Source organism: Nesoenas mayeri, assembly GCF_963082525.1.
Source record: "Nesoenas mayeri genome assembly, chromosome: 13".
Classification (NCBI taxonomy): domain Eukaryota; kingdom Metazoa; phylum Chordata; class Aves; order Columbiformes; family Columbidae; genus Nesoenas; species Nesoenas mayeri.
Window position 1 is genome coordinate 2,373,873 of NC_137550.1, and position 248,871 is coordinate 2,622,743.

Consider the following 248,871-nt stretch of genomic DNA (forward strand, 5'->3'; position numbering starts at 1 on the left):
TTCAGTTCTGAAATGGTTCTCCCAAACTCCAGGCCACATGCATGTTGCAGCCAAGCAGAGGAAAGGTGTGATTTTGTTAGTATTAACTTTGTTGTTCTTTGGTGTCAATCATTTCACCTCCAAAAGTCTCACCATGCTATGTGTCTCAAGCATGGAGGACTGTACAGAAAGTTTATAATTAATGCAAACAAATGTCACATGGAGTCAATGTGACCTTATTCCAATCAGCAAGAAAGGCAATATAAAATTGCTTGCATTTGCAGTACTTGTAGAAGCTACTTGCACTATAAATCATTTAGTCAATAATGATTCATAACAAACAGAGCTTATTCTGGTTTTGTTACTTGCAGCTCGAGCCCATAAACTCAGGTGCACATAGACAACTTGCTTCAAGTAGCTTTCTATACCAAACCTGCTGTTGCAAGCTTCCTTCCCCTCTGCATTAGGCTTTTCAGCTTTGGGTACATCTGCAATTCTTGCAGCATTTTATTTTTCACCTTCCTGTCCAGTTAATCATTGTAGTTATCAGCACATTAGTTTTGTTGCTGTTTTAAACACATTAAAGAGGCTTTGTCACTCCTGCTTTTATGTGTCGGTGATTTTTATGAGCATTTTAAATACAAATATTTTAATAAAATTTTTAGTATAGCTTTGTTCTTGACTGTACAATTTAGTACAGCGATTGACAAGGTCCTTACAGAATCTATGACCTATACTAAAACCTACAGTGATGCCAGGACAGTTTATTTCCATGCTCTGAGCTGTCCCAGAAGGCCTGTTGCTCAACCAACCCTGTATCCTACTTTTTCTGGGAGTAGCAGCACCGTGAACCATTCTGGACAAGCAGCAACACTACTCCATGCTGAGGAGCAGGTAAGTCACACAGCACCAGTCATTCATCACTCTCACAGGTCATAAGACTGCTTTGCAAACAGGATTTAGCTCATGAGTCACTGTTTGGCCTTCTGTGCTCTAGAAAAATCAATTATCAGCTCAGATTGACTCCAAAGCCAGGAGGAAAGCATCTTGGATGCCCTTTCTTCCAGAGCAGGAAAAAGAGAAAAGTATAGCAGCATGCTTGGCCTCTTTGATCTTTTCCTCTCTATCACGTGTTTTGGTACCAAAGTGCGAAGAGCAACAAAACCTTGACCTTCTGCAGTGATGTTCAGAATATCCCATACATTTGTTAGCAAGGCCTCTTCAATACTGATGATTAGCACAGCAGAGGTAAATTTATATATAAATAGTTATATTTGACTTCTGTGCAAGTGGTCACTTTTTCCTGGGAAGCCAGAAAGAGTGGGGCACCCCTAAGTAAACCCAACAAGTAACACTTTGAGAGCATACTGCAAGTGCACTAGGGTTTATCAGCAGAGCTGGGCAATTTTTTGTTCAAAGTTGAGTACATTCCTCAATCCATTCAAAAACATGATGAAACAGGGAAGATGCTGCACAATCAGGCTTTCATCTCCCCTCCCCAGCAGAGATGCATATTGAAGTCACATACAAAAATGTTTTCATATTAGCCACCAGAAATGTAATTGAGAGTTCTTTTGTTAAAGTCTCCATAGCTACAGTTACATTAGTAAACATAAGATGCATTGTCCTAAGTTTAGCCAACTTATTTAGCATGGGCAAATTGAGTGACTTATTTCACAAGTGCTTCACATTTATTTCTCAGCAAAATTAGTCCCGACGAAGGAAAGCTGCTTCTGTAGTAGGCGTTAATATATTTAGCACCATACTTGTTCCTCTCTGCTTTGCCTCATTGGTTTTATATTTTTTCCCCCACACAAAGGAAAACAAATGACATACCACGATAAAAAACTGGTATCAGTTTAAGCCTCAGTTTGAAACACTGGGGAGTCTTCTGCAAAACTCCAGATTGTTTAACAGTTTTCCTCATGTCCTGAAATCACTACTGATATCCCAGAATACTCTGTTCACTTCAACCTGAAAGACACATGGATTTTCAGGGATTGAAGACAGACACCACCTATGCTCTTACCATATGAAAGAACTGTGAGCGGACTCGAACCGCCTTTCACCCACCCTGCTGCCCAAAAGGCAGGATGTAAAGTGTCCCTGATGGAACAGAAGACCGTCAATCAATCTTCCTGATTATACAAAAGAGAAATACAATTACAGACAAATATTAAAACCCAATTTCTCTGCTGAGCGTTTCAGCCCAGGGAAGCTGAAGAGTCAGTAAACACAAAATTCCACATGTTTGGTTTGATAAGGGATAGTAGAACATTACTTCAAATAATTCACTTCCCCATATCAGTGTGACAACATGACATTTGGGCTGCAGACTGGGTACCAGCTTACACAGCAGGTTTTTATATATGCGCATTTTGAGTTGTGGGTGCCTGGGAACTGCATTCAGGATCAGCAATGGATGTTTTCTGTGGAGCAGAGTCAGCCCTCCTGCCACAGGTGTTGCCTGTCTCCAGCCCTGCTCCTGCCTCCCGTGAGGGCCACGGCCACAGCACAGCTCAGACACCAGGAGCTTCCACTCCATCTGTGACAAAAATCACATCACATGCTTCCCAGGAGACCCTGGACGTGCAGGGACTGAGGCTTGTCTGCCTCATTCACTTTTAATCAGATTCTGCTATTGAAGATTTTATTTTCATATGTTGTTAAACTTAACTTCTTGTAATTAAAAAAAAGAAATAAAGACTTTCCAAGGCATGAGATTCAGCAGTGCAGTGATCCATTCAGGGTCACTCTGTCCCTTAGAGTAATCCCTGGTCAGAAGCTAAAATTGCTGTCATCTTTGGAGCAGAAGATCATTTTATCTGCTGTGCCATCTTACCATCAGAGGTTTTTGCTACTACTTAACTATGACATGTAATATCTGTGCCATTACATAACAGCAAATTCAAGTTTTAACTGAATTCGGACAGAAATATGTTACTACCTCCCTTTTGAAAAGGTCCTTAGTCTGTTTTATAAGTCTCTGTTTTGGGAACAATTATGAGTTGACTGCAGAGATGGATCACTAGATTAAGGAGGTTGTAAAGGTTCTTTTAACATCTCAACAGCTTTTAGCAAAGGGAAATTTGTTTTAGGAACAGAAACGTACAATAACTTTGATGTAAATTCACTCATCCACAGTCAAATACAGTTTATCCAAATACAGTTTATCTTTGTTCAACACACTTTCACCTTACCCATCAGAATATGAAAAGCCTCACTTTCAGGTGCACGTCTGCATGTTAGCAAAAAGTTCAATTTTGGCACTAAATTCAAAATGCTTTCCGTGCACTTGGGAACTAGGAAAAAGAAAAGATGTACTTAAATGCAAAATCACAAGAACCAAACAAGGGGGTTTTTTAATAACCACTTCAATTAAACCAAAGATGGAACACTGCTATTCACCAATTTTCTTCTCTCTAGACTCAGCACCATGAAATCAAGAAAACAAGTAATTTCAGAGAGACGGGACTATTTCTCCATCCAAAGTGCAAGGTTCCCTGGCTGGCATTTGACAGCATGCCTCTAAGGAATTCTTGGCAAACATCCATACAGCTGTAGATTTCCAGTATGAAACAGATGGAGCTGAAGCAGTCAAGGAAAAAAAAGAACAAACACCACACACCGCAACAACACAGCCCATACAAACACGCCATTAACTGCTGCTGAATTTGTGCAACCACCTACTCTGTTCCTGCTCTACGTGAGCTACTGACACTTCACAGGGGAGCAGAGAGACCCAAATACTTGAGTTAGTTTAAGTGCACAGCTGTGGCACAGCTTGCTGCTCTTTGGAATTCAGGCTTTGTGACTGGTTTAATCCTGCTCGAGAAGTCCCTGCACCTTCAGGCCACTGACTCCAGCATGAGGCTGCTTGCCACTGGAGTTACTACAGAGAGAGCATCAACCAGACTGATTCAACCCACTCATAAGAGCTTTAAAACAGGAGAGGAAAAACTGTCAAGTAATTTCAAAGCCTAAAATGAGTTTTGATTAGGAACTCATCATTAACAATACAGCTTGGAAACAGTTACCAAGGAATGAAATGTGTACTAATAGGAGGAACTGCATCTTTTTTGCATTTAGAGCTTTTCTTTTTATAAAGCAAATCAGATAAAATTTTAGGAGAGAGGGCTTCTTGTGCTCCCCCCACCTTACAATCTTTCTGAAGAATTACACATAAGATTGAACCATTCCTTTATTCTTCTGATTCTCTCACAAACCATATCTTAAACAGCCTACCTCTGCAAAGTCCAAACAGTATGATGGTGCTTTTTATGGCATCATAAGTTTTTACAATGCTGATGTTCTATGACAAGCATGAAGCCAGCCTAAGCAAACAATTGACTAAAAAGAAGTACTGGAAAGTTATCATTTTTAAGGCTATATTTCATACAATAGTAAGATTAAAAATCAAGTAATATATCCAGCTCAAAGCTATTCCAATGCAGAGAGATAAAGCACACAGACAAATATCAGCGGCTTCTAGGCAAAGCTGGTAACTTCCAAGAGCAATTCTGAAATTTCAAAAGGTTTCTGAATCAGAATGAAGCATTAAAGATGCCTTATTTCCTGGAGGAGCAAAATCGTGAATATTATTCTTCTGGAAACTGTAGGTGCTTTTCCAAGAAAATGAAACAGTTTGCTTCTCTCAGGAACAAATACATCCTTCATCTCCCAGCTCTTCTGTCTCCAGAGCTCTGATTATATTTGGCTGCGTTCAGGTCTGAACCACAATGGTGTCAGCAGTGACCCATCAGCCACCAGACAGGCTGAACCAAGTCTGCTGGGGTTTCATGAGAAGGCCATGTAAGCAAATGATTTATTTCTGCAAAAGACCTAAGAAACTCCAGTGTCTGTGCTCCTTATTGGAAGTTTCTCTGGATTTTCTAAAATGCTGCAGAACTGAAAATGCTCTAGAGGAAGCCACCAAGCAAGCACACATCCCAGCTCTACCAAGCACAAGCCACGGAAATCGATTTACTGGGGTCCTGCCAAGGGACGCCAGTGCTGCCTTTTTCATCAAAAACTTCTAAGTTTTCTCTAGAGATGCTTTCATCTATCAGTTTCCATTTGGGAAAATTAGTCGATCAATCCCTTCTCTAACAGAATCTAAGATTAAATGCTTTCTAATGTTAATTTTTCTTTTCCACTTCAGGAGAAGCAAATCAAGAAAATGCCATGCTTTTCAGACTTTTTTGTACCAGGCAACCAGGATTATTACCACTTCTCATCCATTTATTGCTAGTTTTAACTTTCTTATTACTCCTGGCAGAGAATCACAAATTGCCGCTTGCTGCATCACAGTATTTGCAGCAAGATAGAATCATAGAATTGTTTTGGTTGGAAAAGACCTTTAAGATCATCCCATCCAACCATTAACCTAACACAGTCAAATCCACTACTAAACCATGTCCTTAACAGCCTCAACTACACGTCTTTTAAACCCCTCCAGGGATGGCGATGCAATCACTTCCCTGGGCAGCCTGTTCCAGTGTTTGATAACACTTTCAGTAAATAAACTTTTCTTAATATCCAATCTAAACCTCCCCTGGTGCCATCTGAGGCCATTTCCACTGATCTTATCACTGCAACCTCCTTTCAGGTAGCTGCAGACAGCAAGAAGTTCTCTCCTCAGCCTCCTTTCCTCCAGGCTACACACCCCCAGGTCCCTCAGCTGCTCCTCATTAGATTTGTACTCCAGACCCTTCACCAGCTCCGTTGCTTTTCTCTTAACTCTCTCCAGCACCTCAATGTCCATCTTGTAGTGAGGGGCCCAAAACTGACCCCAGGGTTCAAGGTGCAGCCTCACCAGTGCCCAGTAGATGGAACAGTCCTTGCTGTGGTCCTGCTGGCCACACTATTGCTGATATAAGCCAGGGTGCTATTGGCCTTCTTGGCCACCTGGGCACACTGCTGGCTCACTTTCACTCATTTGTCAACCAACACCCCCAGGTCCTTTTCTGCCAGTCAGTTTTCCAGCCACATGGCTACAACTTTGAAAATGGACTTTCCTCACTACTGTGTTACCTGGAAGGCTTTGTGGCTGGATCTACACTGAAATGTGTGACAATGTAGGTCCAAAATGACTGCATCCAAGGCAAAAATCAGAAGGTAGAGACAAAAACCGCTCCTAGAGAAGTGGGATGCCAGCATCCCTGCAACCAGCACAGATGCAGGGAGCTCTGCACACTGCACAGAGGTGGGAAGCTGCATTCTGCAGCAGCTGGTGATGAGTTTCCATAGAAGCAACAATTATCTCTACTGTAGCACACATGAAGCAGAAGATGGCTTAATATATCCTTGAGACTCCAGACTGAGTGACTTTTAGGGTCTGCAACACTCCCATTGACTTTGTCATGCTGACCAACTCTTTGAAGTCCAGTTTGCAGCTCAGAAATCAGCTGCCAGCTTCCAAAAGGAGTTCCCAGATTTTTCTCAGAACTACTATGGACAGATTTATTTTATTTTTAATAAGTCCAGGTTACTCCAAGGTAACACCACCGAGGTACCAATACCACAGACCATAAAGTGGCTGCCAACAAGATCTCACAAATGAAGATGGGGTCCCTGGCAGTAATAGCTGTACAATATGCTGTAGCCTCGCAGAGAGCTATCACAGCTCTTCCAGCATTCTTCACTTCCACTTTATTTGCATATCTTGCATATATTTGCGTATCCTTATTTGCCTTCTTTATAGCAGGAAAAGCCCTTAAATCTATATTTGGTTTTATATTGATTGTATACCACACATCATCTAACAATAAAGCAAGCAATAGAACCCTTGATTCATATTTGGTTGTGAAAAAATACCTTTCTGTACGTGAAAAGAATGTGTGTAATTAAAAGCAAGGAGTTAATATAACAAAACTACTTTTTGGAGCAGTAGTGCCATATTACATTAAATTCAAAATTTTATATAAAAGCAACAAATGCAATGTCTGATAAGCAACTTTTTTTCCAGTGAGGTACTCATTCCAGTTAAGGAGTTTAATGTTGGGTAAAATGTAATAAATCGTATGCAAAAGCAGTCTTAACAAATTCAACGGTCCATTATGTAATTAAACACTGATACATCCTGCCAATTCTTTCTAGGTAATGTCCTAGGCGAGATTTGCTTATGCAGTAGAGTAGAACTGAATCAATTGATTACAAATTCCAAAGAGGAAATGGATTTTTAAGGGGAGTCCTGAGGATGGAGAACAGAAACAGAGCAAATTGCAGAAGGAAAGCAACTTGGAAGTTTCAGAATGTGAACACACCAGCACACACTTGCTGTAAATGGTAAGCGAAAAAACCAGTTACTAAGTGCACTAAGAAAAGTCCCTGCAACGGTAATATAAATCAGGGATCCATGTGGAAAGACACTTAGAAAAATTACACGGTGATGTCTCTTCCCTTGTCATTTCCCAAGCCTATAACATTCCTGACAAGTATTGTCTGGTCTCCTCTTTAAAGAAATCCTTCTGGTGACATATTCTTTACGACATCCTTTTTACAGTGATGGGATGATTACAACACACAGTATTCAAGATGCAAGTACACTAACACCACAATGTTTTCTGTTGTTTTCTGTCCCTTTCCTTACAAATCCTAGCATTTAGTTTGCTTTTTTGGGTGCTGCCGGCATTTTCTTATCATTATTCATTATAAATCCAAGATAACACTCTTTAGCATTAGTAGTTAACCCTTCAACAGTAGCTAACCAAAACAGGCTGTTTTCTGGCTTTAAGGCCAAGTAGCAAAACCTGGCCATGCTGTTGGGCACACTGAGCCTCCCGTAGACTTTGTGTGGTGACACTGTGGGCATAAGAAAAAACCCCCACAATCCTGAAGGCATTCGTGGATCAGTAACACTCAAAATAGGAAATGCACAGAGATCTGACGTATCCCTAGCAACTTCATGGACTAAATGTGTTTCTTTTGAAGTCAAGAGCAGGATTTGACCTCAACTGACTTTGCCACTGGAATTTTAGGTTCATTAAAATGCATATTTCTGTTACTGCTATCGTCTTTACAATTTTAAAGAAATAGCTGCAATTACAACGTACTAACAAGCTGCAGTTGTTGTAACAACCTTGCAAGGTTAAAGGCTTGGAAAAAGTTGTATTCACTGGAGTTTATGATCTGTAGCAAGTGGGAATGCACTAAGAGGACAATGAACAGCTGCTGCCTTCCAATTAAAGTGTTTTTAAATAAAGATACTTCCCTCCCTCACCCCAACTTTTTGCCTTCTTATTGCTAAGTCATGAAGCCCCACCCTATTCCATCTCCTTATCATAGACCTGAACAAAGCTTGAAAGGGGTAACAATTAACTCTCTGGTCTTTGTAAGCCTGGAAGCTAAAAGAAAAATATTGTCTTTAAACAAAAATAAACCAAACATCTTTCACGTACGACAGGGATTGTAAAATAGACCAAGACATCAGAAATAAAGTTAACATCTAAAATTTAATTAGAAGAATCAGAGCTCATGCTATTTTCCAAGTACATACACTCCTCTGGAATTAAAGTGGGAGAAGGGTCCCATAAGGAATCTCTGCAGACAGATTTATACTTAGCTTGCAGTTACTAACAATAAATCCCAGGGGCATATTAATAAGTTTTCCCCCTTTAAATAAAAGGCAGAACCGTATTTTTCAAAACATTCCTTTTTTTCTTAAAGTTTTCATTCAGAATTTTAAAGAGGCAAGAAATTAGCAAAGCAGCTATGCATACGAGAAGACAAAGTTTATGAGGTACTAAAAGGCAATAAACGATTTAAAATAGACTTCATTACTTTAAAATAAACAAACACAAGCCCAAACAATAAGGCGATACCTAGTTTCACACATTGAAATTGCTTGAAAATGAAAACACACTGTGTGAGTGCAATCCTGAGCTTCCAAAATTTCCAGAGCCCAGTTCTGGCATTGAGCTGATACACCTGCAGATCAGTCCATGCTTTTGCTAACCATAAAGCTGCCATATATGGAAAGATTTGACTCAAAAATGTTAATTCAGATAGAAATGTCTGAAGTGATGAACGAGCAGGCAAAGGCTGGATTAACAGCAGCAGTGTGGTCCAGATCTGGCTGCTACAACTATGGCAAGACACAGAAGGCATCCATGGTTTCCTAGAGAAAAACTGCGGTCTTTTTGCACAAGAAAAATGCTAATAGCTCATAGATACATGCATTGCAGTTTTACAAGATGGCAAAGCCAGCCTAGAAAATAAGATACGGATTTCTGACGTTGCACATCTCTCTTGCATAGAGGCTGTTTTCTAAGAAGGGCCTGAGGTGAAGGCCAAAAACATATCCCTTCCCCTAAAAAGAGTTCATGCCGTATCTCGTGGCTCATTGCAAACTTCTCAGCCACTTGATTTCTTAAAGAGAGACCCTGGTGATTCTCTTTTCTACTTCTCCCAGGCACAGCAGATTGCAGCCATTGCTCCAGTTATCCAGACTGTGATCCACAACTGCAGAGGGTCTGAGAGACCTTGGACAAGGAGCATCTGTGAATACTTACTCCTCCACAAACATGGAACCACTTACTCTGTGATAGATGTCTGCTCTCGCTTAGGGGATTGAGATCACAGTTCGGTCACAATTTGAGGAAGAGGATAATGCACTTTGTGCATTAAGGCACATAATGAGGCATTTGACACTTCATTTCCAACTTTCTTTTAAGGCATAAATAAAAGCAGCTGTTAGAGGTATCAAAACTTGAGTCCACCATAAAATCACATTCCTTAATAGAGATGAAGAGTACAACTGTTTCTGCTGTGATTTACTGATTAACACACACAGTGTGATAGCCTCTCCTAGAACACAGCCTTCCAGCAAAGCAGAATATGCTACTTTAAGTTAACCACTATCGTTACACTTCATCTCGTAGAAGGTGGCACCAAAAATATAGGCATGAGCTCTCTCCCAGCTTTCTGACTCTTTTAAATGATTTGGGTATCCTATTGGAATCAATTAAATGAGAAATACGGTAGCTTGCTAAATACCTACCACATATATACTTGGTTAATGCAAAGCACTCTTCAATTAATACAGCTATATCAGATGTTTTTAATACTTTTCTTGGCAATACATAAGGATACTGAGCACACAAATTCTCTGCTAGTGCCTAAACCTACACCAAAACAATCCAGTAACTTGTTTCAGCCCACTCAGCTCCCTCAACCACACACAGCCTTTTCCCACTACCCACAAGAAACTCAACAGCATCTCAGCAAAATAAGCCCCCAAACTTTGCTTTTCATGCTTATTCCTTCTCCACACAACTTCAAACCTGAGGCATGTGTCTCCAGCTCCACAAAGGTCCACACTTAGCCAAACCCACAGCCCTTAGAGCCACCAGAAGCACAGCAGGCAAAGCAAGTTGCAGGAGCCACCTTGAGCCATGAGCAGTCTCACTCTCATCCAGCTGCAGGTTTTTTAGGACACTTAACCTGATAAGTACCAGTATGATCCCCATCCTAATTATTCTTCACCCCACACTGACCCTTAACACCTTCTAGGATAGAAAGCTGTTGCTGAAAGCAGGTTTTCACAACTAGAAATAGCATTTTTCCTTTATGTGCTTTCCCAACAATGCTTCAGAACTATTTAAATTCTCAATACAGCTGGAAGTTGTTTCCATTCATTTTGTGCTAGTTTGAGATTATATACTTTGACCCCACAGTCCTCAAAAACAGAGAACAGAAGATACAGATTTTCCAATAATTAACAGCACAAAACACTAGGAAGGACTGTTAAATATATGTTCTATTTAAAATCTGGAAAAGTAATGCAAGCATTCATTAAAGATAGGTATTAAATTTGTCTTTCCAAAAACAAAGGTACCGGCATTAGGAAGTCACCAGTGATCTGTACTAGGCAGTACTAGAAATTTTCCCACTGCTAATCAAAGTTCCTATAATTTCATAGCAAGCTGTGATTACTTTGTAACAAGCCTATAATCAGGAAAACAAAACCAGAAAAGTTGGCAATACTGCATCTCCAGGTGCTTGTTAGGGAGATGTTTAAGATACATCGGACACCCAGAGCAATAGTAGTTCAAGATACATTGCACTTGGAGCTACTCTACCAGTCATGGTCTAGGCAGTCTTACCAAATTTATTAAAACTAAAGAGACTGCCAGAACAAACAAAACCTCAAGGCAGATTGTATCAATTGGCACAAAATATTCAAACATTTCATTAACTTTAGTCCTCTGCTCTGCATTCAAAAGTCAAAATGAAAATTTTTCCAGACTGAAATATCCAGGGTTACTACAACAAAAATTAAAAGGTTAAATCATGTAAATATTATGAAGTTAACTTCTTCCGCTGATGACAAGAGGAAGAAACATCTTCATACAATGGTTATAAATGTGACATTGATCCAGTGATGGTCTATTAAATTAGCAAAATACTGCAGCTGATTGAGAACACTTGGACTGCACCTACACAGAAAGTTCTGATAGGATAAAATATCTTGTCGTTGGAAAGGTCAGGCTTTTGAAAAGATTTATTCTAAACAGAAACTTAGTGAATTTTTCCACTTCATTGATCAAATGTATTAGAACAAAAATGCAATTACTATTTCTGATTGATTTATTGGCAGGTCTTGGAGACCTCATTCTAGTAAAAATATTAGTTTTGTATGTTCCAAATCAGGAGGATTCACAGCTTGGAAAAGCAGCCTTCTGTCACAAAGGAAGTATCAGATTAAATATGAGAATAGCAATGTAATTTTGTCAGCAGGACTTGCTGCAATGCTATATTCAGGCATTTGAAGTGTTTTTCAGCACCACAAAGCACATTTAGAGATGAGCTCATATCACTGTACACTGTATTATATTCGAGGCTAAGTCATTTGCAGCAGATATCACATTTCCTACTTGTTTTGCAAAATATTAGCAAAACCAGCCTTGTAGTAGGGACCTATAGTGAGTCAGAAATGCTCTAGTTTCCATAAGAAAATGTCAAGTCAATGAAACAAAAATGTTTGAAAGGCCACATTCCTGTTCTGTAGCATTGTCAGCCATGGCTAAGATAGGGGAGTGAGATTTCCTTCACAAGGTTGAATTAATGGAGCTCATTGGAGGCAGTGAAGGTGTTTCTCTGGCTCCAGTTCCTCTCTGTACTGGGAGCAATGGACAGAGAGAAATACTGGAGCTCCATACTCTGAAGAAATGCAGGGCGAGTGGCTGAACTTGCAGACACAAAACATAACATAGATGTTGTCACATGTGCCAAAGTCCCACCATGCCGCAGCAGTCCTTCCCCACATCTCCAGACTTGCTTGGAGGTGACCACGAGACTCGTCTTTTTTCAAACTTTGTCCAAACCCACACCTCAGAAATCTGGGTATCAAACCGCTCTGCTGTAGAGACACATCCCAGCTTCCACTGCGGAGGTGATCACAGTATCACAGTATGTTTGGGATTGGAAGGGACCTCAAAAGATCATCTAGTCCAATCCCCCTGCTGGAGCAGGAACGCCTAGGTGAGGTTGCACAGGAACATGTCCAGGTGGGTCTTGAATGTCTCCAGAGAAGGAGACCCCACAACCCCCCTGGGCAGCCTGTTCCAGTGCTCTGTCACCCTTACTGAGAAGAAGTTTTTTCTCAAATTTAAGTGGAACCTCTTGTGTTCCAGCTTGATCCCATTGCCCCTTGTCCTATCATTGTTTGTCACCAAGAAGAGCCTGGCTCCATCCTCATGGCACTCACCCTTTATATATTTATAAACATTAATAAGGTCACCCCTCAGTCTCCTCTTCTCCAAACTAAAGAGACCCAGCTCCCTCAGCCTTTCCTCATAAGGGAGATGCTCCACTCCCTTAATCATCTTTGTTGCCCTACGCTGGACCCTCTCCAGCAGTTCCCTGTCCTTCTTGAACTGAGGGGCCCAGAAGTGATGCTGGAAGTGAGCTGGACTTCTGGCTGCAAATTGTACAAACCTACAAACCTACCTCCTTCATCCCTTGAAAGGGAAATTTAGACCCCCCTTTCAAAAGAAGCTGGGATGGAAATGATTCTTTATCCCAACCATGCTTCTCCAAGCAGCATCCATTCTCCTCCTGCTTCCCCTTCCCTAAGGATGTGTGTTTTCACCATGGTGCGTGCTTCATCTACCTGCCAGTACGGCCAGCTCTCAGCAGCTCCCAGCTCAGTCCTCCCAGTGAGGGAGAACCTTGTCAAATCCAAGATTCATAGTGTTGTCACTGAAGCAAAAGCAGCACCTTTCGCTTGGCTGCAACGCTTGCAAGGTGTTCAGTGGAGATGAGACAGTGACACTGAGACATCTCACAGAACGCAAGAAGAATTGGCCCAGGGGGATTGCCAGAGGACCGTATTTTAAGTGATGAGCCCCTCAGGATCCACAGGGTCAGATGAAAACCTCTAGATGAAGCCCATCCTCAGATCTATTCTAGGTTGCCCCTTCTCAGACACTTCTGGTATCCAGTATTTCTCAGTTACATAAAATAAAATATTTTTTTTTAATAAAAAAATATTAAAAATAATAAATATTTAAATTAAATTTAAAAATAGGGTGTGGGGCAAGAAGGTGAATCTATTCCTATGTTATAATACTTTTACTGAAGGATAGACTACTCTAAAGCCCAGGCCTGTGGTAGGTGTTTTGCATTGCCCTGAAAGAATAATGGACAAAAAACAACTCTCTGGAAGATATAAATTAATACACAAACCAAGCTACTGGCCTCTCTCAGCAGATTAATGCTGGCATGCCGGCTCCAGGTAAGAGACTGTAGTTGATAACGATTCAGCTTCTTCACTGGAAAACTTTCTCTTTTTCCATAAGAAAATCCTAGAGAGATGAACCAATGCACCAATTTAAGGAAAAAAAACGACCAACCAACCAAACAACAAACATCAAAACCACAACTTTTTAAGCACGGTGTCTAAGAAAGCTATCAAAACACTACTTCTTGCGAAATCTCTCACATGCAATGATGACAAATGGAAGTACATCAAGCTGGTGTCACCTTTACAGTGCACAGAGTGTTCTGAGGCTGCTAAATTTATATCTCTCTATGTAACACCTTTTTTCCTATAAACGAATAAATATCCCATCATACCCACTGAGCTTTTCTCCATATCTGACTATTTAAGAAAAACTTGGAAAACAGAAAGCTAAGTTATTTGTCAATGTTTCTTCTTAATCACTTTGACTTTTCAGAACTTTACCTATCAATTATACTTTTATTAATGCCTTTATTTCTTGAAATTGAATTTTTCTTGACTGGAGTAAGCTGGAATAATTAATTTAATTATAATACACTAATATATAGTAATATTTTCAATTGCTTTTAACTCTTCACGCAAACATTTTCCATTCAAAAGCTACATGACATACAGTCCACAGACTGGCTGCAGACCCAGATGTACAGCTCCAAGTTATCTGGATAACAAGTCAGGAAATTAAAGTAAACCTGCTATTCTACAGTGGCCCATAATTTCACACCTGTAAGTTTACCAGGAATTGCACTAAAGCTCTGAGGCAAATGAAATGAATTAACAACTCAGACTTCAGAGGATTTTATTTTATGCCAGATACAGTGTAAATTTGCTTGGAAGGTGATCTATTTCTTGTTGATTTACCCATGTCAGTTTAATGTCACTGATATTTTCAGCTGCCAGAAATGGTAAATAAATATGATAAACAACATGCACAGTCTAGTCAAATATATGTTCATTGCAGTGAAATGAGGGAAATATCATAAGATATGTTTGTGATCAAGCACAGAATATCAAACAGTTGCTGTGTTGCTAAATTTTAGCATGTGTTGTTATTTCACATATTGAGACAATTTTATCTACAACATATAATTTTACTGACAATTTTTGTCACAAGAAGTCTTTCCTTCTTCCTAAAATCATGTTTTTCTTAGGGATTTGATCTCTGACATGATTTTGCATTTGAAAGTTTCCATTTGCTTTGAATGAGAGAAGTAGGGCCCAAGGAACCTGGGCAAAAATATGGCAAAATGCAGAAATCATTACTGTCAAGTGCAGATAATCCGCATCTGAAAGCTGCTAATCTAAAGTGCTCAAGTATGCAAAAGATATTGACTGTTCTTCCTATTATCTTGCCAAAATAAACAGATTCACAGCTCTGCTGAGGACTTTGCTCATTAGTTCTCTATGAGAGTTAAACTTGACAACTGAAAAAATTACTCATACATTATTTTGCTATCTTATAAAATTCTAAGGTGGATTACTATAATAATGAAAAAACACTGGCTAGTAGAGTTGAAAAGCAAAAGGAATGATTTACATTCCTGTGGGAAAACCCAATAAAGCTAAAAAAAAAGTAAAAAATTAAGTCTGCTTATGACCAGGCAACAGGCCCAATATTTGACCCTTCTTCACCCTCTTAAGTCCAACAGTTTCCATGGATTTACACAAAAAGCAGACATCATAATTTTGATACACTCAAAGCAAGTAAAGGATGAGTGTTTGCTAAAAGGAGTCTCACAGCTGGGACTGAATGGGGCTGAGCTCTAAATTAAAATGCCACAGACAGCTGGTAAAAGAAGAGTCCCTGATAAAACCCCCTTTCGCTTCCAGTCAGATGGTGCTTCTGTAACAGAAACTGGAAGAAGCGAGGCAAAAAAACCCATCAACCTCTCAAGCTGTACATCAAACAGCTTAACCATTAAAGCATTACTAGGTGAGCACATGATTGCTCTGTGAGCCAGGTTTTGCCCTGAAGAGGTGCAAAAGTGAGTTAAAAGCAGCCAGCAGAGGTTTGGCAGCTCAGAGGCTGGGGCTGCTCTCCAGATCCTGCCCAGAGTAGCAAGTGATGCTCAGAGGCACAACAGCCATCTATGTATTGTTAACCACCTTTGGCTTTCCACAAGCCTCCTCTACTGCATAAAAATGACAATTGTGAATCATACCTTAATCAGGTTTCATCAGATTTATCAGTGAACAGAACCATTAAGCACATGGGGGATTCAGATCACTCTTGAAGATCAGTTATTGGAAATACAAAACAGCATATAATTACATTTCTTTTTTCCCATGCAGGACACTAATTCACCAATTGATGTTCCCATGCAGTAGCTTTTGCACTGGCACACAGACTGAGCTGCAAGTTTCCTCTCACAGCTGCTTGTGAGGTTGCACAATGTTGTCTTTTCAAGTACAACCATGTGTAAGCCAAGGGCAGGAATTTTTGTTCTGATGCTCAAAATTAAGCTCCACAACCTACAGGAGGACCAGAAGTCTTCCAACACACATATACCCAGCGCTACCACTAAACCAACAGGAGACAACAAATATCTTAGAATCTAGTCAACCTATATACACCTGTTTAAAGATATAGTTAAGCGCCTGACTTTATCACCCACTTAAAAGTACTGGCCTCTTATCAAATCAGTAACTGTTCTTCGGCAGAAGCAAAGACAGATTGCATGAAACATGCTGCGATTTGCAAGGCTCTGTAAATAAAAGCTAGGAAGTATAAAAAATATGCTTATGAAAAAATACACAGCCCAAAAAGTAATTAAGGAAAGTATGCATAACAAAACAAGTTAGATATAAATGCAAATGATGCTGAACATTTCAAGACATTGTATAAAATAAATAGAATTTAAGCAGTTTATGTAGGATGCTAAGAAAATCACATATTATGTTATAAACAGATGAAGAGGATTTAATTAGCAGCAAGGAAAGAGTGGAGGGAAAACTCCCCCCATTACTATTTTTAGTAATAAGAACATTTAAAACTGTGATGAGTGTAAGTTCTCCTGCTTTAAGTATTTACTCAGCTTCTCACTGATATAAGGAGGAAGCAAAAGCCTCTGGGGCAAGCTATTCTTACATTGTTCCATCAACATTTCTCACATTCTCCCTTCAAAAACCTGGTCCTGACTACCACTAGTGACAAAGTGCAGAGATAGGGGGACCTTGTTTTTATCTCATGTGACAACTCCTATATTATAAGGCCCTAAAAACAATGAAACATGAGGCCTAAAAAGCAGTATGCTCAAATCTAGAGATCCAAATCCAACAGGAAACCTTAAAAAAAAAGTCATTTTATTGATTTCTGTGGATGTTATGTAGAACCCTAGAGATCTCAGCACAGATGAGAACAGTAAATTATATTCACAGCCCTGTCAAAATCTGAAGACTAATAACCTAATGTGAAGTTGCTAAACTGGAGATCCAAAGACATCCGTCAAAATTTTATTGAGAGGCATGAACATTTCAAGTGACGTTGGGGTAATAGGAGCTTGTAACGTGTAGATAAGGTTCTTAGGGACATGGTTTAGAGGGGGACTTGACAGTGTCAGGCTAACAGTTGGACTCGATGATCTTAAAGGTCTTTTCCAAGCAAAATGATTCTATGATTCTACAAAAGAATGTGTTTCCTTTTGCTTTTCAAACCATGTTCAACACTGTCATCCTCTACAGAAAAGTCACACTGACAGGAGAGGAAATTAAATTCACAGCTGGAAGAATGTGTAAATCCACTGGAAGGTGAACCAGACAAAATTCTGCAGCAGGCTGAGCAGAACAGGCTTGCTGAATTTTAGGAAGCATCATGGAGGAGCAGACACCTCCAGCCTGTCTCACGTTGCCCCACGAGGACCATGTCCTAGGGCAATGAGGAGGTCAACAGCTCCATGTGCCCACCCTACCCGTCCCGCAGCTCCATGGGGCAGCCAGTGTGCTGCCTGCCCCTGCTGCCGCTGCCGCGCTCTCAGAGTCTGGCAGCAAGCCGGGAGTACGGAGGGACACTGGTGAGCTGTGGGAAACGTGTCGGTAAAATTTCAGGTGGCATGAAAAGCAAAACATGGGAGAAGGGCTTAAAACAGGCTTTATAGTACGTGGGTGAAACAACTCATTCTACAAAATAACTTTGCCGTCCTTTGGCTTTGGTTACCTGCTTCACAGTCCATGCAGGAAAAGCCTTTCAAGTAAACAGAAAATTAGTGGCCCCACTTCAGTTTTTGTTTTTTGTCCTAGGGTAAAACCATGTACCAACCGTTTTCAGTGACAATAAAATTCCACTTATTATGTTGGTTGAACACAGGATGTGAACGCCATCCTTGTTTTTATAGCGTGGTTCATTAACACTCATGAAATTCCTGGGGGAAATCTATTTTCCATCTTTGAATTTTCCAAAAGTCATTTACCAAACTTCAACTTCCCACCTCAGAAATAAAACCAGAATGATTACACTAAAATATATCTAGAAACTTTCCCAGACATTCAGATTTCTATGCATCTGCCCAACTGCCGATATAGTGACATACAGGTCTGAATTCAAGGTGCTGCTTTCTTTTCTTCAAAGCATCATTTCTAGTTCCTGTTGCATTACATACATCTCCTAGTGTGACACTGACACATGACAGAAATTAAACTGGAGAACCTAATTTTCCAACTCAGCTGCATTTAAATAAAAATATTAAGTCATTAATTTTAAGGTGCCAGACAAAGTTTTGTTCTACATAAAACTGCCCTGTAGCATGACGAAGATGACTGACAACAATTCCTGTATACTCCGTACTATCCGCAATAATGGAATGTTTGCATAATAAGAATGGTTTGTCTCAACAGAAGTCCATGGGAAGAAAACAAGGAGGAAAAGACGAAGTTCAAGACAAACCACTCCTTAACAAACTGGCTCATTTGTAAAGACCGATGCCAGGGCTACAAATTCAAAAACAAACAAACAAAGTTAGCTTGCTTTTCTGAGTTTGATTAAATCTCAGAAACAGGAACACAGAAGATTGGTTGCCAGGTTTTAAAGGACTTTTTATCAAAAGGGAGGTTTTGCAGATACGGTTGTTATAGTTCTTCCACATTTGAATTAATTCACATATAGCAGACAACAGAAGCTCTTGCTTTCCTGTGAAATATCACACCAGAGAATATGACTGTGTGTCAGTACTTTCCTCCTGTTTCCAGGACTGCATAAACTATTAAAGTTTCAGTGCTGGCATAAACACTCTCTGAAAATACTTCACCATTCACATGCAGAACATTTGATTCCCCCGAGAAGCCCAACTACAGCTCACTGTGTAACTTAAGGCAAATTCCCAACAACAAGATGCTCACTTAAAACACCAAAAATAACCTTTTATCAGAAAACAAAATGCAGTTGTGGACTGGTTATGCTTCTGCTTTTTTTTCAAGTTAGAGAAACTGGTTCATCAGCAGCATTTCTATCACAGAGTGGGTGTGCCAGACTACTCAGTCAGAAAGGCTTCTGATATGATTCAAACAAGTTCAATGATTACTGAAGCCTTTGACAGGCCTTCTGTCAGATTAGGGTGGATGAATTTTGCCGCTACTTTCATGGCTGGTTCAATACTCAAATTTCTCAATAGATCTCGACATACCCATTCTTACCCAGAGAAACAAGGAGTTTCTGGTCTTGGGTGTAAACTGAGACCAAATCTACTCAATAGTGTGTAAAATCAAATCAAGCAAGGTCAGAGTTAAACCATTAACATCTACAATATAGGCAAAAAAAAAAAAAAATCAAAACCAAAATAAATATATCTATTGTCTGTGGGGAAAAAAAAAAAAAAAGGTGGAAGAAGTTGATAAGAAAAAAGGGAAATAATTCCTTCCTTAAAAGAAAAACAAAGCAGATCTTAGTGTATCATCTAGACAGCTGTACCATTTTATAAAACAGATTTTTGTGATGATCACAAAAGCCTGACAATAATTGTCTATTTTAGACAGGAATAACAATTCTTTTGTTCTGGTTGCTCTTCAGCTGATGCCTTTCAAGTAGGGAACAATCAATTTCAGTTTTCAGAGGAAGCCAAAAGAGATTACCTGTATTTCATCTCATAATCAAAGCTATCGTATTTGTAGTGTGATCTATATTTGAATCTTATTTACCTACGTGAAGATACTTCATATGTGTTTAGATTTATGCATTATGTATTACTAAAGACCAAAAAAGCAGAACCATATTCTGCTTCCTCGAAAGTGAATGCAACTTTTTACTTTGATTTCAGAGATAACCACATTGAATCCTGAATGCAGACGGGAGGTACTAAGAGCAAACAGCACACTGTGGCTCACCAAGGCACAGGGAGAAAGCATGACAACTTCTAAAGCCATTAAACCCTCTGAAAAACCTACAGAAAGGCTCTCGGAAGAGAGCCCCAAACCAGACAAAGAGTGGACCCCATCAGCAGGTTCCCATCAGATACAGAAAGAATGGACACCTCTGCCCTGTGCTTTACCCAACAGGTGTGTGATGTGGTGCCATGTACTCCGTGGTCAGAGTAACCACCTCTTGCCCAAGCAGCGGCAGAGCCAGAAGCATCTCCACATATGTTACCTACTGCTCAAGCTCAGAAACTTGGGTCTGCTTGGCTTAAAGTGGCGAAGTCCAACTGTTGTCACTAGCCCTAACAATTCCTGTACCTTACCTGCCTTTTAACCAGGAAACCAAACCCACAGGAAGAATGAGGTGGTGAAAAGGTAGCTGGATTGCCATTTTGATCATCTTTCTGTTGGACACTTGGAAAATCACTTCATAAGTAATGAAGTCAATTGTACTGCTGGCTGCCCTCAGCAAGAAGGGAAAGAATCAACTTGATCTGATCACATAAATATTCAAACAAACAATTTTTTACTTTCTGCAGAGCACTCATTACACGGACCAACCTTTAGTCTGATTGCTTCAACCACTATACTTTTCCTCCTGGCATGATTTCTATCATCACACAAGCATTTTAGCACATAAATTAAACTACCTCCAAACAGAGAGAGATTAAATATGCTAAAAAGCTTTTTGCAGGTATAGGTTGATTGAGTCATTGCATTTGCAAGATTGTGCTACGAACTTACAATGAAAAACATAGTATGTCAAATAGAAGTAAAGAGTCTCTCTTTTTTAGTCATACTTAGCAGAAGCTGAAATGCATGTTCAAAATAAATTGAAATCAAAAACTTATAACTTTCTAGTGAGCATTTCTTGCTTTGTATTGTGTTATTGCTTTGCAAAAGGACATTTTAAGAGGCATTTGTAGGATGAATTGCTTTTTGAATAACAGCTTCACCCTATTTCAAGCAATTCTTCTGTGTTTTACATCAGTGTGATCTAAGTGATTGGGTGCAAGTTGTACTCAGCGTGCATGTGTGCTGCTCTCAGTGACTGCTTCACCATCTCAGTGAATGCGTACCAGTTTACATATGATGCCTTAACAACATGTGAAGGACTTTGTTTGCAGAAACTATTTATTTTTAGAAGATATACTTGAAGTTCAAGCCTGTAACGCTCTTTGTGAGTCATCATCATAGAAACTTAGACACTCCTGAAAGAAGCTGTCTCAGAGTGTGACCAAGACAGTCTCTCTGTAATGGCATTTTGCATGGTAGCATCACCTGTTTGAGGGAGTAGAGGTGACATTTCCCTGTTTGCCTCCTGCCAAGCACAGGGCTCTCAATTCCTTTGCAAAGAACTGGGAATGCAGGAGTCACTCACAGAAGTAAGACTCAATAACCCATCAACAGGTTATTCCTCAGTTGCCTTGAATTAATACACAGAGTAGAGCATTGGGGGGAAAAAAATAAAATTAAAACATGAGTCTTAACTAACTTTTTTGTGGAAAAGCTTAAGCGTGCAGAGGCACTCGTTAAGAAATTGTAATTCATCCAGATGTAAATGTTGTCACCAAGACCCACAAGATTTGTCTTTCACTACATTTCCAGGCCCTAATTCCCTAGTCTAAAGAAAAACTGATAGTTAGAATACTAAAGGCTTTTATTACAGACTCTTACTGGGACCTCTGCCATGCACAGCAAATAGCAAGAGTCCCACGAGGTAACACCTCCTTACCCATTATGTAAATATTTCACAGAGAAAACAAGTTTTAGGCAAATGCACAAGGAGTTCAGGGCATGGAGCAGAGCTTTAGTTTGGCTTTATGAATGCCATCAGAATTGCAATATTTTTCCTATTTCCAAGTGGAGATTTCAGTCAACCACTTCAGTGAATCCCATTTCCCAGCACAAAACAGTGCCCTGCTACTTAGGTTTCTGCCCAGCAGTCACATCTGCTCAGAATGTCAGACTTGCTACTGAAGCTAAAAGCTACAGAAGGGAAGACCTTGGCACAATAGTTATTACTCTCTGACCTTGGCCAGCAATATGACAGAGTCACAGTTCAGAATGAGAACACTTTTCACTGAGACAGCCAAGTAAATATATATGCTATTTCACTTCAAGAGTATTTCTGTTTTGAGAAACTGAAGCCTTTCAAGACTTTTGCTACCAAAAGTTGAATATAATGGAACACAGAACAAGGGACACCAAAAAAAACTGCTTATGAAAAGTACATGCTGTTCACTGAAGTCACAGCAATAGAACTGATTAAAAAATGGAAGTAGTCACAAGTCATTTTTCCATACATGTTGCTAAGGGTTACAGGCAGGTACATGTTTAGATTTTAACTGTATTGGGCAGATCTCTACATATCTCAGAATGCTCAGCTTGTTCAGTGGTATCAGCTGTTCTGAACAAACTTCTCTTGCTCTTCAGTGGATTCATCTGTCATACAGCCAGAAAATTGCTGTCCTACAGAAATGAAAATAAGTAAACTAAAACCAAATATAACAGCCTTCTGAACCCCGAAGTTGGTCAAGATAATATTTCTCATCATTTCTCATATTTCTCATCTCAAGTTCATATTTCTCAATGCCTTTAGTTTTCTACCACTACCCCAAACTTTGCCTTCTTCTGTTATTATCAATATAGCCCTAGCACAGCAGTTGCGGTTCTTAATCCCACAGAGAAAGATTGCAAAAGCCATCAGTGAGCTTTGGCACAGATTCATCCTCTGGGAAATGCCCGTGTCTCAGATATAACTAAGCCCTAACCCTTCAAAGATGCAGCTTATTCCTCACAACACACATTGACATCATTTTGTGTGCCGTGACACAAAACCCCAGAGACACCACCTCTGCCTTGGGTCTCTCGGTCATCAGTTTTGTCCCTTACAAATGCATAAAAGCCTGCCTGGGACCAGCAATGATGTAGCACAGGGGGACTGAGGGCAGCAGAGAGGAATGTATGGGGAAATCGCTCATGTCACAAAGCATACTCTGTGACAGGTCACTCCCATAAAGCACACAAAGATTGGATTCCAGTTCCTCATACAAAATGCAGAGTTCATTTTAGGGCAGCACATTATCTTAAGAGACAGTTTAAAAGGAACATCAGCATGACTGAAAGCAGTATGCATTTGCAGTCTATGATACTATAGTTTTAGAGCAAATCCTCTTCCAGGGATGACTTCAAGAGATTGAATTGAAAAATAGCACAGGAAGTGGTTAATATATTAATAGCCATTCAAAATGCAATGGGGTTCTTCCCACACAAGGGAATTGGTTTGATTTTCCTTTCTAGATGCAAAAGTAATATGTTGTTCTAAACATAGATAAGCCTAATTTTACAACATATGGACTCTGTCATGTGGTTGTTTACTTAGATGGGGTGCTTTAATTTGTCTTGGCACTTTCTAGTGTTTAGGGTGCCTTTCAGAATAAGGAAGAGATGTATGGACACATTGTGGGCTAAGATAGAATATAATTAGAAAGCAAAAGCTTTACAAGATCTTTATTATACCCACAACACTGAACACATTATCTAGCTCTGTATCCTATAACAGAACACTCAACATATACTAAAAGACAAACCAAGAATTAAAATAGCATCATGAACAGTCTTCCATATGTGTTTCCAGTGAGAAGCACCATGTGAAGGCAAGTAAGCTACAAAGACACCAAATGAGTGCATATTTTTCATACAGAAGTTGTCTTATCTGTTCAAAAAAACTATTAAACAGATCCCTTAGGAACTCCCAACAGCATCTTGCTCATGAAAAATAAATATATGCTAAATATAGTGTTTAAAAAACTGTTTATTCATTAAATATAGCTATATAGGCTATTTTACTCAAAGACTACCACAGAAAATGAGTTAAGACTGAGGCATCATTAAGCCAACCAGTCAAGATGAAATCCTGCAGAATGCAGATCATCTCCGTATGCCCCAGGACCACAATAGCTGTGGAGGAAGAAAAGGAGGGCAAATACCTGAAAGAAAATAGTCAGGTTTCACACTAGCAGATGCTCTGCAGAAAATTTCTAAAAGGTTTTCTAAACAAACCAACGTGTTACTGTCTTGCTGTGCCAAGACCTAAGGACACATCCATACACTTGTGTTCAAGGCACATCCTTAACTTTTTAGCCAATTAGGCAGCTGAAGAAAGTACACCAGCATTCATTCAAGCCACCATTGCAACTTGTGCAGCAGCAGCACCTGCTCAAAGTTCCAATTTATAGATATGCAGCCTGAGAGGCCATTTGAGAAGCAGCATCTCTCAGTTCAGTGTATGAGAGCTTTTCACCCCTTTGGGCTTGCAGACTTCCACAGACAAACTCAAATCGTTGTTGGTGCCAAGCAATTCTCTGACGCACCAGTGCTGACCCCTGACAGTAATTTCAGACTTCAGCGCAAAACATGGAATTTTAATTTAAACTTTGCCTTAAATGAGTGCTGAATGAGAGACTCATGTAACAGATAAGAGTTCCCCAAGGGCAGTGTGAAAATCTGTGTCCCTATTTGCTGTGTCTGTCACCAAAATACAGTTCAATGTACAAGAAGAACTGCAAGAGACTTGAAAAAAGGAAGAGGACATATTCATGTAACAGCAGCAAGAGGGATATTGGGCCAAAAATGGCACAGCAGTATTTTGATGAATGAAAGCATAGCTGCTGTGACACTGTTTCCCCAAAAATAAGCCCTAGTATGATTTTTCAGAATTTTTGAAGATGCTCCAAATAAGCCCTACTCCAAAAACAAGCACTAGTTACAGTTCATTTAAAAAGCAAATTTAAATTAGTGTCCTGGAAGCTATACATGTAAAAAAAAAGGCAGATGGAGAATCCAATAAGTTCATAAATAAAAGCATGAGCTACATACAACCATGAGGACCAAAAAAAGTACTCTGAACTTAGTGCCATGGTTCGGGGTGTGCTCCCTTGGAGCTGCAGAAAGCTGCATAAAATGATAACCATACAGACCTCTACCCCAGGAGAAAAGTCCCTCAGAGGTATAAACCCCCCAAAAAATTGTTGCATACCGATTTTTTCCCCACATTTCTACTTTGTAAAAGTAATATTTCGTTGCTATTTCAGAACATTTTAGCATATGGCAGAACGTATCACAGTATCACAGTATCACAGTATGTTCTGGATTGGAAGGGACCTCAAAAGATCATCTAGTCCAATTCCCCTGCTGGAGCAGGAACACCTAAGTGAGGTCGCACAGGAACATGTCCAGGTGGGTCTTGAATGTCTCCAGAGAAGGAGACTCCACAACCCCCTTGGGCAGCCTGTTCCAGTGTCTGTCACCCTTACTGAGAAGAAGTTTCTTCTCAAATTTAAGTGGAACCTCTTGTGTTCCAGCTTGATCCCATTGCCCCTTGTCCTATCATTGTTTGCCAATGAGAAGAGCCTGGCTCCATCCTCATGGCATTCACCTTTTATATATTTATAAACATTAATAAGGTCACCCCTCAGTCTCCTCTTCTCCAAACTAAAGAGACCCAGCTCAAAGGTGTCTAAGAAGTAATATTGCTATATGCAAAGATTCTGTAGTAGCATTCATCAGTTGACTTCCAAGTCAGAAAAATGCACCCTGTGTTTAAGAATCTAGGGCCACAGTGGTCACCTGTTTTATTAATATAGATCACAGATAAGCTTACAGAAAATAAGATAAATTCCTGATATTGCTAGACTAACAGGAGCATTGTTCATATGGCTGCTAGAACATGGAATTTGTATACAATTATGAAACCATGAAAAACGTGAGCAACAGAAGTTGCTTTTCCTGTGCAGGGAGGAGTTGGACAGGATTGTAATTCAGCTGCCTTCCCAAAGAGGAAGGTACCAGTAGTAATGAAAATCAGCATATCAAAGTGTGTTTGCATATCAAAAGATAACTCAGCTCCAGATAAACAATGTTTCATTTGCACTCTTACAAATTCCCAGAATTAATCAAGGCACAATATAACATTTCCTTAACTTAATTAGCATGAACAAAAGGGAAGTGGAAGTCCCTATATACTGCTTTGAAGACTCATTAGTGCTCGACAGAATCCTGATAACATTCAAGTGCAATTAGAGAGGGGTACCAGAGCAGAATACATTTTGAAAGACAGAACCATAGAGGACTGAAATACTACCAAAAGATGCTGCAGAGATACACAACGTGAGGTAACAGCTTACTACAAGGCATATTCTCTACAGAACTGCTGCTTTTATTTCATGTTTTTCTTCCCTGTAAACTTACTCCAGTTTTGTAACCACTTCACTAGAATAAAGTCTACTGCTCTGATTTTTAAACTGTCAGCAACAGGAACTCCTACATACTTTTACTTCTTTGAAACAAATCCTAATCATATGTTGATGCAAGGATACCCTATAGCTGTCTGAAACTTGAGACAAGTTTGGAAAGTTGACGAGTTAAAGTACATCTGCCATTAAGCTGAAAGTGTCAGTTTGAGAACTGGTATCGCCCAGTGACAGCTCTAAGCCTTCACTACAAGATATCTCATAACAGAAGACAGTGGATAAATAGCCTGTGACAGTGAAAGCTGCATCACCAAAAGCAGAACAAAAAGTTTAAACAAGAAAAATATTCATCTGTAAAAGGCTTTAAAAATATATCTATATATATCTCTATATAGATATCTATCTATAGATATCTATATAGAGATATATATAGATATATATATATATATATATGACTTGGCAACTGTGAAAGGAAAAAGAGCACCACCAATTCAAAACCCTTCGCTCAGGAAGGTGCTCCCTTGCATAAAGGGTGCAGGAAGCACCAACATAAGAAACTGCACCTAAAAGCACATAACAGTCAAGTTATTGGACATTTGCAGGGAAGATGACTCTGCCTTGTTATTTGCACTGGGTAAAGAATTTCAGAGGTTTCATATTTGGGTTAGGATTATGTGAAGCAGTTAATTTAAAACGTTTGCAAACCATGGGAAATGTTGCTAATTTCAGCCTCCAAATCTTCAACAAGATATTGTATATGTATTCCATCACTTCCAACAATGAAGAAGCAGAAATACCTCATGGATTAAACCAACAAAAAAAATTGTCAGAGCCTTACCAGTAGGACAGTCCTTACTTCATCAGTTTTGTCTGCATTGCTGATTTTGCAATAAATGGGAATGAGTATTTCAACAACTTGCTGAGCATCCTATCCAATATAATCACAGAGATTTGCACCATACACCTATTTTTTTTTAATTTAAATAGGTAGCAGCCTTAGGTTTTTTTTTAATCTAAATCTATGTCATAATATAGTAGAGCTATTTTCTTCCTGTCTTAATTTTGCTGTCACCAACCTCAACTGTTTCTTTTGCATTTCTCTTTCAGTATATATTTTTGCCTTGTAAATTTGCAACATAATTATATTGAGCAGGCTACACCAACTGCACATTTGTCTAGCTCTTAAAAAGTAAGCTTGTTTGGGATGACCATAGCAATGCGTTCTTTTTTTAATATTGAAGATATATCACAATATCTGAATATAAGCTAGGATAGTGGTAAAGATATTGCATTTAGTCTTCTCTTGCACAGGATGTCTTCTATTCTCCCTGTAAAATCCTGCAGGAATTTAAAGCTTTCTGTAGCACAATCCAACTTCTGAAGCAAACTGCAGAAAACTGGAAGTTAATTTCATTTTTTATTAAACCTCATTGAAAGACAAATCAATTCCTGATGTAACATTTTGACAAAGCTGCCACTCCTACAGAAACTAAACTGACTTATTTTAAAAGTTGGCCAAGTGGGACAATTCTATCAGCATTTGCATTCCATAAATCCTTCTTTGTTAATCAGTTCCCTAGTCAGCCAGAGTAGTCTTACATTTTACAGAAATTAAAGAGAGAAGGGATTAGATCTCATCTTCCACCACAGGATAGATAACTTTAATTGTCACTAAAGCTAATTCTATTATTACTTGCCTGATATATTTTTATTTAACACAATGACTTAGGTGCATAAGCACTAATAAAGAGAAATATTTTGGAAAAAAAAAATCCTACTACAGATATTCTAATATTGAAATCCAACTGTCTTTTGAGGGAAAAACATGTATTTAACAGCCCAGTAACACTGCACAATAGCTTTAGCAGAAAGTGAAGGAATTGTCACATCCAACTGGAACTGAAAGCTGGGGAACTGGTAAGCCAGACGTTAATATTCAAGATGGAGTTTGTACTAAGGCTACCAGGTTCCTTTGAAAAAGTCACAAGCACATTGTTTCCAAAAATCTGACACTTCACAAAATAAAAACCAACACTTAGTACTGTCCCAAAATATTAACTTGAAGGAGAGACTCCATCTACTAAATCAAACTCTCCCTTCTGCAGTGTGTTAGTGTCCAGGAATTCCCAGGCGGGACAAAAGCTGCTCTCCTTATGAGCATGCAGAGATAACATCACAAGTAAGCATAACAAATCCTCAGCAGACTAAATTGAATACAATTCAGTATTTTTCTTATACATCTGTCAAATTTAGGAATTCACAAACCAAGTCAAGAAGCATTATAAACCAACCACAGCCTTCTTTCCCATTCCTGCTGTACCACTCAGGTTGGGAGGAGGTAGAAGAGTCAGGAATAAAGGAATGAAGTTGAGCCTTGGGGAACAGGTAGAAGGTGGTTTTAGTTTTGTATTTGATTTTCACTATCTTACTCTATTTTTAATTGGGAATAAATTAATTTTCCCCAAGTCAAGACCATTTTGCCTGTAATTTGCAAGTGATTTCCCTGTCCTTAACTCAATGCATCAGCTGCTTCATCTTATTTCCTCCCTCTCTCTTGTTGAGGAGGGTGAGCAAGAGAGTGGCTGGGTGGGTGGGTGGCTGGGTGGGGGTCCAGCAGCCAGCCAAGGTTAATCAGCCACCCCATCCTAACCCAGCTCTCATGATATGTTTATAGCAGGATGGCAATTCTGACAATGAAGCGCAGGGCTGAGCCAATCTCAAATTAAGACCTCTATTATTCTACAATTTATTTCACAATGGCCACTGCCAGTATCATGCAGTTCTGCCACATTCTTGAAGGCGAGGACTCATTTATGATGGAAAAGGAAACAAGAAATAATATTTGTGTAAAGGATCCATCACATCCTCCATTATATACTCTTATACAATTACTCTACCTGTGAATGATGCATTACATAGTGTGCTTGCCTGCAAGCTAAGGTGTACTATAAAAGGAGAACTTTAGATGTGATGCTCTGTGGAAGCATGACTGAGAATAATATAGATAAGAAATATCTGTGAAGCAAATATGTTTTCAAGCAGATTAATTGTCATGGGTTCAGAATATTTTTATAAACTGGAGGAACTTTCACCTAACACCCAAATACTTATGTTCCTGCAGTTTGGTTTTATGAATTCAAACAATAACAACCAAATACAAACTCCAATTTAACTTGGCCCTGGCAGAAAAACCATCAGAGCAGCGTCAGTGCTGCACTGTAATTGCCACACGGGGGTACTAGAGGTAACTATTATAGTCTGAGAAATTGGTTCCAGTAGTCACTCATGCTGCAGCAGTGTCAAGGAACTTTACTGAGCATACTTTGGTGCTTTGTTTGACTCAGGGGTGCACCTCTGAACTGAAGCTCCCAAACATGCTCACTCAGAGTGCTCTGGTGCACACTCTGGCATTTCAGAGCACATGAACTGACTCCCTTTCAGCTGAATATAGCCTGGAAATCCACTGTGGCTGCAACACAAACTCAGGCTAAAGCTAATCTGAAGTTTAAAAAAACAAAACAAAAACAAAACAACAAAACAAAAAAAAACCCCCCCCACACACAGAAGCACTACTATCTGAAATGCATATAGCATGGACATTATGGCCTGAGCAGCAGTTGTTCCACACTGCATATCCATTCCTACTGGCCTGCAAATGCAGTCAATATGCCCTGTACTGTCAGAGAATTCTGCCCATTCTGTACCACAACAGCCAACTACACACCCAGGAGTCCCCAGGAGCCATCACCATGGCTTGCACTGACCCTTCCAAGTCCGTGCCAGGGATCCTCCTGATGCCTGCAATGCCACAATTTTGCATGTCACCTGGTAGCACCACACACCCCCCAGGGACACCCACAGATGCCACCACACAGCCATGGTAGATCCCACCGTGCCCACAGAGCTGGGTGCATTCATAGATAGAGATAACCCTGCAGATGATGGATGCCCAGCACCTTACTGCAGTGAAAGGCGGGAGCCTAGAAGAGTTAAACAAGTTGGCAGTTTCAGAGAGGAAAAGCTGCTCTGCGGTGGAATGACTGGCAAGCAGCTGGAGCAGAGGGCATTCCTGAGCAGCCAGCGTGAAGGAAGAAAAGGCAGCAGAAATTTGAGCTTGCCAAGACAGAAAGAATCATATGCACAGCCTAGGAACAGAGCAAAAGGTTCACTCTGGAACACAGACTGAATTCAGTAATTATTCAAAGTACCCGTATGGAGCCACAGGCCACGGGATGACTAGTGTACCGCAGAGAAGACAGTGTTTTGTAGCACATTGTACAAACGGTGCCAGGATTCAGTCATAACTTGATGAAGCCACTAACTGCCTTTTCAGCAATAATGGCTCCAAGCTATTTAGCTGGATTTGCTAACAAAAACACAGTCAAGACAAAACCCTATGAAATAATTTAGTCTCCTTTATCAAGTTTATCCTTGTTGATTGCAACAAATCCTGAATTACTTCAGCTAAACCATTTGAACTGAAAGCACAATCCCAGCCTGCTGGATTATTAAAAAAAATTGAATCATATATCCATGTGTAAAAGAAATTTTTAGGACAGCTGGGAAGTTTTGTCATGGATATTCAGTATTCTTCTGGAGTGCATTAGTAGTCACTGATTTGTCTTAAAAGGACACCCCAAAAATAGAAGATGGGTCAGAAAGCCACAAACACACCAATGTAAAATGAGAAAAACCTGCAACTCAGTCTTCCTGGTGACAGAGGGTGTTAAAACTGCAAAGAGAACATAAAAACCCATTAAATATGGTGGAACAGGAAAGGTAACAGTGCCAAATAAGAGTTAGGAGTTCAAACATACATCATAAATACAGGGACAAAAGCAAACCAATAAGATATCAACAGCTAATATGGTTAGAGAAAATAAAACTGGTGCAGTTAATGGAAACAAACCATTTTAAAATACAACAAGAACAAAAGTAATCTCAAGACAGACACAGCTTGTTGCTAAACACAGTTGATAAAATCCTAAACAGGGATATTGACTAAGTGCAGCAGATACATGTGAACTGCTTGGTTGGTTGGTTTGGGCTTTTTGTTTATTTTTGGGGCTTTTGGGGTTTGGATGTTCAGGTATTTTTTTTTCCTTTAGACATATGTATCCTGCCTATGAAAGATGCAATACAAAGATTACTGTATGTAAAAGGAGGAAGAACCCACTTACACTATGCATTTTCAAATTGGTGCATCCAAAAGATTCGCATCTATGAATCTGTAAAGCCCCACTCAGATGAACAGAGAAACCTTCTGAACACCTGTGTTTAATTAATCCTTTAAACTGAGGAATTTCACAAACCTTGGGGGACCCCCTGGGTAGTTTCAAGATGTAGAAATGGCAAGATGGATACCCAGGGAGTTACAGTCTGGATAACATTATATTACTCCCACAGAGCAGTTACTGTGAGTCTCATAACAAAAAAGAATTAGAAGCTAAAATGCAATTAATGACTGTCAATATGGTTTCATAGTCTTTCTACGCCTTTCTAAGTCTTCTCAAACAAACCTGTTGCAGCTTACAAGATTACTCATGTAGCTACAGATCTATGTAGCTATTTTAATTTCTTCAAGCTGTTAGATTTAATTCCATATAATGAAAGTTTTTCAGTTTCACTTTTTTTTTTAAAGGATATCAAATAGTACTAAAAAGACACAAAGCAGATTAAAAATTGACTCAGCATCAGGTCTTTAATTGAGTTGCTAATAGGAAAACTTCAGTTAATGTGAAAGTCACTGATGGTTGTCCCGGAGATCAGTGTTTGATCAAGTGTCCTTCAATGTTGTTACAAGTGATATAAAATCTTTGCTGATAAAGTTTGCAGTTAACAAAGTTCAATAGGGTAATAATTGAAGACAGGTCACTGATACAGGACTATCTAATTACCTATGGAATAGTCACAATCCAACCGAATTGTTTCAACACAGCCAAGCATCAGGTGATGGTGGTAGGATTACAGTGCACAGCCACAGCAACTGCTCAGCCTCATCTCAGGGTACGTTCACAGCATTCTTCATAAAATGGAACGTAACCATTAAAAACTGGGTAATGACAGCACTAGTAAAATGTTGCTAGAAAACTAGATCCATTCAAAAAATGAGTTACACAAGGGACAGAGGAACACAGGAATAAGTACAAAGGACAGATAGGAAAATTACCCAGAAAAGCCAGTTTCAAGGTGAGGGGCAAAAAAGCTTTAGAGATATAAAAAGGATAAGCAATAACCCTATGATAATCCCACAGTGAGGAATTTCTCTTTCTGATGCAAATAATAAAAAAATCCTATGGCTTAACATTTAGGCTTGCAAAATTCAACCTTAAAGTTAAGACTTAATTTGTTAATGTAGAAGGTGAACAGTGGCATAGACAAATGGGAAATACAGTGAAGGAAACTATCAGTTCGGATCTTTGAGGGAGTCAATTCATTTGAATTAGTCTTCCCAGATGTGTGTAAATGAAGCAAACTGGTGTTTGAGTTGGGGAATACTGAACACAGACTGAATGTAAGGGAAGACACCAAATGCCAGGAGGCAGAGGACAGACAGTAGGCAAGTCCCTGCACTACAGGTTTATAAACTCCAGGTCATTTGCAGTAACATCATTAGGATTCACTATTACAGACATGTAACAAAGATTGGGTGAGTTTTATGTTGCTCTAAAAAGGATAATCACAGCTGAAATAAGCACATAACATCTGATACATCAAAAAAAAAAAATCATTGAGCCATTAATTTACCATACACATGAATCGCTGCAGAAATGCTGCCACCCAGCTGCAGAAAAGCATAGGAAGAGCCTCAGCTCCCAACAGAACTCAGGTAAGTGGAAAGTGCCATTCCATGCTGGAGCACTTTCTCGTTCCCACTCCCATTTGGTTTCCCAGATTTGGGCTACTCTCTTCTGCATTCTCCATCTTTTCTCCTTTTGCTTCAGTGGGTACTGAAAGAAATACCGTGAAGCTTAATGTAGAGGCAAAGATCACACACCGCTGCGAACAAATAGCTGTCTTGTAAAATATGACAAGAACTGCATCACAGCTGAAGGAGTGACCAAAACCAGGCTGGCCTGCTGTGTTGTGTCATCAGGCAGCACCAGGTTACATCCCTGGTTAGAAAGAAGATTTCCACATCCAGCATTAAATCTGGCCCCACTGTTGCAAATTCTCCAAGGCAGCAAGGAGGGATGGGTAGTTATCTTGTAAGCACGATACTGCATCCTGAAATCCTCTCCCAGTCGATGTGCTTGTGGTTGTTGTAACACCTGTGTGATCATTCAGATGAACTGGAGCAGCACCCAGGTCCAGCACCTGCGCAAAAACAAAAGAGCACGAAGATGACACAACATACATTTCTTCACCAAGCTCATTTCCTAACTTTCCTCCAAGGTGACAAATTACAGTAGATGATGCATCACTCAGCTGCACACCAGGACTATACATTTGAACCATAAAATCCCATCTCTAATAATTTAAGTACTAAATACATGGATTCTAACCATGGGTTGCTGCTCAACCTCTTTACCTGCACAAAACCCAAGTTACTTAGCAGAATAACCCCATATGCACCTATAACCTCAAATTTCCACATATGTGAACAGAAAGAGACAGCCACAGAAGAGAAGGTATTACAAAATCCACACACACAATTACGAGAACGTTTTAGAGAAAAAACAAGAAGCTTGTTGATTTTCCTAACAAAGCTGTGTTGCAATCCAATCTGTTTTCTGAATTTGTTTTCATAGTAACTGAACCTATTAATATTTAGCCAACGGAAATAAAGGTCAAATGACATATGGTCCCACATGGCACAATCCAGATGAGCTAGAAAGCAAGATCTTTTTCACAATTCTGTTTACAAATGACATTTTTCACTTCGTTTGTTGAGCCCATTTCCTTTGACACATGCAATAGCTTTAACTGCTACCAACTATGTAGAAAGAGAGTTTCAACTGTATTCCCATGAAGCTAGAAAACTAAAAATCTGCAACATAGCCAAGCTAAGAGTTAAGAGAGTAGTGCTGGTTTTAGTAGCCCTGTAATGCACTATCTGAAACCATTTAAGCAACAACAACCCTCCAGTACACTGATCAAAAGTACCACATTATGCTGCTACTGAAGGTGTTTTACTAAGTCAAAATTTATCCAATAAGAGATGGAAAAAGAACCATTGGCTACCCAAGGGTTATATCATCACTAGGAACTATGACAAAGTGCCACATCACAGTGGGATCCTTACAGCACACACCCGGCAGCTCTAAGCATTTGGATCTTTTCAACCAAATGAATCCAGCCCTTGGTACAGTGGCTTAAAGCTTCTAAAACTGCCTACCTCATACAAACCCCATGAAAATGTTCTTCCCACTTATATTTGAGCAGCTAGCTCCCTTATTATAGTTAGCATGTCACCACTTCCAGGCTAATACTCACAATTCTTTCATTGACAGGTTTTCTCAGGTTTTCAATTACATGAGTGGCAACAAAGCAAAAGAATCCATCAATTTCTACCCCTGTTCTGTTCATGAATTCTGCAATTGTGGTGTATTAATTTTTATTCCCTTGTTATTTCACTAATTGTTTCTACCAGATCTATACAAAATTATTTTGCACAACAGCTGGAGAATTATAACATTAGACTCCCACTGCTGATTACTAATTATTTTCTGTTATTCTCAGTGAGAAAGCAAGAGTTGTCAGAATGCACAAAAATCCACTGTAGCTTTCAAACCGGGATTTCTTTAGCACAAAATTCAATATGAACACACTTCTATTAGAAAAATGTTGGCCACATCTGAAAACAAACATTAGATGAATCAAAAATGAAAGTGCACGTCCTTGGCATTGTACACAAATCCTGGTAAAGCATTTAAGTGTTCACACAAGTGGTGTACTGGCCAAGGGGAGCGTGCGAGCCCAAGTAGTTTCAGGAATGAAACTACATTCTTATTACATGAAGCATCTTTACTGATATTGCCACAGTATGAGAAGCAAAAGCCACAAACAGAAAATGTATCTGGTTTGATTCAATGGAATAGAAACAGAAATAGACCTTGTTACTGAGCAGTTTAGCAGATCCTGGGAGCTTGGCGCCCTTTGGAAGTACCTGAGAAGACCTCCTGTGAGGAAAAAAAACACACAACAAACCACACACAAGAACAAACCCATAATCCTTCAGAGAGAATCACACAGTTGCATAGGATAACCAAGAATATTATACATGATACAATTATTTTGTATGGATGAACCTGAAATTTTAAGTTAGCAAAATTTTATTTATTAATATATTACTCTTATTGCCTCTGTATTTGTTTGAACAGGTTTCATGATGGTGGGCTGACTGAAATGGAGACGGTGTATAAATATATGTATATTCAATTTTTTTTAAAGAAAAAAAAACACAGCAGCAGCTTCTAGTCTCATAGACAAGATTGATCATTGTAATCAGAGAACCGGCATGTTTGCTGACAGCAAAAACATTTCACTAGTAAAGTAGGATCTGCAGTCTTTAAATATTTAAATGCAGTTTTAATGCAATTAATGGCTGAGAGTCAAGCTGTAAAACCCAAAAATTTCATGTCACACATGCCCTTGAAGGACAGGTACAGCTTCACATCATCACTAATTGTGTAGAATTAAGTCACTGACTCAAAAATGAGCTTGTAAGCAGATTTAAAATGCGACAAAGTCCTTCAAGAACAAATAAATAATTCAGCTCCTAAAATCAGCAGGGCCAAAAGTAGCTGAAAGATGTTTTTCTCAAAGGCCGTACATCACATTCAACATCCCCATGTATTCACTCTGTGCAGCAGTCACTGCTTGGACCATAGGAATGCTTTTTAGCTTTTTCTATCTATTATATCTCTTTCCAGTTTTTAATTAGGAATCTAAGCTAATCAAAGCTTTGTCTGTCATAGACTAACTGGGAAGTGCATCAAGCACTTGGCACCTCCCGGTCAACTTCTGCTGAATAATCATGGTTCTGTGCTACACACCACAGCGACCTCCAGCAGCGCTGCCTTCCCATCAGTGTTGCAGGTGCAAGTACAGCTACAGACTTCAGCCTCAACTCAAGCACAGCAAGTCACTTCAGGACAAAGCTGCTTCCCCACTTAAGACCATAGGAACAGGCCAAAAGTTTTTTGTCATTAGTAAGAAGGATCCTGTATAAGTTTGCTAGCTTGTAGGTCAATACTGTCCTTTCACTTTTGAATTAATTCCTGCTTGATGCCTTCAATCCCCACTGCCCCTGCTTGATTTTTGTTACATAATAAAATCCAGATATCCAGGCTAGGAGTGAGAATCTTTGTCTTCTGAAGAACGAGTTAACTAGATGGCAGCAAACATGGCCAAAAAATGATCATTGTGAAGCCAACCAGGAAATCCTCGATGAAGTACACTCCCCATCAGTGCTTATTTGTCTAAAAGCCACACAAGAATGAGTGGGCAGGGAGCACTCAAAGTCACTTTTAAGGAAGCATAGTTTCTTCAGTCTGACTGCCAAATGCCAACATTTTCAATATTTCAGCTCTGTCCTTGGAGAGCACAGCTATGTGCTCAGAAGCTACAGGAACTTTCACCCTTAATACACTCTGGGGAAAAAGAAAAAGAACACCACACACATTATTAGCCATAACCAGTCCACAATTAGCCATTTCCAACCCAGAGCTTTTGGCACTTCCGCCTCTGTCCTTTGCCTCTGTGCACATTGAGCCAATTTCTAGCCAGCAGACAAGCCGGTGAATATTTCTTCCCTTGGACTCCTGGCCTTCCCTTGCTGCATGCACTAGTGCAGGGGTGTCAAACATTTTCACCAGGGGCCACATCAGCCTCACAGCTATTCCTACATTTATACATTCCTACAATTACATTCGGCCCTTTGAAGGAAACCATGAGGCTGATGTGGCCCCTGGTGAAAATGCATTTGACACCCTGCACTAGTGCCCATGCTTTTCTTGTAATGATTTCAACAACCAGTCATAAAATTTTGGGGACAACCTCTCACTCACAGGCCATCTTGAGCATCACAGGCTTGGAACAATCAATGACAGAATGGTTGTTCCAAGGCTGCAGCAAGCACACCTGGCCAAGTCACCAGCTTCCCCTTCATCCTCACGGCCCCCACAGTGCTGGTGCCAGATGCTCAGGGAGCGCACATGAGCCTGGGGAGCATATCAGAATCCGTATTTCTTCTGCCAAAACTTTGGAAAAGGCCATCACACAACAAACCTTATTGGCTCCAGAGCAACTCTTCAGCTGGTTCCAGCTGTGCTTAATGAGGGGGCAATAATGCAGTTCCAAGTAGCATTATTCTCTCTTGGTATTTCAAAAAATACTTAGAATGACAAAGATATTAGCATCTTTCACAGTTGCTGTGGCCAGATGTAGTTTGCAATAATCTTTTACTGCCTCTTTTAATAGCAACCGAAGCATTCACAAGGCACTTAAGTATTCTCATTTTTCTCCCAGCCCGCAGCTGAAGAGTTTAGTTCCGCTCTGATCCAAAGATCAAGAAATAAGAGACTATTTTAGATTACAGATCCCCAACAGATACTGGCTGTCACAGTAAAGAGCTGCACAATTTCCCAGACCATGACAATCAGACCCTGTTATTACAGGCACCATACCATACCCCCCTTTCATGGACTATACAAATACCACCTCAAAAGCAGTTAAAATTTGTGTCCCCAGTTGCCTTCAGAAGTCTTTTCAGATCTTCTTGGGCTAATCTATTTTTAGGCTGATTATTAAGGGAAGAAGATTTAATCACACCTTTTTTATTTGTACCCACCTGTACTTGTGGAAATGCTGTCTTCTCCCTATAGATTGATGTGGGTCATCTGTATTTTTCTTTTAGTTTCCTAATAAGACTTATTTTTTTCCCCTCTCTTGCTTGTGACATTTACAAACTTTGCATGAAATATTGTAAAATAACTAATCTTCCAGGTGATATGTAGTACAAAAATTTTCACAGAATTGAGTCCCCAAAGAGAAAAGTGTTCCAAGCTGCAATAGATATAATATCTTTCATGAGATATATCTTTTGTTGAAACATACATTAGCTGTAGCTACAGAAAGAGAACATTTGTTTGTCTCTACTGAATCTACCTGGAACAATGCCCAGACTGGAAGTTTTCCCTTAACCTCCCAGTGAAGCCATAGACTGGCTAACTGCTTTCCTCCCTGGCCTTAGCCATTTTTTTCAGACCAGCTAATGTGGGTTAGAAATTGAACACTTTTAACCCAGACTAATGAGCAGAAAGCTGTCCCTACCATGTAGATAATGACACATCTGGACTGACTTAACTTTCTCATTTTCCCCCACATGGTACATAACAGCAAGGTGCTGAAGCAGGCTCCTGGACATGGAACTGCATCTTTCACACTGAGAAGGCATGTGTCTCCCAGGATAACCTAACGCAGGTATTACAAAGACAACACTCCAACTTGACTAATGTTAAGTTCCCTAGGAGGCTGTTCTGGTCTTCACCCCACTCCAGGCTCCCCAGGTGTGTAGAGGGGCTTAGGGACCCTCAAGGGAGCTGGCAGAGAGTCTGCCCTGCTCTGTGACATAGCAATGCAGAGGGGCAAGGGACCCGCTAGGCTACAGACCAATTCCTATTGGGCAACAGTCTACCCTGGGTGACATAACAGCACTTATGCCTTAAGGGACAGCAGAGGATTTTTGTTGTTCAGGCTTTAGATACTGGGCTTTAGCTTTTGGGGTTTTTTTTTTTCCCCTTTTGTGTTTGGAAATATTTTTATAAGCTGGTTCTGGAACTTGCTGCCTTAGGTTTGCAGGAGAGAAAGACATTGTGCACCAAATAAAGTAACCAAAAGACCTCAGCCTCAAGAATTTTCAGGTCCCAAGCCTTTTTCAGGACCAAGGCTTTGTTCAAAGTTTGTAGTGTCTCAATCCTGTTCACCTTTATAGACCCTCTGCAAAGACTGTAATAATTACTTGTTTACAGAAACTTATAGATATAGGTACCTGCTTAGTTCTTGGCCACTGCTTCTCATAGAGCCAAGATCCTCTGAGACACAAAGTTTCTGCTGAGTTCACATCCAGATGAAGCTGAGGCCAGAGGCAGGATATTACTTAATAATGGACTGCTGGTGTTTTACATCGTGAGAAAAAGTTTGTTCAGTAGTGACTGCAAGAATTCAAGGAAAGGCAGCTCTAGCCTATAGTCGTTACTACATCTGTACAGCATGGTGTGGCATACCAGATCTCAGGTCTCCTGGTACAGCCCAGGCATCTGCAGCATTGCTTACATGTTAGAGCAAAGAAGTTAGATCACAAGCTAATTGCTTACAGAGGTTGCTAGACAGGCCCAACAACTGCCCTTGCTTTGACCTCCTCCTACAGCCACGCTTCACCCCAGCTTTTTCATTAAATAGAATTTACACAAGTGAAAAAGCTATAATAAACAAGTGTAAGAATGACCATCTTCCCTGCAGTCTCCAGAAAGTGCCACTTCCCTGTAGCATTACCTGAACAGCTACTCAGCCATTCCCTCAGGAATCCACGCACTTGCAGCACGAGAACGTGCTATGCTACACTCCAATATCACCAGCTTCTACACACTGACTTCAGAAGCTCCATCTTTTGCATGTGGCAATGGGGTAAAAAGTTTTCATTGACAGGAATTTGGAGGTGAAAGAAAAAATATTAAGACAATTTTTCTTTATCCTGAGTGTATCTTGAACCTCAGGAAGATGCCTCCTAGTAATAGCAAACACAGAAGAGCAACACTTCAAATACAAATAAAATGCACTATTGAAATCCTTCTTTGTCCAGTCTAATGGCACATAGTAGCATCTCTTCCAGGGTATGCACATCCTCTACCTGCTGTTCTTTAAGCAGAGCTATGATCAGTCATGGTAGTCCACCAGTAGGTTCTCAGCCTAGCTACCCTAAGTTCCTTATCACCCTAGGACAAAACCTATGCAATCTTTCAGAATTCCCTGACAAGAAACTGTTAATTTTACACACCACTAACCTTGGAAAGATGCAGTCTGAAATAAAAACAACTGGCCTGATGCTCAAAACTGCCATACAGCTCAGTATCAGGGGGGACCACCCAGTGATAAAATGTTTTATTGTTGCAGCTATAGCTGAGGAATGTAACAGTAGTTCCATAAATTCAAGCACTGGTTGTTGGAAGAGCTTAAGAAAACCTCTCTATTTGTTATAATATGTTTCAAGAGGGGAAAAAAAAAATCTGGCTTGTGAATTATAATGTTACAAACATCGTGTAACTAGTTCTGTAAATCAAGCTTTCATTATCATTTCACAACTTGGAGCCACTTACCATCTCAGGTGGGAGCAGTCCAGTCAGTACCTAACACAATGACTCTCCTAGCAAAAGTAGTCCATTATTATTTTTACTCACTTTGAGATTTGAGTTAGCACAGAATGGTGCCATACAAACATTCAACAAAGTACAAAGAAGGATAAATAAGTAAATGCTCCCAAATGTCCTGCTAATCCTAATAAAAAAGGCATAAAAATATCAGTGATGCTTTTTTATTCAGTAGTCTAGTACTGCAGTGCAAGAATGAAATTTATTCAATTATTTACTCAAGAGACTCCTGTGACAACAATACATTCAGAAACTCCTGAGACACTCTCACCAGTGGTGTTCAAAGATTTTCTATTTAATACATATTTTACAATTACTTAATAGAAGAGAGGTTAAAATCCCTCACTGTGTCTTCCCTGCCTTGCAAACAGGGAAAAAACAATCAATATTGCCCCAAATCTGGCTCCCCATTGCAAGTCAGAACAGCTTGCACTGCTGAAAAGCTAAGAAACAACAGGGGCTTTGCTGAACAATTTCAACATAACTCAAAACATTTTGCAGAAAACAGGGCAAATTGAACAGCAGCTTAGCAACAGTGCATAATAACAGGTATAATGCATAAGGTTAAGAGGCAAATCAACTAAAAACCAAAAGGAAAGAAAATAAAACAGTGGGAAATATCAGATGGGCCTGGTATCTGGCAAAAGTGTAAGCACCAGCCCTGATGCTTCATCACAACCCTGACAGCAAATCCAAGGAGGGAACTAACAGGGTCTGCTCCTTTTATTGTTTATTACCTTTCCTCTGCTGTTTCCTTATGAGCTTTAGTACCTTGCAAGTACTTTTAGCCTTTATACTGTCATTATATTAATACATGGTGTATTTCACCTCTATGTTCTGACCTCAGTGCAACTACTGCACTGGGTTCAGGGGTCTGCTAATTTCAAAGCAGTTTATGTCTTAATAATCCACTTCCATCATTCTCCTAATGACAGGTAGATCACATGCTCCAAGAATGGGGCCTGTGTTGCAGGAAGACACATATAGGTGGTTTTCCTACTATGTACACACTCAAGGAATAGGGATAAATGGGGAACTTAAGGAGATGACAGGTATTCTTACCCTCAACACTGGCATATCTATACAGAAATTAATACTGTTAGTGCATAAGATATACATGTATTAGAAAAGTGCTCTTCTAGTATCAAAGCAAGTATATCATGCTGGCAGCTATCTCCACTCTAGTGGATTATATGGATGATCTTTAGGACCTTCGCCCAAAGGGAAGGAACTCAGCTACTGAGCCCTGTTCCTATGGATGTGCAAAGACCATGGTACCTACAGGAATGGGGAAAAAGAAACAGCTAAGGAGAGAAATGGAGCAAAACAGGAAACACTTGCACCATTTTGGTGTGAGAAAAAAGCAAGACAGCCCCTGAGAAGGAGACCAGTATCGAGCAGCACCATATTGTTTTAAAAAGTGATCACAGGAAAGGAGCACAGTACAGTGCTAAAACCACAGCCTAGTCACTAGACAGATACAAAAAGTGCTGGTTTCATTGGTTTCAGTGACTAAGAAATTCACACTGGTTTTAAGTGGTTTAGTTTGGGTTTTGGTTGTTTTTGTTTGGTTGTTTTTTTAAGAAAAATCCCATTAGGGAGACTTGATCTTTAGGTATTTAAAGAGATTTAAAGATCAAATACTTGGTCCTTTGCTGGCACATAAACCCCCAATAATGCCTGTGTCCTCAACAGTTACTTTGAGCTGTGAAGTGAATCACCACCATCTGCCCACTGCAGCAGGACACTTGACTGCACCTGCTAGTAGCATCCTTCCCGAAAGCCACCCCCCAGCACTGCAGTTCCCAGATAGACATACTACCAGCAGCAGCTTGTACTCCCCAGCAGGTCTCCGCACTCCAGAATGCCTGGGCACTTGTTTAATCACATGTTGCTGAGGCTTATCTCACCTGAAGTCTTTCTGCACAGATACTTGCTTACCATAGGAAAAAGGTCACTATCTGCTTTCAGTAAAGACTGCACACTGAATTGGTGTTAAGACACAAGACTCCAGAATAGAAAAATCACCTGATGAGGTCTCCAACACAGCAGCTCCCTACCACAAAATTTATTTCCAATTTAGGACTCCTTCCATTCAAATTCTTCACACTTAAGGCTCTTATCGTGTATTTACTGCCATGAATATGAGAGTTACATTCCCAACATGATGATGATGCTCCACGAGTCAGAAGAGGTTGCATCTCCAAGTTGTTAAGAGGTGCTTAGAGTACATAGGAGTATCAAGACCACATGGAGGTTGACTGAAGAACAGTCTATCTCAGACTACAGCAAGTGTTGTCCTCTGTTCCAAGTCTGGCTCAGAGCTTCTGCTCCTGCATCCCCAGCCCTTGGGTGTCAGCTAAACCATCTCATTCTTACAGTTTTCCCAGGATCCTGCTCTTACCTGCATGAAGGTCACTCCAGCCTTTTGGAGAACAGTTTCAGTCTTGCCCAGCTTCCATTTCTCCAGCAGCATCAGCTGGGACACGCATGTAGCTCTGCACAGCGCTTCTTTCCTCCAGGCCCAGCCTGCCCAGTCCAACAGCACAGCACATCCATATCCCTCAGAGACAGGGCAGGAAGGTCTAGGAAGATTTTAACTTGTATGAGGAGACTAACACATACCTCTGCAATTACTCATACTTATTTCTTCCAAAAAAGCCACACCAATATGCAATTGAATTCATCAGCCCATCATACATATTGTGTAAAAAAATTCATATAAGATTATTTTTAATATAAAATACTCTATTTCTTCACAGATTAATAACTGAGATGAGCAAGTATCCTCCCTTAGTATGTACAATTTTAAATGGTTTCATACCATTAATTTCCAGGCAGGTACAATCAAGTAATAACGTAAGCAATAATGCACACTGCTCCTTGAAGTACTGAACCTTTGTATAAAAACAATTCATTTAATCATTAGGAGCAAATGTTTTCTCAAAGTCAAAAGAATCAATATAATCTGCCTTTTAATGCCGTGCAGATGCCAAGGGAATAAGTATCTCTGCCTCTTAGTTCTTTAATTTCAGACCCTGGCAGCATTACAAAGTTATTTATACTTCTTTGTAGTTATGCATGTCTGAAATTTTCTATCCATGTTTGTTTAGAGGGCTACTACTAAAGTAGAGCAGACTGGAGCTACAACTTCCTTCAAATAAGGGCTTAAGTTATTATTCTTATTGCTTAATGATTAATTGAAAAATTAACCGAAGACAAAAGATTTTTAAGACTTAAGATGTTGGCACCTCCCTCTGGCAGTGACAGATTAGTCTGGAACCTCTTATTTGTTTATGAATACTCTATTACCGTAAAATAATGCATTATGAGGATTTCTGCTTGTTGTTGACTTTCACTGTAAGAAGTGTCATTTATTTTGTTAGGATCTATGCAAGTTTGTCTTGTGCCATCTGGTAACCTCATTTGCACTATCACATTGTATGCAGAAGCATCACTAAATATCTGTTTAAGTGTCTTCAACATGGTGCTTTATTTTTATTATCAGAAGCTGTTTTCATTCCATCTACCAGCAGTAAATTCATATATTTCCCAGCTAAACATTATTTCACATGCCATTTAATCTCAGGCAAGTTTCATCCAATATGCTCAGGTTGAAATCAAAGATGCCTTTGATTTTTAGGGCCCTGACCCTCAAGTACACACACAACTTTATACACATAGAGGTGAAAACCAACTGCATAACAGATTTGAGGTGCCTGATGCACAAGCAGGATCCAGAGCACACACTTCAAGAGGTACCAAGGGCAGATTAATGCACCCACTGCTAACACAGGTTGGCAAAAATATTCCTTTGACTTGGAACACCACCAGGAATGGCCTACACAAAATGTACAAAAATGCACCTCTGTTGTCAACAATCCCATTTGTGCTCCTCAGAGAAGTCCCTTCAAGGTCTGTAAAAGAGACATCAGGCCCTTCTCCAAAGGGAACAGGAAAGGACAACTCTGGCACTTTATTAACACAACACACTGGGGTAGGAGATTAACACAGAGCCAGAAAGAACCATCTGGGTTACCAGTCTCCTGCCATTTAGGAGGCTACTCCAAATGCTTCATCCCTCCATGACAGAATGCAACTATGTTTTTGAAACAAAACAAAGTCACCTCATGTAGCTTTTGCAATCAAGCTGTTACCTGCCATCTCTGCTTAGGTTACAACAGATTTAAAGCAAGATCCCATGGTAGCAGTATTCAAGACTTGCTTTTTGCTATTTTCTTTCCCACATACATATACAGACGCAATATGCTCACAGAAGCCTTGCTCTTCCTGCAAGAAAAATGGATTGCTGATTATAGATGGTTTTATGTGAACAAAAGGCTATAATGACCTCAGCTTATTGATTTAGATGTATTAGTATTGCAGCAAATCAGCAATATAAAATCAACATTACCAATCCTTTGTTGGCAGCAATGCTATAACAGATTAAACAAAAGCTCTGCGTGTATTTTGAAATAACTCTGGTTATACCTCATTTCTTCACAACACACATCTCCCATCTGCTTATCTCAAAAACATAGGTGTAAGAACACTGAAATATAAGATACACTCATTCCTATTAACAATATCCATCTGGAGATTTTTGCTTTGTTTTTTTACAGAAAAAAAGTGTAACAATTATCTAGCCCTTGCACAAAAGGAAAAACCTTCAAAAATAAGTCATAAGAGTATTTCACCAAATTAAAGGTCATATTAATTTTAAGTAGCTCTGTTAACTACATGCCAGCCATCCTGGGAGCCTTGCTCAGGATTTAACATAATATATAACACCTACATAATGCACCCAAAGTAGTTATTGCTTAAGTAAATCCCCAAACAGCTAAAAATATATGCATTGGCCAAAAGTCTTGATCTGAAAATTAAAGGGCTCCTTGGTAAATATCCACAACACTAAAACACAACTTTTTGCAGCCTCCTTTTTATATTTGCAATTAGCTTTTCCATTTCAGAAATGTAGGAGGAAGGAACTCCAAAAGCACGATGGATACTGAAGAAATAAAATTTAAGTTATTTTCAGTCCTTCCATTCTCAGAGGCATTCTAGAGCAGGCAAAGAGACAGGAACAGGTTTACTCCCTTGGTTGGGGAAAGCTGAATTCAAGACTGTTTGAGTACATCTTCTTTCCTAAGCATCAAGAGATACTTGGCTGGTAATAACCAAGAGAGCTGAATTTCCAACAGATCGCCCCCATTGTAAACCTAATCCTTTATTTCAAATTCAGCTAAATTTTAAGTGAATTTTCAAAGCACTTTGTGTAAGGCATACCATCAAGACTGCATATTCAAAATAAGTAGCATTGCCCATAAGCCACAGTACCTAAATGTTTATGATCTTTAACTCCTTGAACATGCCAACCTACAGAACATTACAGATGAGCAAACTCCAGAGCCTGACTCAGAGATCAAGTATGACTTGTAATCGCTGGTCTGCAGAATTAAGAGAGCCCTAGCTCCCTTCCAGGTCTTCATCTCTTACATAGTGTTTCCTACTCTTAAAGGAGTCAAGGCAGAAATAGCCTTTTTGATCATTTTATATCCTTCCCTTCAATTAGGGTAATTTACTGACTATAGGAATTGCTAAATACTGAAATCTGCATGTATCTGAAATAATGTAACTGATCAGCTGAACAGATTCATATTGAATGTTACCTTTACTCCAGAGACACTGGAAATGCGAAGTAATTCCATAGTCTACGTGCTCACTTCCTAGCATCTGAGGACCATCGTACCCTCTCTAGTCACATCAAGAAATGCTTTTCCTGTGAGATACAACCATGCACCCTAGATCACGCACAGCATTAGCACACATCAATCAAGGGTTCACCAAATTGCCTCAAATGACAAAGCTAATATACAGAGGATTTTTTTTTTTTTTCCAAATATTTAAGTTTGGAAGAGGGTAAACACCACACGCTTTTAACAATTTCAGTTCTGATGCTCCTCCTTTGCTTTTAATCAACTATCTCAACCATTTGAATTAATCCACATAATCACAGCTGACACAAGGCATTGAATCACTCACAGGCCTTCATTTCAGTTTTAACATAAGATTCCATAAGCAAATCACAGAATGTCAGGGATTGGAAGGGACCTCAAAAGATCATCCAGGCCAATCCCCTGCCAGAGCAGGAACACCCAGATGAGGTTACACAGTTTCCTATGTACAGAAAGTTTTCCTATTTCCACTGTTCCAGTGTTACTCTTAACACTGAAGTCCTAGTTCCATGTTAGTCATTTATTTACCAGTTATTGCAAAATCAACCAAGTTGAACTTCAGATCAGGGATTAAAACAAAGGCAGAGAAAATAATAAATCATACTGGTACAAAGAGCCTGAACGCCCCAACTGATACTCCTGCAGTGTTTGAGTTAGTGGATGACTGCCTTCCCCAGACATGGGACTGAAATTTAACTGTTCATGCTGATGTGGCTACATTTATCTGTGCCAGATGTGCCTCTGCAACTCTGGATTCAGATTGTTCAACAGATTGGCCAGTTCTGAAGCATTTTGTCACTATACTGAAAGTCAGGAAAATCCACTAAAGATGAGGTTAACCTAAAAAACTTACTGCATCTCTGCCTGCCTAAATTGCCCACATAATTTAATTATCCTCCCACAACCTTTGCCATCAGGAAATAAAAAGTACAGAAAGGATGGAGTCCTATGTAGAATACAGGTATTATGCTTTTAGAATAAAAAGAACCACACTTTATTAACCTCAAAAGGAAAACAATTTACCCAGCTGCACAACCATCCATCATTTCTAGCCACGAAGCTTTCACACTGTAATGCCCCCTGAGCACCAGCCAACTGGCAGCTCTAAAACAAGAAGTGGGATTTCTGCTTGTTGATAACAGGTTCTGCGATAATTTGAATATTTGACTCTTTCCTGCTCTAAATTTAAACACTTTGAAATAAAGGCAATAATTAGTTTGGTCTCCAGAAGAAACATACTTTAGCATTAAAGAGACTAGTTTTTATCTACACTGTTTGGAAAAACGTATTAGAACCTTTCACTATAAATATTACCTTGTGTTTGTTCGGGTTTTTTTAATCAGTTGATGTGAGACTATTCCCTACCAAATAACATTTCAGGCTTCCTGCATGATGTAGAAAGGTAAACAATACATTGACAAGATACATGGCATTCATCAACACAGTAGAATCAAACTTATTTAGAGAATTCTGGCACAATTTTTCTTCTCTAGTATAAAAGCTACATTAATAAATAATTTCAGTCAGCCTTATAAACTACTACACAGGTATAGTAGATGTCATCTGTAGTAAGAAAAACCCTATGACAGAAGCCTGCCAAGACTTCTGCTTCTATAAAATGATCCACAGTAATTTTCAGACACCACTGTAGCAGCAGAATATTTTAATGCAAAACATCTTGCAGCTTGGACTTCAAAAGTACAGGGCTGGATTCACACACTGCAGGAATTTCTTTTAAGAAAGACCTATTTTTAGTTTGATGGAGTCCAAGATGGAAAAATCAACACTTTTTCAGGGTGTTTTTCCTTATCCACTTTGCAAGTGGCCTGGCCACATTTGAAGGTGAGTCCTTAGGCTATGTAAAATCCATTTCCCACAGAGGTCACTGAGAAACTAAACCAGATGTCCTCTGCCAGAAAGAAGAGCAGAGCAAGGAAGAGAACTCAAGAATTCTGGCTTGCAGTCCTCAATTTTGTACCTTAGGGGTAGGAGCAAACCTAGTGGCATCACTTCTGTGCATGACCAGCTTTGTAGGGTGAGGAAATGCTCAGGTTATTGAAAGTCTGGGCACATTCACTACCATCTCCTGCATTAGTTAATATCAGCCTAAAAGAGTATCAGCAGCTTTTAGACACTCCTGCACAGATTCTCTCAGCTGGGAACTACTCAGTCTAACTCAATTTCATACTCAACATGTCCTCCCTAAGCACAAGTGAGGTACGAGGAAAGCTGTGTATAATCACTGAGTTGCCTTCAACATGCTGAAAATTAATGCATCATGCCAGATGGGATGGGACTGTCATTTTCTGGCTGATTCAAGCAAATGTGCCAAATAAACCTAAAATTAAACATGTGACAGGGGGGTGGGGGAAATCCCATCACTGCATAACCCATTGTTCTGGGCAGCCCTTTGAAGTAAACCCTCTCCCAGGTAAACCAAATATTTGCTGCGGAAAGGGCTTTGTTTCTAACAGTTCCATCCTTCCCTACACATATGCATGTGTACACACACTGAGAGGATGAGAAATCTGGCATTCTTAAAGGAATCTTTTCTAACTACTTAAACTTATTAGAGAAACAAGAAAGATATAATGGGGATAGTTATTTTTGTGCACTAAAGCTTAGTACAGCCTAGCAGTTGTTAGGGCACTTACAGTTTTTTATTTCTAATATTAGCTATACAGCCGGTCTCCTCTTCAAGGCTCTTCACTTATACCTTTGGCAATTTCAGCAACAAAGTTCAGGGAAGCAAGTTGTACAGATGAGCATTAAAAACAAAATTGATTCATTGCTCTAGAGTATACAAAAAGCTTCACTTTGAAACACCACAAATCTGAACAGATAATTTAGCTAAAATATTTATAGAGTTTTCTGAGTACACAGCAGTCTTGCTTCACCCCACCAGTAGTTCAGGCACAATTATTTCAGCTGGAATAGAGACCTGACTGTCAGCTGTCTGTCAAAGGAAATTCTGAGTAAAACAAACATTGGATCAGGACAGACAAGATCAGTTACTCAAATCAACCTGCTTACAAACAGCCCACAGTCACCCAAAAACGGATTAGCCAAAATAGATTACCCACTGGATCACACACATTGATGTTTTTTCCTAGCAGCAGTTCAGACAAGTCCAGTGCTCTTACCCCTGTTTGTTTAGTACAGCCCTCACTGTTTTTGTTACTGTAGATCATGGTGGTGTTCTTATTTATGAAGTTACTTATATTCTCACTGCATGTGTGGATTACTGGACAGGCTTCCAGCTGCTGACCTTGCTTGTTTAACCTGCAGTATCTGCTGCTGCATACAGCTAGCCATAATCTAACCAAAGAACCCAAATGCCTTTCTCCAAGAACTCTGCAATTCTCATTTCACACTACCATGCACAGCTAATATCTACATCATTTTCCCTACTAAGTGCAGGATCCTAAGACCTTTCCTTTGGACAGCATAGTCATTTATGCCTGTTAAATCAAGGTTAAGACTTGCATCCTCCATAATAATACTCCAAGGCTATGTAATCAGATAAAGAGTAGCTTTCTCCACCACCAGCCAGGACATGACAGAACCACTTCCCAAAGAAATGATACTGCAGTCTGGGCAATGAGGTGTTGATCACTTCCATTCTCTGCTCTGACCTTTTTGTTCCTGTAAATTGACTGTTCCTGTGCCAGATAGTGCTCTTTTAAAAAGCATCTTCTGTCCCTCATTTTTTATCATTAAATACTTTGACTTGTGCTTTTGCAGTAAAACCCTTTCTCTCAAATAATGCTGTTGAGTTTTGATAATGCCCATTGAAATTCAACATGGATTGAATTTCTCACCTGCTACTATTTTTGCAAAGTCAGTGTTTCTCAATATTTAGATTAGGACTGATGTGATAAAATGCTTGTAGTTAAGGGGAAAAAAAAGTTTCATTAACAGCATTTAGCAGTCCAGCTGTTGATGCCATTAGAATAGAGTTAGCAAATAACTCAAGGAAATACACTTCTGGTAGCAGTAACTTCAAGCAGTATTCTGATTAGATTAAAGCATTTCTAGTCAGGATATTTGAAATATTTAATTAAGCATCTGAAAAGGTAGTTTATATATTACAGAACTGACTGTCAAAACAGTGCAAATCAGCACAAGTATTTACACTACAACAGAGCAGAACAGAAATAAGCCAGAGTTTGCAGTTAGCACTAAGTGATTCTTAGCCTAATCTAACACTCCTTAAAGCTTATTCAAGCTGTCCTGTTCAAATATATCTTTGTTCACTTTTGTGATCATTAATTGCTAAGAAGAACCTAGCAAGCACCCCTGTGGCACCACAAGGTGTGGGAGGGACAGGTTAGACTACACTGTAGTAGGAAACACACAGTAGCCTCTGCTAACCACAGACTAGATCAGAGTTTCATCTAATCCTGGGTTTCCAAAAGTGCTCAGGAGAGCTGGAAAATACCCCAAAAATCTTTCTGCAAGCTTTCCACTATCTTTTTCAAATCACTGATTTACCAACATCATTCAGGGGAAGAATGCCAGTGTCACACACTACTCAGTCTGGACACAGGGCCTCATCCATATTGTGCGGTTTTATTCCTAACATTTTATCACACAACTAGAGCTCTCAGCTTAAGCTTCAGTCACTGCTGCATCCCTATTTTCAGCTTGTTCCATTTAGATTCATCCTGAATGCGTTCTTCTACACTCTCCTCACCACCTCTTTTGTTTTGCAAACAAGCATGTTTTGTTTTCTCCTATGCTAGCCTTCACATGTGGGGACTGTCTCAAACACACGCAGTACTCGCTCAGCTTCTGTGTAATTCTGCAGAATGTAGAAACAAAGCTTGACAGTGACAAAATAGCTACAGTGCCAAGACAAATGCCCTTCATGCTGAGCTCTACATATTCTCAGTTCCTCACAACCATCTGTCTGTATCTGACGAGGCAAACGAGTGAGAGTACCTGAGGCAACAATCACCCTCATCTTTGGCTGTATAATGTCAAATATAAGGAGGTACCATCCATGACAGTAGCTCCAAGCTCCAAGCATGACAGCTGCAAACTTAGAGAGGGGGCCTTTTTCATCTCAGTATCCATTTCAGCCATTGAAGGGCCTCTCAGGACTTGCTCTTAAGACTTTTTTTTCCAGGTATGCTTCTTTTCTTCCCAGCACTAGAGATTAGGACTTCAGGCGACAAACTCTCCCACATGAGCACTATCCTGCAGTGATCAAGAAGGCAGAGCTCTTCATGAACTTCACAAATTCTAAACCCACTGTGCACTTGGAAGTCATGGACCAGCCTAGTCCTGCCAAACAAGAACAGAACACCTTCTGAGAACTCAAGCACCTTCTTAAAATAAAGGTAAGCTCAGTGAATTGGTGTTAGATCTCTGTATAAGTACCTTATCTAGTGAGCAGTTCATCGGGCTGCCTAGAAGTTCTTAGTGAGGGTTAACACATCTGCTGCAACACAGGAGACAAAAATTGCAACTTTATTTTCATTTCCTAATACAAATTACAGTCTGTTCTGGACACAAGATCAAATAGTTAATTTAACAGCAAAACTCAAGGATAACTTGGCAAAAGGCATAAAAGTGAATTGAGATTTTATCATCAGCTGCATTGTGGAGGAAAGCAGTTGGCATGTCACTCAGCTATACAAGTTAGTTAACTGCATGAGCTTTGCATTTGAGTGAAATGTAAGCAAGCTGGGTAAAAAAGTACCAAACAAAGTAACAACTATCACTCCAGAAGTACAAGTGCAGAACAGTGAGTAGTTGTTTGGAAATCACCCAGAAGTTCTTCAAATCCATGGTAAACCATCAATTAACACTAACAAAAGAAAGAAAAACCAATTAGGCAAATGATGACCTAATAGACAGCTAGCTAATACACAACCAAAAGCTAGGAATACTTCAGGAAGCTCAACACACTGATAGATACAAATAGTAAATTAAATGCCAAAAATACTCCATTGTGTTGAAGTAGCTAAGCAAAATAAAATTAGCATAAAGTTCATTACTGGTAGGCATTAGTGTCATATTCCTGCCCCTATATCCCACCCACCTGAATCTACCGAGTTCCAGTGGTACACACATGCTGGTTTAAGTACTACTACCTCCTAACTTACTATTTATCTGATCTTTGCTGTATCTGAATCTGTGATGCTTTTTCTGACTCTAATGTAGAACAACCTAGAAGTATTAGCTTTTTTATTCTAGCATTATTTCCAACCATGAATTAAAACTTCCCAGGAACAAGCTAGGAGCTAATAAGCTTAAAAGAAAGTATCACATACATGTCTACTTGAAAATCACTTCCCAAGCAACTAAGAATGGACCTCCAGAGATATACTTCATTACAAGTTATTTAAGCTGTTAATACATTCCCACAGTACATTCTCTTTGCTCATTGGAAATGGTGTTCAGCTACTCTACCGGCTCAAACAGGCACAGCCACTCCAAGCTGACAGCAGAGAAACACTGATTCTAGACAGTATTTACCTGCAAAAGCTACAAGACAGACCTAACATACCAGAATCAGTCATTTGCAGCAAGTTCCTCAACTAGAAGCCAAAGCACTTGAAATAAATAACTTACGCTTTTTCTATGGATAAACAACATTCAATTCAATTCCTTGTATTCCGTAAAAACGTGTTCATTACAGCATAAGCAAAACAGCACTGGGTGCGTGGGGGATTCACTCCGCCCAACATACACACTTATAACAATAAGAAGTGTGCTTAAATACAGTATGGTATTACATATTTATAATGACCCCAGGAACACCTATACATATTCATGACCTTTCCCACTTTTTATTAAAATGAGTCTCAGATAACCATTTACATATTCCCCTCCTTGACCCTCCCCTGTTGCACCTGCACAGTGTCACTTGGTGAATTTGAGGAAAGGTCTTTAAGGGTCTTTGGATGAAGGCTCCTTCAGCTTTGTCATAGTGAACTTTTTACCTTTGGCTCATTAGGAGGAACTGGCTGGAACCCAAGCTACCAAACCGACTGGAACCAGACTAGGGCCCCCTTTTTGCTGTAAATCTTGGCTATCTTGTCTCCTCAAGGTTGCAGCTGGTGCTGTAAAACTTCTTATCTTGGCATTTAATGAAGTTCTGTTTGGTTTTTTTAAGCACAATTAATTGCATACAGCTCTAAACTAGATATTAATTATGTGGTTTAAAATGTTAGCTTGTTAGTAGGCCCTTATTATATAGTTGCTTAACCCTTAAAATGTTAGTTCCCTCTATCAATGTAACTTCCTAAACAAGTTTCATAACTTTTTACATAGAACTTAACCACCTTTCCCTTTTCCAAGTTCAGAGTCAGTGCCTCATTTGGTTATACCTGTAAACATTAAACATCTTAGCACGAATCACAACTGCATTTTTCACACACTGGTCTGGAAAAAAAAAAATCTAAATAGCTTTCTGCTATACTTTCTGGTAGCAACTCTTCATCAGATCAGCTCAGCCATGATATCAAGCCTTTCCATGCTGGCAGCCACTCCATCTGAAAAAGCAGCATCTTTTGCAGCCGAGGTCTCACAAAAGGCAAACCAGAAAACATTATACTGCACTTCCCTAACTTCAGTGCAAAAAGAGCCTTTTTTTACTCCCCAACAATCACTCAATAAAGAAAATATTATCTTTATAACTGCATAAACACCTTCTGTAATCTGAGGGGCAGACACTTTTCCCCAAAAATATAAGAATTTATGCCCATAAACATAGAACATGAGAAACCACAGGCAACTAGACACTAAGCCCCAGAGATACTGATCAGTGAAAGAACAAACAGAAAACAGAAAAAAAAACCCAAAAAAAATCAAATGCAAGCCACTAGCTAGAAATCCACCACAACCCTTTACAATAGTTAAAGGCTCAAAAAGAAAATCCACATAGAGGTCACTAAAACATAGTCCTTATAGATACTTATAAAAGGTATCTGTAGCAGTTAACAGTCAAGTAAAAAAAGTAGATGGTAGACACTACTAAAGCATTTTTCCCTTCATCTACTGAAATATTTTAGCTATATTAAACAATTCAGCAGAGCCTTTACCCAAGGATATTTATAATTAAAAAGGTCTTAAAGAGGTTCAAGGAAACAAGTCATAAACAAATGCAATCAGGAAATTATACTTGCAGTGAACAAACAAAGTTTAACTGACTAATGTAGACCTAAAACATTATTGCTTTTTTAAAAACATAAAAACTACTTCTCTGTTAACAACTTTACATACTGGCTTTACCACAACACAGCTACAGCCCCAGCCATCTGAAGTCACATATAGAGACACCACCAACACTACCAACCCACTCCCTTAGCAAGGGCCCTTTATATAAACCTACCCCCAGCACAGCACTCTGGAGGCTGGTCCTATAAATTTGGCAATGGCAAACAGCTGCTGGCTGTATACACTAAAGAGCCTGAAACAAGAAGCTGCTTCTATCTGGTAAGTGTGATAGTTTGGGGCTTTTTCTCAATTTTTTTTGAAGTACCTAAACTAATAGCTGAAAGCAATGGTAAAATATGAGATGCAGACAAATTACATGCATTGAAAAGTTGCTTTTATAGAAGTGCATGATATAAGTTAATTGTTTCCTTTAAGGCAACAGGAACGGCTTTAACAGCTCTGTGAACCTACCCAACAACTTATAGATATTAGGAGAAAAAAAATGTAGTAGCACTGGAAGTACAATGTGAGTATCACTGACTGTAACACATTATGACTCTCAGAAGTGTTACTTGTCCTTAAAGAACCTATATGAGAATAGGGGAGTGAAAGTAAAATAGACACGTAGGAGGGCTTTGTTCTCTTTGCCTGGATATATGGAGAGCATAAAATTATATGAGCAATAAGGCTAGTAGGGAATCAGAAGTAGTATTCCTTGTGTAAGGATGGACTTAAACCACTATCTGTGCTGATACTTGAATACAAAGCAAGTACCTACGTCGGGTGTTCAGGAGCTTGGGCTGTAGCCTAATAGGTGCTTGTTACAGCTTGAGAGTTGAGCTTTTCTTTGTCAAGTGCTTTGTTCTTGACATCAATGCTAATCTAGAGTCTTACCCCATCTAGACTGCTGTTAGGTCCTCAGTAATACTGGAACAAAGTACGTGGCTTAACAGTAACAGCAGTGAGCAGTAACCACTTCATGGAAGGCTTCTGAAGCAAAAAGACAACAGCTTTTGTGTTCCATAGCATGCCTTAACATAGTGATCTCACAGCCACTTTTATATCCTGAAAGTGGAAAAATGCTGTTCTACAGTAACTATAACTCTGAATAGAAATCAGAGATGCATCAGAAGCAAAGGCTTATCCTGGTGCAAAAATAATTATAGGTCTTAAAAGTTAGTAAACAACAGAAAAATACTAAATATGGAAGCTTCTGTAGTAGAACAACAGAAATGGTAGGTAAGATGTTTTATAGTTATTGACAAGGGAAGTATTATATTTTTCCAGAAAAAAAAAACTCCCAATTATTGGTCAGAAAATAACAAACCCTTGATACTGTTCAAGTATGTTTATCAATGCAAAGCAAGTGGAACCAGATATGCAGAGTATCAGTGTTGCCCCATTCAGTAAGCTATGCCTACAGTTAAGCTTCCAGTAAAGCTAATTGTCTCTATAAAGGAAATAAACTAACCAGATAAACAGTTCTGCTACAGTTTTATTAGTCAGCTTCCTTTGTAGATAATGTAAGATCCAAAAATATGTAGCTTAAAATGCAAAATTGCATGTGAGTATACCCTCTGAGCATCTCTTCTCTTGTATCTTAAATGTAATACTTAAGATTTGGATTCACTTAAGTATGTGATGATAAGGCAACTAGGAAATGGCAAATTATAAACTTCTTTCAAATTATAAACTAATTCAAGTTCCAAAAAGGGAAGTCTACATCTGAACAAAAACAATTATTTCAGTCCTTGAAGTCATCAGTGATGTAAATGTAAATCTTACAAGACAGATTTGATAGAAATATCAGGATCTGGTAACTAATTTTTTTAAATGAAAGCAAGACTTGCCTGTATGAATTATTTTATTTTTATTTTTTTCTTTCCAGGGAGCTCAAGAAAAGTTTTGTTTACCTTATTAGCAATTTCAGATATCCCATGACACAATGCCTAAAAAATCACTTCCTAACTGTATATATACAGTATAATGCTTACTAACAGATTATCTTCTGCTCTTCTGCTGTGCTCTGTTAAAAGTCTGTGTTCTTTGTACATTAATAAATGTATCTCCGTAAGCCTTTGAGAGGTGTTAGATTCCTATGAAAACAGTGAGGCCAAATGCTGTACCGGTACAGTGAGATCTGCTGTTACTGTGCAGCTTGAACTCTTAACACTTGTCAGCATTTGATCCTCAGAGCTCCTGCCATTCATCTCAATTACAACAATGAATTATTAGCACCCCTGAAAATCAGCCACATGCTGTTTTCAAGTACTTAGGAAATGAAAACTATAAGGACCACCTGTGAAATTTTTGGGTCAAGTGATTTTCTTTCTATCATGCGAACTCAATGTTATGAGTTGAAATAAATATAGTCCTTACAGACATTTTTCTCATGCTGGACAATTCTCTTAAAATTTGCACTCCTGACCTACTTTGGCAGGGGGAGGAAACTGTGATCCAAAGTTTGTTCACCACAGACTTTGATTTCTCTTAAGCTTCTGGCCTTTAGGAAAAAGTAAACCAAACCATTGAGACTAGTGCCATGATCCATATACCGTCCCTTAAGTAGGCATTTTACGTTTTGAGTAGTACTTTTTAACAACTCCATTTCTTACTGTGCCTATGCAAGATAGCTTCAAAATGTAGCAAGTTCTATATTACTGCAGATTATCAGCAAGTAGGGTTTTTTTAGATTTGTGATGGAGAGATCTTTGCCTTGGTCTACCAGTTTATGTAGGTCAGCTCCTAGCTGGGCTGGAAGCACAATCTGCCAGAGTGTTGACAGCAGAGGAATGGTGATACACTAAACTATTGGTATCAGTTACAAGCTGAGAGAGTGTGAAATAATGGTTATAGAAACCTGTGTTGCCTTAGCCTTTCATCCCAGGTCTTGAGTCCTATGGGACTATGAAGGGAAAACATCCCCCAAAACAGTCAAATGTAAAAGCCACACTTCTTGCAGATTACAAGCAGTATAGGGAAAAACAGATGTAATTTAAAGAGTGGCTTACATCTTTTTATGAAAAGACTGCTTTGTGACTGGTTCAGCTAGCAAAAAAGAAATAATATATAAACCATTAAACCACTTCTGTATGTTGAAATTGCCTTCTCTGCTCCACAAGTTAACAGTCTAGGGAGATAACCAGCTGAACTCAAATATAGCAACATAAGTTTCCTTGCTCGCTTAGACCATTCCTCTGTGCATTGTTTTTTATAACTTTACTAGAATTTGAAAGAATACTGACAGATGAGGCTGCTTGCAAGTGAAGGCAGAGCACAAACCCTAGTCTAAGTAATGCAACACTTGATGTTGTACATGAGCTGATTCAACTGTGCTGATGGGGACACGATTTTTTGTTGTCTTCCCAACTAATTCTGGTACATCTGACTTCATGGGGAGACAGCTGTAGAGCTAAGCCAGCTTGACTATGTGGTCTGGTTTTGAGCTGTAACTGTTCAGCTGTGACATGGCTCCTGGAAGTCAGACAAGCACCTGAGCTGTCAGGGCAGTGTGTGCCCAGGACACCCCTGTTTATGGCAGCCTGGGCTTGGTCATGAAGCATCTGTAACTTCTGCTCCTTTCTCTTGGTGACTCCCTGACCTGCCCTCCTGTGCTGCAGCAGCCTCAGGAAGCCAGAGCGTGTTCCTCAGATGGGGATCACCTTGAACAGAGGCGGCACAAGGCAGATCTGCCCAGGCTGCCAAAAAGACCAACGGTATCCTGGCTTGTATCAGGAACAGTGTAGCCAGCAAGACTAGAGAAGTGATTGTGTCTCTGTACTCAGCACTGATGAGGCCCCACCTTGAATCCTGTGTTCAGTTTTGAGCCCCTCATAATAAGGACATTGAGGAACTAGAGAGAGTGCAGAGAAGGGCGGTGAAGATGCTGAAGGGTCTGGAGCACAAGTGTTACAAGGAGAGGCTGAGGGAACTGGGGCTGTTCAGTCTGGAGAACAGAAGGCTGAGGGGAGACCTTATCACTGTCTACATGCTACAGGTTGTAGCATGGAGGGGGCTGGTCTCCTCTCCCAAGTAGCAAGTGATAGGGCAAGAGGAAATGGCCTCAAATTGTGCCAAAGGAGGTTTAGATTGGATATTAGGAAAAAATTCTTCACGGAAAGGGTTGTCAGACATTGGAACAGGCTGCCCAGGGAAGTGATGGAGTCATCATCCCTGGAGAGGTTTAAAAGGTGTTTAGATTAGGTTCTTAGGGACATGGTTTAGTGCTAGAGTGAGGTTATGGTTGGACTTGATGATCCTGGGGGTCTCTTCCAACCAAAATGACTCTATGATCTCCTTCCTCAGAAAGCAGCAGCGCTGCAGCTCTGTGAGCTTCAAATGTGGACAGAAGCAAACTAGATGCTACTGCATGTCACCTCCTCTGGCTTTTTACAGCATCAAAACGCGCCGAGCCTGAGGCAGCTCCCGGTGAGGGCTGAGCTCTGGGACCCGCAGCTGGGTGACGCCCGCCTGTGTGCACCGGGGAGCCCGCGGAGCCTCCCGGGAGAGCTGCCGGCGGCAGTGTGGGCGCTGCAGCCCGCGGCGAGCCGCCCCGACAGCCTCCAGAGCCCTCCCGCGGCTCCAGGGGCCGGTCCGTTCTGAGGCGGTGGCGGCGGCGCCGGCTCGGAGCGAAACGTGCCGCTGAGGCGGCGGCAGCGCGGCCCCTGGCGGCTGAGAGGCGGCACTGGGTCCGGGCGGTGCTGCCGTCCACCACCTGTGCCAGTACTCAAAATGGCGTCCACAGGCACCAGCACCTCGCCTCCGCCCTCGCTCAATATGGCTGCCTCCCGCAGTCACGCGGCGGGGATTAAAAAAAGCTGCCGTTTCACACGGTGCTGAAGCCGGGGGCTCACACGGATAGCGGACTTCCCGCCGCTCCCCTTCTCTGTAGCTGCTCTGTGTCCGGACACCGCCGGGCTATGAGCGTGCAGCAGACCCACCGGTGCGGCAGGAGGGGCTGCGAGACCATAGAGTGCGGGACGGTGCTCCAGAGCGGCAGAGCTACCGCGGCGGCGGCAGCGCTCTCTGGTGGGGAGAGGCGGCCACTGCGGGCGGCGGAGTCCGGTGCGGTCCCCGGAGGCGTCTCTCCCTCCATAGAGTCGAAGTTTGGGCTTCAAGGAAGAAGGGGGCTCCCTCCTGGCGCCGTCAGATGGGGTCCCTGGGGGATCCACCAGTTCCGCTGCTCCATCTGCCCGTGGCTGAGGGGTGCCTCTCCCGTCAGCTTTGCCTTACACCCCTAAAGCCCACAGCTTTTGGGTCTCCAGGAGCTCTGCTGCAGCCTCCCTCCTTCCATTAACACCTCAGTCTCTTTATTCATGCTCGGTTTTCCCCTCCCCACTGCCTAAGCTGTTTCTTGGCTTCAGTGGTCCCTCACTGCTCTGCAGTGCTCACTTCTTCATCTCCTCATGACCTGTAAGCCTGTCCCCAACACAACAATCATCTTTAATCTGGGAAAACGGGCTCTCTGCATTCCAGGGGCTCTCCTGGGGCACAACACCACTGGGAAGACCCCTGCCCATAGGTTTGTTCTGCTTGGTGGTGCCACAGTCGGTCTGTGCTGGAACCAGCAGTGCGGATGCAGGAGGTGAACCTTGCTGCTGGCTGCTCACAGCTGACAAAATTTGGGTGCAGGGCTGCTTGCTCATCCTAAGGGCATTCCTGGCTATTGCAATGCTTTCAGCTTACTCTTTTGGGTGCAGAGCAATGGGTGTTATTACACAACTCCTGCAGTGCTCCAGACCCTCCACTGATAAGGTCTCACAGATGTACTTGATCAGCATGTTTCTTGGAGATGTTCAATGTTTAGTGCCAAGACTGTTAATAACTATGTGGAATAGGACCAGCTGTGAGGGTGAGTGCTGAGGCTTCTGCCTAGCCTGGCATTTGCTGCATCACTGTAGGATCCCATCACTTCCCTGTAAACCAGCTTTCTTTGCTCTTTTGCAAGTGGCAGGAGATCACAGACATCCCCTGAGATCCCAGGCAGTGATGGAGCAAGTCACTGACATGGAAAGGTCTGAGTGCCCATCCTGGCTCCAATCCTGCAGGCTGTGCCTCTGTGGAGACCTAAAGCTGAGAGTGGGGGACACAGCTGTGCTGTGCCACAGGGATGGAGCCAGAGATACAGAGGGTGTCACCCCACCCATCTGCAGGTGGCATCAAGCCCCTGTTTTGGAGTGTCCTTTCATCTGCTGTTTTGGCAAAGTTCAGGTGCATTGCTGCTGAAACATTTCTCTTGGCACAAGACAATAAACCACTTTTACCTCTGTGTTTTCACCTTCAAAGCATGTCCTACTAAGCATCAGCTGTGCCAGCTGTGGTGGCCTGGGATGTGCCTGTCCCAAGCTTCCTCTGCAAGGAAGGAAAAAGTCTCTTTTTTGACAGAGGGACTCCCAAAGGCCCAGTGATGCACGCAGCTCTGCCTCCATCTGCCTGCCCCGCTCCCGGAGCTCTCCCCAGAGCCTTAATCTGTCTGGAGCGTGGGCTGCCTGCAAACTCCTCTGTGCTGCGGCGCGCGACGCCCCCCTGGGCCCCTTCTCCGTTTTCCCAGCGGCCACGAAGCGGAGGCTGTGCTAGGGTCAGCGGGGCACAAAGACACTGCTGGGGGGACGCGCCTTGACCCCGGGCTGCTGTGCCTGCTGCGGGCAGCCCGTCCCTGCCAGCCTGTGCAGACCTGCAGGCGGCATCGGCAGCGCTGCCGGGCCACAAACACACCCAGGAGGGTGTGAGCAGGCAGAGCAGGGCTCCGCTGCGCAGGGACGCCCAGCCCCAGCACTCACCTGGTCTGCCAGAGTCCCAGCTGCAGGAACCCAACGTCTGCAGGGAGCAGCAGGTATTTTTGGCCCCTTGGCTCGCTGCCTCAGGGTGGCAGCCCGTGGCATGGGGACACTGAACTGTGCTGCCACAGGAGCTGCAGGAGAGCTGGCAGAGTGGCAAGGGGGGTGATCGTCTTGGCCCTGTGTGCAGCTGAGGGGGGGAAGGGGCTGCCCATGCTTTTTTCATATTCTGTAAAGCAGGAATGAGGAGCCTAGGACTGACTGCATGCTGGAGATGTGGGGTGTGTGGCTGGGAGTGGGGAGTCTGTGCCAGGCTGTACTGCTTTTGCTGTTTTGTGGTCACCCTTTTCCCTGGGACCTCTGGTCTCCCTCCTGTGAGGTCAGGGGACAGTGGGGCTGGGTGTTAGCTCCTGCTGGCCTGCCTAGTGGCATGCAGGGGTTCTTGCCCTGCCTGTGGCCACCCAGTTGTCCTGTGTCAGCACCCCTGGGGCACAAAGGTCCTTGTGGAGCTGTGAGTGCATGCTGCCACATTAGTGACTGCAGCAATGGGTTTGTCACTCCTTTAAGTGCCCTATGAACCCCCAACTAGGGCTGGGAGTGTTGGGGGCTGAATGATGGCTCCTGATGGACACCCAGCTCCCACTGTGCACCTCTCCCCTTGGAGCTGGTACTGAAGTTGAGCAGGGTCTGCTGCATGCCCAGCTCTGTTTGGGACCTGTGCCCTGTGCAGGGGTGTTGCACAATAACTGCTGGTGCTGCTGCTGCCGTCCCACTCTGAGCTGGGAACAGGGTGGCATTTTTCCTCCAAATCCTCTAAACAGCGCTACTGGCACAGATTTGTGGCCAGTCCTGTGTCTCTGCCCTGCCAAGCTCCAGTCCTGGCAGTAACAGCCTCCCAGAGCCGCTGAGTCCTGAAGTTCAGCTGGTGCCCACAGCCACTTCTCCTGTACTTTGTACCTTGCAGGCGTGGCAGGGTTTCCCTGATCAGTTGCTGGCACCAGGGTTCTACCTGTGTGAGCAGCAAGGGGGATACAGGGCGAATCCCATGGGATGTTGGCTGAGCCAGCTACTCAGTGGTGAAAATGATGCCTCTGGTTTTGGTGACAGCAGGGGTATGAGCCTGCAGCCAGAGCCCTGGGCATCATGGAGGGAAACTGTCTAGTCCCAAGACTTCCTGCACTTGTGTTAGGGCTGGCTCCTTCAGTGTGATTGCTGAGCAGATCACAGCTGCTGAGCTGGTCCCTAGAAGACGGGGGGCAGTGAATGTGGGCACTGCTGTACTGCTTGGCATCTGCTGCACCTCGGCTGGCTGGACCTGCTGATGGCAGCCCTCATACCGTCCTCCCTGACCCCCACCAGCTTGCAGAAGCTGGCTGGGCAGGTTAGGAGTCCCACTTTTGAGTTGGTACCTGGCTGTGCATGTCCCAGTGCCCACTGCTTCAATGGGTCCTGGGGGAGACTCTGTACCTCAGCCCTGGAGACCAACACACTGGTGGTATTTGGGAGCGAGGTGCCATGCTGGGATGCTGTTTTATCTTAGGGAAGACTGGGCTGACCTTGGCCACAGCCATGGCACAGCAGAGTTTCTCTGGTGTGGCTGGCATGGGCTAGCTCTGCTCCCCCTCTCCAGGCTGGGGTGGGACATTGTCCCGCTAGGCACACCCTGGCCCCCAGCAGTAGAGAAGATGTGGCCGGGAGGATGTGGCCAGCTGGCTCCAATGCCTGGCTCAGCAGTTGCAGTGAAATGAGAGACTGGCTTATTCTGTGAGGTGATAAGTGCTGTGTGGGGTGCCTGGCCTATTGGAGACGCTGGGCTGAGGAAGGAGAGCAGCTCTGCAGCAGGGTAAGGGGTAATAAATGTTGAGGTTACCTGGGGTGGATAAAGGGAGACCTTGTTCAGGGCTCCCTCCTTCCTCCAGCTGAGCACCAGGAATCTGAGGACGGCAGCAAAGTGTCCTGGACTTCTCCCCTTCTCAGTGCATGGCAAACACAGTAGTAGACCTGCACTTGGCCTCATCTGTGACTGTAGCAATGGGTTTTCCTCCATAACTGCCACTCACCTCACCCAGTATAGTGCTTGGACCAACAATCATCCAGTGCCTGCTCCACTGCAGCTTCTCCAGCCCCCCTGGGGAGCCCTTGCTGTATGAGCTGAGCTGGAGAGCTGCCAGGGTGATGTTGCCTCAGAGAAGACCTGGGCTTAGAGAGGACACAGCCTTCCTGGCTGTCACACACACCCCGAGCTGTGCAGCAGGAGCCCAAGCTGGCTGGCGGGGCTGCCCCTGGCTCCCAGGTGAAGTGCTGAACCCCGGGCTGGGGAGCAGGTCCTGCTCCCTGCCAGCTCCAGGCCTGCTTTGGCCGGTTGAGTGAAGGGTCCCAGGGCAGCCGGCTGAACAGGTTGGACTGCAACCTGTGCTCCTGCCTTCCCTGGCACCATGCCTTGCTTGGGGACACAGCCAGCAGCCGTGCTACGTCCTAGGTGCTGGGGCAGCTGGTTGCCAGGGTACTTGGACCCAGGATGCTGCGGGGCCCCATCTCCATGAAGCAGTGTGTTTTGGGAGGTGTGTATCAACACACTCTGTGTGTCGCCTGCAGGACACCTGACCTGTGACCTCAGACAGCCCAGTGCTATGGCAGACCCTGCTGGCTGCTGCCGCCCCTGTGCCACCTGCCTGCTCTGCCTCTACAGCTGCCAGTGGATTACTGCCAAGAAGGAGAAGAGGAAGGGCCTGAGAACCACCAAGGTGATACCACGAGTGATGCTAAGATGGGGCTGGCCAGCCCCTGTATGGGAAGCTCAGAGTGGTGGTGGGGTGAGGAAGGGCTCTGGCTGAGGGGCTCAGCCCAGACATTTGGCTGCTGGCTCCTTGCCACTGGTCCTGCTCCCGAGGACTGAGCCCCAGGAGAGCTGGGGGTGCTACCTGGCACTGTCTCTGTCTTGGGACTGTCCTAGCCTGCAGCAGTGAGAGGGTGAGTTGTCTGTTTGCACTGGTTGAAAAGAAGGGTAGAGCAGCACACCAGCAGCAGTGAGGCTGAGCCATGGCCATCCCGGCCGGGCGTGTGTCTGCGGCAGGGCTCACACGTGCCTGCAGCATCGCTCTGCGCTCCCTGAGGGCTGAGCATGGAGGGCACATCCTGGGGCGCTGAATGCCAGGCCAGGCACGTGGGATGCATGGCTCCTGGGCTGGGTGCGGCCCCCGGTGATAGGGTGCTGGAAGGGGGTGTCCCTAGCAATTTGTAACCTGGGAGGGGTGAGGCCCTGGGATTCTTTGTGGTCTTCAACTCCCATGGGAGTGGCTGTGCTGCCACGGCTTGTCCTGTCTTGTCTGGAATGTAATGTGTGAGCTGGTCTGGGCTGCTGGCTGCTCAGCACCTGTGGCACCTCTCACCTCCCCACGGGGCTGGGAGCTGGAGACCCTGAAGCTGGACCTGGCTTCGGCTGGGCAGGCAGGAGCAGTCTGAGGCACACTCATCTCTGCCCAGACCTCAGATCACCCAGCTAGAAGGGAACAGCACCTGGTTCCCTGTCCCTTCCCACATCCAAAGTTCCAGCCTGTTCCCAGGGGCTGCTGCATGGAAAAGGAGGAGCAGTCCTGATGCAGGGGCTGCCCTCCCCAGTCTGCCATAGGCAACTTTTTAGTTGTTTGTATTAACAGGAGGTGCTGGTCCATTTTCCTGTAACATGGGTCCAGCCAAAAGAGCTCTCCTGGGGAGATCTGTTCCACCTCCATGGGACAGCTCAGTGCCTGGACCTGTGAGGACACTGCCTGCTGTTGTGATGCCCTGTGCACCCTGCTGCAGGCTGGGTGCTCCCCAGGGGTCTCAGCAACCCAGCCAGGGGGTAGGTGCCCTGCAGGTGTGTGCATAGGTTTGATCTCTGGCTTTCAGTGTGACTGCAGCTGGTTCCTCTTCCTCTTCTTCGTCTTCCTCTTCACACTCGTGTGGCTCTACTTCGCCATCATCATCCTTAATGACTTCCACAACTTCAATGAGTGAGTAGGATCCCATGTCCAGCCTTGCTCCCCATTTGCCCCTTCCCCTCTGACCATCCCCTTTGCTGGCAGGTTCATCTTCAAGCAAAGGAAGCTGTGGCTGGACTGGTCCCTGGTCCTGCTCATAGCTACGGCCATGCTGATCACCTATTCGGCTGTGTTGCTGGTGAGCCCTGCTGATCCCACCTGGGCTGGTGTGGGTATGGAGCTGTGTTGAGCACAGGCTGGCTGCCCTGTGCTGTGCAGAGCCAGGTGGAGCCCATAGCATCCAGCCTGCTGTGCCAGCCTGAGCATGGCCAGAGACCCTCACTGTGTCGGGGGGGCTGTGCCCTTAGAGGGCTGAGCTGTGAGGTGCAGCCCAGCTCTGACATCTCCTTGTTGTTCTCACAGGTCCTTGCTTTGTGCTTGCAGCTCTGCGGCCAGCCCTTGAAGCTACACTGGCTGCATAAGGTGAGAGACTGGGAGTGCAGGGTGATGGTGCCTGCCTGCCTGCCCTTGCACCTTGGGAAGCTGTGACCAGCCCACTGGGGCTGTGTACAGCTGCTGTGACCCCCCTTCCGAGTGGCTGTGTGTCCCTGCTGGGCAGGGCTGCAGCTATTAGTCCCCCAGCCATACATCTCTGGGATGGTAGTATTCCCTTGCTCAAGACATGGGGGTACAGAGCTCAGCTGCAAACCCAAATGGGGCAAGTGGAGTTGGAGGACTTGCAGGGGCTCAGGAAGGTTGGATGAGGGGGATACTGCCTGCCCTGCTAGGCCACAGCCCAGCTGGCCTGCAGGATGCTGTATGCTCCCCTAAGTGCCCTGTGCCCTGCTCCACAGACCCTGCTGATTTTAACTGCCCTGGTGGTGGCTGCAGCTTTCACAGGGCTGGGAATAAAGTGGGCGGAAGAGTGGAAAAGTGCACACATCTCGCTGCAGGTGAGTCACCTCGATACCAGAGACGCCCCCGCTGTACCCAGTACCTGGCCTGTGGGGATAAGCTGAAGGGTGGTGACTGGAGCCCCCAGCATGGCTATGTGCCATCATGGTTAACTCCCTGCCCTTGACTTCTGCTGCCTGGCCAGGCAAGGTTCTTCTCCTGCTCTTGCAGCCTGAAACACCTGCAGTCAGGATGATGAATGGTGGCTGGGCAGGAGTGGAGAGTCTGTTCAGTTCCCCGGGGGTCTGTCCTTCCCTCCCTGGCTATGTGGTTCTTGCAGTGTTGTTGGCTGCAGTAGCAGATCACTGGCATTGGAGCATGTGGATTTTGGGGACAGAGGCTGGGCTGATGTATGCTGACATGCTTCCTTTGCCTCCCAAGGCAACAGGTCCCTTCCTGCACATTGGAATCGTGTGGGGAATGACGCTCCTTGCCTGGCCGCTGGCCAGCTTCATCTACCGCACCCGCAACAGAGGTAATCCCCCTCCAAGGTCTTCACCTCTCCCCTCGGCTTGTGCTTTGCTTTCTCCCACTCAAAGCCGTGTACAGAGGGCATCGGCACAGTGGGAACAGGTCTCCAGCACTCAGACTGGCAGTATTGCCTGCTCTTAGTTGCTGCTTCTCATGCTCATCCTTTGGTGCAACTTCAGCCCTCACTGGTTTGCAGCTGAAGGAGGGCTATGGATGGCAGACTGAGTCTTGCAGAAGTTCTAGGCTAGGGTGCAAGCGCATGCAGTGGGCCAAGAATAAATCTGCAGTGTTCCTGAGGTTGGGGATGCAGTGCCTGATCTAGGGCAACCATAAGTTAATGCTAGCTGAAGCAGCCTTGGCTTATTCCTAACAGCCTGCAAAACACTTCCTCTGTACCTCACCACTCTATCTTCTCTGTCTCTGCCTGCAGGTCTCAAGGTGTTCCTGCTGCTTGTGTACTGTGTGGTGATGATCGGGCTGTATCTGGCTCCCCTGGCAATCACCTCCCCTTGCATCATGGAGGAGAACCAGCTGCCCCCCAAGCCAGCCCTGGTTGGCCACCGAGGAGCCCCCATGGTGAGTGACCAGCACTGGCAGCATCCTGGTGTGGTAGTCAGGGTGGATGGGGCTGTGCCTGGCCATGGCGTACAAAGATTGGAGACCCTTGTTGCTGCAGGGCTGGATGAGCTCTGGCCAGCCCGGTGTAGAGGGATCCCCACAGCAGCCAGGGCAGCACAGGGCTGGAGGATGGGTGAGCGCTGGGTGAGGAGAGTGGGTGCAGCAGCCACAGGGCAGAGCTGCTTGCTGAGTGCTGCTGGACCAGGAGCAGGTGACTCTTGGCAGAAAGCCTGGCTGGGAAGCAGGGACTAGGCAGGCTCTGGCTATCTGCACCCAGCTCTTTTCCAGCCCCAAACCCTACCAGGTTGTCCCCAGTCTTTTTGTGGGTTGCCCTAGAGCACAGGCAAGCTGCTGGGTGCAGCCAGGCAGGGTGAGTGCCTGCCTCCTGTCCATGCCCTGCACTGACACTGTTCCTTTTCCAGCTGGCCCCTGAAAACACCCTCATGTCACTGCACAAGGCGGTGGACTGTGATGTGCAAGTCTTTGAGACAGACGTCATGGTGAGGTAAAGGGGCAGCAGAGACTCAAGGTGGGAAGGGGCCTGTGTATCCTGCAATGTCACCTCCTGCATGGGGCATTATAGAACACATCTGGAGGAGTGATATAACCCCTATTTGGAAGCAGCCCTGTTCAAAGGGCTATGCCATTCCCACCTTCCCAGTATGGGACTAGCTCCAGCTTGGTGTCCCAATGATCTGGGAGAGATACTGGGTTTCTGTCCTCTCTACACAGGTTGTCTTCCAGGGAATTAGGAGGGAGGAACCACCAGGGGAGGGGCACTGCTTGAAAAACAGATCCAAGCTCTAGTTCATCTCGTGCAATCTTGTTCTGGGAACAGCTATGGCAGCGAGCAAGGAACTGCTTGGTTCCTAGCTTGGTCTCTAGGTGCTCTATGCTTTCCAGACACTCACCTCTTTGCATAGAGGACCACAAGTAGGCAGAAAGGTGGGGGTTACCCTAGCAGGGTGGCTGGGATGGGGCAGGGATAGGAGACAAACAGCTTGCAACACAGAGCTTCCCTCTCTGCTTCCTTTGTCAGTGCTGATGGGGTCCCATTCCTCATGCATGATGAGGAACTCACCAGAACCACCAATGTGCAGGCTGTGTTCCCTGAGAGGGCTGCCCTGAACAGCACCGCCTTCAACTGGACAGACCTCCAGCAGCTGGATGCTGGCAGCTGGTTCCTGGAGGTCAGGGTGCCTATGGGGTGGCTGATCATGGATGGGTGCATTTGTGGGTGAAGTGTGAGCCCTGTCCTGGGGAAGGTTCCCTCTGCAGTGCTAGCCTGGGCAGACACCTGGACAAGGGCACAGAAGCGCTTCCATGCCTGCACAAATTCTTTGGGTGCGGTTATGCCCCAAGCTGGGGTTGGTTCTCACTCCTCAGCTGAGTCATGGAGGAGGCTGGTTGGAGGGGAGGTGTCTCATACATTTGCTCGGAGCTGCGCAGCCTGCCTGGGCTTGGAGGCAGCTGTGGCAAGGCTCTTCCCAAAAGGTGACTAACCAACTCTTGAGCAGCTCTGAATGCACACAGGTGTTGAGGCTGCTTGAACTGTGTTGTTAGTGTGGAGAAGGGTAAAGGTGTGCCCTGTGGATGTGCAGGGGAAGGATCTCTGGGCCTGTCTGCACTGGAGAGCACGTGAAAAGGCCAGTGTAGGAAACTGAGAGCTGGAGATCGGCACCACTTTGGGAGGTGGAAGCTTCTGGAGGGTCAGCCTATAATGACTAACTCTCTCTTGCCCTTGTAGCGGAGGCCATTTCCCACTGTGCTGAGTCTTTCTGATGGTGATCGCTACCAGGCAACCAAACAGAGGATCCCATCCCTAGAACAGGTGCTAGAGGCAGCCAAGCAGAGCAATATCTCCATCATGTTTGACCTCCGGCCTGAGAACCACAGTGACTACCAGAGCTTTGTCAATGCCACCCTGGAAGTGATCTTACAGTCAGGCATCCCACTACAGCAGGTGAGCTCCCGCTGTCCCACCACTGCCAGACCCTGCTGTCACACCCTGCCATGGCGGGAGGTGCCTCTGCCACACCATACACCACATCCCCATGTGTGATCCCTGCTGGGGAACTCTGTCCAGGCCTGGGGTTCTCTAGCTGGGAAAAGTTGCCAATAGTTGGGGCTTAATGTTTACAGCTTCAGATCCCTCCAGATACTCTGGTTTCACAGCACTGGCTACCCTGGTGTGTAAACTGTGACTCAGTCTAGGGAGGGGACCAACAGTGCTAGCAAGAGCAGAAGAACAATGCTCAGGCTCTTGCCTCCCCATGCTTCATCACACCTCTCCCTGCAGCTCTTGGAGTCCTGCTGCAACTTCTTGTGCTGCCTTTGCACTTCACCCAACCTCCGCAGCACAGGACATGTGCTGCCCTGGGGGAGTGAAACAGCACCCAAATCACTTTCCCTTCTTGGCTTTTGGGGAATGCAGAGCAGGAGGGGCTACAGCAAAGACTTGCACTATAGTGCTGATCCAAGGTGCATCCTTGCTGTGGAGTTGGGGCCAAAGTGATGCGCTGCTTGATCCATTCAGGGACCCACAAAGGACATAACTGTTGCAGCTTTCTTGGGCTGGAACTGCTTTCTCCTGTCAGTGGGGTCTGTTGTGCTTGTTGACGAGAGCAAACTCTTAGGAGACTGTCCTGACTGAGATCTTCACGGAGGAGCTGAGTGTGGAGAGGGGTGAAGGAAGCAGCTGTCTGAGCAGGCCATGTGTGCCTGGACCTGCAAGGAAATATTGGAAGAGAGCAAGCTCTCTGGAGCACCTCTCCCTTGCATGTGCTCTCTGTCTCTTGCCTAGGTCCTCTGGCTGCCGGATGGGTTCAGGGAACAGGTCAAACAGCAAGTCCCAGGCGTTCAGCAAGTTTATGGCCGGAAGAGGCTCCAGAATGAGACAGAACCACTGCTGCATGTTAATCTGCCCTACCAGGACATGAGCTCTGAGGAGATCAGGTGAGAGCTCTGTGCCCAGGAGCCTGGGAGCTGTGGGGCCTGGGCACTGTCCCAGCTCTGTCCTAGAGGGTAGCAGAGGTGAGGGCCAGCTGGTGCACTGCTGGGAAGGGCAGGGTGTGTGTTACAGCCTTGTGGTCAAGCATGCCTTATTAGGCAGGGCTGGTGCAGGGAACAGAGCTGGCTGCAGCCTTCTCCCTTGCCGGCAAATTTGCCTCGGGTCTGGCTCTCCAGACAGTTGTTCCGTGTGGCTGTGAACACTGGATCACATCCCAGATATACAGTCGTCTCTGGCTGTACAGCAAATGTGCTGGCACCCTGCTGTCTGCTGCTCTGACCACAGCCGTCCCTATGCAGGCAGTACCGCCAGGACAACATCTCTGTCAACTTGTATGTGGTGAACCAGCCCTGGCTCTTCTCTGTGCTGTGGTGCTCTGGGGTAAGCTCTGTCACCACCAACGCCTGCCAGGTGCTGAAGGAGATGAAACACCCCATCTGGCTGCTTGTAAGTGACCTCTCCATACTTCACCTTGCCCCACAGCCCTGTGCCCTGGACCCTTATAGGTCACTTTCTGCAGCAGCCCTGAGCAGACAGCTGCCTGGAGGGTGGCTTTGCTCAGTGCTGTGCTTGTATGAGAATGCGTGACCCTGCAGAAGGGGACTGCTGGCACAGCAGCCCCTGGCTGGTGTTCATGGCTTGTCTTGTTGCCTTGCAGCCAAGCAGCACGTACCTCATGATCTGGATTGTTGCAGACTGCGCTTCCTTCCTTGCCATCCTTTGGGCCTTCCTCTTGTTGAAGTATGTTTGATCCCTTTCCCTCTGCTGCAGCAGGTCTGCTGGGGGAGGCTGTAGTGTGCCCTGGGTGGCTGGTACATACCCAAAGCCACCCTGTATCTGCTGCCACCCTGCTCTGGACTCAGATCCCAGGGGTCCTTTCCTGTCTGGTTGAGACAGCAGTGTGTGGAGGTAACTTTTATCGCCAGGCTGCACTGAAAAATCTGGCCTGGCCCTTCCTCCAGCTTCTGGGTGCCTTAGTTCACACTTACTAGCTCACTCTGCGCCCCAGGGCTTTGTGCGCTTAGGCTGGGGGACTTTGGCCCTGCTCCTTTACCAGAGCTGCAGGAACTGAGAGCAGAACTCTGTGGGACTGTGTGTCCTGTGGGGCCCCACAGTCTCCGGCTGGGAGCTTGGGGGAGGGAAGGGGGAGGCTGGACTGACATTCTAACATCGATCCTATTCCATCTCCTAGGAAATGCTCCCGGAGAAGACAGACAGTGGGTAAGTGCACACGGATGTGAGCTCCCCTCCCTCGGAGCCAGGTTCTGCCTGTGGGACTCTCCCTGCCAGGCAGCTTTCTCCAGCTGAATGTGCCAGAGTGGTTTGGGATGGCTGAGGGAGGGAAGGGAATGCCAGCCAAGGGAGTTCCTGTCCTGCCCTTAGCAAACAACCCTGTGGGACAGTGCTGGGGAATCCCTCATTCCCCAGGTTTTCTCAAACCAGCTTTTCAGGCCCCTCTACCTCTCACTGAAGGATGCTGGCTGCCTGCAATGACTTTTTTTTTTTTTTTCTTTTCTTCTCTGTCTCCCCAGAGTCTGAGACAGACGTGCTGCTCACGAAAATCAACAGCTTGATGCAAGAGTGACCCCTCCAGCCTCCACCAGCCATGGGGAGGGGCAGCAGGAACCCTGCACAGCTCTAGTGGGGAGCACTCCTCAGGCCAGCTTTGAGGCTGCTTTCCTCTGTAGACTCCTTCTGAGCTTCCTGTCCCCCATAGCCTTCTTGGCTCCTGGTGGTGCACAACTGCCCTAAGCTGGAAAGACCTGGAGCTGAGTTCCCAGTTTCCACTGGCAGTGAGAAACTGGAGCCTTTGCAAAGGTTTCCTGGGGCTGGCTTGTGGGGTTTGGTGACTAGTGGGGATTGGAGTCGCTGTTTGGTGCAGGGGAAGGGCAGCCTCTGCCTGTCAGCAGCAGCTCTGCAGCCAGAGGTGACAAACCTTGTTTAAAGTGCTGCTGCTGTGGGCCCTGCCTTGCCCCATGGCTTGCGGAATAGAAAGGGGACTGCGAGGAGGGAGGGAGCTTTTCACTAGATGGAGCTGAGCTCTTCTCACACCCATGCTGGACCCAAGTCCTGCTCCTGCAGACCCCATCTTTGCAGGCCAGGGTGCTAGCTCCCTATGCAGCAGTTAGTGTGTGCTGCTCTTAGGGGGAAGAGAGTGGGGGTGTAGGGGTTTTGGGGCTAGCAGAACCACGGTCCTGCTCCTGCTGCTGCAAAGCTGCGGAGGTGGGCAAAGGAGGGGAGCGGTGGGACTCGGGTTGGTCACTTTGCAGCAGGGCCTTGAACTTGGAAACGGTGATGGGCTCAGTTCTCCTTGTTCTTACGTATTTATGTCAATAAATCAGCGGAACCAGTAGACAGACGCCGAAGGGGCGACTTGGGTATAGCTGCTTTCTCGCCGTTTCCCACTCCCCTGCACGCCCCCCCCCCCCCTCCCTTCACCCGCAGGTCCCGGCTGCCTGGAGCGCTGCCGAGGCAGGCGCAGCCCAGCCGGTGCCGACTCGGGGCAGGCGGGGATCCGCGGCGCGCCCGTGCCACCTAGTGACAGCGCCGGGGAACGGTGCCGGGGGCCGAGCGGCTCCCCCGGCCGGGCCCTCCGCAGCGGGGAGGGAGGGGAGAGCGAGCCGGGTGCGCCTGCCAGGACTCCCGGGGCGGGGTGCGCACGCCGAGCCGCTCCGGTAGCCCGGCGGGCTCCGAGCAGCCACGCCCCGGGGTAGAGCAGCGGGCGCGCTGTGGGTGCCGGGCCGCTCCCGGAGGCGGTGCCGGCGGGGGGGAGGGGGGCGCGGCTCCTCGGTCGTTTCCCGCGGGGCGGGGCGGGCGGCGGTTCGGCCGCTCGCGGGGTGGCAGCGACCGGAGCGGCCGCCGGCTACGGCGGAGCGATGATCCGCCGGGAAGGTAAGGAGAGCCGAGCCCTGCCCTGTCCGCAGCGCTGGGCACCGCGGCCCGCCGCGCTCAACAAGTGTCTGCCCTGCCGGTACCGGCACCGGGATTGTACCCGATGCCCTGTGCTGCTCCCGGGCAATTCCTATCCTCTATCCCTCCCTCCCTCCCTCCTCACCACCGGCCGGGCAGCCCTGCCCGTGTGCACTCCCAAGGCTGAGACTTGAGGACCAGGTTGTGGGAGACATTCTCATGCCACTGTGGCTCAGAGCGGGTTGCTATGGGATGCTGTGCTTGCAGCACCCTTGGGTGCTGTGGGGAGGGTGGGTTTTCTGGGTATGGGCCCTGCGAGGAACGATCTGTAAGTGGGACTGGTACTTTTAGGCATGGTGAGATGGGCCCTGGACACCATGTGCTCATTCTTGGGTGCTGCAGGAAGTGTGCTCTAGTCTCTCCCCTGTGCTTGGGGCACAGTGCATCCCTGAGTTTGATGGTCCAGGGTCAGTGCTCCCTTGCCCCTGCTGGCTGTCACCTAGTGCTGGTGGCCAGCAGCGCAGAGGTCAGTGCAGAGTGCATGCTGCTCATTCTGTGCAGCCTGGACTGGAGTAGGATGTTAACACCAGGTTCATAGTCTTTGTGTCCTGGTGTGGTGGCCACAGTTCTTCACCTGCTTCATTAGCTTCTGCTGATAAGGTCAGGAATGACCAGGCAAAGATGACTCAACCCTGCTCATGGAATGCTGGGCAATGTCTGAAGCCACTGTCTGATCTTGCAGAAAAGGAAGCCCTTAGTGATAATACAAGGCTGGGATGCCCGTAAAGCCCAATAAATATGGAGCTTGGGGAAATCCCTGCTTTTACGGGAGCCAGCGTAGAGCCCAGCAGGAGCTGTTCACACTTCCCCAAGCTTATTTCTCTGTTCTGCTCCCACGATAAGTCAGTGTGGGCCAGTGATACAGGCAGGACCCCATTCCAGTTTCAGCTGGGGAGGAGCTGGCTGGGAGAGCTGGGACAGCAGGTGGTATACACCCAGGCAGACACAGGCACCCTTGTTCAATGACCTGAATTCCCTGCCAAGAGCCCTGGGATGAGCAGGGTCATCCTTTCTGCATGAGTTCCTGGGTTAAAAGATGAGTCCCCAACAGTGGTGGGACGGCTCCCCCATCTCCTCACACAGACGGTCTTTGTCTGCGGGCTGCCTGGGTGACAAAGGGAAATATTCACTGATAGGGGTGGGACAGATTCAAGGTCCATGGGAACTCCCTATCTGCCTGAGAGATGGGTCACATCTGGGGCTGGAGCTGGACTGACAGCTCTGGGCATCTGCCTAGCGAACCATGGAGGTGTCCTGGCACAGAGAGATCACAGCTCCACTATTTTAGGTCCAAGGTTGTCTCACAACTCTAGTGAGCTCAGTCTTTAACCAACATATTGTTTCATGGCAGTCTCCAGCACCCCTCCTTCCCTGATGCCAAGGCATCATGTTCCTTTGCCACTGTGTCTCCTGCTGACCCAAGCTGCTTGTTGTGTGGAGCAATTCCTACACTTGATCCTATAGAAAGCTAAGTTTTGACACTCATGTAGCTGAACTGTTTGCAATATCTTGCGCTATGTGAGCGGGGCTGCGCTCAGCTTTGCTGCAGCCCCGTGTGGGAGACTGCTGTGGTAGTACTCGAGTCCCTGTGCAACCACCATGTGTCCAGCTCTTGAAGAGCTTGTCTGTCTGGGAGGCGGCAACATGACATATTATCCAGGGTGAGCGCTTTGCACTGCTCCAAGTCTGCACTCAAGCCTTCCCTGACAACGTCTGTCCATTCTTCAGCATTAATGACTTGTTACTCCTGTGTTATCCCTGCAGACACTGAACGGGCAGTGGAAATTCTGACCAGATACCAAAGTACCTTGCAGTCCCCTGAGGAGCAGGAGCTAAAAGCCTCCATTGGAAAAGTCTCGCACATCTTCCAAAGTGAACTCTTCCAAGCTCTGCTGGGTAAGCCCCTACCTTGTGGTCCCTGGGGCTTTGGGGTTAGTGGGTTCTCCTGGGGGCCTGATCCTGCAGAGGTGCCTGGCACTGGCCAGACTGGGTGCATGCTGTGCAAACACACAAGGGCCTGTAACAGCAGGCAGCTGGACTGTCTTTCACCTCCAGGGCTTGGGCAAGAGGTGCAGGGGCTCAGGGCTGCAGTCACTGGGTGTTTGCGATGTAAATGGGATTCCTCAGTCAGGTGATTGTGGACAAGGAGTAAAGCCTTGTGAGCACCCCCTGCGCAGTGCAGACATGGTGTGGCCGCAGCCACTGCCGGGTTTCCAGCTCTGCTGCCATACCGAGGACACCCCACCACAAAGCCTCTGTGTGCCCCTCAGCCTCATCACAACCTGCATCCTTCCATTCCTGCTGCCAACCTGAAGGGAGGCTAAATTTTTCTGTCTTTGAGAGAGAATCCACATGTATCCAGCTCCTTTTGAGGTATCTTGGCCTTCCTTGTGCTTAGACCTATGAGCGCTTGCGAGTAACACACTGTGCAAGCGGCTCCATTGCACACAAGAAACAGACTTGACAGCAAGTCTTTCTTGGGGCTGGGCACCACAAAAAAGCCGTTTGGAACGCAGCATAAAGTTCTCCATGTGGATGTAGACAAACACAGCTGGAGTCTTGCCATGCTACGCAACTTCTCTATGCAAGACGCACAGCTGTCTCGCTGAATAAGGTCATTTGAAAATGCACTTTCTTTGTGAAGTATATTTTTTAGAAAAACAAAAATTGATGGTTTTGGACTCTGAAGTTGCTCAGCTCCATTCTCTGCCAGAGCGGGCCAGATGCTGGCTGTGTGGGTTCACTTAGGGCACTAGTATTGGAGGTAATCCCAGAGAACCGTTTGCAGAAGCTGTAGTGTGCTGAGAGGGGCAGGAACTCCTGTTCAGCTCCCGTCCTTAAGTCCCGCTCCCTGTGGCCCTCAGGGAAGCACACACAGCCCTGGCTATTTCCATTCCTGGGACTCCCAGGGCAGAAGCCAAGTTTCCCTGCTAAGAAGGAAGGGAAAGCCCCCCAAAAGCTCTGTACCCCAGAGGAGGACCTGGGCCTGGAGTGCAGAGCTCCACGTGTGGTCTGTGCCTCATACTTGGTGTTTTGACCCAAGGCTGTCTCAGCCCCGTTGCTCCCCCTCACCATTGCCATGACTCTCCCTTCTTGACAGCTCTTGCCTTTTTGCACCTCAGCAACTGGAGACCCATTTCAGTGCCCACAGAACCTCTAGTTGCCAGCAGCTCCTCTGCTTCAGGTTATCCATTGAAAATGTAATGCAATCATGGGATGAGCAGTGTGTCCTGAGCTATTTTATTCTCTCCTTTCCTTGTTCTTACTGCTGGAGCATCACCTGGAGGCTTTCAGCCCCAGTGTGTGCTTGTGCAGGGCTTGCACTGGGACTCTGTGCCATCAGCAGCAGAGTCATACAACAACAGGATTGCTCCCCGGGACAGTGGGCTCCCATGCCGCAGGCACCAGAGGGCATCTCCTTTCTTGCCTCTTCATTTACACAAACCACTCTCAAAATGGTCCCCAGCCCATATTTAGTCCCACACTAAAAGGCAGTGGTCCCCAGCGGGGCTGTGTTTGCTTTGGCAAACCTGATACCAGCCCAACACCCCTGGCTGCTTCTGCGTGCTCCCCTAGTCCTCCCCAGGGCTGTGTGAAGGCAGCAAAGCAGCTTTCCCAAAGCCCAGGGCTGTTCATGTTAGTGCAAAAGTGTTGTGAAGAGAGCATAGCTGGAGAGAACACGTCTGCAGGCATGCCGAGCTGGCTGCGTTTGCACGCTGGCACGTGGAGGCTGCTCAGGCTTCCCTGTTCTGAGCCGTCTGTCTTGGTGTCCTGTCAGCACTGGCACCAGGGAGTGTCGCTTGATTGCTGGTGACCTTTTCAACTGGTTTAACAGGATATTAGTTCCCTGTGCCAGAGCGAGCTTTCTCTAGATGTGTTTACATAACTAGGAATTTGCATTAATTACTTCCTTCCCCCTCACCAGAGCGTGGGTTTGTGAATTCCTCTGTCCCTGCGTCGACACGTGTGGTGTGGTGTCCGGCTGTGTGCTTGCTGTGCCCGCACACAGTGGGCACATGCTGAGGTCACTCAATGTCCATGGTCTGGACCCACTGGAGCATGGTGACAGCTCTGTGAGAGTGATGGAGCATTTCTGTTTTATTTACTTTTCACTCTTTCCCTTCTCCCAGTGAGCTGCTGTGTCTCTGTCTGAAGTTTGCTCTGAGTCACAGAGCTGGTTTGGAGTTTATCTGAAGGAGAAGGATTTTCAGAAGAGCCATGGGTAAACCTCCCAGTGCAGAGGCTCCCATCTTGCTGTCCCACACCATGCTAGATGCTTCTGTCTCCAGGAAGGTCCCAGCTTGCAGAGACCTTTCCTCTTGCAGCCTCTCAGAAACCTGAGCCTGCTTTTTTATTTTTCAGCCCCTGGGGAACATGGATGCATGAGCGTGGTATATCCCTCTTCTCAGCTTGCGTGCTCCTACTGGTAGTGCTCTCCTAAGACGTGTTGGCCAGCTTGAGTTTGAACACCAAGTAGAGCTACTAGTAGAGCTACTAGAAGTGCCAGGTGTCATGGAGTTTTCCAAGTTGACCCACATGAAAAATACCACAGATGTGGCATTTCATTTGCTTTTTTTTTAAGAATAAGCTGTTTAGTGGACTCCAAAAGCCCCAGTTTTCCCAGTTCCAGGGGAGGATCTGCTGGGATGTGTGTCCACCTATGTGGTGTCCAGGGCTGGATTTATCTGTCACTGTCATCGTGCCCAGTGTGGCTCTGCACACACACTGTCTTCTGCCAGACCCGAGCACAATGCAGCCCCTTAAATCCTCGTGGCCACCGTGCCAGACTCAACTCTTTCTCCCAGGAGTTGCCGGTGCCCTGGGGCAGGCTGGCTTTGCCAGGATGGCTCCTGCCCTGGTGGGTGACGGTGTCGGCTGGCTCAGCGCAGCAGTGCAGGAGCTGCTCTGCACTGGAATGCGTCAACCACTGCTCCACACAAAAGAAATTCCTTGGCGGCGCAGAGGGAAAGCAGGCTGTGCTGTCTCCCTCCTCCTGGCCCCTCTCTCCCTGCGTCTGAGGCCACAGAGCCAAGCGCGTGACTTGCAGGGAAACAGCCCAGCAAAAGGGCGCTCGAAGAGCCTGGGCTTGGGGATCCTGCAGCTGGGCTGGGGCGATCGTGGCTCTGCCTTCCCTCCCTGCAGCCCCTCGGGGAGATGCTTGGTGTCTCATGCTGCTGGGGAGGACAGGGCTCACATACAAAAGCAGCTCCCTGACCTTTCCTTCCTGAAAGGGGCCGTTGTGCCCTTTGCAGCAGGCAGAGCTGGGTGGACAGGCACAGCTTGTGTCCACTCGGCCACCCCAGCTGCCAGCAGCCCCAAGGGCATCGCTCCTCCTGAAAGCCCTCTGGGGCTCTGCTCTGCTCCTGTGCCCGAGAGGTGGCTGGCACAGACCCTAATGTGGTCTTTTTGGGTCCCCAGCCTTTCCCTGCAGCGTACCCCAAAAAAGGTTCCTTCTGGAAAGCCCTGCTATTGCACAGGCAGGAGGAGAGGCAGGCGGTTGCTGACCCACAGTGCTTCCCTGGGCACAAAATTCCAGCTGGGAACTTGGCTCACCAGCATCATCGCTGGGGATGGTGGTTGTGGATTAACCAGGTGGATGCACGAGCCAGGGTGGAAAACGGGAGGAATCTGGAGGATTCCCAGCCCTGAGGACTCCTCCTCTTGCAAATTAGGGCATAGGCAATAATGGAAACTCGGGGCTTGCTTGAGAGCTCTGCTGTGGCAGCTGTATGTGTGAATCCTCCCTACGGCAGCAGGAGGCTGAGGTGAGGCTGGAGTTTCTGCTGGGGCTAAACCTGCGGTGACATAGCTGATGACAGTGCACGTGTTGGAGAAGAAATGTCATTTTCTGGAAGTGTGTGTACCAGCTGGCACAAGGGTGCTGCATTAGCCCTTGGATCCTGATGCTACAGAAATATTTAGTGATATTTATTTGACATATTGATCTCAGGTGGAAATCGTTAGACAGACTCTAATCTCTGTAAATCTTGAGTTACTCTTCCTTTTGCTACTACAGCATCCTCTTGCTGAGGCTTTTCAGGTAGTGCTGCTTTTAAAGTACACAGGTGAGGCAGACTTGTGTGCAACTGGTGATGCCCATAAGAAATGAAGGAAAACAGAATATGCTTAGGTTATCTTTAATACCATATGCATCCTAAAACGTACACCTGTTATAGCTGCATCCTTCACTGCCTGAATCCTGTCCCCTGGTCCTCAAACTCCTCTAATTCCTCATGCTAGCAAAGGTTCTCTCTCCTGGCAAGCATCTAAAATGGGTTGAGGTTTTCGGAGGTGGAGAGTGGCTCCTTCGGAGGACAAGCCTCCCGCTCCATAGGCGCCTTGCCAGCTTGGCTGCCCAAGGCTGTGTTTCTGCAGGAGATGGGTGACAAACAGGGACACTGGCAGCAGTGCACCCCTGTGACAGGGCTGTTCAAATCCTGTTTTCATTTTTGCAAAGTTTTGTGCATTCCAAGCATAATCCACGCAGCCATGAGCCCCTGCTATCCCGTTACGCAATGACTATTTTTATAACCAGAGGGAGAGATGTTTTTTCATGAAAACAAAGTCCTGTTTGTTTGGCTGTGCAGTGACTGCTTGCCGTGACCTCATGGCTGATTTGGGAGGGCTTTGGGAGCTGCCACGCTTGGCACCTTAGGGTGATCTGGAGGGGATGCCCCAGGTGCAGTAGGTGGATGTGGGGACTGCCACACCTCCCGTCATTGCTGCTGTCCCATTTCTCCCGGGGCACAGGACAGAGCCTGGCAATGATGCAGCAAGAAGCAGCAGCTCCAGAAGTGACATCGAAGCCAGGCAGTGGCACAGTGCTCCCTGGACTTGGGTGGCTGTACAGCCTGGCTGGCTTCATGTGGACTTAAAGCCACTCTGCCGGCAGCCGAGATTTATAGCAGCTTTTTCCATGTCTGGGAGGTCACCAGGCAGCCCCCAGGAGCTGGATGCTGGGGGTCAATGCTGCTCCCCATCCTGTCTGCAACATGGATGTGCTGCTGCAGTATGTACTTAAGCACAGGGAGAGGATGGGGATTTACGTCAGGAGGTGCAGTCCTGCTTTGTGAAAACCTCCCTGGGAAATAGCTTCAGGCGGTGTTCAGCAGGTGCTTAACGCTGCCCACTGCTCACCAGCTTCCCTTTGGACATGCCACCTTTATAAAGTGGGCATTTAATAGCCCGTGGTGCTGTGACATGGCACAGTTTCAGGTGAGAAGTTGCACACGGAAGAGCTGGTGCAACTGTTTCAACCCTGAGCTGCCAGGGAACCACCAGGAGTGGCCGTGTCCCCCTTGAGCTGAGACCCATGGCGTGCCCTTGGGGTCGCTGGCAGCGGAGGGGCTCTCCAGCCTCCTCCACAGCAGATGCAGGTACAGAAAATGAACTCAGGTTCCTGCTGCAGCTTTCCCACAACATGTGCTTATTTATGCTGCCGTGACTCCACCAGGCTTCCTGTTTCCCAGATGCTTGGAGGGATTTATTACTTTTTTATGACTTTTGCAAGGCATTTACCACACTCTTTTGGCTGACCTTTTGGAGCGTTACCTTTAACCTGGCAGCATTTACCACTCTTTCTGGCTTTCTCATTTGGATGCAGCTTCAGCTGTTTAGATGGATGTCTTCTCGCTTTTAACAGCCTCCCTTCCCCTGCCATCCAGCCTTGCTTTCCACCCTTTCGCCTTTACAGTGTCCTCTGGCCAGGCACTGTGTGTTTGCTCTGATGTCCCAGTGGGGTCTCCCTAAATTAGCTCAGTGCCTCCCACAAATATTTTACCCTCTTTGTTACCTGTTTCTTCATTCAAAAAAAAAAAAAGCAGCTGCTCACTTTTGATGTAGTTCTCTTTCTGAAATTAAACACTTCTGCTATGGGTGTATTGGCTGTTGTTGTTCCTACAGAGGTGCTAGATCTGGAGGTCCATGTCTGTCCTGGCTCTGGAGATGAGCTGGGGGCGGCAGCTGCCTGAATGTGCGGCAGTGGGGGCTTCCTTAGGGAGGAATGAAGCCAACTGCAGCCCTGCTGCTCCACGTGTGACAGGGAGAAGGTAAAACACTCTTGGCCAGGGATAGGAGAGGGTTTGGGCTCCCACAGCCCCTCTGGAGCTACACCTGGGCAGCAGCTGCCATCAGGTCCTGCTGTGACCCCGTAACTGTCTCTAGAGCAGTGCGGGCTGGGACACCCCATTCTCACACCTCTCTCCAGAGCCACTATGATTTACATCAGGTCCTTGGAGCCCAGAGCGAGGATACCTGGCATCTGCTTGTGACAGTGCACAGGTAGTATCATGCCAGGTGAGAAGAGGGTATTTATTGGGGAAGGAGCTGGAGATAACACAGCCGTAGCCACAAGCTTTAGAGCTTGTACACCGTGAGCCTGCTGTCCCAGTGTCCTGTGCCCTCTCTGCCTGCTCCCATGGGAAGGGGGCCCCTCCACAGTCCATGGGCACTGGGGAGGGAAAAGCCCAGCAGCACCAGGGGCTGCCTGATGCAGGAGGCTTCTCAGAGCAGAAGGGACATGGGACCACGCGTGGGGCTGACACAGCCTGGAAAAGAGAGGGACGGGGTGGGTTTATGATTGTTGTTGCTGAGCACAATTTGCTTTTAGTCCCCATGAAGCATATGGTCATTGCTTTGTAGAAATGTCTGTGCTTTCCACAGCTGTGAGGCACTGCACCCTCAGCCAGACACCACATTGCACCGCTTGTCTTTGCCGGGGAGGGCATGGTGGGCAGCACAGCAAGGGTGAGGAGCCAGCAGAGCCCTGTCCTAGCCCTTCACCCACGTGCCACCCTCGCACAGAGGGCTCAGATGTATGATGCTCTAGGGTCAGAGTGGCTGGGCACAGGTGCTTCACCCCACGGACGACACTGGCATCCTGCTGCCTCCCTGGTCCTGTGGATTTTTCTCACACTGTTTTGCAGATATCCATGAATTCTACGATTTCACGCTGCGCTCCGCACCCCTGCAGCCTCCCAGCCGGGATGCACGTGGTGACACAGCCCAGCAGCAGCACGGGGACAGCAAGCCCAGCTCCACGGTCATACCCAGAGAGCCCCAAAACCTCCCCGAGGTAAGAGCTGCTCCGGCATGGTGCTGTGGGGCCAGAGCCTGCACCTCCTGCACCAAGGGGGAGGCAGGGGGGCTGCTGGCCACCACAGCCCGGCCACCTCGCACCCAGAGTGTTCCTACACGTTCTCTGTCATAGCTTGTCTCATTAATGAGGCAACTTCTCTGGTTCACAAGTGTTAATTGAATTACCCCTAATGCAAATAGCTTCAGCTCCAGGTCTGGTTGCTGCTCTGCTGTTGCAGCTGGATTAGTTGCTCCCGTCTGACACTGTTTCCCACAGAGACATTTCAGCTCTCTGATCTAGCCACCTCGCCGGCTGCTTTTGATAAGTGAAGTAGGTTGAGTCTTTTAAGTTTCCCTTTTCAGGGTTTTTTTCCCAGCTCTCAGGTAACTTCTGTCTCTCTTATTTGCATTCTCTTTAATTTTCAACAGCCTTATAAAAGATATGGCACCAGGTGGGGAGACAGGAATTGAGCAGTAGGGACTCAGTTATAGCAAAGGCACCAAGGTAAATAAAATTGCCTTGTGCCTTTGCAGGCTTTTTTCCTGACCCACTCTCACTGCCTTATGCCTTGTCACGGGATGCTGCAGGGTCCCCCTGAACTGGGGATACAGGAATATTTGAGCACAATATTTGAGGATTCCTCCTTTTGGTGAAATAACCCTATCAGATAAACACCATATTTCACAGATTGAACTGGCTTCCCATCATGTACCTGTGGGAACACCAAATCTGAGTAGCACACAGGATGATGGGGAACGTTGTAAAGGAGTTTGGTGATCAAGACCAGGGGGAGACAAAACTACCCACTGATTCAGGAACCATTTTAGTTGCATTTTTTTCTTGACTGCCTTTACATTAACAGTCCCTCTAGTTACGGCAAGCCTGCAGATCTAGTCTATGTTTCTGAAGAAATTTGTAGTGATGTTATACTGTAGGTAGTGGGATACCACTTTTTTTGGGGGGGTTTCCTGTAGCCTTGATCCACCCACCAGCAAGACCTGCTGGCAACAGCCACTGGTCTCTGCAGCCAGGCCAGTCCGTGAGGCCTCAAGGAGATGTGACAGTCAATAAGGACATTTAAAAATCAATGTGGAAACAAGCGGGGAAGTAGCTGTGGGCCTGGCACAGCTGGCATGAGGGGCAGTCCTGCTCCCCGTGCAGTGCCCTGAACTCAGGGGGATGAGCAAAACAGCTGGTCTTGGGGCTTCCCTGTGCTGAACGCAGCACAAGCCCATCAATGCCATTAAATCACTCCTCCTTTCTCCAAAAAATATGTTTGCGGCATCTTGCATTGCTGAAACATGAAATGCAACAGGGAGCTGCGTGGTACATAGTACATCCTCCTGTACCAGATGAGTGACTTCTATGGCAAGGGTCCCTCACTTAAGCAGTTTATGGACATTTTTTCTCTTCCTGAAATGATGCTGCTCTCTTCAGTCATTGATTACTTCATAACTCATAGCATGGAATTCGACCAGGTGCATCTTTAGAGTGATATGTCTGATGCTAATAGAGATGTACGTGTGAAAGAGTTGATATACAAATGGATTGAAAAAGATTGGGAACAGTATATTCTACATGGGGATGAAATCTATGCTGTGCTAAACTGACTGGTGAACCACAAGAAGAAACTCTTCCTCAGCCCCGGAGTCCCTGCCTGCCAGGCTGTGTCACCTGCAGTGACCCCTGCCCATGGGGCCAGTGCTAGGGCAGGCTGTCACAGAGGCATGCTCACCAAAGGCAGGATGAGCCCCCTGCATGGGGGAGAGCTCATTTTGGCCCTTCCAGAAGCAGCATGAGGGCCTGGAGGCAGCTGGGCTGCCCTGCCCACATATACCCGTTTCATTTCAGGATCCATCCCAGGATGCTGAGCAGAGGCTTCTCGCGGGGGCTGGGGACAGCACACCAGGGACGCCACCGCGGCTGGTGAGGGTGACAGCACGGAGGACAGAGGCACCAGCCAGCGTCTGCAGCCTGGTGCTGGGCTCTCGCAGCACCCTGCTCCAGGTGAGCCTCCGTGCGCCCCACACCGCGTCCCCCCCCACCAGCCCAGCCGGCGGCTGGCACTGAGGGGACAGCACTGGGGACGTGTCCCCATAGCACTGTGGGGATGGTGCTGGGGAGGCGTTTTCTTCCGCTGGGGCTGGCAGTGTTTCCTTGTGGCTATTCTGGTGATGCTCAGACTAGGAAATCCAGCAGTCACCTGTGCCAGGGGGCTGGATGACACCAAAATTGTCCCCTCACATTAGCGTTTACCGTGGCCTGGTGTCAGCCCTTAGGGCTCGGAGGGCAGGAGGATGTGGTGCAGAAATAAAGAGGCTGCGTGGAGCTGGAAATCCTCCCAGCCCCATCGCTCTCACCCCCGCGCTGGCACACTCCCACATTGCAGATTTCCTTATTTGTTTTTTCTCTGAGCTCTTAAATGGCAGGTCCATTCCTCAGCTTACCAGGAGCTTTGTTTTCTGCTGTCTTATTTACCTGGAGACACCGTTTATTTGGATGTGCATCATAAATCTCAGCTTCCTCCTGGTGCGAGTGCATCACTTGGGCTACGCATTCAAGGGGAGTTTTAGGGACAAGCAAAGGGCAAAATGCACTTTTGGGAGGGATGGAGTGGCTGGGATGGATGTAGCTCACTGCAGATTTAAAATTATGTGAAAATGTTGTTTTCTTTGGCATAGTTTGAAATAATGCTTGTTTGCTAAGTCAAGGTCTTCTTCCAAAATACTTTAAATACAAAAATTGCACTGCTTTTTTTCTCTCCTTTTTAAATGTTTCTCTTCTTATTCTGGACTGCAATAAAATGGGTAATGCCCCATTTTTTTCCCTTACTGTTCAATTTCTCGTTTTGCTCTTGCCATTCTCTCTGTTTCCAAACATTCACCAAATCTTTGCCAGTTTTGGAAGGGTGGGACAATGGTTTTCTGAACACAAGAGGAGGATGAGCTCAGCTGCTGGTCTCTGTTCACCAGGGAGAGAGAACCACGACCGCAGGTGGGGCAGTCATGGGGCAAAACACACAATGAGGGAGAGCCTGATCTGTTGGGAACAGTCACATTTTAAGGGGTTTTCTTCCTAATTGTCCCAGGCTTTGGAGTGCAGCAGCCCTTGCAGCCAGCCCCAAATGTCTGACTGTTGCAATGTCTCCTTTAGCAGCAGCCACTGAGCTTTGATTCCAAGATTTCATGCGATGGGAAATCTGCTGTGTGCCCAGCCTGGCTGACCTGATGGGTATTTATCCTTCCCATTAAAATATCTGCACTTTGCTGTTAGCCTGGATTTCTCTCGCTTTAAGTCCCAGCCCCAGGAAATTTTGCTGCCTTTGTTTGCTAGGATAAAGGGCTGTGGCAATCAGAAACGTTCCCAACATGTAGGTATTTATAGATGCGTCTAAGTTCCCTCTTAACTTTCCCTTAGATAAACTAAACAGATTGGCTTCTTCACTCGCTCAGTGTGAGGCAGGTTGTTCCAGCCCTGAAATAATTCCTGTCACTCTTTTCTGAAGCTTTTTTTCATTTTCAGCCTCCTCCTTCCTCAGCCTATGTCGATATGGGTCAGGAGCTGGTCCTCTGTGCCGGGTGCTGGTGCTTTCCGGGTCCCCCATCCGTGGGGACAACACAGCTGCTGGCCCAGAGCAGGGGTCACTGCCCCAAGAGGGAAGGAGTGGTGGGGACCCGTGTGGGCAGGACAGGGCTCTGGGAGGGCTGTGCTCTGGCAGGGCTCTCTCATCCGCAGCATCTTTCATCCCAGAAGATGAAAGAATCATATAATAGTTTGGGTTGGAAGGGACCTTCAAAGCTGATCTAGTTGAGCCCCCCTGCCATGAGCAGGGACATCTTCAGCCAGACCAGATTGCTTAGAGCCCCATCCAGCCCAGCCTTGAATGTTTCCAGGGATGGGGCATCTCTCTGGACAGCCTGTGCCAGATGGCCACTTCACAGCCTGCGCACAGGCAGAATAAGGACCTGGAGGGGAAAAACCGTCAGGATGGTAGTGTTCAGTGCTGAGCTTAGCCATGCCGATAGTCCTGCCTGAAGCTCAGGTATCTGTGGACACCCAGCAGCTTTCCTGGAAATTGGGACCAAGTGGTGCTGGAGAGCTGCAGGCTCAAGCACTGCTCCTCTGCAGCATCCCCTATGCTAGGATACAGGGGCCTTTGACACAGCAATGAGCCGGTTCCCTGAGATGTCATCTCCATCACTGAACATAGCCCTTGCCTCAGTGGAGTGGGAGCATTTCCAGCAGTTCCCCATGTCAGCGATCCAGACCATGAGATGGGATCAGCTGTACGTGGGGCAGGCTATGCCGATGGACCGCAGCACAGGCCCTGCTTCTCATCCCTCACACCTGCGTGAAGGCACTGAGGACACCTCAGCTTCTGCCCAGCATCACCTCCTGTGTCGATTCTCAACAGTGCCAGCGTGCAGGACAGTGTCGGGGCTGGGTAACACCTACACACCCAGTTCCTGCCCACCTTCACAGTGACTTCCTGCTCCTCAGCCTTCCACGTGTGCTTTTTGCCACAGGCCTTTCCAAAGTGGGTTTCAGGAAAACACTTGAGATGGCAAATGGCACTTGGAAGAACTGGGGAGTTTTTTATAATAGGTGATATTTAATGCTAGGGCAGGGGAGCACCAGCTGCAAGGCAAAGCAGCTGCCCCCCTGATGCTGTCAGACCAGCAACAAGAGCTCTAGTGGACACCCTGCCACTGATAAAAGGCAAGATGATGAACTGGCTTGTCCTGTCCAAAGTAAGTGTAATTCTCTTATCACATCCATCAATGTAAATCTGTTCTCTATTCTCCTGGCTTTGTCCTTTCCCCTGCCTGCAGCTCTCCCTGATGGTGATAGCAGAGCAAAAGCCACTGTAACCTGCTTTAGCCAGGAAGACGCATGAGAAATAAATTGCCTCTCCGCACAAACACTTCCAGGAACAGGAAATTTTCTGTCTGCCGGCAAGGATATGTGTGCACTCCAAGTAGCCCTGTGGTGTGCAAATAGCTGCTGCAAAGGAAGTGGGACTGGTAAAGACAGCAACAACATGTGCTTCCTGATGGCGAGGCTAAGTGGGCTGAAACCATCCCTCCCTGAGAAAGTGGATGTTCATGCCCCAACAGGGCAAGAGCAAAGGGACTCGGCCAGCCGTAATGCCCCTTTGAGGCACTCGGAGGCACAATCCTGCCTGCACTCTGGGGTTTGTGGGGTTTTATTTGCCAAATCCTCCATTTCAATCTTTCCCTGAGCCCAGTGGTCGCCTTAGCAGGACTGCTGAGGGCTTGTGAGCATCTACATTGGGAAGACCCGTGAGGATGCTCCCGTGGCCAGTGCTGTTCACCTACACCCACAGGCTGGCAGGAAGGCTGCTCCTCTCAGTAAGCACCATTCTCATCCTCCGTGCAGGGAACAGAGAGCAGCCAGCTGTAAAGATAAATGAAAGAAGAACAATGCTGCTGATGAGCAAAACCTCTGCGCCTGCGAGGACAAGCTGCTCTTCCCCTGCCACCCTCTCCTGCCTCCCCGCACGGCTCTGCAGCCGCTCTGACTTCATTCCTGTCATCACGCCAGTGCAATGCTGTCCCTCCCACGGCTGCCTGCCCGTGTGTCCCTCCTTCCCTCCTGCCTGCCAAGGGTTTCATCGCTTCGCTGCCCGACGCCAACGCCGCGGCTCTGTCCTCGCTCAGCCCAAGAGCTGACACTGGGCAACAGCAGGTCGTAACGTGATGGAGAGAGCAAGCGAGACTGATTCAGGGGACAGACATTCCGTGTGTGCTCCAAGATCGCTGATGAATAGGAAACCTTGCTGGTGGGGTGTGCTGCTGCTCTCGCAGGCTGTGGGTGTGTAGGATGCCGCTCGGCGTGCCTGCAGCGTGCCAGGTGCGAGCTGGGCTTTAGCCCTGCTGGACCAAGGCCAGAAGTGTCCCCTTCCCTCCTTGCATCCCAGTGAGGACACAGCCCAGCTCTGCAGAAACACCCCATCAGGGTGTTAGGAACCCTCCCTGCTGCACCTGCCACTGAAGAAGTCTGTCCTGTAACCCACAGATCAAGTGCCAAAAAGGTTCATGGAGCTCGCCCAGGGGATTTGGCAGAGAAAGGCAGGCTGTGCCACCAGCGTGGTGACCGGCTGTCTGCTTCCCTCGTCCTCTTGAGTGTTTTTTCCTCTTTCTCATTTTGCCTTTGGCCAAAGAGAAGGGTGTTCCTGTGCTCTGCGCATTTGCCTGGCAGGAGCAGCTCTGGGCACCTGCAGCAGGTCAGGATGATGCTGGTGAGTGGCAGATGCTGCAGCTGCAGAAATGCCCCCTGCAAGCAATTCGATCTCCTCTGCCCTGGCTGCAGCCCCACCGCTCTTCATTTTCTCTGCAAGGTGTGTGAGAGGGGAAGCACAAAGCCGCTGTTTGCTGTTGCAAGGAGCGTCAGGGAAATGAACCGGGTCTCTGCAGGTGAATGTCTGACAATTAATGCAGCCCCCTCGAGAAGTTCCCCCGCAAGGTTGCTTGGTTGCACGTGCCCTGCTGTGGGCTCTCTGTGGGCTGGCTGGGAAGGCAGCCAGAGCCATCACTGCATGCCAGACTGGCCACTGCTTTATCTCAGCTCGAGCCCATCAGTATCAGCCCTTCCGACCACAAAATCCTGGAAGGTGGGTAATACTTAAGCATTGGAAGCAGAGAAGCAGTCAGCTCCCAGAGAGACCCCACCTCCCCATTGCAGCCCCATGCACCTTTGAGAACATGTTCAGTTTTAGGAGAAGCAGAGACAAAAAGCAGCAACCCACAGCCCAGAGGCCACAGCTGCTGCCCTGGTGTTACTTGAGCTGCTTTGTGCCTGCAGGTTGCTTCAGGGCCCTGCATTCAGATGCTCTCCAGCAGTGTTGTGTTTCAACATTGCAGACACAGATTCAAAAGCCAAAGTGCTGAAGCCAAGAGGGTGTCTGTCTGCAGTAATATCCTCAGACTGAACCACACATCAGCCCAGCACAGCACGAACACCCAGCTGGGCAGCCAGCTGCCTGTGTCCTAAGGATGCTGCTGCACAAAGAGGGGTCAGCATGGGCTGTGTCTGTAACAACTGTCACTTCAGTGGACGTTTTGGGGTTGAATAACCTCAGCTTTACTAGAGGCTCTTGCTATTCCTGCTGCCGAGATGAACAAGAAGATGCGTAGGCATTGGTTCTCCCAGCTCAATATACAGCTTCAGCAAAGGATGAAGTAAGTAGACCCACTAGGCTGGCAAACCAAAGGCTCACGTGTGGCCACCTGTTCCTACTTTATTTGGGGACTTTCTGTCTAAAACCAGAAGCAAAACGAAGAACCTTGGCAGATCACAAGTCTTTTCTGACTGCACAGGGTAGGAAAGCCCTGCCAGACATAGGACTGTTGGTCTGTCCATTCACCCGAGTCATCATCACTGTTTTGAAGGTATTTTGTCATGGTGCAAGTATGTACATTGGTGGAAAGGGTACAGTGACGGCAAGGCTTTGGGGAGTGTCCCAGAGACAGTCACCCTCCAGAGTCATCCAGAGAAGCCTGGAGACCATCCATCCTCCCTCCAGATTCATGCTTCATCTTCATTTGCCTCCATTTAGTGCATGTGTCTGCCCATCCTCAGGCGAGCACAACTGCTGGGGGGACTCACACACTGGGATTCGCACTGATGGGTTTCATGCGTATCTCTGAAAGCAAAGCATTCACAGACATCTCAGCTGGATGGGGACTGAACGGGGGCCAGCCCACTCAGCACCTTGGCCAGGAGCTCCATGAGCCACCACACTGTCCCTGCTGGGTCTCTGCTTTGTTCATCAAGATTCCAAAATGAGCTGGTTCAGCCTTGGTGCAGAGTCCCCACGGCAGCACCCAGGTTCTTCCTTTCCGGATTTGCCTTGTCAGGTAACTGACCATGTTCCTTCTGCGACCAAAGTGAAGCACTGGAGCCCATCTCCCATACGACAAAGCAACCAGGGCATCTCAAAGTGCAGAGCTTCTGTGCTCTGCTCTCCCTCATAGCCACCCCAGCATCTCAGGAGGCTGAGGACAAATCTCCTGGGTGCGTTTCTGCAAAACAAATGGTCTCTCCTCACCATTTTTTAAAGTAACAAACCAAGCTTGAAGGCAGAGCCTGGCAGGCCAGCTGCTTTCTATCTGGAGCGCTAGAGCTGGGGGAACGTCACTGCATCTTAATGGCATCAGGCTGGACGGAAATCAGGATTCTGGTAGCAGAGGCAATAGCAGCAGTTATAAATAGAGCAGCCACGGTAACTGCTTATGAAGGTTTTCAGTCTTTAGGATTTGAAGAATCAGTATCAAGCTATGCTGAGAGATCCATTATCCCTGGTACTGGTAGCAGCTAGGGCAGGGGTGTCCAACTCATTTTCACTGGGGCCACATCAGCCTGGCGGTTGCCTTCAAAGGGTCAAATGTAATTTTAGGACCTTATAAATGCAGTAGCAGTTACATTTAAGCTGAGCTAGGGGAACTTCAGGGCCAGGAGGACAGTGGATGAATGCAGGTTTGGGAATTGCCCCTCTTGTGAATCTGAGTGTCAGCCCTTTGAAAAGTGCTCTCTGCTGTGTGCTGCCTTCTCTTGCTTTGTGCTGCCTCCCCTTGGGTTTTGCTGCTACCTCTTGCTTTGCTCTGCCTGCTGTAGGGGCTTGGAGCGTGCATGGCTGCAGCAGTGCAAGCATTTCAAGCCAACCTCATGCTCTGCTGCAGGAAGCGAGTGTTTGCTCCAGGGCAGTGCCCAGTGGAGCCCTGTGGCCTGAAGGTACAAAGCACCTTGCAGGAGCCTCACTGACATTGCACCTAAATTTCAAGTATTGAGGCTCAGGTAAAGACCTCCTGCGGTTTGTGGCCTAGATAGCTCTCAAGGCTGGCGCCGCTCGGGCACGCTAGCATCTATGCCCAAGGCACTGGCATGGAAAGCATCATGCCTGGCTGGTGTCGCTTGCCCTGCCTCACAACCAGCTTCCCACCTGCTTGTGTCCAGGAAACGTGGCAGCGTCCTGCCAGGCTGTCCCCCTCTTTTAAGCAGTATTTTTAAGCCGGATCATTTCACAGCCCAGGCTACAGCAGACTGCAGGAGGAGCTGTGGCAGAGCAAGTAAGGGGGCACTGCACTGCTGTGCAAGGGGGAGACCCGGGCTGGTCCGGGAGCTGGATTCACTGCCAAAGCCAGGTGCAAGCTCTGCTCGCTGCTTTGCGAGCATGTCGCAGTCCTGTTGCTGCACTGTTCATTCCTGCTCCCCTGGCACGTACTGCACAGCTATTTCCCATCTGCGCGGTGGTAGATTTTGCATAGCTGGATCTCCTGGGGTGTTTTTGTGGGAAGCTTTGGGGCTCTGCTGCTGTGGGAGCACTCCTGCATTACTGCTTTGGTTCAGAACAAGAGCTCTCCCAGCTGCCTGCCCTCACCACACTGTGTCTCAGGGGCAGAGTTCACAGTCTGGCTGCCTTTGGGGTGAAACTCAACCCAGCTGTGCACTCTGGCCCCTGTGCATGCCCAGTCCCTGGGACCCGAGCATTTCTTGTCCAAACCAGGAACAGGGGAGCTGCACGTCATCCCTTGAAATCATCTGTCACCCAGGGCTTGTGTTGCTCCTTGGGAACACACGTGTATGGATGTGCCCGTGCCGCGGGAACGCCTCCTCACCCCACGGCTGGGCACGGTTTGAAGGTCACGTCGGAGGTTCCGAAACGGTCGTGTCTTGTCCTGGAGTGCAGGCGGCAAAGGGGATAGGAGGGTGGCAGCACTGCGCCTTTAAGAGCGGCCCGTGAGCCGGCTGCGGGCCTGCGGCACGCGCGCTGATTGGCCGAGCGACTGGCAGGCGGGGCAGGGGAGGGGTCAGCCATTCAGAAATTTCCGAGCAGCCCTTTCTCCCTTAAAGGAGACAGGACAGTGGTGGCAGGGAGGGCCAGAGCCAGCTGGGGGCCCACCTCCAGTCCACCGCAGGTGCTTGGGACTCCCAGGGACACCAGCATTCATTTTTGTCCCCTGCGCAGGAACATGTGTCCTGGGTAGCACAGCCCAGACAAGGCACCAGTATCCCCGTGAGCCACTGGCTGGGGGCTGTGGGAGCTGCTCAACGGGCTTTGCTCTGTCTGGAAGGGTCAGGCTGGAGCAGGGTTGGCCATGCAAAAGAGAGAAAGTATGGACCCACGGAGTTCTCCTTCTCATCCACCACACAGGGTTGGAATAATCAAGGAAAGTATATCCCTGGGCCTGAATATTGGGAAAGGTCCCTTTAGGCAGGTCTGTGCTGCCCAGGGCAGCTACAGATCTGAGCAGAGTGGTGCTGAGTGAGCCCTTGCAGCACTTTTAGAGCCACATGTTGACCCACTCTGAGGGTGGGACTGGTTCCTGCAAGGGTGGCTCCTGATGAGGAACCCGTGAGACCTGGCTCGTAGGGCTTTGTGGCCCCAAGGACACATTAGCTTAGGCAGGGCTGGCCAGGAGACCTCCAACAGCCTTGTACAGCATGAGTGGGGTGTTTTTGGCTGCCGCTAAGTCTCAGTGTGTAAGCATACCCACGGACAGCTTGGGACTAGTGAAAAATGAAGGGAAACAGGATGTCTGGTGGAGTGACACTAGGCACAACTATGTGGAGATCAAGGTACAGGACCAAAACAGTATCAACCCATTCTCTTAAAGACATGAGACTTTGAAATACCTCGCTCTGACTCTGGCTTAGAGTGGTGAAGCTGTGTCCTGATCACATTTTCAATCCTTTCTTCTTCTCTATTAGGCTGGAAATGTGCTTTATTCTAAAGGACATGAGGCACACACAAGGACTTGGCACCACAGACATGGCAGTGCCGTAATTGCTATGCCTGCACAGCAGCAGGGCTCCCCAGGAAGGCAGCCCACAACCTGCCCATGCTCCAAGAGCTCCGGCACAAGGCAGGAGCCTCCCTGCCAGGTGATAGGGAGAGCGGCTGTGAGCATTGTGAGGCTGTCAGGAAATCCATAAAGCCTGCTGCAGTTGATTGCTATTAAATAGAGCCTCCAGGCTCTCCTTTATAGAGAGGGAACATGGCTCTGCTGCAGGCACCTTCTCTCCCCTGCCAGAGCAGCCATGGAAGATGTTACACTGGCCATTATTTCAATTGCAGAAAGCGACTGGTGGTGTTTACTGAAGACCCTCGCATCATTTCTGCCACAAGTGAGGATACAGGAACTGTGTAGTAGCAGTGGGCAACGTATCAGGGATCATTAACAAGATGAAAATGGTTTTGCCCTGGAGGAGAATAATTTCTTTGGCAACTGCCCTGAGAGTGCAGAGACCTATCAGTCCCTTGGTATGCCTAGTTATTATTATCCCAGTTGCACATTTCCCAGTGTGAACCGCTGCTGGTGGCAGGGAGGAACAGTCTCAGCGTGAGATGTTCATTATCCTGCCCTGTCCCACTCACCCGTGACTGTGCAAACCCTTCAACACTCACAGGAGCTGCCGGCCCCGTTTGCCCATAGCTGTGCAGCTGGCTCTGCCTGTTCAAGTTCCACTTGACAAGCCCCAAACACAGCAAATAGCAAACCTGTGATGGATGGGGGTCTGTGGCAGCGCTAAGGAACCAACTGATGGACTGAGCCAAGTTCGGTTGGTTCCTCCCTTTGCTGCTTATCTCCCCATGGCCTGCTCCTCCCTGTGCATTTACCTCCTGTGCTCCTCACCGCCCTGTCCTCAGCTGGGTGGCCGCAGACCCTGCTGCCTCCCTGCTGGAGATTGTGGTGGAGAAAGGTACCTCCCCCATGCTAAACTGTCGCCTATCTTCCCCCCTCAGCATGGGTGTCCTTACAAAGATGACACCTTCCCCATATGCACCCAGGCACAGAGCTAATACATGGCTTCAGTTCCCCTGGCAGGACCCAGCTCCCTCTTGGGCTAAAGGCAGCACGATGGCACTCGTGTGACTGTTGTCTCTACAAGGACCTGCCTGCCTTCAGCCTGCCCTGTCTTCTGCTCCTAGAAAGGCTGTAGGTGCAACAAACCCCCAGCTCCTGATCCCTCACACTTGCCTTCCTCTTCCCGCAGGACTTCATGTGAGAGGAAGGAGGCGACAACAGGGGCTGAAATGCCGGCAACACCAGATAAAACGTAGCTCCGTGCCGCCTTCGTGCCGTGTAAATAGCACCATCTCCGGGGATTTCTTGACAATTTGCTGAAATTAGCACCTGTGAAAAGAGCAGCTGCCAAAGCTGAATTTAAATAAGACGGGCAGGCTTCTAGTAGGAAGAGGGTAGAGGATGAAAGAGCTCTTGGTTTCCTTGAATCACTTACCTCCGTGAAGGCACCTGCCTGGAAATCAGGTCCCAGGTCCTTTAGCTCTGCTCGATGCCCACATCTCTGGGATGAGATGCCCACAGCTGCCTGGGGGTGCTGGGCACTGTGCCTGCCCTGCCAGACCCACATTTGGGCACCCCACAGCAGGTGCCCACGCTGTTTGAGCCCTGGCAGTGCTACTCCTAGTAGCCAAAACGCCACTACTCACTGAAGCAAGCTGGAGAAGTGCAGCGTGAGCTCGATAACATGTCCCAAGCCCTGCGCAGCATTAAGGAGTGTTGCAAGCAGGTGGCAGCAACCAGGGGGTTTTGGTTTTCTTTTTCCTTTTAATTGGGGCTAGCTGGCAGCAGACACAGTTCACTACAAATGAGTAGGAATTAAACAACTCTTGTGGCAGCTAAAATGGGACTTGCAGGTTTTCAGGATGGGAACTGCCAGCGGGTGGGGAAGGGCTCCGTCATAACTGCAGCAGTTGAGGCTCAAGGCTCCTCCATTTGCATGTGGCGATGAGGCACTGATAGAGCTGGGGGAAGCAGCAGAAGGTTTCTTAGATCACAGAGCAGCTCCTGAGTTTGGAGCTGGTGAGCAGCATGGGGAGGAAGCAGTGGTGTTGGAATGCCAGGGCTGGTGGCCAGGCTGTTTCCCATGTGGGGATGCCCGTTGCATGGCTGCCCCACAGCCATGTGGGGCTGCCAGAGACCTTCCTTGTGGAGGATGCACTGCAATCTGCTATGGGTTGAAAAAAATCAAATGCTTCTCTCAATTGGTCAATCAGCTCCTTATTAAAGTGTTTTTCCCTAGCAGGTCTTGTCCTTTGCTTTTGCACTTCTCCCCTAAGTGAACACCCACATCCCTGGCTGCCCCCACTGTGGGACTGAGTGAAAGGAGGATACATGTACAGAGGGGGACAGATGTGAGCAGTTAGGGTTACAAACTCTGAATGAGTCCTCCCCCAATGCTCTCCTCCCACTGAAGTCAGATGCTTCTAGACCTGGGTCTTCTGCCTGACCTTGAAGACACCAAACGTGTCTTCAATGGAAGCCCATGGTAGTGGAGAGGGCCTCACTGGGTGGCCAGTGGGGCTCTACACACTGCATGGTCCCTGCAGCCGAACCAAGCCATTCCAGGGTGAGAACTGTGATGGAAGGGAGGTTTGCAGCTGGACTGGAGCAGTAGTTAGTTATGGTTGTGTTACAGATTTTAGGAACATCTCATTGATGAAGTGACTCAGATCTCAGAGGTGGTGAAGGGTGGGACACAGTGGGTAGCCAAGATGGACTTCATGTCCTTCTGCTCTCATGAGGGAAATACTGGCCACCTGCCTGTTTCTACACACCTTATTGCTCTGCTTTGGTGCAGCAAGCCCCTTCCTCAGTTTCATCCCTGCCCAGTCAGTCCCTCCCCTCATTCCCACCTCTGCCCTCACTGCTACAAGATGCCCTCTCCCCATGGAGGACACCCCCAGCCCCCTGGTCCCCCCTGGCTGCCCAGGAGGCACAGCATCTCCCCAGAGCACGGGGCTTGGCAGCCCAGCGTCCTCCTGCAGGGCCAGCACCATGAGCTGTGGGAGATGGCACAAGAAGCAGTAGATGTGGAGATGATCGTAATTTCTTAAAGCCTGAGGTGTGATGTTCTCTATTAATGCCAACACTACACGCTTTCCTTCCATGCATACAAACAGAGTTTTTCATTGATTAAAATAACTCTTAACAAGCTTGCTTTGCATGCAGTCATCCAATCCTTTTGTGCCTCAGTGAGCTCCTGGGGTCTGCAGTGTCCTGTGACACTGAGCTCTGCAGGTTAGAAGCACATTCTTACATGCAGCCATTGCTTGGTCTTGCTGCATCTCTGGGTCTTTGGGTCAGTGCCACAATGAGGTGAGCCTCACCTGTGGAGCTGTTTTTGAGGGCTCAGCAGTAATGCTGTGCTCAGTTGCTCCAGGCTAGCATGATGGGGACAGGCTCTGTAGACTTGCTTGTCCATAAACATGATGACTGCCCTAAGCTCGCAGCTGGGGAAATTTCAGTGTAACGTATCTGAGCCACAACACTGTTCCGTGTCATGAAGCATGGAGCAGCACATGATCATAGCATCCAACCTGTGATGGAGGTAACTTGAGCAGCCCAGAGGCAATGAAGTGCAGGCAGTGCTTAAGAGTACAGGCTCTGCACCACATGGTGAAGACCATGGGGCTTGGAGACAATGCAGATCCTGATTACGGGGTGTCTTCTTCCCCTTCATCCAGAAACAACTATTAATATTTCACTTGACCACTTGGGAACAAACACTGCAGTAACACCTCTGTTTGCAGTGTTCAAGTACAGAAGTCATTTTGCATTGCGGCTTAAAGAGCTAAAGAAACAAGGAGCAGGCAGGAGCATTCGTCTGTTCAGCTGTCAAACGCTTCCTGCTGGTGAGCAGGACCATGTTGTGCTGGATGCACGAGGCCAGCAGGAGCCTGCAGATCTTGCAGCCTGAATTGGGGTGTTGAACCACCACATCTTGTGGCTTAACTTGTGGCCCTCTCCCACATCTGTCTCATTCCTTTACCCATATCCTGTGGAAGCCTTATCGTGTACCTTTCATTGCTTTTCTACATATTTATGTACCCTTTTTTCCAACAATTCTTCACCCACTCTAGTGTTTATTACAACACTTAAGCATTAGGAGGCCAGGTTCAGGTTCTAACTGACCAGATGCGGGTTTTTGTAATGGTTTTTCATTCTATCCTTCAATTTGTCTTCATGACTCGCTTCTGAACTTCTCCTAGTCTGACACTTCTGTGCAAGAGGTGAGGGGATGTCTGAGCTGCACAGGGAGCAAAGCCCTTGCCCTGCTGCACTAGAGGGCATTTCTGCTCTTCTTTTACCATCCCCTGATGGCAGTGGTGGAAGGCCCAGCAAAGGCCCTAGAGGTTTCTACACTCACCTGTGGCTCAGTTGGCAATGGCAGCATCCCCAGGGTGCTGTGCTGGAGCGCACGGTAGTGTTTCCAGCAAAGCAGGGTGAGAGCTGATGTGGAGATACAACAGAGATGCTGCTGCCGGGCTAGTGACCACGGTTCAGGTCTGGAAAAATGACTTCATACTCCAGCGTGGTTCACAGCTGAAGTGAACACCTCTTGGTGACAACCACAGAGCTGGCAGGGCTGCCCACCGCCGTGCTGGGGACAGAGGAACGCAGCTGCACAAGAGCTGCCTGGTGCATCTGGGGATGCGGCGAGGGCAGCGCAGGTGATGAATGAGGCTGTTGAGCGGAGAATTTCTGTTCCTGCTGGATTCCGCCAGCGCAGGCTGCCAGGAAGCAGCGCAGGTACCCCCGGGGCCGGGTTTTAGACCCGCTACCCGGGAGCTGCCCCGCCCGGTGGGGGCCAGCGCGGCCGCGGCGCACGGCGAGCGGCTCCCCCGCAGCCCCCGCGCTCAGCGCCGGGGCGGGACGCGGAGATTCCGCCGGCGCGGATTGGCCGCCGGGCGGGAGGGGTGGAGACGAGGGATGCCTCGCGCCGCCGCAGGTGCCGCGCTCCGCGCTCCCGAGCCGCGCCAGACCGGGCTCAGCTGAGCCGGACCAGGTTAAGCCGTAGCCAGACTGGGCTAAACCGAACCGGACCAGGCTGAGCGGCCCCATGCAGCGAAGCGGGGCGGAGCCGTTGCCCCGCGCCCCGCACCGGGAGCGGCCCCGGGACTGAGCGGCGCTGCAGGCGATGCCGCGGCGCGCCCCCGCGGAGATCAACGCGCTGTAACCCCCCCTCCTCCCCTTCTTCCTCCTTCCCCCGCTCCCGCCCGCGGGGCCGGGGGCGCCGAGCGGGCGAGTAGGCGGCAGGCGCGCCTTGCGCGGGGCGGGGGCCGCTGCCGCCCCCCCGAGCATCCCTCCCTCCGCGCCGCCTCCCTCCCTCCCTCCCTGCCGGCTCTATGGTGTGAGGGCAGCGATGCACAAGCACCACCACTGCTGCAAGTGCCCCGAGTGCTACGAGGTGACGCGGATGGCGGCCCTGCGGCGCATGGAGCCCCCCTCCTACGGCGAGTGGCAGCACGAGCAGTACGGCTACGGCGGGTACGGCTCGCAAACCCTGCCCGCGCCCGGGGGGGCCGCGCCCGCCGCCCGCGGCAAGGCCAAGCTGGGGCCCCCCGCCCGCGAACCCGCCGCCCTGAAGCCACCGCCGCCGCCGCCGGGGAAGAGCGCACCCAAGGTGAACGGGAGCGGCCCGGGCTGGTGGCCCGAGTGCACGTGTTCGAGCCGCGACTGGTACGAGCAGGTACGGGCCAGCCCTGGGCAGCGGCTCCTCGGTGCGGGACGGGATGGGATGGGGCGGGCGGCCGATGGGGGAGAGTGACGGGGTCGTGGCAGGGTGCAGTGGGTGTCGCAGGCGGTTGGGGGGATACTAGCATTGCTGAGGCTGGACACCAGCGTTGTTCCAGTTGACTGTCATCATCGCTCAGGCTGGCTGCCAGCGTTGCCTAGGTTGGCATCACCGTTGCTCAGGCTGGCCGCCGTGGTCCTGCCCAGCGTGGGAGCTCTGCATTCAAGCAGCCTCCCCGGAGCTCAGCTGGGTCTCGCTCGGCACAAGACGGGTGTGATGTTTTTCAGACACCTCACCTGAGGTTCTCGCTTACAATACCATTGCCTGAAGCCCTGGCAGTGTCGAGGGCATCCCATCATATTGTGTTTAGCAGGCGTGGGGCGCATTGCCTGCCAGGCCGCCTCATGGGCTCAAGGTGCTGCTTGCCAGCACTCCCAAACTGGCACCCACTCTCCACTGAGTTGTGGTTTCCTCACTTTGCTGCTACGTCCCTACTCCCTGAGATTATTATGTAACCCTGCTCTGGTCGCTGGCATGCTGTGTGCTTTCTGCCCCATTTCGCTGCCTCCATTTCTTCCCACACACGTTCATTTTATTAGTGTTCTCCTCCAGGACCCATTCTCAGGCTGTGTCTCTATTTCTCCCCTAAATGGAGAGACCAGTCTTGTCTTGAACCCACAAGCTAGCTTAGAAAATGGTTGTAGCTGTTTGCAAAGCATTAAAATGGAGGCTAGACCCTGCCTGAAAAACAATATTTGCCCTGCTTTAGAGAAAGGCATTTCAATTTGCTTCTGCCTCTTTCATTCATTATCTTCAAACCTCACATGATTTCTTATTGATCTTTCTAATTATTATTTCAAGATGCTGTAGCAGGCAGACACACGGGAATCAATGAGAATTCTCTCTTCCTTTCCCCTCAGAAAACACAACCCTCTTCTTCTCTTCCCCTGTTTTTTCTTCATTACTGTCTCAGTCTGTAGCTCTGGCTGAAATAATTAGATTCAAAGCTGATACGCTCAGATGATGTTTACAGAAAGCACCCAAAAACCCAGCCACCTTCCTATCAGACTGGTCCTGCTTTCTGTCTCTTTCTCTGCATTCTTTGCATCAAAATCAGCCTCAGCTCTCTCTTGCCTGCTGATTCCTGGCAAGCATTCTTCCATCTTTCCTTTGCTATCTCTTTCCTTCCCTCTATCCAGAGCAGCAAGCTCAGGGAGCTGGGTAGGAGCAGGGAATTGAAGCATGTCTGCTCCCTCCTTTCCACTGCTGCTTGCATGAAAGGTTCGGCCCAGGGTTCCTGGTAAGATGATCGCAAGCAGGCTGGGAAGGAAGCGATGCCAGCTGCATTGCTGCTGTGGCAGGCTGGGCAGGGGAGCCTTTCATGTTTTTGCAATGGTGGAAGAGAAATCATTGTCTCTTTGTGGTGTTGCCACGGAGCCCCAGGGCTTGGGCTGCTCTGAAAGTCCATGTTGGGAATCTCTGCTCGGCCTTAGCCTTTCTGAAGATGAAAAAAAAAAATCAAAAGCTCCTCACGGCGTTGCAGGCAACAGAGGGGATGCCAATGTGTGAGGCTACGTGAGCATAGCAGGGTCTGCATGTAGAATGTGACGTGTGTGGTATGTGCGCTGCCTGTATCAGAGCAGGCAGGATTGTTCCCTGGTGTGTAGCAAATGTATGCAATGAGTAAAGCTTTGCAGCAAATACCTCAGCAACGTTCCCCTTCTGATCCGAGGATGCAAAGTGCCCAAGCCATCAGGAATCCATGTTCTTCCCAGTCCAGTGGTGAGCAGAGGGACAAAAGGTGGTGAAATGGAAACAGCTGGGCATGGCATGTGCCCAAGCAGACTGGTCTGGCTCTGGGTAGTTGGGAGATGTCAGACTTTGAGTAGATTTGTCCAGATGCTGCAAATGTGAAGCTGGTCTAATTCGCAGGAGCTGAGAAGGCAGCTTCTGTGTCCTCGAGAGCCTCGGCTAGAGGTAGGGTTCCATTTTTCAGGGCTGCCCCTTTAAATGAGCTCCCTGTCCCTGGAAGCACTTCCAGCAGCAAAGGTGGGAAGGAGTGTGTGGGCCAGGAGGCTTCCCTGAGAAAGCAGGGATCTGTTCACCTCCCAAGGAGCTTCACTGCTTCTCATTTAAGCCTTTTTTCACCCCTTACTTCTTCATGAAAGCAGAGGAGAGTATTCGCTGCCTGCGCACGCTGACGCGGTCGCGTGTGTGGATGCTCTGTCATCGGAAACGTGCTCACAGTTGCATATGGTGGTGTATGTTCTCTGACATCATGCGTGCTCACAGGCCCTGCGTGCAGCTCCGCAGCATGTGAGATGTGCCCACACGTGCTGCCCCACACACAGCACAGTCCTAACGTCAGCCCGCACCTCCTCCCACCTCCGGTGCCCTGTCAGTTCTCTCCTTCTGCCTCTCCCCTTCTGTAGGACACGAATTAGCTTGCTCAGGCAATGCCAGTAACTGAGAACCCCTAATCCTGCCCATAGGGAGGGAGGAAATCTCTGAGCTCTGGATTTGTCATTTCTTTTTGCATTGGTTTCCATCTCTCCTCTGAGATCCCTTCCGTTTCTTCTCCATTATCTATCCATGTCCCGTGTTCATTAGTCCCCACTCCCAGTGCTTGCTGTCGTTGCCGTCCTCCATTGTTCCCATCACCATCCCTCTGACCAGCTTAGCACTGAACCCCCTTGTTTGCTGGCAGGGGACTAGGGTCTTCCACAGCCAGACCGGGGTGAGAGGAGGACTCCCGGCTGTGGGGGAGGAATGGCAGCGCGGTCCAGGGGAGCATCCCTGATGCACAGCACCAGAGGAGCAGAGCACTCAAACCCCTCCTCTGCCCTGCACAGTGACGCCCACGGGCTCTCAGTACAGCAGCGCTGAGCTGCCTGGCCATGCCAGAGCCCCTTCCCCTGTGTTTCTCCCTACGCTGAGGGTCCAGCAGCATCCAGCACCTTTCCATCCCGCAGGGAAGGACCAGCCCTGTGGCTTAGTTCACACCAAGGTGTTGGGCACGGTGGCCTGAGTGGAGCCCTGCCATGAGGTTCCCAAGGGTCTCACCAGTGGTTTTGTGTGCATTTGGGGTGACTGGGGCAGAGGCACCTCCTCTGGTGGCTGGGGAAGGAGTGCGGGGCAGTGCAGTTCTGCAGCATGTGGTTGGGAAGTGCCCTCTGCTACTGGGGCTGCTGCAGGTTTGCTCACCCTGCCTGGCCAAAAATGCAACATCCCGCTGTCTCTTCTTCCCACAGCCCCTTTGTTGTTCTTGGGGGGGTCAGGAGGGTGCAAGGGGAGGCGTTAGAGCAGCACCGAAAAGCCTGTGACCACCTGCAAGTGCCTGGGGCATGCCAGGCTTGTGTGCCCCCCCCAGCAGAGGCATTTCATGGCCAGGCAGTTGGAGGGGGGGCACAGGTCCTCCTTGCCCATCTTCTGCAGTGAGTGCTTCACCAAAGGTGCTGTTTTTCCATGCACAAAGGTTGCTTGTTATAGTTCCTCCCATGCCCTGGGAGATTACCTGGAGCAGGTGAACACAGGGCATCACATTTTGGTGGAAGCACCAGCTTTTTCTGAGCCTTTGGATGCTCTTGGATTTGGGGCTTCTGGCTCTTTGGCAATGGGTGGTGGGGGCGAGGAGAAGGATTTGGGAAGGCTGTGAGGGTCCGGGCTGGGTTTCTGAGCGATGGGCAGGCATGGCTGGAAGGAAGGAGGGAGAGTGCTGAGGGGGGCAGGCGGGAAGCCAAATGCCGGTCGCTTCGTGGGAAATGGCTGAAGCCCCAGATGTTCCCTGGGGAGGTGCGAGGGAGGGTGAGAGGAACAGGGTGCCGGGGACACGGAGGCAGTGGAGGTGGTGAGGTTGGCAGGGTGATGTTGCTATGGCTACTCCTGTGCTATTCATAGAAGAAATTAGCTAAATCTTTGCACTGGAAGGTGGAGGAGGAGAGAGGAGGAAGGCGTTCTCCACGTTTGGAGGGAAGGAGAGAAGCCAAAACAAGAAGGGGGTGAAGTTTTCCTCCTTTGCTCTGTGCCTGTGCTGTGGAGGGGCGTTTGGGGGAAAACACCACTGCCTGACCTGCGGGCAGGGTGTGGGGAGACACGGGCAAGTCCCTCCACAGAGCATCCACGCAGAGCCCCGCATGGCAGGACGAGCTCTGCATCATGCCGGGAGCACAGGAGACGTGCTTTTAATTAAAGACAGCCAATCTGTGAAAGGTATTTTTGGCAACCTAAATGTAGATACAACTGTAGTGAAACTTGCCCTTTGCGTCTGGCTCCCTCGCTCAATGCAGTACTTGTCTGTTCCTGACTCCGTCTGTCTGCTCGGCCCTGGTCACTGGTGGTCCCCTTGCCCTCCCTCCACCTCCAGCATCTCTCCCAGCATGTCCTCCTGCCAGCCGGAGTCCCGGGAGAGTCTTCCCTCTCCACCACTCCTCATCACACTCCACTCCCTCATTGTGAGAGTTTTGATTCCCATCCCACAGACCTGTTTGTCACCTCCTCACTCACGATGTGTAAATCTGCGTGTCTGTTCCTAATATATCTCCCTCCATCTGATTTCACCTCTCAGCTTGTTTCTTGGGCACCTCCGTCTGGTGATCCTGCCGTCATTACCCAGTTGAGCTGCTATGACCAGGCACTGAGCTGCTCTCCTTCCCCCAAACCCAGCATTGTGCCCACCCTCGGCCCCTTGGCTGTTGGACCTGGGAGGCAGCTGATATTTCTGATGGACTTGGCTTTCCTTTCTGGCCGTCCAGCTGGAACCAAGGCTCAGTTAATGCTTTATAAAGTAATTCCACCTCCCTGTTCATCTTTTGGGGAAACTCATGGCTTAAGACCCAGATGCTGCGTGAGTTGGTTTCCCCCCACCCAGAGCATCCCATGTCTTTCTGTCACCCACGGCCTGGACTGGGCTGAGGTGGGTCAGACGTTCTCAGTGTTCCTTCCCAAAACATGCTGAGTTCATTTAGGAATGGGCAGCCGAGGACACTTTTTCTCTTTTGTTTCTTTATTCACCGCTAAGACTTTTCCCCCTTCTCTTGAGCACATGAATCCCTCGGACAGGGGCTGTGCATTTCTGCTTGCTAACCCTGCCAGCACATCCCATGAATACAGAAAGGGATAATGCTAGAATTAAAAAGGGGAGTTGAAGGACTGAGTTTAGCTCCTCTCTGGCTGGATTACCAACTGCTGCCTGCCAGCCAGTCCAAACGCACAGACTGTGGCCCTGGAGCTGCACCCCGCTGTTGGTTTTGGGGTGTTGAGCTGCCAAAGGGACCCCAGGAGCAGCACAAAAAGAGGCACCGAAGCTGGTGTCCAAACTGGCCATAATTGAGGTGTAGCTGCTGCTGTAAAGGCAGTGTCTGAAGTCACATGGGTAGAAGAGACCCCATCAGCACAATGCGTAGAAGCACAGGAAAGTACCCACCAAAAACGGAGGATATGGCCCTGCCATGTTGCAAAGGAGGAGGACTAGGAGGCGAGTTTATTGGTGCGGGAGCCAGGGTCAAGCAGGGGCAGGTTTCAGCAGGGATGTAGCCAATGTGGAGGAGGTGGCTCCTTGTGAAGAACCTGGGGGTGACAGGAAGACCTTAACCCGCTGCCATGGCAGCACCTGCCCTCTCCACTGCTGGAGGGATGCTCCCCGCATCCCCACGGCCGTGCTTTCCACCTGGCTCTCCTCTCATGGTTTGAAGCGTTAACGTGGCTGGGACCTGCCTGAGCCTAGTCCTGGCTGGTGCTGGGAATCTGGCAGGGATCTGCTGGGCGTTCTCAGGACGTGCTTCAGGAGGGAGGGTCCCACAGGGGGCTGCATGAGAGGGAAACCTAGGGGACGGCTGAACCAGAGGTCCCATCCAGGTACCCTGGGAGTGCAGGTGGGTGGGAGGTGGAAGCGAAGCAGAAGCCATCGCTATCCCTGGAGAGCTGCCTCGTGCGGGTAAGCTCCTCGGTGCTTCATTTGCCATGATGGGAGGAGAGGAGCTTCCGCTCCTTCCTTAGCTGCAGATGCTCATTTAGACAGAAGAATTCATTAAGACTTAATCAGGCTATAATCAGCCATGGCTGCGGCTGTGTGCTGGGCGCCTGTGGTGCACGGCCTCGTGCAGGATGCTCTCTGCAGGGACCGTGGTCTCTGGGTCCCAGGGAAGAGCACGTCCAACATGAGGGGCACGAGGAGCTCAGTGTGGTTGGGACATGGGAGCTCTGTGTGCCATCCCAAACCCCCTGTGCTGGCAGGAGGGACGACGTGTCTCTGGCTCTGCATCGCAGCTGCGATTCGGGAATGGGCATAACCCTCACTGTAAGGTCGTGCCAGCGCTGCGGGTGCAATGGGCTGTGCTAATGCTCACAGCTGGTTTTAACACATGCGAAGATGGGATAATGCAGGGATCCCTCAAGGGCCCTCATTGCAAATCCAACAGTGTGCTGTGAACATATATTGGGGACTTGGAGATGAAAACTTTTAATACAGTGTTTAACAAGTTCAGAATACCCAAATTTGAAATGAACTTCACAGTTTAGTCTGCAGAAACGCACTTGGATGTGGCTCGCTTAAGGACTGCTCAGAGGGTACGATTATTTTTGGGGACACGTGGTCCTTCAGAGCACCCTAGGCCAGGCCCTGAATACCCTCTTGTCACCTTTGTCATAACTGGAATTTAGTTTGCGTCTCTGTTGTTGGATCTTGGTTTGCTTTTGTCCAACAGAAACACATTTCTTAACACTTTGTAACTAGGTGTGCACTGGAACTTACTGAAGAGAAGAAAACGGGGTATTTGAATCCCAGGGACCAAAGAAATCTTTTAACACTGTCCCTTATTCACTCTTTCTTTTTCCATGTACATACGTATTTGTTGGGGGAGAGGGGGTAGGGAGGAAGCACGTGAGTCTTTCAGATGATAATCACTCTTCCTGTGAAAAAAGGAATTGAGTCAATTTTATTTGGTACCACCAGGTCAGAGGGAAGCTACCAGAGCCCAGCACCTCTGCAAACTGGGTCATTTATTTTAACGTGCTGAGCCTGGAACAGGATGTCTAACTTTCAAGTATGAACACGCTGGCCTTAATGGTTTCTAAATGGAAACTTAGACTCCATAGAGCTTCTGTTTGGGGAAGCTTTCTTCCTTCCCTGCTGAGTGAAGGCTTTTTCCAGTCCCTATTTAAGCTTAGTCTTTAAAAAAAAAAATAAAATAAAGGCACGAAAACAAAGATTAAACCCTCGATAGCTGTTTGTGTTCGCATTACACTTTGGGCACTTTGGTGGCTTTGCCAAAGATCCTTGTGACCAGGGACCTTTCAAGTCCTGCATTCCCCAGTTCCGGATGGCCGTGGTGCTTTGTGGCAGTGCCGAGGCGCAGCCCTGGGGCAGGGGCTCTGCCACCGTGTCCCTGCAGCCTGATCATGCCACCGAGACAGCCCAGCTCTGCTGTCTCCCAGAGGCAGCCTGGAGGGAAGGGCTGCTCGTGGCTACTGGACGGGCTGGGAGCCAAGCACGAGGGCACGGGCAGCAGCCGGTGCCTGGCCAGCAGGGACAGACACAGGGGGTCCGAGCACTTGCAAGCTTTGTAGTTGGCCCTGGCATCGTTTCCTATGTCATTTATGCAACATTTCAAGCTGTGCAAAAGGAGGGCATGGGGTCAGGCTCAGCCTGTTGCTCCCCTTCATGTAGGCACACTGGCAAGGTTATGTGCACTTCCCCCTGCCCAAACAGTGTCATCCAGCAGCGCTCTCTTCTAGTGCGTGAGAAAAAAATGCAAAGAGAGTTATTTTGTCCAGCCCTCTTAAAGGGAATGGAGACTCATCTATGGCCATGAAATTCTTCAGCCTCCAGAAGTTTCCAGCCTCCATTTTCTTTTGCTTCCTTTCCCTCTCCCAGCCCATGGGAGCCCTGAGGGATGCAGCTCTCCCTCGGAGCTCTGCAGCCCTCTGACATTGCCAAGCACCATCGGCTCTGGAGCCTGTGAAGGCAAAAAGAGGTGAGCGCAGGGAGCTGCGAGAAGGGGACCAGCCTCTGGAAGCAGTGTGGTACCTCTCCCCTTGAGAAGGGATAGGAAGACCAAAGCATAGATTTGTTATTGAGATGTAGGAAAAGCCCTTCATCTTGTGGGCCAGCTGGGAGCCAGGCTTCAGTCTGGGAAGGGATGTGCCGTGCATCATTTCTTAACAGGAGGTCTGTGAGGTGGCTTCTTTGGGCACAGCCAAGGGAAAGCCAAGAGGGTCTGTAGGCGTGCAGGCACTGGGGGAGCTCAGAGCAGCCTGGAGGGATGGTGCCAGCACCTCTCAGTTCCACACACCTGCCTTCCTGCAGGGGCAGAGCCAGGACTCGTCCCCTCCTTTGCCTTGGGCATGGGGAGCCTCAGGAGTAGGTTTCTGTCCTGCCTCGACCTCAGAAGTGCCCACAGGTTGCTGTGGAGGAGCTGCGTCATCTCAGGTGCTTTGGGAAGTGATGTTTTTGGTAGCTACGTGATGGGCTCTGGGTTGGTGCAGTAGGCAGCCCCAGTGTTGGGAAAAACCAGCATCTCTGCGAAGGGCAGGGCAGTCTGTCGTGAAGCAGATGAGTGTGTCAGTGCTCATCAGGGCGAGTAGCGGGGAGCATGGGCTCGCTGTGAGTGCTGTGCTGGCAGGGCCTGGGCTCGCTCCTGTGAAATGAATTCTTTAGTTTGGTGCGAAGTCGTTCCCCCTGGCAGCAGGAGCCTGTTGCTGCCCAGGCATCCTGCAGCCGACCCCGCTGCCGCATCACAGCACTCCTCAGCATCCCCGAGCTGGTACCTGTGAGTTCACAGCTAGCGCCCAGCACTGTGGGGTCCTGCCACAGAGCAGCTGCTCTCATAGCTGTAAATGCACAGCTTTCTCCATGGTTTAACACCCTTCTAAAAAGAAAAAATCAAAGCTGATGGAGCTGGGCTACAAGCAGCCCAGTGTGTCCGTGAGTTTAAATGTTTCTGTTGGGCATCTCCCCACTTGGCCTCTGCCCCTGAGAGCTTTCAAAAGTGTGTAAAGACTGAATTTCACTTATCTCCAGAGCCATTTCCTTTTGAGTGTTACCATTATACCTCAGATGGTATGAAGCAAAGCATATTAAAAGGCATATTGACTTTTCACTGTGATCTAATCTGGGAAAGTTGCAGAAATAAAAGAGTTAAGTTAGCGCTTTGCTCCTCATGCACTAAGCCCAGCATCACAGATAGTCAAGCCTGTCCTGCGCACCCCTAGGTGTGTGACACATGGTCCACACCGGCCTCCTGTGGAGACCAGCTCTGTGTGTTAGGCTTGGTATTTGTCAGCTCTGGAGGCTCCTGTTTGAGTCTTGTTGCTAGTTAAGATGGAAATGGCTTTATGTGTGGGCACAATCTAGTTGCTGTTGGCCTGGGATGTCTACAGCACTTTTATTTTGTCTGGAGGAGGTATGTAATTCCTGAGTTTCGTGGGCTGGCCCCCATGCCGCCTCTTTGTGCACAGAATATCTTGAACTTTCACTTCAGTCTCCCTATTTGGCTCCCATGGGCCAGCCCTGAGAGCAGTCCTTGGGGAAATGCCACAGGGCAATGCTCAGCCCTCAGAAGTAAGCTAACGAACCTCCTCTGTTTGCATTTAATTGCAGTTTTTCTTTTGTTTGGAAAATCATCATGTTTTGCAATTCCTACCTTTTCCCCAGCAGATGATAGTGATAGAAATGGAGTTGAAGGGTGGTCCCTGTAGATGTTTGGGGCTTGGCTGGGGGCTGCATGGGGCAGGTTGCCGCTCTGTCTATTAGCTCCTGGGCCATGGCTGCCACTGGGACCATCGTATGGTGCTCGAGTGCTGGTGCCTGGACACAGGTAAATGCAAGACTGCTTCTCTTAGCCCCCACAAGACCAGGAAGCTCTTGAATCCTGACCTTCAAACCTCATCCCCCTTCACCACTATTCCCTTTGACTCCTGCTGCTGGCCAGATTTTCCCAACAGCTGTCCTGTGCCTTGCTGACTTGGTGCCTAGATCAATCTCTCTGCATCTATGCAGTGACGACCCTTACTCCCCAGGGTCCTCCTTGTGTCCCACCTTCCCCACAGCTTCCCTTGGGCTGAGCCCAAGGATCTGTGCAGCCCCCTGCACCTCTGCCTGATGGAGGGAATTCGGGGCATCTCCAGCTCTGCTGGGCTTTGGTGGTCCTGCTGCTATGGGGTGAGCACTATAGGGTTCGGACCCCTTTTCTTTCCTTTTGTAAACCCTCCAAGCACAATCAGGACTTGGTAAATAATAACAGTGTGATGAAATGGTTTAGATGGAAGAGATCTGACAGCCGCCATTGAATGTGACCTGAATGCACAGCCCTGTTCCCTTTCCTCCCTGCATGCTGCAATCCCCTACTCCTTAGGGCATAAATTACTTACCATTCCCTATAGAACTGAGGGCATGGTTATTTCACCAGCAAGTTCCTGCTGCCCAGGAAAAAATGATGTTCTCTCTCCTCCCCTGGCTAGTAGAGGGCTTGGTGCATTCACCTGCCTGGCAGAGGGAGGCAGAGGCTTTTCATTTTCAGGCCCTCTGCTTATTTCTGAGTCTTGGGTCTTGTCTGACTCTCTAGCAGAACAGTCAAGGTGCAAATGTTGGAATATTTGCAAGTGGAAGTCAGAGCTAATGTCCAAACGCCTTCCTTGTAGTAGCTGGAATAGCTGGCCACAGGAGACAAGCAGGGATTTCCTGGTCTGAATTCCTGCTGACCACGTGTGACTTTGTTTTAAGCAGCCACTCACATTCGGCATCTCCTGGGTCCCATCTGGAGCCTGAGTGGGAAATTGTGCTTCTAGCAGTATTTTGAGATGTAAAAATCACTAGTGTGGAATGGCTGCAAAGGATGCTCAGTGCACAGTGAGCAGGCTAGACAAAACGTGTCCTTAGGGCTCACCGCTGTGAGAGCGAGGCAATGTGATGTGTGATTTGTGGGCTATTAGTAATTCAACAAAGACACTGCAGTGGGGCTCAGTGGAGGACTCGAACTGGACCTGCAAAAGCCTCCATAACATTATCATACAGAGCACTTCTCCCTGGGAGGGATCCAAAGCATCATTTCTGGAGTTGAATTCATTTCATAAATCATGGGACATGTGATGGGCTACATTCACTTAGGCTGCATCTTCTGCATCCTTCCTGGAAACTCATCTAATAAGAGCTGCCCTCTGGCACGTCAAGGTTCAAACATCCATCGTTTGTTAATTGCTGGCAGTAGAAGTGCTTCTTTTTTGCCTTGAAATGTTGAAACCCTTCCTAGAATTGCACTGGGGACTAATAAAAGCCAGTGCCAGGTTTAATATATGCTATCTCACAAATTATCTGGATTAAATACAAGAACTATGTACTGCCAGAGAGGGGATATTCCCAGCTTAACATTGCTTCTGGGCCATGGAGATCCCAAGACATTGGACCTGAAAATTGTGATTCTCTTATGTGTGTGGGAGGGATTTGGCTTGAGTGCTTGGAAGTGGTCATATTTGCCTGAGCTAGAGAATTAATTGTCATAAAAACTATGGTTTTGTAACCAATAGTTACAGCTGCAGGAAAGATCAGAAAGCATCTGAATAAATCAAATTAACTACCTCCTGCTGCATCCACATGAGAGCAGAACCTTTCAGGGCAAGATTTATACCACAGTCCGGTTGATCCCTAACTTTCCCGCCTATGAAATAAGGACAGTAGAAAGTTCAGAAATACGATCAACTAAAACAGGAGATGCTAGGGACTGCCACGCTGGTATATGTGAGGAAGTTGGTCTCTGTCAGGAGTGTATAAACCCAGAGGATGGCAATGAGGAGATAGCCTGCTCCTGAGAAAATATCATAGACTCACAGAGGCCATGGGGCTGTGCAGTCCAACCACCCGCATAACTGGACGAACAGTGGTTCCTGTCATTTGCTGCACTAGCCCACATCTTTACTTGCCTGCACCTGACCTTGACTCTGATGTTTCTGATCCTCTAAGGCAGAGGATTCACCTCCCCTTGTAGCTCGTGTCTTTTATTGTTTCCCCCATCACTTTGGACTGTTGTTATCCACACAAGCCTTAGCAAGATGATGTGAATCCCGACTCACCCCCGGCCTTCCAGATTTTCATAGAATCATAGAATACCCTGAGCTGGAAGGGACCCACAAGGATCATTGAGTCTAACTCCTGTCCCTGCATAGGACAACCCTGAAATTCACACCATTTGTCTGAGGCAGTTGTCCAATCACTTCTTGAATATTGACAGATTCGGGGCCCTGACTGCCTCCCTGCGGACCCTGTTCCAGTGCTCCACCACCCTCTGGGTGAAGACCCTTTTCCTTGTGTCCAAACTAAACCTGCCCTGGCACATCTTCCTGCTATTCCCTCGAGTCCTTCCAGATTTTGCACCACTTGCTGTTGCACACCAGCAAGGAATGTCCAGTACTTAATCTTAAATTTCTCACTTTTTGCTGCTTCTCCCTCACTCTCCCACTCAGAGGCAGATGCCTTCCCCTGCTCCCTGGCTCCAGCAGCCACACCACCCTGCCCCCTTTATAAGGGTGTGTTATGACAGGACAAGTGGGCTGGACTAGATGAGCTTTGGAGGTCCCTTCCAACCCAAACTATTGGATGATTCTCTGATTCAGGAGGTTGCGGTGCTGGACAGCTCCGGCACGGCGGGTCCTGGCGGGCGGCGATCGGGGTCTCCAGCTGCCCTCGCCCCTGTGGGTCCCGGCATTGCAGCCTCCCCCGTGCCCTGCCCCCGGGAGAGCCCCCATCCCCTTACGGCTTCGTCCCTGCCTTCTCCTGCCTGCACTTGCCCTCTGCATGTGTGACCCTCCTGTGATGTGCAAGCGGGTAATGGGCAGCGCAGGAGGAAGGGAGCCTGGAGAGAGGTTTATGATGAGCCCTTCAAGAGAGGGGGAATGCATGTGTTGGAGGAGGAAGATGAGCCGGGGCTGCCGAGCAAAATGTTTACCCCAGGAATGACAAGGATGAGGGAACAAACTGCTGCCTCTCCCAGGGCATGGTGGCCCTGTGCTTAGAAGGGTCAGCAGCAGCTGCTGGAAGGTGCATGAAGGTCTCAGGGCTGGTCTGCTGGCAGTATGTCCCTCCCTCAGGAGGACTTCCTTCCCTACTCCTCCTGTTTCCTAATCCCTCAGTAATGTGGATTTCAAATATATTTTTGGTACTGGTAGGATTTTGGCCTGAGTTTCCAGTCTTGCCTGTCTTCTTGCCAGCAGCCAAGCCCATGGAGTGTTGGGAACACACCAGGTCTGAGGGGACTGACGATCAGAGCTGTGCTGTGGCCCTGCTCCCTTCCTGGGGCTTTTGGGCACCTGGAGGAGGGACAAGAGCAGACCTATTCCTGAACTGCCCTCTTCTGCCTGTGGTGGCACAGTCAGGGGAGAGGCAGTGCACCGCGAAGGGCTGGGTCCATCGCTCAGCTCGGTGACATCCCACTTTTGTCTCCTCACAGGCCAACCCTGCTCCCACTATTGTGAACACAGACTCGCTGGAACAAGGGCTCTCTGTAAGTCTCCTGGTTTTGTTTTGCTTCCTTTGAACAAGCGGTGTGTTTTTCCTGCTTGGCAGTGCATGAAAGGCTTCTCCAGCCCAAGGAGGCCTCAGCAAGGTGGCAGAGGTGCTTTGTACCTGCACCGTGTCCCCATAGCACATCCCACCCCCAAACCTCACTGGGGCTGGGTGATGCTGAACAGAACCAAGGACAGCAGCAAGCGATGCTGGGGACTCCAAGACAAAGAGAGTACAAGGCAGGAGGCACTTGGAGGGGCACACTGTGGGGTAAGCAGGCATCAGAAAAGAGGGGGAGCTGGGCTGGCTGGCTGGCTGCGTTCAAGGTTATCCTCAGCCTCCCATGCAGGGTGTCTGCTCTGCATCTGTTACCTTGCTGCATGGCCTCAGCCCCTTCAGCAGCCTCAGGTGGGAGACAGTTCTCTTTGGGTACTTGGGGCATCACACCTGCTGGTCCTCAGGGCAGCCAAACCCATCAAATGCTGCTCCTCTCCCAGTGAAGGCTGCCAGCAGCTGAGCAGTGCTTGGTGACTGAGAGTGTTTGCAGCTACACTACATTTGGCACTCTTGGTGTAGTATAAAGATAATCCTCCTCAGTTTGTTGCAGAAAGGGTTTGTGCGCTGCTGCATCCCTTCCCAGAACATTTGCAAATCATTCCTGCTGGGGGATGGAGGGAACAGGTTGGCCAGCGTGGATTTCTGCAGCATTGGCTCCATGCTCGTGCAGTGCTCCCCTTTATTCCCCCGAGGGAGCTCAGTTGACAGCTTGCCAGGGCTGGGTGCGTTGCACCTGGTTTTCTTCTGATGCAGCAAATTTCATCTGCCTTCCACATTAATGAAGCGGCACCAGGACTCAGAGCTGGGGTTGGTTTGTCTTTGGAATCATGGTGGATGGCTGCAGGTGACTTCTGGTGGTTGAACTTTCCTTGTAAAGAACTGCAGATATCAGCCCACAGCCTCTGCTGGGGTCAGGGTGCATAAAAGCTGTAAAGGGCTGGTTGGGCAGGGCTATGAAAAGGAAGCAGAGCTCAACTAAGATCTCTGCAACCCTGGCTGAATGGTTTAATTATGCCTTGGGTGTTGAACCAAAGCCACCTGGCATTGCAGAGGAAGGTGACAGTGCCTCTCTTCGTGTGGTAGTCCTAGTCCAGCAGCCTTGTGTAAATCTGGCAGAAGAGAGTTGCTGTCCCCAGAATTTTCCTTCTCCAAATGCACGGCATGGCAGAGTGTTTGTGGGGTTGTAGGTTTCTTGCAGTATGCTGGGCACCCCAGCTGTAGTGCAGTGCAACATTGCAGCCTGCTGTCAGTGCTCATCCGGCTGGTGGTGTTCTATAGGGAACTAGACAAAGGACAATTTCTCCTGGAGGGGAAGGACACGCTACAAGGTTGGACAGGGACGAGTGAGAGGTGTGCGGTGGGCAGGGATGGAAAGTCTTTTTTAACATTTGTTTTGTACTCTCCCTCCCCTGGGGGAACAGTGCCTGCTCACCTTTGCAGCCAGCAGCACCACATCCGTCTCCAGGCTCCAGCCATGCCTGTCCCTCCTCCCTGCCTATGTGTCCAAGAGCAGCAAGAGGTGACCCTGAGGTCCAAGGACAGGTTCTATCTCTCCAGGCAGGCTCCCAATCCCTGTAGAAGCCAGCATCAGGGAGCCCATTCATGGGGCCAGCGGCTGCCTCTTCCCACCACAGTGCACTCCACTTTCCTGCTCTCCTGGCTGCCTTCCCCCACTCCATCTCATTAACTCCATATCCCTCCCACCCCTTCTCCCTGTGCCTTGGCTGCAGCACCTTCTTGCTGTGATGGATGAGACCTCCCTTCCTGCAGCCTCTGGGTGGGTTTGTCCAGGTTTCAGGGGCTGCTCTGCACCCCTGGCAAGCACCAGCATCATCCTGGAGTGGCAGACATCTACCCCATCCATCCGACCCCAGTAGCATATGCCCGGAGGGAATCTGCCCTGTGGTGGTCAACAAGAAGGGGCAGGTTGTGGCTGTCGTCTGCTGTGCAGAGCGGGGACCACCAGCCCCATGCCCAGGCAGGTGCCACCTGTGGGGTGCCCGGAGGTGCCTGTGCTCAGGGCAGGGGAGACACCTCACTTTGATTCCTCTCAGCCTCCAGCCTGGAAACCCTCTTGACCTCTGCTTCGTGTTGTACTAGCACAGAAATGAGCCCTGCTCCATCCTTTCCTTCTCTGGGGTGCTAGGCTCCTCAGGCTTCAGGGAGAACACACCCCTAAACCTCCCATTCAGCAGTTTTCCAGGTCAGCAAAGCAGCCACAACAGGGCTTGCTGCAGAAGAGCACACCAAAATGACAAATCTGGAAGCATGTATTTTTACAAACCCAAAAACTAAAGCTTCTTGGTACAGTATGTATTTGAAAGGGTTAAAGTCACATCTTTCAATCTTTAATTACTTAACTATTCAGTGCTTTCCTTAATGATAAACAGATGGATGTAGTCTAGTTCCTTCCTGTTCTAGCTCCATTGATTGCATTGGACTAGTTGTTGGGCTGAATTTGGCCCCGGCTGTTTATCAAGAAGTCTGCTCCACATTTCAGTCTCTCTGTCCACCCACCTCCGTCCCCAAGCGCATGTGGCACCAGCAGCGTGGTAAGGTACAAGCTGCAGCACTGGGTCCCACTCACCACCAGGGGCAGGGCTCAGCACTGCTGCCTGTGGCTTGCGTGAAGCCCAGTACCCCCCAGGGTGCAAAAACGCAAAGAATTCCTTATAAAATACCTACTGTATTGAAAGCATCCCTTGAAGGATAAGGACGGGTGTTGGGGGGGTTCACCCATGCCAGCCCCAGGTCATTGCTCACAGTTTCACCCCTTAGTGTATTTTGCCCAGCAGGTCCATAGCAGGGAGATGGAGCATCGGAAACCCACTTCCCATGGCGGACAGGGTCTCCGAGTTTCAGAGCTGCCTCTTTGAAGCAGAAATAAGTTCTTGCTGCCCAGGGTGCACAGCAATTGCTGCCAGGCAGTCCCAAAGTCAGCAGGAAAGGTCACTCCAATGGCCTTGAGGAGGTGAAGGTTTCATAGCCTGGGCCCTTGAAGCCCTCCTATGGTGCCCCACTGCCCAGCAGCGAGGTGCCACCGCCTCTTTGACCTCTAAAAGCCAGAACTGAGGAACCCAACTTCTTCCCAGGCTTGATCCCAGCCAGCGAGCACCATGGGAGGCCCAGGCTCTGCCACCAGTGAGTGCAGAAGCAACCTCCTTGTGCAGCGTTGACTCTGCTGCCAGGGTCCCCAGCTGCAGTCACTGCAGGGTGGGGGACAGCAGAGGTGACAGACATGGTCCAATGCCTGGGTGCAGGGAAAACTTGCTTGTAAGCCTGGCCAAAAAAAAAAACAAACACAGAAAAAATTCAAAACTAAACTGCTGCCCTCACACTTTGGTCCCAAGCACTGGTGGTAGCACATCCCACTGCCAGTTCCTTCAGGCAGTGTGGCTGTGAAACCCCCTGAGCTGTGTGCTGGGGCTGTCAGGCTTCAAACCCCTTCCTCTTACCTTACTTACAGAGTTTATTTACTCTGTGCACACAGCCGACACTGTGGGCAATGCACGCAAAGGGGGTTGAGGCCAGAGGTTAGCTGGAAGCGAGTCAGTAGGTCTCGATGCTGTGGCAGGACGTGTGGATACAGGGAGGAGAAGGGAGGGAGCTCTTGACCTATTTTCTCTGGGCCTCCTGCCATGTGCAGGCAGGGAGAGCTCTCCCTTGCCAGCGCTGCCGGTGCCAGCCCGGAGGTGCCCAGTGCACCCGCTGCCCCAGCACGGGGCCGATGTCCTTGTCCCTCACTGGGGCACACGTGAGGCATCGCCAGGCGCCTTCTGCCCCCGATTCTGGCTGACCCTCACCTGGAGCCCTGTGTGCAATTTGGGGCACCACAGCATAGAAAGGATAAAAAGCTACTGGAGAGTGTCCAGAGAGGGGTACGAATCTGGTGAGGGGTTTGGAGAGGAAGCCGAGTGAGGAGCGGCTGAAGTCACTTGGTTTGTTCAGCCTGGAGGAGGCTGAGGGGAGAGCCCATGCGGTTACAGCTCCTCAAAGGGGAGGAGGAGGGGCAGGTGCTGGTCTCTTCTCTTTAGTGACCAACAACAAACCCGAGGGAATGGCAGGAACATGTGCCGGGGAGGTGCAGGTTGGACATTAGGAAAAGCAACTTCACCCAGAGGGTGCTGGACGCTGGAACAGGCTCCACAGGGAGGCAGTCATGGCCCCACGCCTGACAGTGTTCAAGAAGAGACTGGACACCCTCAGATGCATGATGTGAGTGTGGAGTTGTCCTGTGCAGGGACAGGAGTTGGACTTGATGTTCCTGTGGGTCCCTTCCAACTCAGGGCATTCCATGATTCTGTGATTATGTTGGTACACAGCTGCTTCACCACCAGGCCCCAGCACCTGTTCCCATCGCATCCTAACCACAAAATAAGGGCCAGATCCTGCTCTGAAAGTGGCTGCGGGCAGCGTTATCCTTCCTGCAAGGTTATTTCTTCTTGCAGCTTGGTGGGCTATTTGGGTTGGGTTTGAGGAACCCCATCTTAGTCTTCTAAATTTGGACTCCTTTTTTTAATTAAAAAAAAAATCCCGACTCTCTGGCAAATTGCAAATCGCATTCCACGTGCACTGGTGCAATGTTGGCCGGCGGAGCCTGCAGACAGCTTGCAGTAGCTCTGGAAGGTGTGTGCTCTTCTGTTTATCGAATGAGTGTTAACTCTGCAGCCTTCTGTTGATGATTTAAATGTCATCACCGCTAACTATTTCCCTGCTGCTCCAAACACAAAAGGGAAGCAAAGGGCAGCGAAGGGGACCTCTTCCTGAGCCCTCAGGTGGGCTTACTGTGTGGGAAGAGCTTGGAAAAAAATACCTTTACTCTTTCCCATGACAAATCAGATGGTGCTTAGGATCAGGATACCCCAGGAACAGCTAATTAGCCTCCAACACCCCTGTTAGCTCTGCAGACATTACACAGGGAAATGGGAGCAGGGTGATGTGTGCTCTCCCTGCCCACGGGTGATGGAGCTGGGCATCTCACACTGAGCCTGTAGCACCAAGACGGCCCAAAACGGGAGCTGGTGGGGCACAAAGCACCAGTGCAGGAGAGGAGGAACAGCCTGCAGCAGAGCCAGGTCGCGGTGGCTCCGGTGGGTGCCGCGGGGAGGTTTTGCCGTCAGTGAGTGACTGGTATTCAATTTTCCGACGCTGGAACGTTTGCTTTGTTGGCTTGTTCCCTTGGTTACGTGGTATATATTAAGTTCTCCATTTGGCTTCCTTATGCAATTAACTGACGCTCTGTTGCATGGATTTTAGAAACGTAATCAGAGCTAAAACTTCATGGTCAGACCTGGCTGACCCCGGGGTGCCCAGCTGGAGCAGGCTGCTCCCTGCACACACCACACCAGGTGAGCGCCGACACCGCTCGCTTTCAGGGAGTGATGCAAAACACTGCTCAGCATTGGCAGCCCCAAGATTTGGGGAGCGGCGATACCCCAAACTCACCTGCCTGGCAGCAGCGTGTCTGTCGGGGTTGTGTGTCTGGGTGTCTGTGCCCCAGGCACTCGCCGGCAGCGCCCGCTCACTTGGTGGAGCTGACACACTGCTGGCTCCCTTCGCGGCTCACAGATTGTCAAAGTTTTCTGCACATCCCCATCCTGTAGGTATGTATGTGCTGTTCCTCTGCAGCCGTGGGTGTGCATATGGCTGGCTGTGTGGCAACTGCGTTGAATGCCAAAGCAGAGAGGACAATGTGTGTAGTAGGGAAGGGTGCCAGGAATCCGAGTTGCTGGAAAGCTGGGAAGAGGCGACGCCGCGCCCCACGCACGGGGCTACCAACTGTGGAGACGAGATGAGCCCAGAGGCTGCGTCGAGGGAGGCTGTGAGGGCGGCGTGGGCCAGCGAGCCGGCCCTGAACGGGATTAGTCAGTACAGTAGGATGCGAGGAGGGAAAGACAGCCTGTGACAAAGGGGGAGCCAGTGGCGAGGGAATCAATGTCCCCCTGCCCGTGGCGACACAGCCCAGGGCCATGCTGTGGCAGGAGGTGGCACCAGCCACATGTCCCTGTCCCTCTGAAGCTGTTGGTGATCCTGTTGTGGGTTAATCCCACCACTCCCAGTGCTTTTCTGCAGAGGGGTTCTCTTCAAGAGCTGACTAAAGCCTTTCCCAATGTGCTGGTAGGATTAGAGCATCCTGACATTGGAGTGTCTGGATTTCCTGGCCCTGAACCATGCCCCTGCATGGAGCACATCCAAGGAGGGACAACCCTCTCAGCCCATGTTTCCTGGAGCCCCCATCCCATCTCTCCACTCCAGACTCTCCCCAGCCTCATCCACCCTGAAGCGCGGTAGCCACAAGAGGGTATGGGATTGCTTTGGCCTCACCAGGACTGAAGCAGGCAGGGGATGAGACTGCATCTGTCACCAGTGGCACAGCCCCATCCCAGATCTTGGCATGCAGAACTGCTCTTCCACCTGCATACCTGATTATTCCCACCTAGAAAAACTCCTGTTTCCTCTTCCTAGCTATAAATAGGACCTCACAGCCGCCTTGCTGAGTTTCCTTCCATGGTGTCAGATGATGGCTTTAGCATAAATGATGTTTGGTGTCCTCTCCATCTAACGACCCAGCACTGTGGGGTTCTGGAGGATGGTGGGGTGGATAGCAGGGACCTGGGCAAGCAGAGCACAACTGGTGTACTGGCGCCAGAGAAGGGGACCAAACAAAGCCATGGCAGCTCTGGTTTGGGGTACAGAGAACATACAAAAAGTGGCTCTATACAATCTACAAACTGTAAATTAATGATGGGTGTAAAATCCACATGAGGAACCCTGCGTGTTGTCCAGGGGCCACAGGCAGAGGCAGGGCTGGATGATGGAGAGACACTTTGAAGCTGAGCCCCAGGTCCCACCATCTCTGCTATGCCATGGGGACTTGCCCACACCCCGTCCCTTCTTGTCTGGAGTGACTCAATTTGTGAGGTTGAGTCCAGTCCCCTCCAAAACTGTTGCTGTTGAGTGTAATAGCTCTGGATGTTCCAATAGCCAATTGCTTTGCAAATCTTGCTAAATTTTAGACGTCGACAGATGTTTATGGCCTGATCCTGATGACCTGGAGTGAAACTGCTGCCTTATTTTCCTGTGCATTTTTGGGTAAAATGGAAGTTTTTGACCTGTACATTTACCATTTCTTATTTTAGAGCCTACATCCCTGCATCCCTTTTGTTTCTAGCCATTACTTTTCCCAGAACCCTGCTTTGACACTCTGGGTATGGAAGATTTTTAAGCGTGTGGCTCAGTGCGGTGTACACCATTGAGACCAGCTACACCCGTTTTTTATATAAGGGCATCACAATGTTTTCCCCTCTTACTGTGCCCCACACTTGCACCTTGTTTCCTTTGCACCCAGCTAATTCGGTAGAAGAAATTATTCTGAATTCTCTGTTAACACAGTCATGCTACTAAAAGATTTTAAAGATATAAGCAGCTAAAGGTGTTTATTATGTTATTATGTACAGACATTTTTTTTTCCTTTAAATGGACCGACCCCCTTTCTTTCCTTCCTGCAGCAGTGAATTCCTGAGGTTAATTACACGCTGCGTAACAAAGGCGTTATTTCTTTTTGTGCCTTTGGTTGTGTTCCTTTTCATGGCTGGAGAAATAAGCTGGGAGAATAAAGGCTTTGCGCTGAAGTGCATTAAAGTCAGTGGGCTTTGGCTCATGCCCAGAAAGAAAAGCAGCACACGGTTTAATTCCAGGGCAGGCTTGAGCAATTGCATTTAAGGTTTTTTTCAGCGGTGACGGCAGAGCTTTTAGGTTGGATTCTTGACATCCAGCTATCAGAGGAGAAAAGCAAATCCCCCTGAGATGGGCACAGAGCTGTAACGTGCTGTCTCCCTCTCCCCAGGTGAACGGCAGCGATGGGATGTTCAAATACGAGGAGATCGTCTTGGAAAGGGTAAGTGCTCTTTACTCACTTGCCGACAGCTTTTGCTGCCTCTTCCCACTCACCCTCCCACTGGTGCAGCCCCCATCCCTGTGCCAGATGATGGGGATAGGTTGGTCTCTGCTCCCTGATCTCTCTGGTGGCTTTTGGAGAGGTGTCATGCTTGCCTTCCCTGAACAGCCCCCATGGCGTGGGGAGAGGTGAGCTTGCCCCCCCCGCCACAGACCTTTCCAGAAGGGAGGGGGAAGGCGTCTCCCTTGCCTCCCTCGTTCACACCCTCGCCCCCACAAACCCGCCAGCGCGGAGCTGGGAGGGGTGAGGCTCTTTGTCACCGTCTTTGCCGGAAAATGGAGATGCAGGGAGCTCCGCTCGTGCACGTGCACCCCACCCCCCAGCCTTGCACAGGGGACCGATGCCTCCCCACCGGAGTCCCCGTCACTCCGGAGTGCACAGCACAGGGATGCTAAGTGGCAAGGACAGGTTTTCTAGTAAAGCGGATCACAACGGGGGAAGTTTCTGCTCAAGGCTTTTTTTGTCTGTTGGCAACGCAGAGCTGATGGCGTGTACCGTATCGGCTGTGGCTAAAGTCAGCTCCCCCTGCAGATGGGGCTTATCCAGGGGCAAGCCAGCACAGAGCAGGGAGGGCTTTCCCTTGGTGCCCAGGGATGGAGGGATGGAGAGGGAGTGGGAAAAGCTGGTCCAAGGTTTGCTCGGAGAGGTGGGCACAGCCTTGCTGAGTGGGCATGGCCGGGGCGGGAGGCTGTGCACATGGCACACCTTGCCTCCTCCTCCTCGCTGCCGTGCCGGCTGGCTCGGCCTTGCTGTGTGGCCACCATCACAGGGGAAGACACATCACTCGTTATTCTGTTCCTCTCTGCTTTTAGTCATCTCCCTCCTCCCCTTGGCTCTGCATCACAGAGGTGGGTGGACGGAAGGTTATCTGGGGCTGCTGCCTCACCCACCGCTTCCCCGGCATGCCTGACGAAACCAGCCCAGGGGATGCTTCCTTTTTGGGCTGAGCATTTCTTGCTATGGGCCCAATTTAGAGGCAAAAGCTTTGTTTTGGGGGATTGTTCAGAGTATCCTCTGTCCTCAGCCCACAGCAGGAGCAGGGAGGGGAGCTGGCAGGGTGACATAGAGGGGCAGCACTCATTACTGCCCCCATTTCAAAGCCACAGGCAACAATTCCCTCTCCAGCAGTGAGAAACCATGAGGGAATTTCAGTGCTTAGTAGCCTGGGCCAGCATGGACCACAGCCAGGGTCCTGCTGGGATCCAACAGCCCTGTCTTACTGCAGGAGAAGCACCTGGGTGCCTGCAGGTGAGGCTGTCCCCTTGCTGGGGTGTTTTTGGCTCCCAGAGATTACCTCAGTGTACCCAAAACTGCTGCTCTGTCACTGCTATTAATGCTTGTCCGTGTTGTAAAGACAAGGGCAAATGCAACAGCATTTTGGGGGCAATCACTAAGGAAACACCATCTGCAGAGGGACATGGCTTTGGATGTACCCACCACACATGTCTGCAGCAGGAGCTGACCTCGTGTCTCCATCAACCCCAATGCCAGCTAAGAAAGCCCTTGAACTCCATTTTAGGGTTTATAAAAATTAAAAAAAACACCTCACGGACCATTTCCAGGTTTTGTGGCTAGCATTGAAGCGCACCTTTCTGTAGACAGCCACAATGAATGGCTGGAGGCCATTTTGTACAGTCTCACCTGCCTTTCTGTGGCCAGGCTGGGTATTCGGTGACAGCAGCTTTTTTGAGCTGGGCATAAGGTAACCAGAATCCAGCTTAGAGGAAGGACAGCGGCTTTAGACCTTTCACCATTGAGTGCCTCCTAGTCAAATCCCAGCCAGCAGGAGAGCATCTGGAAACACTGTGTAGTGAGAGGCATTGGCGGCTCCAGGAGGTGCCATGTACTACGTCATGAGTGGCATAAAGTCAGAGCAGAGACCTCTGCTTTGCCGCAAGAGCTGACGCTGAGCCTAAATTGCTGAGGAAAAGCAGGAGCCCCAGCCAGATGCTGGTGCTGGATGATCCCAAGCAGCCTGAGCTCCAGTGTAGCTGTCCTGGCCACAGGTCCCCCCGCAGGGAACTGGTCCCCATCACCCAATGCTGAGCACGGGGGCCGTGGGCAGACGGGAGAGTGCTTGGTCTGAGCCCGTTTGTGTATGAGAGAGGCGGGCACAATAGGATGTGACTAAGTGTCAGCTCTTCCGCATGAGAAAACAAGGCGAGGAGCCATCTGATTTTCAAGGCAGAGCAGAAAAAGCAGGAATTGTCCACTTGCATCAAGCACAGAGCTGGAAGCAGCGCCTGGGAGTGTGTCGCTAATGGGTATCCTGTAAGTGGGAGATGCAGCGCAGGGGCCATGGCCACTGGTCCTGAGATGCTGCCAGGTTGGGGTTGGAGACATGGCACATTCCTGCATTTACCCTGGGCAGGCTTCAGCAGGGTGAAGCTCAAGCGAAGGAGGAAAAGGAAGCAGAACTGGAGACCCTGCTCCATCCTGACAGCCCCCTCCACCCAATCTTGAAAATTTTGGCATCGGCACTCCTGGTCACCGGGTCGGCTCTGTGCTGGAGCTACATTCCGGGGTGCAGAGGGGCAGGGGTGGGATGCTGGTGACTGGCACAAGCCCTGCTGCTCCGTGTGGGCTGCAGCATTGGTGTCTCCTCCTGGGGAGCAGCCAGCAAGGGGAGGTTTTCTCCGCCAAGGACCACCCCCTCTTCCCCCAGCTTCACTGCCTGCCTCAGAGTCTCTCAGCGGAGACGCGGCGGTGAGGGAGGTCCTCGGCGGCTCCCTCTCTCCTGCTCCATCTGTTCGGTGCTCTGCGCTGCTGCGCCCAGCGCCTCAGCTGATGAGCGCCAGCCTCCCCTCCGGCCGTGCATCCCTCTGCCCCCTGAGCCGGGCACCCTGGGGCGAGACAGATGCTGTAAGGGCTCCTGCACCCCAGGCAGCCGCGGCGGGGGGGAACCGCTTCAGGAGAGCCAGCAGCAAGCGGTTGCCTGTGGGGGAAAGACGTGGTGTTTGATTTCCTGCAGGGTAACTCCGGCCTTGGCTTCAGCATAGCAGGAGGAATCGACAACCCCCACATTCCAGATGACCCAGGTATCTTCATCACCAAAATCATCCCCGGAGGAGCGGCAGCTATGGACGGCCGTCTGGGGTGAGTGTACTGGGCGAGGAGAGCAACCCCGTCAGGATGCCACCTGGGATCTCCCCAGGGACCCTCTAGGCAGCTCCTGCCCTCCTCCCTTGCCATGATCCCTAGCCTCCCCGGCCCCTTCCCCACAGCCAGGTCCCCTCAGTGCCTGTGGTCCCCTGCCACCAGCCTCCCATCTGCAGCCACCCCTCCTCCCCTCCCTGCCCCAGGCTCTATCTCCCATCCTTACCCCTGCAGCATGATCCAGCCTTTCCCCTCATCTCCCATCTCCATGAGGGTCCCTTCGGGGTAGACCCCACTCTTACACCACCAGGGCAGGATCTGGCCAGCTTGAGCAGCTCTCCTTCGCACAAGGGTCTGTGTGGCTGGAGGAGGGCAGCAGAGATGTCCAGAGGAGGGTGGCACAGGCTGGTGGTTCCCCAGGGAGCTCAGGGCCACCCTGTGCCTGCAGGGTGAACGACTGCGTGCTGCGGGTGAACGACGTGGACGTCTCTGAGGTGGTGCACAGCAAAGCCGTGGAGGCCCTGAAGGAAGCGGGCCCTGTGGTGCGGCTCGTGGTGCGCCGCCGGCAGCCCCCGCCAGAGACCATCATGGAGGTCAACCTGATGAAGGGTCCCAAAGGTGAACCTCTCACTCTGCTCGCAAGACTGAGGTGTCCTGCTGCCCCACGGGTTGGTGGGGGGTGTCCCCTCGGTGTGGGAAGCCACGGGGTGCAAGGCAGCATCAGGGGGAGTGTGGGATGCAAGGTGGCACCGCCATGGTGCAGGATGCTGCAGGGTGACCCAGCAGCATGGGATGCTGTGGGGCACAGGGTGTGGGATAGACCCACGGTGGCTGGGCTGTCTCCATGCAGCAGCGGAGTGGCCCATTGCCTGCTGGGTTTGGGACAGAGTGGGAAGCCCAGTGAGGCAGAGGGGCCGTGGTGCCAGACCAAGGGTCTGTCCGTGTGTCTGTCCCTCACCTGCCCTCTCACTCCCCCTTAGGCTTGGGGTTCAGCATCGCAGGGGGCATCGGGAACCAACACATCCCTGGGGATAACAGCATCTACATCACCAAGATCATCGAGGGAGGCGCTGCCCAGAAGGACGGGCGCCTGCAGATTGGGGACCGGCTGCTCGCGGTAAGCCCCGTGCCCACAGCCGGCCAAGAGGTGAAACCGGGCAAGCTCTGCTGTGTTGCGGTGCCAATCCTGAACCGCATCACCCCTCCCACCGGCAGCCCCGCACCCATTCCCTGGGGTCCCCACTGGGACAGTGCTGTGGGAGGGGCAGTTGCAGCACTGAGCAAACCCATGGAGATGGGCTTTGTCTCTGGAGTTCCTGCAGCACCGACCCGGCAGGAAAGGGCTCCACTCCCACTTGCTGCACTGTCCCTTGCCCTCCTGCCTGCAGCCCCCTCACCCAGCCCCTTCCCTCTGGTAGGTGAATAACACCAACCTGCAGGACGTGCGGCACGAGGAGGCGGTGGCCGCCCTGAAGAACACCTCCGACATGGTGTACCTGAAAGTGGCCAAGCCTGGCAACATCCACCTCAACGACATGTACGCGCCCCCCGACTATGCCAGCAGTACGTACGCCACCAGCCGCTGGCGCGGCAGCCCAGGCACCGCAGGGCTGGAGGGCACAGAGCATGCTGGGGTGGTGGGCAACACTGGGCTGGTCGCCACATCCACGTTGCGGATGCATTTCTGCTCCTGATGCTCTTCTCCTCCCCTGCAGCCTTCTCAGCCTTGGCTGACAACCACATAAGCCATAACTCCAGTCTGGGCTACCTTGGCAGCGTTGAGAGCAAGCCTGCCTACCCCATCCCTCCCCAGGTGACTCCATCACGGTACTCACCCATCCCTCGGCACATGATTGGGGATGATGACTTCACCAGGTAAGTACTGGGCATGAGCATCCCTAATCCCTGCTCCTTTCCTTTCTTCTCTTTCCCTCTGTAGCTGCTTGACCTCATCCCCACTGCAAGTGCAGAGCCTTGGCCAGAAGCCTGTTTGTGGGTACCTGGTGCAAATCTTGGGGCCCCTGCAGTGAGCTCCATGCTCACCCTTCCTGAGACCAGCCCTGCTGTGTTGCTCCCTGGCTTGCTGCATCCCCTGCTTCCTCGTTCCTGCTTCCCAAGCCTTACACAACTGCAGTTAGCTTCGTTCTCTTACTTGTTTTACAATACCTGGAATACAAGGTGTTCCCTGCCCTTATGGTGCCATCCAGAGCTGGCAGCACCACAGGCTCCCAGGCTGCAGAGTGGAGCTTGTGCTTGGTATCCCCAGAGCCAGGGCTGTAGGGCTCAGGCTGTATTCTTGGGACTGGCAGGTTAGGCTTAGGGATGGCTCTGCACTTAGGAGTGAGGTTGCAGGCTGGTTTCAGAGTTGCATTTGCAATGGAAGATGCCGTAGTCTTGCCTGGAGTTGTCCCATTCTGTGGGATGCTGGCAGATGCCAGAGCGGGACACCTTGAGTTGCTATGCAGTGTCAGTCCCGCTGTCCTCCCAGAGAGCAGCTGCATTAACCTTAGTCACAGGAATTTATTCCTCCTTGGTGCTCGGCCAGGACCAGGTTCCTCTGTGCGCTGTGACCCGTGTGGCACTGGCCTCTGGCAGTCTGCGCCCCGTCTCTCCCGCCTGGTCTTGGCACCAAATATGTGGGTTCTCCAGCCTGCTCCCAGTGCTGCATCCTCACCGGGTGTAGCAACTCTTGTGCTGTCAGGGCAGATGGGGATGATACTGCAGGCAGGAGCAGTGCTTTCTGCCATTACATTGCACCACAGAATGGACTGAGTCCCAGCGCTCGGAAAATGCACCATCTGTCTCTCACCAGGGACCCCAGTCCCACCAGGGTGTCCCCTCCTACATGTGCCAACTTCCTTATTTTCGGACCAGAAAGTGGAGCAGCCCGGCCCAGCACAGTGATGTCTCGGCAGTGGCTCAGCGGTGGCTTGGCGTTGGCTCTGGTGCAGCACGTGCCGGTGGCCGCTAGAGGATGGTGCTGCCTTGCGGAGGGCCCCGCTGCAGAAAGGCTGACACCGGCTGTGTCACTGTCCCCAGCCACAATCCCCTGCTCCCCACCAGACTGGCAGTCTGCAGCAGGCTCAACACCTGCCTTATCCATCCCAGGATACGTGCATCACTGACCCCCTCCAGTGGCTTCATCGCCATGAATCTGTGGACTCGTGCATCAGCAGGATTGTGCACTGGGACCAGCGTAGTCCAAATGCATCTTACTGGTGTGGGAAAAGGCAGTGACTCCCCTGAAGAAGCAGCTGTCTCCCAGGAGTCTCCTGCCAGCCATTCCCTGGGAGAAGCAGAGGTCCTGGCCTGGATCCAGTATCAAGCCTCTTCCCTTCCCATGGGCACAAGTGCTGCTGCAGATGTGGACGTGGCTCCAGTGACCCTTGTGTCCTGCAGCACCCAGGACCTGAGCATCTGTCTTCCAGTGAGCTCCGCCACTGCAACCCAGACCCAGTACAGCCCCACAGGATCCCAGCAGTCGCTCTGGGCTGAGGTCCCACTGTTAACGCTGCAACATCCAGCATGGAATCTGCCTGCAAGATCCATGTCCTGTCTCCTGGGATGAGGATGGAAGTGGAGAGTGCATGTCATGACTGAGACCTGAGATGTACCTGTCTGGGGCTTTATTTCCTCTCCTTGGTTCCTGGAGTGTCTCTCTACCTTCCACCAAACCATCTGGTCCTCGTGGTTGCTGGGGATGCTTCCCACCAGGCCAAGTTGGGGTGGTGGTTCCTGCACTGCTTGGGCAGCAGTGAAACCCAAGGGGGAGAGCAAGTTCATCAGCTGGTTGGAGGCAGAGTTTGCAGACCCAAAAATCTGACTTGTTTCTTTCCCTGGGAGAGGTCTAGCCCCACGTGTAGTTATGCTGCAGAGGGACTGATGGCTGCAGCCATCTCTGCCCCCTCACAGCTGCCCCTGAGCCAAGCACTGGTGGCATCCTGAGGACTTGGGGTTGAGCCTCTTTTGACCCCAGTGCCATTTCCATGGTCTTTCCCTGGTGTCTTCCTGGTCTCAGGCCATCCCAGCCCTATGCTACTGTCCAGCCAAGTCCTGAACCCCACTTAGCTCAGATCTTGAACTCATCCAGAGGCTATAAGGATGAAGCAGGTATTTACTGGAGGTCACAAAGTAGATTCTACCTCTGCCCCATCAGAAATGTGTAGCTGGAGTTACAACTCTGCTGTACCTCTGCTTTTGAAGGCAAGGGGCTGTGATGGTGCACAGTGTGTGTGGAGATGCAGACACTGGGAGCCAGGCTGGGAATTTACCCTCGCTTGGGTGCTCCCCCCAGTTGGGACTGTGCTGTGTGTGCTTGCAGGGGCAGGAAGGAGTTAAGTCTGTAGGGTCTAGCAGAGCGAAGGCTGCGTCCTTTCAGCGCTTCCATAAGTAGCCGGCCCTGCAGCCGGCAAGAGGCAGACACAGGCAGAGCTGGGCAGCCGTGGCAGGGAGCATTCAGAATATTGCTGCCCCTTGCACCTCCCAGCTGGCACTGCCAACAGAGCCTGCCACACCACAATGTTCACCGTCAATGTCTCGTCATCCATGTCCTACAGGGGACAGCCATCCCTGTCCCCTCCCAAGCAGCGGCCAGACCACAGGAGCAAGTGTGACCAGAGGTAGGGGACCACAATGCTGCTGTGCCCGGGGGGAGGCGCGGGGACAAGGACAGGAGCTGGGGAAGAGCCAGGAGCGTCAGGCTGTGCTGAAACTGGGGTCTGAGCAGGCCAGAAGCCCACCAAGGCATTCTTGCACTTCTGTCTGTCTGTCTCCTGCTCGTATTGCTCCTTATAAGGTGTTTGCCTGAAGCTGAGTGACATTCAGCCCATAAGAACTCCCCCATGGGGAAGGATGGTGGGAAATTTTTCCTGGGGTGCTGTCAGGTGTCTCTGGATTTACATCCTGCTGCCTGCATCCGTGAAAGCATCAAAACCTTCCCCCATCTGCCCAGGTGATGGCAGGGATGCTCTAGCCTGCCCCGGGGGCTGAAAAATATATTTTCTTGCAAGACTGTCCTGAGAGCATGCTGCCAGGCTACAGGGCTTCATGCTGGCTGCTCAGCAAAACTTGATTCCCTTGGGTCCCTGCTCTGCTCATGCTGCCTGAGCCCCACTCCTTCCTGGCTGTCACAGGCTGGGCCAACCCCCCAAGTGCCCCAGGGTCCCCTTTGTATTGCTGGCATTTTAGGGTCCACCGCACATGCCCTCAGGCAGTGCTGTGCCTGGTGCCCCAGTATCTCTCCTACCGTGTCCCGGAGATCTCCCTCTGCTCCCCGGCAGGCACAGGGGCTGATCAGATTGCTGAGCTCACTGGCAGATCCTCAGACCTTGTGGTACACCCTGGAGTGCCAGGATCCAGCCGATCACCACAGTGGACATGCTGATGGTCCCCAGTGTTGTGTTGGCTGACAATCACCACCAGCTTGTGCTAATTGTCTGGCGTCATTTATTCCTTCTTATTTTAATCCAGTGCTTGAGCTGAGAGCTGCCCTTGTTCCCATCAGACTTGGTTTTCCTTCCCAGATGAAAACTGACGCAGGATTTTTGCAATGCCAGGCAGTCTTTCTGCCTTTGCCTGCCTATTGTTTGAGCTGCAAAAGAATTAAGTCATCACCAAAAAATGTAGGGCTTCTGTTGAGCCGCGCAGGGCCTGTGGTGTGGGGTTGCAGGCACGCTTGCCATGCTGCACGGGTGCAGAGGGGCTTCATCCCCCTCTCTCAGCATGGCTGTGCTGTCCTCCGTGTCCAGGCTCACAGAATCCGATGCCACCTCACAGTCCAGTGTTTCTATGTGTGATTTCATGGCAAATGCTCTGTTTCTGTCTGTTCTCTGTCTCATGTCACTTGTGCGACTGCCTGCACCTCTCCTGGTTTATCAGCCTCTTTGGTACCAAGGGCTGAGTCACATCAGGTCATGCTCAGGGTGACTCCAGCCCCACCAGTGTGCCAGGAAGCCCAGTCACGACCAACCCCATCACCACCTTCGCTGCTTGATGTCTCCCTATCCCCTGTCTGTCCTTCCAGGGAGCCCCGGAAAATCATCCTACACAAAGGCTCCACCGGCCTGGGCTTCAACATCGTTGGGGGGGAAGATGGCGAGGGGATTTTCGTGTCCTTCATCCTGGCCGGAGGCCCTGCCGACCTGAGCGGGGAGCTGCGGAGAGGAGACCGCATCCTCTCGGTGAGTTGGTGGGGCTGCCCACTGCCCCTCCAGAGCCTCCCACAGCCCCAGGCAGGTTCTTGCAGGTCACCTGCTCCCTGCCACCTGAGACACGGTTCGGCAGGGTCCATCCCCAGTGCTGGTGTGGACATGGCTGCTGGGTGCACCTTATGAGGAGTGGCTTGAGGGAACTGGGACTGTTTAGCCTGGAGAACAGGAGGCTGAGGGGAGACCTTATCACTGTCTGCAACTACCTGAAAGGAGATTGTAGCATGGAGTGTGTTAGTCTCTTCTCCCAAGTAAGTAATAGGACAAGAGGAAATGGCCTCAAGTTGTGCCAGGGGTGGCTTAGATTGGATATTAGGAAAAAATTCTTCATGGAAAGGGTTGTCAGGCACTGGAACAGGCTGCCCAGGGTAGTGGTGGAGTCACCATCCATGGAGGGGTTTAAAAGGCATTTAGACAAGGTTCTTAGGGACATGGGTTAGTGCTAGAGTTAGATTATGGTTGCACTCGATGATGCTGAGGGTCTCTTCCAACCGAAACGATTCTATAAATGGAGCAGCAGCCTGCCTGGGATCTGACCCGCAGCAGAGCAGGGGCTGCCCAGCTCCTTGCCCGGCAACCGGTGTAGGGCACCCCTGGTGCGCAGGCCAGCTGGGTGCAGGTACCAGAGATGCCAGTACTAGAGATGGTACCGGGGGCACAGGGGCTGGGTGACGAGGCACTTGAGAGTGTGGTACCGCGGGCACCGGTACAGGTCGGTGCGAGCCCCGGTCGGTCCGGTCCAGCGGAGCCGCTCTGTCCCGGCAGGTGAATGGCGTGAACCTCCGCAATGCTACTCACGAACAGGCGGCGGCGGCGCTGAAGCGGGCGGGGCAGACGGTGACCATCATCGCGCAGTACCGGCCCGAAGGTACTGGCACCGGGAACGGGGAACGGGGGGCGGGGCGTTGCATGCAGATGGAGGGCGGGGCGTCTGCTGGCGCGCGATCGGGAGGCCGGGGCGGGGGGCGGCCTGCGAGGCGCCGATTGGCGCGGGGCGGGGCTCGGGGGGATGTGTGGGCTCCGATTGGTCTGCGTGGCGGGGGGGCGGGGCGGTGGCGTCCCGCCGGCGGTGCCTGCGCGGCTTTGTGTGCGGGCCGGGCGGCTCCGGGGCTGCTGCCGGGGGCGCCGCCGCCCCCCACCGGTGTACAGGTGAGCGGGACTCCGCCGACCTCACCCGCGCCTCCCCGGCTCTGCGGCTGGCCCGGCGACACGGCCTGGGCCGCCCTCTTCGGGCCTGGGCCGGCTCGGGGCCTCGCCGCGAAGGGGTCGTCTCCGGTTGGAGGCGGGGCGGGGGAGGCTGTCTGTTTACCGGAGGGCGTCGCCGCGAGGTCCCGCTCCGTGGGGTTCCGTGGGCCGTGCTGTGTGGCCTAGGACCGAGGGAGTGCTCCGGCCAGCTTCATGAGTGGTACGGCTGCCCCTCGTCCTGGGGGGGCGGCTCCCTCCCCCCGTCCGCGCGGTGGGCTCCGGGAGTCCCCCTGCGGCCACCGGGCCGGCAGGGCTGGAACCGGCGCCTCGCTGCTGGGCGGAGGCTCATCCCCGACTCCGAGCATCCCGCCTGCCCCGGCGACTGCCTTTCGCTAGGGCTGGCCTTTAATGCCCTCGGCAGGGGTGTCGGGACCGGTGGTCCCGCGTGGGCTGGCCGAGTCCTGCGTGGCGCAGCCAGTGTCTGGCCGCGGCGAGGACGGAGCTGTCGGCTGCTGACCGAGACCCTTCCCCGCTGGCGGGGCTGAAGCGTCACCCAGGGCTGAAAGGGCGAGGGGCCGGGAGCCGCTCCCGCGGCTGCTGCGGCGCCGTTGCCATGTTCCGAGCTGCACAGTGCTGGGATGCAGCAGGTCACGTCCCCTGGTGAAGGTGTCTCTCCTGGGCCATGCTAGTTTGTCCCCTCAGCAGCTCTGGTCCTCTCTGCCGAGGCCAGCATGCCATCGCTCAGCTGCCCTTTGCCTTCTTGGTGTCACCCTGCGGGTCCCTGTCCCCAGTGTTTCTCCTCTTTCCCATAGCAGAGGCCACTGGGACACAGAGCCATTAGTGCCACTCCAGGCTGTGCTCAGGGTGTGGGGTTTGTTTGTTTTGGCTTTTTTTTTTTTCTTTCTTTCCAGGAAGCACTTAATGTTCTTGTATTTCTGGCTCCCTTTGCCACTTGAGATTTGGCAAACACACCAACAAAGAGTGCTTCCTACATGTCAAACAGGGCAAAACGTTTTGAAATCCCTCTAGACCGAGACTGAAATGTCATTGCTTTGCAGCCAATGGCTTTCTGGGTCCACGATGGCACATGCAGGCAGCAGCACCAGCACACGGGCTGCAGCTGTCCCGGGAGGCAGCACTGCTGCTGTGAAACACAGCCTGTTGTATCTTGGGAGTTGACCTCAGCACTCCAAAGGCTTGAAGGCCTGGCAGCCAAGGAGAGAGGTCTCCCTGGCATGAGCCTCAGATGCAGGTGAGGCTGGGTCCCCTTGAGGGGATGTGTGCTCCCAAACGTTTGCCTTTTTTATGTGCATCATGGCTGTGGAAGTAGCAGGAGAGCTGGATCGTAGGATGCCTAAAGGAGGCACTGGTGGAAAGGGGCTTTGGGAAGTTCTCCCTTGCTAGCAGAGGGCAGAGGATGGCTCCTGTCTCTCGTACATGAACACAGGTAGGGCTTGCCTATGTGGTGCTGGATGAGTCCTTCTCTTTGAGCACTTCTCCCTCTGACCTTTGTTACTATCACCAGCACTTGGGCTTGTCAGTTTCCCCTCCTTACGCCCCATGCAACAAAGCCTTGATATTCCTAACCTGAAAATACAAAAACATGTGTGATAGCATTTTTCTGAGCTGGCCACTCAAAGGGAAGTGCCAGGGCTGCACGATGACCTTTCAAAGGCTCCAGGCTTTCCCCATGCTGTACTCCCCTTTGCTTACCTGGACCTGTGGCATGTGTGCCCTGTGCAGGGCGGTGTCTGTATTTTAACCCCACACCTGGAAGGTGTGTGGGATCAGGGTGATAAAGTGCTGGGCTTGAGGGGAAGGAAGGAGCTGGGGATAGTTTTTACAGGTGTCTGTGCTGGAGCCCATGGCTGAGCATTTCTGGGCTCTGCCAATGATCTGATGGAGCCAGCCTGGCACTGGGCAGGCAGGTTTGCATGTCAGAGAGCGCAGGACACACACACGAGGCTTTGTGCATGCTCGAGGGTTGCTTTCTGATATAGTGTAGTTCTCCTCTCTGCCAGCGCCTTCTCGCCTTGCACTGGCTCCTGGTGCTCAGAAATTGACTGCAGACCATCTGTCTTGTTGGGTCTACTGGGTGTATTTACAGTTGCAGCACACCAGCGTGTGCCAGGGCTCCTGGTGGTGAGCTCACCCCGTGGTGCAGGATCAGGCCCAGCTCCAGGGGCACCCACACCTGGGAAGGGAAGAGCGGCAAAAGGGTGGAGTGGTGTTTTTTATTGAGTTGCTAAGTGGGAACAGCAAACGTCCTGCCCCTCCTGGCACGCAGCGCAGCGCCGCAGTGGCACTCAGGGCAAGAGGTGCTGGGTCACCTGTTGCATATTTTTCAGTTTTGATAAGCGTGGCCTGAACACGTCCAGCACCTGGGTCCCGTGGAATGCCAGAGAGGTGGGGATCGGTTGTGGTTCACCTCCACACCGTGCTGTGGGCAAGTTTCTCAGGCGAGTTCCGACTGCACGGGAGATCTTCCAGGATGCAGAGGCAAGGTGGCTGTGAGCCAGGGAGCGAAGGCAAGAGAGCTGTTTGCTGGGGCTTACCTGCCAGTGATTGTCTCAGAGGCTGCTCCAGTGCGCAGATAAGGAGGGGCTGGTGACAGCTGGGAGCATCCTGTGCTCCTTCCCAGGGTTACCTTGCCTCCCCTGTGCTGGGAGGGAGGAGGCAGGTTTGCTTTTGGGGCTGGCTGCTCCTCTGCCCTGTGCCCTCCTGCAGCTGGAGCAAGCATGGTTTGGTGTCTCCCTGGGAGACCCTAGGACAGGATTGCATTTGCTCTCCAGCCCCTGTGTCCTTCTTCAGTTTCCTGCATCCAGCCTGGCTTTTGTTTCTTGTCATGTCAGTGGGCTTTTCCCAGCTCCTGCAAGCAGCATGGCTGCTCCAGTGAAATTTGGAAAGTCCCATCAATGGAGTGCCCTGGCTGAAGTGGGGGCGTGTGAGAGCTCTGCCCTTGGGTTGCATGTAGAGAACATGGTTGCTGGCAGGGTGATGGCACCCAAAGGTTGACCTCCTGACATCCCCGCCCTGATCCCAGTGGCAGCTAAACCTGCTTTTGCTCTTCGCTGCCTGCCCAGTCCTGGGCAGTGCATCCTCCACACCAGGCTTCTTGTGGAGGAGAGTGTCACAGGAGGGATGCAAGCCCACATGCTGGGAAGCAGTGGTCCTTCCTTGTGCCCGCAGCGGGGTTTGGGATGATTGGCTGGGGATGAGGTTTGTAGCACCCAGCTGAGCAGTTTTTCAGGGGGAAATAGCTCTTCCATACTGAAGAGGGTTTATGGAGCAGCTGTACCCACTTCCAACGGAGGCTCCTCTGGGATGCAAGAGCTCATGGGTATCCTGGGGCAGAATCAGCTGTGCCACAAATGCTGTGGTCTACTCTGGTGTGGGGAGAGCGGTATGGAGGGGAATGAGGCTCACCTCCCTCTGCCAGGAGCTCCATAAAGCCCTGGTGCAGGCTGGAGGATGCAAAAGTGCTGCTTTGGTGTCAAAATCTGATTTTCTTATAAAATAAGCCTTGGCCATGCCTGACTGCTCCCGAGTTTCCCTCTGCTGGCAGGAAGGCAGGCGCAGGAGTGGGTGCCCCTTGGCTGTTGGGGTAGTTGGGAGCCTGATAAACCTCTGTATTAAGCAGCTGACCTCACCCAGCATGTGGCACTTCTTGATGTCCGTGGCAGGGGATAGGGCTTCATGTGGAGTTTCTATGTGCCGCTTGGTGCTTTTTGTGTGTATCACCCTTTTTTCTTCTTCCAGTCTTTAAGTAAAAATGCAGCCTTGGCAGCTGGGGATGCCTGAGAGAGTCCAGCTGCGGGGAGGGCTGGAGAGTCGGGAAAAGCCAGGCTGCAGCTGCATAACCCCAGCCCCGTGTGTGTCTGCACCAAGAGTCGTGCGCGATGAGCGTCTGGCTCTCAAACGCAGCCCACAGCGCATTTCTTAGTGTGCTGTTCCCACCACCCCTGCGAGATGCAGCTCCGCAGGCCAGGCAGCTGCCCGCGTGGTCCCCTGCGCTGCTGGGGCTCTGTGTGCAGCGAGCACGTGGCTCTGCTGCCGAGCTGCTGTGCTCTAGTTCACACACACAAAAATATACCCAAACCACATGTAAAACCACTGGGTTGTGGAGAAGGCTTTCCAGGCAAGTTGTACAGCAGAGATGAGTTTCTCACTGGGATGTGGGGATATAACTGCAGGGGGTACCCGGGGGATGAAATCAAGGGTGAGAACTGCCAGGGTGGGCTGTGGTGATGTCGGCAGCTTCCCTGGTGCCACGGTGCCGCCATTGCTCGCTGCCTGGCAAACCTCCCCGGTTGGCCCTGAGTAAGCAGGGCCCGTGCCTCCACCCTCCGCTGGCCGGCCCGACCTTTACACCCAGCTGAAGGTTGGGCTGGCACGCGGCAGGAGCCGGGGTGGTGGCTGCTCCCATCCAGCCACCCGGCAGGGAGCTGCCGGCGGCTTCTGGAGGGTCTCCCGGCTCCTCCTGTGGGTCTCTGCTGCCGGGATGTAGGAGTGAAAGGTGAATTCCTTCTCCCTGCTCCCCTTCTGTGGGGGGGCCATGCTTTGCCTCCCCCTTCCCCATGCCTGCTGGACTGAGGGGCTCTGCTGCTGGCAGACCAGTCAGAAGGGAGGATACCCTGATGGCTGCAGTTGTGCTTTGCAGCTCTAGCCGGTGGGCGAGGGTCTCCTGGAGGGGCTCTTTCCCTGCAGTTCTGAACTGCTCTGTAGGTCAGCGGCTCGCTGAGCCCTTCCCAGCTGTTCCCTTGCTGAGCTGCAGCTCAGTAGCGGTGGAGGTCTCAGGGTCTCTGCAGCCTTTGCCTGAGCTGCCCGAGCCGGGGTTTGATGTGGGTTTGGGAGCAGCCGGTGCCCTGTCTACTCCAGATGCCCTGCCTGGACTCCCACAGGGTGCTGTAGCCTGTTCGGCTTGTGTGTGGACGGATGGGCTCACAGGCAAGATGCCTGACGGACAGGCTGTCACTGCTTTTCTCTGTGCTCGGTGCGGGGCAGTGACCTGGGGGCAGCTCCTGCACTGACCGCCTGTCTCCCCACAGAGTACAGCCGCTTCGAGTCAAAGATCCACGACCTGAGGGAGCAGATGATGAACAGCAGCATGAGCTCCGGCTCTGGCTCGCTCCGAACAAGTGAGAAGAGATCTCTCTATGTCCGGTAAGGCTCAGCACCCCCTCACCTGCTTAGGCAGCTGGAGGCGAGTGCGACGGGTGTATCCCCACAGGGCAGGATCGCAGGGTGGGACGGTTCAGCCTGGGCCATATGGCACCTCTGTGGACACCTCTGTGGATGGTTGTTTTGGAGGCTGGGGAAGCGAGAGTGATAGATGTATTATGAAGCCCAGAAGCTGCAGCAGGGAGAGCACTGCTTTGTCAAGACAGGGTGCTCTGCACTCAAGTGTCTGTTCTGAGGGCTGCTCCGCTTTGGAAAGTAGTGGTGTCTTCTACAGAGCCCTGGGAGGCTGCTGGCCAAGCTGATCCACTGGGGAGCACTGGTCGTCTAGTGCTGCTTCTGCCCCAGACAGCTCAGGGCAGCGTTCAGGGCACTCTCCTCGAACCGCTCCCTGCTAACAGGCTTCTTCCCGTCTCCTCCCGCCGTTCCTGCAACAGGATCTAGCTGGAGGGGAGATGAGCTCTTAGGAAGATTATTGCTCTGAGCCCTCAATGTGCTTTTGGTCTGGAGCCAGGCACAGGGCAGGCAGGGGTTAAGTAGCCATGCAGCGCTAGCTGCTGCAAGTTCTGCACTGCCAGGGCAGCCCCTGCTCACTGCCTGCCTCCTGCCACCTCCTGCGTGCCACAGCGCTAGGGAGCTGACAGCTAATGAGTGATTTTAACTTGGTAATTAAAATAATCCTGTAAATCCTCACCTTGCACAGCATGTTGCAGGTGGGGGCTGGCAGGAGCAGGGGATGCTTCTCCTTCCCTGTGGGAAGGGTGACAAGGGCCGAGGCTGCACCAGCCTCAGCCTACATTTCCCACTGCATGGTTACTCCATGCAGAGGCCTTCAGGCTGCTGCTGGACCCATTGCAAGCCTGGCCTGGCAGGAGGAGACAGCTGCAGCTCTGGGTTCCTGCAGTTCATGCCCTCCTGTGAGGCTTAGCAGGCATCTTGTTTGATGTAGCATCTTTGGGCTTCATGGTGGGGGTGTGCAACAAGTTGGGCCCCATGTTGAAAAACATTGCTGGTCTGGCCATTGCTGTCCTATGGACACGCTCATGGGTGGAGCAGGGTTTAGGCTGGGTCCAGCTTGAATTGAGCCTGTGAGTCTCCTGTTCCCTGCCTGGATAGGTGCTGCACATCTCAGGGCATGCCTGCGAGCCAGAGGGCTCCCCACTGCCTTTGGGCTGCTTGTAGCTTCTTGCATCTCTTGCTGCATCCCTTCACACGGCTTCAGTTGCCTCCACAGTACTGTGTCCCCTCACATAAACCCAGGTGGCTTCAGACAGGAGCTAGGCTGTGCCTTGCTGAGAGGGTGATCCCAGGGGAGAGCTTCCCCCTGCATGGCCCTTCCCGGCCTTCCCCAGCTCTGGCAGCCGTGCACCTGCAAACGCACTTGCAAGAGCTGCCGGGTGCCTGGGCTGCCCCAGCCCTTCTGGGCGGGGTAGTTTCGAGCACAGTTTACCCGAAACCAGCTGAGCTGCTGCTGCGCTGCGGACAGGGCACCAATTACAGGACTCGCTACCCAACTGCTTGAGTCAGCCCAGTGAGGCTGCGTTGCACCCCGTGTGCTGCTGACGGGGCCGGAGCCGGGCACCCCAAGTGCCTGCCAGAGCCAAGTTGCGGGTGCCGTTGCTCACCATGTGTTTTGGGGCTGCAGCTGCACAGCGCAGGCAGGGATGAGGCAGGTTTGCGGCTGCCCGCCTGCCGCTCGCGCTGCCGCAGGGCAAAGTCCGCTGGGGCTGTGCCGGGCGGGGATGGGGGTCACGCAGGCGTTGTGCCCAGGCACTGAGAGGAGGCCGTGTCGAGTCCCTGGCACCACTCCCCTGCCCTCCAGCCAAACCATCTGCTCTCCTGCCTGCTCCTGCAGTGTGATGCAAGCTGGAGAGCGGAGCCATCACGCTGCCACCAGGCCCCTGTGTGCCCCAGGGAGCACTCAGACACGCCAGGTCCTGGGTGCCAACATGACCAGAGGCTGTTCTCTAGAAGCATTGTGCCTTGGGGAAGCCAGTGCCTCGTGCCGCTGCTTTGCAGGTGTCCAGCCCTTGCCCAGACCTTGCCGTGCCGGCCCTGGGATGCCAGTGGCTGCTGTGGGAGGAGGCAGGAGCCACGGGGCCAGCACCAGGCAGGGTGCGAGGTGTGGGCAGGGTGCCCCGCAGCCCATCTTGGTTCAGGAACCAGCCTGACCAGTTCCCTGGGGCCTTGGCTCGTGCTTTGCTCCTGACAGCAGGGGCCTGCCGGCCACACGCAGCCTTATCTTTTGGCCAGGAGCTGCCTGCGAGGGTTACTTGCTGAGGATTGCTTACCGCCAGCCTCAGGGCCCTACGGTGCTTTGCTGTCAGCTCCAGCGTGCTGGGGAGCAGAGGGACCGAGCACGAGAGCTGCCCCAGCCCTGAGCAAGCTGGGAAAGGGGGAGCAATCCGCTGGCTGGATGTACCTGGATGCACAGGGCTGCATCAGGTTTTGTCCCAAAGAGCTTTCTCTGAGCCGTAGGGCAGCCCTTCTCCTGCTCCCCATTCAAGACTAGCTCTCTTGACCCCAAAGGTTTCATCACCCAGCACTGCCCTGGTAGCACTGGAGCAGGGATCTGGCTGAAGAAGTGCCCTCCAAGCTCTCTGCTGCTCCCTGGGGACCTGCTGCATGGTCCCTCAGCCCTCCCATTTGCACCCTGTGCTTTCAGGCCCCCTCAGGAGTCCTCACAGCAGAAAGGGGTAAGGAGCAGGACAGAGGGTGTCTCTCCTGGTAGAGGAAGGCTCGTTAGTGCCAGGATTAAACCAGCAGCCAGCCAGTGTTTGCAGTGCCCGAGATTGTGTCGGGCTTGGGGGTGAGTGGGGCTGATGTCCCAGGAGTGAGCGTAGGGGTTGTGCTGCCAGCAGTGCTGCTTTTAGTGACTGTTCCCTTGGTTGGGTTTGTTGCAAAGTGGATACATCAAAGCAGACAGGGCTTGAGGTTTGACATTATTAGAAGGAGTTGCACGTGAAGTCACTGAGAGCAACTTGTGGGTACAGGCTGCAGTGCTGTGTGTGATAAAGTGTGCACAGGAAGGGTATTAATGCTCCTCTAGTTATTAAAAAACAAACAGACAAAAAACTGCACTGTTCTGTAGTTGGTTAGTTTAATATTGAAGGTAATTTTAAACTAAACAAACTGTTTTCAGGGGAAGTATTTAGGATGATGGAAGGGCTCAGTTGTAGAAGCAGATATATATACCCTCAGATACATTCCTGATTCACAGGCTCTGGACTAATGTACCCTATATGTAAACAAAGTGCACGCTCAAAGCACCCCGCAGTCTCTGCCTGTGCAGCCCTCCACCAGCCCCAGGGTTTGATGTTCCCATCCCACTCCTTGGCCCTGCAGCTCTGGGGAGGACTGGTGTCCTGTGCGCTGCTGCTTTCTTGGGGCTGCATGAGCTTTGCTCACTAACCACAGCCGCCTTTGATACCTCTGTGGTTCGTCTGCCCCTTGCAGCAAAGGTCAAGAGCAAGTTGTTTTGGTCCAGCGCTGTTATTCCTGCGTTGCACGCTTCAGGGGTGTGCTGGTGGCTGCATGACGCCCCTTGCCTCAGCAGGAGACTTCCAAAAATTTGGGGTTTTAATCCTTTAAGGTATGAAGGTGGAAGTGTCCCAGGAGCGCTGCTGCCCTCACTGCTTGGCCGTGCTCAGGAATGGCATCACTCCGTTCTCTGCCTCTCCACAGAGCCCTGTTTGACTATGACCGGACCCGGGACAGTTGCTTGCCCAGCCAGGGGCTCAGCTTCTCCTACGGGGACATCCTGCACGTCATCAATGCCTCTGATGATGAGTGGTGGCAAGCCAGGCTTGTCACACCCCACGGCGAGAGCGAGCAGATCGGAGTCATCCCCAGCAAGAAGAGGTGAGTGTCCATCAGCAGCAGCTGTCACGTGTGGAGCCTCCTGGAGCTCCCCAGGCTCTGTGAGCCCTGCAGCCCTCAAGGTGGGGTCTATTCAGGGTGGGATTTCCTTGTGGTCCCAGCTCACCTGGCTCTCTGTGGCTGTGCCACGTGGAGGGCACCCCGGTTGCAAGCTGGGGCTGCGTGCAGGTCTCCCTGGGGTGATGTTCTCTAAAGCTGGGTGGGACTCCAGGTGAAGAGAGAAGCACTCAGCCCCCTCTGTGGTCCCCATGGGGACGGAGAGCTGGTGTTAGCCAGTCAAGGGCTCCAAGTGAGTGTAGAGTCACAGCAGTGACTGTGAGCTGCTCTTTGTGTCCTCTGACAACCTGCCCAGCTATGCAAGCCAGGTCCCATGAGAGGGGAAGTGTCAGGGAGCAGAGGAGCTGCCTGGCGCTGCTTTCACATCTGCAGAGCCAGTCCCATCTCTGTCCCTCCCCTCCTGGGCAGGCTGATTTGTCCCATCTCCTGCTGATGCAGACTCTGGCCTTGGCCAGACCCCAGGTAGAAGCTCCATCTCCATCCCTCTCTGGGAAGGAACTGCCCTTTGCCAGCAAGGCAGCCACCTGAGGGTGCAGAGGCGGGCAGCACAGAGGGCACACGCCGGGGACTAGAGGCTCTTTTTCTGCTTTAACTCCAATCAGGGTGGAAAAGAAGGAGAGAGCACGGTTGAAAACAGTGAAGTTCCACGCCAGGACTGGCATGATTGAGTCCAACAGGGTAAGCGCCGAGCTGGGGCTCAGAGGGGCACCTGGAGCCGGTAGCTAGTGGGGGCAGGATGAGTCTCAGCAGCCAGAGTCCCTGGTGCGGCAGCTGGAGAAATCCCAAAGCCAAGAGCAGCACAACTGGACCTGCCCCAGGCGGGTGAAGGACAACTGGTTGGAGTGGTGGGGGAGCAGAGCCCATCCCACCACAGCCCGTGGCTGGTGCTGGCTGCAGGCAGCTCATGCCGCTGCAGGCAGATGCCCTCACCCCTCATGCAGAGCGCTTGGTGAGCAGAGGAGGAAGGGAGAACGGCCTGGCTACCCCTGCAGAGCTGCTGATTGCTCCATTGGCTTCCCAGCATCCCTACTGCATTTTTCTACATGCTTAATTTGTTTTCCTGCATTACAGTTTTCATGTAATATCCATAATTTCTTTTGAGGGTAACTGCCCTGCCACAGCTCCTCATTGTCTCTTCATTTTAATTTTTCCCACATGCGTTAAACACCATTGTTTTTTCTGTCCTCCCTTCCATCTCCATGTTCTTCAGTCGATCAAAACGAAACGTAAAAAGAGTTTCCGCCTCTCTCGAAAGTTTCCATTTTACAAGAGCAAAGAGAACCTGGCCCAGGAGAGCAGCGGACAGGAACGTAAGTAGCAGCTGGCCAGACAGGGCAAGCGTGTGACCCTCAGATCCCCTGCCTTGAGGGGAGAGATTCAGCACGTTTCCATAGCCGGGGTCCTGGCATCTGCTTGCATTTGGATCTGTGCTCCACAGTCATGCCAGCAGCTATGGAGAAACTGGAGCTTGAAACGAAAGCAGCGGCTGCGGGCTGGCGCTCTCTTTCTCTCTCTCTTTCATGTTCAATGTCTTCATCTTTTCATCCGCCTGACCCCCTGCTCTGCCTCTCCCTGCTCTCCCCGCTCTGCTGTGGGCTCTGCTCCCTCCCTCTGCCTGCCAGGGGCTGCTCCCCTCCGAGCAAGGGACTGGTCACCTCCTGCAGGGCGTCTCCTGTCCCTCTCAGGCCTGAGGGGCTGTGCTCCCCATCTCCCCGAGAACGGACTTGCAGCTACATATTCCCATCTGAGAGCCCTTCTCACACGTTAAACCCTGCGGGCATGGGGAAGCCGTGCCCTCACTGTTGGAGGAGCTGCCCACCCGTGACCAAGGCACATCTTGGGTACTTGCCTGAAGACGTTGTGGGGTCCCCAGCTCTCACCTGACAGCACCCTGGGACTCCCTGCAAAGGCAGAACATTGTTTGTTGCCAGAAATCCTGACGTGGGCAGTACTGGAGCTGCATGCCAAACCCAGCCCCTCGTCCTGCCAGATGCTAAACTGTGTCCACTTCTTTGACAAGTGTCCCAGACAGAACTGTGGTCCTCACACCTTGGGGAAGAGGACATAGGCAAGGCAGAGCAGTGTTTTTGCCCTGGTGCTGGTACAGCACGTGCCCTTCCCTCCTGTGTCTCTCCTGGGGTGATGCAGAGGCAGGAGGTTGGTGCCAGGCTGCTCTGGGGCTGCCCTCATCCCTGTGCTGCCTGTGCCAGCCTGGCACCAGTTTACAGTGAGCCTGGCAGCCAGCGTAAGCCTCTGGCCTGCGGTGAAGGTTGGGCCTGTGTGTCTGCATATCTCGTAGTTCCTGGATGTGGCTGGGCTCCGGTTAGCCCCATCCTGGAGCTGGGGACTCACTGGGACACTGCCCTTGGCCAGCCCTGCAGTGATGTACAGCATGGCGGTGGGGCAGGCAACGCTCTTTGCCAGCCCATGTCACAGACCCACAGCCAGCTCCCTCCCCGTGCTCCGCTGCTGTCCATCCCGGTTTGTATCTGGGGGATCCTTCCCCCATGTTTCCACAGCCCATACAAGCACTGGGGCATGGACAGATGGGGAAAAATGTGCCCCCCTGCTCCATGTTAGGGGACTGGCTGTGTTGTGTCTGTGCCTGGAGCGGCTGGGCTGTTCCAGGGGAGTGCAGAGCTGCTGTGTCCCACCAGTACAGCCCATGGAGAAACACCTCGTCCCTCCTGCCAGCAGCTCAGTGCTGCAAGCGCTTGGTGCCAGTTGATGCTGCTGTGGCCACCCTGCCCTCCCCAGACCCAGGGTGGCCCTTGGGGGATCTTTGGCAGTGAGGATGAGCTTGGTGGGGGGGGTCCAGCTGCACAAGGTGAGACATTGGTAGCGGGCTGATGGTGTCCGCTCTGAAAACATTTAACCTCACTTGCAGTTGCAGCTCTGGGCCGTTCTGCACGCCTGTCACTAATGCTGGTCTGGCTCTGTCTCCCCCGTCCCTCTGACTGCCCTCTCCCGCGCTCTCTTCTCTCCCCCTCTCCCCTTCTTGCTGTCTGTGAAATCAGGACTTCCCTGGGTTAAGTGACGATTATTATGGAGCAAAGAACCTGAGTAAGTTGAACTTCGATGTGCATCTTCACACTTTCCGTCACTGGCATGCCTGGTGGTGCCCGGGGAACGGCTGGGCTCCGGCTGGGGCAGCTGCGCTTCTCGGGGTGCGGGGAAGGAAGAGCCCCACGGGTGCTGCTCCTCTGCCAGGGAATGCCGTGTGTGTCGGGGTGTCTGCCAGGGAATGCCACATCTGCTGAGGAATGCCCCATCTGCCAGCAGAGGCTGCAGGGTGTGAAGCGGTGCTGCTGCTGCACGCAGGAGAAGATGGGGGGTTTGCTTGGGAATGTTGGCCATACCCTAAGCAGCCCAGCTGAGGGCTGCCCACCACACCTGGGGTGAGCTGTGCCTCCTCATCTTCCTCTTCCTCCTGCTCCTGGCTGGGCTGGCGGCTGGTTAAATGCTCAAAGACTTGGTGCTGCTGTCAGTGCAGGTGGGAGGTGGCTGTGACCATGATGGGTCCCCTCTGAGCTGAACGGGTGACAGTGTTTTGAAGTGTTGCCACCTGCGTCTGTGGCACCACATACCCAGAGCTGCAAAACAACAAAGCTGGGAGCCCCTTGGCCCTCCCATCTGGGTCTGAGTCCCTTGCCGAACTCTGCACCCCCCTGAGTGGTGCAGAGCCCAGCTGGGGCAGGTGGTGGCCAGCGAGCCTGTGTGGGGTGGCTGCAGCACTGGGACCAGCCTGAGCAAGCCAAACCCCAATCTCTGTCCTATCTTGTCACTGTCTTGTGACTGTTACTTGTCTGTGAGTCCCAGCCCTGTCCACAGAGGTAAGCTACTCCATCCCCATGCCGGTGTGGAGCCATGTCCTCTTATGTGCATGCCGCACCCCAGCACCCTCCTCCCCATGCACCCCACCTTCCCTCCCTTGGTGTGGGAAGCTCAGACCTGCCCTGCCAGGCAGCCCCTTCCCGGCATCCCAGCCTTGTCCTGGAGCGGCCGAGCGTCCCCCTGCATGTCCCTGGCTTCCCAGCAAAGGGTGAGAGATGCTGCCCTGCCCATGTGGCACAGGCTTATCTCACTGGGTGCTGGGGTGCGGGTTTTTTGGGAGACCAGTGCTGCCCCGCCCTGGGTCAGTCATGCTGGGTGACAACTGGGCTGTCCCCATGCTCCTGCTGAAGGGGCTCTCTCTGGTTGCTTTGCAGAGGGTGTGACATCAAACACCAGTGACAGCGAGAGCAGTTCCAGTAAGTGTGCGTCTCACCTGTTCTCCCAGCCCTGTGCATGTATGTGTGTGCATGTTTTGGCACTTCCATCTTGTCTTCCCCCAGTGGTGGTTCTGTTCGGAGGCTGGTCCTTCTTGCTGGTGACACCAAGACACTGCAACCAGCTCCCTCCTTGGGGTGGGGGGAAAGCAGGGGCAGGGGAGGCTGGAGCGAGCCTGCCTGCTTTCCTGCTCTCTCCTGGCTGAGGGCTCTGCTCCAGGGCTCAGTGGTGGGTTCTGAGTCCATGTTATCCCCCATCCTCAGTGCCTGCTGCAGGAAGCAATGGCCAGAGGCTGGATCTGTAGCAGAAGTGGCTCAGGTAGCCCAAGCCTGTACAAGACAGTGGGGGTCCAGCTGCAGCAAATGTTCTCTATCCCCAGCGGGTTCTCTAAATCTCTGCAACACGTCCACCACGCGGGAAGGACGGTGTGTCCTACTGGGTCCCAAATCCACGTCAGTGGGGAAGGAAACAGAAGGCTTGACCCAGGGCTGGAATGTGAATGATTAACGTGGCGCAGTGGCTGGTGGCTGCATACCTGTCACACTCTGCGTCAGCTGGTGCTGTGACAGGGGCAGCCTGGAGGTGTTCCCAGGGCTGCAGGAGGCTGGTGGGGACGGGAGCCAGGACCTTGTGGGTGTGGAGGGGCTGGAAAACTTTGAGTGCTCACCTGCCTCTCCCTGGCTCTGTTGCAGAAGGACAAGAGGACACCATCCTGTCTTATGAGCCAGTGACACGGCAAGAAAGTAAGTCCTGGCGCGGTGCTGCTCCTTGCCCACTGCAGCATGGGCACCAGTGTCCCCCGCACAGCCAGTGCAACCGGTGCAACCTCCCCGCTCCTGCGCCGTACCAGCGCAGCACCGTGTGAACACACGTGGAGTTTCTTGTGTGCAGCAAGGAGCTGGGCACACACGCTGCCTTATGGGGCTCTTCCTGGCCTTGATCGCTCCTTTTTAGTCAACAGAAAAGTTTGTGACCTGGTCTGGGTTGCAAGACCCAACTGTGCTGGGCTTTATTCCCCAGCTGAGGGTGGGATTATCCCTCCCTGCCTTGCCCAGGTCCCTTCTGCAGGGCAATCCTCAGCATTTACCGTGCTCAGTGCTCAATCCCTGCAGATCCTTTTTCAGGCTGCATAGTCCCAGCCTCAGTGGTCTCTCCTTGCCAGAAGCTGGACCAGACTCTTAGGCTGCTGTCACTCCCCCAGCTCTGTGGCACAGAATCACCGAATAGTTTGGGTTGGATGAGACCTTCACAGCTCATCTAGTCCAACCCCCCTGCCATGAGCAGGGACATCTTCAACTAGATCAGGTTGCTCAGATCCCCATCCAGCCTGGCCTTGAATGTCTCCAGGGATGGGACATCTACCACCTCTGGGCAACCTGGGCCAGCATCCTCCCCTAACTGTCCCGGTTGTCTGACTCCTGCCCCAAGCGATGGAGGAGCTTTGCTGATCCCAACCCTGGAGACCCACAGCACCTCCTCTGGGGCAGCTCAGATGGTTTGGGTCAGATGGGAAGGAGATGTTAGCCATGACCAAGAGGAGATAAACTTGCACAAAGGAGGCACCTTTGGGTGCCTGTGTGAGCAGGAGCCCCTGCTGCCAGCAGGGAGAGGGCAAGGTGATGCCAAAAGCAGCGATAGGGTCAGCTGCCCACAGCCCAGGAGGGGCCTCAGGTTGTGGCTCTTGTTCACAGTTCACTACGCGAGGCCAGTGATCATCCTGGGGCCAACGAAGGACCGAATTAATGATGACCTCATCTCCGAATTCCCACACAAGTTTGGTTCCTGCGTGCCACGTAAGTCCGTGCTGGCTGTCTGTGCCCTGGCTGGAGGGAGGGGACAGCAGGGTCTCTGCTACGTGCAGGGTCTCACCCACAGCATAGGGAGGGGACTGGGTGCTCCAGTGGGTTTTGTCCCAGGAGGTTCGGCTTGCGTCACCCCGGGTTCACTCATGGTGCCTGCTCTTCTCCAGACACCACCAGGCCTCGGCGTGAGAACGAGGTGGATGGACAAGACTACCACTTCGTTGTATCCCGTGAACAGATGGAGAAAGACATCCAGGACAACAAGTTCATAGAGGCCGGGCAGTTCAACGACAACCTCTACGGGACGAGCATTCAGTCAGTGCGGGCAGTGGCAGAGAGGGTGAGTGTCTGGTGGCGTTCCTGGGACCGGGACACATCCAGCCCGAACCCGGGTGTGTTTGGCAGTTCCATTCCTCTCTCAGTGTTGCTAATGAAGGGCTGTTCCCAGGTTAAGCAAGTGTGGCACAAGCCTCTCCTCCCTCTGGAGTCCTGCCAAGCCACATGGCTGCTTTTCTCAGCCGCGCTACTCCACCTCGGTGTTGTACCTGTGCTACCTTTGTCACCCAAACTCCACTCAAAATCTGGGTGCTGGCAGCTCCAGCCTCGTGCTCGGGAGCTCACAGGGCGAAGGTGCCCGGCTGCACTCCTCGAGACAGCGACGCTTCCTCCGCAGGAGTGTACTGATGGCTTATAAATGGCTTCATGTGCTCAGAGAAAGGTTCAGTCCCTTTTGCATTGCTGCTGTCCTGCCCTAAGCAGGCAGGAACGTAAGGCCACTGGTAGCCGGGTTGTGTCTCAGGGCTGGTGTTTCACCTCTGTGGCTCCTCTCTTTTGTAAGCACAGCTGTCTGAGCAAGCTGGTTTCTGCGCAGAGGAGACTGCAGATAGGTCTGATCCCGACTGTTTCCTTTCCAGGGGAAACACTGCATCCTGGATGTGTCTGGCAATGCTATCAAGAGGTTGCAGCAAGCACAACTTTATCCCATTGCCATTTTCATCAAACCAAAATCCATTGAAGCTCTCATGTAAGTGCAACGCTGTGTTCTGTGCCTCTCCAGCGTGAGCAGCTCTGGCATGTCAGGGGTTTGTATGTCTGTCCGCTGCCTCTGCTTTTTAGAAAGCAGCAGAGGTTGTTCCTGGCACTAAACTTGTCCCTTGTTAAGAGGAGCTGGGCCCATTGCTGTCTCTGGTGTCCCTCCACATCTAAAGCCATGGTGCATCCAGGCTCCATGGATTGCTCTGGCTTAAACCTTTGTTTGCCCCGAAGAGGGTTACCCACAGGAAATCTAAAAATGCTCCCAAATTTGCCTGATGTAACCTGCTCACGTGGGCCCCAAGTCCAGCCAGGACAGCTGCTGACAGCCCGTAGTGGTGGCTCACAGCTGCACGGCGCCTGAGCCAGGACAGCCCTGAGGACCAGAGAGGGGACGTCTCCTGTGTGCCCAGGGGGGACCTTCTGCTCGTCCTGCTGCTCCTGGCCCTGGGAGCACAGCCTGGAAAGGATGTAAGAGCTGAGCTTGCAACTCTTCAAGCAGCAGCAGATAAAGTTGTCTATATGAGGAAATTCAATAGCTTGAGATGGACTCTGGGATCAGATGAGTCTCTGCTGGCACCGAGGGGACTGGGAAAACCCTCTCAAGCCAGAGAGGATCAAATTGCTTATTTGGGTGTTGTATGAGGAAACCTCGGCGAAGGGGGTGGTGACAGGCTATGGGAAAGCAGGGAGGCTTGTGCAGTGGTCTTGCAAATTCCGAGGATTGTCTGCGTTTGAGTCCAATTCTGTGGACTCAACGAGGGGGTGGTGGTGATGAGAAGTGCTGGAAGTTGAGATGAAGTGCCAAGGCAGCAAAGAGCTGGGTCCTGCACAGCTTCCATTCCTGGTGTGCAGAGGCTTCCCAGGCACCCCGGCTCCATGGGCTATTTTTACTTCATTGCTAAGAAAAAGAGCTAAGTTTGTATTTATTTTTTTTTAAACACGGCAGGGAGATGAACCGGAGACAGACGTATGAACAGGCCAACAAGGTCTTTGACAAAGCCATGAAACTCGAGCAAGAGTTTGGAGAGTATTTTACAGGTGAGTGTCCTGAGTGGGCTTGTACCCAGTTTATTTTCTTTTTCTGGCTGGCAGCTGTGACCTCTCTACCAGCACTGTCCTGCTGCAGGGTCATGGGAAAACGTCCAGCTTCATCAAAGCAAAGCAGGGATGGCATTTTGCCATCAGGGCTCTGCGAAGGGACAGCTCCACGATCAGTGGATAAGAGTAAACCAGCTCTAGAGAGGGAGGCAAGTTGTCAGGCAGGATTTGCTGAGGTTGTGAAAGCTTATTGCCAACTTCAATAATAATAAAGAAAAATCCCCAGGCAGGGGAAGCCCAGCATATATTCAGGGAACTACAAGGCTAGAGGAAATAAAACTCCATGTGTGAGGGAGAGGGGAACGTTTTCAAAAAGAGAAAAGAGTCGTTTTAAAGAGGGAAGATAAAAAATTAGTGACCTAAATGGTGGAGAATATCCTGAGTTATTACAAAACATCTCCCAAAAAAAGACTGGAAGTTTGGCTGGCTTCCTAACTAGTCTTTTCTGAAGAGCTAGTCAGGGGCTGCCTGGCACTTCGTGCCTGCAGAGATGAGCTGCTCGTGACACAGGCGTCCTTGTGCATTAAGGAACGGACGTTTGTAACATGATTAATCCTGGAAAATCAGAGGCAGGCAAAGAAACTGGTCTTCCATCTTTCCTCCAGTGCAGTAACTGTTACTTCTAAAGCTGAGGAGTGGTAATCCTGCCAAACCCTGTGTTACCCACCCTACAGCTACCGGGAAAAATCCCAAGCAGAACAATTTCCAAAAATGGATCTCAGCTGAGCAAATGTATGGGTACAAACAGGGTAAGAGCCTTCCCCAGGCCTCCTGCCCCAGGCAGCAGCTCCAGAGCTCTTCCAGGAGGAGCACAAATGAACACTCTTGCCTGAAACCTGTTGCTGAAAGAAGTGGGTAATGCACACAGAGATGGTCGCTGTAGCAAGTTCTGCACCAGGAATTTGTAATGAGGGAAGAGAAGTGCTGGAGGACGGTCCTGGCTGAGTTACCAGAGCACGCTGGCCCTCCACATGCATCCTCCTCCTGTGGTGTAGGAAGCACAGTGAGGTGCTGACTGTCGTGTCCGTGCTAAACAGCGGGATTGTCGCTGGTTTTTGGGCGGGAGTCACTGCTGGGACGCAGCCCTCAGCCGGCCTCTTCCAGCCTGGCGGGGCTGCGGCTCCCACCCTGCAGCAGAGGAAGCGCCAAACACGAGCAGAGGGGATGGACGAACCTGTCACCTCGGGGACGCGCTGGGCGCGGAGCGGCTGGTCCCCCGGTTCGCGCCGGCGGAGGGGCGGCAGTGCCGGCTGCCCGCAGCCTTGGCGCGGTGGCGTGACACAGTTTGCAAAGCTGATTAGCAGCCCAGTGTGGAGAACCTGTCCGGCACTTCACAGGGGTGAGAAGCTCTGCCAGTGCGGGATCAGCTCGCGCTAATCCCCTTGGGGACGCTGGGTTAACCCTCTGTCATCGGGCACCTGTCACAGCTCCTCTGGCACGAGTTGGGTCATGCTTAGGTGTTGGCCGTGTCACAACAGCCCCTTTGCAGAGTGAAAGTCCTTTCCTGTGGCTCGTGGCAGGGAAGGCGCAGCGCTGCCTGGTGCTCAGGGTCTTGCTTGTTTTCTCTTCTTCCAGCCATCGTACAAGGAGACTCTCTTGAAGAGATTTACAGCAAAATCAAACAGATCATTGAGGACCAGTCCGGGCACTACATCTGGGTTTCGTCCCCAGAGAAACTCTGAAGATGTCCCCCACCTGCTTCCCTGTGAGCAGAAGACCTCTGAAGTCCCACCCCACCCAAGCCCTCTGCCCCAAGGGGGAGGATATGAAAACTATTCCTGCCTCCTTTTTTAGATCGTCGCAAAATTGAGTTTTCTAGTCCTGTTTCTTTTGTTGGGATGAACTCATTCATCACGTGACTGTTCCCACCGTTCCTGCATGGACCTTCCAACTGCTCCATTAGAGACAGATGAGAACCCATTCAAGGTCGTTTTTTATTATTATTATTATTATTATTATTATTATTAACTAAACCAGGAATCAAGATGGGAGGAGGCAGCTAAGGACTAACGTAAGAAGTGAGTGAAACAACAGACTCTGAGCACACGAGCCAGTATTGGCGCTCCAGGGGTATTTTTCCAAGTGCGACTGTCTAGCAGCTCTGAACAGTGCGACAGAAAGGCAGCAGAAAGCATTTTATTTATCTGTATATGTAATTTATATATAATATATAGAGAGATATTATATATATATTATATATATATATGTACGTGGACTAGGAAACCTGAGGGACCTCTCTTCATAGGTATTGTATTATTGCAAGGATCTTTCAGTTCCTCTGTCCCAACCGCTGGGCATAGGGAGTCCACTTGGGCAGGAAGAGCTCAAAACGGTACCAGGTGCTTTGGAAGCGTCTCCCATCGGGACCAGCCTCCTGCCAGCCCCCGGCCCTGTGGGGCAGAGCAGACTGATACGCTGCCTGTGCCGGAGGGACCAGAGGTCCAGGGTAGCGCAGCAAGGAGCAGCAGCTGATCTGAGTGAGGCTGAGACTGAGCAGGAGGCTGCAGAGCAAGAGAATGGATGATACTACATATTAAATTGCACATTGTTTTACACACCACCTTATGTGTTTGCATGAGAGGTTTCCTTTTGGTTCTATTTTTTTAAGCTGATTTTAAACCAAAACCATATTGTGTTGCTGTGTTGGCTTTTTTTTTTTTTCTCATTATTCCATTTTTCTCTTGTTAATAATGAACTGAATGGGTATAAAATCCAGTTTTTTAACTTGTTTTTTAAGCTGGCTCTATTGTAAATAGAATCTAGATCTGCAGTGCTTAGTTAGGAAATCCTCCACCGGCCACGTGGAACAAATGTATTCACTGTCCTATGTTGCTGTGGAAAACCTGGGATGCTGGGCTGGCCCTGTACCTGTGGGCACAGGTGACATGACCCGCTGTAGCTGGCAGCAGCACACTGGCATTCCCTTCAGCGTTAGCCGCTGGCAGGAGAAGCCCCAGCTGTGCCTTGGATGGACGCTCACACTTTTCCACATCAGTAACAGGACTGAAAACCTTCCTCGCTCTCTTCCCTGCCCTGTGCCAAATCCCCGGCTCTGCTGGGTGCAGATAGTGGTCCCAGGATGTCCTGTCAGCACAGCAGGGACGTTGCCTGCTGTTGCAGGAGCTGGGGCTTGGCAGGTGAACATGCGGCCACCTGGCCTGGTTCTGTTTCTGACATCTCTGCATAAATTCTCTTTCTGAAATTGGGTGTTGCTCCCTCTTTGAAGGTCACCTTAGAAAATGGAATTGGGTGCCTTGTGCTGGCAGGTCGGTGGGGCAGGGGGGCGCAGAGCTGCACCCATCTGCTGCGCACGAGGATTTTTCAAGAGAGGTAACGATGCTGGAACAGTTGGTCCTAAGCTGAGAAATGTGTGTCTTTGAGGACGCTTTGGCTTCCACACTGGAATGAGGCTCCATCACGGGAGCAGAGCCCTGTGCGAAGCTGGGGGGCCTGGCGTAGCCTGTGGGAAGGAGCGGTGTCACCGGGCACTCGTGGTGCCCGTGCAGAGCGCTGCCACCCGACAGAACTGAGCGCTGTGTCAGACACCGTGCCAGGCACCAGAGCAAAGGAGGTCAACACACGAGCAGGTAAGTCCTGGCCCAACCTCCCACTATTTTTATAGGGATAAGTGAATGTGCAGGTTACCCCGAAGGTAACGGTTATTGCATCTCAGCGCACGGCGTGCACAGGTCATGGTTTTCAACGTGAACCAGAACTGCTGTAAGACTGTACATGGTGAGAAGCTGCCTTCACTTGTCCTGCATCACAAGGAGCCCTGCAGGGACCGAGCAGCTGCCCGGGACAGAGCCGTGCTGCGGTGGAGGGCAGGAAGGATCCTGCTGTCGGGACCGACCCTAAAGGAGCAAACTGTGGCAACAGGTTCCTGTTCAGCATCGGGGCTCCTGCCCCACTGCTCCAGCTGCTGCAAACGTCCGTTCCTGGAGAAGTGGAGTAAGTGAAACAAAAGTCCTTAAGTTGCTAGTCACGCCGTTCCTGTCTTTTTTTCTTTGATGCCTGTCTCCCTTTTATCAAGTCACATGGAGAAAAAGATGCTGTACTCCGTGGCATAGCTGACAGTATCGAATCGATCATGACAACACTAGTTGGTTATCAGTGTTTCTTCCAAGGAGACATATATTTTTAATAAACAGAGAGTTGCAAAGAACTCTGTCTTTGAGGCCTTGTTGTAGAGTCCTTCATTGTGTGCCAGATCTGGGTTTTTTTGGCGCTGATCTTAGCAACTATTGATATGGTCTCTCCACAGCAATTTTATGCATCGACAATGTTTTTTTCTAAAAAAAGATAATTGCTTTTTTTTAGTATAAGGTTGTCACTGAGAACTTGCCTAAAAGAAAAAGGAAGGGGTTTTTTTTTAAAAGAAAAGAAAGGAAGTGAGCTACTATTTACAGCTGTAACCACCTCTTTTGGTTGGGTTGTTATAACACAGGTTGACCGCGGTCTGACGTCGTGACACCATAAAATGTATTTTGGGTCATGGCTTGAATTGTGGGGAATCTGCTTTAGAAATGCAGATCAAATAATGGGGTTTATATGCTGCTACATAATTGTTTCTGTATTGGATGTAAAACCAGCAAAGTAAACATAGTCTGGCTAATACAGAGCATCTTTTTATGGTTTAATATGGTGTTTAGGCATCAGAGAGAAGAAGTAGTTGTAAAGACAACTAGTATCTTTTTCTAGTACCTTTAAGTGCAGAGAAGAGGAGTGTTCACTGGAAGACAAATGTGGTTAATGGGGTGTTGTTATGCATTCCTGCCTGAATCTGCTTTGTCATTTAGCTGAGCTAATTGAAAGGTGAGAGGGTTTGGGGTTTTAAATCTTGAATGTGTTGATTTTTTTTTCTTTCAAACTGCACACAAGAGAAATGAGATTTCAGGGGAACAGGGGTGTTGCACTGAGCATGGCATACTGTTTGCAGACAGTTCACAGTATGTGGAGTTTATTGGACAAATAAAACAGTTTGGAAACTCCTTTAGCTGATTAGATCAACAGTCTTGTGGTGGTGGTTGTCAGTAAAACACTGGAAGATTAAACAGCTGCTAAGCAGAGCTGATGCTGGCATTACCACTCCCGAAACTCAAGACTGTTGCCTTACATAGTGATGGATTTGGCGTGATGAAGTTGTTGATGTGAAGTATCACAGGAACATTGTCTGTTAACGGCTGCCACGGTGGCTGCCAGGCTGCTCTGGACAGTCCACGAAGTTCCAGCAGCTCTGAGCTGCAGGACGTGGATCTGCAGCCACCGCTCCTTGTGCAGTCTGTGATGTGTCATCTCCATCTGCTCTGACACTGAAACTAAGATTCCTGGCGGGGAGAGGAATAGGGGATTATGTTCTCAAATAAATTATGCCACTCCTGTAAGGTGGAGACAATCACTGGAAGAATAACCAACGTGAGTGGCATGAAGGGAAAGAATGGTTCTTTCGAAGCTTTTTTAACAAGCTGTTTTTCTGGCTAAGGACAAATTACTCTGCTTATCAGGACCTTAGCAAAGTCCTTCTGGACGCCACAATAGCAGAGTCATCCCATTAATGGTCCTGTCCCTTTGTGAAATGTAGGTGGGGGTGGTTCTTTTCTCTCCCAAGATATCCTGTTACAAATACCTGCAACAAGCATGAAACTAATCTGCCCTAAGACACTTCTAGAAAATTAGACCATAAGCCGCTTGTGCTATAGAGAAACATGGCTATGCTTCTGGCTGCAGCTCTGGCTAATTAACTGTCTCGGCCCTTGTTAGGGAGAGGAGCACAGGATCTGTGAAGCTGCTGGAAGGTGGGTTTTATTAATACATGAATTTAATAATAATTTTTTTCAACCATTTTCTCCCTGTTGGTGCCTGAGATGCAGGCACCTGGACAGCTGTCTTAGATACAGCTTTTCTCGCTAATGGTGCTTGGCAGCATAACCTTCAAGGCCTGCTGTTCTCTGCTCTCCTCAAGCTGTCACAGCAGGATCCATGGCACTGAAGCATCTGCTGTGCAGGAGGTAAAGTTATCATGTTAAAGGTGTCTCTTTCCTTGAAGAATCCTTAAGTACCCCCTGATGCTTAGTCTTTGTTTATATCCCTTTCCTACAAAATGAGGGTCATGTTGTTTGACTCTAGGTTTTTTTAACCCTGAGGACAAAAACAATGAGTTGTTTGGGTCAGTCGGTGCAGCAGCTGTTAATGGTGCGAGCAGCAGGACCTTGTTGGGGCCACACTTGGCTCACTGCAGGGGTGACAGTGACATTTCCTCCCTTAGTTCCAGTGTGCTGCTTAACAGCTTCTGCCCAGTGCTCTAATAAGCTTCAGCCCTTTTCCTTATACCTTGGTTTCTTTTATGCTACAGACTTTACTAAGGAGTCCAGATCAGATCAGTTACAGACTCTGCTGATAGTACTTCTCACCTCTTCTCTGCATGTTTTTGCGTTGTACATTTTATTCTAGGATTAATATTTGCCATAGGCTGGATTCCTGATGGATTCTGATGGATTCCAAGTGCTGGTGGGCAGCCAGCCCCTCTCCCCTCCTGCCTTTCCAGAATGCTCAGTGCAGCCACGACATGAACAGTGAGGCTCTACTCAGCCGGTGTGGTGGGAGGCAGCCCCAGGTGCACCCAAGTAAGTGAAGCTCCTGGAGAACCAGTGCTCCTACTGGTTCTCTGGTACTGGTGAGAACAGTTAAAAACTATGAGATCAGGAAAAAAGGGCACAACCTACAGGCTGGGGAAAGGGGGGAATTTGTGAACTGCTCCCTTGGAGGATACGTTCATGTTCTCAAAAGCAAGGAGGAAATCTGCAGTTACGGAGCAAGTGTCCAGCACACCCTGTAGCTTCCACAACAATGTGTAAATCAGAAACGACAGTTGCAATGCCGCCCTCTGGAGCGATCTGTTAGTATCATCTCGGGGTGAGCACCCAGGCTGTCCGCGCTGAAACAAACCACTGCTCAATAAAAAAAAAGACTGGGGGAGGAATGAGCTACACTGATGATTTTTTTTGTCTTTTTTCTTGGTCAGCTGCTGATGGCTTAAAAAATGTTTGTATCCCACAGTCACCCTAGTTGGGCTCCTGAACTATAAAGCAGCATGTAGCTTAGTAAAATAACCAGTGGCCCAGCCTGTATTTACAAAAGCAAACTCAGTGCACAAAAACCTGCAGAGTGACTGCACACAAACTACCTCTTGGAAATCCAGCTAATTAAGGTCTGATTCAACTAGGAGAGGAATTCTTGCCCTACTTAAAACCTATGGCAAATATTAATCCTAGAATAAAATGTACAATGCAAAAACAAGCAGAGAAGAGGTGAGAAGTACTATCAGCAGAGTCTGTAACTGAACTGATCTGGACTCCTTAGTAAAGCATAGAAGAAATCAATCTGAGCATCTCCAAGGAAAATATTCAAACAATTCTGGCTGTAGCAAGAAACACAGTTAATGGTTGCTGCTTTCTACGGCTGTATGTAATTACCTGCTACACTTCCTGGGAAAATGTGACCTTCTCATCTGGTACAGTGTGACACCTTTACCTGTTTATGTGTTTATGCAAGTCACACCTGAGAACAATAATTAAAGCTGGCCCTGCAGGCACCAAAGAGATGCTACAGGCAGCACTGGGCACCTTTGATTCTTATGGCATAATTTACAGTCCCTGCATTAATGTGATGGAACACACAGCACCTGAACTGTGACTCCAAAAGGCTTTCCTGTGGCATTTGTGACCTGGCTTTTTGTGGGTTCAGAGGTGTCCTTTAGTTCAACAGGCAGCACAGGGTGCATTGCAGCTCACAGAGATCCAAATCAGACCTGATGAACTGAGCTTGCTAGGTGCACAATTTATTCTCAACAGATCCACCCTCCTGTGTGTGTCTCGCAGGAGCCATCTGCATCAGGCAAGCAGGGTGAGTTGCTGGGGCACCCTGACTGGAATGCCACTGAAGGTCAGGGGAAGCAGCTTCCACTGCTCATACTGCCTCAGCCTGAAGAATTAAGGCCCTGTGGTAAACCTCTGGAATAAGAACACATACATAACCTCCAGTTGAACGTAATTATTTTTGCCGTCACCGGCACCAGATCCTGTAAACTTCCCAATACTTCCCTTACCTCCTGTTCTAACAGGAGCGCATCCATCAAAGCAGTCTATGAACAGCACTACCTAGCCAAAGCTTTAGCTTTTTCTATGAGCTAAATAGTACCTGCTTTTTTTTTATTCTCACTAAACTGTAAAACTGGCCAACAGCTCTCAGTTCTTGTCCATATTAAAATAGACTGAAAACTAATCAATCTGATAAATACTTCTGTAGCAAGTCAGCTCTGACATCCAGAGGAGACAAGTGGTCTTGGAATACTTTCATTGTTCTCATTGCCACTTACTACTAAAATCAGGTATTTAAAGCAGCCTGTTACACAACAGCAGACACATCTCATGAAAAAGTTTATTTCTATCTGTTATATAGCTCCAGAGAAGGAAATTATTCCCTAGAGGAAAAACAATGCATTTATTCCATAAACACTTCCTAAAAAGTACGTAACTTAACTGCCAAAAAGAAGGATATCCTGGTTTCTTTTCCACTGCTCCCCTGACCCTTCACAGAGCTCACGGCCTCTTTCATTCAGCAGAACGTTTCCGAGAGAGACTGCTGTTCTTCCTTTTTTGTAGTTGGGGCTGTCACTATTCTTCTTCATTTAGAAGAAAGCCTTTTACTCTGTCCAGTTTGTCCAGAACCTCACTGTAAAGACCAATCATCTGAAGAATATAAGCACCACAGTTGTCAACAAGGACAGATAAAGTCATATCATTCAACTAGATAAAACAACGAAGTGACAGGGAACAGAAGCAATGCAACAGGTACGAGGCTACCACCAACTTACAAACCTAAAAACTCATACTGATGTAAAGATTTTGGCACAGATTTAAATGCAGTGGTGTACGAAAAACACAGTTAAATCAGTGTAACCAAAGATTATTTTATTTATACTGACATAAAGCATAGCTTATAGCTGAGCCTTATATCAGTGAATAAATCTATTCATGGAGTCAGAGAATAGCTGAGGATGGAAGGGAGTGATCTCAGTTCTTATTGTCTTAACTGATGTATTTAAAATGGTATAAAAATTGCAACCAGCCCTTAATTGCCTGGCTTGTGCATAGGAGAATGAGGACAGCACACACCAGCCAGGCTGCACTGCACTGCAATCAAGGTAGCAACACCAGCCAAAAACTGTAGAGAAGCTTAGTTGTGACATAGTAAGAAAATGCCCTTGCCTTCTACAGAGGTACTACTAGCCCTGCAATCTCTCCCTCGCAGGAAGTGGCTAAGCTACACCTGAAAAGATGAGCTTTCATAATTGCATTCACATCAGCTTAAACCCCATTTATAAGACATTAGCTTATACTAGAAATCAAGCTTGAAAGTATTCATACAACAGCTGATTTAAGTGAACTGGTACGGCACCTTGATTTTAGTGAAAGCAGGCCAGGTACAAGGGTTCTCCCATGGCCACAAGTTGTCAGAAATGTATTTCCAATCAGCCATTTACATGATCCCTCCAGTAAAAGGACACCACATTACTCTTTCTACTGACTGTTAACATTTTCCTGGCCTCACTTTGAAAAAGTCTTTTAGCATCAAGCTCTCCAAAAATATTTAGGTACTGTCCTTCTCCTGAAACTCTGATCATCTGTAGTGGTTTCTTCACCCACATCCATAACTTGAATTCAGGCCAGACATCCAATCCCACATCCTCAAATCCACCTGCTTGCACTTACATGGCCTTCATAGCTTTTCTTCAGAGATCCTAAGTGATTGAGGAAACGCATTCCTAATCCACACCACTGCTCAGCCTCCTTATATTTACCGACAGTATACTGAAATATTCCTGTATTCCAGGCTCTTGTCATCAACCAAAGGATCTCGACCTCTGGGTAAGCATCCTGGAACAGCAAACAAGAAGCAGCAGCTCATCAGAAAATACACTCTTCACTTTAAACGTGACAAGTAAAGAGTGCATCAGAGTTTAGTGGTAGACTGAGAAAACACTTGTTTTTTGTGGGGTTTTGTTTGTGTGTGTTTGTTTTCTCCTAAGCAAAGGACAATTCCTTCAGGGCCATACTGTGCTGCACAGTTAATCCATACTACTGCCAAACAGCTTGTTTCCAACATGGGTAATGATGCAATTACCTATTGTTAGGTCAGAAAATACAATTCTGTGGGACTGGGAATGATGCTAGAATGGAAGCAAGCTTTCCAACAGCCCCTTTGCAGACAGGCTGAACTTGCTGCCACGGTACTTCCCACTTTATCCAAACAGTACTGAATAGGACACAGTTGCTCACTACAGGTTATAATCGGCAGTTCTTTTGTCTTCAGAACGTCCCTGTGCACTGTGGCAATGGCTTCCCAGAGTGAAAGCTGCCCTTGTAACTGCAGAACACAAGCCAGAGTACCAACAATACCTTGAACCTGGTGGGGAACTGATTCAACTGGGGAAAAGAAAGACAAGTCATTATTTATTTGCTTCTAACACTGAAAATTTGGCCTTAAATGTCTCTAAAAAAGCCCTTAGAAAGTCCAGGGAAATTCATAATTCAGTTCTAAATATCCAAGAGGCATTTCTTTTGAGGTAACATCAGTGTATCTTTTACTGAGGAAGTCTTAGCTGCTCCACATATAACACTATATAATTTTCATTCTACTAATTATTCTCAGTCTGATGAGAATTTTTAAAAAGGTGCTTAGGATTATCTCCCAATTTCTCATTTTCCTGTTGAACTTACTGTGCTGCTGACTACGCTCAGAGCATCTTCAAAGTAGTCCCACACCTCCTGCAGTACACAGGCATCCAAGTCTGTTAATCCAGTCGGCAAAGAAAGATTAATCAAACTATGTAAGCATTTGCTGGGAATTGAAACAGAGAGAAAGGGAAGCATTAATTGCCATGTGCACAAACAGCTACTTTTTAGTATCAGCAGAACACTAACTGATATTTCTGATCGTCAGATAGACATGTCTACCTTGGTGATTACTACACATAGCAGAAACATACTTTTCCGAGTTTCAGATCTCACTCATACAAACTATGTAAAAAGAGAGCCAAGAGCAGCAAGCCCTTCGTTATTTTCACTGCTGGGCTCTAAAGTAACACAGAAGGAAAGACACAATATTTTCTAGGGTGCTACACATGACAGCAAGGAAACAGTGTCTTTCCTAACTTCACCAACAAGAACTAAGTAGTCGTTATCCTCAGAAAATCAGCAACAAACACATGGTTTCCAAAACCACAGCTGTCTTTCTCAGTGTGAAGTGAGAAAGGCAATATTAACAACTGCCTTTGCCCATTGGTTACTGCAAGGAACTTGGAAAGGAAATAAAAATCCTTTACGGGATACAAGCGAGAGAGAAGGACACACACCAGGTTGTTTTTTCAAATTCTGTAAGGTACAGTTGTTAGAGAGCCAGTTATACAGCAAAATTAATCATGTATGTACTATGGCATCATATCACTAACTTACAACTCATGGCTTTCTTCTCAGTCTTTTATTTCCTTTGACTTCATTGACTTTGAGATAGCTAGTTCACTACTGCAGGGCAGCATCTGAAACGAACACCTCCCTCACAAGAAACAGCCAGAGACCTCATTTCATTTTCCTTCCTCAATAGATTCATTTATCGGAAATACAACTGTTTCAGAAAATACACCAAGTATACAAATTGCGTTTAACACCTCTATTAGGCAGTCATACTTGAGATGTACATTGGCTGGCCAGCAAGCAGAACCTCGTACATAAGCTAAAATCCACTTGTTCCAAATTGCAGGCTTTATTCCCTGTCAGCATTTCCAGCCACAGGTTATGTGGTAACACTAACCTAAATTTCACAGCATCAATGACAGTCTGCTTTCTGTGGAGGTTTAGTGCACTCTTGAGAGCCTTCTTACACAGCACAGGATACCGAGCCGGAGATTCCATTGCTAATGCTTAAAAGCAAAAGAAAATAGAGAAGAAAAAAGAAATGACTGGAGCCAGACTTTAATCCCATTGGTCACTAAAATAAACTACAGAATGTTGACAGATCCCTTGTGATGAACAACTGAAAAGAGATTTGCTTAATGCCTGGGCCAGTCACAACCTAGTGCTTCTCCACTACTTTCTTACTGTGCACATCATCAATGAGGACTACAAATCAGAAGCACAGTAGATTTCATAATTTACAAGAACTTGCACTGCTGTTTACTGCTGTACTTCTGGTACAGTAACCCAAAATTGGGGGGGGGGGTTGGAGGGGCACACACCCTCTAAAGCAGAGAGTATTGTTTTGTTTGTCTCCTTGAACATGAAAATCTGGATGGAAAAATTAGACAGGAGCAGGATGTCAGTGTGGTGTTTCCAAGCCCAGGCGTGTACTCCCTCAAGACAAGGGAGGTAAGCAGGTGTTTATTCAATCCTACAGAATGTCTCCAAAGATCTGCCATGGTAGTTCTAAATGTTACTCATCCTCCTTGGGTGCTGCATGGCATGACTGAAGAAGGCATGACTCAAACTTTGTGAGGAAAATACAGTACAGTATAGAGAAGTACTGTTTACAGATTAACTATGCTAAGTTGAAACTGCATATCTATCTGAAGCCCACATCCTAAAACTTCTGTATTGGAGCGTGAATCAGCTAGGCACATTATCTGGCCTTTGCCAGTCTGGAGCTTGTAAAAGTCTGTCTGAATAAACTTTTCCAGACTCACAACCTATACAAATGTCTCAGGGTCCAGTAGTGGAAGGATGTCGCTAATTTCTGGTTCATCATTCACATAATACAGTATTTCAAAACACAGATCTCCTGATGTTGCTGAGATCCTAAGGATCTTTGCTTCAGGATTAAATATATATGGGTAGACCCATTTTCTGTGTGCTGCACAATACATGACAAGCCTGGTCACCTCAAATGAATAGAAAAGAGCAACAAAAGCTAGTTTTCGTGACTTGAAGAACTACAAAAGTACAAATGTAGTCCTTACATGCAATGATTTCTAGCGTCTTGACCTCTATTTGTGGTTGCTCCCATACTGACTCCATAAGGTTGTGGAGCGTTGGATCATTCAGTTTGGATCTTGCTTCAAATTCATAAAGCAGCAACAATGTGTCTGTTGGGTCTTTAGCAAAATCTCCTACAGAAGAGATAGAATTGCCTGTATGTAATAATTCATTGTCTTACAGTCACGTAGTGTACCATAAGGTATATATTTTGCTTCCAACACACACAAAAACCAGTAAGGTGCTCAGGTTTAACAGTAGAGAAAGCTGAACTCTGATGCAGTCTTGGACAGAAACCTCAGACGCCTCACACACAATTCCACCAACCACCATGCCTCCGCACTCCCCCCTAAAAATCTGCACTATCTGTAATTGCCCAAATTCATGCAACCCTCCTCAGCAAGGTAACAGCTACTAGGGAAGCCATTTCCACAGGCAGGTACAAACCTATAACTGAAAAGAAACCAGACTGCAGGACAGACAAGGAATGCCTAACAGATTTTTCCTACCAATATACTATCAAAAATGTGAAGTATGCACCCTCTAGGCTAACAGTCACTCAGCATCTCAGCTGCCAGCTGAAAGCATGCCAGTCTCCACTAATATTTGATCTAAATTGTCATAGAATAGTCAGGGAACAGAAGATGGGTTTGGGCACTTCAAAGCACGGTAGTGGGACTTTCTCAATTCTGAAATGCCCCATATGGAAAGAGACTAGTAAAAATTAATACAGCGCTACAACGACTCCATTCTAGAGCGAATGGGTTTGGAGTTTCTTAACATTTAAGACAGTACAGTCAACTGAACTTCACTCTGAAAGATTGTTCCACGCTTCACAGCACCTATACAATAAAAAAGCCTGCAATAACATACAAAACCAGTAGTTGGTTTTGCAAATTCTTTTATCATATTGCCGTATATCTGCTTCAACTCTCTTCAGCTGAGACAGCAATTCCATATGCCCTGTATTTTTCATGAAAACAGTGACTAAGTCTTAGAGTTACAAGTGCCGAACAGACAGAATTTGCAGCTTACCTGTTAATTTCAGAACTTTCCATATGTCCTTGCATGCCTGGAGATGCTGAAGGGCTTGAGTCAAAAGCTCTGCCTATTTTACAAAATGTAAGAAGTTATTTTTATCATCGTTCTAAAAGTGAAAGCAATATACATGTCACAACTAACAGGGTCTTTATACTGAACTCTAAAACAAATTAAGAACTACCCTAACTAGTAAATCACCTACACCAGTTAGTTTTTTGGGGTTTTTTTTCCTCTCTCTTTTTCAAAGACCTCCACATCTCAAACAACGTTCCATTGGTCCAGAAAGAACCATATGGGTTCCTATGGGACATCATTTGGTTTAGCTCCCATGCATAAAACAGTGCTATTGAGACTGACAAACCACTAAATCCCACAACACGAATTACTGTGCATTGCTGTCCCCAAAAGTAAGTTTCTACAACAATCAGTGTACAGCAGACTTCCATACTTCCTTCATAGCCACTGTACATTTCCTTTAATCTTCTAATCACAGTAAGTACAACACCCCCAAAAAAAGAATGCATGCATAAAAAGTGAAGAAAAAAGTGAGCTTTATCACAACCATACTGGTAACTACTTTCAGGAATGGCATAATCCTAAAAATACAGTAATTACCAACCAATGTTTAGCAGCAGACTCCTCACATAATACACAAGGCAGACTGAAATTGCTCTAGGAGAAGGTACTGCCATGAGCCTTTGCTGATCTAAATCTGTTCAAATCCACTGAAGTCAACAGAACTAATTTACAGAAATCTACCATTTACAATAGACTGGAAAGCACTAGGTGCACTGATTCTAATTAACTATGAAAGGTTCCCATGCTTACCTTCTCAATAACCTGTTCTGAGTGTAAAAACTAAGACTGCAAAGATAAAAAGTAAAAAACATAGAGCAATGCCCTACCTGTTCGGAAGGTGTTACTTGTTGTCTCCCCCTTTCCAGATCAACTGCAGCTGCCATTAACAGGCACGTCTTCTGAGCTATTAGAACAGCTTTGTCTGAAGGACAAAACTGGGAAAACTGTCACCAAAAATAGGAAAAGGTTTTGAGAATCCTGCCCTTATAAAGGAATTTGCTGATGAACAGACAATTGCTGAGTCTCCTCTATGACACTTTTAGTAATCAGTCATGAATAGTGCATATTCATATTGCAATTTTACTTGCACAATTACACAAGGAGATTATTTAAGTGTAACGCAGTGTTGGAGAACCCTCTCTACAAACACACACAAAACTGGCAGTGTTGGTAGAAGTCCTGTACGGAGATCAGGGCTGGTCGGTTGTATTAATGTTTATATTAATGATACAGTTTCCAAACATCAGAATCCATTTATCTTAGAAAGTTCTCATTGAGGTCTAAGGTTTTTATGCCATTTTAAGCAGTAGCGTGTAAAGTATGACAATAATGCTTACATGTTGTATTACAAGTCAATCTCCTGACAAAAGTGCTCCATCTTCAGAGCATACAAGCACATCTCCAAGGAGATTCCTGATGCACCCATGTAACTTCCAACAGAACTAGACAGATGACAATATTCCTCCATCAGAATCACTATTAGCACGAGTACGTACCTTGAAAGACAGCAGAAAAAAATCCCTCATCTTTTCAGGGCAGCCCCTGAACTGTACAGCTAAGTTCCAAGCTAACAAAGACATAAAAAAATGAAGACTAGAATAAAAATCTTCAACATTACAGATATTCAATTCTGATCTCTAGTAATAGGCAGTTCACATTCTACAATTACATTTCTTAACCAAAATATCATCAGCAGCTCATTTAACAACAGCAAGAAACACCATTATTAGTGATTTGTGAAAATAGCTTATTCATGCTTTCAAATTTTGTCCTAATAATTTCACCATAACCAAGTATCCATTCTACCACACACCTTACCCTTACCCTCACCTTACTTTCATCTTAATTTATTCCTTAGGACATGTTTTTGTAGTCTCTGAACTGTTTATTCTGTGAGTGAAAATGCTGCCTTGGAAAGGTCATGGTCACCACAGATTCCATTCCAGTCCTGTTACTATATTTGACCTCTGTTGCTCTTGTCTCCCCTTTGCTACTCTTCACTGGAGCATGGCTACACTGTGAGGATGTGTGCAAAAGCTCATCACAACAAATGTCTTGTTACTGATTTCAACTATTTTCTCTCCTGCATGCTCTGGCAGAATCAAGAATCTGAAAAACTGTTTCAACCTGTTACGCTTACACTTTTATTTGTAGACAGGAAAGGCACTGACTCCTTTACCAAAACAGTGTAACAACGACCATCAAACAGGGATCCAGAGACACGCTGTGATAGTGCTCAGGACAGCGCCACAGGAGCTGCATTTCCCACTGGGAAACACTTTGTCCCTGCTACTGTTTGCTGTTCAGATGTCATATACTGCAGCTCAAGGGAAACTCCAGGATGGCTGTTTTAAGGGACTAATCCAGTCTCTCTGGGTGGCAGATGTAAGCTCACCCTGCACCACTCACACCAGTATACTCATCTGAACTTCCTAATTTTTATTTTGCCTACATAAGTACTGCCAGTTTGGAACATGCATGTTAAGTTTTTTTATTGCTCTTAGTGGCTTTTTTTCAGGCATTGAAGAAAACCATTATTCTTTCTGTTTGCATGATCTTAAATTTTGCTTCTGTAACAGAGTCTTGGTAGTGAAGGTCTAACTAAGAGAAAAATGGTGAACTCTGATGAGTTGTCTCATGGACACGTAAAATTCCTGTGGTGAAGGGAATAATATATCAGCTATCCCATCAGTCAACAGACCTTGTGTGAGTATTTGTCTTGATAACTGACTTAAAATATGAGCCATATCAGATAGCTTCAGAAGACAGAAAACACAGTGGAAAAACTTATAAGACTAGTTAAGGCAGCAACTGCCAAAGGTGACAAGTCTTACAAATCTACTACATCTTTAAACACTTCTTTCTTCCTTAAGGTCTGGCTAAGTGGAGGCGGAGGCAATTTGGTTTAGATTTTGAGAGTGCAACCTACCAACTTTTCTAAACCAGTGAGCTTCCAGGATCCTCATGTCCGCTGTAAATTTCTCTTCTGTGAAAGACTCAGCAAGTCTCTTGTGAGCTGCAGAAAATGTGTTGGTCAATATGTAAGTAACACTTAGTGAGCACAATAAAAACATTTCCAAGTCTAACAATTACACTACAAAACAGAGGTTTCCAACACTCCAATACAATTCCTGATGAAGAGCTATTCTTGCAACCTAAATCTAATATGCTTGACCAAAGGGGCTTATAAAAAAACATCAAAAAGTGCCTCAAACAGCATTTTAGATAATATACACAGGACTGCCATCAAAAATATCCTCTTCAAAGTTACAGAATCACAGAATGTCAAGGACTGGAAGGCACCTCAAAAGATCATCCAGTCCAATCCCCCCGCCGGAGCAGGAACACCCAGATGAGGTTATATAGGAAGGTGTCCAGACGGGTTTTGAATGTCTCCAGAGCAGGACACTCCGCAACTTCCCTGGGCAGCCTGTTCCAGTGTTAACACCAGAACACTTAAGTCTAATACAGTGGAGTTTTACTTAATTTCACAAAAAGCTGAGGGGTTTCAAACTTAATAACAGGTTTGAGGCCTTTCTTCAAGGTGTTAGGGAATAGACTGTCTTAGCTTACTGAAAAAACCTAGGGGGAAAAAAAAAGAAACAACTTCCTTAACAAAAGAACCTTTAATTAATTTAATTCTAGTCTTCATCCTCTTCTCCAAGCTGCAGTAAGAATGGCTAGTGTAGGAAAAGTTCTACAATCTCATTAACTTACTTGTCCAAGACAGGAAGAGAGTGGTAAAAAAGATTCAGTGAACAGAAGTATTTATTCTGATGAAGAAAAGTGCTTTGTAAAATTCCTGCACCTTTCCAAATGCAAACAAGACAATTCTTTTTCAAAGGGCAGCACAACTTAAAAGTGGGAACCAATTCTAACAAGCCTCTCCCATCTTTCAGCAATTTGCTATTACTCCTCGCAGTTTTCTAAGCCTTCTGGGGCAAAAAAAAAAAAAGGGGGCGTTAATTTAAAAAATGCTCCCTTTTAAACAGCTAGAACAGAAGAGACCACTATTGGCATATAATTAATGCCAGTAGAAAGTTATGATGTTAATTCACTTTATAAAACCAAACTTCTTCCTTTTGTGGCAGCCCTGCTACTAAAGATACTAACTTTGTTTCTGCCAATGCAGTCAGAGTAGAAGACTGTCACTTGAAGCCACCCAGGCTGTGGCTTGTACCCAAATATCTGTTGTTTGCACGCATGGCCTTATGAAGGATTAAAGGGAAACTGCCTAGAAGAAACTGCCCCTTTGTCTGAGAGAACCTCCCAAGTATGGGCTTTACTACAAACAGCTTTTCCAACACTAGACTTCAAGCTCTCCATAGCAAAACCCTGTAGCACTGAGATCTGATTTCACAACCCTGTTGAAACTCCAGTTTTAATTTTCACTGACTTGAGTGGGAAGTTGGGAACCTAGACTGAAATAAGGAGTCTAAACTTTTGGTTGGTAAGGACCTAATCATATTATAAGATGTTAACAGATGGAAGAACTACAGAAAATGTAAATAAAAGCATACCCAAGGTCAAGTAAGCCAGCATTGACTTGATATCGTCATCTCTAGAACAGAGGAAAAAGTCTTAGAAAATGTTTGGTTAACTTTTTTACAAGAGAAGACATTATTTATGTTGGAATACAACATCTCCATAATTATGGATATAATCATTCTTCTCCTGACAAACAACTCTGGCATTAGAATCTTCTAGCGTTTGAAGATGCAGAAGCAGTACTAAAGGCCTGCAAAAAGTTTTACTGATCTGCAGTCGTGAAGGTCTCTGCAGAGTGCAGCAGGAGATCTTCTCAGTTGTTGGAGTTCTGCATTAAACTTCAAACCCCACTGACACGATGCTGTTTTCTTGATGGTGAAAATCCAGCAGCACAGTTCTCCTACTTCTAAGCCAACACACCGTATGCAAAGTGGCTCGTCTTCAGCAAGGGACGTCCCACTCTGAAGTTCTCACTCAGAACTTCTGAAAGATACCACCTTCTAGTGTCAAAGAGGTTGCTCAGCTCACATTGCCCATTGAAGATTTACGACAGTCTGGCGCATTAATAAGAGAGGAAGGCAAGGAGCAAATATTTAAAGGAAAGGTTACTCAAGTAGAAAAGATGTTACTATGTGATGTCATTAAGTCAAGTTGGGAAGTCATCTGGGTGGACTTTTTACTAGCAGAAAAACTAATGTCTTGATTACTCTGGAAGAAAATAAGCCCACCGAAAAGACATTACACTATTTCTACAACATATCCACCTTAAGAAAATGGTTTTGCAAATGGACTCACCTTGTCTCTTCATGTTCTGCCATGACCTTTGACAACGTAAGACGAACTAAACATCTAAATATGAGAAAAACAAGCAATGAAGAAACAAGATTTTTTTTTCCAACAGTATACTTTAGACTAATTTTCCAGAAAGGACCCCACTTTACTCCCTTGTTCTATCAGCCTGTGGAACTCACAGAACAATTCAAAGTGTCAAAATAAGAATAAGATTACACTATTTCCCACCCTACTGATATCTTTTGTATGTTACTTTGTTAAATCATGTAATATGATAGGAAGTAAATAAATGTACTTTAACAAAGGCTTTAAGCAAATATTGGAATAAATATATCTGTCTCACAATATCTGTTTTTCTATACATGATGGCATACTTCAATAAGAAGATACCGCTTCATCAGAGGATACAAATGAACTGGTATTTTCACCAAATATATTGTTGCAATCTCATTAGAGTCACTGTTGGTCATCTGCTTAAATGGCAATGTAGTAATAAAATTCAAAGCAACTAATACTATTTGTTTGGGAGAGATTTGGAATATCTGTAGATATTAAGAGTTCAGGCTTGAGGTATATCTGCAGCACCAAAAAGACTGCTAACTAATCTTTCATCTACTCTATTTTCCACCTCCCGCAATATAACTAATTATTTTTTTAAAAAGAAACCAGAAAAATGTATCTTTCCTTGTAAATATAGTGAATTCTCACTTTAAAGCTGCAAATAATTGTCGGCAGTCTTGTAAATGTTCAGACAAATACTCCAAAGCTTTGATAGCCACAACTTGTTGTTCATTCTGAAAAGAAATTAGAAGGTTCTGTATAAACTGCACTACCTCAGTTACCACCAAAAAAGGGGAAAAAAAAGCAACAGCATACTCTGAAAGTCCATGGAAAAGGAAAAAGAACAAAGGACTCTGCACAGAAGAACCTCAGAGTCAAGAGAAAAGTCACAACGAGAGATCAATCATATGATTCCAGGCACAGAGAGCCTATGGCAGGAACAGCATCAGCACAGGTTGCTGAGGCTTTCGTGCCTTACGGTGCTAAGAACAAAGCCCTAAAAGGCAACCAAAAGCCTCTTTTAATTATACCAATGTAATCAGTCAGTTCAGACATCACTCACATCACCAACCAAGAGGCAAACGGGAGGGACAAGTGACTTTTCAGTCTCTCATCATTAACTTATGTGTATTTTGGGCAGAGGTTCCCCCTAGCACATGGAAAATCAAATCCCAGAGGCAGAAAAAGATGTAACGTTTTGCTAAGGGGAATTTTACAGAAATACATCATGTCATTTCCAGATACCAACATTTATAACTCCGAATCCTTTATTTTCCTGAAGAAATATTTAAAAATACAATTTCTTTACATGTGAAATTGACTTCTACTTTGCATTATACAACACATTTAAGTGAGACCTTGGTCATGGAAGCATGAAATACTTAGAAATGCAAGAAATAAACAGAAGTATTAAAAGTATGCCAGGTCACAGAGGTTACAGATGTCCTACTTATATCAATAAAGCAAAGACAACGTTATCTGCTCCTACCTCTAAAGCAATTTGGGCAGCTAAACTCAGGAGGTTAGTGCCTGTATTTTCATCCACTCTCAGCTTGTCTTCGTGTTGAGATGACTTTTCTGCTAGCCTCCCCATTTCAATAACTGCTTCCACAGCTGAAATATACATAGGGAAAAATTATTTTTATTTTACAGAAGCAGTTGGAAGGTGGAAAGTTCTACTGTTTTAATGAGGCTTTAGAAACGATTTATGAAAGGCTATAATTTTATTTTTTAATATGAAAAACCAAGACAAGAAAACCTGACCATACAAGCACTTCTCTGCAATAATGCATTTCTTCCTAGAGAAGTGCCAAAAGGCTTTCCAAGCCACTAATCTAAGGAAACAAGGATGCCATACAAATGAAACTCTATCTCACATCCTTAATTTTGTTCTGCTAAATAACTGTTTGTCACCAAAGACAGAGGACTTTCTCTAATACATTGTCTGGGCGTGATTCCAAGCTCCCACATCTTGGCTTATGCTAAGGGTGCTGCTGCTTTTATGTTCACACTGTGCTGTGGTTCCCACTCTATATTATGTGAGCAAATTATGCTGTCATTAAAAAGATGTATAGAGAACAATTAATTGGCACAGAACTCATCAGAAAACAAGCTCTGCATGTTACTCTGTATTTTAAGTAAGTATAGACTGTATTTCTCAGTTTTCATTACTTGAAATAAGATCCTCATTAAAATATGAAATGGCAGAACTCATTATAAAGAAGAAAGTCTATGGAAATATTTCATTCTGTAAGTCATCTTGATAATTCATGTATTTTCTGGTAACTTCAGGCTCTACTTGTCTAGAGAAATTAAGAGTAGCAATAATGGTTCAATTAAGGTTCATTTAGCTCAGTATCCTTTTTCTATATTGTATATGCATACAGAAGAATAGAAACAGTAAGTATACAATGATTGTCACCCTGGGATGCTACTATAGCTTCAGCCCATGGCAAGATTAGAGACTTCCTAGCCAGAGGCTCCAGCCAGACAATATCGGACATGGCAACAGACTCCACATCTTACATATTCTGTGCAAAACACATCCCACTCTGACAGTCTAAATCTACAGCCTGAGAGTCTCAATGTCTTCACACACCCCCTTCTCCTAGTTACCCTCTGTTGTGCCTTTCTCAAGATAAACAGTTTAAATCTGCTTAGTATTTTCTAATATATCCATCACTACTTCTCCTTGTAGTGGACCCTTTATCTTTCAAGTTCTACCTTTATCGGTATCTTTCTCCATCACTGCAACCTTATAGACACTGAATTTAGTAAAGATGCTGTTTGGATCACACCTCTCTGCTTCTTTAACTGCCTCCTTAGCCTATTCACAGAAAAGATTAAAGAAAATCAGTACAACGACCTCTTGAAATCAGCAATGTAATTTGCAATAGAAGACATCTAAAAGGATACACAAAATGTTAATGGTTACATTGTTGATATTTACATAATGATACTCAAGAAGTCTGATTTGGTGACATCTTCCTTGGGAAGAAAATTATATGAGGAGAGCAGAACATGGCACCAAAGGCTGACAAAGACCAGACTGAGGAAAAAGCGAATTCCTCAAAATTTGGGTTGCACAATCAGAAAGCAAGACAACCCCTGAGAATGCTGAAAAATTAAACTCCCTTCTGTTGCTTTGAATTGTGAAGTTCAACACCCCCAAACCAGAAGGCCTAGATAAGCTAAAGCAGGTGCACTTCTCTGCAGAGGTGAGGGCTAACACATTGCCAATGGAAGTTCTAGTGAGACATTAACATCTTTCCCGCCAGGGCTCATCTGTTTTGGAGAGAGGAGGAACTCTAATCTGAGAAGAAACCTGATATACTGAGGCACAGTCACACAACTTGCAGACTGTTTCCCCCATTAGAATGACAGGCGATACAAGAGACCCCCATAGCAGAGAAGATGATGAACATCTTGCTGCCAGAGGATGCAAGACAGGCACAGACAGTTCCCTCTCTCAAAGCAGAAGAAGTACGGTAACAAAGATATTAATTAAGTCCCAATGACATAGACACAAAAATAAAAACAATGCAAATACATAAATATGTATACATATATAGTATATATACCTTGCCAATTTGTTTCAGGTGAAGATAGCAAGAAGCCATGTTCCTCTGCAACTTAGCCAAGTTCTGATCTATCTGCCCAGGTGTGTAGAAGCTGACAGAATAATTGTACCAGTGAAGAGCTTCAGAATAGCTTTTTGCCTAACAAAGTGAAATTACACAAACAAACAAAAAACAACCTTATTTGGGTGATAAAACTCCCCATGTTTGCCCATTTTTTTTAAGGTCATAGGAAATGAAAGATTTAGATAATCAAATATATTCTAGTGTAACCTTTCCCCCAGAAGAGCCATCATTGGTCCCACAATGCAGCTAATATTCATTAGGAGAACTGGTGCTTTAGCTATTCCTACTTTTCCCTGATTCTTACAGCCATTATCAAAGACAGGATGCTGGATTAGATGGGTCATTCATCTGACCCAGAAAGGACATTCTTACGACTAAACACAAAACAGAAATATTGTTTCAAAGAGCCTCTCTCTTCATGATACAAACCTCATAATGTTTGGCAGCTCTGTCCCACAGCATGACGTGCAGCTGGTTCAAGGCTTCAGGCAACAGGTGTTTTCCAGTATAATGACCTGAAAAGATGCTGCAAACCATCACTTTACAAGAATTTTAAGAAGCTCGATGCTACGTAAAATATGGTCTCATTTCCAGCAGATCTGACAGTCAAAAAATACTACAGGTGCAACAGACCTGAAAAAGAAACTGTTTTTCAGCTGCTCACACAAGGACATGCAACCTGTTTTAATACCAACACACAAAACCACATTCGGTTGGATGGAAAAAGGATTAACATTACACAGAACTTCTGATAAATCTTTCTAATCCCACATGTATCGGTCACACAAAGTCTACACTAAGAAGGAAGAATTGTTCTAGCAAGTGAATTTAACCCTGAGCTTTATCATGATTGTCATTCATTATGGAAGTTGAGAGCTGCCATGCAAAAGAAACATAAGGGAAAACAGACACAAACAGAAAGAAAGATGAGAATAAGCAAAAAAATAAAAACCAGAATTCAATACTTTAGCCAACTAAATGCAGCTTTGAATAAATAGCAGCAAAAGATGGATACAGACCTATAATAACTTCTTCAACCTTCTGCTTAGCAAGAAGCTCCCTCTTATTCTGCAACAGGAACTCTATGTGGAGCAGGGTAATTTTTCCAAGGTCAGGCGAAGATTCAAATCGTTCAGGAACAGATTTCAGAAAATCAAAGCCAACTGATTCCCTGTTCATACAGATGCATTTTTAAGAGGCTGCACAAGAAGAGCTGTTAATTTTCCATTCTAAAGAATGACATATTCACACCATACAGTGTGTTTCTCATTAATGCTACTGGCACACAATCACACTGACAAGAGTGAGCCAAGGTATTAATTTACGGCAGTTCATCTATTCAGTAGTAAATTCCTATTAGCACACACTTGTTCTACAGTATTCACAAGAGAGTTTGCTCCTTGCAATGAAAGAGTAAAAATTTACTGCAAGATAGAAGCATATACATAGGTAATCATGATGGAGCATTCAACAGCATGAAATTTCATGCTTCAATTTGTTTTGCAGTAACTTGTTCATCCTCATACCTTTTTTCACAAGAATTAATTAAGAATGAATAAGAATTAAGGACTCCAAACTTTCATTCTGAGGGTTGGTTAGTTAATATGGAAGAAGCATTTCAATCAGAGAATCCCAAACATATATATATATAAAATTCCAGATATATTATTCCATAAAACTACATAGGGAGAATCTTATAATTCCAAAGAAAGGCTACAGCATTGCAAATTCCCCCTCAAGATAATTTCACACCCTGTTCTGCTGCTGCCATAATCTGTATCACCTTGTTATAGAAATACAGGCTCCCTCTCAAATCTGTTTACCTACCTCTGTGAGTTTTTAAAACAAAGCATCATTGTATAATAGGTGTTCTTTGCTTATAAAGGAACATGTACAAAGCCCAAATATTGTGTTCACCCCACTCAGTGATGCTTTTATACCTTCCATGTTCCAGGAGCAGCTTGGCAATATTCACACAAAAGTCTAAAGACATGTCATGGTGCAGGAATTCTGCAACAGCTAGACAGAACACAAAGCAGTTGAGATTATTCAATCAGTTTAGACACTTAACTGCTCAATTTACCATTTACCTCTTACAGCTGCTTTGAAAAAAAGGGAAAAAAAACCCCACCACACACAAACCAAAGGAAAAAAATAAGTGCAAAATAACTGTTCTAAAACCAAAGGAAGAATAAAACATGCCTGCTGTACTTTGACTTTCCTTTTGCTGTACTATTAATGTAGTACTGTGGAAAGGCAATAGACTGGTAGCCCTGGAATTCTCACCCTCTGTCTGTTTAAACAGGAGCAGCACAGGCATTATCAGCACTAACTTTTGCCTCAAGCTGCTTTCCATCAAATTGTCTCATCTTTATCCAGCAGGAACCACTTAAGCCTGAGGTCAGTGCTCAGGCTGTGTGGTGGTATCACACTGCAATGGGAACTACTTAAGCCTAATGTCTGCAGCATCAGCTGTTAAATTGACTGGTGCTGATAAGTAGGTATCAGTTTTAGACCACTTGGATAATGTTTAAAAATTGCCAGACTTTCCTGGATGGTTAATACCAAGATTTATACATTTGTAGCCTGAATGAGATAAGGAACAACATAGGGATGTGACAGTTGTTAAAGGAAGCGCTTCTAAGGTACCTGTGTACAAGTGCACAATTCAAGATTTTAGCCACATCCCAAAAATTTAGCAGGAGCTTTCACTCTAAAGAAAGAGAAACCGCAGTGCATGGATAGAACACTCTTTTCTGACAGCCATGAAAGAAAAGACAGATATCCACTCATTTATAAACCTGCTTGAAAAACTGACTGGAGTCTTAGTGCCACTAAATATAAGCAGTGTGTTTTGATGGGCAACACTATGGCATCTCAATCCCAACTGCAGAACAGAAGCCAAATACTGCAATGGTAGGTTTCTAATAGCTGTCCACTTGAACACTGGCTGAAATTCCCCAGGAGCAATTTGAAATGGAGTTTCCATTCCTGCTAGTCTGGCAGCATTCAAACCATTCAGCTCTGTGCAAGAAATTCCTCATCTCATGCTACATTTGTTTCCTAGACTATTCATTAGGCATCTGATGCTTTGCAGCCACAAAGAGTACAAAGCCTCTCTTCCTTAAGATTTCATTATTTATGGAAATAGGTTTCTCCTGATGCAGTACCCTTTTTATATTAACGTCTCCCCAAAAACTTTCTTCTCTTCTCATGCCAATAGAAAAATCAGTTATCTTCAAATCACAAGTTTGAGGAATAAGGAGAAAAGAGTTTATATAACCTAGATAGCCTAAATAAATTCTGGTAACACAGGTTTATAACAACACACTGATCAGCACTTTATGTCTCTTGGTCAAAATCTGCAAAATTGCACACTGAGAACAGCAGTGTTTCACAAGCCTTTCTTCTGTGCTGACTGCGTAAGAAACAATTCACCTTCACCCTTTTTTAGTAACCTTAGGCATATATCTAAAATAAACCACACCTCTACATTGCTGTATTTTCACTGTCTTTATTCTAACAGGCTTCAGCCTTCCTATTTCCATCAAGTCTATTTAAATTTGCAACAAAAATAAATTCAAACTTACATTAGCACCTGGATAACTCCTCTGTGAGCACTGACTACTATGTCTCACACTGCAAAACTAGAATGATATTTAGCTAATGAAAATTCCTCTAAAACACACAAGAAAGGGATTTTTCTTTCTTTTCTATCTACAGCTCAGGACTTGTTACACATGGAGTACTATGACCTTACTGTGAAACCCATATAGATCTGTGATACCTGAGTTGATATCTTCATCTGATGCGCCACTTTTAAGAAGAATTTTAACTTTCAAAAAAAACCCCGCTGGATGTATTTTCTCCTGCACAATGAAAAACAACACATTACTTGGACAGCTGTTTGTAGAATACAGATCCCATGAGAGTCCAGCACATGCATAACACAGACAAATATCAGGAAGTTACACACACTCCACTATATTCTTCAGTTCCATTTTAATGACTGAAGCAAGAGGTAAGTAACTGGCAATATTATATTTTCTTCTTAAATGAGATGTGCATCTTTATTATTTATTCTTATACTGTCAAAAGACCCGGAGGACAAAGAAAGCAAGAGATACATGTTTCTCATTTTGCTGTGGCCCATTTCCAATACTTTTAAATAGAAGCTGAACAATACTGAATGATAGAAATGTTTCCTGCTTTTCTGTGTGTGAATGGGCTGGATTACTCCAGAATTAATATGAGTAGAATTTCAATTAGCTTATAATAAAACAAAACTTAGAACAACAATGGGAGCAAATGGAAATAATTAAGATAGCTCTCACTAAAACACTGCACATTTCAGAGTCTAAAATAAAAATTTTCTAGTTCTCTATACCCTCACACAATACTAAAACATTCATTGTCAATTCCACCTCAAAAAGTTTTCTGAAAGTAAATACAGTAAAAACTGCAAAGGCCTTAGATACAATAGTAGCATGCTATTTGAATTATTAAATTGCAATGCCTTTTATCTTGATCTCGCGAGCATGTGCATCATAATCGGTCTGAAAACTTTAACAGCATGTAGAAAACTGAATTTGAGCTTTTATTTATTTAAAACAGGATTTATACTTAAAACTTGTTTCATATGAAACTGATAATGGAAATCTAGCTCATTTTTCAGGTTCCAGAAGAAACACAGTCATTTTAGTAAAGTGCAATAGCTAATTTAATTGTTTAAAATAAGACTAATGCAGCATGGCTACACAGCTTTCAAAACCGAACTCTGTTTGGCACTTGCTCAAATATTTGTACAGATAATGAGATGGAGACCCAAAATGTAGCATGGACATATTGATTATAATCCAAAGCAAGACAGAAGGTCTGGTGCCTAAAAAGCCAGCTGCTATAAATCTCAGGTAGACCACACTGTAGTTTATTCTGTTTGTACAGTTTTCATTAATATGTGCCAGAGAAACTTTAGTCATATCATTATCAAAGGACCTGACTATTAATAGATATGAGGCAGCAAGACAGCTTTACATCTACATGCAAAAATGTATCTCTCTATAAAAAAGCTGTCAACACCAAAGCATACTTCTGAGTATGAAAAACCAAAGCAAAGCAAACACACCTCCACGTGATGTCAAGGATAACACAGAAATGATTAATGTGGTGCATATTATTATGCTAATAAATGCTTGAGTTTTGACTACTGCACACCATAAATACAGTAACACACTACTACCTGATTTGCCAAGCTTATAGCTTTCAATGCCTTGTCAAGATACAGATTGCAATCCCACTCAAAATAGGCTGTAGCCAACAATCGCAGCACTTTAGCCTGGAAAGAAAAACAAACTGGAAGTTTAAATGCCATCTGAAGAGCAGGAAAAAATAGCCACACATGAACATAGATACGAATACAAAAGACTTAAAATTTAAGGTCATGAACAATAAAAGTTCTTTGGGACAAAAGAATGCCTGCCTGCTATCAGTATAACTTCTTGCTCAATTCTGAAGCATATCGAGTCTTCTGCACTGCAACTCACACAGGACATGAATCAACTAGAGTTCAGAGGAGAACAGAAGTGTAGCAAGGAAAATTGGGGATCTGGACAAAAACAGAATGAAAGCAGAAACTGAAGGAACCCAAAGTATAAACCTCACTGAGAGAGGAGAAAAAAAAACCCAACAAAACACCACAACAACAAAACAAAACACACAACACAAAGACTTACATAATGGCCTTCAAAACCATAGATAATTTATATAAGGAGAAAGAGATTAAAATCTTCTCCATATTCACTGTGGGTAGAGGACAGAGGAACACTTATCAGAAACGACACAGGTGTGAAGGATGATGCCTTGAAAGAAGAGGGGGAATGGAAGAAAAGCTGGCCTTTCAGAGTCCACTTCAGCCTTACATTCTACAATTTAACTTTTTGAAATAGTAGATTCAAATGTGGTTTAAGGGCACCCATCAGTGACTGAACTCTCAGACTGATGCTCATAGCAACTTTGCCAGACTTCATAGCAGACAGTACTGAAGTGGAGGCCAAAGACTGGTCAGGTTTGGCACAGCAGAGGCAGATGATACAGTGGAGTCAGGTTAACAAAATCTTCCTATTTATAAACAGCAATGTCTCTATTTCTTACCTGCATTTCTTTGCCAACAGAATATTTCATGTCCATCTTCCCAATGTCATAACTCTGGCTATCAATGATAAGTGCAAGTTAGAATTGAATGGGATCACAGAGATAAATTCAGACAGTCTTCTGACATGTGCAACACTCCTACCCTTTTCCATTTCTTAACCAGTTAAATCACACAAACTAATCTCAGTACTCACTGACCAGAGAAAATTTTGCCTTCTTTCTAAATCCCCACATTAAAAATTGTACTCGATCACTGTCTTCAGCCTGCTGCACGACCTTCTATACCATCTCCTATTCAAACATTTCAGTAAGCTTTATCAGTTTTAACCACAAGTGTTTTGAAGAAGCAAGTGTTCTCACTCTCACCTGACATATTATATGGTCATACACAGCAATTATACAAGATCTGGTCTCAAGATCACAGCAAATCAATAGCAGAGACAGAAAGGAAACCTGAGAGTCATGATTTCTCATTCTTTTTCTAAAAGTTAAATGACAGCACAAAGGACCACCCAGTAGAAAGCACAGTGGTAATTCCACTAAACCAGATTTGATCACAAATGCTGTGAATGAAGAACTGTTTGAAAGAAAAACAATAACTGGGCATTTGTTTTCTAATCTAATACATTCTAAGTACAGGAAAGTCTTACACCACTAGGTGGAGGCACATCTCTTTCTCTGGATAATTATTTGCCTTTTGCAAAGGCTTATTTCCTCTTCATAATTTTTCATGAAGACTCAATATTTAATTTTCCACAAGAATAAAATATAAAACATAAAATAATCTCCAAAGCACCAGCTGTAATTAATTCTAAGCATTTCTACAAATCCTCTTTGGCAACATATGTGACCAAAACTGTTTTTAATTTCATATGTTGCCATTTGTTTTCTTCTGACTAGTTAAAAGAAAAGAACAAGAAGAAATAAAAACAAATTGTATGAACTGAGGCTGTGAGTTTGGCATGAAGATACTCCTTCCGATAACCAACATTTTTTCTTCCTTGGTAGTACATTACTTATTTGGATCCTACCCAAACCACCTCTATTTCTTTTTCACCTTGATGCTTCTGTCTTCCATTGGTCAATGACTTGCTCTCAACGAAGAGACTCCTTTATGAGAAATCCAAATACTGTTTAAAACACATCCACTTAAAACCAGTCAGAAGAATTTGTCTAGTCTTTTCTGAAGTTTTGAAATCCCTTCACTATCACTTATGAGTGACACTAAAACTGGAAAGAGCCTCTTCATAAGAATCATCTTTTTGGAAGAAATGCTAGGGAGAGAACTGACAAGCACTATGGAAAGACTTTCATTCCAATGGCATGAAAACCGATGTGGAAAGCAGATATATAAATGGCAGGCAACAGAGTAAGACAGTCACTAGGTATCTGCTCAGCTAATTCAGTTCAGCTACAACCTTGTATTCTCACACTTTAATTAAACGTCTACTTTATCTTGCTCCCCCCTCTCCTTCAAACGTATTTTTACATCTAAAAAGCGGGATTTTATTTTGTTTGCCTTCGCACGTTACCTGAGCCAGAAAGAACTCTGTTCATACTTCTTCCATTCATAGGTTTCCACTCCAAAATTGTAACATAGGATTGACAGGTAACAGGTCTGCAATAAAAGACTCCTGTTTCTATAACGTACATGTAAAAACACCATTAGACCTTTGGCACTCCAGTCTCTGGTTCTTTAAAATGCATTTTACTTGATACATCCACTGTTATCACTTCTGACCTTATACAAGGAGATATTGAACATGACTAAAATGGAATTGTAATTGTGTGGGAAAGTGAAACATCATTGACCAGTCCAGGACACGCAAAACAGTGTGATCTTTGAAATACATGAGGTAGCATAGTTCCTCAGAAATCTCAGTGAAAGCATTAGAAATGTGTAAAACAACCAATAAAAATTAAAACTTGAGAGGAAAAACTGGAATATTACAACTTCATTTTTTAAAACTACAAAAATGTTTTACATAGTTAAGTGAACAGGTCTCTACCTCTTCCATGGTAGTTTTCTTCCCAGCACATCTCTTTGGGGTTAAAAAAAGATCATCCACATTACAAGTCTTAAGAGAAAACTGGTTTTGAATCCTTAGTTATTCAGAGCACTACTGTTTTCTGCTTTATCAGGCAGCCCTGGCAATGTCTGTTCATAACAACTTGTCTTTCCTTTGAAATTATTTGCAGCTGTCATATGTCATCCAAAGAAGAGAATGAAAAGCCATTTTATATGCTAACAGGCTACCAATATTTACATCCATTTTGTGTCTGCAGTAATTTTCTTTTCCAAGTATAAATGATGCTTCTTTCAAGTGACTACAGATTTCAAACCCTCGGGCAAGAAGTAGTGAGGTAGCACAGCATCTTGCTTCAAATGTATTGTTTTTCTCATTGTAATCCAGAGACAAAAGCACAGATTCAGTATGCATGAACAACAACAACAAAATATCACCCTCAGATATGAAACCCTTACTTTTCATAACTGTATTTCTGAACTTTTGCTTTCCAAAACAGAAAGGTTACTGTACTGAAGCTTTCACGCAAAGTGTTTAGCATAATGCTGTGGGCATACTGTGGCATACCCCAGTCATTTACTTGCACGCTTTGAAAAGAAGTATTTCAAAGGATAATTAAAATACTGTTTCAGTGAATTACTGCGTTCAAGCATAACACTAAATATTCTTATAACCTTGGCACCTCTCTGAACAACAAATGTCTGGAACAATTTCAGCATTTCACTCTGCAGGGCAAGAGTTCCCAGTTACGGTTCATAGATCACTGATGATCCACAAGCCGCAAATCCTCAGCTGATCTGTGGTACCACACGTTACCATAACGCAACCACCCCCTTGTGATGTCCTGCAAGTGCTCTCTGGTACAACAGGAGCCTGGACGAGTTAAGGACTGACAGCTACCTAGTGGTACAAAAGTTTTGAAGTCACTCAGCAATCACTAACTCTTTCCTTTTTCCTCATTGTTTAAACATCACCACGAGAAGTAAATTGTCTCTCTCATAATCAGAAACCTTTTCCTTGTCTGCATTGGTGCTCCTGCTTTGTGAAGAGCATTCATCACGAGAAGTTTGATATTATTTAATGAAGGAGTTTAAGCAGAAAGCATGAAATTAAAACTAAATGTGGAATAGTAATGCAAAGATCCCAGTGAGCATTTTCAACAATTCACAGTGAGCAGCTCTGCTTTTATGTTTCAAATAAAAGCTACACTCCTGCAACTTAGTCTCTCAGATGCACTGAACACCGCCCGCAGATCACAAAAAAATAAATTCAACGAAATTAAACTCCAAACATATTTCCCATATTTCCCTTTCAGAATTCACAACTACCCCTTTTAATTTTATTACCTGTACCACAGAGACAGGAACAAAATAATTCCTAAATATTGGGAAAACATTAAAGTAAGCAAATGAAAATAAAAGTGGGAAAGTTTACTCTGATGTAAACATATTAGATTTCTATCTTTGCAAACAAAGAGTTAGTCTGCATATGCTAGAGTTTGTTTTCTCTGGACATTGTTCTGTGACAATAGAACCATAAAAACACAATTTAGTGCAATGGGAAGCCTCCATTCGTAGCTCTACAGCTTTATGAAGACAAAGATTAGTACTGAGGATAGTGATAGACTTCCATATCAAAAACTTAGGAGCTCAGGTCTTCTCTTGTCCCATCTGTTTACAGACAAAAATTCACGTGGGTACAAGTGAATATGTAATACACAAGATCAAGACATAAAATGCAGCTGGTTCTGTAGAAGAGTAGGCCACTCATTCAGTTTATAAAGTTTTTTGCCTTGCCTGCTGATCTGTCTTCTCTCATTCGTTAGTTTATTGTTCTATTTTGAATGATAAACTTTGAGAAACAAGAATAAAATGAACTTTGAAGAAAAAACCCTGCTGTTTTCATGCAAAATTTTTAGTAAGAAAATCTCAAAGGAGCAACCAGTTACAGAAGAGATACACAGCTCAGAGTACTTTAACACATAGAGAGGAAAGCAGATTTTCAAAGTTTGGAATGATAAAGAAAGGATGATTTCACTTACCTCTTTTGGCAATTTCATCAACATATCTTTGCAGCGCTGCACACACATCACTGCTTTCTGAAAATCCCCCTGAGCAACTGCCTAAGAAAGCAGTAGAACATGCCAACAAACTGTGAACAACTTGTCTTTAAAATTCATTAAAAGACTGATTCTCTAAAGCAGGACTTGGGTTTTTCACATTCAGTAAAGCTAGGTTGGGGATTAGATATCTGTCCTTACAGTGCTACAATAATTCTGTATATTTCTATATGTTGCCAGATGATAAAGACTTCCAGAAAAACACTGCAGTGCTCAGGCAGCATGAAAAGGCCAGATACATGGGAGAAGTTCATTCATATGTTAAGATGACACAGAAGTTCAGCAAATCTTAAACCACCTATCCAACAACCTAAAGTCTTCTTTTGTCTTCATGATCAAATTAAAAATTTTGGCCACTGCTTTGGCCTTCTTAGGGAAGCTCTTGAGAATGTTGAAGGTAGTACTTCCCTTGTAGATACTGAGGTCAGTGCTGTTATCAACAAATGGAGGTAACTATATTTTCTCTTATTTACACTCATATGCCAGTAATACTCTATAGCATTGATAAAGTACTCAGAAACTTCAGTCAGGCACACCAATGCCTCACCAAACTTAACACTTCTAAATTACCTACTCCGAATTATTGCAATTTGTGTTGTTGATCTCCTAGAAAACCTTTAGCACTTTTTCAGACTTCTCTCATACTGCACTAGGCTTTTTTTTCCATAATTATCACCATGATTCTTACCTCATTGTATGATGCCAGAGGTTGAGACTTCAACAAAAATATCAAATGTCATAGAACTCACTGTTTCCAGACTTTGTAATTTTATACTGGTTCTCTCACTGTTTAAAGCCTTTATATGTGGAAAGCAGCAAATACAAGGTCATGGAAGAGAGGGTATTAATGTATAGAAAGATCTCTGTCTTTGATGATGTTCATGAGTTTGCAGTTATGAAAGCTGTGAGCTACAGAAGACTTTGCACCTTTGGCTTATAATATCTATTTGTTAGATATGAACCTTGGCTATCTGCAGCCGTGGTGAATACTATTAATACCTTTGCATACTTTCAATCAGCCTAGTACAGTATGATGAGCGTTCCAAAGTGACTAGTCTTGCTGTGTACATGTTAACAAATGCGGTTTGGAGGACCCAGGTTCTACACCAGTCCTATCCCCTTTCTCCAGTCAAGCACAGGACACCTTTGGAACTGACACATTTATGATTCAGAAAGGCAGCTGTTTGTTTTATAAACAGCCACACTAGCCAAATCACAGAGCAACGAATCTGAACTAGAAGATATAAACACCACAGCAGAAACAACTGCAATAAATTAGGCAAATTAAAAATCATTAAATGATGGCAACACTGAATGCAAACACGAGATCTGCTATCTTACATCTAAGTGAAGGAAATGCAGCCCTCAGCAAGTCTTCAATGCCAAGCATTCATACATGTAATAACTGGGTCAGAGTTTCCCTCTGTACCCCTACTGACTTATAAGGAGAACTGGAAAGAACACATACTGATTCAGCCTGATAAGAGAGAACTTTGAAGAGGTTCTTCTCCACATCGGCTTTGTGCACATTAATATCTGCTTCACCATCGCTCCCCTTAAGTAACTTTGCATACAGTTTTTCTATACTCTGGAAAACAAAGCATAGGCATCACTCATGGAACTTACAAATAGGTGTGTTTAGAAGAAATTAGAACTGGAAAAGAACCTACGCTCATGGCAGTCTCTAGAAATCCATCGGCGATATCAGCTTTTCCAATATCTATCCATCCTTTCCCAGTTTTCATAGACATCTGAAGGAGCATATAAGTGCTTTGTGAAAATATAGTCACTTTCAAGAAAGGTAATGTTAGATCTCATCTTGATGCACATATCTAACATAGGAAGGGGTGTTTCAGCTCTTCAATTTCTGTCAAGTGCCTCTCACATCTGATTGAAGTCCTTAACACTCAGATGCAGCATAAGACATATGGTGTCTTACTAGACAAAATTATAAGATACTGAAATAAATAAATATGCTGCTCATGTAACATTCGACCATATGACAAAGATGTGATGCTAACTGCACTGTCCAGAAATGCGTAACTGTGCTGCCTCAGCAAGGGATCCCCATGACAATACGGAATCCCCATTACAACATAGGCTCCCCTTCAATGTGCATATTCACCAGAACTATAGGGGTATTTTGCTGCCTTTCCAAAGCAACCATGATAGGGTTTTGAAGGTTTCCCTTGGCGATCAACTGTACTTGATAGCTCACCCACCGCTGGCCTTACCAAAATCTGTCTTCGAATAGTTCCCTCCGGAGGATCACTGCCTTCACAGAGGCACACCAGTCTGCAAGCAACAAACCGTACTGCAAGAGAACACGCAGACATTCCTAAGTTCCCCCTCCTTTTTTTTCTTTTCCAAAGTCAGGCCCTGCCATATCTGAAAGACTGCTTGTCATTTTAAATTTCAAGAGAGAAAAATTTGGAAGCTTCAGGAGTCAAAGCAGTCTGAATTTTAGCTGAACTGTTTAAAATGGCTTTTTAAGCATTAGAAAAAAAAAATTATCATCAAAATACCTATTAAACAGTTTATAGAGAGTTTAAATTAAATGCATAGTATTCAAAGACTTAATTACCTTGCAGGTGCTAACAGTTAACGTGCCTTGAGCGTCTCAAAATAGCCTTCAGCACAATACGGAAATGAAGTTTAATACTCTTTACATTTTCAAAGTAAAAAGCAAAAATATTTTCAGGCCTTCCTTATACACAAGGGGTGGAAAAGACACCACTTAAAGTATTTAAAATAGCCTCTCCCTGGCCCTTCAGCTGTGATACAAGATCTGAGAACATTACACTCTACAATTACTACTTATTTTGTGTACACTTACCCTTTTCCCTTTACCCAATATAATTTATATGATGCAGATTATACGTAATTTTGACTATAATCCCTCAAGACAAAGATGTAGGCCAGATACTGCAATCCTGCAGAACCACATGAAGAACACGTTGAGGGAAAAGACCAAAAGCTCATTTTGCTTTCCCTGAGACCAGCTCCTGGCTCCAAGCAAACGCACCTGGCTAAGGTAGGCAACTTAAAAAGGGATCTAGAGGTTTTCTGTATGTAAACATTGATGAGATAGTTTCATTAAAGAAACAACCCCACTGATATAAGTTAAGTGACCAACAGTCTAAAACGTACATTTATTTTATTTACACACGTTTTTAGATTAAAATCATAGCATTAGAAGACAAATCAGTTTCCTTTGGTCACATCACTGCTTTACTGACGCTCTGGCATAGAAAGGGGGAGGGATAAGAATGCCTACACAGATTCTGTGTCACGAGATCACTATCACACTAGGATGCTCCTTCCAGAACTGTTTATACAAGCCCAGCTGTATATTTTCATCTGCCTACACCCTATCTGCAAAGATCCAAACAAATCTACAGCACCATGTATATAGAACACATACGTACATTTAGCTCTTTGCTCATCATTGACAACAGAACCCGTGTGCTTGGTCACAGTCCAGTTCCACAGGTTTATTGCACCCTCTTCAACCTGAGCAGGAGAATTCCATTAAATTTAATTTTGTCTTGGATTTGGGTAATATTGAAATTCACTACTGGAAATCATCTTTTATGTGTATCACAGTAATGATCTGTCCACATGTTTGTGCAACTTCCTTTTACATTGCAGTCAAAGGTATAAGTTTTCCATGAAATAGTTCCATGATCCCACAGGGAGATCAGGGATTGTGACTTGAAAACAGCATGCTGAATGGACCACATAACATTTCTTCAGCTAAAAGTAGGGATCATTCTTTTCTACAGATCCATGATTTCAGAATTATAAGCAGCTGGCAGGAAGCACATACTCTTTTCATATGTATATTTCATAAGATATATTCAGTGTTATAAAAGACTATTTTACATCTTCTAAAAACATGAGAGCACTTCTAAGCTGAAGCAAGGTAAGAAAGAACACGACTGTGTAAATCTCAGGCTGACAAGACCTGAAGCTAAAAAGAACTAATTAATCCTATGACCAATAGCACATATGTGTCATATCATCCACCAGTGCCTTCAGCTCCAATTTGAAATTATGTGAAATTACGTGTAACAGCCAATTCTGTAAGTAAAGTGATGAACTTCAGAAACATTCCCATATGTTCCTAACCAAATCCCACTAATCTGTCATATTACTGAAATGTCCTAGCCTATGTTTCTATCAAATCCTTTCCCATTCTTAACAAAACATGACCCCAGTCTGTCTGTCCAGGGTGAAGTTTTCTCACAAACATTCATCGATACCAAATTTGTGCAATAGTAAATCATCATGTCCAAAACACAACTGATTCACTGGCAGCTTTCAGAATATCTGATGTACGTATTAAACAAATGTCACAGAATTCGAAGGGATTAGAAAAAAAATACAAGAATTATATGAGGTTTTAACACATTTACAATAAGGCTTCACATATTTTCCCTATCAAAATGAAAACTAAGTAGTTTAATTATTTTAAACATTGAGAAACTTCTGATATTAGCAGAAAAAAAAGGACAAAGGCTACTGACTGTATACTCTTGTTAAAAAGGCCTTCATAAAGACAATAAGCTCCTTGAAGGGTGGCACTTACCATCACTTCACATCCTAGTTTCCATAGCAGATCTGGCCTAAAAATGCACTCTTGCCTAACTAGGAGACGCTTTAAGGCCCCTTTTATTGAAAAGATCAGATTATAAATTAATATCTCCTTTCTTTAAAAATAATTTAGCTCAACTGTTTAAAGAAGAAAGATGCCAGTTCTATGCTCCCATATTTCTTTACAGACTGCACTAAGCATGCTTTCTGGTGTGCCACTTGCTAACCCATCTTGATCTTTGTCACAAATTTAGGACTTTCAAAATCAGCCTTCTTTAGATGACAATTGCTATGAGTTATATCTCTTCAAAATATAATTTCAGATTTAAAGGTTGAACAATATCTCAGTTGGTCTTGTTTTTATTCCTGATTCATGTATTACTCATCAGACTTCTTTTTGAAAAAGGCCTTTTAAAGTAGATGTTCACTACTTTATAAGAACTCCTCTAGAAGAAATACACGGAACGAAAAAAAAAACATTACTAACAACAATCTAACCCACTTTTATAATGTACGCGAATAGGTACTTCCAACTCCAATACTGTGTGCTGGGTTTACCAGGCAGTTAAAAACACTCACTTGTTTCTTCCTCCTCAAGCATCTGCTGTCACTGTCTGAACCCCTGCACAGGACAAAAAGGACCCCTCCTCTACCCAGTACCAACCTCTCAATGCATCAGTGCTCTACACTTGCATTTCTACTTAAAATTACGATTAAATACTACCATAAAACCGCCATAATAAAAACCTTAACATCATTAAGTCACCAGTAACTTTTCCCATTATGATGCTCACTTTTTGGAGCAATATTTTGCTTTGACTTTTTAAACGTAGTATCTTCCACTTTATTTTGGACTTTAGCTCTTAGATCCCAACAGGGCTAAAATTACAGATTAGGAATGAGGGCAGGGGCTGGACGAGGGCAGGGGCTGGACGAGGGCAGGGGCTGGACGAGGGCAGGGGCTGGACGAGGGCAGGGGCTGGACGAGGGCAGGGGCTGGACGAGCTGCGGGAGCCACAGCCACCGACCTGGGCGAGCGCTGCCGCCGAGGGTGAAACACACGAACCCCCCGTTTCCTCAGGTGGCTCGGAAGGCCGGGGCTCAACCTCAGCCGCCCCCCCGCCCTCCTCAGAGAGGTTGCTCGCCGCCTGGAAGAGCTGCTCGGTGAGGGCGGCGATGCGGGATGGGGCCTCTTCCCTCAGCAGCTCCCGTACCAGCCCTGGAAGACAGGACGAGAGGGGCATAAGACACAACCCGGGCTCCCAGGGAAGGCAGCCCTGGCCCCGCAGCAGACGGCACCTTCCACGGCCACCAGACGCGCTCCCGCCATGGCGGGGCCGCCCCTCAGCGCCGCTCTGAGGTGACCCGGGGCGGGAACGGCGCCGCAGCGCATGCGCGGCGCCGCAGAGCATGCCGGGCCCAGCGCCGCGGCCGGAGCGAACCCAACTCTGGCGGCGGCTCCGCATGCCCATTGGGTCTCCGGCGGTACCGCCCCGCCTCCCCGCCTAGAGTGACAGGCGCTGCGGCCAGTCGGATGGCGCGGCGGACCGTCTCCCCCGCTCGCCGTCCGGTGGGCGCCGCGGCCGTTCTGGAAGGATCCCGGGAGCGGGGCCCGGCCGGGCGCAGGAGAGATGTCGGGGCTGCTCCACACGACGCTGAGCGGGCTCAACAGCGACTCCTACTGCGAGATCAGCCAGTACCGCGACCAGCACTTCCGGGTGCGCCCGGGCCTGAGGCGCGGGGGTGGTGGGGCCCGGGCAGGGCGGGGGTGGAGCGGCCTCTGACAGCGCGGGCGGGGCCCGAGGCGAGGCCGGGCGAGCGGGAGGTGCCCGCCGGGGCGGCAGGAGCGCTGACCCGCTGCCTGCTCCCCTCAGGGCAGCAAGCAGCTGCAGGAGAAGTCCCTGAAGATTTCCTCTACGCTGTACGTTGGCAACTTGTCCTTCTACACCACCGAGGAGCAGATCCAGGAGCTCTTCTCCAAGTGCGGGGATGTCAAGAGGATCGTCATGGGGCTGGACAAGATCAAGAAGACCCCCTGTGGCTTCTGCTTTGTCGAGTATCCTTTGCGGTTCCCTGTCACTGCCAGCCCGTGTGCGGTTGCCACCTTTAGTTCCTCTGCACAGCAAGCTCAGCTGTACTGCTGTGGAAAACCTGACAAGGAGTGATAGTCATAGAGTCATTGTGGTTGGAAGAGACCCTCAAGATCACAGAGTCCAGCCGTAACCTAACTCTGGCACTAAACCACATCCCTAAGAACTTTGTCTAAAGTTTTAAACCCCTCCAGGGACGGTGACTCCAGCACTTACCTGGGCAGCCCGTTCCAGTGCTTTACAACACTTTCTGTTAATAAATTTTTCCCTAATATCCAATCTGAACCTTCCCTGTTGAACTTGAGGCCGTTTTCTCTTGTCTTATCACTTGCTACTTGGAAGAGGAGACCAGCCCCCTCCATGGTACAACCTCCTTTCAGGCAGTTGTAGAGAGCAATAAGGTCTCCCCTCAGCTTCCTTTTCTCCAGGCTAAACAGCCCCAGTTCCCTCAGCTGCTCCTCCTGAGACTTGTCAGGTGCTTTCTACCAGGTGTTTCCCTTCCAGCCTTGCTGCTTCCCCACCACCATCTTGATTGAGAGACATACTGTACAGTGGTTTTGTGTGTGAAAAGTGTTACTGCTGCTGTGCTTGCTGGAGAAGGCAGAGAGTTCCTTTAATTTGTTAAATTCTTTAATGAATTTAGGGCCAAAATAAGAACTGTTAAAATCGTCAGTCTTAGCTCTTGTCTGACCAGGCACATGTTCACTTTCTCACCTTAACTTTACACCCGAATGAAGCAGCAGAATAAGCACTGGCGGTATTCCTAAGCACAGGGTACACGCTTGTACAAGTTGTACTGTGAGCTGTCTTCGCAAAGCTCTCCTGTGAGGCCTGTGCCTCTTGTTCAAACCGAGTCAAGTTTCACATAAAAAAGGCACATGATAGGTTTCTGGCGCTTAGCAGGTTATTAACATATTTGTTTAATCTACTGCTGAAACAAGTGATCCAAAGCAACTTCTTGTCTGCGAAGGTACTAACATTAAAGTTCAGAATCCTGTCTGAGTGGGAACTATTGTTAGCTTGGATTTATAGAAGCGCAGTTTTCGATCCTATAGAGAAAGCAGGAAGAATAAAAAGGGCTGGAAGGCAGAGTTTCTCTACTTCTCAGATACAATAGTTCTCTCTTTTATTTTCTTTGTCCCCAACAAAATAACACACTTAGTTCTCCTTATAGTATGCTTCAGGTACTACACAAGAGCAGATGCTGAACACGCAATGCGATTTATCAACGGCACACGGCTAGATGACCGCATCATTCGAACTGACTGGGATGCAGGGTTTAAGGAGGGGCGACAGTATGGAAGAGGAAAGACTGGAGGACAGGTAAAGGCAATACCAGTTCATACCTTGAATTTGATCCCCCTAAGATTGTGTTCTGCTTTGCTGCTTTTGTCTCATGCAGAGCAATGTGTAGACTGTAAAGAGCTAATATGAACTTCAGCCACCCCCATGTTATTTTGATAGCTGATGCCTGGTGTTAAAAGCTAGAAACAGAACTGAAGGCCATTTCTGTCTGGGACTCCAGACTTCTGCAATCCAAAAAGAATCTTCCCTAATCTAAGCTGGTATTCTTAACATGACGCAGAATTTGAATGGAGCGGGCCAGTGTAGCTGCTAGGCCAATCTCATAATGCAGCTGTTTGCCCTGGCATGAAGGTGTGAGGTTCCTTTGCAGGTTTCCAAGGTGTAGGGGAGACAATATTCTGGAGGCCATGCCTGACAATTCAGAAAGTTGGACTGCAAAGCTGAATGGAAATGTTTTGGGGTCTTCTTTGCCCCGTGTCTAAAAAGACCTCAGCCATCACATAGATACTCATTTGTAATTTTCACCACCTTTTTTGTGGCTTATTTGAACAGATTTTAAAGGAGTCAAAGTGTTTCTAACCTGAACTTCAGTTCCCCACCAGCTGAGCAAGGAGGGGCTGATGATTCTGAAGTCTAGGCAGTGCAGGGTACTAATATCTGTGTTACTGCTGTACTCCAGGTACGAGATGAGTACCGGACAGACTACGATGTGGGAAGAGGTGGCTTTGGCAAGATCATTCAGATGCAGAAGGCAAATCATCAGCCTGCGATCTATTAATTTCCTCGTGGGTTCTAGCTCATAGAGGGCTCTGTCCTTCCAGAGCTAGCCCTGTTCTCGGATTTAGGATCGGGGTAGGGAGTGAGATCCAAGTTCCAGCAAAAGGTGACACTCCTTAGACTGTGGATATACATGTATTCATTCCCCTTCCTTCTGGGCTAGAGAGGATGTTCTGTGCTGATACAGGGCAACAAGGGAAGGAAAAATGGACAGCTCTGCAGGATTCTGGGTAAGAAGAAATGCAGCTTTTCACACAGACTTTGTGCTATGCCATACTCTTCATGTTGCAGCTAAGCAGGTGACTTCCTCCAAGCTGCAACCACAGCCATGGTTGCTCTCAAATGGAACTTCTTAAAAGCTTACTGTCATCGGAGCCCTCCAGGTGTCTGGGCATCTTGTGAGGATGCACAAGAGATTCAGGTTTCTCGTTTACAACCTCATCTGCTTACAAAGCAGTATTGCTCTTTGGATGGGAGAAGTGGAACAAGGCCTTGTCATCTGCTCGGAGGGGCTTATCTCCACATTTAACCCTTGGGTTGGTCAGGGCCTGCAGAGCATTTCTCCTTATGATGCCCCCAGTGCTGCCTGGCTTTTCAGATCCTCACTGTTTGGTGTGATTTGTTAAAAGTTTATTTTAATTTTTTAAATAAAACAGTTGTATTGGATCTGGCTGAGTTGGAGTTATTATCCCCCTAGCAGCCCTTATAGTGCTGTGCTGTGTGTTGGTAGGTGGAAGGTGTTGATAACACAGCAGGGATTTGGCTTCTGCTGAGCAGTATCTCATGTCAAGGCTCTCTCCAACATTTGCCTGTCATCAGTAGGCTGGGGAGGGCAAGATCTTGGGAGAGAGCAGATCCAGGACAGCTGACCCCAGCTGACCAAAGGGATATTCCATACCACATGATATCTGCTCAGCAATAAAAGCTAAGAGAAAGGAGGGGGCGTGGGGAGGGCATTTGTTACTACAAGATTTGTCTTGTGGCGCAACCACTGTGCCGACTGAAGCCCTACTTCCTGGAGAGTGACTGGACATCTGCTGATGGGAAATAAAAAATAAATCTTTTGGTTTCATTTACTTCTGCACATGGCCTCGCTTTTGCTGTATTAAACTGCCTTTATCTTGACCTATGATTTCCGTCATATTTTCTCTCCCAATCCTGCTAAGGAGAGTGACAAGAAGAGCTTGGAGGGCACCTGGCATCCAGCCAAGGTCAACCCACTACAGTCCCTTTTGGCACCCAGCGTGGGACATGAGCCAAGGGCAGTGTTGTATTAAGCACGCTACTGCTATACTAGTTACTAAGTAGCAAGCTTCTGTGCTGGTCATGGGGTTTATTGGCTGTACTGCTTATCTGTGCTTTGCTGAGCTTGGGAACAGGTTAGTACAAGCAGTAGGTGTGTGCTTTGTGCTTGCGTTCACGGCCCCTGTGCTGGGCGAGCTGTCTGGCAGAGGGGATGAGGGAATACGTCTCCTTCCTACTTGGGATTGATGTGGGTGGTTTTATTATGGAGGTTCCCAAGGTCCTTGCTCACCCTTACGTGAGCTGTTTAATACTACTAATTAACACTTTGGGCATACTACAGAGTTTGTGGAATCTGGTGTCATCTGGTGTAAGAGAAGATGACTTTTGGGTGAGGTGGTACGGAAATGTGCCCTAAGGAGGCTGGTCCCTGAGGGGCAGGGTGTGAAGTTCTTCTCCGTCTTATTTCCTGTCCACAGTGCTGCTGAGGAGGGGAGTGATAGAGCAGCTTGGTGGGCACCTGCTGTCCAGCCAGGGTCAACCTGCTACAACAGCGAGTCCTGTACCTGTTGCAGTTTGCACATCAAAACCACTTGCTCTATCACACAAACTGGGGGGCAGCATCTCCTGTTGTGTGTTAATGCTGCTGTCACTTGCAAACACAAAGACCATAAAAGAGGGTGCAAGTTTTTCTCTTTTTCTCTCAGCTTCAGCCTTGGTGCTGCCTTTTCCTCCTCTTCAATTTTGCAATAGCTGATGGCTGATGTCAGAAGGAAGTTGCTTATAAAGTGAACGGCTGCTCTGAATATGACAAGTCCTTATGTCTCACATCAGTAGGTTCTAGGATAACTTTCTCTATTCTATCACCTCTTCCACAATCAGAGGAGTGTGCAAAGCAAAGCAAAGGCCCGCTCTGCATTTCAGAGAAGAGGGAACCAGGAACTCCCCTGTGTTTATGACAAACTTTCTTCCCATTTTAAGAGCATCGCTGACACTCTCTAACCTGTTCTTAGGATGCAAACTAGAGAGCAGAGGAGTTGAAAACCCTTTCTGATCTGTCCCAAAGAACCTCTCAGCTATAGCAGGTGATTCCATTGAACAAGTTAAATTCTGTCTGTAAATTTGGTTTGTATTATGTAAATAATAGCAGCTGGTCCTTGCCCAATAATGTGTAACTGTTATTTTTCATGCATTACCTCATCCAAGATAATAGAAACTGTTTCACACCCATCTGCAGACCAGGCATACAATTTAAATTAATTTAACATTCACATTACCCTGAAGTCTTGATAACTGGGGGAAGGGGGGTTTTACATTTCATTTGTTGAAATGTCTCCTTACCTGTTTGTTTTGCAAGTCAGGTTGCTGTGCCTGTACGACTGTCACAGCTCTTGAAGGAACTGCATGTTTAGTCTTCAGCAGGTTTAAGCAATGACAGCTTTGAGAAACCTGTGAAGCAGCTCCCCCTGACATGCAGTGAAAAGGAGCAGGACATTTGACTTAAGAGCAAAAATACAAGCAGTCATCTGTCCAGCCTGGCACAGCAGCATGAGGTCCTTCATGGAGAGTATGAATTACAGAGGGAATAATTGCCTGGGCAAACAGAGCAGGGAAATGGGAAAACTTGAGGAAGACAGGGAGAGATATCTGCCATTAAATTATAGGATTAGCAAAGGAATCTCTTGTGTATGAGGTAGGGAAACATAAGGCAAGCTTTCCATTTGCTCCTGGAAGAGCCTCGTGTGGCCAGCTGGACACACCAGTTCTATGTATGTGACAGAACACGCAGAGATCTGTTCGGACAGGTGCCTGGGCTGTTTTATGACTGCAGGGGGCATCAGTCCCTATTTTTGCAAGATACTGTGATTTCGGCTCTACACAGATCTCCCTGTCGTGTTCACTTCAGTCTGGAGGAAGAGTGTCTCCTTCAGCGAGTCCCAAACCAGAGCTAGCAATCTATGCTCCTTTCCTCTTTCAACATAACCTTTGCAAAGAGATTTGCGCAGACTTTTTTTCAAATGCATGTATTTGCTGAAAAGAACCCATCTCAAATACTGCAGCTGTAGTAGATGTCAGGATCTCTTCCTCCTACAGCAATCCCGGACAGAACCAAAGAGAGATGAGAAAGTTTACAAGTCAGTAGGTGCTCCCAGGCTGTGGCCTGTGCTGCCATGTGTATGTACCCACATGGCACCATGCTGCATCAGTCAGAAGAGATGTCCTTGCCAAGAGTGTTCCCAAGCATGGTGGCTGCCAGGATCCTGGAGCAGCCTCTCCTGCCCTGGCTGGGCTCCTGGCCATGGCACACTCTGTGCCCAGAAGACTCAGGCTCCAGGGCTGCCTTTCAGACACCTTTCATGAGCACACAAAGGTCCTATATTAAGAGAGAAAACCCTTTGTCCTCTCATTGCTGGGGCAGCACCAAGCTGGGCAGTGCAGCGAGCAGACTGAGAGACTTGATGAGACCCCAGAGAAACCAGGTACAGCTTAGCAGCAAACAAGTGGCTGCCTCTCCAGGTCGTGAGGTGTTAACATGCTGGACGCAGAGGCCATGTTCCCTGACCCTGACTGGCAAGCTTTTTCTGCAAAGACCCCTGATGCTGAGTTCAGGCCAGCACCAACCAAAGGAGCTTAAACCACCCTTCAGGCTTCCTGTGGCATCAGGACTTGGATTCCAACGAGTTTCTGCTGGATGCCTTGTAATCTGTGGAGACTCTCTCCCTCCATGACAGAGAACAGAATAAAGTGGAGCAGTTTTGCCAGGAAATGTTGCTCCTTCTCAGGCTTCTCAGCCACGCTCTCACTCAGGAACACCACAGTCAAAGCTATCTGCACTGGGGAGGGGAAGAGGCAGGCTGTGGTTCTCATTCAGTGTGAGTGTTCAGCTTTTGGAGTCCCCTTTGATTCTGTAATAAATCTGAGCAAACTTCAGAGCTGTCAGATGAATGGCAACATTACAATTGGGGTGTCTCCCAGACGCTTCCAGCCACTGGTGCCCTCAGAAGACCCTGATCGGCTTCCTCTCCCGTTTGTGTCATATGGGATCCCACACTTTGCCAAACACCCCGGAGTGGGATGCCCCAGGCCTGGCATCGCAGTACTGGCAGATGAGACAGACCATCTCACCCTCCACACCATAGAACCAGTAGACCAACTCATCTGGCTGGTCACTGTCAAACCCTGAGAAATGAATCCTCTTCCCAGCCATTTTCTCCGCTGCCAGAGCTGCCATCAGCTTCATGTGTGGGCACTAGCATGGCCTGCTCAGCTCCAGAAAAGCATAGCTGGAGTCCATACTGACCAAATTGGGGACCTGGATCCAGTCCATGGGCACCTGTGTGTGCTGCGCCTGAGCCCAGTGCATCACCAGCCTCCCTGTCCCTATCCCATTGCCTGTGCCAACATCAGGAACACCACCTTGATCTTCTTGGCCCCCTTCACGCAGTCTTTGCTATCGTCAACGCGGTGGGCAGCAGTGAGGATGCACTGCTCGGACACCAGCACAGCTGTGCAGCCTGTGGACATCCCAACAGTGGCAGAGAAGGGGTAGTTCATCAGCAAGTGGTTCCCACTGATGGAAAATCACTTGTCCGTGCCATAAATCTGCCACTTGTGTCATACATGCCACTTCCCTATCTCTTCTCTGCACCCCTCACCGGCAGACTCACTTCCACCATGGTGCCATTGGGATAAACTCTTGTAAGAGAGCTATTTCTGGAAGTCCTCAGGGACCAGGGCAGACTCCTGCTGGGTGCAGGTGTCTTTGCAGTGTGTTGTCAGCTTCAGGATGGGCTGTGACAAGAACTGCCCTTTGGTGAGTTGCAGCACAGACTGAGGAACAGGACTGGGAACCAGGCTACCAGCTGCAGCACTGGCAAGAAAGGAGAGCAACAGAAGAGCAACCACCCGGCAGTGAGTCATCGTGCCAGACCTACAAAAGCAAAGCAAGGAGAGTGTTAAGCCTGCACGATTAGAGAGCTGGCCACCTGCCACAGCTCAGGCTCGGGAGTATTATCGGCCACTCACAGTCTCATACCATCTACTGGGTCATGCATACTTAAGCTGTTAACCACAGAAAGTAGAAAGGCTGTGACCTGCCTGGAGCTAGGTGAGTAAGGAGAGATAGGAATCTCACCCAGCACTGGCCTGCTCTCCTGGAGCTCTCTTGGACAGTGAGGCCCTACAGTGTGACCCAAGGTTGCTGCAGAAACACCACAAGCTGATGAGTTTGCTCTGTTGCACCAGTAACCCCATCTAGCCCAGGGTGTATTCCCCAGATTCCAGGGCTAGAGCCCTGCTGATGGATGCATCCCACTAAGCAGCTGCCACAGCTCCACTCCACCAGCTGGTCACCTGTGGGGAGGAGGATCTGACAGTACCTGCTTGCTGGTGCTGCAGGGAGGAAAAATGCACATTAACTCCTTGGGTTGAAGTATTTGATGTCACAGGGCAGTGCAGACCAGCCAGCCTATTTTAGCTCCTAAACAGATCATTGTACCCAATTTAAAATTTAGTCTGCTGCTATATCCATGTGCCAGAGCCATCCTTGCTCTGGCAGGGGCTCAGTGCAGGGGACAGGTTTGGTAGTGCCAGCTCTCCTTCCAGCCACTCAGCGACACAGCCCTCCATCTCCATCCTGTCCCAAGCCTGTGTAGCCACATGGGCTCCTCTTAGCAGCCTCCCCAAAGGCTCTTCCTCAGCAAGCAGCTGGTGTGCAGAGAGAGCTGCTTCGATCCCACCTCCACGGGGAAAGCCCTTTGTTCCCTGAAGGTAACCAGGGTCTGCACCGGACATGCGGCAGTGCGTGGGGTTATGAAAGTCACAGGGGATGGGCTGGAGCCAAGTGGGGAGAGGGCCTGAGACCCACTAGCTCTCTGCACTCCCTGACCCACCCGTGCTGCATCCCCAGTATGGCCCACGGCCAGAGCATGTCATCACTGCCATGCTGCCCCAGCTGCCTGCCCCTCAGCATGGCTGGGGCCAAACGCAGCCGGAGCCAACAGCCCTCCACCTCCCCTTTAAATCCAGGTGGGATGACAAGAGGGGAACCACAAACCAAGCCCTGGCTGTAGCCCCCAGAGGGGCCTGTCTGAGCAGCCCCCACAGCACTACAGCCAGCAAGACAGCACCGAAACAGGAGCCAGCCCTCCCTGCTGCCCGTGCTTGTGCCCAGTCTGCCTGGCACCCATGCTGCAGCAGAGGCACAGTCAGGGGAGCAGCTCCAAGCTTGTTTGGCTCCCTCCAGGGCTCTGCCAGCCATTCTGCCCGGGCTGGAGCTGCGTCAGAGAGGCCCATGGCTGGGCGGCAGGCAAGAACACAGCCTGTGCTGTGAATTTGGGTGGAAACTCCCTGGCTGATGAGGCGAACGACAAGCAGCTGCGTGCAAGGCTGGGGACCAGGCCCCTCAGTGGCAAAGCCAGGATGTGCTTTTTGCTGCATTTTCTCAAACCTGAAAATGGCCCCTTCCAGACTGGCACAGGATGGGAAAGCACACCCTGCAGCCCCCAGCACCTGACAGCCTTCACCCAGGAACACACTTCCATCCAGGCCCCTCTGTGCACGATGGAGCCCCGGGTTGCTCTCACAGCATCTCAGCAGCCCACACGCAGGCTGGCGCAGCAGCAGCACGGGCTGCTCCCTTGTGCCAGTAACATGCTGGGGCTGACGCTGGGTGTTATTCACCCACCAACTGGTGCACCGAGATGTACAATAACGCCAGTGGGGCCTGGGAAAGGCAGAGGCACTGCCTGGTGGATGCGGTGCCATCCCTGGCAGCTCTGCCAGCTGGGGTGGGGCAGAAGGAGGCAGATGGCAGAAGGATGCAGAGTCCCAGGGTTGGGGCAGGCAGCCAAGGATAGGGTGCCCAGCACAGGGCACAGGGGTGGATAGGGTGCCCAGCACGAGACCCGGGGGTGGATAGGGTGCCCAGCACGGGGCATGGGGGTGGACAGGGCTGCTGTGCTCCCTCCAGCACCTGCACCCATGGCAGGATGGCACCAGCCCACCACACTGGCACGGACTGGTGGTTGCCAGATGGCTGCTTCCCTGCTGGGCTGTCCCAGTGGGAGCTGCCCAGGGCTTCCAGTACCCCACTCCATGTCCAGAGCTCTGCCAGTCCCAATGGGTGCCCAGGATGGGACATCAGTGCTCAGTGGGATGGCCTGGAGCCAGGCACAGACATGCCCATGGGCACGAACAGACTCACACACAGCCATGGGTGTGGACATGCACACATGCATGGGGACATGTGCACAAAGAAAGGCATGGGAGGCTGCAGCAGTGCCAAGTCAGGGCGTGAGAGCTGCAGCCGTTATCACTGCCCCATTGCCTGCTAGGCTTGAGCAACAGCACCTGAACCCAGGTGCATAGGTGCTGGGGGCACCGCGGGCTCAGCAGGGCCCCATGTGCTGCCCCCAGCCAGAAGATACGCACCAGGCAGGGTGATGGGACCCAGCGCAGCACACCGAGCCACTGGCATGACCTGGAGAGCTGGAAGCACCTGCAAGGAGCCAGTACCAAGAGTCAGCTGCACCTGAGGGCGGGAGCGGGAGGCCCTGGCAGGGCACCCTGGCCCAGGGCAGCAGGACAGGCAGTGCCTGGCATGGGGCCAGAGCAGGTGCTGCAGCACTGTCCCCCAGGCACAGTCCTGGGGCAGGGCTGAGCTCTAGCCCAGGGCCCAGGCAGAGCTGATGGTGTGGGCGACCTCACCACTGACCGTGCAGTGACCCTGCTCCACTGCCAGGAAACAGAGAGAGATGCTAAAACCATGCAAGATCCATCTGCCCTAAATTAGTTTATTTTGCAAAATAATCTGTCAGGGCTGATTTAGACCAGACCAGAATCAGGGAAATCATCATCTTCTCATGTGGATGCAGCCCAGCTCCTGGCCACACTTCTTCCACAGGCCATTGCTGGAGCTTCAAGGAGGTATTTCCAAGTACTTAACTGGAGCTGCTGCCCTGAGACCTGGTGACACAGTCCCAGGCAGCACAGCTCCTGCAGGGCAGAGCCATGGCAGGCTGGTGTCCGGCCCACAGCTGGCCTGGAGCCCTGTTCCATGGTTCCTGGCTCACGGTCCCTGGGGACAGTGTGAGGGCTGGTGGCTCCAGATGGCAGTTTTAGGGCAGGGAGCTCACCCAGCACAGCCAAGCCCTGCTCTGTGCTGGTACCAGCCTGGCACCCGGCCCGGCAGCACACGGGGTCTGTGACCACAGGGCATTAACACAAGATGCGGCGGGACCAATAGAGCCAAGCACTTAAAAGACATTTAGTTTAATAAGTATAAAAGTCAATGTTAAAATACCAACTATACAAAAGCATACGAGGTTGGACACTGGTGTGGTTACACTGCAGACATCTTCACAGACAACCAAGTGAGATGCTCACACCAAGCAGTGTTGCCGGGACAGCAAAGGGCTCAGTGTGGGATGCGAATCCCAGGCACAAATTGGGTTTTGGCCAGCTGAGCCCTGTGCTGCCAAGGAGCACTGGGATGCTGACAGTACCAGAACAAGACACAAGCCTCATCACAAGGCTCCAGTCATAGCTGCCATGTACACACCTGGTGCTTGGAAAGCACAAAGAGGAGGTGGTGACCACAGCCACATGGACAGACGGAACAAATAAAGCTGCACCATCACATGGGGACTCTTGTGTGCAGGGAAAGCAGCATTTCTGACAGTATCTTCCATGATGGGAGGGCCATGCTGGTGTCACTGCCACTTAGCAGGGTTGGGGGATGAGACATCAGCCCCGGGCCACCAGCGCTCCCAACCAGCCTGGGGACGTGTCTCCGTGACCACTGCTCTGCGAGGGGAAAGGGCAGCGCATAGCCCGGCTCCGTGTCCTGACCCTGGGACTTGCTCCCTGTGGGATGGGATGGATGTACCATGTGGATCATGACCTTGTCCCCGAGTGGGAATACTGGCAGAGGTCCACGGAGTGCCGGTGCCCGGTCGCTCAAATCGCAGCAGCGCTGGGGCCAAGGTCCCCTCCAGGGTGGTGCAGGGGCTTTTCTACTGTGGCACAGGGTTCCTCTGCATTCTTCCCTTCCACGCTATTCCGAATCCCATAGCCAAAGTAAATCATAAAACCTGCAGGACAGTTTCCACACTGAAATGCACAGCCGTGAGCTGCCACCCTGGGCAACAGCCGCCCAGGGGAGACCCTGCGAGCACCACGCTCCCCTCTGCAGGACACTTACCCACAGCCATCCAAATGGCAAACCGCACCCAGGTGCCAGCACTCAGCTGTACCATCAGCAGGATGTTAACGAACATGCTGAAGATTGGCAGGAGTGGGAGGAAAGGTACCTGAGAGGGACAAGAGATGCCATGTCAGTTGCACCTTGAGGGACACAGCCAGGCTCGAGGATGCACGTGGCCACAGAGAGGGCTCCCACAGCCCAGAGAGCATCTTGGCACTTCTCTGCTGGGGACTGCACCTCGGAGAGCCGTGTCTCAGGAACCTGGGCTTTCCTGGACAGTAACTGCTCAGCAGTGAGTCCTGGCAGACCCTGCAGTGGTCCAGACCCTGCCAGAGGCCCACGGGGGTGCAGACACTAGGCTGGGGGGGGCTGCACTCACTTTGAAATTCAACCGTGCGTCACTCTGCGGCTGCCTCCAAACGATGATGGTGGGAATGAGCAGAGCCACAAGGAGCAGCACCAGAGCCGTGATCCAGCCCACGCTGGCATCCTTCAGCGCAGTCACCTTGAGGGTCAGGACCACGCAGATGACAGTGATCAGTGCAGCTGCAATGGAGGGGGCAGTCAGGAGGCTGCAGGGCACATGGTCTCCTTGGGACCCCAAGCCTCACCAACAGCTGGGCTGAGGTACCCACTCCTCTTGGTCACGTGGTGGCTCCAACACCCATCCCAGCGCCTCAGGAAAGTGCCTTGCCAGGGGAACTCGACAGCCCAGCAAGCCAAGGGGAGCCTGCACTCGGCTGCGCTCGAACACAGCTCTGACACTTGCCCAGGACTGGCTCAGCCTCCCCACTCTGGCTGCACAATGAAGCCATTGATGGGCAGATCAAACCTTGCTGGCCAAGCCCCAGCACTCTCTGGGCCTGGGGACCACCCTCACTGGGTGGCCAGCTTGTGCTAGGCTTGTCACAGGGAGCTCCCATGACCATCCACACATGCCTGGCTTAGCACCCATGTCCTCCATCAGCCCCCATGCATCCCAAACTTGAGCCATGCCCTGCGCTTGGCACCCTGCTCAGGGCAGAACAGGTCTGATGCCTGCTCTCCTCCGCCTATATGCCTACCATCCCTTCCTGGCTCTACAGAGGCACACCAAAACACTCCAGCCCCTGGCTGGGGGAGACATCGGCCACCAGCTCCCAGTCACTCACCGATAACAGAGACACAGACGTAGACAATGCGCCCTGAGATCCTGGTGGGGATGTCCCCAGGTGGGTTGAAGAGCTTTGCCAGAGACAGTGTCTCTTTTTGCTGGGCACTGGCAGCGGTAACAATGGGGTTCATGATCACCCTCTCCTCCTCATTCCCATTCAGCTCCAGCATTTCCATGGCCTTTGAGGAGTTCAGCTGCCCGGACTGGTACCTGAGCAGATGAAACAAGCTGCAGCGGCGCCCGAGGAACTTCCCAGCCCAAGGGGACAGTGGGCAGCTTCCCAAGGCTGTGTCCCCCCAGGAAAAAGCTGTGGCCACGAGCCCAAGGACTGAGGCACGGCATACCCACGCTGTGCACCACCACGCGGGAGAAGGCACTCACCGGAGGATGAGCACACACACCGCCACCAGGGAGTAGGCCAGCAGCGTGCCAATTGACATGAGGTCCACCAGGTCCTTCAGGTCAAACAGGAAGGCCATCACCGCTGCAATGAGGACACACAGCATGAGCAATGACTCCAGACCACCGTGGGGCTGAGTGTGAGGTGGCAGCTGGCAGCCTTACCCGCAAGGAGACCCGAGGCAACGGTGGCTGACAGAGGGGTCTTTGTGCGGCTGTTGATGTTGGAGAGGAACTTGAAGAGCAGCCCGTCCTCTGCCATGGCATAGATCACACGGGGCATGGGGAACATGGAGCCCAGCAAGCTGCCATGGGGAGAGATGGCTCAGGGCCTGCCAGGCAAGCTGTCCACACCCAGACAGGGTCAGGACCAGCTCTGTGCTGGGATCAGGAGAGCAGCTGGACAGGGCAAATCACCAGCGCAGCCAGGACTCCTGCTGCTGGTCCCCAGGAGGTACCAGGGATAGAGACAGTCCTACCTGGTGGAGAGGGCACACAGCGATCCAACGGCAACGGCATAGCGGGCAGGCTCCCAGCCCACTGCCTTGAAAGCCTCAGGCAGGGGACTCTCCTTGTTCAGGAGGAAGTAGGGCACCATGAGGGTCAGGGCCGCAGAGACCCCGAAATACGCCACAAAGCAGATGAGGAGGGACACGATGATGCCAATGGGAATAGAGCGCTGAGGGTTCCTGGCTTCCTCCCCTGTGTGGAGACAAGAGGCAGCATAGAATCATAGAATAGTTTGGGTGGGATGGGACCTTTAAGGCTCATCTAGTTCAACACCCCTACAATAAGCAGGGACATCTTCAACTAGAACAGGTTGCTCAGAGCCCCATCCAGCCTGGTCTTGAATGTTTCTGGGGATGAGGCATCTCTCACCCCTCTGGACAACCTGTGCTAGTGTTTTGCCAACCTCATTGTAAAAAATTTCTTCCTCACATCTGGCCTGAATCTTCCCTCTTTTAGTCTAAAACCATCACCCCTTCTCCTGTCGCAACATGCCCTTCTAAAAAGTCTGTGTCCATCTTTCTTGTTGGTCCCTTTTAAGTACTAAAAAGCCACAATAAGCTCTCCCTGGAGCCTCCTCTTCTCCAGGCTGTCCTCACAGTAGAGCTGTTCCAGCCCTCTGATCATTTTTGTGGCCTCCTCTGGAACCGCTCCAACAGAACCATGTCTTTCCCGTACTAAGGGCTCCAGAGCATCCACAGAGCAGGGCAGCGGGCTCTGGGGGATGAGCTGCAGCAGAGACCTTCCATGGCAGTACAGGCAGGGGCTGTTGGAAAGGAGGGGTCCCCAGCATCCTGCTGTGCTGGCAGAGGCTTCAGGACTGCTGAGAACAGAAGCACGTGGCTACAGCCCCCGCTTCCAGGCATGCGGCTGCCTGGCAGCTGGGCTCACAGCCCCCCCGGCCACGCCAGCTCTCCGTCCCCACCAGAGCCTGCTGAAAGTGGACCCTCTGTCTGCGCGGGCAGGGCAGCACAGCACTGTGCCCTCTGCTCCCCAGCCTTTGCAAAAGCCCTGCTCTCTTGCTCCCCAGCAAGGGACTTGGGACCGTAGGAGGGATGGAGGGAGCTCCCAGGCAGCTCCTGGGGGCGGGGAGGCACAGGCAGGGAGGCACAGGCAGGGAGGTCAGGCAGAACAGCCTGTACCAGCCACCCACTAAGTAGATTCCTGGAGGAATGAGAGGAAATTAAGAGGGCTTCCTGCGCTCCGGAGAGCGGCGGTTCTGCACGAACTCAGTCATTTAGAAAAATGTTGCTTGAAGCTGGGAAATAACCAGGAGGCACTAGCAATTCCCAGCGCTGTTGCAGCCCCGACTCGGCAGCGGAAAGGCTCCCTGCTGCCCTGGGAGCTCCCTGCACAGTCAGGGTGCAGCCCCGCTCCCCCTGCGCAGTGTGGGGAGCCCCTTTTCCTGGGGCAGGGCAGGCTGGGAGTCCTTTTGTGCTGGCCCAGCTGGGGACAGAGCTGCCGGGGAGGCCTCCCAGGGGCGGTGCGACAGGCTGTTTCCCACGCCACAGAGCATCCTCCCCAGCAGGTCCCAGCCATCTGCCAGCTGCGCTGGGGAAATGCCGGCACCACCCTCACCCAACTTGGTACCTGTAGTGGCGATGCAGTCAAAGCCCACGAAGGCATAGAAACAGGTGGCAGCACCGGTCAGAATCCCTTCCAGTCCAAAGGGGACAAAGCCACCAGAGCCAAAGGCTTTTTTACTGGAAAGGAGGGAAGAGAGCAGCTGCCATGGGGTGCGTGGACAGCGGGGCTGGTGCTAGCCCTGTGACGGACCCTGGTCTGGCACGGTTGCTCTCCTCACCTGACATCCGAGTGGCTCATGTAGTCCTTCTCTGAGAGCTGCCAGTTCTTGATGTCTCCCTTCACGAAGCCAGCGATGATGACAAAGCCAAGCACCACCAGGTTCACTGCCGTGAAGATTTTGTTCACGAGGGCGGATTCACTAACGCCAAAGGCCAACAATGCTGCAGGGACAGAAGGGGTGAGTGGAGACTCTCCAGGCTCCCATGCCACCACCTGCAGTGCCACAGAGCTGCTCCTACACACTCACCAGTGAGCAGCGCAATCAATATCACAGCAAAGAAGTCTGGGTACTCAGCCAGAACCCCTGGCACGTGTACTGTGGTCTTGTTCATGAAGAAGTTGGAGATGTGGTTACCGATGATGTTGTCGAATGCTGCGCTCCAGGCTCGAGCCACGCTGGCTGTACCTGGTCAATGACAAACCTATTCATCAGCCCAAGCCCAGGGCAGAGCAGCACCAGCCACTCCCATCCCAGCAACCACCTCCCTGCTGATCCCACCCCACACTCAGCTCCCGCAGCACCACACGCTGCCCCCATGAGCCCCCCCACACTGCCAGTGCAGTGCTGGAAGGAGCCTGGGCACACATGCCATCACCCTGCCTGGCCCCGTACCTATCACATATGAGAGGATGAGATTCCAGCCAGTTGTGAAAGCCCAGATCTCACCAACGGTGACGTAGCTGTAGAGGTAGGCAGAGCCAGTCTTGGGGACACGTGCCCCAAACTCTGCGTAGCAGAGTCCAGCCAGTACCGACGAGAGAGCAGCCACCAGGAAGCAGAGAACGATGGAGGGACCAGCCATGTCCTTGGCCACCTCCCCAGCCAGCACGTACACACCAGCCCCCAATGTGCTGCCCACCCCCAGGGCTATGAGGTCCAGCGTGGAGAGGCAGCGAGCAAAATGAGTGTCCTCCGAGCTCAGATCCACCATGCGCCGGCGGATCAGCTTCTTCCCAACACTGGTCATTTTTCCCCCAAACATCTTGTCCTCTTGTGGGTGGTGCTCAGCGGCTCAAAACCCCTGCAAGAGAAGGGACCAGAGGAGCGTGAAGCTCAGGGCCCTGCAGGCAGCAGAACCCACACTGCAGGGACCAGGGCAGGCAGTGATGCCCACAGGAGCTGTGCGCCTGCTCCTGGTCGCCCCGTCAGCACCAAGCCCCCACCACACTGGTGGGGCAGAGACCACAACAGCTTGCCTCAAAGCACCACGGGGCTGCGCACACCATACCTGCACAGCCTCTGCATGAGGAGAGCAAGGCGAGGGAGAAACCCAGCAAGTCCACAGTGGGGAACAGGCTTATTGCACAAGCCCTGTGTGGTCTCCACCACAGGGCTGCCGGGCATGTCCCAGAGCTTGCCCACTGTCTCCCAGCAACTCCACACTGATTTGGCAGCCTGGAGATCCCTCAGTCCAAACTTGACTGCTGGAGCATCCCTCAGGCCTTATGCGTGGGCATGTGCAACAGGGATGGCAGTGAGACAAAGCATTCCTCCAGCAGAGGATTTGGCAGGCTGGGCTGACTTACTGGGACATTGCCATTCCTCCTTTGCTCCCAGCATCTGCACTACACCCTCAGCAGAGATGTATGGCCAGATGCACAGCGCAGGACCCCAGCACATATCCCTTGCGTGCTGGCAGTCCTTGTTGAGCAGCCTGTATGCTCTGCAGGCTGCAATTGCCCTAAATGTACAACACCCCCACTCCCTTTGTTCACAGCAGCCATTCATCTCCAAAAACCTCTGGAAGATGAGCACTCTGTAGAGCAGGCAGTCTGCGCAGGCTGAGCGGAGCCACAAGGTAAGCAGCTTCCCAATGCTCAGATCTGCAGCTGGCGCCTTGTGCCCAGCACTGGACCACTCGTCCACCAGCCCCTTCTCCCCACAGGCTGCTCTCTTTGTTGGGAAATGAAACAAGACAAGTGCCTGTGGCAGCACCAACGTTGTGCTGTTTAGATCAGCGTAAAGTACACACGAGGATGACTTTGTGACCCTTTTCCACTGAAGGGGATTACCAGAGTTGCAGTGGCAGCCACCAGCTTCCTTATAACCAGCAAACCATCCCGTTTCTGGAGAAACCTCCTCCTGAGCTGGTACGTGGCACATTCAGCCTTGGCCCAAGGAGCTCTCCCAGCTCAGGGCAGCCTCTGGGCCAGGTTTCAGGGGAACAACAAGTGTCCCAGCACTGGCACACCCCCTAGCCGCTGCCTGCACGGCTCTGGCTGCCTTCTCCAGTTCTGCTCGATTGCTCCAAGGGTTTCTGAAGCTCAATGTGAGCTCTGCTTGGGGTTGGCAGCAGAAACAGAGCAGCGGCGGAGAAAAAAAGCGCGAACAGCAACCAAGCAGGAAGATGTGGGAGAGCCTCCCCTTCCTAACGCCCGCGGGCCCTGCTGTGCTGGGACTCGCCGTGCCCAGTGAAAGGAGCACGTTATGCACCGAGACCCCCAGCAGCTCCCGTCAGAGCTGGTCTAGGGCAAGCTGCTCAGCCGGGTCGGCTGGTTCCAGGGAGGCTCGGCTCATGGCCGGGGAGGTGACTCACAAAAAGCCACGCTGTCATGCTGGCGATGGAGAGCGCGCAGAGGAGGAGAAGCAACGTGTCGGGCGACAGCTCCCGCCGGCAGGACCCTCTCGCTGTCTGCCGCATCCCGCTGCCCACCCGCATCCCGTTGCCCACCCGCATCCCGTTGCCCACCCGCATGCCGCCACCACGGCTTGGGGCAAGTGCCGGGGCCCGCCAGCCCCCGCTTAAGAGCCTCGCCCCAACCCCCGTGGGGGCATCTCTGACCCCGGGGGCTGCCAGCCGCGCTCCGTCCCGCCGAGGAGCCCGGCGCTGCCCCGGAGATGGCGGGACGGGAGCGAGATGCCGCGGCAGGACCCGGCTGCCGCCCGTACCGACTCCACGTGCGGGCGGCGGCTGATGCAAGCGCGGCAGCCGTTGCACCAGGACCCGCCTGGCCCGGCGGCGGCGCCCGCCGCGACTCACCGGCGGTTCGGTTCGGTTCGATTCGGTACGGCTCGGCTTGCTCCGGTGCGGCCCCGTTCCGCTCCGCTCCGCTCGCCTCGAGACTGGCGCGGCCGCCGCTGCCGGTGAAGGGGTTGGAGAGCGTAACGTCTCCGCCCACCCCTTGCCCGCGCGCACCCCCCCGAGCCGCCCCGTTTACAGTCGCCGGCGCTCACCCCCGCCCCCGGGGTGGCCGCCCCGCAAACCCGCCCCGCAGTCTCAGAAAGTCTGTCCCTTCTCGGCCCCACCCGTGCCCAGTTCCACGCACTGAGACCCGGCAGAGCACAGATTTAAAAAAAAAAAAAAGTGTATATACATATATAGTATATAGATATGTCATAAATAGAAGCGGGGGGGGGGGCGGGTCAGACGCGACTCGGCCCCCGGGTTTGCGACTGCTGTGGGCTGCAATGCCGAGTCCAGGGCAGGGGACCGTACGGCCGGCGGCGTAAGCCACGGAGAGGTCGGCTGAGGGTCCGCCGAACCTAGATGTGCCAGGAGGGGGCAGAGCCTGGCCCGGCCTTCCCCCTCCGGGGCTGGGAGGGAGGCGAGGGCTGGGGCGCAGTGGGGAGGCCAGCCCTGCCGCAGGGAGTGTGGCCGGAGCTCAGCCTGAGGCGGGGGGGGCTCTGCCCCGATCCCCATGTGCTCCGCAGGGAGCGGGTCCCGGCCGGCGCCCGCACTGCTCCGCTACAGCCTCCTCAACTCTGCTGCGGGAGCAACAGGCAGCTCTAAGTGATGAGAAACACCAGTTTTGGGAGGACTGTTCAGGCCGGCAGCCAGCAGCGAGGCGGCAGCCAGCAGCCTTCCCTCCAGCAGGCAGGCTGGGACCAGCCGCACAGAAAACTGGCTCCTGATACAACCCAGCGTTCACATGGCGTGGGCACCCACTCAAACAGGCAGCGATGCTGGGAGGTGAGTCAGCCCTCCCTGGCATCGCGGGCAAGACTCTGCTTCAGCGCTGCTGCCGAGGATGCAGAGGCAACAGGCTTCCAGCGTTGGCAGCGGAGCAGGCAGGAGCACTGGGCAGGGCTCTACAGGCCTCACGCTGGGTGTCTGCCCACCCCGCCTGCCCGGGGGTGGACACATGAAGGCCAGGGAGACAAAAAGGCTCCGCTCAGCAAAATGAGCTCAAGGTGAGGGAAATCGCGCAGCATCCTGTGAGCGCAGCTGCCGGGCAGTGACGCAGGCTCTGCTAGCGCGCCCAGCCCTGGAAGATGAATGAACCGTGGCTCACCACGCCCCCTCCCCTTCCTGGCTGTGCACTCCCGCTAAGGAAGTGAGCCCGAGATCAAGATCTAGAAATGCCCCGCAGCGCGGCTGTTCGTGTGTGGGCGCTTCCTGCTGCTTCTTGGGCTGCCTGTATCAGGCAGGGACCTGCTGAGCCAAAACCCCGCTGCCTGCAGCACCGCGGGTATCACCATCGCTGAAGGTGCTCTCGGGTAGGACCAGCAGCACCATGGGCACATCAGGGCTCCATAAGGGGACACCCCAGCCTAGCCAAGCAGATGCTGAGTACGGAGAGTCGTGAGGGGGGAATGACACCAAGACGCACCTATTCCCAGAAACTATCTTGCGACAGCAGATGTTGGGAGGAAGTTTCGGGCAGGGAGCAGCACCGGGGCACCAAACATGGCTACAGCTCCCAGACCTCCCATGCAGCAGCACATCCAATGTGGCAGTGCCACATCCTCACCCCCCAGACTACAGCTCTCCCCTCCACCCAGTTCAGGGCCCTGATCCAGCAGCACAGGCCAAGGGCTGGGAGCAGGCAGAGGCATGGAGCGAGCCAAGCACACGTCCCAACAGGAGCAGCAGGAAGGCAAACAGTGGCAGGGCGCAAACAGCCAGCACCAAGGAGGGTAGGAAGTGGCTCCAGCCCAAAGAGGGGGCCAAAAGCCCTGCAGAAGCAGATCAAATTCAGCCCTTGGAACCCCATCACCTTCCATGACAGGAGCATAGAATCACAGAATATCTCAAGTTGGAAGGGACCCATAAGGATCATCAAGTCCAACTCCCTGCTCCTCACAGAACTACCTGAAACTAAACCAAGTACATCATCCAGATGCTCCTTGAACTCTGACAGGCTTGGTGCTGTGACCACTTCCCTGGGGAGCCGGTTCCAGTGACCACCTGCCCTTTCAGTGAAGAACTTTTTCCTACTGTCCCATCTGAACTTCCCCTGACACAGCTTCATTCAGTTGCCTTGTGTCCTATCTCTGGTCACCAGAGAGAGGAGATCAGCCGTTCTCCCTCCACTGCACCCCTGTGAGAAAGCTGTGGACTGTGACGAGGTCACCCTTCAGCCTTCACAAGCTGAGCAAACCGAGCGACCTCCTGTCTTGCCTTCAAAGCATTTCACCGTCTTGGTCGCCCTCTTCTGGACACGCTATAATAGTCTCATGTCCCTCTAGTGATTTATCTGTGACTTACATGGGATTTATATGGGGACACGAGACGCACAAGGGTAGAGGAAGGCCCTCCTGTTCAGGCACCAGGTTCATAACAGACCCCCTTGCTTTCTAAACTTCTCAGAGAGGAGCCTGGGTGTTGTGGGATCCAAACTTAGCCTCAGACTTAATCAATGGTTTAAGTCTAAGAGTCATAGAGGGTAAGGGAAACATGTACGGGATTATATATATTTATGGCCAAAGGGTTATATGTGCACATCCAATTCATTATATTGCTTGGCTAGGATTTCAAAGTCATTATTCTGCATCTCAGCCTGTTCCCATCCTCTCCACAGGCTCGGTGTCAGGTTGCTCCAAAGTCTGGATACCAGGTCTCTCGAAGCAAACGCTCAGCATGAGAGTTCATAGAAATAAATTATTTAATGGAGTAGTATAGCAGGAGGGTTGGCTTGAGCTGGGTGCCTTTGCAGAGGTTCCCCCCACACATAGAAATCTCTGGATTTTTGTATCCTTATAGACTATCCATCTGTCCCTCACACCATTATTTAGTTCAATAGCGATGTTTGAGGCTGTAGTCTTCTTGCTTCTCACTTTTTCACATTTCTCACTTCTTTTTCACTGATCTCACATGGGCCTTTCTTTTGTTTAGCTGTAGATATAGTTTATAGTTCATAGCCTTGAAGGTGTTGTTTTGTCTGAACGACAGCAAAGTGCAAAACAGGCCCTATCTCACAGATGTTCAGTGTAGCAGCTTCTGTTTACATGAAGTAGATGGAAGTTTGGTAAATATGAGAACTTCACAGCAAATACTTCAAGATTTCAGAAAATTCAGCAGACCTTATAATTCAGCAACCTTATAATTCTAGGTGATTCATTCTATTTAGTACACATTTACTTAAGCTAAATAACTGATGTGAAACTTAATTTGGGCTCATCCAGCAATCTGTGAGTAGTAAAAACCATCGCCATACAGGTCGATGCAGATCTCTGACTCTCTACCTTCAAGGGAGTCCATAACTCTCCTAGTTTAGTATCATCAGCAAACTTACATAATGTACCTTTAATATCATTTATTAAAACATTGAAGAGCACTGGCGCTAAAATTGGGCCCTGAGAACCCCACTGGTGACTGGCCACCAGCCTGTTGTAACCTCATTTACCATAAGCTTTTGGGCCCGACCCGTCAGCCAGTTGTTTACCCAGGACTTCATGGACTTTTCTAGTGGAGTGCTGGTCTGTCGCGGTTTAGACGGACAAACAACACAGACCAAGATCTTCCAGGTTGAAAGTAGTAGACGCGATTTATTGTCACAAGTGCATTTTTACACAGTTTTACCAATTCGTGTGTCTCTTCACACTTGGTTACAAGTTACGGCAGTAACATCTCATGGGCTAATTTTGCTGTCATCAATGTTACTCTTCTACTCCCTTCTCTCTCACAAGTACACCTTAATATCTCCAGATACTCCTTTACTCTCATCTTTCTCACAGGTAGCCTTAATATCTTCAAGGCTAATTTCTGTTTCTATGCCCTCCGTCAGTGAATTGACGGTCCCACCATAGTCCCCCACACTGGGCAGTTTATCCAGAAGGATACTGTGAGAGGCAGTATCAAAAGCTTTGCTAAAATCCAAACCCACCACATCTACTGGCTTCCCATGGTCAGCTGGACAGGTGATCTTGTCAAAAAAGGAAATTAGGTTGGTTAATTTGGACTTTGCCTTTGTGAATCTGTGCTGGCTATGACTAGTGACTGTACTGTCTCTCAAGTGCTTTTCAATAACCCCCAGAATAACCTTCTCCATAATTTTAACAGGCACTGAAGCGAGACTGACAAGCCTGTAATCACCGTTCTTGAAAACTGCAGATGGTACCGACACCGCAGCTGCTCACCTCAGCGACTGAGTGCCGAGCAGGGGTGGGAGACAGCAGAATAAGTGTCCCCACACAGCCACCCCTGTGCACAGGCAATGACAGCCACCGCAGGAAGGGGTGTAGGCTGCCTGTGGCGTACCAGGGTGGCCAGAAACACCACCAAGAGCACAGGGGAGCAGGAGGAGGTCATCCTTCCTGGCCCAGCCTTGAGGGCTGCCAGCATCAAACAGTGGGACTCTCCAAATCCTCACCCAGACACGAGGCAGCACGACAAGGGGTCTGTGTCAGCCTGCTGGAGACAAGGCAGCAGGATGGAGCTTCCTTTGCTGACAGGCAGGAACAGTGAGGAACTAGGTCCCAAGTGCTGCTTCCCCACCACCTAGACACTGACACAAGCTGCCAGCTAATAAAACGGTAAGTAACAGCTAACGTCTGCAGAAGCCCGATGTGCCATCTGCCAGCACTGGCTCTTCTCACATCCAGAGTGAAGGTAGTTTAAGGCAGAAACCTGCCCATACAACTGCCTGCCACCACCCACACATCCAAGCATCCTGCCTGGAAGCACCAGGTTTGTCCAAAAAGGCTTCCCCAGAGCCATGCTGTGCCTCCATCCCCCAAGCACCCACCTTCTCCACACAGCAGACCTCAAGTTTCCAGCTGAGCAGAACCAGCCACAGCTGGACACAGCCCTGCCCTTTCTGCCCAGCCCGTTGGAGAGCAGCAGGCAGTACCAGGCACTGGCCCTGCCCCAGCAGACAGCAAACACCACTGCAAAAAGACACCTTTATTTTAAACAGAAGGAGTGAAAAACCCATGAACTCAAGAGTGCCACAAATATAACAGACAAGTGACATTCTGTGATTCTGTGAAGTGGCTGCTATGAGTGTGCCCGTGTGCTAGCTGTCAGTCACCACTCTCCTCCACTGCTGCGCCTTCTGGACAGATTCCTGGGGAGCAATGGCAGCATCAAAGCATTGCTGCTCCTGGCACTCATCACCTTCCCCACAGGGAAGGCCATGAGCTGTGTCCCTTCCACCCGGCAGCCCGCAGTTACACTGGCAAGGGATCACCGGAGCATTCATGCAGCCCACCCAGGGCTGAGGGAACATACCTGCTGCTCTGAGCTGAACCTGCAAGGAGGAGATCGTCTGGCGATATGCTTCACACTTGGCGGTCTTCTTAGCTGCAGGCAGGAGGCAAGTAGGTGTCTGCTCAGCCCGTCCTGAACACCTCATCCCCAGACCCTCTGGGGCAGGGGCTGGGATCCTGCTCTGTCCCCAGACAAGACACCAGCCCAATCCCCATGGAGCTGCAGACACTGGGCTCCAGGTACAAGTGCAGGGGGTGTCATCTAGATTGCAGGTGTACCACAGCCTCCTAAAACAACCAGCCCCACGTACCAAGCTCGCCCTTCACTCGCTCCAGCTCATTCCTTACACGCTTCAGTTCTTGGGACAGCTGATCCCCTGCAGACTGGCAAGGACAGGGTGTAAGTGTGATGCAGGGGGTGGTCACCCCCAAACAGTGAGCCTGTGGTTCCCTAAGCACTAGAAAGGTGGTAAAAATTTGACCTGCAGCAAATGCACAAGGTGTTGTGTAAAACCCAGGGAAAAGCTGAAGCAGTTCAGGTGCCAGCCCAGAAATTGGCAGCCCCAAGCCCCATCACCTCCCACCTCTGGCACAGCTGGCCCAAGCTACCATCTGAACACCCTGTGGTGTCAGGACACAGCTAGCTCTTACCTGCTCAGCAGCCACTGCATCTCCACACCCTGGAGTCAGGCCAGGAGCCAACTCACTAAAAAAAGGCAGCTCCACAGACTCCCACGTCTGGTCAACCCTACCTGTGAAGACAAGCATTGCAACTAGAAATATAACTGTCATCCCCAGCCTCTCTTCAAACAGGCCAGCAGGGCAGAGACAGCCTCCTCATCCTCTGCAGGGCTCAGAGGCAGCTGCCCATGTTTCCCCACACTCTCGCTGATACAAGGTAAGAATCCACCAGAGCCCAATGGAGAAACATATACTCTGCTCGCTGTGGTACACTCACAGGACACTTGGTTTTCAGCATGCCTTTGGCAGTCAGGAGCCAGAAGAGCTCCAGAGGGGCTCCTCTCTACAGGGGAGCAAACTCCAGCTCCCCACCCCTGCCTGGGACCATACCTCCATACAGCTCAGAGAGTGCCCTGACAGCAACATATGCTGGCCAGGGCCACTCCCTGTACTATGGATGAAATGGAGCACCAGATTTGTTCAGGCTCTTTGCTGAGCCTGTCAAGAGAAACAGACTTTGCCTACCATGACCAGTCTGCGTTTCACTGTCCTTCCTCTGAGCCCGAGCACACACTGCCCGCTCCTGTGCTTTTCCCGGGATCAGCCTTGACCCTGCAGCAGAGACATCAAAAGCTGCAGCAGCAGCTCCCGCTTCCACAACAGCGGGGCCTCAGGGACTTCTGCCCAGATACACCCTCACCAGAGCAAAAGCGCTTGTGCGAAGGCACTTTTCCCAGTGACGGCAGTCGGGAACGAGAAGCCAGAAGAGGAATCCTTGAAGAGAACCTCTGGGAGGACTGTCTGCGACCCACAACCTTGCCAGCAGCTATAGTGGACAAACATGAGGTACAGAGGCTGCCACCCCAAAGCAGCTACACCCAGGACAGCCCAGGGCCCAGCCAGGCTACCCATCCCAGGTCCACGGGCACCAGCCCCCCTGTGACCCCACAAGACCACAGGGTGAGGGCTGCAAGCCAACTCCTGTCTGGCAGGAGGCCAGACAGTGCTTAGCGCACCAGTGCTGTTCTTGGGCTCCCACCTGCCCGCTCCCTGTCCCATGCTCCCTCCTCGCTGCACCATCAGTCCCCCCAAGCTTCCCCGCTTTACGTGAGGCAACTGGCAGGTGCAGAATTACTTTTCATCCCTGTGTCCCGGGGGGCGGGTTTGGGAGCAGCGGAAGGTTGTGCCAGCTGTGAAGCCCCGCTGGGATGCTGCAGACTGGACTTGGCAGCCAGCGTCAGCTTGGTACCTGGGGAAGAGAGAGGGTTCTGCAGCACCGTGGCAGCAGTCGCTGCACTGGGGCTCCCTTCAGCGACCCGACTCACCCCGGGACTGGGAGATCCTTGTTCCCGAAGCACTGAGCCTCTTGCCGACTTTGGGGAGCTGCAGAGCCGGAGGATCCCGTGCCTGGGACATGATCAGCCTGGCACGACCCGGGGGCTGTGCGGTGCTGCATTGGGCTGCTTTACAGGACGGGGTCCGCAGGCGGCGGGAGCGGGGCCACACTGGGCCGGGGCAGCTGTCGGCAGCGGGCGGCAGGAGAGCCCAGGGGTCCCCATGGGCCGGGCCCAGGGCAGCGTCCTCACCGGCATCTGTGTCCGGGCGGGCAGCGGGCCTGGCACTGTCCGGCACCCGCTCATGGAGCGGCGGCGAGGCGTGCAGCGGTGTGGAGGTGGTGGGCCCGGCGCGGTCGAGCCACAGGGAGCTGCCATCCGCCGGTCCCGGGGAGGGCGAAGCCGCAGCGGTGTCACCGAGCAGGAGGCTGACGATGGCGCGACATTCTTCCTCAAAGAAGCTCTGGTATGGCAGGGACCGCAGGCTGTCGTCGGGACAGGCCGGTGAGCCAGAGGCCAGCAAACCGGGACCTGAAGGCGGCGGCAGCAGTGGCGGTAGCAGCAGCAGCAGCGGCGTTGTTGGTGGCGGCAGAGTTGGCGACAGCGGTGTTGGCGTTAATGATGGCACTGGTGGCGGTGGCAGGACGTGGGCAGTCAGGAGCCAGGAAAGCTCCAGAGGGGCTCCTCTCTATGGGGAGCAAGCTCCAGCTCCCCACCCCTGCCTGGGACCATACCTCCATACTGCTCACCAGCTCCCATGGGAGTCCCTGCTGCAACCAGCTGTTCTTCGCTTTCATTGTCTTCTGTCAGCTCTTGGGTGGTATTGCGTATCAGCGCTCTCGAGTCGGATTGCATATCAGCTCTTGGGTTGTTGATCCTGAAGGGGGGTCCAGGAATTGAAAGTCAAGAGTATCAGCCCTTCCTCAGAGAGTGCACTGACAGCAACATATGCTGGCCAGGGCCACTCCCTGTGCTATGGATGAGTGTGGAGCGTTTAGACTGCAGGGTGACAATAAAACCCTGGCAGATGTATTGTTAACCTCCTCTGGCCCCACACTTCCCCCTTTTGCCCCTCCCTCTCCCCCTTCCCTCTAAGGACAGGTGATCAGGAGGGAAAGAAGGACAGAGACAAGAGAGCTGGAAAAATTAAAAATGTTTTACTGATGCCACTTATAAGAATAGAGAAAATAATACAAAATATAGCAAACCAATCTTGAAAGTCTCAGCAACTGCAGAGCCGGCACCCGAAGTCCTGGATTGGACTCTGCAGCCAACCGGAGCTGGATTCAGTCTCTCACTAGGCCTCAGTTCGCAGGGACAACTAGCAAGATCCTCTCCTAATGTTGGCCATAAGCAAAAGGGAACAAAGGGACAAGATCCTCATGATCTCCCACTTTTATATGAAGCATTCACGTGAGTGGAATGTTATACACAGTTGGTCAGTTTCTTGGTCACTTGTTTCTCGTTGTCCCTCTCCTGAGATGTCCATCCATGCTTATCAATAACTTTGCATTCCATTGCTCTGTTTACCAAAACATGTATCTGGTTCTCCAGGAAAATGCAGCTAATATGAAAGCTTTAGCTGACAGGCAAATCCACTAAAAGAGAAACTTGTTTTTAACAAAACCAGGACAATGAGCTAGAGCACCAGATTTGTTCAGGCTCTTTGCTGGGTGCCTGTCAAGAAAAAGGGACTTTGCCTACCATTACTGGTCTGCATTCCACTTTCCTTCCTCTGAGTCCAAGCACATGCTGCCCCCTCTTTGCTCTTGTTTAGGCTGTGCACCATATATTTGATCCATTCTACCCAGGCACTTTCATCTCCATGTATTTTGAACCTTGCCAGGGCATCTTTTCTACTAATGTCTATTCATGATCCATAAACCCCACTTACTGAATCATCTGCTCCCTGTATTGTAATTAGCAAAGGGCTGCACTGCAGAGACTCACATCCCAGGAGAGATTGTCCTTTAGATAGGGTAGTTTTTCTTTTTAACTCTATAACCATTCATTGCTCACTGTCCATCCCCTGAACTCTGTGGTCCAGATAACACTGTACCAGGAGGGGCAATGAGAGACAGGAACAAAAACTGTGCACTTATTTAAATCATCCTTAGACTCAGTCCCCTTGGACACATGTTTGTTTTCATAACTCAATTCTCTTTAGCTCTGTACATCCCCACAGTTAAGGATCTGGCAAGCGTCTACTCAAACTGTTAGGGAACCTTCAGTTTCAGTGATGTTTATGTTAAGTAACCCGTTTGTAAATTCTACATAATACAGGATTAATAATCCCCAGGAGTTTCATTTCATTTTCACCTCTGCATCTTTAGTCGAAGGGGGTCATCAGTTGTCAGTACTTGCCACTCATCACTGTCCTTTGGAGGTTCGATTGGCTCTTTAATCCATGTGTAATGAGTCTTCATTAAATGTTCCTTACACATATCAGCTCTCGACTCATATTGCATATAAGCTCTTGTATAGTCAATCCTGAAGTGGGGTCTGGGAATTGAAAGTCAAGAGTATCAGCCCCTCCTCAGAGAGGGCACTGACAGCAACATATTCTGGCCAGAGCCACTCCCTGTGCTATGGATGAAATGGAGCACCAGATTTGTTCAGGCTCTTTGCTGAGTGCCTGTCAAGAGAAACAGACTTTGCCTACCAAGACCGGTCTGCACTTCACTGTCCTTTCTCTGAGCCTGAGCACACGCTGCCCCCTCCTGTCCTTTTCCCGGGATCAGCCTTGACCCTGCAGCAGACACATCAACATTCTCCTCAGACGAGCAGCTCCCCCTTCCACAACAGCGGAGCCTCAGGGACTTCTGCCCAGATACACCCTCACCAGAGCAAAAGCGCTTGTGCGAAGGCACTTTTCCCAGTGACGGCAGTCGGGAACGAGAAGCCAGAAGAGGAATCCTTGAAGAGAACCTCTGGGAGGGCTGTCTGCGACCCACAACCTTGCCAGCAGCTATAGTGTTCAAACATGAGGTACAGGGGCTGCCACCCCAAAGCAGCTACACTCAGGACAGCCCAGGGCCCAGCCAGGCTACCCATCCCAGGTCCACGGGCACCAGCCCCCCTGTGACCCCACAAGACCACAGGGTGAGGGCTGCAAGCCAACTCCTGTCTGGCAGGAGGCCAGACAGTGCTTAGCGCACCAGTGCTGTTCTTGGGCTCCCACCTGCCCGCTCCCTGTCCCATGCTCCCTCCTCGCTGCACCATCAGTCCCCCCAAGCTTCCCCGCTTTACGTGAGGCAACTGGCAGGTGCAGAATTACTTTTCATCCCTGTGTCCCGGGGGGCGGGTTTGGGAGCAGCGGAAGGTTGTGCCAGCTGTGAAGCCCCGCTGGGATGCTGCAGACTGGACTTGGCAGCCAGCGTCAGCTTGGTACCTGGGGAAGAGAGAGGGTTCTGCAGCACCGCGGCAGCAGTCGCTGCACTGGGGCTCCCTTCAGCGACCCGACTCACCCCGGGACTGGGAGATCCTTGTTCCCAAAGCACTGAGCCTCTTGCCGACTTTGGGGAGCTGCAGAGCTGGAGGAGCCTGTGCCCGGGACACGGTCAGCTGGCCACCACCGCGGCCCAGGGACCGGGCAGGAACGCAGGGGCATCCCGCGGGGCCCGGCCCGCCGCAGGGGGGCTGTGCGGTGCTGCATTGGGCTGCTTTACAGGACGGGGTCCATGGGAGGCAGGAGCGGGGCCGCACTGAGCCGGGGCAGCTGTCGGCAGCGGGCGGCAGGAGAGCCCAGGGGTCCCCACGGGCCAGGCCCGGGGCGGTGGCCTCACCGACATCTGTGTTCGGGCGGGCAGCGGGCCTGGCGCTGTCCGGGGCCCGCTCAGAGCGGCGGCAAGACGTGCAGTGGCGTGGAGGTGGTGGGCCCGGTGGGGTCGAGCCACAGGGAGCTGCCGCCAGTCCCGGGGAGAGCGAGGCCGCAGCGGTGACACCGAGCAGGAGGCTGACGATGGTGCGGCACTGGTCCTCAAAGATGCTCTGGTAGGACATGGCCAGGGGGCTGCCGACGTGACACAGCAGGTCGGGACTGGCCGGCGAGCCGGGGATCGTCGGCAACTCTTACCGCTTCCGCCCCACCGCTTCTGAATGCTGCTGCTGCCCCAGCACCACTCCCTCCCCACAGCGCCCCTTCCACAGCGCCTCCCGCCCCGCAGCCCCCAGGACGAGGCAGAGAGTTGGCTTCACAGTGGTTTAATGTGAACGGAACCTGGACGTTACACTGGACAGGGTGGAGACAGCTGGGTGGATGGCAGCCCCACGGCAGGACAGGCAGGAGGAAAGGGGCTGCCCCGAGCAGGGGGACGGGGGCTGAACCGCGGCCACCTGCACTGGCACCAGCCTCTGTGCTGCCCCGCAGCCCTTCCCGCGCTGAGCTGGCCCCAGGAGCAGTTCCCTCCCAGTTTCAGCGAATTCTCCTCCTCCCCAAGAGCCACCTACTGCCCAGCAGTGCCAGTTCCTCACCAGAAAACCCAGGAGACACGACAGGGACCTTGGGGAACATGCTTGGCAGGAACAGGAGGGCAGTCACTGCAGGCCTATGCTCCAAGAAAGGCTCAAATGTGCTGCCACAAAGTGACCAAGCGCTTATAAAGCAGTCAGCCTTGACCTGAGGAGACCCCCAGGCTGAGGCCAACCTCACTCATTGCAGCTGTGGCAGCTGGAGGAGCCTCCAAAGGACAGTTCGGCTGCAGCAAGTCACAGCCTCATGGTTCCCCTCAAGCTCTGAATGCTTCCCTGACCAGTCTCGTGTCCTCACTTCCACACAAGTAACTGCCTAGCTGACTGCAGAACAGGGGAGAACACATAAAAAAACATTATTACTTCTCCTGCTTCATAAGCAAACATCTAACCCAGGACTGACCAGCCATTTTCTGCCATCCCTTTCTGGAGAGGTGGCCTAAGCCCAGGCGCCACCGCTGGGCTCCTCCTGTGGCAGCTGTCAGGGCCGCACACGACAGCAGCCCCCACTAGCCCTCTCCTGCTCCTCCTCAGGCAGACCCACCTCCTCCCCACTGCAGCTGGAGCACAGGATAAGGTCACTGCAGCTCAGCTGAGCAGGGTGCCACTGGAAACACCACCACGCCACCCCACAGCAGAGCAAGCTGTGGCATTTTCTAAACCCTGGGCCAAGGCATCTCAGTACTGCTACAGCCCAGGCTATCCCAGCTTCCACATGCCGAACTGCCCAAGCAGAGCATCATGAGAGCACACGTCATGGAAACCCCTCCAGCTGCCAGCAGCGTGTTAGAAAGGAGGGGGATTAACAGGAATACACCAAACGGGTCTCTAATGCAGGAGGCTGAGTGCGGGGTCAGAGTAGGCTTGGGTCTCAGCACTTCCAGACAGTGAAGAATGGGGGTTTCATGCAGGGTGAATGGGGTGGACAGAAGACCAACACACCCAGGCACCTACTCACTGTTTTGGATAAGCTTTACTAAAACTCTAATACCTGATGCGATCACTGACCAACATGACAACTGCTATTCTTCAGAGTCTCCTGCAGAGATGCTTGGGGCTGCACGGACAGGGGAGTGAAGGTCAGCTCATACCTTCCTGTACAGGGACAGAGGCAGCTCCTACACAACACAAGCAAGTTCCTGCTCCACACCTATTCACATCTGCCTCTAGGTGCAGGACAACATGCTCACTTGCATAAATCTTCATACCTTTAGGCCAAGACCAGAGCCCAGTAGAACAAGCTGCTGCCAGTTACAAAAGAGGAAAATACTGAACAAACTGGGAGGTTCGAGAGAGGAAAAGCTGGTTCAGAGAAGACAGATTTAGTGTAAAAATAAATGTCATTTTTGCAGGAGGGAGGGTGGAATGGAGGAAGACAGTGCCAGGTGCTCCTACTGGCGCACTTTCCCTGGGACGTAATTCCTATCAATAGTCTCCTCTTGCAGGAACATATGTAAGCAGCGCTCATTCTGTGCCAGTGGGTGTCCAGCAATTCTGGAAGAAAATCAGACATGGAGGTTAGTACAGCCACCACCGAGACCCCCGCACCTCCGCTCTCTGTAGGGAGCGAGGAATGCAGACTTCCTTGCTAACAGGCAGCCAGCTCCAAGCACACCAGGCTCAGGCCAAGGCCACCGGATTGGTGTGCAACAGGGACAGCAAGAGGTGCTTGAACACAGGGTGTTCCCTTCCACACCATGCCCTGCAGCAGGACACGAGCACTCTGAGCCAACGCTACCCTGCCAGTTGGTTTCTGCTAATATTTGCTTCACTCTCAGATGAGAGCACTGAAAACAACCCACACCCAAGGCAGGATTTGCTTCAGAATCACTTCATCCTTTAGCATGGCACCTGTGTGCAGCAGATCAAGACTTCTTCCCAGCCAGCCCTCTTCCACTGGCAGTAGCCAGAAAGGCAGCACACAGCCAACCCAGGACATCAAGCTTACTTGTTAATAAACTGTTCTAGTCCCTGTCTCCGCTCTTCAATGAAGGACTCCTCAAAAATGCCTTCGTCTCCTCGGAAGGGAAGCTGTCGTTTCAAAGCTTTTCCAGGCAGCGGTGGCACTACAATCTGAAAGCACAGAATCACCCTGTCAGCAGGTGCCCTTTGCTGTTTGACACTCATCTCCAGCCCCATTACATGGACAGAGATCAAGCTCCAGGAGCTGCCCACCACTACAGCCTCTCTTCTGGACAGCTCAAGATCACAGCCCAAACTGTTCCCACATGTCCTGGTACTTCTGAGCCAGGCCTCACCTTACTGTCTCGTTCCAGCTCATTTTTCAGCCATTCAAAGTCACTGTATCGTCTCCTCACACACGACTCCTTCAATTTGAAGATTGGGAGGTTTGTCTGTAATGAAGAGAAGTAGCTCATTTGCAGGTTGCTTTGGAATCCAGACAGTATTTCGAGATGTAATTAAAACCCAAAGCTAAGCTGCGTTTAGAAAGTCAAGCCCTCCCGAAAAGGAGGCATCACGAGAACACGCAGCCTCTTTATTCAGGACAGAGCACAAGCACTGAAGCCCTTCAGAATCAAGCAAGCACTTACCAGGCTACTTAGAGTCAGCCATTCCCTCCCCCTCAAGTGACTATTTCAGGATCACACCCCCTCCCAAGGGCACATGCTGGAACCCGGCGCACAATACAGAGAAGGCTGATTATTTTTTTCCCTGAGTTCACTCCATTTTGGAGCGATTTACAAGAGAGCTTGACAGCAGCCTGCAGAGCAAAAGAACCTCTGACCCGACACTGGTGTTTCCATGGAAGAACTACGGAAGGAAATGTTGTTCCAGCAACTGTTCAAGGCCAGATTTCGTGCTACAATCTTCTTTCAGGAGAGATCGCCTACCCTACACAGGCGAGCAGCTTTTTCATATCTGGTTTGTGTCACTGGAGGAACGTGCAGTAATTCCCCACCCTTCTCCCCTGTCACTAGAGTCTAAAAGCTGACAGGTACAGTAACTTCACCTTTACCCTGTGAACATAGCCTGAAACATTCAAGGAACTAAGACAGCAAAACCTTCTGACAAGGAGCACCCAGATCTACACAGGTATTGCTGAAACACGTGTAACTATATTCTTATGAGGTCTGCAAAATAAAACCACCTGCTTTCAAAGCATCTCCACAAGAGCTAGTTTTGGTGGGACTAAGAGGTTCTCATTGCCACCTGCCAGGCACCCTTTGGCAGGCTGATGGAAACCGAGCATCAGAACAGAAGAAAAGCAAACATCCAATTACTCTGAAAAGCAGTAGAGACTTAACAGTTAAATCATACTATGAACAGAAGCTGACATCAGCACAGTAACATACACTAAAGGTAGTTAGTTTCAGAGGAAGCTCAATTTTCCTTCCTTCAGCTATCAGATGGAGAGCTGTGAAGAGGTCCGCAGTTCAGCTCAGTTAAGGCCCAGTAAAAAGAACTCTGTAAGAAGTGCTCAGCCTGCTCCGCGCAGTCCTGTATCACAGGCTCTTTGTAAATTGATCAAGTTGACCCAGAAGCAGTAGCCAGACTGCACTGTGATCAGGTCCCAAGATACTGCTAGCTAGCGTTCCTGCCCTGCTTGAGATAACCAGCTGCATACAGTTGTGCCTTGCTCAGCAACCACCCAATGGTGCCCCACTGCCAGGCCTGGAGCTGTAGAGAGAGAACAGAAGCCTGCCGAGGCAGCACCCTCCCTGTCCTTGTGCATACCAGTCCTCGCCGGGTGCCGAAGGGCCCTGGCAAACCCACCAGCCGCGAGTGCTCCGACCTTGAGCCCCGGCCCACCAGAAAGTCGCAGGCCAGCTGTCAGCCCCAGCCCGGCACTGCCTGACTTGCAGGGCTAGGGCCCACCTCCTCAGCACCCCACCTCCTCAGCACCTCACCTCCTCAGCACCCCACCGCCGCACACAAGCCGCAGGAGCTCCGCCCGTGCTGCTCGGGGCCTCCCTGGCCGGGCTCCTTGTGAAGGCACCGCCGCTTCCCGTCCCGACAGGACCACCCCGGCCATCCCCTGACACCCCCGGCATCGCGCACCAAGTGCTGCCGCCCGTCGCGGCCATACCCCCGGTCACCGGGCAGCCCAGCCACTCCTGGGCCCGCAGCGGGCCCTGAGGCCTGCGCCCCCCGCCCGCCCCACGGGGGCCGCACCCGCATGCGGAGCTCGTAGCTGGTGTATCTGGCGCGGCCCATGCCCACAGTCTGTGGGTTGAAGATGTCGATCTCGAGGAAGTTGCTGGGCGGCCCGTACGCGTCCGTCAGGTCTTGCGGCTTCGCGTTCAAGCGCCGGGTGTCCGCCACCGCCGCCTCCGACATGGTGGTGCCGCCGCCGCCGCCGCCCCGCCCGGTCCGCTGCCGCAGCCCGCCCGGCCCCGCCCGCGCACGACGCGGCGTCGCCCGCCCGCCGCATGCATAACACGGCGGGTATCCAGGGTTCGGGGCTCCCCAGCCACCGCCCCGCCCGCGCACGCCTGCGCCGCCGCCTGCATAAGTGGAGCAGGTATTCAGGGTGCGGGGCACGGCATGGCGTTGGCCCGGAACCTGCACACCGGGTTCGCTCTCGCCGCCGCCCCGCGCCTCCCAGGCTGCCGCAGCCGGGATCCCCGCGGGGCGGCGCAGAACGCCAGTTCGAGTTGGCTGCGCTGGGTGTTTGGCCTGAAAACCGGCCTCGCCGCCGAAAAACCAACGTAGAGTCTAAGCAATACAGCGTCCTGGGCGGGCCCGGCCCCCGCCGCTGTATGATGCGGGGCGTGCCAGGGGCCCGGAACTTGGCTGTTTGGTCCTGATAAACGGACCGGGACAGGGCGCGGGCCCGTCACGCCTTGCGCCGGAGCGTGTCCCGGAAGCGGGCTCTCATCCGTGACGTGACGTGACGTGACGGGCGAAGCAGCACTCCCGGGCCAAACACCCCAGAGAGCCGCAGACGCGCCAGGGCACGTGCGGAGGAGCGGCTCCTCCCGCGGGGCTCTCGGCGAGGGCCCAGCGCCCTCCGGGGCAGTGAGCGGTAACGGGGCCGGTTATGTAAGCGCGGCCGCCAGGGTGCCCGCTGGGAGCTGTAGTCGCGCTGACGCACCGCTTGCCACGCTCCCCCGGCGGAGCCCCGCCCCGCCACGCCCCCCCGGCGCGGAGGATGCCGGGTGTTGTAGTCCATTGCCCGCGCAGAGCCGCCCGCTGCCCCCCCGTCGGGACTACCGCTCCCGGCGTGCCCCGCGCGCGCAGGCGCAGGCCGCGGCGCTGCTCCCTGGTAAACAGAGCGGCGCGGCAGCGGCGGGGCCCGGGTCTCACAAAGGGGCGGCGGGCCGGGCCGGGCCCGGCCCATGCGCGGCGGCGGAGCGGTTCGCACCTGGCGGCGGTGGCGCTGAGGCGGGCGCCCATGGCTGAGGTGGGCGGCGCCGCAGCGGCGCCGGACATCGACCCCGACTTCGAGCCGCAGAGTCGGCCGCGCTCCTGCACCTGGCCGCTGCCGCGGCCTGAGGCGCCGGCGGAGGCGGGCGGCGCGGCGGGCGGCGCGGATGAGGGCGCAGGCAGCGCGGCGGCGGGGCCCGGGCGGGCCGAGGGGGTGCGGGCGGGCGGCGCGGCCGCGCGGAAGGGCGGCTCCCGGCGCAACGCCTGGGGCAACCAGTCCTACGCCGAGCTCATCAGCCAGGCCATCGAGAGCGCCCCCGAGAAGCGGCTCACGCTGGCGCAGATCTACGAGTGGATGGTCCGCTCCGTTCCCTACTTCAAGGACAAGGGCGACAGCAACAGCTCCGCCGGCTGGAAGGTGCGCGCCGGGCCGGGCCGGGGCGGGAGGGACGGGCCTGGCTTTCGGCGGGGCGCCCGCGGGGTGCCGGGCTGGGCGGGCGGGGCGGCTGGGTGAGGAGCGGGGCCCAAGGTGCCTTCCCGAGCCGGTGCTGCTGCCCGTCCCGGCGGCCGCGCAGCCCCGCGCTCCCCTGTCACCGCCCGGCCCCAGCCGGGCTCTGCACACCTCGCCTCGCTGCCAGCACCTGCTCCCTAGGCTGCAGCCCGGGGAGCAGCGTTGCCCAAAGCCACTTGTCTAGTGCGGGGCAGGGTCTTGTTAGACCCAGCCTGAGCTCTGTGCAGCTGGAGCAGAGAGGGGTGGGCTTCTCTGGGTGGGTGGTTATGGCATGCCCCTGTGCAGCTTCTCCTTGCGCCCTTTGCAGTTGGAATGTTTTCCAGGAGAGGAGCCGAGGGTCAGTTAAAAGCTTCTGCGCAAAACAAAGTGACAGTTAAAGGTTTTTTAAATACAAGGCTGGGGCTCTTTATGACCTGACTGTGTTAAAGCCAAGTATAAATAACTGTTTCATAGTAGGCATTCTTGGCTTCCAAGAGCCTCCCTTTAAAGAAAGTGCTGTGTCCCAGAGCAGTGCTGGTGCAGTGCCTGTGCAGGGACTGAGGACCTCTGCCGAGTTTGGAAAAGAGAAAGCAACATACTGCTCCAAATTCTCAACATAATCTTTCACTTGGGAAATGAGTTCTGTTAAAAGAGCTAAACTCAGTTTCCATCCTCTGCAGGTACCAGCCTCCCATTCTCTTTAGTCAAACAAACTCCATCAAAGAGAAGGGGAGATGTGAGAGCTGGCATGTGAAATGAGCCCTCAGGCTGTCCCGGTATATCGCAGTGGATGCCATGGTGACTGGAGTCTAAAGAGTGTGATCTATTCCTCTTGGTGCAGACTGGAATTACACTTAACGCCACGCTCTTGTTTGTAGCGTACCTCTCTGTTTGCGGTCTCGGTTAGCAGATTGCCCATGCTGCAGTTCTGTGGCAGCATTAGCCACTGTGCTTTGGGCCTTCCATGACTCCAGCCACACGTTCCTCTGCCTGTGTGACCGAGCAGTAAGTCAGCACAGGGAGTTAATTTTGCAAAAAAAGTGAATAGCTTTTTCTGGTAGGTTAGCTCTCAGCTGGCTCAGCGCTCTGAAGTGGCACACCATGTGGCTGCATAAGTGCAAATGTTTGCTTGAGAGAGGGCAGGGACATGGTGAGAGGGACACAGCTGTCACAGCTTAGGCTGGCACAGGTCGGTACAAAACGTTTCACCTTTCCCATTTATCTGGCTCACTGACAGTTCCTAGAGAGTGTGAGTTGGATCCTCCTTATTAAGTTCAGATTTGGAACAGTGCTTGGGTGAATTTTCTTTCTCTTCAGAAGATTGGGTGGTCTCACTGAAAGATAGTTCTTGCTTCCTCAGGCTAGGCATGCTGTCCTGGTCCTGCCGCTGTGTGGAGTCACATTATTGTGGCAGACAGTTTATGGAACTGGTGCATTTTCTCTTCAGGAATGTGTCTGTAGCTGTTTGGCAGTAGAGCCTGAGACTAAAGCTCAGCGTGGCTTCTGAAATGCATCCCCAGATATTGTGGGTAAGGTGGATTATAGTGAGGTGTCCTGCCAGACTGGATGCTGGAGTAGGTAGACTTGTGGCTTGATTCAGTATGGCTGTTCTTTTGTAATATTTGTTCATGTGTAATGAGATTGTCAGTTTCTGGTTTTACTCTGTGTTTTAGGCGTGTATGACTTTTGGGAAACATACAGTTGGATTTAACTTTCAGAAAGGCAGAGATGAGAATTTGTGCGCCTACAAGGGTTGAGGTCCGTGCTCAGACGCTGTTGCTGTATCTGTTCTATGATGACTTTTCAGTGTGAAATTCATTTGTAGTTTTTTAGCCTGGGAGTGGATTAATTCAAGCTGGCTTTAGTAGGGGAAGAGAACAGAAACTTTTTGCCAGGAAAGATGAGGGAGGACAGAACAACAGCAGCTGTGGTGGGAATCAGCCTGTCTTATGGTTAGGGCCATTTAAAACCCTTAATTTTAACTGGCAGACAGAATAGGAATACAGTTGAAACTATTTAAATGCCAGGGGAAAGTCTCAGAAAAGCTTGTTTTCATTTTTAACAAATATTATCAAAGTTTGGGTTGATATGTAGGGGGTGTGCAGTTACTCTTATGTGCCCAGGAGAGGCAAAAGGGGCTGTGGTATATTCCCTCTGTACCGTTTTCCTCCCTGTTGACTCTCTCAAATCTCTTGGCAGGACGTGTCCCCTATCACATGTGACCACAGAGCTCTGACTTCTAGTCTTGCTTATGTTAACATGCAGTTATATAGATTACATGCAGTTAACATGCGGTTATATAGATTTGCAAGAGGTTTTGGGTTTTTTTGGTTACTTTAGTTTATTTGCACCAAGGTGCATTAGATGAAGGCAGATTAGACATTTACAGTTTTAAAGACGTAGAATCAATCAAATCAGTTCAATTTTGTTTTGTGGACTTAAAGTAAATATAAGACAAACTGAATAAACAAAACATGTCTCTTCAGTTGAGGAATGGACCTGCCCGTTTTGTTGTTGTTTTTGCCATTCCATGTTACTTTTAACACTAAGAAGCTCTGCTTGCATATTTCTAAAGTTGTAAAACAAAAACTTCTGGAGTTGTTTTAGCTTTATTGATTTCTCAGTTTTTGACTGAGTTTGGATAAAGGAAGTTAATATGGAGCTGCCGTTAAATGCTGATTGAGCACTTTGATGCCTTTTAAGATAGTACTATAGCTTTTAGAGTTCTTGTATTTCTGTGGTGTTTGGGCAGGGCCATACTGATAATACATCCAATTTGTATGTAGTGTAGTTCTCATAGAGAGTTTTACATGGGAAATGAAAATAAATGCATCTTTAAGAATGTTTTTTTAATCTACTTGAGTTAATATAAACCCCATAAACTCATTGTTACTTTGTAATTACTTTACAGCTGTCCTACTCCACTATACAATTGGGGGAAATACAGCTGTTAGAGGCTGCCAGGGTGTAACCTCAGTGAATTCCGGGAGAATCTATGTTTTCGAGGAAGGTGCAGTTTGCTATTCTTGAACTGCTTCACACGCTTTGTACAGGACAGATTTGCTGGGTGTGCAGCCTGTCTTTTCCCTGCAGTAACCCAGCCCAAGTTAAGAATTAACCAGCTTGAGAGGCAGAAGTGTCCTTGCAGGCGTGTGTCATGGGGCTTCTTTGTAATCTTCCCCTTCGTGCCCTGCAAGCTGCTCTGTCCATAAGAGGATAATTCCTTCTGGCTTTGAGATTACTTGAGGGAGGAAGGTGTTGAGAGTTTGAATGAAGTAGAAGTGCATAAACCCTGCAGAAGCAGTTCGCACTGGTTGTTGCATTTCTTGCACCCGTATGTAGGAGCAAGTTTGAGCCAGTGAGGAGCAGCATTAAGGACTAGTCTGTCTCCCAAAGCTGTTGTCTTCCCCTTGTAGGAACAAAATGAACTTTAAACCCATCCTTTACATCCTCCAAAGATACTTCACTGAAGCAAAAATCAGATGTTGCCTATGCATGCAATATAAAGGAAGGAACAAATGATTCTGCAGTACTGTGTTAGTTATAGGAGGCTGAAGTCACACCTTGCATTCTGGTACTTCTCATTCACCTCTACTCAAATGTATACATATGCATACACATCCACATGTGAAACAACTCAAGTGGCTGTATTACAAATTAAAAATTAACAAGCATTCTGCTTGCCTGAAACAGAAGGTGTCATTCATCCAGAAACTCAGCTACCTCTTAATATTTATTCCAGTGGGCAGCATCTTACTTTAAACCCTTCCATTTTATGCTTGTGTTACATGCATATTGCACGTAGTTGACAGTAACTGTTGACCAGACGGATCAAGAGGCTTGGCTGAGGGTTCTCAGGTGCTTCCTTGCAATTCAGTTCGTGATGGTGACTTCACTGTCACCTGGCAGACACACAGAGCTCGCTCAGGTTGGAGCAGCTGCTCATCCTGTGGTCCTCTGAAGCTCCTGCATGAAACAGTAGTAGACCAGCAGACAAAAGCAAGCCTGTTCGTCTGCTGGACTATTTCTTCTGTGCTGCAGCTGATGGGTTCTGCCAAATTATCCTTATGCCTTGCAAATAGATTGCAGTTCAGTAGATAACAAATTATGTGAGCACTTGTTTTGGTAAAGTTGAAAAGTTTATTGTGTTGACTGCTGGTAGCCAGTTTTGGTTTGGTTTTATGTTTGTTTGTTTCCTGTAGTCAGCTCTACAACAAAAAGCAATGGTCTGTTCCTAAAATAGCCACATTAGCTGTTTGCTTATATCTGTGTGGACTGTGCTGGAGTGTCCCTGTATCCTTGAAGGTATATTGGCTCAAACTTGTCAGAATTGTAGCTTGTTAGCATGGACAGGTAAGGGCCAAAATCACTATCAGGAGAGCTTTCTTTAATTTCACAAAGTAACCCTTTATCTGGAAAGGAACATCTGGTGGGAGCGCTTTACATAGCTTTGCTTTTGACTTTTGGTAATGATAATTTCAAGATGATGGTTTGAGAAGATGTTAAAAATATTTCCCTGTCTTCGCTCACTGAGGCATAACTGACTTGATGCCATAAAGAAAAAGGAAACACAAAACTCAGCATCTTAGCTCTGAGCAGAGTATAATTGTGACCCAGCCTGATGCAGGTTTGTGCATAAGGGAGGCTCAGTCTGGAGTCTGGGTCTCTCTCTGCGCAGAGCCATTGACCTCAGTCTGGGAGGAGAGGTGGCTGCTTTCTGCTGAGAAAGCCTGCAGTGTTTTCTCCCAAGTTCGCATGCCTGAAATTATACAATTCCTGTTATCCAGTTATTTATTTTCCAGAAATTATGCAATTCCCCTTTAAGCCTTCTGACACTGAAAATGAAGAACTGTGTGTTGTAAATGGAATCAGAAGAGACATGTCATTGCTGTCATCCTCAGTACTTAAAGTCCAGTAAATCTTTAGTGGTGTTGTAGGTGCTGCTTTCTACTAAGTTTGGATTATTTTGGTTTCTTGGAAGTTGCTGTCCTGCAAGAGGAAGGGAAGGCTTGGCCGTTCGGTTCCGGGGTGGGTGGAAGCTGCTGGACTCTTGCCATTACCTTGTGTGCCCCAGATGTGTTCCTGTGGTGACAGCAATGCGCTTCGTGCTGGCAGCAGGGAGATGTTCTCTGTCCCGGCTGCTGACAGCCTCGCTGGGCTTCCTTAAAGCAAGGGGGGAAATAACAAACAGGAGCTGAACAACGGTTGTTCAGAGGCTGTAGTGAAGAGTCTAGCATGGAAATCTGGGGAGCACGGGTGGCTTTTGTCCATCAGTCTTTCTTTTAATGGAATCTTTTACCTTTTAATCCAGTTCTTCAGTGATCTGGCCACAGTAAGCAGTGTGGCCTAGGTGAGGGTCCGGTGGGAAGGGAGGAAGGCGGCTGGACCTGGCATGGTGTTGTGGATAGGAGGATGGTGAAGTGCTTGGTATAGAAAATGAGGCCAGTGGCAGTGCACAGGAACAGGGTGATGGTGCAAGTGTGGGGTCACCAGGTGTCCTGTTTCTCAGATGGGATCAAACTGACTGACTAGTAGGCACCTGCAGTGAGGGCCCACCATTGCAATGTAGCAACGTTTACTTAGCCCTCATTAAAATGACATTAATAGCCCCCTCTTCCAAACAAGGTGTAATGCCTTGAGTAACTATGGAAGTTTTGTGTGTGGTGGTGGGGTTTTTTGTTCATTTGGTTTTGTTTTTAATTCGAAGTCTTATGTAGTGTAGTTGTCCCTCTCAAAAGTTGAAGAGAGGTCATATTTTTGATGAAAGTCCGTCTGCCCTGTGCAATGCCAGTCTAATTGCCTTAAGATTATGCTGCTGCTCTTTCCTGCTCCCTGCCAGTCTGTTCTGGAAAACTGCTTTGCTGAAAGATTATTCCTTGTAGTACAGCTTAATTTTCCAGGCAGTACTTGGAGACGGCTGCTCCTGAACTGCTGGTTTTTCTTGTTCCAACAAGTTTCTTCTGCTCTATCTAATCTTGAGCAGCTTTTGTTATATATGCCTGCCTGTCTTGGGGAACTTGTAAATCACCTCAGTCTTTGCTTTTTTAGAGAGCCAGATTTTCTTGATCCCATTGAAAAATTGCAGAAAGGAAAACGTTCTTCCCAAGGTACAGCTCCTCGTCTGCCGAGCCTGATGTCTGTGCTCACGTGTGCCTTCTGGAAGGAGATTGCTGGGGAAATGTCTCAGCTCTGGCTCTGGAGCAGTTGTTTACTTGCTGGAGCCTAAGTTTGCAAAATCTCAGGAACGGAGACTTTTTCCTGAAGCCTTTGGAGGCAGATGGCCGGGTGAGCGCTGCGACGGGCACTGACAAATGCAGCAGGCGGGGCGTTCTTCCCTTGCAGCCTCCCAGGAATGCCACGACAAATGATAATTCGGCACAATTATAGGCCTGGTTTTGGAACACGGCCTCATGCTGGGATGTGACCATGTTCTTTGTATGCCTCCAAGGCAGTGCAAGTGTATTACAGGCAGCTGCAGTGATTGCATATCTTTCTTTTTTCTTGTTGTTGTTGTTGCTCATTCTTGAGAGCGCCTTTTTGTTAAGAAATCTGGTGCCTCTGTGGTTTGTAGTAGAAACTTGACATTTCCTAGGAGAATGGCCCTTGTGCTAGAGAGCAGTGATTAAAAATGCAGGCAAATGTGGGCAAGCACAACATTTTCGAGGGTAGCCACTGTTTCTTGTGTCTCTCTCAGCACAGCGTGTGCTTGGCCCCGGGCGCTCTGTTAGCGCGGGTCATGTGCTACTGCTGCACGGCTGAGCTCCAGGCAGGGCACCAGAGCCTCCCTCTGCTCCTGTCACATTGGGGCTTAGAATAAAGTACATCACAGGAGGGTGAGTTTAAGCTTGTTTTTAGCATTTGGAACCTCAAAGTCTGAACAAATGATCCTGAATGTTCTGGCTTGCTCTGAGTAAAACTTCAGTTTTATGGTAGATAACCTCAGCCTTACCTACAAAGCTGTGTAGTCCCCTGGAAAGACTGTCACTGGCATTCTGTCTTCTGTATGACCCATTTGTGCATTTACTTGGGTATCTCGGTGTCTGTGGCAGGTATCCAGAAGGCTGACTGGGCAGGATAATTGCTGGGTTGTGCTGCCAGTTCCCATGGCTAGTTCCCCGTCCTGAGACCAAAGCACTGGCACTGGTGTTGAGGCAGGCCTAGTACAATGGTGAGGAGTGTTCCTGCCCTTCAAATAGGGCTAGGGGATTTCATAAAAGAAGAAAATTTAATGCTGTGGTAACTGAGATCTAGAAAATAGTTTGTGGATGCTGCTAAGCACACTCCTCTGGCTGATCCATATATCCTGGATTGTACACACAGTGGTTGGTACCTAGTTAATGGTCCACCCATCAGTGTACAATAAATGTCTGTAGCCAAACTTTATATTTTACATAAATTCTGAAATTAATGACCGATACTTTTTTCCTGAATGTGGTTTACAGGAATCATCTTTGATCTGTGATGGACTAGAGACACAGACTGGCATTTTTTTCACTGCAATACTTAACATTTTGAGCCATAAGAACCTCTATAAGATATCTGAATAAACAGCAAGAACTGCTCCTAGCTAGTTGTTGAAAAGGTCCCTAAAGATTTGAAGGATTCCTGCCTGTGCCTGTTCCTTCAGGTCACGCTGCCTTACTGTCAGAGGTGTTGCGGAGTCGAGACCCTGTGTGGGATGCAAGTGCTCAGAGGAACCACTGCTAAAGCTGAGCATGTAAAAAGTTACTGTTGTCTGTATGATTCTGGTTTGAGTTGCTTAACATCAAGAAAGGAAATACGTCAGCGTTGCCTGGGTGACTGAACTCTGTTGTTTCCTCTCCTCTCAGGCTTGTCTTGGAGTTCTGAGATTAGTTTAGCACAACTGATTTGTCACTTTCCCAGTGAGATTTGAGGGTGCCCTCCATGCATTAGGTGTATTAAATCATTCTAGCAGGTGCATTACTGTGCTGGGGAGCGTGCGGTATGCAGCTGTGAATCTCTTGTGCTGTCTCGCAGCACCCAGGCTGGCAGGTGCATCACTTGATTTTATTTTGGGATCTCTGTACTGGAGTCTCCAGTACACAGGTGAGCTCAGTCACGCAGATGTGTTACGACTCGGGGTGCTGCATGGTGAGCTGCCTCGCCAAGCCTGCGGGAGAGATGCACAAGTGACAATTGAGGCATTGCAGGTTTGACAGCAGTTAACCCTAATGTAAGAAGTGCTGGGGTTTTTTCCTCTGCCCCCAACCACATATTCTGGTCTCTTCCTTAGTTTTCGGTGTCTGACTCCCACAGTGAGGTTGTTCAAAAAACAGTAAGAGATAAAAGAAGCAGGAACAGTAATTTTCAGGGGAGGATAGGGCTGCTTTTTGGGTGGGTTAGCTCTGTGAACCAACTCATAGGGTCACAGATGCTTGTGTTATGGGAGGAGGAGAGCTCAAGGATGAGAAAGGAAGAATTGGTCCAGCAATTATCTGTTTCTTCAGCTATTAGCCATTATGTCAGTTTAGCAGTAACATGTAAAAACACTTTGAGAGTGTTATCAGGCTTTACATATCTGTGTTCATGTGAATCCTAGTCTTATTCCAAGATGTCGTATTTCCAGCTGCTTTTCTGCCAAAAAACTAGAAAACTAGTTACTGAAATTGTCAGTTATGATGCCTGAAGTGGTGCTGATTTTCTTGAGGTTTCAGTGTTACTGAAATACTCGCACCGGTGCATAAATACTTGCACCAGTGCAGTGTGCTTTTGCTGACACAGGAATTAAAACCCAGCTGTAGTCATGCATGAAAAAAACCCCGTAATATGGTTAGTTGTGAAATTTTTGTATCCTGAACCTATTCATTTAAAATTCCATTTTAGTAAACTGAACTAAAAAATAAATTGTTATGAGAGTGCATATGTATACTATGTGTACAAGCTACTGGGTCGTTCCTGATGGGACTGAGCGTCATCATGAGTTCACATGTTACTTTCAGAATAAGTGAAAAATGAGTGACTACCTGGTGATTCTTACTGCTGCAGGAATATGCATTCAGTGTCATGCCCATTTACCTGAAAAAAGGGGGGCAGTTCTTTGGAAATGAAAGCAGGAGACAGGTTACCAGTCTGAATTACTTTTTTTTTGAGACTTGAAAGAAAAGAAAAGAAAACTTTATTTAAAGAAGACGCCAGGCAGGATTGTTCTGTAGCTATTACTGTGAACAGCTCAATTAATAAAACTATGTAAGAGCATTGACTGACACGTTGCATCAGGTCCTGGCTCTGCAGTAACCCTTGCGGTGCTCTCGGGGTGAGAGCAAACGTGTCCTTTGATACCAATCAAAACAAGCAGGCAGTCTTGTCCCAGTCCTCAACAGTCAAAGGCTGAAATGAAGACTAATGCAGAATCATCCTCCTTCCTCCTCCCTGAAAACTTTCTGCTTTGCCTGTATTGTTAATCTGTAACACATCTGCTTTGTTCTAGGATAGTACTTTTGGTGATGTGGCCAAAATTAGCACGGTGAGGACTTCTTCCGAGAGGAAAAGGGTGGGGAGAGGGAAAGCAGCAGGCAGGAAAGAACCGTGTTCAGAGGTGGTGGGAAAGGATGATAAAAGCACAGTTAACTTTGTTCAAAATTTAGAGACCATGCATGAAAGCTGAAGGCTGCTATATACCTTTTAGATTTAAGAAAAAGCTGTTGCTCTTGGACTGCTGTTATGCTGCCAGTGTAGCACCTTTAATGATGTGTAATTTGACCATCTGAACAAATTAAATGCAAGTATCAAACAAATGTGCAACACAGGCCTCAAGGGGAGTGTAGGGAGGATCTGCTCAAACGGATATTGCTTGCTGATTCTAAAATACCAGGGAGTTTATCAGTTGCAGGATGAAAATTCAGTTTGATAGTGGACAGATATGTTAGCTTGCAGCTTCCAGCAAAACTAAACCAAAAGGAGGGAGCTGGGAGAGGCAAGGGATGTGTGCCTTGCCAAATGGGAAGATGGGAGAGGCTAAAACCGGCATGTGCTGCATGGGAGTTCTCTATCTGTTGAACATCTTACCCCATTAGAAATGCACGTGGAGGATGGTGTCCTGGCTGCTCGCAGAGTGGGGCTGCCGGGCTTCAGGATTACTGGAACTCTTGTTCCACAAAGTTTCTCTTATTTCTCTGATTTTAGGATGAAGATGGTAATGAGTATACTGAATTAGAAGTGTTTTGCCATTTCCCTTCACCCAGGTGATTTGGTTTACTGCTGTGCTGTGCTTGAATCCATCTGAATGCTGGCCATATAAAAATTAAAACCTTCAGCCAGGCTTATGCTGGCTAACGGGGCTGGCAGAAGGGTGGGAGCAGCATTAGCTCAAATGCAGTGAGGCTCATGTTGAAGTTGCACGCTGTGTTTGGGAATTCGCTTACTTGCTCTGTGGTACACTTAGTTTTTGCAGATTCCGTATAGTCTTGAAGAAGTTTTCACGTTGGTATTTTGCTAGCTGGAAGCTGCTAGTTTTCATGGTAGTTTTGCCATTGGTGCTGCAGTGAGACATGGCACTACTTGCTGGTGCTGTCAGGCGTGTTCAGGCAGAGATAGCAGGTTTTTATGGGTAGGTCTTTGTTATAACTTTCTTCTCTAGATGCTGTTTGAATGCGTTTATGCTTGTGAAGTTTCTAGATGGGATGTGTGTCAACTGTCAGGTACTCATCTCTAATTTTTTAAAATCTGTTTTCAGAACTCTATTAGACATAACCTGTCCCTGCACAGCAAGTTCATTAAAGTCCATAATGAAGCCACAGGGAAGAGCTCTTGGTGGATGCTCAATCCTGAGGGTGGTAAAAGTGGAAAAGCACCAAGAAGAAGAGCTGCCTCCATGGACAACAGCAGCAAACTCGCAAAAGTGAGAGGTAAAGCATCTAAAAAGAAGCCTCCTCTCCAGTCTGCTCCGGAATCCACTGCTGACAGTCCTGGATCCCAGTTCCCTAAGTGGCCTGGGAGCCCGTCCTCAAGAAGCAACGAGGACTCTGATGTGTGGAACACCTTCCGGCCTCGAACCAGTTCCAATGCAAGCACCATCAGTGCCAGACTTTCTCCTATCCTGACGGAGCCGGATGACCTTCACGATGAAGAGCTGCTTCCTTCTCTCGTGTACTCCAGTGCATCCAGCAATGTTCCACCAACTGTGACCGAGGAACTCGAGCTCATCGATGGGTTAAATTTGATGTCTCCCAGCTCGTCCGTGTTATCTACCCAGCAATCTGCCTCAAGTGGTCAGATCCAGAGAGATTCCAGCTTTTCCTTTCGGAGCCCAAATGCGGCTGGTCAGACCACTACTTTTGGCAATTCCCTGTTTAACCCTGTTGATATCTCGCTGCAGAGTTCTGTCAGCCATTTCACTGCCCCTCAGACCTTGGAAGCTCTTCTGACACCCAGCTCTCCACCTCCGAGGGATGTTATGATGACTCAGGTGGATCCAGTTCTCCCGCAGACTGGTAACAGGATGAGCAGCCAAACTCTTCTGCTTCTAGGTGGACAAACCACCCAGAGTAAGATGAGCTCAGGCGATTCACGAGGAAAGCCTACAGAGCAGCAGGCAGAACCAGTCAGTGCCGGTGTTTTGCCATCAACGCTTCCCATGGTAACATCTCCTCAGAACACTGCCAGCATCATCAGTTTGAAGGCTCCAGTTTCTGCAACGACTGCCCAGTCGGTCCAGCTGGGGAGTCCACTGCTCCTTTCTTCCGCCAGCCCTGCTCCCTTGGGCTTGAACCAGGACAGGCTGCCCATTGACCTGGACGTTGACATGTACATGGAGAACCTTGAATGTGATATGGATTACATAATCAACAGTGAACTCATGGATGGAGAAGGACTGGACTTCAATTTTGAACCCATTCTGTCTACTCCCAGCTATCCCAGCACCTCGCAGGCCTCCAACCAAACCTGGGTACCAAGTTAACTTCAGGAGCACAAAAAGGTATGTGTAGTGATGTAAAATGCCACAGCTCTATAGTGGGAACAGCTGTGTCTGAGATAGTTCCTGTGCCCAACTCTGCAGCAGTTAAAGATACCTCTTTGGAAGAGCAGGTGCCCTTTGAGTAAGAGACTTCTGGGAGAGCCGCACCCCATTTTAGAAGGAGAAAAAGCTGTGTGAAGGTAGGGAGATTTAACTTACCAGGTATTAAACTACTTTATGGAGTAGAGCAGCAACCTGAATGAAATTCCTGTTGTCTCTTGTTACCAAAGATGACCGTGTTGCAGGACATCTATCTCTTCCATGCAATGCCTATAGCTTGGAAGCTGACATGAGAGCATATGCTGATTCCATAACTAAAGACACGATCCTATATATAGAGAGCGGTTGAACTGAGCCAAGCACATGTTGTGTTTCTATCCAGGTTATTATTATCCATGCAGAATTTTCTAGTATGTATAGTTGCAAAGCATGTCTGTGTCATGACAGCCTGCTTTGCCCTGTGTGTAGCAGGACACAATCGCTTTCAGTTATCAGACCTTCTGCCCTTCCTTTATCTGGGATAGTGTCTGTAAAGTCTGGAAAGGTTCATCAGCATTAGCTACTGAATTGCTTACGTACCCATTATTGGAATGGGAAACAGGAGTATGCAGTGTGGATGAATATTGATACATGACTGTAAATTGACTTTTTAAATGCAATTTAACTCCCTCTTATTCCAAATCCCACCACACTGCTTAGCATTTCATTTATTAGTTACGTTCTTCTGTGTGTACTCAAGAGATCTCCTTACTATAGAGGGAGGCAGGACCGGTCAAGCTTTTCTGTTTTGTTATGAGTGTTTTTATAGTCTTGTGCATTTGTTAACTATGCTCTTGCTGAATTGAGTGTCTATCTTAAATTGAATATACTAACGTCAGGTGGAATATGGAAACTAAGTTTTGATTTGAAAAACAAATTTGATTGACACAACTTTGGCATCCTTCATCCGTGTTAGGACTGTTTGCAAGTTAGTAACAGAGGCTGTGGCCTTTTGAGCAGTGTTTGCACTGGATATTGTTCTGAGCTTTTTTGGTTTTCTATTTATTTTTCATGCCATGTGAGGGCGGGACATCATATTTGGGGAATACATTGACTTTGCAGGGGTGAAATGTTATTTGCTGGCGTGTTTTCAAAACATGCAAGCTGTTCCTGGGTGTGTTAATTACCTGGGCTGGATAGACAAGACTTCTGTCTAGAGAATATCAGGTATAGCTTATTTTTTTTTAAGAGTGTACAGCAGAGAAGCTGAGGAAATGTTTATCAAAGGGTAGGGTCTAGTACTGGTGAAGATATGGCTATACTCAAACGCTTAGGAGGGAAAACATGAGCTCTTAAGAGCACAGTTGTGATCTTGTTCCATCTTATTTCATAGTTAAAATGTGAATTGCTTAATCAAAACAGAGGAGCTATCTGATGTTGGAAACTCTGGATTTGCCTTGTTCCATGCATGAAGTTGAAGTGGTACTTTCTGGGAAGGATGCTGGACAGATGCTCTCCAAGAGAGGAGTGAGATATGGAACAAGTTCGGAAGGAATATTGTGTGTCAGCAGAAGGTGCAGCACCTGCACACCTCTGGGTGAATGACTCTTAGCAGCAGCACTGCACTTGGAGGAGTGTCACCCTGTTCAGTGTGCTTTGTTTCAAGCCTTTTCTTCTGTCCTTAGGTTATGTTTGCTTTTTCTGAGCTTTGCAAAGCTTTTCAGTTTTGCCTGTATCCTGGAAGTCATGGAGCGTGGGATGAAGGAGAGCTTTTCCCCAAAGGAGAGCAAGTATTGTGTAAAATGCTGCCAAGACAGAGAGGTGGGTCAGGTTTATAAGAAAGGGGGAACAGAGTGTGTGTGGAGGGAAATGGGGGTGTTCCTGGAGGCCAGGAAGGACCCTGGGAAAAGAAGACAGAATGCTTTCTTAAATTTACAAGTTCTAAAATCAAGTGAGCTGCAGACATCAGTGTCTGTGAGGACGTCAAGATTGCGTCATCCCTTTCAATCTGTTACTGCAGTGGGTTATTGGCGTCCCTGTCTGGAAATTGCTGTTAGGGGAAGCATGGCTGCTGCTAGATATTGTTCCTTTCATATCGCTTCTGTGAATGTGTTTTTTCCATGTTAAATTCACATTGGAAAAAGCTGCTCTGCTAACCTAAAGCTGTCCTTCCAAGTAGTTACTATGGGCTTAGCCTGTAGCCTTCTGAGTCAATTTTGGGTGTAATGCTGAGCAAAAACCGTTCATCAATAAATGCTAGTGACCTCACTCTGTGATTTGGGCAGCCAGAATGAAGCTGGAGCTGGGGAAATATTTATCTTTATAGGCAAGAGAAGATCTTCAGGAAGGAAGTGCTTAGTCTCTCTGCAGTACTTGGGAAGACACAAGCTAGTTGCTGTTGCCCGTAGTGCTCAGAGCTAACATGACTTTGTTCCTTTCTTGCCATAAATGCTAAAGACCTTGTCCACAGCTTCCCCAGGAGTCTGTCTGTCTGAAGCCTCTGTCTCTTGGAGATCAGACATCAGACATGGAAACTTCACCCAGCAGCAATGCAGCACCCACAAACCTTGCTATTAATTGCAGAAGAAGAAGGTTGGGGTGTGAATGCTTTCTTTAGCTAAGAAAAGCAGAAATTCTACAATTCCAGCTGCTGTTGTCTGGTAGCTGCAGCTCACTTGTAAGCCTTAACCCTTCACTGGTTAAGGCTCTGGATGCGGCAGCCGTACCGAGTGACTTACAGGAGCCTTAGTGAGCAAGGTCATGGGAAAAGAGTAGCCACAACTGGAATGAGACCATGGCATGTAGGTGCTGGATCATGGGCAACCAGTCTTACCTTCATTGTCCTCTGTTCCGGTCGTGGGAAGCATGGGTGGCCACCCAGCTGTCTCTGGGCAGCTCAGGGCCTCTGGCCTTGCTTGTCTACCTCTGTGTTGTTTCTGCAAGCCAGTAGGAGGGATACCTGGGAGCAGAGTTGCCTCTTTTGTACAGCAGTACAGTTTGTGCCTCCTTGACGAGTGTGAAGTCCGTCCACTCTTCTGGTGGACACCAGTTAAAGATCTTTAGTTGTTCAGTTATACTCCCTATAGATTCATAGCCTGGAAGACTCTTTATCCCTTGCCCAGCTTGGTCTGGACTTAAGGTTTTCTCTGTCTAATTCTGTTTGGTCCAAAACCCGTGTTTTTGTCTACCAGAACATTAATATATAAATAAAAGCCCCATGAACTTGCAGTTTCCCAAAGTAGCCTCTTGCTCTGGCTTTTAAGTTATTGTTTTTTTCTTGTTGGGGGCTGATTACCTCTTGTAGCTTCTTTCCGTTTCCACAACTTTGTCACGGTCACCGTTACTGGATGCAACCGGTTGGATTCATTTTGTGTCAGTGTTTTAAGTGCTTAGACCTATTCTAAGGCTTGTTCTAACAAGTTGTGGCAGCTTCATTGAGGTGAGTCAGAAGACCTGAGAAGGGATCTCGAGACTTGCAGGGAAATGAGATATCTAGAATGTTTAATTATTTGTAGGTAGAGACAGGATTTCTTTAAGTGGGTAAGCATAAACAGTTTCAGTGTATGATCTCTAAAAAATCCCTTTCTTAGTCTTTTCTCTACCAATTTATATTTGTGGGTGCTAAAGGTGAAGGGGAGTTTTCTTCTTCCTTGCTGCTTTCTTGCAATGCATCTGGTGTTAGCCAAATTCTTCTTTGAACCTCCTTATCTTGCAGACCTTTGTTGCTGTCAGCAGGAGTACGGGAGTACTTGCTTTTGACCTTCGTGCTTTTCTTTTGTCTTTCTGCCTCAATTGTACCCTGAAGCTTGGACCTGAGCAGTTACATCCTCTGGTTGACTCTCCATTGATCAAGTTCTCTTGTGATATGTGTTTGTTCCTTGCTGGAAGTTGGCATCCTTCGAGCAGCAGGGGCTGATTGATAGTAACTAACTCCTTATCTATGCATCCAGAATTCCCACTGAAGCTGAGATCTAACCATTCACTCTATTTTTCTTCTTCCTAGTGTCCTTCAGGATTTGAACATCGGGTTCTGACTTCACTTCCCACCCCTGGCAGAGAAAAGAATGGAGCACGTTGGATTCGGTTTCCCTGCACACCATGCCTTGGGCAGAAGGGGCTGCCCAGCTGGGAAGAAGGGGCAACCTGCATCTGGCTGCAACAGGAAGAGTTCTAAAATAATAATCCTGTTATGTGCCATGGCTCTTCCTACAAACCTGACCCTGCCTCGGATCATCTGGAGAAACCCTGGGCTGTGCGTGTCCAAAGAGGAGCCCCGGTGAAAACCTCAGCCAGAATGCTCTGTGCCAGGCAAACAGCGTTTTCCCATGTGAAGAGTTGGGTTTGCTGGAGGAATCTCTCGACGGCTGTTCTCTCTCTGCTCCGGCAGAAAGCTCCCAGTGCCTCGGCCTGGCAGAGGGCTGGCTCTGCTCTCACTTGGTTTGCCCTCTGGGGCAAAGTAGTCGGATGTTTTCATTCAGCCACCAGATGTGCACTTGGTATCCCACAGACTCGCAGAGGAATCAGAAGGAGCTTGTTGGTGGAAGCCCTGTGGGAAAAGGGGGTTGGTTTCGGTGTGCCCATCTCCAGAGCACCCGTTGGTGTTCTGCAGGGAAGGGTGGGAGTCATGGTGCAGAAGGCTTCCTCTTGTCCACCTGAGTGGAACAGGAGGACACGGAGTTTTTCACTGTGCCAACTGAGCCCCATTAAGTCGGAAGCATGTTTCGAGAAGTCCCTATGCTGTTCTCAGCACTTTCCTGATACACCAGGCTGCTGTAAAATAAGCACAGGTGCTAATAGCTGTTTCTGGGACATAAAAACATCATTTTGAGTTTGTTTCTGATCTGTCTTACTACAGCAGAGAAATGGAAAGCCTGGGTGTGGCCTTAACAGAGCTCTGGCTGCTTTTCAGAAGGGCATTTTCTATAGATGAAATATTTTTTTACTAATCTGAGGACTTTCTACAGTGAATATGAAGCCAATGTTAAGTGTGTTCCCATTAGGCGTATTAGGCATCTCTCCCTCTGAGAAGGTACCAGTGACAGACTTCTTTTTTTAGATCGATATTAGGAACAAACGCATTTGATGTTGGATAATGTATATGACTTGAGAGGCAAGAATCAGCAGGTCCCCGTGGTTTCAAACCACCCTGGGGAAAAGTTGTACATTATTGTAATCTATATGTAAAAGTAGCTGCAAATTACATAGAAGCTTTTCTAAACCTTTTTAAATATATATTATATATTTTAATTGAAAATGAGATTATTGGATTAAAAAAAGAAAAACACAAAAATACCCAACACATTTGCTGCATCTGTCCCCTTGATACCAGATAACACTACAGTATGGGAGGGGGCAGGCTGAAGGCATTTTGGGCCAAGAAGCTGAAAATGTCATTGGAGAAGTGGGAAGGGCACCAGGGTTGCACCTGGGGGGTATCTGGAGGTTCCTCAGCCTCTGTCCTCACCTGGGCATCGCTGCCAAACCAAGAGCACAACGTTAGGGAACGCTAATCATTAACAGCACACTCGTTCTTGGCTAATCCCTTAGGTAGCTGGACTGTGGCTGATACATAGGACGGGTTCCCTAGTCTGTGAAGAAGATGGTGTGGACTGGATCGTGCTGGATCTGCTGATGCTCTGGGTAGCCCTTGTGGAGGGAAGTGATCAGTTGTATTTGGTAGCTTGCTTTTTGATTTCCAGAGGTTTTAGTTTTCTTGCTGAAGTTTCTGCGAACTGCTGGGGAGCTTGAAGCCTGTAGGGACAGCCCTAGGGACGTGCCTGGGATCCTGGCCAGTCTCTTGGTTCTTGCAGGACAGAAGCTGGGAGTCAAGAGGTTAGTTCAGAGCATTAGCTGTCATGTTCCTCTCACCTTTTTGGTGTTTGCAGTGGCAGGATCTGTGGGAGACGTGGTGCTTTCATGGTGTTCTGATAGGCTTGGTCTGGCAGAAAGCCTGTCCTGTCCTTTCTGAAGGTGGTGGTGGTTTCTGTTCAGAAGGTTTGTATCATGCAGTGTCATCAGCCATACTGTTTTACCACCTTGTCTGCTGTGTATTTGTGGGTTTCGTTTCATTTTCATTTGAGTGGAGATTGGAAGAGGAGTGGTTTGTCGGGTTACCTGCAACAAGGAGTCTTCAACAGTCTTATCTTTAGCGTGCTCTACCATCAAAGCCTTTGAATAGCTTGATAACCTTTGCTTTGAAGGCTGTTGTCCTGGCAGACCTCATGGTGGTATGTTTCAAATTTACCTACAGTCTGCATGTCTGGCCACACCTTGCTATAACAAACAAACAGAAAGGCAAGATCCTGAGTTGGGTTTCCAGGTCTTGCAGACTTGAGTTATGGATGCACATTCTCACTGCAGTTAGTTCATTACACGAGCAGAGAGATACCCTTTCCACAAACACCTGACGGCACGTGCTGCAAAGAAGAATCAGCCATTTTGGGCTGTAGCTACTAAATCTGGGAGGGTTTGTGTTATTTGGCACATAATATACCACTTTTTCAGCTTAGGCCCTGAGGGGACATGAATGCCATGATCTCTAGAGCAAGTTGACTAGCTGCATGTGCTTCCCAGCCATGTATCAAAGGAGAAGACCCTGGTATGTGTGATCATGTTATATGTGACAGGATCATGTTACATGTGACAGAGCCCAAAGCAATAGAAAGGACAGTATTAGTAACCAGTGCTTCAGACCTGCAGATCTGCGGTGAGACGTTTCTGGCTGGCTTGGTCTGTGGGGAAGAAGTGCTGTCTTCTGGCTGTTCCAAGGTGTCCCCTAGGTGTGACAGCACAGGGACCCTGGCCTGACCCCTGTGCCCTGGGGAGATCTGATGTACTCTTGGCTAGTACGTGTGCTCAGCCTGTTCCAGCTGAAGGAGCTGCAGCCCTGGTACACCAAAGCTCATCATGGTTGGTGCCCTACAATCCGAGTTTTTAAGACACCCTCTCCTTTTATTCCTTTTATTAAGGAATAGAACACCTATTTTTTTATTTTCATACTGTTTTTTATTTTCCATATTCCCAGGCCAGACCCCTGGGAAATTGCCTGTCCCAGGGACAGCACTGGAGACAGGAGCACCTCTGGCTGGAATCCTGCTGTACCAGCATGCTGACAGTGACTTCTCTGTCTGGTGGCAGTCCGTGCCGGTGCTCCCTGTCTAGATACAACAGGAGCTGGCAGTGGCTGAAGAAGCCTGAGAACATTCTAGTGCTGAGGATGGTGTTTGGGAGACTATTGGTGCTCTGGGAGTGCTCGATACACCATGAGTGTAATGTTGCAGGCTCATGCAGGCAACTTCTTGTTTGTATGTGAGGCAGGATAGCTCAGATCATGGGCACGGAGGGCAAGGATGCAGAGAATTGGGAAGTTCTCCAGCCCCTTCCCAAATAATTTCCTTTTCATAAACCTTGAGCTTTTCTAGCCTGGGATATTTCCTCATAGAACACAGAAGACTAATGTAAAGTTCCTAAACTGCTGCTTGCTGAAAGGCTGCATGTGGCAGGGGGTTTCTCAATGCTTTTCCAGGTTTTTTGTATTCTTGCCCAGAGTGTTTGCTACTGACTGCTGCTGGATTCAGGATGGGGTCTTGATGGATCTTCATTCTGTGTTAGCACCAGGGGCCCTGTACTTGTGGGCTTGTTTTTGCTCTAAAGAGAGGTTAGGCTGGGATTTGAGAGCAGCTGTGAGCTGAATTGGGATGGAAGGGGCTGGGGACATAGGGACGGATGCTCCTGGGGAAGTGCCTGAGGGCAGTGGACAGGAGACTCTTGCACTGTATGTGTTTTCCTTGTCCTCACTCAGCTCAGGTAGCAAGTTTCCTCCTCTCCAGAGGATCAAATGCCATCTTGCATGGTGTGAAGCCACCGTGCAGCTCTGGCCCATGAAGGAATTGGGTAACTAGACCCATGGAGCTACTAGGAGGCAGACTTGTTGCTTTTATTTACACCTGGGTTTAGCAAACTGCTTGAGCCTTCTTTATAACTTAAGTGTATTTTATTATTCTCCCAGCTTCCTGTGAGAGCTTGGAATGTTGAAAGCTTCTTGGAGCCCTTGATTTTCCTTGTTGGTGTGTCTAAAATCATGTCATCCCCTACCCTGTGCTGCTTTAAAAACAGCAGTCAGATCATCCTGGTAAGTGAGGAATGAAAGCAGTGGGAGCGTTCCGGAGCCCGGGTGTATTCATAAACCAGGCTCATACTAAAAGCAAGTAGCACTAATCAGCTTTTCCAAAGGAAATGCCTAGAAAGCTTTTATGTAGATCATCATTTGTTAATTTTCTTACTTAGTTGCTTATTTATAGCCATGCTGAAATGCTTCATGGTTAGCCTTGCTCCAGGAGTGAGAAATCTGTGTCTGGTGCCGCGGGTAGGAGTGCCTTTGGGAGCGCTGTCCTAGACTGTCACCAAATAATGTGCAAGTTTGGACCCATTTGAAAAAAACAATCAGTCCACCGACAAAAAATCAGTCAACTTTGAGACATGAGCAGGGATATCTTAGGGTTTGCCTCAGTTGCATGTCTAATGAAAAATCTGTTGTGATTAACGTGGGGAAAAGCAAGCAAGAGGTGTCTCCTGAAGCCTGAACTGTCCATGTGAAAGCTCGGTAGCATGAGGTAACCCATTGCCACAGCTTGTTTGCCCTTCAAGAAAGGGATCCCCTCTCTTCAGTAGCCTTTCTGTCTCTCCCTGAACCCTAGTATGTCTATAGTCGATGGAAAACAATCTCAGATGTGATTTTGATTCTATCAAATATCATGGTGTAAAGCAGGGAGAAGGGACAGCAGAAGCTGAAGGTGAAAGAGACGATGGTGTTGTATTTATGGTTCTTTGACTAAGGCAGCGTTATGGTGTGTGGTAGGAGGGGATGTTCACAGCTGGTGCCATGGTGCTCCCCGAGGTGTCTTGAGAGGTTTGGCTATGTAGAAGATAGGTCACTTCTCCGGAAAGGCAAATGCCTTCTCAAGAAAAGCGTTTCTTCTTAAGGCAATGAGGATGGTTCTGTGAAATGATGCTTCCAGCACAGTGGAGTCTCCACCTGGTGCGATCCCAGGAAGGTTTCGGCATTGCTAGCACAGACGTCTGCTGCACACAGGGCAGGCACCACTAGCTGACATAGTTTCCACCCCATCCCCTCTGCACTCTTTCACCCATTTCTCACGATAAAGTTTTTTACATAATAAATCTCTGCTTTTGTTTGCTCTCTGTAGCAATGTAACTTCTGAACCATTACAGGCTCTTTGTTACCATCTGTGCTAGCAAGACTGTAGAATGTGCTAGACTAGGGGGGAATGTTTGACAAATAAAAACCTGTAATCCTCTGCTCTGTGTCTCATGCAGTTTGTTCTGTTTCCCTGGTGAGGACCAGTTATTTTTTTCCTTGCCCTTGGCTTCTTTCCTTTGCCCTCCTTATGTATTAGGGCAACCCCTTGGTGAAATGCCCTGTAGCTAGCCAGAGGTGGAAAGGTCATGGTGTGATCGTCCCTGATTCTCCTCCCCACCCCACTGGGAGAGGCAGGAGGAGGAGGAATGAGCGAGTGGCTCTGTGGTCCTAGTTGCCAGCTGGAGCTAAACCAGATAATGCAAATAACTCTGGAAGGGACCTTAAGATTCCTGCTTCAAGATTTAAGCCAATCTCCAAAAATCAGGGATTAAGACTTAGAGGAACTGTCTGTCCCTCACCTGTTCCTTGAGCACTTGGGGCTTCTTGCAAGCGTGTGACAGTAGATTCTGTTGGAGAAACAAAATGCCAAGGGTGGATTTTCTTTTTAGTTGTTGATCAGATCAGAGTGAATGCATTCAAAGCTTGACATAGCTCCCCCAGTAGCTGTTGACACCTTTTATGTGGATTTAAGCATTGGCCTGTGACACTTAAGCCCTGCCAAGGAAAGCAAAGCGCAGAGCAGATGCCAGGCTGGGCCCTGGCTGCCTTGGTTTATGGTTGCTTCTGATGTGTGCGACACTGCCTGCAGTAGTCACCAAGAGTCCTGCTGTGTGTCATGGAGCCCTGCTATGTTCTGTCCTAACACCTTCGTGGGTTCAGCACACCTGTTTTGCAGTAAGTCAGTGTTTCTTGCAGTCTTGGTGACCTCATAGCTCTCCTGAGCTGTCACCATAAGCATTTTGGCCTGTGGAGCAGTGGCCTGCTTAGCGGCAGTACCTGAAGCCAGTGCAAAAACTTGACCAACTTTTCAGCCCAGCTTAGTTTCTGGCTGGAGCCCTGCTTTGCCCCAACGTTTGCTGGTCGATGGACACTTCTCCTGTGCCACCAGTGGTAGGACCACATACGAAAGCCCAGCGGGGGAGGCTGTTGCCTTAGTTCACGTGGCTTTTGTGGTGGAGTAGCTGGTGTGCAGAGCAGCCTGGGGAACGGGGAGCTGGTGCTCCTGAGCTCTCCTGGCAGGACCGTCTGTCCCCAGATCCCATGTACTAGTTTTTTTCCCCTCTGCTGCTGTGGTAAGGTGAGCACCCCTAGGCCTGGCATTTAATGGGTAGGTTGTAGGAGCTGTGACAGTAACCATTGCTGCAGCATGGCTTACTGTTCTCTGCGAGCTAGGACACACCATTCCTCCCACCGCCCAGCTTGGGGATGGCTCGGCTGTTACAAAAGCAGTCGTGGCTGCACCTGCCAGCACACCTTTCTGCTACGGGCTGTTGCAAGCAGCTCAGTGACTGCTTTGGATGTGTGCCTGCATCCTCCCCTTGGTAATTCCAGGTAAGGTCACAGTGGCCTGGCTGTCATGTGGCTGTGTTGGACATCCTGGAGGGTTCCTGCAGAGAAGGACCCCAAGTCTGGCAGCTCTCCCTCTTCCAGCCACAGAGCAATAGAGGAATATCCTCGTCTGAGCAGATGAAGGGTGCAGGGGGCACCAGGGCAGGGTCCCAAGTGTCGAAGTTGCCAGACTCACGAGGTGTCACGTAGCTTAGAGTCATTTGCTCCACCTCGAATGGTGTGGTGCCTGCTCTGCCCCTTCCAGGGAGCCTCAAAGCCTGGTCCTGCTGAGTGCAATAGCTTCACAGCTTGGCCAGGCATACGAGAGGAGCAGAGGGTGTTGGTGAGGTGAAGGATCAGCTCATGGGTTTCAAAAGCTAAGCAGTAGTTACTGGTGTGGGTGTAGAATTGCCCTGAAGTGTCTGGTCAACAAGACCCTTAGAGGCTGTTCAGTGACACAATTCCCCATACTTGAGTCATCTCCTACAAGACCTACTTGGGACACAATAGTAACTTTGCTGGCTCTGCAGGGATGGGAGTAGATGATTGCTTCATCTCTTGCTTTCTAGTTCTGAGATCATGGGGCAGCTGCCCTGGCTTCTGCAAGGCCAGCTCGTTGTGTGGAAATAAAGAGATAGAGAGGAAAAGGGAAACTGCTTCATGTCTCCTGGGGACAGGCAGCCCTTTGCCCACAGCCAGCACCAGCCTGTCGCTGCCTTCTCCCTTCTGTCTCCGCAGCAGCGCAGGGTGACGGCAGGGGGTGAGAGTGCTGCTGCTGGCAGCGTGCTGGGAGCCAGCCCCAGGCTGCGCTGGGCTGCAGATGTGCCGTTTGCTTCGGGAGCGGAGAGCCCTGTAGGGAACTGGCTCCTGTGGTGTGTCCCAGCCCTGCAGGGGACAGCTGCTTCTGCAGGGGAAAGGCTGGCAGGTTGCTGTGGATAATGGTGCCAGCTCTGCCAGCACCAGTCATCCTGGCACTGGTGCCACTGTCCTTACACCAGTACTGACTCAGTCAGTGCTGCCCAGCAACAGTTGTCCTGGCATTTTATTGCCTGAGCACCAGCTTGGCCCAGTACAAGCTGCCCCATCCCCAGTGCAGGTTCTTCCAGTGGGGCTGGGGGAAGAGCTGCTCCTGGGTTCTGGCCTTGGTCACCAAGCACTTTCTCATGAGCGTGAGCGAATGCTCCTTCCTCAGCTGCAGAAGCAGCACCCACCCGTCACCCACCCATGGTCATGTCCCTGGCAGGGGAGAAGCCAGCTCCTTCCTCTGGCTCCTTCCTCCTTGCCAGAGCACCACAGCCCCTTGAAAACCTTCCCTCTTTTCCCATTGAACCTGCAACGCTGTGGGAGCTGCTCGTCTGAGCATGGGAAGGGGACATAGCTGAGCTGAACAGAGTGGGTCCAGCTTCAGTGACCAGCCACTGGCCCTGAACCAGAGCTGTGGGTGCAGGACTCTGCCATGGCTGGGGACATTGGGTTTCCTGGAGCTGGAGCCATCTCAGGGCTGCGGTCAGCCAGGCACTGCTGTCCTGCCTCCAGAACGGCCAACATCTTGCAGAAACAGAGCACACGTCCATGTCAAACATAATATATTTATAGCAAAAATAGGCTTTTTCTGTAGCTTCCATACACAAGGTTTTCTCCCCGTACATTTACGCAGTAAACAGGTCGACTGAAGCAGCGTGTGCTGGGCTGACTCGACATCTGCCCTTGCTTCAGGCTCCCACGTATCACGGGTGG

At 48.9% G+C, this 248,871-nt stretch overlaps 8 protein-coding genes and 1 pseudogene across 12 annotated transcripts; 4 read left to right on the plus strand and 5 right to left on the minus strand.

Moving 5' to 3' along the window:
• Positions 1 to 63,995: 63,995 nt before the first annotated feature.
• GDPD2 (glycerophosphodiester phosphodiesterase domain containing 2) lies at positions 63,996 to 72,110 on the plus strand (the record flags this gene model as incomplete). Its single annotated transcript, XM_080352517.1, has 15 exons — positions 63,996 to 64,109; positions 65,254 to 65,357; positions 65,430 to 65,523; positions 65,748 to 65,807; positions 66,179 to 66,277; positions 66,660 to 66,753; positions 67,180 to 67,325; positions 67,790 to 67,872; positions 68,407 to 68,557; positions 69,115 to 69,330; positions 70,171 to 70,322; positions 70,677 to 70,824; positions 71,036 to 71,118; positions 71,570 to 71,598; positions 71,910 to 72,110. 15 exons carry the CDS (start codon positions 63,996 to 63,998, stop codon positions 71,960 to 71,962), a joined length of 1,626 nt encoding a protein of 541 aa, XP_080208643.1. The 3' UTR covers positions 71,963 to 72,110.
• A 26,504-nt stretch (positions 72,111 to 98,614) lies between these two features.
• On the plus strand, positions 98,615 to 149,976 carry DLG3 (discs large MAGUK scaffold protein 3; the record flags this gene model as incomplete). 3 transcript variants are annotated; one of them, XM_080352440.1, is made up of 21 exons in its annotated part: positions 98,615 to 98,941; positions 112,420 to 112,473; positions 120,379 to 120,429; positions 123,461 to 123,585; positions 124,034 to 124,203; positions 124,566 to 124,702; positions 125,004 to 125,148; positions 125,301 to 125,460; positions 129,608 to 129,764; positions 130,557 to 130,659; positions 136,025 to 136,139; positions 139,839 to 140,015; positions 140,693 to 140,768; positions 141,301 to 141,400; positions 144,299 to 144,340; positions 145,052 to 145,102; positions 146,051 to 146,152; positions 146,329 to 146,501; positions 147,076 to 147,185; positions 148,143 to 148,234; positions 149,870 to 149,976. In XM_080352440.1, 21 exons carry the CDS (start codon positions 98,615 to 98,617, stop codon positions 149,974 to 149,976), a joined length of 2,574 nt encoding a protein of 857 aa, XP_080208566.1. The 3 variants fall into 3 exon arrangements, with proteins under 3 accessions (XP_080208566.1, XP_080208567.1, XP_080208568.1); XM_080352441.1 differs by lacking the exons at positions 112,420 to 112,473; positions 141,301 to 141,400; positions 144,299 to 144,340 and adding an exon at positions 143,108 to 143,153; XM_080352442.1 differs by lacking the exons at positions 98,615 to 98,941; positions 112,420 to 112,473; positions 120,379 to 120,429; ... (6 more) ...; positions 130,557 to 130,659; positions 141,301 to 141,400 and adding an exon at positions 143,108 to 143,153 and having other exon boundaries at positions 136,069 to 136,139.
• A 6,953-nt stretch (positions 149,977 to 156,929) lies between these two features.
• Positions 156,930 to 187,669, minus strand: TEX11 (testis expressed 11). Its single transcript, XM_080352625.1, has 29 exons — positions 187,614 to 187,669; positions 187,421 to 187,533; positions 185,147 to 185,231; positions 183,953 to 184,032; positions 183,389 to 183,469; positions 183,187 to 183,306; positions 181,641 to 181,721; positions 179,105 to 179,190; positions 177,573 to 177,630; positions 176,662 to 176,757; positions 175,210 to 175,291; positions 173,363 to 173,441; positions 172,442 to 172,593; positions 171,852 to 171,937; positions 171,360 to 171,497; positions 170,503 to 170,605; positions 169,268 to 169,392; positions 168,427 to 168,512; positions 167,722 to 167,775; positions 166,959 to 166,999; positions 165,368 to 165,454; positions 163,935 to 164,044; positions 163,266 to 163,382; positions 162,355 to 162,427; positions 161,304 to 161,453; positions 160,163 to 160,271; positions 159,073 to 159,193; positions 158,065 to 158,229; positions 156,930 to 157,041 (listed from the first exon to the last, which is right to left on the minus strand). Exons 1-29 carry the CDS (start codon positions 187,642 to 187,644, stop codon positions 156,967 to 156,969), a joined length of 2,784 nt encoding a protein of 927 aa, XP_080208751.1. The 5' UTR covers positions 187,645 to 187,669; the 3' UTR covers positions 156,930 to 156,966.
• A 180-nt stretch (positions 187,670 to 187,849) lies between these two features.
• LOC308045412 (nuclear cap-binding protein subunit 2) lies at positions 187,850 to 191,152 on the plus strand. Its single transcript, XM_080352687.1, has 4 exons — positions 187,850 to 188,032; positions 188,189 to 188,370; positions 189,589 to 189,727; positions 190,389 to 191,152. The coding sequence occupies exons 1-4, from the start codon at positions 187,946 to 187,948 to the stop codon at positions 190,485 to 190,487; spliced, it is 507 nt and encodes a 168-aa protein (XP_080208813.1). The 5' UTR covers positions 187,850 to 187,945; the 3' UTR covers positions 190,488 to 191,152.
• A 3,457-nt stretch (positions 191,153 to 194,609) lies between these two features.
• Positions 194,610 to 195,405, minus strand: LOC308045441 (serine protease 23-like; annotated as a pseudogene). Its single transcript has 2 exons — positions 195,397 to 195,405; positions 194,610 to 195,331 (listed from the first exon to the last, which is right to left on the minus strand). The product of its transcript is annotated as a serine protease 23-like (transcript).
• A 4,282-nt stretch (positions 195,406 to 199,687) lies between these two features.
• Positions 199,688 to 204,782, minus strand: SLC7A3 (solute carrier family 7 member 3; the record flags this gene model as incomplete). Its single annotated transcript, XM_080352726.1, has 11 exons — positions 199,688 to 199,821; positions 199,932 to 200,040; positions 200,314 to 200,480; positions 201,086 to 201,297; positions 201,469 to 201,571; positions 201,652 to 201,791; positions 201,966 to 202,188; positions 203,584 to 203,696; positions 203,798 to 203,960; positions 204,047 to 204,205; positions 204,413 to 204,782. The coding sequence occupies 11 exons, from the start codon at positions 204,780 to 204,782 to the stop codon at positions 199,688 to 199,690; spliced, it is 1,893 nt and encodes a 630-aa protein (XP_080208852.1).
• Positions 204,783 to 211,856: 7,074 nt separating this feature from the next.
• On the minus strand, positions 211,857 to 217,983 carry LOC308045564 (uncharacterized protein). Its single transcript, XM_080352896.1, has 12 exons — positions 217,971 to 217,983; positions 217,653 to 217,728; positions 217,463 to 217,545; positions 214,920 to 215,062; positions 214,173 to 214,812; positions 213,987 to 214,100; positions 213,552 to 213,677; positions 213,377 to 213,463; positions 212,822 to 212,922; positions 212,482 to 212,554; positions 212,193 to 212,264; positions 211,857 to 212,028 (listed from the first exon to the last, which is right to left on the minus strand). Exons 4-8 carry the CDS (start codon positions 215,038 to 215,040, stop codon positions 213,394 to 213,396), a joined length of 1,071 nt encoding a protein of 356 aa, XP_080209022.1. The 5' UTR covers positions 215,041 to 215,062; positions 217,463 to 217,545; positions 217,653 to 217,728; positions 217,971 to 217,983; the 3' UTR covers positions 211,857 to 212,028; positions 212,193 to 212,264; positions 212,482 to 212,554; positions 212,822 to 212,922; positions 213,377 to 213,393.
• Positions 217,984 to 219,956: 1,973 nt separating this feature from the next.
• Positions 219,957 to 223,136, minus strand: SNX12 (sorting nexin 12). Its single transcript, XM_080352842.1, has 4 exons — positions 222,790 to 223,136; positions 220,914 to 221,009; positions 220,604 to 220,728; positions 219,957 to 220,149 (listed from the first exon to the last, which is right to left on the minus strand). The coding sequence occupies exons 1-4, from the start codon at positions 222,952 to 222,954 to the stop codon at positions 220,047 to 220,049; spliced, it is 489 nt and encodes a 162-aa protein (XP_080208968.1). The 5' UTR covers positions 222,955 to 223,136; the 3' UTR covers positions 219,957 to 220,046.
• A 726-nt stretch (positions 223,137 to 223,862) lies between these two features.
• FOXO4 (forkhead box O4) lies at positions 223,863 to 241,718 on the plus strand. 2 transcript variants are annotated; one of them, XR_013922767.1, is made up of 4 exons: positions 223,863 to 224,401; positions 235,167 to 236,408; positions 237,820 to 238,000; positions 240,430 to 241,718. XR_013922767.1 is itself a non-coding variant. In XM_080352670.1 (3 exons), the coding sequence occupies exons 1-2, from the start codon at positions 224,012 to 224,014 to the stop codon at positions 236,388 to 236,390; spliced, it is 1,614 nt and encodes a 537-aa protein (XP_080208796.1). In that variant the 5' UTR covers positions 223,863 to 224,011; the 3' UTR covers positions 236,391 to 236,408; positions 240,430 to 241,718. The 2 variants fall into 2 exon arrangements, 1 of the variants encoding a protein (XP_080208796.1); XM_080352670.1 differs by lacking the exon at positions 237,820 to 238,000.
• Positions 241,719 to 248,871: the final 7,153 nt, after the last annotated feature.

Excerpts from the sequence above, each read along its gene's own strand:
- FOXO4 (XM_080352670.1), top strand. The coding sequence starts at position 224,012 with ATGGCTGAGGTGGGCGGCGCCGCAGCGGCGCCGGACATCGACCCCGAC. Across the intron at positions 224,402-235,166 it reads ACAGCTCCGCCGGCTGGAAG|AACTCTATTAGACATAACCT; the intron begins GTGCGCGCCGGG and ends ATCTGTTTTCAG.
- SNX12 (XM_080352842.1), bottom strand. The coding sequence starts at position 222,954 with ATGTCGGAGGCGGCGGTGGCGGACACCCGGCGCTTGAACGCGAAGCCG. Across the intron at positions 221,010-222,789 it reads GCTACGAGCTCCGCATGCGG|ACAAACCTCCCAATCTTCAA; the intron begins GTGCGGCCCCCG and ends TCTTCATTACAG. Across the intron at positions 220,150-220,603 it reads CTAGAACAGTTTATTAACAA|AATTGCTGGACACCCACTGG; the intron begins GTAAGCTTGATG and ends ATTTTCTTCCAG.
- LOC308045564 (XM_080352896.1), bottom strand. The coding sequence starts at position 215,040 with ATGCAATCCGACTCGAGAGCGCTGATACGCAATACCACCCAAGAGCTG. Across the intron at positions 214,813-214,919 it reads AGCTGGTGAGCAGTATGGAG|TGCCATCATTAACGCCAACA; the intron begins GTATGGTCCCAG and ends CACCGCCACCAG. Across the intron at positions 213,464-213,551 it reads GCACAAGCGCTTTTGCTCTG|GGTCAAGGCTGATCCCGGGA; the intron begins GTGAGGGTGTAT and ends TCTCTGCTGCAG.
- LOC308045412 (XM_080352687.1), top strand. The coding sequence starts at position 187,946 with ATGTCGGGGCTGCTCCACACGACGCTGAGCGGGCTCAACAGCGACTCC. Across the intron at positions 188,033-188,188 it reads ACCGCGACCAGCACTTCCGG|GGCAGCAAGCAGCTGCAGGA; the intron begins GTGCGCCCGGGC and ends TGCTCCCCTCAG. Across the intron at positions 188,371-189,588 it reads TGTGGCTTCTGCTTTGTCGA|GTACTACACAAGAGCAGATG; the intron begins GTATCCTTTGCG and ends AGTATGCTTCAG.
- TEX11 (XM_080352625.1), bottom strand. The coding sequence starts at position 187,644 with ATGGCGGGAGCGCGTCTGGTGGCCGTGGAAG. Across the intron at positions 185,232-187,420 it reads AGGGCGGGGGGGCGGCTGAG|GTTGAAGAGGGTGCAATAAA; the intron begins GTTGAGCCCCGG and ends TCTCCTGCTCAG. Across the intron at positions 181,722-183,186 it reads TCTCTTATCAGGCTGAATCA|GCAGTTGCTCAGGGGGATTT; the intron begins GTATGTGTTCTT and ends CTGCTTTCTTAG.